General features: G+C 50.4%; 3 protein-coding genes and 1 long non-coding RNA gene across 12 annotated transcripts; 3 read left to right on the top strand and 1 right to left on the bottom strand.

Moving 5' to 3' along the window:
* Positions 1-2,167: 2,167 nt before the first annotated feature.
* Positions 2,168-13,144, bottom strand: PRDX3 (peroxiredoxin 3). Its single transcript, XM_001493616.6, has 7 exons — positions 11,228-13,144; positions 9,745-9,880; positions 7,807-7,948; positions 6,944-7,079; positions 5,746-5,849; positions 3,322-3,487; positions 2,168-2,987 (listed from the first exon to the last, which is right to left on the bottom strand). The coding sequence occupies exons 1-7, from the start codon at positions 11,546-11,548 to the stop codon at positions 2,937-2,939; spliced, it is 1,056 nt and encodes a 351-aa protein (XP_001493666.2). The 5' UTR covers positions 11,549-13,144; the 3' UTR covers positions 2,168-2,936.
* LOC138923160 (uncharacterized) lies at positions 10,740-12,610 on the top strand. Its single transcript, XR_011436390.1, has 2 exons — positions 10,740-10,879; positions 12,461-12,610. It is a non-coding gene; the product is annotated as an uncharacterized lncRNA (long non-coding RNA).
* An 18,857-nt stretch (positions 13,145-32,001) lies between the features above and the next one.
* GRK5 (G protein-coupled receptor kinase 5) lies at positions 32,002-250,427 on the top strand. 9 transcript variants are annotated; one of them, XM_023638461.2, is made up of 17 exons: positions 32,002-33,065; positions 130,855-130,950; positions 180,692-180,804; positions 193,382-193,459; positions 214,597-214,755; positions 219,710-219,810; positions 221,595-221,687; positions 226,690-226,753; positions 227,749-227,889; positions 230,394-230,584; positions 233,012-233,049; positions 234,862-234,951; positions 236,515-236,723; positions 241,135-241,272; positions 242,353-242,490; positions 243,110-243,241; positions 245,552-250,427. In XM_023638461.2, the coding sequence occupies exons 1-17, from the start codon at positions 33,014-33,016 to the stop codon at positions 245,648-245,650; spliced, it is 1,932 nt and encodes a 643-aa protein (XP_023494229.1). In that variant the 5' UTR covers positions 32,002-33,013; the 3' UTR covers positions 245,651-250,427. The 9 variants fall into 9 exon arrangements, with proteins under 9 accessions (XP_023494229.1, XP_070116071.1, XP_070116090.1 ...); XM_070259954.1 differs by lacking the exon at positions 32,002-33,065 and adding an exon at positions 37,034-37,136; XM_070259970.1 differs by lacking the exon at positions 214,597-214,755.
* Positions 33,024-142,932, top strand: LOC106782043 (high affinity immunoglobulin epsilon receptor subunit gamma). Its single transcript, XM_014733089.3, has 3 exons — positions 33,024-33,065; positions 130,855-130,950; positions 142,349-142,932. Exon 3 carries the CDS (start codon positions 142,434-142,436, stop codon positions 142,695-142,697), a length of 264 nt encoding a protein of 87 aa, XP_014588575.2. The 5' UTR covers positions 33,024-33,065; positions 130,855-130,950; positions 142,349-142,433; the 3' UTR covers positions 142,698-142,932.
* Positions 250,428-256,454: the final 6,027 nt, after the last annotated feature.

Raw genomic sequence — 256,454 nt, 5'->3', positions numbered from 1 at the left:
GGGGAGGTCGGGGTGTGGAGCTGGGGCTGGGGGTGTCACCTAGGGGAACCCCCATATTTCAGTACACGCCGAGAACACCCCACATCTTACGGGGAGCACGGGCGCGCCCAAGATTTGTACGTTACCCTCAAAAATCCCTTCAATTGCCCTAAAGGTTGAGTGTATATGGTATTGGGGATGTTAGGACCAGCTACATAATTTTCGCAGCCTTGTAAAACATGAAAATGTGGTGCTCCTTATTAAAAAAGAGATGAAGAATTTCAGAAAGTCTTGGGGCCAGCCCGGTAGCATAGTGGTTAAGTTCTGCGCCGTGCTTCTGCTGCCCAGGTTGGAATCCCAGGCAGGACCTACTCCATTCATCAGCCATGCTGTGGAGCTGTCCCACATACAAAATAGAAGATGAACACAGATGTTAGCTCTGCACAAATCTTCCTCAAGCCAAAAAAAGGGAAGATGGGCAGCGGATGTTAGCTGAGGGAGAATCTTCCTTACCAAAAGAAAAGAATTTCAAAAAGTCAACATTAGAGCATTAAACCAAAACCTGGGCCCTTCTAAGTGTGGGGCCCTGGCCCAGCCTGTGAAGCTGGCCCTGCATATGCTGCCTTCTCTCTCGGCCCAACAGTCGTTCTCCAGCACTGGGGCAGATCGAGTTCTTCTGTTGAACACCAGATCAAGTAGGGTCCATTTGTAGAGAAAAAATGCACCTTCCTTCCTCCTGCTGCCCCCTTCCCTGTGTGCCCGCACTGGGGTGGGTGGGGGGTTATGCGTGTTCCTGCAAGCTGGTGTGGACGTGTGGGGTGCTCAGGGGTCCTCAGGAGTCCCGGGTGAGGGACCCAGTGCCACCAGTTACTTAGGAGTGTGACCCTGGTCAAGTCAGTCTCTCCAGGCCTATTTAGATAATCATCTGTAAAATGAGGACAATAGTACCTATCTCAGGGGTTTTCTTGAGGATCAAGTGAGATAAAACATGTCAAAGCCCTCAGCCATCACTGGGTCCATTGGTCATGCTCAGCTGGGGCCAGTAACACCCAGCTGGCCTGTTCTCTCCCTCGCCTTGCCTTCCCTTCCCTCCAGGAACAGGACACCAGCTCATGGTTTCCTTCAGGCCCATGTGAGTTTGAGGTTCCTTTTGCTCAGCTCACCTGGCTCACTTTTCTATTGCCTTCACGAGTTTTTCCTCCTCCAGGAAGCCTTCCCTGACACCATAGCTGGGTGAGGTGCCCCTCCTATGTTCCCCTTATGCCCTAGGAATGCATCTATTGAACCACAGTATTTGGCACACCCGTATTAGTCTGTTGGCTCTACCCTCCAGTATGTCACAAATCCAGCCCAGCTGACCTCTCTGTTTTCCCAGCCCCCCCAGGACCCATACAGTCTAGTCTTAACAAAGGAGCCAGTGATCTCTTAGAACAAGTTGTGTAACTCTTCTCAAAACCTTCCTGGTGTTCCCCACCTCAGAACAGAATCCCAACTCCTTAGCCTGCCCATAAGGCACTCTGGGCTCTCCATTACCATTCTCCTCTTGCCAACCTGTCACATAGCCCTTCAACTCTTCATCTACCCCAAACCCACTCCTGCCTCAGGGCCTCTGCACCAGCCATGCTCTTTGCCTAGAACCTTCTTATTCCCCTAACTCCCTCACTTTCTCCATGTTTTATCTCATTTGATCCTCATCAAAACCCTGACACAGGTACACTTACTGCCCTCCTTTTACAGATGAGAAAATGGACCTGGAAAGACTGACTCTCCCTTAAGGCCTTCCCTGATGACTCTATCCAGAACATCTGCAACCCTCTGCTCTAGCCCCTTGCTCCACTTTACTGGAATGCTTCCAAACATTCTCTGTATTTTTATTATGTTTATTGTGTTTCCCCCTCTAGAAGGTAAGTGCATGAAGGAAGGGGGTTGTCTTTTTTTGTTCACTCGTGTGCCTCTGAAACAGCAGCTGGCATACAGTAGGCACTCAAGGACTTACTGAAATAATGAACAAAGGCTTCCGTCTCCCTCTCGCCCCCTACACTGAGCTCCTTGGGTGTGCAGCCAGCATCTTATTCCTCTTTTGGGCTCCAAGCTAAATGCTCAATAAATATTTGTTGATATAATCAGAAGGAAAACTAGAGCCCCACAACATAACCTGAACCAACAATGAATGGTGTTAAAACACAAATATTTTAAAATATGTTTATTTTTTATTATATACTTTCTATTGAGCACTTCAGAAAGGAAAATAACTACAATGATTTCAAAATGTAATACCTGGATTCAATAAATATCCTTCATAATTACACCCAATCAATATCTAGAAATGTATGTAGACATTAAGTCAGCTAACAAAATAAGTAAAATATCTATATAAACTATAAATCTCAGGAATGGGGACCATGCATGATCAGTTAAGTCACTTTGCCACCATGTTTAAAAATATGATTCACGTTTGTTTCAATCACATATACATCCATTGCAAGAGTTAAATTAGACCCCTGATGCTAACAACTTAAAACTATGATCTTTGTTACCTTACAAGAAAATTCAGTTTAATACAAAGAAATTCATGAAGAAAATTTCAGGACCCTTGATCAGAAGCTTTCGATGTTTGTACTACTCTGCTGTACACAAAGGTTCAAGTAAGACTAAGAAAGAAGAGTGTTTCCTTTTCCCATTGAAGACATGATCCAAGACACAGGTGAACTAGGCAATCTACATAAACTAGCTGGCCATCAATACGTTACCAGTAAAGGACTTAAGTTAGTAACTAACCACGTTTAAAAGGTTTCAGCCAATGTTACAAAAACAAAACATTTAGAGTAATATTTATGAATACAAACATAAGTGGTTTTTTGCCTTCTGTAAATAATAATCTTTGAAATGCTAAAAGTGAGTTCCAACTGTGGCTCTTTTCTGCTGTGAGAAGCTGCAGGTGCACGTGGGAGGACGTGCTAATTTACCTTCTCAAAGTATTCTTTGGAAGCGGTGGGATGCGGCTTGATCTGAAAATACAACAACATTTCACTGAGTGATGGACTGTATAGTAGTCTCAAAACTGAGCTGAAAGTTCTCGATTTTAACCTATGTTCTTTAACTTTTTAAAGACTGGTCTGTTCCCTTAAAAATACATGGATGAAAGTTACATTAACAGTCTGCCTGGTGCCTGGTCCCACCCCCAACCCCCACCCTTCAGCTGCTTCACCCACTGGCACACCATCAGCACCCTTGTTCCAAGGGTGGGCTCCTTTTGTGGATACTCCAGGCCAGCAGCCCTTGAGGCAGTGAGGGCCTGGGACCCTCTGTGGGGGTCCCACTGTTTTTGGGAAAGAAACCTACTGTAGGAGAATCCGGTGTCCAGTTTGCTGGGCAGACTTCTCCATGGGCTTCCACATACTGGAATGCTTTCACCAAGCGGAGGGTCTCTTCCACGCTTCGGCCCACTGGGAGATCATTGACACTCAAATGCTTGATGACTCCATTGGGGTCAATTATGAAGAGCCCTCTGCATCAGAATTTATCCTCGTTAGTACCTCAACAGTACCAGAGCTAGAAAAACTAACTTCTACCCACTCTGTCTTTAATTCTCCTTAATAAAGCATTTAGTAAGTGCTATCATATGCTTAAAAATGGGGTTTTCCTTGTTGCACAAAACGCTTATCATCTCTTATTGATGATAGGTGCTTTAACAAAAGGAAGACTGGACCAGGCCACCATGGCACTATGGTCACATTTACAAATGTCACCTGAATGTCACCTGAATTTCACACAGTATCTGAAAGTCACTGAACTACAGTGAACAAAGGCTTCTTTACTTATTAGCATTCTTTGGGCTGCTGTACCAAGACTTGGCAAGAAACTATAGGCATTGGGAAAGGACAGAGATATATTTTATCTATATTCAGGAAACATGAAATAAGTGAATCCTTGGGTAAATGGGGGGAAATCCCATGGGAAAATCTTTGCAGAGAATGTACTACCCTTAAGTCTATGCAGAGCAGAAATCTAAAGACAAACCAAGCCTGTCACTCTTTATCACCCAGCAGCACTGTCATGAGATGATTGGACCTGTGGCCCGTGTTCATCTTCTGTATAAGGGTTGGTGTTACTATGACATTTCAGATGTGTTTAACCCACAGGTTTTAACAGTCTGTCTTAAGAGGGTGTGGCTTTCCAAGTGTTAGTCACTCAGGGAAAAGCTGAGTTGGAGAAAACTCACAAGGTAAAAAGGTGGTCCTTCCTCCCTGGGCCAGGCCCTTAGGGGTGTAGGCTTTGAGCCTGACAGGTCCTGGTGCATGCTCCTGGAGAGTGGAGCCAAGCTGAGTCCATGGTGCAGATACAGATGCAGAGCTAGGATGGAGCAGGGCCCACGGATCCAGAAAGAAGCCTTATCTTATAAGCCAGGCTCGGCTCCTCTCCCTTGTCAATCCCAATAGTGAAACCAGCAGGGAGGTAACTGCAAAATTAGCAAGACTCTACAGGGAAAGGGATCCTGTGGGGAGAAAGCCAGCACTCCTCTTCTCCTTTCCTTGTCACCTCTGTCAAAGCTAGACTTCGGTTTATTAAAGGAAGACAGTAATCTCCTTGGAGTCAAAAAGGCATAAGCTCCACGGTGGCTCCCAGAGCTAAAATTCCAGGTGTAACCCACAAAGAAAACAGACCAGAGGTCAGCTACAAGAGGGCAGGCAAGTGGATTCAAGCTGGCCCCCAGCAAAACTGTGAGGCACATCAAAGTGGGGTCCTTGCCTGCTTCCTGGAGGTAAGGTTCCGCCCAGTCCCTCCTTCACTCAGCAGCCATCAAGATGCCAGTTCTGAGGCCTACGTTCTCATCCCTCCCAGGAAGGTGGCATTTGAATATGGGACTGTTAAAGATGGAAAGTTTTCGCACTCAAAGGAATAAAAGGTTAACCACAGAATGAATGAGGACAGAAAATACATTCCTGGACACAGCAGCTACCAGGATCTATGCTAAAAACTTCAGCTGCCTCACCTTATTTAATCCTCACAACCAATCTGGGAAGTACATTCTCATTTTAGTTTTGGGAAAACTGGGACTCAAAAAGATTAAATAGGGGCCGGTCCTGTGGCCGAGTGGTTAAGTTAGTGCGCTCTGCTTTGGCAGCCTAGGGTTTCACCAATTCAAATCCTGGGCGTGGACATGGCACCACTCATCAAGCCATGCTGAGGCGGCGTCCCACATGCCACAACTAGAAGAACCCACAACTAAAAATACACAACTATGTTCCTGGGGGCTTTGGGAGAAAAAGGAAAAATAAAATCTTGTTTTAAAAAAAAAAGGTTAAATAACTTGCCCAAAGTCATACAGCTATTAAGTAGCTGAGTTAAAAAAAAAAATCAAACTCCAATCTGATTCCAGGGCTCGTATGAGATCTTAACCATTCCAGGATACTGACTCCTACCTTGCTAGACCTCCCTTCTCCAAACACTCTGATGGCTCCGCTGCCAGGAGGATGCCCCCATGTGGCTCCCAGATGATCAGGGAGAGTGGAGCAGTGTGACCATCAACACCTGATACCTTTCTTCGGAAACAGACCCAGCGTGGTATAGGGGGGAAACATGTCCTAGCCATTTCTGAAAGGCTGCCAATCCTCAAAGGAGGCATCCATCAATGCTTATTAAAAGACTAAAATTAAGGATTTTTGGTTTTAAAAATGCTTTACCAAGGTCTTTATAAATCCCCTAAGAAGTGAGATGATGCTAACATGAAAAGCAATTTTAAGTTCATAAGAAACAGAATCTTACCTTAGTGCAAGACCAGCACCTTCTAACAGCACACCGTAGTCTCGGGAAATTTGTTTAGTTAAATCTGACAAGAGCGGGATGTTCATGTGGCCCAAACCGCCATTCTAACAAAAACACAAACATGACTGGTCGTTATACTGTGCGTTCTCACAACACTCTCGGCCAGGAAACACGATGTCAGAGGCCAACAATAATGGCAATAGGGAGCACTAACTGAGCACCAACAATGGGCCAAGTGCTGCTCTAAGCTCTTTCTGTTAAGTCACTTCCTCCTCCCAACTATCCTCAGTAGAGACTATTATCATTACCGTTTTACAGATGAGGAAACAGGCACACGAAGGATAAGTAACTTGCTCCAAGTCACAGCCAGAAAGGGGCAGAGGCAGCATTTAAACCCAGCTAATATGAGAGATCTTTGCTTTTCTAATCCTTTTTTTAACTTTTCTTTTTTTTGAGGAAGATTAGCCCTGAGCTAACATCTGCCACCAATCCTCCTCTTTTTTGCTGAGGAAGACTGGCCCTGAGCTAACATCTGTGCCCATCTTCCTCTATGGTATATGTGGGACACCTGCCACAGCATAGCTTGACAAGTGATGTGTAGGTCCACACCTGGGATCTGAACCAGCAAACCCTGGGCCGCTAAAGCGGAACGTGCTAACTTAACCACTGGGCCACTGGGCCATCACCCCCTAATTCTTTAAGTATTCTTTTAGTTGAAGATTAATTTCTGAAGCATAAAAATGCAAGAGTAATAAAAAAAATACTTTGAATCATTTGATAGTGATAGTCCAGGGGTACAGCTGGAAATTTTGATTCTCCCAGGCAAGTTTCTAGGCAAGAATCCTGATCATGCAGAACAATGAAATCAGAGAACCTAACCACCATCCCACATGCCACGCAGGGTATGTGGGATCTGCCAGGCAAGAGGGGAGGCAATGGACCTGAGCTGTTCTCCCTGCCCTGAGCCCACTCTCTGTTACCCTTCGTACCCTGGAAAATACCAGGGGAGGGGTAAGTAAACACATGCAATGTCAAGGGAGATATGGACAGAGTTTAACAGAATTTGCCAGGAGGTTAGGACTTATGAATAGCCCACTTTGGACTCATCACGCATTAACAACTTCTAGGCTGGTCTTTTATGGGATCATTTCCGTTTTTAAGACGGTAAGTGCAAAGGCAGGGTGAACGATGCTCATACCTTCCGTGGGGTGTTTATCCAGGCAAGATGGCTGAAGTGGGAGTCCACTGAAACGGCGACAACTTCACAGTTCACGTCGTGAAACTCATTGGCTTTGTCACTAAAAGCAACAATCTCTGTAGGGCACACAAAGGTGCTAGGAATAAAGGGCAGAAGGAATAAGGTCCAGTTAAAAGAAATGATTTATCATCTTTCTATTTAAGAGTCGTATCAAAAAATGCAAAAAATGAGAGTAAGCAGGGGGAGGTATATTCTAAGAATAAAAAAAAAATTTTAGGGGCCGGCCCTGTGGCCAACTGGTTAAGTTCATGCGTTCCACTGCGGTGGCCCAAGGTTTAACTGGTTCGGATCCTGGGTGCAGCCATGGCACCGCTCGTCAGGCCGTGCTGAGGCAGCATCCCACGTGCCACAACTAGAAGGACTCACAACTAAAAATACACAACTATGTACCAGAGGGCTTTGGGGAGAAAAAGGAAAAATAAAATCTTAAAAAAAAAAAGATTTTATTTAAATAAAGTAGCTTTACAAGAAAATTCATTTTATTATCCTTACTTTTCTCATTTTACCCCAGACCTGTGAAAACTTCCTCACAGACTGGCTTACAGGAACCAGTGCTCCACAGCAGATAAAATAGAGCCATATTAAAACCCTACCCCATTAAAAGGAATGCCATTCACCCCTAAACTTATCTCTTGTACATTAGCTACAGATGCAGGCTGTATCGACAAGGTCATCAGTGATAAACGGTCAGCAAAAACCTTGCCCTTAACGAGAAAACCCAGAGACAGGAAGTGTCAGCGTGGAAGCAGGGATCTCTGCTCACACTCAGAATGACAGTACAGCATCGTAGAAATTACACTTACAAATCCAAGGGATAGAAGAAGAGCACCAAATATTTCCCCTTAAAGTCATCAAGGCTTAGTTCTTTGAACTCTCCCTTGACAACGGCTGTCCCCTTAAAATAGGGTGCGTGCTGGGTGACGGCAGGGGTATGGTATGAGGAACCTGAAAAAAACCACACACATATATAGTCCAATCACTAATCAAGCACCTATTTGATTTTATTTAAACCTCTCGCAATAGTTAATCAGTAGTATAAATTAATTAAAAGATTCAGTTCAACTGTAGATCTTAGCTAAGTTTTTTTTCGTTCCATAGTTCTAGATTGTACAAATTCAATTCAAAGTGCTTTAGAAACTAAAACAAGAAGACAGAAGATTGTAGGGATGCAATTAAGGAAGACATGAGACTGGAGGTGGGTTCTAAATATGGTTCCGATTTTGCCAAGTCCAGATGGGACAGGGCAAACGGCCTAGAGGAAGCAATGGAGGTGTGGGGAAGAGCCCCTGGCACAGTTTGGTTAGAACAGAGAGAAGTGCTGTGTGTGGAAGCAAGAAGAGTGGGAGGCAAAGCAAGGATAGCTGAAGGCCACGCCGTGAGGGCCCTTAAATATCAGGCTGTGGGGTCTGTTCTTCAAACAAGAGATAAAGGAATCCCTGGGGGATTTCACGGAGGAGCTGGAAGAGGAGTGAGCTGTTCTTAGGAAGATGACTCTGGCCCAGGGTGGGTGAGGAGAGCAGGCGGAGGCGAGACCGATGTTAGGAGGTGATTTCAGTTATCTAAGTGAGAGGTATGGAGGGGAGGGGTGTGGTAGAGAGAAAAGGAAGAAAGGAAAGGACATGAGAGATGTGTCAGAGCTGGGGAGGATTCGCCTCTACCCGGGGACACGGGACAAAGGAGATTAAGTGTCAAAATGCCTAGGCTCCAGAGATGTCGGAAGTGGGGGTTTGAGACAGGTGATGAGGAAAGTTTGAAACCCACAGCATCAAATCACTACTAGAAATTTTATAAAGTCCCAGAGTAGCAAAACGTGAAACTTTTTGGAACATTTCACCCACAAACAAAGGCTCTGCTACAGTATATCCCCCAAACCATTACATGTTAAATGTATGCTTGTTTAAAAAGTGGGACAGGGCCAGCCCAGTGGCACAGTGGTTAAGTGTGCGCATTCCATTTTGGCGGCCCGGGGTTCACCGGTTCGGATCCAGGGTGCAGACATGGCACTGCTCATCAAGGCATGCTGTGGTAGGCATCCCACATATGAAGCAGAGGAAGATGGGCACGGATGTTAGCTCAGGGCTAGTCTTCCTCAGCAAAAAGAGGATTGGCAGCAGTTAGCTCAGGACTAATCTTCCTCAAAAACAAAATAAATAAATAAAAGCTGGGACAAAGCCAAAGGAGGTATTTTCAAATACCATTCATTATCTGAGGCTGATCTTAGTAAATTCCACATTCTAGAGAATGGAGTAAACCTCAAGAAATAGCTAGGCTTCATTCAGCTCATGGAGGAGTCCATTAGACTGGTCTAATGCGGCCAACTGGAGCCAGCAAGCAGGTTTGAATCGAAAAGCCTTTAGAGGATCTGCGGTCAATTTCCAGTCATCTCACACCCCTTCACACACAGCAGCCCAGAAGGCACCCGAGACTCCCTGCCCCTCCATGTTCCTCAACACAGAGGATCAAAACCTCTGGCAACCAACAAGCAAATGTGACACAAGGCAGTGTGTGATTCTCAACCCTCGATGCACGTTAGAATCACTTGGTGAGCTTTAAAAAAATCCTGACATCCTGGTCTCACCCTAGAGATTGCCTTAATTTGTCTGGGGTGGGACTGGGGCAGTGCTCTGTTTTTAAAAGTTCCCCAGGTGAGTCTAACGTACAGCCATGGTTCAGAGCTCCCGTCCAGAGACATGGTTCATGTTTCCATTACCTAGGACAAACCAAGGCGTAACAACACTTACTGGTGCTAAAGGCGAGTTTCGCTTGATTGAAACCAGACCACAATACATTTGTCAAGCACGTTCTTTGAGAAGCAGCAGGCCTAAGGGCTGCAGAGGCAGCAATGCCCCAAGGAATGGCGCTCACGCGTCGGGCAACCTAGAAAGAGAAACACTTTATATTAGGAAGTAGTTCCAGAATGGTGGCTGAAGGTTGGCCCTGCTGAAAGGGCATCAGGCCAATGATGGCCTCAGCTGTCCTTGTTCCTATGAACCACATACCAAACCCACAACTCTAAGACCATGGATTGAGTCTCCATGTTTTTAACATCCCCTTCTGCTTCTTTCTCCTTCAAGACTGCAAGGAGGAGGAGTACTGGGGAGATGTTAGTCAAAGATACAAAGTTGCAATTATGTAGGAGGAATAAGTCTAGAAAATGCACAGGCATGTTGAATACACTCAATAATAATGTACTGAACACTGGTAACATGCTAAGAAAATACATTTCAGATACACTCATTACACACCAAAAATGGTAACTACATGAAGAAAGGTTAATTAGCTTGACTGTAGTAATCATTTCATGATGTATATATATATCAAATCATCATGTTGTACACTTTAAACACATACTATTTTTATTTTAAAAATATACAAGTGAAAAAAAAAGACTGCAAGGCAGAGGAGAAAATTATAAGAACATAAAGACTCCATTCTCTTAACAGCAACACAGACGGTTCAAACAGCAAGGGCGCTAGGCCAGGCCCCTTTACCAGCACCACCTGCTGAGCATGTTTTCCCACGTCAAGGTCCTCCTTAGACACGACAAGGCCCTTCCAGGCCCTCAGACATGCAAACAAGTAGAGCAAAGTTCAGCTTCTGGGCAAATCTGGACAGGGCTCAAGGGAAATGTTTGCTCAACTTCAGGGTCCAGCATGACTCAGGAAGAAGAAAGAGCCTGCGTTGAACCCGCCACGAGAAACGGGAGAGTGGGAAGCAAGAGGGTACCAGGCTTTGCTGGCAGAAAAGCGCGGGGACAGACGCGGGGCCCCAGGGGGGAGTGCCTTTTGCACGCTAGCACTTTGGTTTCCATCCAGCATGTAGCGGACGCTCACAGCAACGCCTTGATGAAGGAGGCACCATTCTTTCTACCTTAAGGTGAGGAAAGTAAACTGAGGTTCAGAAAGGCGAAACTTGTCCAAGGTCATAGAGTCGGTCACAGAACCGGGACCAGGGGCCAGGTCGCCTGCCTCCAGGACCAGGTGCTTAGGTGGAGAGGGGACTAGAGACCTGCGGTTCGCAGCCAGGAGGGACTGGCGAAGGGACCGCAGGAGGGGTGGGGGAAGGGCGGTGGAGGAGGAGGCCTCCAGGTCCGCTACCCGCTGACATCCTCCAAGAACGGCGAAAGGCCCTCAGGCCGCAGGGGAGCGGGGTCCCGTCTGGGAAGCACGTTCCCAGAGCCACCGCAGTGTCTCCGCGCCTGTCCCCCAGCCGGCAGCCACTCACCGAAGCCCGGAGCAACCTTCCCACCGCGGCCGCCATCTTCAGTGTGCGCGGGAGCCGCGGGAGCCGTGGGGCCGAAGGAGAAGCGGCGGAGGCGGGGCCTACGGAGAGGGCGGGGCCTCTCGGCGGGAGGGGCGGGGCCTCGGCGGGCGAGGCGGGGACGGGGTCCCGGTTGAGCCGCAGCTTCCTGGCCTTTAGGGGACCCTGCATGTGTAAATGTCCCTGTCGGGTCCCTCGGCCCGATTCTGAGGAGAACATTACCGTTATGGCTTCGGAGTAGCTGAATACTTGGGGAAGCGACACTTTGTCTCCTTGTAACCCCATCCTAAAAAGAAGTAATCCGCTCGGGGAGGTAGATATTTATTTCCATATTTCCTACTGACTTTTTTGTTAACCTGTGTGGACTACTGTTTCTACTATTTCTGTAAAAGGATCTCGCTCCTATTTCAGTCTCAGATAGAGTCTTCTGGCTTCTGCATGAAATGAAATTGTTAATGCAATTTTAGTCTGTTAGTAAGCCAAGTGGGTAAGACATGTGTCCAGCAAACCTTTGGGATGGTGTTGTGGGCTTCCCTTTTGCCCTCTTTCCCAAAATTGGGAGAATTGGGACAAATTTCAAATTTGTTTTCTGTCGATTAGTAAAGCTAAGTGCTCAGTAGTGAGCCTGATCCTTTGAAGAAGGCACCAAACATATGTAAAAATCCCACACTGGCCTTGCAGTAAATGTGACAGACCGCAGCCTCTCAGTGAGTGTTTTCCAAACACCAGTCATTCCATTACCAAATGAGTTCCTTGAGTCTGCATATCACCTGCATATTATTTACTATTTTCTTTGAGTTGACTCAGTTTTTAAAAACATAAGTGAATTTATTTGAAAGAAAATGTTAAATAACTTAAATGGAAAAGCCTTATAATTTGCTATAAATAGCAAGCAATTTAAAATGGATACATTAAAACAAAATGTTGTTCAGTATCAACTAGATACAGTTGCCTGCTGAAAGTGTGAGCCTTTTGTTAAAAAGGGAGGATGAGAGGTGGTTGCAGACACCCTGGTATCACGTGAGACTTCTCTTTGGTTAATCAGGATTTATTTTTTTTATTTTTTTATTTTTTTTGAGGAAGATTAGCCCCGAACTAACATCTGCCAATCCTCCTCTTTTTTTATGAGGAGGACTGGCCCTGAGCTAACATGCGTCCCCATCTTCCTCTACTTTATATGTGGGACGCCTGCCACAGCATGACTTGCCAAGTGGTGTCATGTCCACACCCGGGATCGGAACCAGCAAACCCCGGGCCACCAAGAAGCGGAACATGTGCACTTAACCGCTGCGCCACCAGGCCGGCCCCTAGGATTTAAAGAGCATTAAAAAGACAGTATCTTTCTCACTTTGGAGTTTGATGTTACTTATTTTTCTCCCCATGCCCACAGCAGTGCATTTCCTAAAATCATCGCAGGGACCGCCAGGGACAGCTTTGGAAAGGACTGCTTTAGAAGCACAGGGCCACAGGTTTCTTGACCATGCTCCCAGCACCTGCCTTGTGTTTAATTAGTGCTCATTACGTGTTTGTTGAACAGATGTTTGAAAAGCAAAAGGGATCATAGTGTTGGAGCTCAAAATCATGCTATAGTCTATAATGGAAGCTTATTCGGCCATAAAAAGGAATGAAGGATTGATACTGTAACATGGATGAACTTCCAAAGAGCATTATGTGAAGTGAAAGAAGCCAGACCCAGGGGCTGGCCCCGTGGCCGAGTGGTTAAGTTCGCACGCTCCGCTGCAGGCGGCCCAGTGTTTCGTCAGTTCGAATCCTGGGCGCGGACATGGCACTGCTCGTCAGACCACGCTGAGGCAGCGTCCCACATGCCACAACTAGAGGAACCCACAACGAAGAATACACAACTATGTACCGGGGGGCTTTGGGGAGAAAAAGGAAAAAAAATAAAAAAAATTAAAAAAATAAAAAAAAAAGAAAGAAGCCAGACCCAAAAGCCACATATTGTGTTACTCCTTTCATATGAAAAATATAAAATAGGGGGGCTGGTCCTGTGGCCAAGTGGTTAAGTTCGTGGGCTCCGCTTTGGTGGCCCAGGGTTCACCGGTTCAGATCCTGGATGCAGACCTGTGCACAGCTCATCAGGCCATGCTGTGGCAGCATCCCACAAAGAAGCACTAGAAGGACCTACAGCTAGGATATACAACTATGTACTAGGGCTTTGGGGAGAAAAAAAAAAGAGGAAGATTGGCAACAGATGTTAGCTCAGGGCCAATCTTCCTCACCAAAATAAGAATATAAATATATATATATATAAAATAGGTAAATCTGTGGAAAGAGAAAGCAAATTGGCGGTGTCGAGTGCTGGGGGGCAAGGAGACTGACGACTTGATGGATACAGGGTCTTCTTTTGCAGTGATGAAAATGTTTTTAAATAAGATAGAGATGATTGCACAACATTGCGAATGTACTAAATACTACTGGATTGTACACTTTAAAATGGTTAATTTTATGTTATGTGAATGTTACCTCAGTTTTAAAAAGAAGTAGACACCAACAACAAAAACAAAAATCATGCTACAGTCCAGCCCAGTGATTTTGTCCACGAGAAAACTGAGCCTTTTAGAGATGGAGAGACCCTCCCAAAGTCATATAGTATAACCATGGGCCTACTGGGACCAGTTCAACTGACCCCATCTTATCAATAAAGTAATTAAGAGTTTTTCAGGATCTGAGAGTCCCCACTTGTCCAGCTCAGGCCAGTTGAGAACACCCGCCCATCAACTGGGCCCATGCAAACACCTGATGAGTGACCCTTTTGACGTCAAGCGGCTGAAAACTCCTCCCTCAGATCATGGTAACGCTGCCATTTTGTGAACACGCATCCTGTAAAGAGCCATGAAGCTTAACTAGGCTTGCGTGGATCATCAATTACCTCACTTCTCCTTGCCTCCAATCATCTATCTCCACACTTCAGACCACCCTGCCTTTCGACCCATAAATTTTGCCCCAAGCCCTGGGTCGGGGAGACAGATCTGAGAGCACATGCCTCCTGTCTTCTTGTAGATGGATCTGGCGATAAAGCTGTTTTCTTTTCCCAAAAGCTGATGCTGTAATAATTGGCTTTTTTTTATGTGCATCGGGTAGGAGAACGCCATCTTTGTGTGGTAACAACAGCTGGTCGGAAGCAGAGGCAGGACTAGAACTCAGAGACTCCCCACATCTAACCCACCAGTATTTGTGGCTGACTTGGAGTTCAGCCTCGGCGCCATTTCACCAGCCATTTTGTTAGATGACATTATGTCTACTCTAGTCTTCTCATCTTTTCCCTCACACTGCAGACTTTATTTATTTATTTATTTATTTATTTATTTATTTTTTTTTTTGAGGAAGATTAGCCCTGAGCTAACGTCTGCTGCCAATCCTCTTTTTGCTGAGGAAGACTGGCCCTGAGCTAACATCAGGGCCCATCTTCCTCTACTTTATATGTGGGACACCTGCCACAGCATGGCTTGACAAGCGGTGCCATGTCCACATCTGGGATCCAAACCGGTGAACACTGGGCTGCCGAAGTGGAACATGCGCACTTAATCACTGTGCCACCGGGCTGGACCCCCGCAGACTTTAGATACCAAGCTGCCAGAGCTTGAGCCAGGAAAAGCCACAGGGTACCTTTCTCTTTTCATGTTCCTTAGACCTGTAATCCTCTGCTCCATACCCCTTGTTTTCTCCTCATTTTGGGGGGCACCGCTCTCTCTCTCCTATTTTATGCACACGTAGTCTAGTCCCCACACGCTGGCAGTTTGGTTCATAACTAAACTTCACTATAATGTACAGCGAGTGCCAACCAAAGCAACAGGACCCAGTGGATCTTCCCTCGAGAGTAGCCTCACTCAGCCTCATTTCAGTTTTAAAGTTTAGAAGCCTTAATTAGTCCTGTCTTGTTGGCTGGGGCTCTTTAGAGCAAAGGTAACATTACTTTCTGTTTTCCCTTTAGCCCCTCCCGCTATTGCTTCCTGTCAGTTATTTCAGTTACTGCTGCAGCCTCCCCACCCCGAGCCCATTTCAGCCTCTGGAGCAACGCACTCCTTTCCTATTTAGGTCCCAGGTAGAGCCTTCTGGGGTTGGATGAATTTGCATCAATTAACAATGTGATTTTAATCACTTAGTAAGCGTATATTGAGTGGATCACACAGGCAGTGCTTCCAAGGATCTCACATGTATTCAGGGAGCAAGGACAAGATCATAAAAACAAAACAACCCACCAAGCTCCAACATTGAAAGGGGCATGAAAGTGTGGACAGCCTGGGTTCAAACTCCAGCTCTGCCACTTAGTACTTACCTCTCTCAGGCAAGTTGCTTAACTCTCTGCCTGTTTTCCCATCTGTAAAATGGGAGTGATATTAATACTTCCTCCAAGGGTTATTGTGAGGAATAAGGGAGTTAATATTTTAAAGGCACTTAGCTCAGTCTGCAGGCACATAGTAAGTACTATAAAGGTTTGTTACATTAAATGAAAGAGAAGTCCAGGTAACATGCTATGCGAGTTTACAGAAAGAGACAAGAAGGGTGTCATAGAAAAAGTGCTATCAGAGGACATGGATTCTGTCCTTGAGGGAGGAATGGGGGAAGACAGCAGATAGCAGTAATCGGTGACCTTTGTCCCTTTGGTTTGTCACTATTCGCAGCCAACATCTATTGAGAACATACTTTGGGGCCAGACTCTGGGCTGAAGGCAGTATCTTATCTGGTCTTCACACAACCCCGTGAGCCAGGTACTGTTTTGAATTCACCATCCCCATTTCATAGGTGAGGATACTGAGGCTGAGGGAGGTTTAGTAATTTGCTCAATCTCTCACAACTAGAAAGGGAAGGAGCCAGGATTCAAACCCCAAAAGCTGATGCGGAGCCCCCATTCTTAATGTTGTCCCACCTTCTGCAGTATTTGTTGGAGCGTCACGTACTCAATGGGGCTTTCTAGGAGATGCTACTAAAAAGGTGGTCTGTGTTGGAGCATGGGGGGAGTATTAGCCATCTATCCTTCAGTGAAATGTCCCCAAACACTCTGCTCCTGTACCTTCTGATCTTTTGTCTGAGCAGTTCTAGTGGGTTCTGCCCTTGCAATTGATGGTCACCATTTTGGGGACTTGCTTGGTGTTGTCCACTCCATTCTCACTACCTCAAAGCTTTAGCTGTGAGCACCGAGCTAATCCACGCAAAATGCTTAGGGGGTACTTGGCACAGAGTAGGGTTAAATAGATATTAGTTATTATTCTGCCCACAAGCAAACATGCTACATTTTCTAACAACTGGCACAGACTTTGAATACATTTTATTTTTCTCAAAGTGATGAATTTCCTCTTCCGCCTTTCCTTCAGGAGTGAAGGATAAGGCTTTTGCAAAAGCACTGATCTCCAGACAGGCTCAAATTAGGCTCTTCGGGAAGCTAGAAGGACTTGAAGTCAAGGAAAGGAAGATGCCACGTACCTACCTGCTCGTTGCAGTTTAATCTTTTCTGCCTTCAAGCCCCTGCTCCCAGTGGCCAGCCCAGTGGTGCAGCCATTAAGTTTGCACATTCTGCTTGGTGGTCCGGGGTTTGCCAGTTCAGATCCCGGGTGTGGACCTATGTACCGCTTGTCAAGCCATGCTGTGGCAGGTGTCCCACATATAAAGTAGAGGAAGATGGGCATGGATGTTAGCTCAGGGCCAGTCTTCCTCAGCGAAAAGAGGAGGATTGGTGGCAGATGTTAGCTCTGTGCCAATCTTCCTCAAAAAAAAAAGCCCCTGCTCCTAGACTACACTCTTACTCAGGAAACCTTGAATTTTTTTTCTTTTAAAGCTAATTATGAGGAATAAGGATGACCACAATGGTAAGACACTTATCAGACCCGCATTGTAGGGATACTAGCTGATATGCCCTATAGCAACCATGTGTTGGGCAGGATGCCAACCATCTGGGATTTATAACAATCCAGGGCCTGGCCAACCCAGATCTTAACTTATATCACTCAAAGAACATCACATCTTGAAGGAACACAGAGCCCTTCAATGTGAGCTCCTGTTCCTGGGAATGCTGGTCGTACTAAGGACAGTCCCTCCTGGCAAGCATGTAGTCTTCATTCCTCCGCCTATATAAACAACACCCACTCTGCCCACAGTAGCGGATGCACAACTCCGGCCAGCCAGCCGCTCTTGGACACTCCTTGTAGGTAAGTCCCAATAAACCTATATGTCTTGTATGCCATCTCTGGGTCTTTTCTTTGGTCTCTCTGCGAACTATCCTGCACTGCTTGTGCAACTGAGTGTGCAGCCAGACATCCATCTACCTGAAAAGGGTCTTAGTTATGATTAGAAAGAAATCTTGACCATTTCTAAGATTGATGCAGATTTCAGTTTCTTACTTCTTGGGTATCCAATAGCTTGGTACAATTTTGCAAAAGTTCTCTTTGTCATATGGAAAGAGTTAACTCCTACTGTATTAACTTGTGTCTACGTTTTTTATATTTTCCTTTTGATAGATGGTTTAATTTTCATCTTAAGAATTTACCACCTTTTCCTTTCCTCTCAATGTCAATCAAGCTAGGACATTTTGTGATTTTGATCTCCATAAATCTCGGTCATTCCAGTCAGTCTTCACATTGGCATTTTAGGCATGCCCAACAAAGCATTACTGTTTCCCTCACGCCAAGCAGAGGCCCAACACAGCAGCCCAATTCCCAGGTCTTTTGGCCATTGGAGAGGAAGTCTCGCTGCTTATCACTTCTTTCCCAAACAGGAAGCTGAGGCAGTTGCCTGTGGTTAAAGAGCCTTCCTCAGGGGCTGGCCCACTGGCATAGTGGTTAAGATCACATGTTCCGCTTCGGTGGCCCAGGGTCTGTGGGTTTGGATCCTGGGTATGGACCTACATACCACTTGTTAAGCCATGCTGTGGCAGCATCCCACATACAAAATAGAGAAAGATCGGCACAGACGTTAGCTCAGGGACAATCTTCCTCATAAAAAAAAATTTTTTTTTTTGAAAAAAGAGCTTTCCTTAAGTTACACAAGGATTCCTCGGCTCAGGGACATTTAGAACCAAGAACTCTCCAGTGGACCTGTTGGTCTCCTGGTCTGCTGATCTCTGGCTAAAGGCTGATCCTCCTTGTCTTACAGGGGATGAAATACCCTAGAATCTCAGGCCCAGAGGCCCAGAAGGAATTTCATACGTGAGCCTTCCAACGTCCTGTTCAGAATTGCCAAGTGAGTGGCCTCCAGCTAATCTCAGGCTGCAGCCAAACACCTCCCCTGGAAGGACAAGCAGAGTCCTTCATTTGTTCATTCCAAGAGAAGACAGCCATGGTTCGTATTTGGTCATCAATATCAGCACTGTCCTGCCAAGTCTGCCCTGACCACCTCACCCATGTGTCTGGGTTAGAAAACCTTCCAGGTGCCTAGAAAGGATTATACAAATGCCTTTCTCATTCTCATTGCTCTTGTCATATCACACGGGAATTTTCTATTGCCTTCTTGATGTCTTAACCATACTGTGAGCCTCTTGAGGGTAGAGCTCACGTCTTACTCATCTCTGTGGTCCCAATGGCTATGCTAGTGCCTGGCTCATAGCAACTGCTCAGAAAAAGTCTGTCAAATGAATAAGCAGTGGCTGACATGGTGGCCAAAATGTTCTTTCCATACTCATGCTGGGAAAAACATCTTTTTTGATTCAGCTTTTTTATTTTTTTATTCAGCTTTCTCTAGCTGTCACAACAAGAACACAAATTTTTCCCCTAAAGGAAAAAGACAAACTGACTTTGTCCTCATTACCAAAAGAGTAGAAAGTAACTGAAATTCTCCCTCTTGAGTTTGGAAGAAGAATTTTTGGACCTAGTTGAGAGAAAGGCAAATGAAAAGATATATGCTACTTTTTATGATGATTAGGAAAATAGCTCCCTGGAGCCACAAGTTAACATTCTGGCGGCTGGGGCTACAATTAGGGATGGCAGACATTACCCTGGGTTTTGCTGAATTCTTCCTCTTTCCACGGCAAAAAGCATTCATTTTTTTTTCTTCTTTTCCCAGTGACGAGGAGCCCCAGATTTGGTTCTCTCCTGGGTTCAGGGAAGATGAAGCCTCAAAGCTGAGCCATGTCTCCCAGCAAAGGCTTCTCTTTTGAGCCTAACCTCCTAGCTCTCTCCTGCATGACCTTATGCTGCTGCAAGTTGATCTCCTCCAAGGCAGCCAGCAGAGTGATGGAAGGGGTCGACTTGTCCTCACTTCAAACCCCACAGATGCTTTCCCCTTGCAGAGTCTGAGGGTCTCCATGTAAGAACTCTCACCCCTCAGGCTTCTTGTGAAGCTGGAGTGAGAGAGCCCTCCAACAGGCCCTCGGGTAGTCAGTGTTCGCAGGTACTGTGCAGTCCCCTTCTCTCTATCCCGCAGCATACCTTGGCTTTCTTCTGAGCCTTTCCCTCCTTATCTTTGTTGCCTATCCCCAGCACATCCCTTACCTTTTTGGTTTTTTTTAATAGACTTTATTTTTTAGAGCAGTTTTAGGTTCACAGCAAAATGAAGTGAAAGGACAGAGAGTTCCCATACTCCCTGATCCCACACATACACAGCCTCCCGCACCATCAACATCCTGCACTGGGGCAGTCCATTTGTTACAATAGATGAGCCTACATGGATGTGTTATCATCACCAAAGTCCACAATTTACATTAGGGTTCACTCTTGGTGTTGTAGTCTATGGGTCTAAACAAATGTTTGAGGACATGGAGCCACCATTGTAGTATCATACAGAATAGTTCACTGCCCTAAAAATCCTCTGTGCTCCCGCTATCATCCCTCCCTCCCCCCGACCCCCGGCCACCTGTCCCCTTTCAGAGCTGTGTCTCCAGTCCAGCCTGCCAACATCTCCACTCGGATGTCTCTTACACACTGCAAACTTAACAAACACAAAACCAAACTCTTGCTTTCTCTTCTCAAACCTATTCCTCAATGCCATCCCCTCACCCACACCAACCAGCACCTAAACAATACACTGTCTTCTATCCACCTCCACCGCCACCACCTCAGTCCAGGCTGCCATCGTTTCTCCCCTGGAATTCTTTCACAGCTTCTCGGGGTCTCAGCCATCAACAAGGCCTAGGTCACTTCTTTCAAGTGAAGTCTATTTTAAAGATTTTATTTTTTTCCTTTTTCTCCCCAAAGCCCCCCAGTACATAGTTGGATATTCTTCATTGTGGGTCCTTCTAGTTGTGGAACGTGGGACGCCGCCTCAGCGTGGCCTGATGAGCAGTGCCATGTCTGCACCCAGGATTCGAACCAACGAAACACTGGGCCGCCTGCAGCGGAGCGTGCAAACTTAACCACTCGGCCACGGGGCCAGCCCCTCAAGTGAAGTCTGTTTTAAAAGTGGAAGAAAACACAACACAGAGTCCAGGCCACTATGTCACGTGTCTCTGGTCTCCCTCAGACCCTGCTGCTTCTTCGGGCTCCAGAGATTCCCAGCCGCCCACGCTTGCACCTCTGTGCTGAGGCCTTTCTATAGAACTGGGGAAGGCTGCTCTGCCCATCTCTACAGAAAGGCAGAAATGGGAGAGCATTAACCCCCTGGCCAGCAGCCCTTGCAATAACCAAATGGAGGGAGTTGGTGTACAAATACCCCACCTCTTGGGTAGACTAGTTGAGGTGTGTTTCCTAGAGTTTCCCTGCAGATTAAGTTCTAGCCACCTATAGAAGTTACTTTACACACCTTCATCTCCTGCTTTCCTGTAGGATTTCCTCTCCCTCACCTATACTACCTGCACATCCCAAATCAGCTTCTTGCATTGAACCTTAGTCTCAAGGTCTAAGAGAACCCAAACTAAGACACAGCACTACAAAACTTGTAACACAAAATGCTACCCACAGACTGATTTTAGGATTTAGGTAGAAATATTTAGTATTGGTAATACCCTCCAGACCAGGAGAGCTGGTCATGGGAACCAGGCTGAAAGGCAGAGGATGGATGTCATCTTCTTCAGTCCTGTCAGCCTCTCTCTGTAACAGTCCATAGACCTTGATCTGGAGACATTGCAGAAGTCCAAGCATGAGCCCACCCGTCTGCCTCCTTCCCCTCTTGCCCGCCCATGATGGGCCCTGCGGCTTCCTAACCCACTCTCTGCCTCCACTCTTGCCTCCTTCCAACCCATTCTCTGCTCAGCAGCAACCGTGCTTCTTCTTCAAACACCAACCAGGTCATTTTGTCTCCTACTTAAAACTCTTCAATGGCTTTCCATTTCATTAGAGTAAAACCCAAATTTGTATAAGGCCCTACACAGTCTGAGCCCCTGCCTCCTTTCAGACAACTCACTTTGGGCTCCTCCCACCCGTTCCTGCTCCAGCCATATTGGTTCACCCCCACTTCCCCACCCCCAACCCCCACCTTGGCACACGCTGGGCTCTTTGACCAGAAGGCTCTCCAATCACTTCTGTCTGGCTTCTCCTCCTTATTAAGGTCACAGCTTAGCTGTTATCCTCACCAGGAGGACTTCCCTTGTGATTGTGTCTGTTATCCTGTCTTGGCTCTTGTGTGTTTCCTTTGATCAGAAATTACAATTACAATTACTTTATCTGTCAGTTTACTGGGTATTTATTGGGCTCCCTCCCAGAATAGAAGCCCCAATGGGGCAAGGACCTCATCCATCTTGTTCATTGTTCTCTCCCCAGCGCCTGGCACAGTACCTGGCCCATGCCAGACTCCTAGCAAATTTAGATGAATCTGGTTGAAGACCTGGCTAAAAACTCATGATATGCAGCCACTTGTGACCTCCCCAGCTGACACTTCCTTTCCCTAAATGCCTTTGGCAGTTACCATCAACATAATTCTTTTGGTGATCAATCCTGTGTGTTTTATCACAAACCTACTGTCGCCTTGAACTATTATTTGAGTTGTGTTTTGTTTCTTAATCATTTCTGATGGCTATCCTAGTTTGTAGATTGAGTAACTGTTTACTTCACTTCTCAAAGCCTCTCAATACTTGAGAGTGTATTTTCTAAGAACAAGGACATTCTTCTGTATAACAACCACATTACAATGATTAAAATCAGGGATGTTAACATTGACACACTATTGTTGAATCCATAGTGCATGTTCAGATGTCATCAGTTGTCCCAACAACGTCCTTTAGAGCCACACAACCCTGCCCCACTCTCCCATGATCCAACCCAAAGTCACACATCACATTTAGTTGTCTGGTCTTTTTCGTCTCCTTTAATCTGGAATAGTTCTTCAGTCTTTCTTTATCTTCATTGACCACCATTTTGAAGAACACAGGCTGGCTCTTTTGTAGAATGTCCCTCAGTTTGCTTGTTTGATATTTCATCATGATTAGATACCAAATGTTCAGGATAAACACTGTTGATGGGAATACCACTGAAGTGTTGTTCCATGATTTACTTAATCCATCTGCTATTGTTGGAGATTTGTGTTGCTTTAAGTTTTTCTTTATATTATAACCAATATTGTGATCTTTATACATCCTCATAGCTAATCTTTGTACATATTCTTATTTGTTTCTTGAGGGCGTATTTCTAGAAACAGAACTGCTATGGCTAAGGGTTGTGTATGTTTCTATGATTTTTGGTATGTTTTGCCAAACTGCCTTCCAGAAAGGCTGGGCCAGTTTACACTCCCTCCAGTGAGTGAAAGGGGCAGTTTCTAGGATATTTTGCCAACACTGGACCCAAACAGTTTAAAATATCCTTCCTTCTGCAGTCTGTACTTCTCACGTTGGTCTGTCTTCTATTCCAGTTTCTTTTATGTGTGACTGGTTGGTCCTAAGAGCCTAGAAGCTGTTTAAAGGCAGGGCTTGCATGTCTTACTCATCTTTGTGGTCCCACAGTGCCTATCTATGCTTTCTACTTAATAGTCACTCAATAAATTTCAAAGGAAGGAAGTAACAACTGATTGAATGATGATACCTTGTATGATTATTAGATTCAGCTCTGACATGCTGGGCTACCAAAAATGTCATCAGCATTGGCATCCCAAAGTCCAGCAACCAGAGCCCCTACCAGCCCAGATTAGCAAGTGGTCCAGCCTTTTACCAGCCTCCATTCCTAGGACCTCTCTGGGGCCCCAAACAATCTCCACATCTTGTCCATACTGATCCCAGGCATGCTCTTCATCTCAGGCATCCGCCCCACTGCAGACAACTGCTCTGGACTTCTCAGCTCCCCTCTTGCCCTTGCTCCAGCAGCTTCTCTGGGCTGCTGCTGATCTTCTTGTACCTCTGGGCCCCAGGGTGGTTACGTGCCTTTCTTTCAATTCCCCAGTGCCAGCTAAGACAAGTGATACATATATATTTTTTTAGCTTGGTACCTGAGCTAACAACTATTGCCAGTCTTCTTTTTTTTCCTGCTTTTTCTCCCCAAGTCCCCCCAGTACATAGTTGTATATTTTAGTTGTGGGTCCTTCTAGTTGTGGCACGTGGGATGCCACCTCAGCGTGGCCTGATGAGCGGTGCCATGTTCATGCCCAGGATGTGAACCGGTGAAACCCTGGGCCGGTGAAACCCTGGGCCTCTGCAGCAGAGCGCACGAACTTAACCACTTGGCCATGGGGCTGGCCCCCAAGCGATTGTTTTAAAATGAAGGCGTGGGGATAACAAATTGGAATTGTAATGCAGACAAGGCAAACGTAAGGCAGGATATGAGCTGTCCTGTTTGTACATTCTATCCCATTCCTAGCTCCTCTAGGACCTGTTAGGGACCACTTTTCTCCTTTGCAGTACCCCTGCTCCTTCATGTTGCAGGGATCTGCTCACTTGGGAGGACACCTTATGGAGCATCCTTGATCTTGCCTCTTTTCCCTCATCCCAGCCCTCCCCCACCTTCCTACCTCCCACTTCTCCCAGAAGGAGAAGGATCCCCAGCTCCCCTGATGAAGACATCCCTTTAAAGTAGTATGCAGCACAGTTTAACTCCTCATTATTTCCAACTCTCCATTCCAGAGTAGGAGGTTAGCTTGATTTTCAAATAACTAAAAGCCCCTGAAAGTGTTTCCCCAAAACAAGAGAGCCTTTCCCTCAGATGAATTTTTCCTCCACCTCTCCCATAACAACAAGAAAATACTCTTCGCCTAAATAGTCTGAGACCCCTTTTAGTCATCAACATTTTAGAAATATTGGTGCCAGAACACAAAGCACACAACCTGTACACTAAAACTTATTGTTTTCGAAGCATTATTATGGGCTGCATCTCCCAGTTCTGTTAAGGCTACTTAGCTGAGGGGCTCCAAATCATGTGCAAGGAGAAGCTGCTTTTCATTTCCCCGAGGGCTTGAGATGCTGGGGGCCAGAGAGTGAGAGGTTGAGTAGAGGTAGGACAAAAGGTTGTGCTGAAAATGAAGACACTGTTCAGTTTTTGTCCTATGGTCCCTCCCAGTGGGAAGAATGACACATCTCAGGGTGGAGGGCACTTCACTCCTGCCTTCCCCTGACCTGCCCGGGTCAGTGGGGTGGCACGGCTCCTAATTTGGAATTTCCTAACGGGGAATGCTTATCATGGCTCAAAGCCTCTTTCCTGCAGAGAAGCCCCACTGTGCCACCCCCATGCAAGACAGTCTGCCTGTTCTCCGTCCCCTTCCCCCTCTCGTGATTCTTTCCCCGTGCTAATGCTCCTTTATTTGTTGATTTCCTTCTCCTCGCCTCTGCCTCTCCCTCTATCCACTCATTTACTCCCCTGGACTCTAGGCCTCTTGCCCCATTCTCTCTTTCATGAAAGATGAGTGCCACTTGGCAAAAATACTAAACCTTTCCTGTCATTCGAGAAGACCATGAAGGAGAGTGGAAACAATGCCGCATAAGGAGTCAGGTTCTGGTCTTGGAGTCCCAACTCTGCAACTCTGGTCAGGGGTCTTTTTTTTTCTCTGGTCTGTAATTTCCTTATGTATAAAATTGGAATAATAATATCTACCTACTCACCAGGTAGTTTGTCAATTGTTGGTCAGCACATGAATAGCTGACATCACTTGGTCTAATCCAAGTACCCCTCGACTATTACTTGGATTAAACATTTTTCTTATGAGGTAAAATTCACATAACATAAAATTAATCATTTTGAAGTGCACAGTTCAGTGGCATTTCGTACATTCACAATGTTGGGGAGCCATCACATTTATGTAGTTCCAGAACATTTTCGTTCTCCCATAAGAAAGCCCAGTACCTATTAAGGAATTCTCCCTGCTCCCCAGCCCCGGACAATCTGACCACCATCTGCATTTCTGTCTCTATGAATTTTCTGGATGTTTCATACAAATGGAATTACATAATATTTGTTTTTGGTGTGTCTGGCTTCTTTCACTTAGCAAAACATTTTCAGGTTTCATCCACTTTGTAGCCTTGTCCTTCGTTCTTTTTCTTACGATTGAATAATATTCCATTGTGTGGACACACCACACTTTGCTTATCCGTTCATCTGTTGATGGACACTTAGGTCGTTTCCACCTTTTGACTGTTGTGATAGTGCTGTTGTGAATGTTTGTGTACAACTTTTTGTGTAGACATATGTTTTCAATTCTTTTGGGTATGTACCTAGGAGTGGAATTGCTGGATCATATGTTAATTCTGTTTAACTTTCTCAGGAAGTCAGATGTTTTTTAGGAAAGAATGTTAAAAAATCAGGGATGATGGAACTATTCTATATTTTGATTGTGTTGGTGGTTACACAAGTGTATACATTTGTCTGAATTCATAGAACTGAACACCAAAAAGAGGGAGTTTTATTTTACCGTATGTAAATTTAAAAGGTAGATGACAAAAAGAAAAAAAATGCTCATTAACTCTTTAAAAAAAATCATTGTCTCATTGTTACAGCAAAAGATTGGTAATAATAAAAATATTTATCAGTGGATGACTAGTTAAATAAGTTATGATCCAGTCATTCAATGGAATGAATATCGTGCGTCATTAATAAGAACGAGCTAATCTTCTCCTCACCTTCCCCCAAACGCAGAGATTAGACTCATCCCAGAGAGGAGAGGATCCGTTGGAATCCCAGCTGGATCCTAGAGCACACAAGGGTTGTGGAGCTTGCGATATAAGTACTGATGGAAATATTCTATGACTCAAGAACTACTTTAAGAGCAGAATTCCCTTTGTAGCACAAGGGAAGTGCTTGTGTCGTGTACCAACTGGCCTAGCAGACGCATGGACTCATTTTAGACCACAAAATGTGGAACCTGAGGCTTCCTTTTGCCATTTCGGGGCTGGCTGCAGCTCTCCGGAGTCCATGCTAGATGGCATCCTCTCTCTGTGGAGGAGACCATGACAGCTGTGTCGAATGAGTTCTCCAAACTGCCTGTTCAGGCACAAGCTTATTTCTATGGCACAGGAACCCACGCCTTTGCTTCTACAGGGGGGAATTAAGCCCCCTGTAGAATCAATTCAATCGGGCAAATTAGGTACTATATTCTATTTTATGTAATTGTCAAAAAAGCAGTCTGTGCAAAGCATTACTTTTTTTTTAAAAGATTTTATTTTTTTCCTTTTTCTCCCCAAAGCCCCCCGGTACATAGTTGTACATTCTTTGTTGTGGGTCCTTCTAGTTGTGGCATGTGGGACGCTGCCTCAGCGTGGTTTGATGAGCAGTGCCATGTCTACGCCCAGGATTCGAACCAACGAAACACTGGGCCGCCTGCAGCGGAGCGGGCGAACTTAACCACTGGGCCACGGGGCCAGCCCCCAAAGCATTACATTTTTTAAACTCTGTGTATTTGTTAGATTCCTTTTAGCAGATAACTGGTTAGCTGAGACTTCAAGGAGGGAGCAAGTATGCCCTCCTTTTATTGGGTCAATTAAATATTCACCTACCTGCAATGGCCTATCTTAGGAGAGTAAAAGCTTCATATTAAGATCTCAGAGGTAATTAGCCCCAGAGTCTCTGAAGCAAGAGAGAGTTTATGTTACTGCAGCATGAAGGTGGAAACTGCTGGAGCCCATCTCACCTATGAGTCATCCGGTTTTAAGGGCTCCTAACATTGCATTCAATTCACCTCAGCTCCTCCTTCCCTTTAGGAAGCAGTTCTACCTTTGTTGTCAAGACGGCATCCACATTTCCATTGCAGGCCACCGTGCTCAAACAAAGGAACCTGGCTTCAGTGTCATAGCCTGATAGATGCTAGTCATAAAAAGACCATAAGTGATGGTTTGGATTCTTTCCTTATCCGTATTAACAGAGAATCATTGGCTTTTAAGCAGATTACTGGGGAAGAGGCCATTTTTCCTCCTCCCACTTTGAAAATGCAGAATTAATTTTTATACTTTTGCTGTGTAATTTCCTTACCAATTTGAACATTTTTCCTCTATCTAAATCTATCTGACTGCTCAGCACTGAACCAAACAAAAAACGTCCGGCTTTTCATGCACCATTTTTTGGGGTAAATGTCTTGTGTTTCATTCAGTCTGAAAAGTGAATTGAAATTAGTCTGCTTAGTTTCCTTGAAAATTGTGTGATCAGTTTAACTACTGGGCTGATTGCAGGAGAGAACCAGATTTGAGGATGGAGGCACAGCCAGAGAGCTGGAAGTTCCAGGGACTGAGAGACTGCCCATGGCTTTCTGTGACGTTCACCTCTGCTACCAGGAGGCCAGTCTCCCCTACTTTTCCCTTTTAATCTCTGATCTGGCAGGGATGTAAGAATTTTGATAGTTAACTAGTATGGAATAACTAGCACTCCAGAAGCCTAGATGGGGCTGAGTCATGCCATATTTGCTCCAAGTCAGCAAATATTGCTAAATGCCCACTATACATAAGGCACTTACTAAGTCCTATAGAGAAGGGAATCGAAAGATGAACAAGACACATTTCAGGTCTTGGAGGAGGGAAGGCAGACACTTAACCTAAACAACCTGCCTCCACACCCACTCACAGCTGACCTTGGGCAGCAGAACTAACTCTCTAAAGCTCAGTTCCCCTATGTATATACAATGGAGGCAACAACTTTGTAACAATTCAGGGCCCAGGTAAACCTACTGTGGGGACCCTCCTAACTGAACACACACCAGGAAGGAGGCCTTTCTCCTCACTAAAGAAGACCACGTGAAACTGTTACAGAGCTGCCAGGAGCTGGGAGACCACGTGTGGCTCCATCAGCAGACATGTGCATTTCAGCAGGAATCTCTTGCCTGAACTCGCAGTTAAGAACCCAACAGATGACCCTGTAAAGTCTTGTTACCCAGCTGGGTGTTTAGATGTCTACAGGTCATGATCATCTGGCAACACCAGGGTGAAGCCTCCCACCAGATTTTTTAAGACCAGCTGGTTCATCTTGAAACTAAAGGCTGCTAGGGCCCCATGTGTTGCTTGGAGGTCAGTTTTTTCCAAACTGTGATATTTCTACTCCTCCTCACATTTCACAAATATTATTGGTTAGGGTGAATAAAAGTTTTTTTTTAAAGTGATATGACTTTAAAGAAAAATATTAAGAGAAGAGCGACAGGTGGTCTATAGCATGGCAACTTTTTTTTTTTTTTTTTTAAAGATTTTATTTTTTTCCTTTTTCTCCCCAAAGCCCCCCGGTACATAGTTGTATATTCTTCGTTGTGGGTCCTTCTAGTTGTGGCATGTGGGATGCCGCCTCAGCGTGGTTTTGATGAGCAGTGCCATGTCCGCGCCCAGGATTCGAACCAACGAAACACTGGACCGCCTGCAGCGGAGCGCACGAACTTAACCACTCGGCCACGGGGCCAGCCCCAGCATGGCAACATTTTTAATGTCAAATTTGGTAACCACTGGGGCTGGCCTTGTGCCCTAATGGTTAAGCACACTCCGTTTCAGCGGCCTGGGTTCATATCCTGGGCATGCACCTGCACCACTCATCGGTGGCCATGCTGTGGCAGTGACCCACATACAAAATAGGGGAAGACTAGCAACAGATATTAGCTCAGGGCAAATCTTCCTTGGCAAAAAATAAAAATAAAAAAAAATTGGTAACCACTGGGTCCATTAATGAAGGGACTTACAGGGGAGGGAACATAACAGGAAACCTCCAGTTACCTCCAACCCCACTTTCAGCTCTCATTTCTCCTCTCTCAGAATCTTCCTAGGTGCCTGGGATCACTTCTTCCTCTCTTTCCAAAGTCCTTTGTGTATGTGTCCACAGTGGCCCTTATTCCATTTTATCCCAGTGGTTGGCCTCCCACTTTGCTTTCTTTCCTAGCTGTGAGCTTTCCTGGGAAATCACCTTTGTATTCCCTACAGTGCTTGGCACAAAAAGGTAAACTCAAAGAAAGAGAGACTAACTGGGAGAATGAAAGCACTGTCTCCACCTGTTTCCTGATGATTAGAAAGCTGTGAGGCAAGGGAAGGGAAGAAAACTCCAGCCCCAGCACTATTCAGAAAGCCAGTTTAATTATTCTGGCAGAAGCAATCTGAATATAAGGACAAAGATAGGTCTGTGACTTTCCAGAATACTCGATTTCTACTCACAAGAACTCTGACTGAGCATCTTTATCCACGGGAAACAGGTGCCGACAGAAGACTGAGAAGATTCCCTGTTTCTTTTGCATTTCCTGCTCAGCTGATCCTGAGTGGATGTGGAAGTCAGCATTTGTCTTTGGCATATTCCCATCCCTCTCAAACTCCTCCGCTCCTCCATTTGGATTTCCATTCTTGCTCTTAGCTAGCAAGACTCCCTACTTACCCACTGATATTTAATAGACGACTCCTCCTTGAACCAAACCCATTTTTCAAAAGGACTTCCAGCTGTTAATGCAGTTAATTGAAAGGAATGAAGCTACAGTGGTGGAATTATGGACTGGAATGGAAAATCCCCTTAAGTCTCAATCATTTAGCCAACTGCCTGTTTTGCCTTCTTACAATACAATTTAAGTTCACTTTGGCAGCCAAACAGAATAATTGCAACCAAGTTCTGCTGGCCAGCCTGAGCTCGCCAGAAATTAAGTGCATAGACTGAGTCAGACTGCTAGGTTCAAATCCCAGGTCTTCTATTTTTTAGTTGTATGACCTTAAGCAAGTTACAAAACCCCTCCTAACCTGCTGACTTCATCTATAAAATGGGGCTATGTTCTCTACCTCATCCAGATGTTGTGTGCGATGAAATAATCCACGTAAATCACTTAGCGCAAATCTGGCACGGAGCTGATGTCCAGTAAGTCTAGCCATCATCACTCCATTCTTGCATTGGAATGTCCTAATTTCCTTATAGAGGCACAGATACTTGAAGTACAACCATTTAATTTTGTAGGCAGGATGCATTACCGTGTAGCAGAGAGAGAAGTAGATAGGCTTCCGTTTGCTGAATAACCATACAGAACCCACTTACTCTCTTTGGGTCTGTTTCCCACCTGTAAAATGAGGTGGGACAGGCAGGGATTTCCCAGGGTTGCAAACTCAAATGTCTACAGAGGCCCAATAGATAAAATCACTGGTGATGTGGGCTGGGTACAAGACAATAGAGAGCAGTGGGGATTATGGTTAACTGTAGAGCTTTGCTACTCAAAGTTGGTCCACTGAACAGCAGGACTGACAGAACATTTGCATTTGTTAAAACAGCAGAATCTCACCACCCACCTTCGATCTGGTGAAACCGAACATACATTTTAACAAGATTCCCAGGTGATCTGTGTGCACGTGAAAGTTTGAGAAGGCTGCTATGGAGCATGAGCCATCGAAAGGCATTCAACATTTTTTTTTTTTTTTATGTCAGCCAAATAATCTCTGGGCTGCATTAGGCCTTAGGCTGCCAGCAAGTAGAAAGTGACCATTGTAGTTGGTGAGCTCTCAGTGGTGCCAGCTCCAGGAGTCTCTCTCTGAGAGAGATCCTTTCCTTATAAGTTAGGGGTCTGGACACATGGGTATGTAGCCAAGACCAAGTCCGGGTTGCTTAGAACAATAATTCCTGGAGCAGAAGAGGCCTAAGAAGTCATCTGCTCAGCTCCCTGCCTTCTGACAGGTAAACTGTTATTGCCCCCACTTTGCAGACAAGATAAGTGAGGCCCAGGGAGACACACTGACCCAGATCCAGACACTCGGAAGTGGTAGTGGTGGGAATTCCCCATTAGGAAACTAGACTATCCTGTACTGTTAGAATCAGTGACCATTCTGGTTTCCAAGGCCTGGAAGGTCTATTAATTTCTTTATATTCTCCAGCGCTTAATAATCATTCTCCGTTTCTCTTGGCACGTCCCTGCCACTTCCTGGCAGCCCCGGGGACAGAAGGTTTCCTCCTTTTGCACAGAGAAGGCCCAGAGCTGGCTTCTGAAAGGATATCCGGCCCGCAGGATGCAGAGGAGGCAAAGGCCTCATTGTTCCTTGGGGCCAACCGGCCCCTCCCCCAGCCCAGGGGACACTCCTCGCAGACCCTGGGCGACCCGAGGGCCCATTTCCCAGGAGTAGGGCCTTCAGAAGAAGCAAGGAAACGAGGCCGAGTGCAGATCTGGAGTCTGATGTTCTGAGCATACGGTGGAAAGGCGCTAAGAGCCCCAAGATAAGTAAGCCCGGAATGTGAAAACGCATTTCCAACACCAGCTCAGCGCTGTTACTCATTAACGCTCCCCACAGCCGGCTCGCGCGATTCCGTCTGCATTTTTACTAATCCGAATGAGTTTGGTTGTAAGGAGCCTCCTTGATTTGCGGGCCCCGCGTGCTAGGAAGCAGTTTATTTGCAGAACGAGCCGCTTCCCACGCCCGGATTCCCCGAGGCCAGGCGAGGCGGGCCCAGGCGGTCCGGGGCGCCGTCCTCATGGACTCGCCGCCGCGCCCCCACGCCGCGGCCGCCGGGGGGCGCTCGAGCTGCGTGGCCACCGACGAGGCTGCCAGCGCCGGGTTGCCGCCGACTCGCAGAGCCCTTCGCGCCTTCGGAGGAAACAAAGTACACCTTTGTCGGCGACGGGAGCGTGTGCGGGGTACGGCGCACAGGAGCCGGCCAACGCGTGCGGGGCTCGTCTTGTCGCCTCTGAGCTGCAGCCCCCGCGTGGGCCCGGAGTGGCCCGGGGAAAGCGGGGTGCGGCGCCTGCCCGGCGCGGGCTGACCTTCTTCCCACCCCGAGCACACCCCAGGGGGCCAGGACCCGCACCGCTGCCGCCGTGGCCTGTGGACTTTGCTTTCCGGGCTCTCGGCAGGGCGGGAAGCCGGCTAGCCGAAGCCTGGGGCGTGGGCGTGCGAGTCTGGGCCCGGGGACTGGGGGCTCCGGCTTGGCCGGGCTGCTTTTAATTCGCTCGTCGCCCTTCGCAGCCCCGCGTCCCTCGTCGTTCAGAAGTGCACCCGCCTTCACCCTGCGCTCGGGTCCCGGGGCGGGTCTCGGACTCCACCAGCCGCGCGCCAGCCCCGCGACAGCGCGGCGCGCCGGGAGGACTACAAGTCCCAGCAGGCCCCGCGCCGCGAGCGCCGAGGCAGGGGGCGCGGCCTGGCCTGGCGCCTGCGCAGTGCAGCCGCCTGAGCCTGCTAGTACCACACCCCCGGGAGGGACAGAGGGGAGGCAGAAGCATCCGAGGCATTAAAGCATCCGAGGAAGCCGGAGGGGAGGAGAATGGAGTGACAGAGAAACGCGGAGGGTGGGGGGTGGGGGGGAGACTGTTGAGGGAGGGGGGGGAGGGGGGACACAGAGGGAGGAAGAAGCGGCGGCGACGGCTCCTCTTTGCAGAGGGGGAAAACTCCGAGGGATAAGAGCAGGAATAATGCGGTAGGCAAGGCGGGCTGCTCGCTCCCGGCTCCGGCAGCAGCGGCGGCAGCCCGAGCAGCGGCAGCAGCAGCGGCAGCACCCCCAGGCGCTGACAGCCCCACCGGCCGGCTTCCTCGCTGACCGCCGACTGTCAATGGAGCTGGAAAACATCGTGGCCAACACGGTCTTGCTGAAAGCCAGGGAAGGTAAGAGGCTGGGCTGGTGCGTGCCTGGCGCATTCGCCGCGGGCCGGGGTGCGGGTGTCGGGCGGCATGTGGGCTGGGGCTCTGCGTGTGCAGGATGCCCGCAGTGAGTTGGTCGCGAGCAGGACACCTCGTAGAGCTGCTCTGCAAACGCTTCAGGGTTCCTGCCCTTGGGCTCAGAGAATCTGGACTTGGGTAGAGAAGGAGAAACGTCGAGGTTGCAGAGGTTAGCATGCTAAACTATCCTCTAGTTTCCAGCTCTAACCTTACTGAGCGTGCCATCTCGGCAGTTGTTGAAAGGTCAGTTGGAAAAGCATTCATTCAGGAAGAGATGGGCAAATATGCAAATAAAATAGCTTTTCGAGTCGGCCCAGGATGGTTCTGTGACTGTGAATTGGTGTGTGTGCGTGTGGCGGGTTGGAATTAGCAAAAGCCAAGTCTTTGCTTGCGCAGGCTGAGTTCATATAGGCTATTGCTGGAAACCATCCGCTGGGACTGTTTCTTAGGGAAATCCCGTTGTGTGGAAGGAAGCCTTTTAAAGGCAAAGTAAGATGTTGAGGAATTAGCCTGTTCATAGAATAACGAGAGGCTGGCTGTACAAATCACCTAGAAAATAATTCAGGATTTCAGAGGTGGGTTTTTTCCCTTTGGGGAAGGGCGGCGGTGGGGGCGGGGGAGATAACTGAATTGTTTAATTTTGGCTCAGTTAGGCAAAGAAAGGTGCGTCTGTGCTTAGAAGCGTTTTAGGTGCGTATCATTAGATTTCCTGCATTTAGCTGGCAGGAAGTATCACCTAAGTGGAGTGGGTAAGATCTTAAGTCAGAGCTATAAACACACACGTTTTGACCCTTCCTTGAGATGAAAGGAAAAAAAAAAAAAGTGGCCCAGAAACTTAGATGCTTCCTAAAATGATTGTGTGCATGTCAACATACACTTTTAGGAACACCTGGAATTTATGTAACATCTGTTTTGCCAAGATTTGAGCTCTGGCGTGCAGACTTTTTATAAAAAGGGAAGTGGTTTTCCCTCTCATGGGAGGAGGCTTTGACACCCAAGGTAGAAGGCAGCCTAAGTAAGGTCTTGACTTCAGAAGGAGATTCGGGGAGCAGCCCACGAAAATGCCATACCTCCTTCTTAATATTTTCATTCACCCACTTTGATGAATGAAAGGAGAATTTCTGGCCAGCAATAAAACGATTCATGTTTATCCAGCCGGTTCCATCACCCTGTAGCTCTGTACACGCTGTGCGGGTGGGTGATGCACAGCCCAGCAACTCCCCCCAGCGTTCACGTCGTAATTTCGTCGTCTCCTGTCGCTTTAAAGCAGCCGCCTAGAGGGTTTGCTTTGAAAACCCCAGCAGAATTGAAAATATGCAGGTCTGTCCCCCCATTGCTCAGCTTTGGTGTGAACAGATTTGTAGGAGACGCTGTCACTTGGCGACTTCAGGTTCTAAGGCCTGAGTTTTTTTCTTTTTTCCTAACCTGAAATTTTAGCGAACTGGATCATGGTGGGGGCTGGTGGGCTCTCCCGTCTGCTGGGCAGTGCGTCCTGGAGGGGAAGAAGTGGAGAAAACAGCCCACCCCCCCGACCCCGCTCGCAGGCTTTGCCGCCGCCACCTAGTGGTGGGACATGGTTGTACATCTCAGGGCTGGGGGCTAGGAAAGTTTTTCACCCTCTCTCCATTCTGAATTTTTTTCCGGGGAAATCACTGGATATGATGGTGCTGGTGGCTTTGCAACTTACACTGGTTTCTCCTGCTGCCCGAGGAGTTCTGTTTCCTAGATCTACTGCTGTACACGTTCGTTTTTCTGGGGCATGCTTTCTTCTTCCCGCAGCCTTTCGTTGCTTCTTTGAAAATGTTTTGCTTGGAGTAGGCAAGGTGTTATCAATTTTCCCCCACAAAGTGGTCTCCCCAGTTTTTTTCACCGAAACTAACTCACCGCCTGATATTTTTCTTCGTCAGGTTAACAAATTGTTTTTTTTCGAGAGAGCAGCCGGCTGCAGGCTTGCATGGAATGACCGAATTACAGTGATTAAAAGTGCTCAAGAATGTGCCTTTCACTTCCTTTTCCTTTTAAAGTCTTTTCAATTTCTCCTTGAGAGCTTGGTAGTCATCTCATGGTGAGAAAATAGCTCTTGACGATGCCTTTGAAATGGAGAGGGCCTTGCCTGTAAGGAAACGGAGAGACTGACACACGAATGAGAAAAATTAATCACTTACGTGGAAACTTCGTTTTTAAATTTGATTTCTCCCCCTCTTTCTCTCTTATGTCTAAAGAGAATCCACGATTTTAAGTGCTTCCACTTTCTTCTTGCTGTGGCCTTTTAAAGATTTGAGGACATGTATTCTAATTAGTGTGGAAGCTTTTAGAAGTAAAAGGAATTTATTTTTCTCTTCTCAGTTCTCATATACTTGAAGTCATTCTTTTAAATTAAGTAATTCTTAATTCAAATAAGCATATTATCCAAATATTCAGAAATGAAAGTTCCAGTTAGTGAAATATCTAACATAAAATTTACAGTATCTTAAAGAATCTGAATTGTCTAGAATGTTTAAAAACACTTCTTACTTGGAAATTCTTGTGAATGGTTACAGATGAGAAATAAAATTGGTGAATGTGAAATTTAATTTGGTTCACTTAACAAAATACATTGTAAACCATTTAAAATGTGGCTTTCAAGTAAAAGTCACATTTATCCCGAACAATAGAGAAACAGGCCTTGAAGAAAGACAAACACACTTTGCAGATGCTGTGAAGGAATTTGTAGTTGTCCGTGCTAGTGGGTAATTTGGGCCTATCTTTTGTTATTGTTATACATTCTTAAAGGCAGATGGCTTCTAAATTTACTGTAAATTCAAATTCTTACCGTAATAAAACATATATAAAATGGAAAACATGAATATAGCAATAATAATAGAAAATCTGTAAGTGGATTAGAGTAAAAATGATTCATTGTTAGTAATTAGAAAACATAGCAAGCCAATTGCATCTTTGTGACAGTTGTTTTGAAATAAGAAAAGATAGAGATCGAGGTTCAAAACTTCAAACCACCCAAATGTCTTTTGTGAGCTATTTATTTGTCCTGGTCTTATGAGAAAACATCGACTTGATCACTCTTAGGCACTTTAGATTGCTCTTCTAAAAACTGGTTAAGGAAAAAGAGAAAGAAGTTGAGACGAAATTCATGCCAATTTATGGAAATGAGCTAAGTGATTAAGCGTTTAATGAAAAGAGAGCCAGACTAACTCCATCCATCCATCTATTTACATTTCAGAATCTCAGAAAATTGGCAAGCAAGCTAGTGTTGAAATAATAGTAGTGAGAAAGAGTGTTTGCAGAGTGCCTTTTGTGTGTTTCTTTTTGGCTTTATTGTTGCAGGAAAGGTTTTTGTGTTTTTCTCATGTTCTGGATCAGTTGCCTCACTCTTGAGTGAACAGTGGTGAGAGAAATTTTGCAAGGGCCCCTCTTTCCTTTCTTCGCAGGCCAGCGGTAGCCATATCTGATCAATAAAGAGGACAGAGGGAGTACTGATCACATTTTCCCCAAGCATGATACTAGCAGGCACTGAGTACAGGAACTGAGAGGTCAGAAACGTAATCACTTTGCTGTTGGTCTCAATCCCTGAAAACCAGAATATGTGAAAATCCTTTTCTTAGATAACTCTGTGACTTGTTGGCCTAAATCTTCCTGATGATCAAGATTAGGGACCTGGGAAAAGGTGAAGCTCGGGTGAGCAGAGGCTAGGGAGGCCAGGAGGAGGGAGGGAACCCATATCCAGCCCACCAGTGAGGGGCAGGTGCTGCCTGGACAGACTCAGCATTCCACAGCAGGGCTGAAACCTGTGCCCCGTTTCCTTTTTCCCTCGCACCCCTAGTTTGTGATGATGAAACTGAAACATCAGGGTATTTTGTTAGTAGAACATTCGAGTGTCTCTGAACCTCGCAGCCCTCTTACTGCTATGGCGGGCAGACTTATTCCACCCTATGCTTCTCCCCTCAGTCTTACCAAACAGAAAGGGAACAGCTTTCATCCTGGTGCAGGCAGCTCGGTGTGTAAAAGCCGTCTGGCCCGGTGAGTACAATGCTGTTAAATGAAGCTGCCTTTTATTTTTTCCAAGTTTCTTTTCAATACTAACAACTTGGAGGTGGAGAAACCAAAAGCAATGTTTTCAGAAGGCCTTGCTCTCTTACAGAAAGATTTCAAGTGATGATTTTAATTAATCCAGCTGCCGGTTTTTAAAACCATCAGATAAATGCCCATAAGACTCTCATCTTTCAGTAGCTTAGCTGCTTCTTGTCAGATTCTGAACTCCAGAAAGCTTGATTCTTCCAGTGCCCAAAGTAATCCTTGTTTAAATTATGTCTTCAGAAGCCGTAACTCTTGCAGTGGCTTGCTAAATAATACCCTTTGCGTCTGGACTGAAGATGTCAATAATGTCCAAGTGAATTTCAGGAAAGAACCCAATATATGATCATATTCACCTTTACCAAGAACTGTTCAACCCATACCTGGGAATTTTCAGTGTTCTTAGGAAACCATCCAGGACACAGGCAATATTTAAAGTCAATGTATTGCCAATATATTTGTGGCTCAAGGTGAATCATTATAATACCTTGCTTTTTTTTTTTTTTTTTTTAAAGATTGGCCCTGAGCTAACATCTGCTGCCAATCTTTTTTTTTTCTTCTTCTTCTCCCCAAAGTCCCCCAGTACAAAGTTGTACATTCTAGTTGTTGGTCCTTCTAGTTCTGCTATGTGGGATGCCACCTCAGCTTGGCCTGACGAGCAGTGCTAGGTCTGCGCCCAGGATCTGAACCGGCAAGACCCGGGGCTGCCTAAGCCGAGCGAGCATGCGAACTTAACCACTCGGCCACAGGGCTGGCCCCTTGACATTTTTGAGATAAAAAAATCTCATGGTTACAAAAAGATATCACTGAATTAGATCATGCAACTCAGAGGTGAAACTTGAGAAAACAATAGAAGGTGACTACAAAGAGGTGACACAGAGAAAAGGAAATCAGAAATTTCTTCAATCTTAGCTCTCCCCAGCCCCCACACCTCACATGAAAATAGCATAGTGAAGACGAAGGGTTTTAAGATGTGATTTCAAATGATTAAAATGGATTATGTGGGCTTAAAAGGAGTGATTTCTGCTTTCAAACACATCCTGGTATATTTCAGTGAAAAATTTTGTTTAAAAATATCCCTAAATATTGAAGAGACTTTAATCAATAAATCAAACTTCTTAAATTTTTTTCTTTTTGAGGTAAAGACAATGTTGTTCCATTTAGTACCATCCAAACACTGGAGGAAGCACTCCATTTTGTATAAATCGTGCTGCTTTTTAAAGAGAAAGTATTTACTAGACCCTGCCTCCTGCCTCCCCACCCCCACAGTTTCTCATTTTGAGAAAACCATTCTTAAATTGCCATCTTACAAGGGTAAAATCATTCATTCATTCATTCAACATTTGATAGTTGAAGGACCCTGCGGGAGGTGACATCCTAAATGTTAGAGAGATGCAGCTAGAGGTGGGTGAAGACTGGGATTGGGCATCATCAGTATCTTCTTAGGCTTTTAAACTGGTAAATCAGATATTAGTAGAACCAGATTTTTTCCCCCCAAAGAGCTGAACTGACTGTGGTGTGACCTGCTTGGCTGGGTCCACTGTACCAGTTCTGCTGTGCCTAGAACTTGGGCAATCGCTGGAGGAACCAAAATATGATTTAAGGATAATTCAAAGGTCCTGCTTGAGGGATAGGCCCAAATCTGGAAGGCAACTGCTAATTTTATAAGACATTGTGTTTTGATGAAGGTCAGTTCCTACAAATGAAAACCACTCGAAACAATGACAAGAGGACCCTTTGGTTGAGGAATGACAAGATCCCAGAGGAAAACTGGTGTGCAGTGGTGGTTTCCAGGTGGAACTTCCGTGGTCTTTCGAGGGCAGCGGCTTGAGTGGGGTTGATGGGCCACAGTTCTGGAGCAGAGATGGTGGAGGCCACCTTCCTTTCTGGCTTTTTGTTAGAAGTGGTTTGAACATGTCCTCTGATATAGCCTGTGACCTAGAATGACCTGAAAGGGTCAAGGTGTCTAGTCCTCTAAAGGTCTGCTGTCCCACATGGTAGCTACTAGCTGCATGTGGCTATTTAACATTTAAATTAATTAAAATTAAAAATTCAGTTCCTTAAGCATGCTAACCACATTTCAAGTGCTCAGCAGTCACATGTGGCTGGCTAGTGGCTACCACACTGGATTGTGCAGATATAGAACATTCCAGCATTGCTGAAAATTCATTTGGGTGGAGCCCCTCTAGAGTTCTATACATTGAATTGAATAAGAGTGTGATAACGCTATAATTCTGACATGATAATTGGGGGACAGTAAAGGAGAGGGGGAGGGGAAGAGACAGAGGAAGCCACGGGGGAACTGGAGTTGGGGGGTGAGGCTTAGGACTGAGTTACTTCAGAGAAAAATTCAGTTCAGGGAGGATCATAGATAGTGGTGGTGGTAAACCACCCATATTTCCCTTTTTTTCATATCTTATTGGGAAATTTGCTTAGATTGAGCAACTGACTTTCCTAATTCAAACTACATGCATATTATTGATACACACAGAGCCCCATGTTCCTTCTCAAAACTCTTGATGTAAGGATATTTTAAAACAATCATTTTATTAAGAAAAAAATAAATTGTGTGTTACGGTAAATCCACAGAAGGAAGGAAAAAAATGCCTCTTTCTACAGACCTCAAAAAGGTGCTCTAAAATGAGAGAGAAAATAGATGTAACAAATTTGAGGGTTTCCATTTCTTCTGAGCAGGACAGATTGAAATAAGATCATGAAGAAAGCTGTCAAAAACACACTGTTCTCGTACAGCATGGTGACTATAGTTAATAATACTGTATTGTATACTTGAAATTTGTGAAGAGAGTAGATCTTAAGCGTTCTTACTGCAATAAAAGAAAAAAGGTAACTATGTGAGGTGATGGATGTGTTAATTAACCTGATTGTGGTAATCATTTCACATGGAGTACGTCTATCAGCTCATCATGTTGTACACTTTAAATATATGCAATTTTATTTGTCCATTATACTTCAATAAATCTGGGGGGAGGGGGTGCAGGGAACCAGAGTCTGCCTGTCCAGCCTCTCTGTTGACTTTTCCTGATGAAATTTTATATCATGTTCAGAGTTCTAAAAAAGAACTCCACAGAGAGTTTGAACGTAGTCATATTAAAATTATAGCATTCTTTAAAACAAAAACCAAAAAACAAAGAAACACACTGCTCCTGTCTCCACTTTAAAATGATTTCTCCTTAAAGAACAGATTAGTGGTTACCATAGGAAAAGGGGCTGAGGGGAGGGTGAAAGGGGTAAAGGGGCACATGTGTATGGTGACGGGTAAAAACTAGCCTATTGGTAGTAAGCTTGATGCAGACTACACAGAAACTGATATCTAATCATGCACACCTGAAATTTACACAGTGTTAAAAGCCAATATGACTTCAATTTAAAAAAATGATTTCTCCTTAAAGACTGTTTCCTGCGAGATTTGAAACATTTTAACGATAACCCCGTTAGAACACACTTAGGAAGCAACGTAAGCATTTGAAACAACAAAACAGTTAGTTGCTGTTCTTTCGTGTCTGAAGCAAGCAACTCTACTTGAAGTTGTGCCAAAGAGTCAATTGGTAACATCCTCCTGACAGAAGTCACTAATAAATCAGGGTAATTTCGATAGGGCCTGCCTTGTCTCTAGGACTTTGTAATCTGGGCACTATCAATATTTTTTTAAAAGGCAACGATGAAATGAACCTCAAAGGACAACTTCCGGGGCCTGTGCAGAAAGCAAAAGAAACTGAGATAACCAGATAAGAACATTCCTGGGTCGTGAGGTGGCTGGGGCAGCAGAAGCCTGAAGGGCGGCCAGCGCTGTGGCTGCCCCAAGCCTTCCCAGTGAGTCTGCCCATCTCTTCTCCACCTTCCAGAATAGAGGTTACCCCTGGTTTACAGATGGGGAAACCGAGACAAAAGAAAGGGTGTCAGTTGTTCAAGGTCACTTGAACTGTGGACTCTTCTGGAGCATCCCTCCAAAGTCCTTTAATATTCCGAAATAAAACTTTCCTCTCTCCTATAATAATGTAAGCCAAAAAACCAAACCCATTTCTCAGGGCATTATGGTTTCTAAATGTAAATGTTTGTGAGGTTGCGATTGTGGAAGAGAAAGACGGTCTCCGTCAGATTTCCTGGGGAAAGGGGCAAAGTGGGAGTATAATTGCTCCTCCAGACCCTCATTTCAGCTGAGTGCCAATTTGAGAGCTGTTGGATAAAGTAATTCCTACTAAGTTGTGAATGACTACGGATAGGTGAATCCTCACAGTAGGCATTTCCATTTTAAAAGCAGAACTGCTTATCGACTGAAATGAATCTGTGACTGTGGAGGGAAGATCCACACACACTGTACATACTGTGCCTGCATGTGTGCGCACACACACGGCTGGGTCCTTTCTGGAGCCTAGTACCTGTATCCTTCTCCCTGCATCCCCCTCCCCCACCCCAATACTGACACATGAAAAAAGCAAGGTCAGCCTCCTGGCCCTCTTCTTCCTCCTGGCAGGGCTTGGAGAGAATCTGGAGTAGCCAAAAAGTTGCCCCCAAGGGACAGGGCGTTAAACCAGATGGGTGGTGCTGGGGACATGTCCTTGGCAGCAGTGTGACTTCCTTTCCTAGGCAGAGCCAAGACAGGGCACCGGGCAGGCCAGTTCCTGCTGGCGTTGGCTTACCACATGTGGGTCACATCCACCCATGCCCCCTTCCTTGGAGGCTTGCTAGCCCTTGGGAGATCCTTGCCCTCAGGCACCTCTGTCTGATAGTGGCACCTCAGGTGTATGTTCCTGCCTCTGCAGTTTTCTTTCTTTTTTCTTTTTAATATTTTATTTTTCCTTTTCTTTCCCAAAGCGCCCCCCCCCCCCCCCGTACATAGTTGTGTATTTTTAGTTGTGGGTCCTTCTAGTTGTGGCATGTGGGACGTCGCCTCAGCATGTCCTGACAAGTGGCGCCATGTCCGTGCCCAGGATTCAAACCAGCCAATCCCTGGGCCGCTGAAGCGGAGCACATGAACTTAACCACTCGGCCACAGGCCGGCCCCTCTGCAGTTTTCTTAATAAAAATGTTGGGGGCGAGGATGAGAGAGGTGGGGGAAACCCCCCAGATGATTCCTCTGCCGGGTTGCGGGCCATCCATCCCCTCTCCCTCCCAAAGAGAATGTGTGAAGTGGTCTTTTTCCCCAGAAAAGCTCTCTCGGGGTTCACCCTTTCCATTTTTCTGTGGTAACATTGCCGATGTTTGCATTTGGATACCATATCAACCCATGCGCGTGTGCATGTTTTACATTAATTTAGCAATTTTACTTTTCAAGAACTTTGTGAGCTGAGAAGACTCAGCATCTGTAAACTTGAGATGCTGGAGGGGAGGCAGCATGATGTCACTGCCTGGTAACGAGGGGACAGGAAGTCAAGCCTTTGATCTGCTCCTGCCCAGAAGGTGAAGCTCTGAACTTAACCATTTCAGGAGGGGAAGGGGAGCGAAGGATAGAATTACCCAACACGGGACAGAGGGAGCCCGCCCGTGTAATTGGTCTGCATATCTGATAAAAGGGCTTGTGAAACCTCATTTGAAAATGGAATTCTGTCTCGGCATGGGTCATAGCACCACTTGTGAAATGGAAACAGGCTGGAGGAGGGTCAACGAATAGCCCAGGAAAAACAGCTTTATAGTGGTTGATGCAGAAACGAGCTCTGCTTCCTCTTCATGTTGTCTGCGAGTGCGCCCAGGAAGAGCTTGTTGGGGTGTTCGGATAACATCCTGTGAGAAGGAATGCTAAACTCTAGGAAGATTAGTGGGGGAGAGGTGGGGACAAAGAATTGGGCTGCGGATGGCAAAGGATGTCTCAAGATCCAACTTTTCTCCAGCTGAGTCCTGTTGTGGGTTGATGCCACCAGCCCTAAGTCTCAGATTAGGGAGGGTGTCTGTCAGATGAGTGTGTGCCTGGAGCATGGTAGGTGTTGAACAAATGATTCCAGAAGCTATGACTGATCCGATGTCTAAGTTACATGGAGGAGAGGGGGAGAGCAGAGAGAGTAAGATCCTCAAGAAATGGCCTTGATGTCACAGTAGACAGCAAATTAGGAAATGATTCAACACAGTTAAGAAAGATTAACTGGGGGTATAGGGCAAATTGGAAAATGTTTTCCAAATGTTTGTCTTAACTGTGAAAAATGTCTGGCAAACTCCCCCACCCCCATCCCCAATTTGGAAGTGGTTTGTTTTAGTTGTTTTGGAAGAAATAAATATTTGCATTAGACCAAACATTTGGGGCAAACAGTCCCCCCCAGTTCTGAGGCTCTGTGTGGGCTGGAGGAGATGTGCATGCTGATAACATTCATACCTTTTTTGGCGAAATCGAAGGTAGCTTAGGATACAATCTTTGTCTGCTTTTTGCGTCACTACTAGAACGAGGCTGAGCAAATGGAAGGAGAAGAGGAAGCCGGACAATGATCCTTCCAGACCCAGGAATGGCTGATGACCTGGCATTTGAAAGATGTAATCGTTATAGAAAAATTGCCATTCTGCTCATGGGCAAAGAGACTGGATCCAATTAAGACAAGGAAAAACGTATGTTAACGCAGAGAAAAAATTTCCAAACAGTCAATTCTGTAATCCTCTCTGAAGAGGAGGAGGCCAACATGATGGGGCTTTCTGGATGAGGCCAAACCCTGTGATATATAATAATTAGTAACCACTGGTTAGTTCGCCACACACTCATTCTCCAAACCACTAACCATTGCTCGGGACGGAATGCCCCGGGCCTAGATATTTGCCCCAGATGTCTTCCCATCAGTAGTATCCAATTAGAGGGATTTTTAAAATTGAAGCTTAATTCTCTATAACATAGAGCAGAATGTAAATGAAAGAAGGACCGACCTGATCTCCTCGATGGTTCGGCGTGTTACCAGGTGAGGGCTGGTCTTTGGAGACAAGTCAAGGACACTTCTCAGTTTACATTTTGTAACTATTGGGTGGCTAATGATTTTATATCATGGTGCCTGGTATTCTCGCTGGTCCTTTTGGCAGCTTAAAACATTTTAGGAATGACTGTGAGGGGGTTGAAGATTTGAGAGGCCCATTCAGAGTCAAGTTCTTCCTGGGCAAGCACTTAGAAGCGAACCTGTGTCTGCTTATAATTTCATTCACCCAGGGTGGGCCTTTCGCTCTACATATCTGCCTGAAATATGAGAGCTTGGGGGCTTCCGTGGAAGCCAAATTCTGATGGGAATAGCTCTGGATTGGCTTCTGCATCTTCCCCAGTGTCATAAACCCAGTATTTAGTTAGTACCTACTGTGTACTTGGCACCATGCTGGGCTCTGAAGGGAGAATAGGGTGAGGAATGGAGGCTCCCATCTTTTTTCTAAAAGAATCCTTTAAAAATTACAAAGTCCTCTGTGTCCATTGTTTTATTTGATCTTTACAATTCTGTGAGGTATAGTTATTTTTCCCCATTCTGATCGATGAAGAGTCGGAGGCTCAGAGAGGCACCCTGCTAGTTCCAGAGCCTGGACCCAGCGCCAAGCCCAGTCTCCACGTCTGATATTCCTTCTGTTCCATCACAGCTGCTGCCCTCAATAATCTTACCAGCTCTCGGGAACCTCAGTACTAACCTAGGAGACATTTGAAAAAGAATCAAGTGTGCAGCTGTGACTCCCAATTAAATAGGAGTCATCCTATCTAATTTTTAAGATTTTAAAAAATTTGCACAGGCAATGCTTGCTTGCTGAAGAATTCAAACAACAATGCCAAGCATCAAGAAGAAAGTTAAAATCTCCCTCCTCCCGTGTGCCCCTGCTGCCCGTTCGGTCCCTCAGAGATAATTACTGGCAGCGTTGAGGGGGCCATTTTTCCAGTTCTCTCTCTCTCTGCATGTGTGAACACACAGCTACATTTTACACAGATAGGGTCCCAGCGTACACTCTGTTCTGCAGCTGTTTTCATTCAACAATATGTTGTAGAGCCTCCCCGTATCTGTGTTTATAGTTTCCCATGGAATGGATGGGTGTTAGGAAAAATTGTGAAAGACTTTGGAAGCGGAGTGCCGTTTCCATGCAATGCTGGGTGTTTTCTAGCTGAGGCTTAGGGGCGATCCGGTTCTAAAGGGGTCTGTGTCCTTGACTGTCTTGAGATAGTTTAGTAACATATTTAACCAAGCCCCTATAGTGGGCCCTTTAAGTTTTCCAATTTTTAAATATATTGTAAACAGTGTAGGAATGTCCTCCCCATTGTACAACATCTTTATACACTTCTTTGAAGACTTAGTTTTTATTTCCCTGTGGTGGTATCTGCCTAATAGTATTATCCCTCTCTTTTTCCCCGCTACCCCCGACTTGGGAAGAATAGTAATAATTTCTGAAATGGAGGTAAGTGACCCTAGGGATGTACAAAGCACATTTTATTATGAGAAAGGAGCATGATACACATGAGGACATGTGATGTAACATTCTTGAAACCTTTGGGATTTAACACCCCCCACCTCTGAGGGTTCTGTCATCTTTTTGATGGTATTCAAAGCTTGGATTAGGGAAATCAAATTCAGTTAGAGACTTGGCAATGACTTTCTTTGTAATTGCCCCTGGGTTTTGCATGTGTAAATCTGTCAGGGAACACAGGCTCAGATAACAAGCCCACAGCTTTGCAAGGGGGCCCCATATTTCACTCCTTTGATCATCACCACAACCCAGACCTGGCAGCTCTTATTATTATTCCAATTTGAGAAAGAAAGAAATTAAGCTCAGAGAGGTGAAGTGATTTTCCAAGCTCACACAGCAAGGACCCATTCCTCCCTCTGGCGCTAACCCATTGCATCTTTTCCCATCTCTAAGGACCTTCACGTTGGCAGTACATTGCACAACTCTAGGGAGGCGTCGTTCACCTCACTGAGGTGGGAGATTTGTAAATGTATCTTGGGGAAGGGGGCTCCTTTACTAATTCTCTCAAAGGCGCTGCGTGTGCTGGTGTTGGTTGCATGTAACGTCTTTCAGTCCTGTCTTTTATCTGGTACAACATTCTCTGGAATTCTGTGGGTTCTTCCATTGGCGACTCTTTGTCTGGAGGTTTGCATGCAATTTACCTAAGTGAGTCCCGCCTTGAGAACTGAAAGGGCAAATAAAAGTGGTACAATACAAAACAAGTCCCCGGCCCCACCTTTCCCTCCAGAGAAGCTGGGCATGAGGGTGTAGTCCAAAGTCTGGGGTCTTCAATATGTTCGTGACTGTTGGAGGAGAGAGTGGCGTTTTCTTCCTGGAAGCATTGGTAGGTGTGTAAGGCTCAAAATCCAGTGGCTCATGGCTGCCTGGAAGCAGCACAGTGACCAGAAGAGAAAGGCTGCCCAGTCACTGGATGAGGAGTCTGGACACGGCTGTGGGCGCCCTGCCATCTCAGAGGGCAGGAAGGAGCTGCGCACACCGAAGCCAGCTCCTGTCTTCCCCAGAGGAGGGGTCTGAGGACCAAAGGAAGCCCATTGGGTGGCAGAAGGCAGTGCCCGAGCAGAAGCAGGCCAGGATTTTCCTGCGAGGCGGTTCAGCAGCTCCAGTGGTGCCGATCCCCAGGCTGCATTAGTTCCCTAGGTACAAAGCACCACAAAATGGGCAGCTTAGAGCCACAGAAATTTATTGTCCTACGCTTTTGGAGGCCAGAAGTCTGAAATCAGGTTGTGGGCAGGCCACGCTCCCTCCGGAGGTGCTGGGGAAGGATCTGTTCCAGGCCTCCAGCTTCTGGTGGCCTCAGGCCTTCCTGGGCTTGTGGATGGCTGTCCTCGCCCCATGTCGCTTCACATGGTCTTCCCTCTGTCTCTGTGTCTAAATTTTCCCTTTTTCTAAGGATACCCATTATATTGGGTTAAGGCCCGTCCTAATGACCTCATTTTAACTTAATCACCTCTGTAATGACCTATTTCCAAATAAGGTCACATCTGGGGGACACAACTCAACCCGTAACACAAAGCCTTGCCTGTGATGTTCTGAATCAGAAGCTCATGGGCGGCACCTGGGCATCTGTATTTTAAAAACTCCCCAGGATTGGCCGGGCCTGGGAACTCCTGCCCTGAAGACTTCCTGACTCTGTTCTGAGATGATCTTGGAGACTCTGCTCCAACCTGGCTCCCCACATAGGACTGTCTGCAGCTTCCCTGGCAGTTGGTTTCTGCTTTTGGCTCAAATCTTTCTGGTGCTGGAGAACATATACCTTCTCTCAAGCAGCCCATCCCATTTTAAACTGCTGGATTAAAAAAAAATTAAAAAAAAATTATTAGATAGGGTTCTTACTTTACCCACTAAATAGCAAACTCCCTGAGGGCTGGCGCTAGGGTTTTTTCTTTCCTTGTCTCTCCCTGGGCCTCACCAAATGCTGATGGTAAACCTGAGTCTGCAGGTCAAACTCAGATCTGCCTGGTGTGGTAATAACCCATTACATCTTGGTTTTGCACTTATTTTTTGGTGAGGAAGACTGGCCCTGAGCTAACATCTATTGCCAATCTCCCTCTTTTTTGCTTGAGGAAGATTGTTGCTGAGCTAACATCTGTGGCAATCTTCCTCTTTTTTTTTTTCTTGTATGTGGGACGCTGCCACAGCATGGCTTGATGAGCAGTGCATAGGTCTGTGCCCAGGATCCAAACCTGTGAACCCCGGGCCGTCAAAGCAGAGTACGCGAACTTAACCACTACAACCCCGGGCCGGCCCCCTGGATCTGCTCTTTGGAGGCATCCAGAATGAACACGTCATCCTTTGCTGAGGGCGGACTTCTAATATTAGAAGACAACTGTGATGCCCACTGTCGAATTGAGAACACACCCTGGGCTCTAGATTCCCAGGTTGGCATTTTCATTGCACATCGTGTTTGAGTAACAGACACATTCAACCTAGGGTCAGAGTCTATTAGCAGATGGGATTGTGGTGTTGCTAACATCTGGCAAAGCTCAAGAACATAGCTGTTTAATAACTCACCAGAGGTGGGGTCAAGACACCCACTTTTTTTCTTTTTCTTTTCTTTGCAAGGTAATATGGTATATTTTCTTGCTGTTAAGTGTACCAAGCTAAGATGTTTCAGTTCCCATTGAAATCTCTATTAATGCCTCCAGTGAAAAGGTGGAGGGGAAGGGAGAATGTGCCACTAACATGCTCTGTGAGCTTAGCTACAGTGCTTGACCTCTCTGAGCTAAACTTTTCTCAGCCATATGAATGTGCACCTTGGCCCAGGTGATTTCTGGAGCTCTTTTCACCCTTCAGATCTTGAGAATTTGCTGGTGTATTTTCCACTGATAGTAATTGTGGGTACTTCATGATAAGATTAGATGTTAATTTGAAGAGCAGGCATTGCACATTAAAGTGAAAATTACCCCAAGGAAAGAGTTAGAGTTGGGAGGGGTTACACGTGTGATAGAAATAAACAGGAAAAAAAACCTGCTGCTGCTAATTTAACCAATGCCTGCAATCTAAGAAAGGCAAATGCGTGATTCTAATATTTTTTTTTAGTGGATTATAGAAAGGAAAATTAAATCAAAAGTCAAAAATAAACAGCTTGATTGTTCTGTGCTGTATTATCTTAATAAACAGCCTTCCTGGAAAGTTTAAAAATACACAGTGTTCTGTCTGGCCAAAGAAAACAATAAGTAAATACTGTTGAGAAAATGTAAGAATTTTCCATGTAGGGATGAGTGATGGAAACACTGTCATGTAGACGTGGAGAAATCCCATAAGGAGTTAGAGACTGAAAAGCGTTACCTACTTTTCAAGGCTTGAGGTTGGGGACACTGTTGTCACCCACCGGGTAAGAGGTTAGAGATGGGAATGGGCATTACCAGGCATTCTTGTGGGCTCCTGGCAACTCCTGACCCACTTCTTCATTGGCTTGCAACGTTTGGTCTAGACGCCCGCCTTATCTCTACTGGTGACACAGATTTCATGGTCTAGGGTGACACTGAGGATTGGTGGCTCTCTTCTGCTTAAGTTTTCTATAGCTGGAAGTGGCAAAAGGTGGAGACTGGCAATTCGGGTTCTGACCTTCCTTTGTTGCTAATTTGTCTGAGGTCACAAAGCTAGTAACTTAGCCTCTCTGTCTCTCTTTATCATCACATCAGGATAATGCCCTAATGATTACAGAGACCAAATAAAGAATATAAACAAAATAGAAAGTCCAAATACAGACCCAAGTGTTTATAAAAATTTAGTATATAATAAAGGAAGTGTTTCAAATTAGTGGGAAAAGAATGGCTTACTCAGGAAATGGTGTTGAGATAACTAAGTAATCATTGGGGAAGACAAAATGTTAGATTCCTACCTTATACTAACCAAAATCAATTATAGATGCATTGAAGATTTAGATTTTTGGCGGGGAGGGGGTGAGGAAGATTGGCTTTGAGCCATCATCTGTGCCAATCTTCCTCTATTTTTTATATGTGGGAGGCCGCCACAGCATGGCTTAATGAGTAGTGTGTAGGTCTGCACCAGGATCCGAACCTGTGAGCCTGTGAACTCCGGGTTGCCAAAGCAGAGCATGTGAACTTAACCACTACACCACTGGGCTGGCTCCTGAAGATTTAGACTTAAAAAAATTGAAACTATAAACATTCTAGAATAAAATGTAAGTGAATAGTTCTCATAGTTTTGGGATGCAGTCATAAGAAAAAAGATTGACATATTTGACAGTGCAAAATAAAAAAAGTTCTCTGACAAAAGAGATCATAACAAAAGTTAAGTTAAAAGTCAAGTGACAAGCTGGGAAAATAGCCTTAATATATAAGATATTGTCGTAAAAATCAATCAGAAAGAGGAAACATCCAGGAGAGAAATGAGCAAAGAAAATGACAAGGTAATTTGCAAAAGAAGGAACAGCTGGTAAAGAAGATACATTAATTAGGCAGGAGTCTTGGTTGCAAGCAACAGAAATTCAATCTGAACTAGTACAGACAAATGAGAACTCATCTGGGGAGATAATAGGGTATCTTGCATGTTAAAGGGAGGGTGGGAAGTATGGGGAGCAGAATGGCCTCAGAACCCCTGTAACCTGGAACTGGAATATTACCAGCTCTCTTCATCTCTCTCTCATCGGCTTCTCTACCTACCAGCTTCCTTTTTTCTTACTACTTTCTCCATGTGTTGGGGAAACATGTTATGGTTTTACATCTTACAACTTCCACCAGTGAAGAGACTGGTATTTTCCTTCCCAATTCTGATTTGAAAAATCCTAGGGGATGACTCTGCTTGGCCTGTCTTGTATCAGTGGATCACTCTGGAACAATTAATGTAGACTGCAGGCATCAATTCTTAGATCCTTAGATTGCAGGCCATAGGGGTCATAAGAACATGGTGGCTCTGGTTACAGCCAGAGAGGATGGGGGTAGTAAGTGGAGAGGCAGTTGCTAGGGGAAAAAAGAGGGTACTGCTCAGACAGATACTATATAAGGGTCCAGTACATATGAAAAGGTGCTCAATCACACAAGCAAGCAGAATCTTATGTACATGCAGAATCTTAGATTGGCAAAAATTTACAAGATTGATAATGCCTTATTAAGGAAGTGTGGGTAGCTAAGTTCTTTCAAACATTACACTCCCATTACTTATAGGAGCACAAATTGATAAGTCTTTCCTCAAGGACAATTTGATAATATATACGTCAAAAGGCTTAAAATTGTGTAACCTTTGGTCTTGAAGTTCCAATTCTAAGATTTTTATCTTAAGGAAAAAAATCAGTGCGCAAATGATATGCAGGAGGTTGTTCAGAGAGGGTGTTTATAATAGAAATTGGCAACAATTTCAATGACCTTCACTAGAGGATTGATAAAATGAATTTTGGCATATTCAAATAAGAGACTCATATGCAGCCATGAAGAATTATGGAGATCTGTTCTTATTGACACAGAGAGATGATCATAACATAGTGAACGGGGGTGAGGAAAACCTGGGTTTTGTACAGTGAGTGTGCATTACACTTATAACTAGAAAAACAAAGATATTTCCATTTTGAGAGGGAGGATGACCATTACTGCCTTGTAAACGGAAGCCCACTAGATGGGACCATAAAGAAATAAAATGCGTAAAAAAAATGAAAATCCAGGCCCTCTGGATCTCACCGAGGGTTGTCCTCCGTAGCATTTCCCCATGAAAATCGTAAGATTATTCTAACCCTCTTGCTCAAATCATTCTTGAAATTTTTCCTTGGACCCATTTGTTGACTGACTAGCTTGATTGAATCTATGTAATAAATGGCATCATGGATCTGATGCACTTTTTTGATTCTGCTAGATGATGCCACATCTTTGTCTTTCAAGTTGTGGATTTGATTTTTGGTTAAAGCCTACCCTTCTTTATTGTCAGGTTTGGTGCATTACACAGGCAGGCCCTCTGGGTGGCAGTTTTGGAGGTGGAGTCGGGGGCAAGAACAGAGAATAGGACCCTTCCTAGAGCTCTGGAGTAGGGCTAGGGGTTTGTCTAAAACCCCCAGGGCACCGGCTTTGTCAGGCTGGGTTCTTCTGGGTGTACAGGCACGTGTCTTTGCTTTAACAGTAACACAATCATTTGCTTATTTTATCCTCATGTGACAGTTGGTGGGAGGTGAGCATTTTGATTCTTGTGTGAGAAGCTGGGCAGCTGATGAAGAGAGAGACACTGTGATTGGAATCCTGTCACCAGGGATGTGCCCAGAGGGGACTGGACTCCTGTCAGCTCTATCTAGTGAACTCATGACCAACCAATGAGCAGGGATACTGTGGGATCACAAAATGAGAAATCAGAGTCAATGTCACCGACATGATTCAAGCACCTGCCGGGGGGCATGTAACACAGGGTGAGGTGCTTTAGGAACGTAAGGCTGAAAGACACGGCTCCTCCCTTTCAGGAAGTTCCAGTCTGGTGGGGGAAGAACAGGTCCATGGCCAACTGCAGTCCAAGGTGGAACAGAAGTACAAAGGCAGTCCTGATGGGGGCTTCACAGAGAGGTGGCATTGGGGCTGAGCCTTGAAGGCTGGTGGCTGATAGTGTGAAGGCACCATTAACAGAGCCCCTACAGGGCGCCAGGCTCTGTAAAGGGGGTTTTATAGAGATGTATTTTTCATTACAGTGTGATGAGCTAGGTGTCATTGTCATGTGCACATGACAAATCCGACAGAGAGGCTAAGTACTTGTCTGAGGTCACGCAGCATGTAAGCGTTGGAGTTTGGATTTGACCCTAACGCCAGTGTTGTAGGGAGAATTCCACCTAAGGAAGCTACGGGGCCGAGATAGGTTCCCGGTAGTGGGGAGGGCAGAGCCAGATGGTGGTGACTGGGGGTGACAGAGTGTCAGGTGGTGTTTGCCTGGAGCGTGGAGTAGCTGGAGGGAAATGGGGAGGGAGCAGGAAGGCTGGAGAAGTGGCCCACCATACCGAGAGGTCTCCAAATGCCAGGCTATGTTGGAAGTTAAATTTTTAGGCAAAATGGAGCCACTGAGAGTTTTTGAGCAGAGGAGGCTGATACTGGCTGAACTGGAAGACACTGGATCTGGTAGCAGAGGTGGTGAGGCCAGATGGGCAGTAGTGCTGAGAAATATGTGGGGGCCGACTAGGGTTCTGCAAAAGGGGGGATGGGATGGATGGGAGGGGTTTTGGGGAGGCTGAATCTATGGAACCTGATGGGACGTGGAGGTGTTTGGAAGGACAAAACGATTGAGTTTGAACCCAGGCGACGCTGCTGGGCAGCTGGGTGATGCTGCTGGCTCTGGGAAAAAATGCAGGAGTGGTTTGGGCTTTGAGGGGAGGAATGGCCAGCACAGAGCCTTGGAGGCTGTAGAGAACTTCCAGCCCAGAGGCGAGGATTCAGGAGGTGCCAGCATGCAGCAGCTTTGAAGGACGTGGGAGCAGATGGCTCTGTTGTTTTTCCCGGCCCACTCCTTCTTCTTCTGGTGACAGCACCTCCATTTTCCTTGGGGCACCGCTCCTCCCCCGTGTTCAGTCCGCGAGGTTGGGTGGGGATGACTTCTCATTGGCTCCACCGGTGAGCATGTGAGCCAGCCCTGGCCAATCAGAGCTTCTCTCTTTGACCTCAGGGACAGGTTCATGGATGAGGATGTGATTCATGGTCCAGAAAAGGGCTGCTCCTCTGCTGCTAGGGTTGCCAAGCTGGTGGCAGGGAAGCGTGGAGCGGCTGGTGGCCGTTGCCACAGCCTGCCTCAGAAAAAAGGCAGATGAGGGAGAGATTGATTCCTCATCTCATTGTTTGATTGTTGGTCTCTCGCCATCCAGGGAGCCAGATGTTCCCCCTTGGGCTTCCTGTTTGGGTGGACCGATGACTTGACACTTACAGTCAAAGGGTGCTGACTCACTCTGGGTTAGATGCCATGTCTTTGGCGGATACCTGCCTTAAAGGGCCCGACAGGGCAGGCCCGGAGAGGTGGGGTGTGGAACAGGAGGAGCTGCCCTGAGTCAAGGAAGGCTGGGTGAACTTTCGTCCCAGACTTTGCCCGGGCATAGGGGCAGGTGCATTTGATGTCTGCCACAAACAGTCCAATCCCCAACCTGGCTGCCCTTGTGGGACTCCAGTTGTAGGGAAAAAAAAAAAAAATCAGGAAACAAGTAAACAAACATGCTGGTCACCATGGAAATGTGAACCCAAGGTGTTAGGAACAATAGCAGTGTGTGAGTGCGGAAGGGGATGCTGTCTACACAGACATTGGTTTGATCCCAAATGTTTCCTCGTGGGAGCCTGGACATGTCCATAGAGAGGGGAATACCTCTGATAAGCCGTGGTTTCATCATCATTAAAATAGCTATAAACTTAATTCGGTGCTTATGCGTGCCAGAGCCCTCCTCACAACCTGACTTTGAGGTAGATACTATTTTTATCCCAGTTCCATAGATGAGAAAATGGAGGGTCAGGGTGATTCCTTAACTTGCCCAGTGTTACAGTTATTGATGGAAAAGTCAAGATGAACCCAGGCCCCAGAATCCGTGCCCTTTCAACCATGTTCCGCTATGTTGCACTGGTGTTGAAAAAAATAGTAAAAGTAGCTAATACTGACTGTACGTGTCTTATCTCATTGAGTCCCTACCACAAACCTGTGAGGTATGTACCACTGGTTAATCTCATTTTATAAATGAGGAAACTGAGGCACACAGGATTTAGGAATCCTCGCCAAGTTCCACGGTCAGTACGAGGCAGAAATATATTTTGAGGTTATTTTTTTCAGATGGATTTGGAAATGCTAATGTGCCTTAAATTTAATTTGGAAGCCCAGGATGGGTGATAAGCGTAATTTCTAAATCTGGCTCGCATCGATTGTGATGTTCTTCATGTGTAGATTTCTGTTAAAGAAACAAATCAGGAGAGTGAACATTGTGGACAGAGAATAACGGCAACTCGATTTGTCTATTATCTTTGGAAAACCATATCTTGGAATCACTAACATGTGAATAATTGGAAAATGTTGAAGCAAAGAGTAAGGTTTAAAAACAAAATCACACCGTTAAGTCTATGTAAATTAGTTCCTCGGTGAACTACTGTTTGTGGGCTGGCTGGACGTGTTACAAATACTGTGGAGTGGGAGTATGTGACATTTTTTTTTTTCATTGAGGGCCCATTACAAGACACACTCAGGCTGCTTAAACTCCCCCAAACTTGTGAATTGGTTCCATAACAAAAGGCATGAATCATTTTAATAGGAAGGTGCAGGGACATCTGCTTGAGTAATTTCTGATGCTTTTTTTTTTCTTTTTGAAAATGAGTTATATTTAGGATTTATTGTTAGAAATAAAAGTGGAGTTGGGGACTGGTGGCCTATAAGCTTCAGGAGAACAGAGTCTGTGCCTATTTATTGCTCTTTGTTGTGTGTCTGTATATAGTGGGTGCTCAGCGAATACTTTTTGAATGAATGATGAGCCCAGGAGCACCTGGATTCTGCCCCATGCCAGGCCCACTTCTTTCTAGGAGGTACCTGAGGCTGGCAGATGGCCAAAGGCTAATGGGAGCTTAACAGCACAGCTGGTTTGGGGGCCCAAGGTGGAGCTCTGGGCAGCTAGACTGAGTGGCCCAGTCTGGGAACCCAAGAACCCCCCTCCTTCTCAGGCTCACCCCCATCCCTGCCAGAAAGGCTGAAAGTCCCTCTCCACTAGGACAGGAGGAGATGGAGCCAGGGAAATGCAGGCAGAAGATTCAGGAGGCCTCAGGGCCTGGCTTGGAGCTGGCTTATGCTGCAGCCAGACAGTGGCCCTGGGCCTGGCTGCTCCCACAGGGTATGACGTTGGGCATTGTGGTGATCTGCCTGGGGAAACCCTGCTTCCACCCTCTGGGATCTCCAGGTCACCTCTGGGGGAGGCTGTCTTAATTGAGCTTTTTTTTTTTTTCTTTAAAGATTTTATTTTTCCTTTTTCTCCCCAAAGCCCCCCGGTACATAGTTGTGTATTCTTCGTTGTGGGTCCTTCTAGTTGTGGCATGTGGGATGCTGCCTCAGCGTGGTTTGATGAGCAGTGCCATGTCCGCGCCCAGGATTCGAACCAACGAAGCACTGGGCCGCCTGCAGCGGAGCGCGCGAACTTAACCACTCTGCCACGGGGCAGCCCCCCACGAGCTAACTATTTATTAGTTACTTAAGTGTGCTGTACGCTGTACTAAGTACTAAATACATCCTCAGTGGTTTTTTCCTTTTGGACTTCTATTTCACTTTTTCCCTTTCCGTTACATGAAAAACGATACTACCTCTACTCCCATTCTACAGCTTGGAATGCTTTGTTTCTTAGTCCTTATAGGGATCCTATTAGGATTGTGCTAGTCTTATCCCATTTCACAGGTGAGGAAATTGAGGCTTAAAGAGGATAAGTAACTTGTCCAGCATTGCGTGTCTTCTCAGCTGTTTAAACCAAACAAGGGAATGTGACTCTTAAACTTGCTCCTCTTCTTCTCTGGGTCTAGGGCCCACACCTCTGCCATGAGTTTGGGAAAGAAGGTACAGGTCTTTGTTTTGTAGGATTATTTATTTGAGTGACAGGTTTTTGCTCAGTCACAGGGGCCTGTGAGCTAGTTAAGGGCTTTATGCTCAGTGTATATTTTTGTTGGGAAAAGGCCACCACCCATCATATCTCTTATAGATCTGTTTCAGCAAAACTGTGTGTAAAATGAATTTTTGTAAAGTGAATTCGAGTAAAGTGAATCCTATTTCCAGATTGCTTCTGTCCTAAAAGATAAGATCCTTCCTCGAAAGTGTCCCAGAAGGCACGGCCTGCAGGGGAGCTGGGCTTTGAGGAGTGTGGGTCTGGGCTCTGCCTTGGCCACATGCCCATCCCCATGCCTGGCTCTCCCCCACCCCCTCGGCCGTGGGTGCTGCTCCTGGGGCTGTGTTCTTTTGTGCAGATAGTAACAGTGCCCAGTACTGGGGTCCTGGTTGTGGCGGGGGCTATTTATCATCTTGTCGGGGGGTTGCAAACTGTTTGGCCTGCACAATATTTTAAAAATTAGAAAATTTCACATAACCTTCCTGATTTAAGACTTTTCATAGAAAATTGGAAGTTCTGGCTGTATTAGGTAAGAGTTTTTACATAGTGACATTTGTCTAAAATTGAATATTGCTTGGCTGTTTTGGGGCAAGGTTCCAGGCTCTACATTTCACCACAGACCCCCCCCCCACCGCCATTCCCTCTTGCCTCACACCAAGTTCCTTTTACTCAATTATGTCACCAGACTAACCCTTGGGTTTGGGACCCCTGGCCTTTTCCATAGAGTATTTGCCTTGCAAACTTTGTTATGTCGTGAAAACAAGTTCTCCTTTAAAAAAAAAAGTTTTGCAGAAGAGGGTTTACTTAAAAGGCAATTTCAGCAGACACTGATTTTGCTCATTGAATGCCGAGAACTAGCAAGAACCCTATATGAATGCTTAGCAGTAGGAAAATGTTGGAACGAAGGAGATGGCAGGCATCGCCTAAGTGGAAGGGCTTCCTTCAAAGGAATGAAAAGTAGCACACAAAGCTGGGTGACGGAAGCACTGTTCAAGAGGAAGACCCTTAAACTTCAGGGAGACTGAAGGAGGAGGGAGCTGGGGAGAGTAGGATGGGGTACAGAGTGAGGGGAGAACCCCCTTCCCCTCCCCCACTCCCTATGGGAACATTCCACCGCAAAGGAAATGGAAGTAAGTGAGCTGGGAAGTACCCAAGTTTAAGCTGGAATGATGCTGTTTACAAGTTCTTACAGGAAAGACTATTATGGGTGAGCTCCTAATGAGTTGTCTGTCTGTCAAGAGTAGAGAGGCTGGGGTGGGGGAGGGGCTGGAGTTGAGTTGGAAATGGCTCTACACTTTGCTTCTTGCATTTCCTGTCCTTCCATTTACAATCTGCTTGGGGATTAAAAGGCTTGGGGGGAGGGTGCTGAATTAGGGAGAAAGGAGATCTCTGTGTGTGTGCGCGCGCGCGTGTGTGTGTGTGTGTGCGTGTGTGTGTGTGTGTGTGTGTGTGTGTTTCTGTTTCACGTTCTGAATATTTTCTGGGCCCAGAGAGGGTTTCCTGGTCTGCAGAGAAGATACCCCTTACAGTGGATGGAGACTGATGGGCGGGCCGGCTCGACCTCATTGGTTTCCTGGGTGGAGGGTGGACTGGAAGGAGGGGTGCCTGGCCCTGAAGATCTCAATTAAACTTTGGACTGGCTCACCCAGGGAGGTGGCACACGATTTCCTCTGGAGGTTTAAAATAAAGAGCAGAGAGAGATTGATTCCTCTAGAATGATGGGTGTGGCCCTGCCTGGCGGGTGGGATGGACCCACTCATCTCCCCAGCCCTCTTTGTTCTGAGACTGACACTCCACCCCTTACCCGCCTGAGAAATTTCTGGGACGAGAAAGGTTTAGTCTCAGCACATTAGAATTACTGCTAGAAAATAAAGATCCTTAAAGCTGGATCCTTTGGCTTCTTGGGCAAGCAGAAAAACACTCACCTTCTGTTAGGCACAGGGAGTTTGCACCAGTGACATGAGCTCTGGTGTCAGAGAGTGGAGCAAGGAGAATCTTACCCTTATTTACAAGTGGACAGCTGTTGACTCTTTCAAGGCCTGACATTGATGTGCCCTAATTCAATTTGCTATCTGGAAGTGGTTCCACATGTTCTTCTGGGCTCCACTGGAGATATGGTGACCCCTCCCCCCCACCAAGAAGGGTGATCATATGGCTGGTGTCAGGATTAATAGTGTCCCCTTTCTTAAAAGCATCCCTGTTCCGACAATAAATTACATAGTCAGTCTACCGTGAAAGAGCAGAAAACCTCAGCAGAAAACTTTGTTTTGGGAGGGGGCATTCAAACCAAGGCATTTGAAAAATGTGATTTTCCGTTTAAATATGTATGTTTTTTCTTTGTTGTAATCTAAATGACGTGACAGCCTTCAGAGCCTACTTCTTGCTGGAAAGAGAGGAAGGAAGTTTTGTTATTGAGAAACTCATTAAAAAAGCCAAGTAGAATGAAATGAAGGAATCAGGAGCTTCCCAGTGGGGGGCCCTAATGGCTGGGGCCGAGGGGCTGAGGGAGGTCCCGGAGCTGACTCTGTCAGCATGGGGCAGGCCCCTAAGGAGCCTGATTTTCAAAGGAAGGAGGGTGCAGAGGTCCATGACTTGATGCTGCACATCTGGAACACCCAGGAATGCAGATGCCCAGGCCAAAGGACGCTGAGATGGGAGGGAGCAGGATGGTATCAGGGCTCTCAGTCCTTTGCTGGGGCCACTTGGTCCATCCTTAACTCCAGTTGCCTGCAAGAGTGCGGATTAAGGATTGAAAAAAATCTGGGCTCTAATCACTTCTATAATAAACTGAGGCATATTAAAAATTCTCAGTTTATTTAAGCAAAATCCGTTCAAATCGGGTGGTGATAAACCGGAAGTGGTAGGAGCGCTCCAGGTTAGGAGCCAGGGAAAAGACTTCTCCAGAGAAAGAGCGGAAGCAAAGAAAGGAAGTTATTTGGTTGGCTGTGGCTTAAAGCCCAGCTGGCTGTTTGTGATTGGTTGTCCTTAGTGTTTTAATTTCCTAACCTTGAGGCATTTATGGGCTTAGATTTTGGTTTGCTTATGTAGGCGGCCACGGCATTAGAGCCACCTTGGTCTAATGGCCTCCTTGTTTAATTAATTTAACACTTCCTAGGTGGAGTGACCCATGGCAAATAGTTATCCTCTTTCAACCTCAGTTTTCTAATCTGTAAAATGGGGATGATACCATCACCTGTCTCCAGGGCTTCTGTGAAAACCAAATGGAGGAAAGCAGAGGAAGTCAGTAAGCTGGGATGGACCCTGCCAACGTGAGGGCTTGGCTCTGTGACTCCTTTATGGTCACAGGGACTGCTGTTTCCTATGGGCAAAAGGGAGTAGTAACCCATGAGCACCTTCGTGACAGGGACACCTGACAGATGGCCTTTAGTGCTCTCTCTTCCCAGCCCTGTCAGCAGCTGACAGAGTCAATGAGGCTTTGCCAGAATGTTCAAGTAGCTTTTCCTAACACAGGTCTTTCTTCAAATTCTGTCCCACAGTGCTAACCACAGACTTCTTTGGGAACATTTCTTTTGCCAAAATGAAGCTGGCATAGCTGTAGAAGGAGGTAGTGTTATATATGATTGCGAAAAATGGCATAGTGGCTGGCACATAGGGTATATTCATTCATTGATTCGTTCATTCACCCACCCCACACACGAGTACTCAGGCCCTCTCTGGTCCCAGGCACTAGGGCGATTAGGGTGGCTGGGCAGACATGGTATGTGGCTTGATCTGGAACTTGCCTTGTTGAGGGAAAGCCTGCAAATAAGACAAGTAACTTACAATCTGTTAAAGAAAAAATAAAGACTAAGAGGCCAAAGATTGACCACTAAGTGGAAAAGTTTTACTGCCAAGTGGGGAGCCCGGCACACAGAGTCTTGGCTGTGAGGGATGAGGTCTAGGCGGGGGAGGAATGGTATAGGGCTTTCACAGCTAAGTGCCCACGAGCTGTGTCTCATTGACTCTGGGAAGGTAGTCTCGCTGAGCAGTGGTGCCTGGCTGGTGATACCTGGGCTTGTTGGTTAGGTGGGTACCTGGCTGCCTGGAGGTGGTCTCCTGTGTGACAAGGGCTGCCCATGGCATCATAGCACCCGCCCTGTTGTGTCTGCTGCACGAAACATTTGCCTAGTCAGAGTTATGGTACCCTGTGAGGTCTGTACTGGTGTCAGTGGGCTGGGTGGCCAGGTGGGGGTTTGACCCATCTCATGGGTTATCTACCCATTGAAGATGAAAATTAAGGTAATGTAGAAACATGAAAAATAATATATGAACTCTTACATGCAAAGAGTAGAACATGAAAAGATCACAACTGTACTACTTAGAAAGCCTTTGGTAGCAAGTGACAGAAATGCAAATCCAACCAGCTTAAACAAAAATGAGAATTTATGGCCTCATGTGCCTAGCAATCGAGGGGTATTCCTGGATTTTTGGATCTAAGGATTCCAACAATGTCCCTGGGGTTCCTTCTGTCCGCATCTCATAGCTCTGCTGGTCTCTCCTCTACTTAATTCTTGGTGGGTCAGGGGTCCCATAGCACCTCTTCTAGCAACCCCAGTGCAAAGAGAGCATCTTTTCTGAAAACCAGCAGGAAAGTCCTGGAAAAGATTCTTTTTGGCAACACGATATCGCTTGATGTTCCGTGGCCAGAGTTGGAGGGAGGGAAGGATGGTGGGAGTCATGTGGAATGCCTGTTAGAGAAGGGGAGGAAGGCAGGAATGCCACGTAAGTGAAAACTGCAACTGTCCACCCAACCGTGTAAGAATAAGGCACCTCCTAGTAGGACCAGAGACCCATCAGTACCTTAAATGCCTGAGTGGTAGGAGCTTGGATTTTAAAGCTGCTTCCAGTGACAAAAATCGCAGTATTTGAAAGAGAAGAATCTGACCCGGGATTCTCCTTCCTGTCCCATTATGTTTGGGGCCAAAACAGACATATACTTCTAAGCCTTGATCCTATATACCGGGGTTCAGCAAACTTTCTGTAACGGGCAGATAGTAAATATTTTAGGCTTGTGGGCCATGTGGCCTCTGTTGCAACTACTAATTCTATCATTGTAGCTTGAGAGCAGCCATAGCCTAGGCCTAAACAAATGGACAAGGCTGTGTGTCAATAAAACTTTCTTTTTAACAGGCTTTGGGCCAGATTTGGCCCTCAGGCATTATCTTGCTGACCCCTGATATAGATATCTGAAAATTTTATATTCTACAGGCCATAGACACTCCTCTAAAGTAGACTGTATATTTGCAAACCACATATCTGATAAGGGATTAATGTCCAAAATGTAGAAGAAACTCCTACAACTCGGTAGCAAAAATCCAAATAACCCAATTGAAAAACAGGCAAAGGACTTGAATTGACCTTTCTCCAAAGAAGACGTACAAATGGCCAACAGTATGAAAAGATGTTCAACATCACCCGTCATCAGGGAAATGGAAATCAAAACCACCATGAGGTATCACTCCACACCTGTTAGGATGGACATTATCAAAAACCAAAAAATGACAAGTGTTGGCAAGAATGTGGAGAAATTAGAACCCTTGTACGCTGTTGGTAGAAATGTAAAATGATGTGGCCGCTATGGAAAACAGAATGGAGGTTCCTCAAAAAAATTAAAAATAGAACTACCATATGGTCTAGCAATCTCACTTCTAGCTATATAGCTAAAAGAATTGAAATCGGAGTTTCGAAGAGGTATCTGTACTCTCATGTTCTTTGCAGCATTATTCACAATAGACAAGAGATAGTAACAGCCTAAATCTTCTTTGTTGGATGAGTAGATTAAGAAAATGTGTTATCCATACAATAGAATATTATTCAGCCTTAAAAAAGAAGGAAATCTTGCCATATGTGACAATATGGGTGCATCTTGAAGACATTGCGCCAAATGAAATAAGCCAGTCACAGAAGGACAAACACTGTGTGATTACACTTCTATGAGGTATCTAAAGTAGTCAAATTCGTAGAAACAAAGTAGAATGGTGGTTACCAGGGGTTGGGAGGAGGAGGGAAATGAGGAGTTTCTGTTCGATGGGTATAAAGTTTCAGGGATGCAAGATGAAAAAATTCTAGAGATCTGCTGTGCGACATGTGCATGTAGTTAACAGTGCTGGATCACACACTTAAAAATGTGTTGAGGGTAGATCTCGTTATTTTTTAACCTCTATGTATAAAGTAAATTATATAACAGTTTAATTTCTGTTCCTAAAGTGATGGGGAATATTTAGAAAACATAAAATTGGTCCTATTGCAAAAGTGAAGAATTAGGCTTGCCCTGTCCAAAGGGTTGTAAGTAACGTCCCATCAGAAGTTTATCAACTGAGGGTGTCAGTCATGGCCCCATGGAAGAGATGGCATCTGGAGCCACAACAAGATAGATGGCTCGGTTTGAACACTGGCTTGGACAGCTTTGTTTTGCCAGTTTGGGCAGTGGATACAATTATATCATGAATTTGGCATTAGCGTGGCATGCCTAGGTGACGTTTGAAGTCCCCTCCTGGACCCTCCAAATGAGGTGTTGCTTGGGATTGAGAACAGTCATTGTTTGGTCAACAGAAGGCCCCATGGCTCTGATCGGAATGTTACCCAAGAGGGACCCGTCTGCTCACAGATTTGAATGTCAGCACCTTCACACTTGGCTTCAACCAGCTCCTGTTTTAATTGGCACAGAGGGACTGGCTGAGGGCCCCACTGGGGTCTGCTCCAGATCTGAGAATGAGTCTGGGGTCCTGGGGTCAGAGATGGGATTTGGGACCCTCTTATTTTTCTGCAGTTGTGATTACATGGCGCTCGGAGGCAGCCTGCAGTGCAGGGTCTGTGTGACCGTGCTGGGACATCCACTCCAAGCCTCTCTTACGCACGCCAATGAAAGGCAGAAACTCTGAGAACATTCCATTCGAATAAGATGCGTTTAATAAGAGGAATGGAAAATGGTAAACCTGGCTTGGGGAAAGGGAATGTGCTCTTTCATGTAAAACAAACAAACAAAAAATGTGACTGTGGGAAGCATCCAAAAAATAAGATGACCTGGAGGCTGGATTTAAAAATTGGCACTGAGGGAAATCTCATTTCCCCAGTCGAAGACTCCCCCTTCAGCTGTGCTCATGCCAGTGGAGCAAACCAAAATAACTTCATAAATTAAAGTTTATGCAGGCAAGAGAGCTATGCCTGGAATATCACACACCAGATGAAAACCTTGAAGGCTTTGTTTACAACTGACATCCTTGGTTTGAAGGTTAATGGTGGCTAGAGAAGGTTAGCTTATGCACTATGTGATTAAAAAAAGTCACTGTTGATAGTCAAAGAGAGACATAGCTGTGTTTACTTACTATAGTTTATGTCACCTTTGTTTGCTTGTTTGTTTTTCCCTCTGGAAAGAATGTCTTTGTCTTGCTGTAATTAATTGTAACCAGCTTTTGTTTAGATCGGGGTACATGGAAACTACTCGGAGAGCTCAAAGTATGTTGGCAAGGGATGTTTTGTAACTAGGACCTCAATTTTTTTTCCCCTTTATTACACAAGTAATAGCAGGATGCATTTGGGATGTAAAAGGTTCAAACCATACAGCAGCATACATGCCCAGGAAAACTCGAGACTTCCCCTCACTGCTCCCGCCCCACTGCTCTCCCTGCCACTAAAGCTTCCTGTTCTTTCTAGATCTTTTCCTTGTGTGCACTGTTTATGCGTCCATGAACAAGTGTGTACATTCGTATATGTACACGTACATAATTAGTTTTATTTTTAATACATAAATAGGGTCATGACACATGGATTCATACACTACTTGCTTTTTCATGTAACATTCCCAGAGCTGCTTCTGGTGGGTCCACGTGTGTATGACTTTTTAATGCTGCAAAGCATCCCATAAGGTGAATGCGTAATTTATTGAACCATTTCCCTACTCTTTTGTTTTGCTGTTAAATGAAATAATGATACCATGAGGTCGTGAATGTGCCTTCTGGAGCTAGACTGCCCGGCTTTGAAATGGGACTTCACTGACTGAGTGAATGACCAACGGCAGGGCTTGGCAAACTACGGCCCGTGGGCCAAATGCACCCTCCTCACATTTTTTGTATGGCCCGCAAGCCAAGAATGGTTTTCTTACTTTTAAATGGTTGGGAAAAAAGTCAAAAGATAAATAATATTTCCTGATATATGGAACTTATATTAAATTCAAAATCCAGTGTCCATAAATAAAGTTTGGTTGGAACACAGCCATGTTCATTTGTTTACCTATTGTCTGGGGCTGTTTTCGTGCACCAGCAGCAGAATTGAGTAGTTGTGACAGAGACCATCTGGACTACCTAAAATATTTACCGTCTGGCCTTTTACAGAAAACATTTGCTGACCCCTGACCTAGGCCAAGTTACTAATCTCTCCAACTAATCTCAACTTTCGTTTCTGTAAAATGGCAATAATTATAATACCTACTTTGTAGGATTAAGTTACGTAATACATATATGAAATAAATATCACGTATAGAATATGCCAGAGGTATCATGTATCAAACATACGTGTATAAATTACGTGTGAGACATTTAGAAGTTTGAAAAGGCTCAATAAAGGTGAGGTACTATTATTGCACCATTGTTATTATTATATAACTCTTTGTGCACATGTGCAAGGAAATCACAGAAGCTCGGAAGTGGACTTGATGGTGAAGGAGATGTGATAAGTGCTACCAAATTGCCTTCCGGAAGGGCTTCACCAAGTTTTGCTGCCACCAGTGGAGTCTCTGTTTTTCCACATTTTTGACCACGTGGGATCGGTACTCATGGAGTAGATGAGAAAATCCAATCCGAGAAGAGTTGAGTCCTGATGGACCCCATATAGGCTCTTCCGAGGCAGAATTGCCCCTCAGAGCGCTGTGCCCAGACTTCTGGGTCGCCTCTCCCTGGAAAGCTTTCTCCTCGAATCAGCACATGCTCACCATTTGTTCTCTACCAAGCCCTTGACTCGTAAATTCTCATTTTCAGTTTTCACAACCAGCTCTATTTTACAAATGAGGAAGCTGATGGGCTCAGAGAAATTAAATAACTTGCTCAAGGACCCAAAGCTAATAATACAGAAGTAGAGTTTGAATGCAGTTGTGGGGGACTCCACAATGCTTTCTCTTCCATTCCTCTACTTCCAGGAAGGAATAAGGAGACATCAGACACACTCACCCTCTATCCTCGCTTTTCCCAGTCAGTATCTCCATAACTAGGTAAGAGCTACAGGAAAAATTTGAAGTGAACTTTGAAGGTAGTGGCTTAATCATGGCTGACTCTCTCTTCTCCTTCCAAGTACAGAGAATTTGTAATAGTGTATGTTACTATATTTTTCATGCTCCAGTGTCATTGCCTGTGCTGCTCAGTCATGCTGAGAATGATGCAGTTCTAATAAATAACCCTCCTTTGGGTGAAATGGCTATTTTTAGGCATCTCCCTCTCCTCCTGTCAAGGGCCTTTGCAATGGCATTTCTCGTGTTCCCTTAGCGCACATGCAAAACGTGAAGCAAATTTACCCAGATATTCTTGACCTTGTGCATAAGAGGAAAAATGTTTCTGTTTTTGTGTGTGTTTTCAGTGACAAATATTTGCATTCTCTCCTCCCCTTACTTTTTTTTTTCTTACATTAACATTAAGAAACAACAACGAAACGCTACTTGCTCCAAAATTTAAAAATTAGGATCTTAACTTGCATAGACAGTAGTGAAACATTTGACAGAATTTCCTGAAGGAACCAAGAGCTGTGATCCCTTGATTAAAACTGTGTAAAAACAAAAAGAAGTCTATATCTGAAAGACGTTGTAAGAGTGCTTCTTAATTGAGTTAAAAAGACAGCCCACGTCAGATGTTTATGGCATCACCAAGGCCTTTCTGTGATGCTTAAACTCTTTAAGAACATTCTGAGAACTTTGTCTTAAGCCTGTCTTTACTATGGATTATTTTCCCGAAGGTTGGCCTTCCTTTCTGCAACCCAGTTACTAATAGTCATTGTAACTGATGAAAAGCTGAAGCTTCCTTTCTGATAGGCTGTGAACATTTATTTGAAGTTGTAATTGTCATATTCCCCTGTTATTTTCTTGCTGTCTTATGGAGTCATTGTGCAAGGGGTCTAGAGGAAAGAAAATAAAAGAAAAAAACCTTTTTCTAGAAGGTATGTACCTAAAGCAGGGTTTGTTGTCTTTGACACTATTGACGTTTGGGTCCAGATAATCCTTTGTGGTGGGGTTGTTCTCTGCATTGGAGGACGTTTAGCAGCATCCCTGGCCTCTATCCCTTAGATGCCGCTAGGACCCCTGTAGTTATGACAACCAGAAATGTTTCTTCACATTGCCAAATGTCCTCTGGGGGCAGTGTCACCCTGGTTGAGAACCACTGCCGTAGATCTTGGTGGCCTTGAACTGTCTCCCGGCTCCTTTGCCCAGTGTGCGTCTCATCCTCAGCTCTCCCATGAGTGGGAGCTTTGTTTTCTTTTTTCCATCCCACCCTCACTGCCTCGGGATGTTGCTACATCTGGACAGGTGTGCCAAGCGCCACTGGGGCCCAGATACCTGGAATAAGGCATGTTAGTTGGAGAGCAGCAAGCACTCTCCCTGGGGCGGGGGTGGGGTGGGGGGGGAGGTCCCTGTTGCTGTTGATCTGCACGACGTGCTGGTGCTGCTAGGAGCAAGTAGGCGAGTAGCAAGACTGTCCTGGAGACAGGTGTGTGGAAGAGAAACCATCGGGTCTGTGTGGGGTAGACCCTGACAGCCCCAGCCTCTGGACCTGGTGGCATGGGCAGCTGATGGATCACCGTGCTCTGACCCCTGGACAGCCCAGGCCTGTGATACGCAGAGAGCTGCCCTGTTGTTTCCCTCTGGTCAGGTGAGGGCAAAGATGATGAAGGGAGAGGCTCTCCTGGATCCCGGGGAGCAGGAAGGAGCACAGCCCTTTCCCAGGGCCAGGGAGTTGGTGGCTCTAGGATCATCTCTCTCTGGCACTCATGGCTCCACCAGCCCCCAGAGCACGGAGACCCAGTGCAGAGGGCTAACTGGGGAGGCCGGGGAAGGGTGCTGGACCGGCAATCTTGAGGGCCAGGTATAGTGTCAGTTCTACCCCAGGTAGCAGTGACCTTGGGCAAATGTTACCCTCCTTCTGCTCCTCGTGTTTCCCATAGAGCTGCCTTCCAATTAGAGCATTCTACATTTCTATTTTTTTCCTGACTTACAGGCAAAGGTGGTGCTGCTAAGAGATGGATTATAGCCTTCCCAAATTTACTTTTAGTTGTGAGTTCCTCATTGGGGAGTGGGGTCAGTGAGAGGCTTGGGGTCGTTCAGTAGTTTTTGCCTTATGTTTATGCGGTCTTAGAGGAGACCCTGATAAATAGCCTTCCTCTTCCTTGAACAGATTGAGAAAAGAGGCCATGGTTGAAGATTTGAACTTTGGAACTTGCCCAGACTTATTTATTTATCCAGTTATCCTCCTCCCCTGGGGCCAGTAAATCAAGTGTCCTAAAGGCCAGGAGTTCTTAGGGAAAGTGACAGACACTGGAAGGCCAGGGTCATGGTCACTGTGGATTGCAAGGCCCTGGCCCACACCAGATAGGGGCTGTTAGCCTGGCTTTCCTTGACACTTTCCCTCATTGCTTTGGGCCGGTTTCAGACCCTGGCTGTCCTAACCAGCTGGTGCGGGGGTACTGCACCATGTCCTTCGGCAGCCTGGGGGTGATGCCGTGGTGTCCGCACCATCCAGTGCCCCTCTGCACTCAGCTCTGGGGGACTATTCAGATTACAGTGGCCCTTGATGGAGTTCCCAAATTCCAAAGAGAAGCATGGGGGATTGGAGAGCCATGAGCTATCTCAGGCTCAGCATTGCATCAGAAAACAAGTCACACCAGGTTGCTGATGTTTACTTCTCCCAGCTCAGTGGTCTCCACAGCCCCTGGACCCTGCCTGTGGGAGGCATGTGGAGAAGAGGGACAAGCTTGTGTGCACTCCCCCTGCTCTTTTAACCAGAAGCTTGGAGTCCTGCATGCAGCCGCTCTATTTTATGTGCCCAGTTGACTGAGTCCAAGCCCTGCATGGGCCTGTTCCCCAGTGTGCATGGACGGCCTGGCCTCTCCAAGTCTCGACCAGCATCCTGGGCTCGGTCCCCTGCGCACACCCAGCCTCTCTGGGAGGTCATACCTCGCCATAAAAGTGGTGTGAGTGGCCAGTTCTTTCTTCACTGTGGCTCTGGGCAGCCCTTCCCAGCTCTCGGGTGGATGCGAGGCCTGAGATTGAATTTCTTTGTGAATGATGACACAATTCTGGAAAAATGCAGCATCTCCCGGATGCAGCTTCTGGAACTTTGCCGGGGGAGGGGGGGCCTGGAGGGTGTTTGGTGTTTGGGCTCTTGGCGGTTCTTTGCCCCAGGGGTGTGTGCATGACGTGTGCGTGCGTGCATGTATGCTTTTTTGCAAGGCACACTTATTTTTGAGTGCTCATGTGGATCGTTTTTGGGAGTCGCTGGGGGAAAAGGAGAAAGTACAGAATGCTGTGACACCTGATGGAAAATATGCTTCATTTGACAAAGCTGGTGTGTCTCCTCTAACTCTTGCCTTTAGACCAAAACAAACCCCAACTGGGGAGGATCAGCCACACACGGGGCCTGCTGGGCTGGTGACCGGCCCTCCTGAAATGGCGCTGTCTTAATTCTAAATGCCTTTCAAAAATGCTTTCAAAGTCATACAGTGTTTGAGTTCCTCTAACTCAAGGCCTGAAAGGTCATCTTGGCCAAACAGCCCATTTTAAAGGAAGAGGAAACTGAAGGCCAGAGAAGACGCATGACCTGCCCAGTGTTGCGCAGCTAGAACTTGAATCCTGTCTCTTGGTGCCCAGAACAGGGTTTTGTCTATTCTTGTCCTACTTTAGTCTTCAGACAGTATGTTGTGGCAAATTTTAGACATTTTTTTTCCCCGCTCTGATCTTATTCATTCAACAACTCTGACTGTCACACACTGTTCCAGGTGCTGGCGATATAGTGGTGAGCAGACCTGGTCCTTGTGCTCAGGGGGCTCACAGGCTAATGGGGAAAATCGCCGTGAATGAGAAACTCTGTGTGGGATGCAAGCAGAAGTGGCCTCCTGGCTGCAGGCATCACTGGTTGGTCGTTACCCCCTCAACCCAACCCCCCATCCTCCATCCTCCTGGTCCTCTCTGCTCTTTGTCCTTGGGGTTCAGAGAATTTAGGAAACTTGCCCAGGGTTGGCATGGTTGGGTCGAGGCCTGCGTGGGGGAGCCTGCACTGGGCCACGGCACGCCCACCCCTCCGCACTCCTGCTCCCACCCCTTCCCGCACCGTCTGAGCTGCTTTCCTTCAACTCTGAGGTGGTGGCTGTGTCTGGGTAATGAGTGTTTTGCCTTTGAGCCCTTTCTTTTCTTTCCTTTTTTTTTTTTTTAAAAAAAAGAGGTATAATTCACATACCATAAAATTCACCATTTTCAAGTGTACATTTCAGTGATTTTTAGTACAGTCATGATATTGTACAACCATCATCACTATCTAATTCCAAAACGCTTTCATCACCCCAAAAAGAAACCCTGTACTTGGGATCAGTCACTCCTCATTTGCCCCTCCTGCAGCTCCTGACCTGTGTTCTCGCTGTGGATTTGCCATGCTGGACATTTCACATAAATGGATCATACAGTCTGTGCCCTTTTGTGTCTGGCTTCTTTCATTTAACATAACATTTTCAAAGTTCATCCATGTTGTAACTTGTGTCAGTACTGCATTCCTTTTTGTGGCCAAAGAATATTCTGTTGTGTGGATGTACCACATTTTCTTTATCCATTCATCTGCTGATGCCCTTTCATTTGAACTCCAGTCACAGCCCCCTGATGTCTCCTTGGGTTCTCCAGTGAGTGTTTGGAAGTTGTTTCTAATTTCTCTAGTGGAAACTTTGGTCAGTGTTCTCCCCCGGTAGTCTGGCTATATGGGACATATTTCCAGGTGGCCTAAGGAGAAGATAAAGCAGTGATTCTGAAATTGGAAGGAGAATGTCCTCCCCCTCAGTTCCCCAAATCTGATTTAACTCCCCTGGCGGCACTGTTACAGGTGGGAGTATGTCATTTCTCAAGAGCATTGGGGCAAAGTGACTGAGCCCACTGATAAAAGGATGCTGTCAATGGGATGGGCTCCTTGAGCGACTTGGGTGCGAGTCTGTTTACAGCCGTGCTTGGGCCGTGGTGAAGATGGGCTGTGGCACAGCTATCCAAGAGCATGTGTGGGGTCCTAGCTCAGAGTGTTGCCTTCATTGACTTTTCTTTTCCCCATTTATTTCACTAAGATATAATTTATATACTGTAAAATTCACCTTTTTAAAGTGCACGGTTCTGCACATTTTAGCAAATATATACAGTCATGTAACTACTCCCACCATCAACATTTTCATCACTCCTCAAAATTTCCCCAGACTCCTTTGCAGTCACCTCTTCCCCCTCCCCCCAGCCCCTGGCAACCACTGGTTTGCCTTCTGTCCCTATGTCTTGTCTTTACGAGAATGTCCTGTACATGGAATCGCACAGAATGTAGCCTTTTGTGTCTTTTTTCACTTAGCGTAGTGCATTTGGATTCATCTGTCTTGCTGTGTGCATCAGTTACCTTTTATTTCTGAGTAGTATTCCATTGTTTGTTTATTCCCTAGTTGAAGGACATTTGGGTTGTTTCCAATTTTTGGTGATTATGAATAAAGCCACTATAAACATTCATGAGCAGCTTTTTGTGTGAACGTAAATTTTCATTTCCTCTGGTTAAATATCTAGGAGTAGGATTGCTGGGTCATATGGTAAGTGTATGTTTAACTTTATAAGAAACTTCCAAGCTGTTTCCCAAAGAGCTGTAGCATTTTGCATTCCTACCACTGATGTTTGAGCGTTCATTATCTTTTGTTATGTTCTAGTCCCCAAAATTGATCACAGTCAACATATGCTTGGCTTTTTTAGTTGCAAGGAGCTAAGACTCACTCAGTTTACCTTACCTGTTTTAGTTCCCCCCATAAGTAGATTCCGAGACAGTGATTTGAGTATAAGTGTTTATTTTGGGGGGTGGTCCCAGAAAACACCAGCAGGGGAGTGGAGAAGTGAGAGGAAAAGGAAGGAAGCCAACAGAGGACATGCCGTCAAGCAAGTTACCATTTGGGGCAACTCCTCCTCTATCCCACTGGGAACTCTGAGAAACAGCGCAGAACACACGCTGAGTTCTCCCCACCTGAGGGTCCAGGGGCTGGATTCTGTAAACTGTCTCCCGGCAGTCATTGGCTGAGGGCTGCTGCCGGGGTCTCGTTCATTCCCTGGCACTTCCAGCCACCGTGTGCGAGGGGAGCTGGCCTGGGCCGACGCTGGCGGATGAAGGCATTTGGAAGTCAGGCCGATGTGTGACAGTGAAGGTGCACTCTCCTCAGGTGGCAGCGTTTCCTTCCAGTTGCTCTCCATGTTCCCTCTTTCATCATGGCTCTATCCACTCATGGCCTCCTTGTCTGCTTCATAACTTCACCTATTGTGTCTCTACTTATGTTCCCACCACCCACTAACTGACTCTGTTGAGTTCAGACTCCCAAAAGAGAGAAATTGGTTGGTGAGTTAGTCACTGCCTTTCTATTGGGCAAATCCCTCAATTTAGGTCATTGTGTAGACACACTGGTTGTCCATTGGCTGCCCTTGGGTCAGGTGGCCTGGCCTGGGCCAATCAGGTGTGACCAAGGAGGTGAGTCAGAGAGTTTGGAGCAGCGCTGTCCACTTGAACCTTCTGCGGTGATGGAAACGTTCTCTGTCTCTCCACTGCCCAGTAGAAGCTGTGATGATGGAAACGTTCTCTGTATCTCTACTGTCCAATAGCACCTTCCACGATGATGGAAACGTTCTCTGTATCTCTACTGTCCGGTAGAAACTTCCACGATGATGGAAACGTTCTCTGTATCTCTACTGTCCGGTAGAAACTTCCACGATGATGGAAACGTTCTCTGTATCTCTACTGCCCAGTAGAAGCTGTGATGATGGAAACGTTCTGTGTATCTCTACTGTCCGGTAGAAACTTCCACGATGATGGAAACGTTCTCTGTATCTCTACTGCCCAGTAGAAGCTGTGATGATGGAAACGTTCTCTGTATCTCTACTGTCCAATAGCACCTTCCACGATGATGGAAACGTTCTCTGTATCTCTACTGTCCGGTAGAAACTTCCACGATGATGGAAACGTTCTCTGTATCTCTACTGCCCAGTAGAAGCTGTGATGATGGAAACGTTCTCTGTATCTCTACTGTCCAATAGAACCTTCCACGATGATGGAAACGTTCCGTATCCATACTGTCCACTTCAGCAGCTGCTAGCTACATGTGGCTGTTGAGCACTTGAAAGGTGGCTGGTACTACTGAGGAACTGAATTTTTAATTTGGTCTAATTTTAATTAATTAAAATTTAAGTTCATATAGTGGCTAGTGGCTACTGTACTGGACAGCACGGCTCTAGAACATGGGCCGAGAAGAGGTCTTGGCCTCTTCTCTCTAGCATACAATGTGATGTAACACTCTCTTGAGATCATTTCTTTAAAAAGCCAATTAATACCCGATTCAGAATCTTTGTGATCTGATTCTGAGTCTTTTAAACTCTTTTTTTCCCATCTGCTTTGAAAACTGGAAATACCATCATTTTAGGCAATGAAGTTAAAATCGACCCAATGATCTGTTGGTATGGTCCTGTTATGAAGCTGCCTTTGCGGTATTGACATTTTATTCTCGGAAGCTCACTTTAATTCTGTAACTCACTCTGACATTTATGCTACACCTATTTTGTGTTGTCAAATGTACGTGTGTGAGTTACCAATTTCCCCCCTCACACTTGGAGATACTTGGCAGCTGGTCAGGCTCACCAGGAATTAGGGCTGAAGTTGTCTCTTGGAATTCAGAAGCACAAGTGGTGTTCCTGACAGTAGCTTAAGTGTGAATTTCTGCAATCAGAGCCAAATTAGGTTCTCTGTTGCCTGAAGATTATATACGAATGTCTTAAACTTTCCTTTTAATATTACTTTGCCTTGGCTTCAGGAAATGACCAAGAGACATCTGATTAAAAATATTTTGGAGTCATTATAATGAGATGGCGCTTCCAGGAGCATTGAATGGAGACTCAAGGAACCAGGGTTCTTACTCAAGCTCTGCACTGATCCGCTTGCTCTGTGACCTTTAGCCAGTAACTGCTTTTCTGAGCATTGCTTTCTTCATCTGTAAATATAGGGTTTTGGTTAGATGTTCATTTTACAAATGTTCCAGGGAACACCACTGCAGGAAATGTTAATAGATATATCTGAGAAAAAATGTTCTGTGGTCAAGTATGTTGGGAAATATTACTTACTATGTCTCCTTCTTGGGTATTCCCAATGCGCCTTGTTATATTAAAGGTTCTGAGAAGTCCTGCAGAGGAATAAAATATATCTTTTTTCACTGTATTAAGCAGGTTTCCCAAAATTATTAGAGCATGGAATCCCACCTTTTTTTTTGTGGACCATCTCCTGGCATCTCGTAGAATACTGTTCTATAGACTCATCAGTGTGGGAAACAGGGATAGGTGAGTCTTAAACGTTTTTAGCTTAGAAGTCTGAGTCTTTGGCTAAGGAGGAAGTTAAGTCTCTTTTCCATTATTCTCTTAGCTTTTCCTTTCCTCTCTTTCCCCTCCCTCCCCCAAGTACTAAAACCTGGTTGATTACTAACTGTGGGTTTTTCTTTGTATATAACACACAGTCTGAGAGAGATGGCAGAAAGCAAGCTGCAGAGAGACTCACTGCCTTGCTTTTCTCAAAGGTGATGTGTCCCAAGAGGCTGTTTGTTAACGTGTTGAGCTGCTTGCGTGCTGCCTCAGGTGTGCTCCATTGGCATTTTCAACTTGTTTCTGTGTCATCTTGCAGCCTGCGTCTTCTGAATTTCAGCAAGGTGGCTGTGATTAGGTACGTCTCTTTCCATCGTGATTGACGGAAACTCAACTCCAACTACCTTAAGCAAAACAAACAAACAACAAACCAACCCCAGGGAGTTTGTTGGCACATGCACCTGGCATGTGTAGTCCTGGGTGGGGCTCAAGTTATGTCACCTGGTGATTGTCCTTCTCTGTTTCCTGTCTCCTGGCTTCCAAAGCTTCTGGCTCTGCTTCTCTCTGAGTGGTGGCTTCTTTCTTTCCTACCACAGCTCATCTCTTTCCCCATCGTGGGAATGGATGGCCAGCTGCTAAAGTCCTTAAGATTTGCCATCCTCACAAAAGACAGACCCCAAGCCCCAGCACCCATATGTGAAATGTCATTAAAGCATGCTGATCAGCCTAGCTTGGGTTTTGTGTCACACCTGGAATTGGTCACTATGAACAGTGGTTTGGGTTCTACAGGTCATATTGCAGGTGGCAGGGTGCTGATTGGCAGCATAGTATAGTAAGTGGCCTCGTGGCCAAGGATTCCCTGGGCAGCCATGGTGTGAAGTGCCTCTTTGATCTTCAGTTTTTACAGTTGGGCTTTGGAATTTAAAACCTGGTCAGACTTTAGGTTTGAGTCCATAACTTCAACAGAGGCCCCTTGAGTGAGAGGCCAGAGCTCGACCACCTGTATAGCTGTGAGGCCACTGGTGTGTTGGAGAACATTTAACAACCAGCTCTCTGGAAAGAAAAATGTCCTGATTTGTAGTATTTTCCAATTTTCATGGTGTAAATATTCCCTCTGTGGCTTATTTCAAGTTACCAACCTGACTTCTCTCAACAGAAAGATGGGAAAAGATGTTTGCGGTTGGCATGTGCTGGTGTAAGCCAGCTCCAACACAACACACTGTGAGGTCCCGGAGAAGACTGGAAGTCCAGGAGAGATAATCAGGTTGGGCCATTGAGGGGAAAGATAGAGCAGGACCTGCTAGCTCACGAGTCTGGGGGCTGGGTCATGATTCCTGAATAGGTTGAGCATCGGGCTGCAGACTTTCTCACCTTGGCCAGACAAGGGATTCCCACCCTGGGCTGGGCAACCCTTCCCACAGGCTGGCAAGGGCCTGGAGGCTGAGCTGACTGTGCCCTGATTTAGGGATTGAGGATGGTGGTAAGTTGAGAGGCGAAGTCTTAGACCCAGTCATCTAAGAGTGACCTTTGTGCCCACTCTTTGCAGTCATGGTGAAAGAGTGAGGCTGTTCAGGGGGAGTGCCTGGTGGGAAAGAAGGAGGCAAGGAGGCCAGAGACTCAAGCCAGGGCCTGGGTGCCCCCATAAAGAGGTAGGGCTTTAGCACTAGGGAGCCAGAGAAGGATTTTTGTTTTTGTTTTTGCTCAGAAGACTCACCCTGAGCTAACATCCGTTGCCAATCTTCCTGTTTTTTTTTCTTTTTCATGTGAGCTGCCACCACGGCATGGCTGCTAACAGACGAGTGGTGTGGGTCCACACCCAGGAACTGAACCTGGGCTACTGAAGTGGAGCACACTGAACTTAACCGCTAGGCCACAAGGGCTGGCCCCAGAGAAGGTTTTAATGAGGGAACAACTGGTGGTTTAAGAAGCTGACCTTGTGGCCCCAGGTAGCCTTATGAGCTGCAAGGGTTGAACCCACACCTTGCAAACCATGAGACAGCCTTTTTCTTTCTTTTTGTGGCGTACTGCTCTGATTTCAGCATATCTCAAACTTTTCATCCCCTCTCTAGTCCAGGTCTAGGGACGGCCTAAGTGCTCCAGACCCTCTTGTTGGCAGTTACCCCAGAGGCTGTGCTTGGAATGTGACTCATCTGTGAGGACTGTGCGCGTTCTTTTCAACTGGCCGCTCTGTGCTGCTCGCCTCGTTGAACTCACCCATGGGTTTTTATGCACCAATGTGGCTTAAGTGACTTCCAGTTGGACTGGTTTGACTTCAAGGAGGGAAATCCCATGAGCGCTAACTCCCATGAAGGGGAGTTTATTGCACAGATACCACACGCATCTCAAGGTTCAGCCCATGAGGACTTGAAATGGACCAGAAAATAAGGAATGAAGGTTATTCTTTCCATATTTCAGGGGCTGCTTGCTGACTTAGCACCTGACCCAACATGGCAGGCTTGTCCCCCAGGCTGTGTGATCCTATGGTTCTCATGCCCCGCAGCTGAGTGCCCCGAGCTCTCAGGGTCCCTGGGACAGAGAGCTCATTTGTCCTCTTCAGGCTCCAGGAACCAGCCAGCCAAGGGATGGGAGTCTCTTGGGTCAGGCGTCCATCCCTGTCCAAGCAAGTACGTGGTTGGCACTTCTAACTGACAATCAAGATGGGCAGGAGTGAGGCCGGCCCCATGACCGAGTGGTTAAGTTCACGCACTCCGCTTCAGTGGCCCAGGGTTCACCGGTTCAGATCCTGGGTGTGGACCTATGCACTGCTCATCAAGCCACACTGTGGCAGCATCCTACATAGAAGAACTAGAATGACCTACAACTAGGATATACAACTGTGTGCTGGGGCATTGGGGAGAAAAAAAAAAAAAGAAGATTGGCAACAGATGTTAGCTCAGAGCCAATCTTTCTCACCACAAAAAAAAAAAAAAAAAAAGATGGGCAGGAATGGAGGTGAGGGTAAGGGGGCTGTCTTGGGCCATCCCCTGCCCAGGACAAGCTGCTCATTGTCTTTCTGCTGCTGTTTGGCAGAACCAACGCGAATTCATCTTGCTGCTCTTAGAAGGTGCCTTTGCAGCGTAGGGAAAGAAAGCACTTGACTAGTCTTGGGTTCTACAGCAAGTAGGTCCGGCAACCACCTGTGGGTGCCTGAGTTTTGTCCTCCGTGAAATGAAGAGGTCAGATTAGATGGCCTCTGGGAATGTCTTCAAAGCTGTGGTTTTGATTGAGAGCTTCGCCCTGGCTCAGCCAACAAATGGTGCCATGGGACTAGGGAGGCTGCTTGAGCAATGGGTCCTCCCTGCCCCTCTGCCCAGCCAGGTCCCAAACCCTAGATGCTGCCTCACAGGAAACGGGCTCCCTTGAGGCTATGAATAATAACCAACTGAATTTCTGCAGACACAAGGAAGAGGAGAACAAGGTGTCCTAGTTTGTGCTGATCCCCAAGTGAGTGTCTTTTCTGAAGCCTGCCCAGGTTTGGGACCCGCAGGGTCTGTCACCAGGTGGCAAAGGACAAAGTAGAGATGACTGGTGTCAACTCAGGCCCTCTTCTGCACCTTGGCTTTGCCCACAGCCCCGTGTGTGCTCCCAGATGGAGAAATTCTCTGTTTATTGTTTCTCTCTTACCTACTTCTGAAGCAGCAGATGGGAAAATTAAATTAGCAAAGTCAACTTTCAAACAGCCTTTGTGTTAATCAGGTAGAAATAATTAGATTATTTAGAAACAAAACCCAACGCAGTGTTTTTTTGGTTTTGGGTACAGTGTATTTCTGTGCAAAGAAGTCAGTTCACCATTGGGGAGGTCCAATTTAGCTTCCCTCCGCCTCTCAGCAGACCCCTGTGTGGGTTTCAGCAGAGGGTCCTGATGTCTGAGGACCTGCCTCAATTGGTGCAGCCCCATCAGTGAGCTAGACCCCCCTGTGCTGCTGTCATTGCACAGGAGGGGGTGTGATTTTGTGGTTGGAAGGCCGAGCGGCCTGGGCTTGAATCCTAGCTCTTCTACCAATTAGACTGTGACCTCTGGCAATTTATTTAATTTCTCCGAGCCTCTGTGTTTTCCTCTGTAAAATGGGGATAATAATTGGGTTGTTGAAATTTAAACCATTAACCCACAGCATGTGATAAATGATAAATGCTAACTAAGTGTGTGCCTTTGTCATCATTGTCATCATCATCATTGTCATCATCTCAGGACGTGGAGGAGAGACTGGGAATGGAGGGGTTGCACTGTCTCTTTAGTCCCTATGGAGTGCTGTCCTGGCCCTTCTCTAGGGCTAGACCTGAAGGTGGCATTCATCAATCTTCCGCAGAGGCCTGGGCCCAGCTGGCCCCTTCCTGGGGTGATTTAGGAGTGGATAATAAGGGCAGTGCCCTCAGCTGGCAGCCAAGTCTCTGCGGACCCTCCAGAGGGGGAGGGGGTCCTGGTCCTTCCTCAGGGTAGAACTGAGCCCTTGGTCATGGATGGATCATAACTTTACCTCTTTCCACGTTCTTCCGGGCAAGTTTCTGTTTGTTCTCTAATGAAAACACAGAAACGAGCCAGCATCATTTCTCAACAAAGAGGGACTTTTCACAGGAAGTTTGTAGACCTGACACCTTCTCCATGCTTGCTGTGGCGCGTGGCCTATTCTCTGACAATTGGTGTGGCTTGCTTGAGAACAATAGACAATAGTCGTGGCCGGCTTCCTGTGAGCAGGAAGAATGGGCACAGGTGGGTGTCCGGAGGCCCCAGTCCCCGAGGAAGGATTTCCTGAGAGCGTCCTGTAGCCTCTGAACGTGTGCTCGGGGATTCCTCATGGTCTCCACAGCCGTGCGTTTGGCCCTGTAATGAGGGCAGTCAGGGCTCCCCTCATCAGGGGTCCCCGTGGGCAGGCTCTGTTCTGAGACTTTGCATGCTTTAAGTCGTTAGTCCTGAGGAGGTGATCAGGACTGAGTGAGCTGCCAAATTCTGCTCTCCAGACCTCTTCCTGGGAACCATCTGGAAGAGGCTCGCCAGCCTCAGACCTGGGATGTTGACCTTTGGGAGGGAGGGGGCCCTGCTTGCCCTGCCCCTGCGCACTCTGTCAGCTGCACTTCGCGCCAGTTTCCCTGCCTCTCTTACCCCTGCCATTTGGCCTCCTTTTAGTTCCTTGAACGGGCCTTCCCATGTGCTGGTCGCACTGCCCGGAACCCCTCTGAGCTCTCCCCTGCCCGCACCCATTCCCTTCCTCAGTGACCTTTGGGTTCAGCATAAACGTCACCTTCTCAGGGAGGCCTTCATTTGCTGTCCTAATAGCTGGGCTCCTTTACAGACCACTGCCAGCCCCATTCTTCTTCCTTTTTTTTTTTTTTTGAGGAAGATTAGCCCTGAGCTAACATCTGCCACCAATCCTCCACTTTTTGCTGAGGAAGACTGGCCCTGAGCTAACATCTGTGCCCATCTTCCTCTGCTTTATATGTGGGACTCCTACCACAGCATGGCTTGCCAAGCTGTGCCATGTCCGCACCCGGGGTATGAACCGGCAAACCCTGGGCCGCCAAAGTGGAACGTGGGAACTTAACTGCTGTGCCACCCGGCCGGCCCCCAGCCCCATTCTTCTTAATCACAGCCCTCTATTCATTTCTTTCTTTCTTGGTGCTCACTAGAATTTGTAATTGTACATTCGTTGGTGTGCTTGTGTGTTGTCCACCTCCCGACTGGACTGTAAGCTGCCTGGTGCGGGCCTGGCCCCTGCTGCCCACTGCTGCATTCTCAGCACCGGCCCGGCTGGAAGACCTTCGGATGCTTGGTGAATGCGTGAAATAGTCAGTAGGGGCGCGTCTCTAGGAGATTTTTGGAGGTTTCTTCTGAGAGGTGTAAAGTTGAGAGTTAAGTATGATTTTTCTAAGTCAAACAAAGTCAAACAAAGGCATTTTCCAGCTCAGACTGCAGTGTGCCTGGCCCACTAGTTCAAAGAAAAAAATCACTTCCTTCTTAAGAAAGCTCTGGAAATTTCATTTGCGTTTGGACGAATTGGCATGCTGGGCCTCTGGAGCAATACAAATGTGGAATTTGAACTCTACCCTACCTTAGAGAGCAAGGCTGAAGCGATAGGACAAAATGCATTTAAATGTCATGAGTGTTATTATTAGTTGTAATCTTATCTTTGTTAATAATAATAACAGGACCCGCCTAGAAGTTGCTGGATAGCAGACAGGCGCTTTCCTAAGCTCACGGTCAGACAGGACTGTGGACCCTGGGGAGGCTCCGACTGACTCGTTGACACCCCTGTGAGGGATGGAGTGCTGGCCGGAAGCCCCACCCTGCTCACGCGTGTTCGGCCACATCCTCCATGCCCTTTGGGGCACTGGTCATTCAGAGAGGCGCCGTGGAGGCCGGTGGCCTCGCGGACACTGGCCTCACCTCTTTACAGGCTCTGTCACCCCCTCCCCCTACAGCTGCTAGCACAAGCGGAGGGTCACAGGTTTGGGAACTGCTAGGCCGTTTCTCTTTACAGAGATCTTTCTGGCCTTTCCCTCCTATTGTTTGCTGTCCCAGTGACTTGCTGAAACAATGTGTTTCCTACAGATTTTGTTTGCCTCCATTGACTTCTTTGTTTTGCTCTAGTAAACAGACATTTAGCATGTACAGATCTGTGCACTTGACAAAGAGAAATCGGATCCCTGGACCGGGCGGCTGCACTGAGTCACCAGCTCCTGGAGCCTGAAGACCTTGGATGGTCCAGAACTCGTCAGTGACTCACACCATCAGTGCTGGCCCATGTGTGCGGAGGTTCAGGTGCCAGCCACAGAGATGGAGGGGAATGTTGGGCCTCCGACTAGTCAGGGGGAAACCCATGTTTGAGAACTAGGTTAGTGGAGATGGAGTCCTGGCCCCAGCACTTCTCTGAGCTCTGTGGCTTGATACGGCTGTGTTTCCTCATCTGGGAAAACAGTACCTGCCTCATAGAGTTGTTGGGAGGCTTAAAGAAGCTAGTATTTGAAAATCATCTAGTACAGAGCCTGGTGCTAATATGTGCTAGCTGCTTTTCCTATTTGTCTATTGGGCCCTGTTTTGTGACCACTCTCAGAAGTCCTATTGGGAAAGGCTTTGGGTGGACCCTCTTGACCTAGAAGTAGAATGGAGGAGTTCATCCCTATAGGCTGATGTGATCCTCCTGGATGTAGTGCTCATGGTCTGTTCATCAGAAATGGTTCAGAGTGTTCTGAACTTCTACCTTATATGGGATGCATGGATGCTGAATGGGACAGACCTGAGTTTGTACCCTGGCTCCTGCTCTTAACAACTGTGTGAAATTGAACATGCTACTTGTCTTCTCTGAGCATTTCTCATCTGTGAAATTGAGCATGCGAAATCCCTGTTTCGTAGGGGGGCTGTGAGCATCAAGTATGCCTATGTTTGTAAGGTTCTTAGGTGGGCCTGGCACAGAGCCCCACACAGTGGATGTGGGGTGGGGTTTGCCCTGACCGATGAGCTACACCTGAAAAGGCCAGTGTTCAGTAGCCTTAGAAAGGGCATTGGAAATACAACAGAATCTTGAAGAAACCGGAGTGGTGGGTTGGGGAGCAGAGGAGATGATCAGTCTTTAAAACTCCTCAAGGCCTGACCCTATTAGGTATTCAGGATTGTCTGTGTCATTGTGGTCCAGCTCATAGCACTGGAGTGACAGGAGGCAAGACCATTCTGGAGAGACCTGAGCTGCCCTGGGGAGAGTGGATTTCTGTTCCAAGAGGGCTTCAAGCAGAGTCTGGATGGCCCCGGGGAAGGATAGGGATGTGGCAGTTCATCTTAACGGCCTTCAAAGTCTTTTCTAGTCCGGACATTCTAGGATTCTTGTATAGAACCAGAGATAATCCTCCCCTTCAACACCATGCATGAACCAATCCCCATGCCTTGGAATATGAATGCAACTAAACTGGGGGTCACTTTAACTAGATTTAAAGGCCCAGTCAGAGAGGAGGTTACACAGGGTCATGGGTAGGCTGAATGTGAGTTTCAGGAACGGGGCCTTGATGGCTCCACCCTAAGCTTAAAGGAGGCGATTATGAGATGCATCCACGGGTACTTGTTCTGAGGCAGGTGGTGTTGGGTTCCATGGTGGACATCTGTGGCCTGAAAGGGACTTTGATGTGTTCTCTTCCCGATGGAGCTCCATTATGGAATTCTGCTGCCTACTTATCAGGAGTTGATGACCTCAAGAGCATGCAGACTACACATGACCATTTAAAAAGAATTTTAAGTAAATTCATCCATAAGCAATCCATGTGGCCTTTAATGGATGTTGGGGGCTGGGGGCCAGCCTCAACACTCCAGCCCCAGGCTTTCTCAATCCTGCCCAGGGTGCCCGAGGTGTTGGCACCTCAGAACACAGGTACAAGTGGACCACTACTCTGACTTGCATGGTGGGACTTCTTTCCATAGGCTTTGTCCCCATTGACTACCTAGTTTTTGACTCTGGTTTTGGGATTTGTTTGATGGTGGCAAAGTGACTGAGCCATATACTTAGGTTTTTTATTTTAAGACAATTTTTTTGGAGCAGTTTTAGGTTCATAACAAAACTGAAAGGAAGCCACAGAGTCCTTATATACCCCCTGTCCCCAAACGTGCATAGCCTTCCCCACTGTCAGGATCCTCCACGAGAGTGGTACATTGGTTACAACTGAAGATTCTATCTGACACGTCATAATTATTCAAAGTCCATAGGATTCACTCTTGGTGTTGCACGTTCTATGGGTTTGAACAAATGTATAGTGACATGTATCTATCGTTATAATATCATACAGACTAGTTTCACTGCCCTAAAAATCCTCTGTGCTCTGTCTTTTCATCTATCCCTCCCTCCATCCCCTGGCAACTACTGATTTTTTTTTTTTTTTTTTTTACTCTCTCCATTGTTTTGCTTTTCCAGGATGTTATATAGTTGGAATCATATAGCCTGTAGCCTTTTCAGATTGGCTTCTTTACTTAGTAATATGCATTTAAGTTTCCTCCATGTCTTTTTGTGGCTTGATAGCTCATTTTTTTCAGTGCTGACTAATACTCCATTTTCTGGATGTGCCATAGTTTGTCTATCCATTGTCCATTATCCATTTATCCATTGTCTATTATCCATCATCCATTATCCTTTATCTATTAACCTACTAAAGGACATCTTGGTTGCTTCCAAGTTTTGGCAATTATGAATAAAGCTTCTAGGAAAATCCACATTTAGATTTTTGTGTCGACATAAATTTTCAACATCTTTGAGTAAATACCAAGAAGTGCAATTGCTGGATCATATAGTAAGAGTGTGTTTAGTTTTATAAGAAACCACTAAACTGTCTTCCAAAAGTGGCTGTACCATTTTGCATTCCCACCAGCAATGAGTGAGAGTTCCTCTTGCTCTGCACTCTCTTCAGCCTTTGGTGTTGTCAGTGTTCTGGATTTTGGCCATTCTAATAGGTGTGTAGTGATATCTCACTGTTGTTTTAATTTGCATTTTCCTGTTGACATATGACGTGGAGCATCTTTCATATGCTTATTTCCTTGGTTTCTTCCTTGGTGAGGTTTCTGTTAAAAGCCTTTGGCCCATTTTCTAATTGAGTTGTTTGTTTTCTTATTGTTGAGTTTTAAGTGTTCTTCGTATATTTTGGATAGCGGTCCTTTATCCAGATGTGTCTTTTGCAAATATTTTCTCCAAGTCTGTGGCTTGTCTTTCACAGAGCAGAAGTTTTTAGTTTTAATGAGGTCCAGCTTAGCAATGATTTCTTTCATGGATCATGTCTTTTATGTTATGTCTAAACAGTCAACGCCAAACCTGGAGTCATCTAGATTTTCTCCTATGTTATCTTCTAATACCTAGGGTTTTTCAGTGGTGTCACCGTCATCTCTCGTTGAGATTTTTGGGGAGCCTTTTCTCAATCCTGTGTGTTGTGTTTCTCTCTAGCTAGTTAGAGTGGGGTGTATGTCTTAAGTGATAGAGCCCTGAGGTGCTCTTGGTTGGAAGCGAAGCTTGGTTAGCCTTTGGCGTCTGATCAGGGACTGGCTCCAACCCAGCCATACCGCTGAGGAACAGGACCCAGGCGCTGGCCGATGCCCAGATTATAACACTGACCTGGCGACAGGGAAGGCCAGTGGTTTCCCCTGGGGCTCAGGAACACAAACACACTTATCTTTGCCCTGTCTGACCCTGACCGGGCTGGAAAATACAAGCCAGCAAGGGGTAAGCGTTCCAGGTGGGGCTGCACATCGCTACTGAAGGGGAGGCACAGGAGCAGGAGGCAAGCAGGGAGATCCCAAGCGTGCTGTTCCTGGTGTGGCTTCGTTAGGCACTGAGCCGCGGTGCTTCCTTTGGAAGGTCATTCGCCCATTGGTTCTGCGAGTCACCCTGGCATTGGGAAGGGGTGTCTGGTTTGTCGGAAACCTAGGAGACTCAGGGACAGGTCTCTTTAGGTGGCTGTTCTTGGCGGTTCTGTTTCCTTTGGTGACACCATTGTGCCTCCTGAAGTGCAGGCTGGATATTTTTCTCTCTAGCCTGTTGCCTATAGCTGGGGCAGAATTTTTGCCTGTTAAAAGAAGTTACCGTTTTAGGTTTCTCTGTTGTCACCTTGGCTGCTGACGAGGTCTTGCATCCACATCCTTTAACACAGCTGGCATCCTCTGGATGGGCCCTGAGGATTGGGCTGCAGCCCCAAGAACACTGGCAGGCGAATCAGCACCCAAAGGTTCCCTCCCCGGTTCCAGCTCTCACTAGGTGGCCTTGGGCAAATCTCCTGGCTTCTGTGGGCTGCAGGTTCCTTCTATTACAAGGAGGTTGCTGTGGAATTGCAAAGACCCTTTTGATTTACAATTCTCGGAGAGAGCAATATTGCGAAGTGGTTAAGAACCTGGGATGGAGTTTGCTTCAGCCACATGCTAGCTTCCTAAGGCTCTCGGTTTCCTTGCCTGTAAAGTGGGCTAATGATGGTCCCTGCCTTGCTGGCATTGGGGAAGATGAAGCAAGATAGATACTGGAGCATAGTTACTGCCACCGTGGTAAGACGCAGTAGGTGGCAGCTCTTCCTGTTATCATCGTCCCAGGTGACTATCACATGGAGTGGGGAGCAGGGTTCCTGACTGTTGCTGAGGTTACAAAACCTGCCCAGATAAGTACCCAGAGCAAAGTGACGAGGGCACACAGTTGATCAGCATCTTTGGTTTCTCTTCTCCACGCAGTGACCTGGCCAGGTGTGTGAACTTGCCCTTGTAGACACAGGTCAGGGCAAACCTGGGAGAGGTTCCTTTACAATGGGCAGGATTGGATCTGTGACCGCTGATCGCGTTACCACTTCCTGGAGACAACCAGTCCTTTCAATTTTGTGTTCGTTCATTTCTTTAAACTTTCCTATGAAGGAGACTTGATACCGAGGAAGGAAAACATGCATATGGTGAGCCCTTTATTTCCTGTGATAAACGATGAGCTTTGGAACTGGGGTCAAGTCTGAATTCTCCAAGGCAGAAATTTTTTTGCTGCCATGATTTTAAAGTCACCACATGCTGTGGTTTTGGCTGCTGCCCTTTCTGTCTGATGATCCCAATGAGATGCCAAGAAGTTTGATGGCTGCCTTTGGAAGCCATTCAGAAATTACTCATTGGAATAAAAATGCAACATTTATTGGGGGAGAGGGCTGAGCATGTGTAAAAATGGGTATTATGCGCCTAGTGTCAGCATCAGACCGGAAGAGAAGGCTGGGCGATACTAAAGATGCAGACAGGCGTGCACCTGTCCACAGCGGTCCCAGCGCCCACTGGTTTTGAGAATCCCCCTGGTTGGGGTGTGAAGTAAGGCTTGATGTCCTTCCTTCTCCTCAGGTTAGCTCTTAAACATTTGTTTAACCCCAGAGATGGGATGTGCTGAGGTTTTGCTAGAAAGGTGTGCGGCTCAGATCCTGTTGTACAAGATGAGTTTTTAAAGTGAAATCAAAGGGTTTTTGGTGTTCTTGAAGTTGCCTTTGACATTTTCTCAACACAGCCAGCAAAGCCTGATACAAGACTCCATCAGGATGTGAGATGAGTCCCAGACTGTCAAAAAATCAAAGCGGGGAGGGACTCTTGGGACGATGAAGTCCTCCTTTTACGTATCAAACAACCAAGGCCCAGAGAGGGTGAGTGGAAGGCATAAGAGCACACAGCTAGTTAGCACTAAGTTGAAACCTGAACCCAAGTCTTAACTTCTAACCTAGGACTCTTCCATGAATGGCCTATAGCTTGTTGCAGGTCACAAGCTTTAGACAACGATCAATTATTAATGTATTCATCATTTCTGTATCAATTTATATTGGGAAAATGAAGTTTATACCATGTGATGTGTTCTTTTTCTTATTTAAGTGACAATCATATTACAGAAAATTTTCTACTAAGAGTAAAATCCACCAACCATCAGCATTTTGGCTTGTTTCTTTGCTGTCTTCATTTGTGCTTGAGTATGTGAGTGAGAAGAGAAAGAAAAGGAGAGCCCCACAAAGTAAATATACAAGCAGATATAATTGTAATAATGTCAGGCCTATCATTTACCCTGAACTTAGTGTTTTTTAGAAACTGAGTTGGAGTCCCCAGATGGCCATATTTCCATCCCTTATCTTTGTGACTTGGGAAAATGTATGATTCCTTGGCCAAACCTCTGGATCATGTGACCAAGTTTTAGCCTCATCTGGTGAACATTTTTAACCTACATGTTCTCAAGTGAAGAATTAGGTGGTGATGGGCCCAGAAGGTGGCTTGGTTGGGATCCTCTTGCTGGACACTGTCCATGGGTTACTGACACCTGGGTCAGTTCATCCAGACCCTGAGAAAGCTCACAGACCACCACACCAGGATGGAGAGACCAAACGACTGGCTGACTATGGGAACTTCTCGCTTCCCAGTGGTTCTCCAAATTAGTTCCGGAAGACGTAAAGGGGTTGCCAGATGTCAAAGTGAAAATCATGACATTCGCACGCTTTCTTTCCCAGGAGGGATAATTGACGATGTTGAGACATGATACCCGTGTATATTCTGTAAATGGACAGAAGTGGCAAGTGGGAGGCGGTAGCCTGGGGTCTCCGTGGCTCATCCTCATCACTCTGCTCCAGGGTGTCAGGAAGACCCGCACCCACTCCTTTTCTCTCCTCTGTAACACCCCCACCCAACTGGCCTTCCCTCTCCAGCCTGGCACCCAGGAATCTGTATTCTTTTAAAACCACTTTATTGAGGTATAATTTACAGACAGTAAACTATACATATTTATAACATATGATTTCAGAAGTTTGGCACATATCCTTACACCTGTGAAACCATCACCACAAACAAGTTGGTGAACATGTCCATCACCCGTAAAAGTTTCCAGACGCCCCTTTATAATCCCTCCCTCTCATCCCTCCCTGCCCTACTCCGGACCCCAAGTAACCACTCATCTTGCTTTCTGTTACTATGGATGAGTTGAGGTTTTCTAGAGGTTTCTATAAGTGGAATCATACAGTAAGTACTCTTTTTTGTCTGGCTTCTTTCACTCAGCAGAGGTATTTTGAGATTCATCCATCTTGTTGTGTGTATCAATAGTTCACTCCTTTTCATTGTCGAGTTGTATTCCACTGTATGGACATACCACAGTTAGTTTATCCAATCACCTGTTTGGACATTTGGGTTGTTTCCAGTTTTTTTTGCTATTACAAGTAAAGGTGCTGGGAACATTGTATACAAGTCTTTGTATGGACATATATTTCCTTTTGGGCAAATATCTAGGATGGCATGGCTGGATCATATGGAAGGTATAGGTTTAACTTTTCCAGAAACTGGCAAACTGTCTTCTAAAGTGATTATACCACCGTACAAGGAATCTGTTGTTTTTGTGTGTGATGAAGATTGGCCTTGAGCTAACATCTGTTGCCAATCTTCCTCTTTTTGTTGAGGAAGATTGTTGCTGAGCTAGCATCTCTGCCAATCTTCCTCTATTTTATGTGGGACGCCGCCACAGCGTGTCTTGATGAGTGGTGCTAGGTCTGCACCCAGGGTCTGAATCTGCAGACCCCAGGCCACCAAAGTGGAGAGAGTGATCTTAACCAGGATACCACCTGGCCAGCCCCAAGGATTCTGTTTTTAAATAAGCTTCCCCAGGGCTTCTCCTATAACCTTTTCCTTCCTGAGACCATCTAATGTCCCTGTGGTTGGCCCTGAGTGACAGGTCTTGTGAGCCAGTCTCCTCTGCCTGTTCTCTCAGAGCTAGCTTGGCTCTGGCCCCTCCCTGCAGCTGCCCCTGTGCTGGAGAAACAGAGGGGGCAGCTCAGACTCTTGCTGTCTATGCACACCTTCAACCCACCCAAGCCCTGGCAGATGAATTGACTTTCTATCGGGTTGACAAGCCATGTGGCTGGGGACTGCCTTATCCAGTGCCACAGTGTCCCACACAGAAGTCTTAAAGACGTGGACAACTATGGCCTCCTTGTGAAGGTTTGGATGCCTTGGAGGTCATTTCTCGGCTGACTGCTGGATTCACGTGAACCCGCTGAAGGGACAGTCAGGTGTCTGACGTTCCTGAAGAGGTGGGTCGGAGCCCCTCTCCCTGCCTCCTCTCAGCACTTCTACCCATCAACCAGCATTTTTTGGCTCCCTTAGGTGCCAAACTCTGAGCTAGGTGCTCATGGTAGAAAGATGAACAGGGTGGTTCTGTGCCTGTGGAGCTTAGCATCTGGGGGAGAAAGGGCAGGAGGAGCAGAGTTTCTGATGAGAGCAGGCCCAGAAGGGGGCAGACTCGGTGCTTCTGGGGACAGTGGGGGTGGGATGGTTAAGCCAGACTGGACTGGGTGGCAGCAGCAAAGGCTCTTCACCCCTGTCCATGCACACTCTTTTTTTGTTTTTTTTTTTCTGTTTTATCTCCCCCAACCCCCCGGTACATAGTTGTATATCTTAGTTGCACATCCTTCTAGTTGTGGCATGTGGGACGCCGCCTCAACATGGCCTGACGAGCAGAGCCATGTCCGTGCCCAGGATCCGAACCGGTGAAACCCTGGGCCGCTGCAGCGGAGCGCGCGAACTTAACTACTGGGCCGTGGGGCTGGCCCCCATGCACACTCTTTGTGGCATGACATGGCTCTTGAGGGGTGGTGGCCTGCCCTCCCCTGGCATTCTACGGCTAAGACCAGCTCGAGCCCTGCAGGGTAAGGATTGTGTTCCAGGCCGTGTGCCAGCTCCAACACGCCCATCCATTGCTGCTTGGTTTTTTCAGCAAGTACTCTCAGTCGAGAAGCTTGCACTATTTTCTGGGGGGGGGCAGTGAAGTGGAAGGGAAGCACACGAAAGAGCAGCCTCGGGAAGGTGTGAAGTCTCTGTTGTGTTACTGGAGAAGCTGTGGGCTGGTTTGCACACACCTTGTGCTTATGGTAGTGGACGGGGCTATGAGTCCCACCACCTGGCTGCGCTGGCTCTTTTGATCCTATGGCCTCCCTTTTCTCTTGGATTCCTGCTGTCCTGAACCCTACAAACCCGGGGCCTGAGAATTACACCAGGGCCAGAATGGGCAAAGACCTGAATGCAGGAGCTGGTGGTGTTGGGGCTTTACCTGTAGGCAGTGGGCAGTCCCTGAACTGTCCCCAGGGAGCTGGGGGCATTAGAACCTTCATCTCCTGGGGCTTGTCCCTGTCCATGCAGAGCAACTGTTCCCAAGGTGAAAAGGGACTTCATGTTGGTGTGGGGACAAGTTATGTTTGTAATGAGTTATCCCAAGCATGCTTTGTCTGAGTGTTAGCAGGCAATGATGATAGCCAGTTAGTGCCGGGACATACACACAGTCAGTTCTCGGAGCCTGTGGGCTGGCACGTTTGATGCCCCCAGCTCACAAGTGGGCTGTTTCTTGTTGGCTTTGCTACCTGCAGGGACATGAATGTCAGCTTTCCCTGGCCAAGAGGTGCCCACCCATCCATCCCTCTGTCATCGTTCACAAGTGGTTCTGACAGCTCTGGTCCGCTGTCGTCTGCTCTCCACGTCCTCTGTCTTTGTAGGTTGGTACCCGTTTTATTCTCTCCCTGTTATCTAGGGGTCAGGACGGAGCGGAAATAAATGTGTTGTTCTCAGCTCCGCCATGCTTGCCTGGAAGTGCACCAGCTCCCTCCAGGTGTTGGACGGTGGCTCCTCTTGATGTCCTGGTCAGGGCACCTGCTATGGCGGCCCATTCACAGCCTAGCGAGGGGAGTGCTCCTGGAATGGTTTTCTTCTTTGGTCTTTTGTGTGTGTGTGTGTGTTAAAATATACATAACATAGAATTTACCATTTTAAGCGCTTTTAGCTGTACAATTCAGTGGCATTAATTACATTCATGATGTTTTGCAACCATCACCATTATCCATTTCCAGAACTTTTTCTTCATCCCAAACAGAAACTCTGTACCCGTTAAACAATAACTCCCCATTCCCTCCTCCCCTTAGCCCCTGGTAAGCTCTGTTCTACTCTCTGCTTCTGTGAATTTGCCTATTCTGGGTACCTCACATAAATGGAATCGTACAATATTTGTCCTTTTGTGTCTGGCTTATTTCACCTAGCATAATGTTTCCCAGGTTCATCCATATTGTAACCTGTATCAGTATCTCATTCCTTTTTATAGTTGAATAATATTCCATTGTATGGTTATACTACATTCTGTTTATCCATTCATCTATCAGTGGACACTTGGGTTGTTTCCGCCTTTCAGCTGTTGTGAATAACGCTGCTATGAGCATCAATATACAAATATCTGTTCGAGTCCCTGTTTTCAATTCTTTGGGGTATATACCTAGAAATGGAGTTTCTGGATGATATAGAAATTGTATGTTTAATTTTTTGAGGAAGTGCTGAACTGTTTTCTTCACAGAATGCTTTGGGGGCAGTGATCTCCCACTGCCTGTGGGATGACTCCCCTGTGCCTGACCCTTGAATTCAGGGCTTTTCTCATTCTGGCTCCGCGACAAGGATCTGCTCCAACCACACTGATTGGCCACCAAGTCCTGCCTCCCTCCCTTCACCTCCCTCCCAGACCTAGTGCAAATCCTGCCTACACCAGCTCCTTTGGAAAAAATTGCCCCTCCCTGCTGTTCCCCAGGCAGTTCTTGCGGGATGGACTCAGTGATCTGCGGTCCTAATTTACCAATTAGCTTGGGTTAGTAATCTCTGCCCTGCAATACTCTTCTGCCCTCTCTTCTTGCTCCTTAGCTCCCGTTAGGTTTCAAGCACCCAGCCCGTGACTGCCAGCCTGTGTACAAGCCACTGCTCTGCAATCGTCTTCCCCACGTGGCATCCTCTTCACAAGGAGGGATCTGGCTGGCCCCTGGCCTGAGTGCACTGAGCTGAGCCTTCCATGCTGGCAGGCAGCCCTGGGTTCCCGGGTGGTGATTCGCTGCCTCCCCTCTTGGGCCCTTGCCCATTTGGAAGTGTGCCCTCCAGCGCTGCCATCCCTAAACCAGGCCATCAGGTCGTCTGATCCCCTGTGGTGGCCGAGAAGCCTGGCTGAACACTCCTCCTGTGAACTGGTGACGGAGAAGCAGGCAGCCACTTGCTGAGCTTCACGAGAGGATGCGGTGGACACCCAGCCTCTTATTTCTGAGGGTTGTCTCATTGCACAGAAAACAGCCAGAGTAGCCTGCCACCCAAGACAGAAACCCAGCATCATCTCTCAAGCGTGTCCTACTTCTCATTAACACTGGTGATTCTCCCTCTGAAATATCTGTCCGTGTCTCTTTCTTAAATAATTGATGTGGCTTCCCACGTGGTCCCTGCACATCTTCTTTGCCCCCTCCGATCGGCCTGTTTACACAGCACAGTCTTCCTAGAGTTCACACCCAAGCTGTACACTGCGAACCGTTGACTCACTCAGAGCTCCTCCCCGTGCAGATTTTGGGCTCTGAACTCCTTTAGTTCTGAGTGTGCACCCGGCTCGCCTTCTCACTCTCTTGTTTCGCATGTGCCGTTTCCTGGGCCTGGAACATTCTCCCAGCTCTTTAGCAGGCCCATTCCCACTTATGCCTCAGGCTTCAGCTTAGATGCCACTCTCCAGAAGACGCTTCTCTGACCCCTGTTCTGTCATCCCTACAACTTGTACACCCGCTTCCCCTTGCAGCCCATACTCACCAGACTGTCTTATAATGGTCTGTTCTCCTTGTCTGTCTCCATCTCCAGCCAGCCATGTCTTGTGCCACTGTGTCCCCAGCTCCTAGGCCACGGCCTGGGCAGGGCAGGGCTGGAGAAATGTGTGCTGTGAGGTTGGATGCACTGATGGGCAGATGGACTTACAGACAGATAGACCAAAGGGTGGATGGACTGATGGGTGGATGGACTGATGGGTGGATGGACCGAGGCCCTCTGTAGGTCCAGGCCCTCACCTGGAGCATGAAGGGTGGGCCCAGGGGGTCTCTGACAGTCTGTGACAGGCTGTGCACAGCTTACTAGGGTACAGTCAAGTGCCCTCGGAGTTGTCAGTGGGGTCCGGGATTGGCAGAAGCCCTGGAGGCTTTTAGAAGGCTTTCTAGAAGCATTTGAGCTGCTATTGCTTGGCAAATAAGATTGAGTGTCTAATCTTAAAGACAGTTCTTGAAGAAGGCAGGTCTGTGGGAGGGCGGGAGGAGCCAGCATTGGCGTGGTCTGGTGAGCCAGGCCGCTGACCTGGTCCAGGCCTACTGCAAAAGGGGGTGCCTCTCGGGGCCTCTTGAGTGGGGCAAGAGGCCCGGCCTGTTTTCGATCTTTGGTTTTGTTCTGTGGCTCCCAGTTCATTAAAAAATTAAAAAATTTCACAACAAGTTTACAAACTTTATGGTATTTAAAACTACTTACCTTTATTAAAATGGTGCTTTTAAAACAAAGACTGCATAGCAACTCTACTTACAGCATAATGGCAGGATTTATAAGAAATACTGATTCATATAGTGCACTCCAAACAGGGTGGAGCTCTGATGGGACGGAAGTGTCCCTTATCCCTGTGGCCGAGCTGAGTCACATTTGGAAATGCTATCAAGGATTTGACCTTGATACTTCTGTGAAAGTGAGGCCAAGTCCCCGCTTCTATCCCCATCTCCTCCTTCCCACCCCCACCTCTGGGCCCTGCAAGTTCTTGTCTCAGGCTGGGAAATGAGGACATGGGGCGGGGCTGGGGGGACAGAGCAAGTCACACACATTCCAGGGGCTGGGAGTTGCCAGGTTTCAGGAATCTCCTGGGGCCTGGGGTGCAAAAGCTAGTACCTGGAGAGGCTTGTCCTTGGGATGGAGCGAGCTCTGATGCCTGCCCTCTGGGACTGGCGCCTGCTCTGCTGTGGCCTGTCTGAGCTGATGGTTTCCATGAGCTCTCAGAGTCGTAAGCATCTGTCTGAGCTGAGCATCCCACCCCTCACTCTCAGACGGGACCATGAGCCCCCCTCCCGACAACGTGGCTTTCTCAAGGTTGCACAGTTAGTAGCAAAGCTCAGATGTGAACCTGGTTCTTCAAGGCTTGAGTCGGCGGTGCCTCCGGCAGGAGAATGTTTCTGGATCATCTTTGTTTTCCCCAGGGCTTAGCACGAAGCCTGACTTGTCATAGGGAGATCAGTAAATCATTGTTGAGTGAATAATGGCAGCCAACATTTATTGAGTGCCAGGAGCTGCGGTAACTGCAAATCTGTGTGGTTTCATTGAATCCTCCCCCAGCTCTGGGCTAGTAGATACTTTTATCTCCTGTGTGCAGATTGGGAAAGAAACCTGCACGACATCAAACAGCTAGTAGATGGAGCTGAGGTTCAGACCCAAGTAGTGGATCAAAGCCACCGCCTAACCCAGTGCTGTCCAGTAGAAAAATCATGGGAGCCCCCCGTGAAACTGAATAGTTTCTCATCCCATTAAAAAAGAAGGAAAAGAGAAACAACTGAAACTGCTTTAATAATATATCTTATTTAGTCCATCTATGCAAAATATTATTGTTTTAACATGTCTATATAAAAATGAATAAGATATTTGACAGTCCTTTGTTCATGCTGAGTGTTCAAAATCCAGCGTGTAGGGGCTGGCCCCGTGGCTGAGTGGTTGAGTTCACGCGCTCTGCTGCAGGCGGCCAAGTGTTTCGCTGGTTTGAATCCTGGGCACGGACATGGCACTGCTCATCAAGCCACGCTGAGGCAGCGTCCCACATGCCACAACTGGAAGGACCCACAACGAAGAATATACAACTATGTACCAGGGGGCTTTGGGGAGAAAAAGGAAAAAAATAAAATCTTAAAAAAAAAAAACCAAAAAACAAAATCCAGCGTGTATTGTAACTTACAGCACATCTCAGGTTGGAGTAGCTGCATTTTGGGTGCTAAGTAGCTACCTGTGTCCAGTGGCTTCTGTGTTGGGTGGTGCAGCTCTGGACCACTCTGCTAGTCAATGAATGAACATTGGGAGTTGTTGCCCTTTGGAGCTGAGGGAGCATGAGGAAGTGGTAAGAGGGAGTAACAGATAGAGATGGGAGGGCAGGCCTGAGCATGTGTGTTGGTTCCTGAGAGCACTCGCTGGGTCTCTCCCAGGTGTGGGTGCTGGCTGAAGGTTGCCACCTCCGATGTCCCACCAGGGGCTGCCCCTGATGATGGAGCATCCCGCCCGCCCTCTGGGAGCGCCTGCACAGGGCTGTACAGAGAGCAGACACCCCGAGCGTCCAGCCCGTCAGCTGCGGGGAGGCCTTGCTGGTCTGCGTGGGGATCTGGCTCTGAGCCATGTTGCTTTTGGCCATAGGCTGTTGCAAAACTCCCAGAGCACAGAACAGGTACGATGTGTTCTTCGGAAAAGGTTATGAGGTTTCAGACATAACAGAGGTTCTGAGTCTACAAATAGAGGAGTCTCGGGGCCCGTGTCAGGGGTGAAGTCATCAGACCCATACATCATGGGGTCGACGCTGGCTGACGCATTTCAGGCACCTCGGGCTTGGAGGCGGCCTGTAGCCGGGGAGACTAGAAATTACAGACCCTGGGGGGATATGGAGGGGGGCAGTAAAGAAATAGTGTGTTCTCTCAAATGGGTCTCAAATGAAGGGGGGTAAGGCTGTCGCTGAAAACATTTCCTGGATGGGCCCTAAGGTGCCGTGGGGGGAGGGTGGGTGGTGAGGAGGAAGCTTCCTGGGCCTGGCTCCCCCAGGCTTGATTCCTGGCTTAATTCCTGGTTGGAGGCAGAGATTGGGGGAGTCTGTGGCCAGTCTCCTCGCAGATGAGGTTTCTGAAAAGGTGAGTCGGGACTGAAACAGTTAAGGCTGGCCAGGGGAAGCGTTCTGCTATGACTTGATTTATGGCACTGGAAACATTTCACACCGAGGACCATCCACTGGCCAAACAAGTCTTTGGGCAAAAGATCCAGCAGGATAGATGGATGCTGGCCCAAGAGGCCCTGGTGAGCGACCGAAGAGTCAGGCCAGCATGGCTTATGGGGGCCATGGCAGAGTGTGGGTGGTGGCAGGCAAAATATTTTAGCACTAAAGAGAAACCCCAACGATTTGATCAAAGCCACATCCCCCCGAGGCAGGAGCGGAGGAGCAGAGAGCTGATTTATGCCAGGCTGGGCCAGAGCGGGGAGGATGAAGTCCACATAGTGGGCCCTGTGGCCCAGTTCAAGTCCTCACTACATAGCTTCCTGCTGGAAAGTCCTTGGGTGAGCCTGAGCCTGAGCTTCCCCATCTGCAAAATGGAGCTGATAACCCCTACTTTCCTTAAAGGTTCAGATTAGATGCTGCACATGTGGAAGCGCTTTATAGTGCAAAACAAATCACCCCGCAAATCCAGAGGCTATTCTTTTATTAATCCCACTGTGCATACTTTATTTGCTCTGTAGCCTTAAGGTTTCATGGTATTGTTTTGTCCAGATTTTTAAAACTTTCCACTTTGACAGATGTCAGCTGTCCTCAGGGATGGAGAAGATGGTGTAGTGGAGCCCCACTACCCTTCAGCCCTCTTCAGCGATTCTTAGTATTTCATCAGGGCCATTTTGAGCTCACCTAATAATAATCCCTTTAATTAATTGAGTTCCCAAAGTGCTTTAAGTCCTTTGAAATAAACCCTCAGTGGACAAATTACTGAAAAATCTGCCCCCTTGCTTGGAAAAAAGTGTTTTTGTATGTTAGGTTGTTTGCACTAACATGCTCACTGTCATCGGCTTTTCAGCAACAACTAATTGTTCGGGGAACAATGTGGAACCACACTTGGGGCCCGGAGGACCCTCCTTGCCTTTCCTTAAACAGTAAGGGCAAGTTCAATTCTCCCGGGAGTTTGGGGGCCTCTGTTGACTACGCTTTTCAACTTGCTGTAATTTGAAGGGAAAGGATTGTCCTGGAGTCTAAATGATTATTTACAGGAGAAACTTGGGAGTGGTTGGCAGGAGTAATGAGGGAGCTGGGATGTCTGTTGTCTCCGTTAGCCTGTCTCCGCTCATTTCAGCCCGCCATGCAGGCGCCCCCCCTGGAAGTGGCCACTTTGGGGGACAGTCACCCATTCCCTTGCTTGGGTGTAGAGGTTTTGGTGGGGAAGGTGGGGATGGTAGGGAGGTGGGGGAGGTGGGGGAGGTGGGGAGGTGGGGAAAGTGGGGGAGGTGGGGAGGTGGGGAGGTGGGGAAGGTGGGGAGGTGGGGAAAGTGGGGGAGGTGGGGAGGTGGGGAAGGTGGGGAGGTGGGGAAAGTGGGGGAGGTGGGGAGGTGGGGAAGGTGGGGAGGTAGGGAGGCAGGGAAACTAAAGAGGTGGGGAACCTGAGGAGGTGGGGTGAGGGCTGATTGGGCTTGTTTCCATCTGTTCTGGCTCCAGACACCTGTGTGTAATTCAGGCTTCTTGACTTACTGGGCCAAACTTACTCGGGGTGGTTGTGAGGGTCACCTGGAAGCTCCATGAGACGTCATGTCTGTCTGGTTCACTCCTCTGTCCCCTGTGCCTAGAACTGCATCTGGCCCTTAGTAAGTGCTCAATAAATTTATGTTGCAGACTAGTAGGGAGGGAGGGAAGGGAAGAAGGAGAGAAGGAAAAGCTACAGGGAAATGTCATTCGAAGGCCCCCAAGAAAAAAAGGCCTGTTTCCTCTGGGCTTGGAGTGCCTTCTCTACTTTTTCTTCTTGTAGAAATTGTATTCCTATCTTGGGCTTAGCCCAGAGGGCATTTTATCTTTTAAGATGTTTTGGACTTTCCCTGGCAAAATCTGTGGCCCCACCCCTGTGCTCCACACTGCTGTTCACACCTCTGTAAATTCTAGAAGGGAGAATGGTCATTGCTGTGCTTTGTCAAGTGCCAGGGGCAAGCTGATCACCGGACATGCACCTACGAGGTAGGCATTATCATCTCCATGTTACTCTAGGGGACACTGAGCTTCAGAGAGATGAAGCGACTCACCCAGGTAGACCCAGCTAGTGAGTGGTGGGGCTTAGATCCCAGCGGAGCCTTGTCTGACTCCAAAGCCCTGCTCAGAGCCCTACTTCTCCCTGCTGCCCCTCCTCCCCCGCCACCTAGTGCATCCGAATCTTTTGCTTTTGGTTTCTTCTCTGTGTGCTGGGTGGTCCTCTCGGGGAGTAGCATAGCCTGTGCCTGTGCCCCCTGCTCCCACGGTTAGCATAACCGAATGGGCGCACATCTCTACGGCTGGCCACACTGCACCCGTGTTATGGACAGCTTTGTGGGGTCTGTTGCCCTCCCCATCCTGACTGCCTGCAGAGTCCCCAGGAGTTTATGAACCCTGGGGAGCAGGGACGGGCCTTACTCCAGCCCTCGTGCAACAGAGAGGGGCACACAGCAGTACCCAATGTGACTGGCAGAAGATCTATCCGGGTGGGGAAGGGGGAAGGAGGGGGTGGAGGGGCTCTGAGCACCCGCATGTAAACTGCATGCGGACTGGGGCCTGTCTGTCTTGCTGCTTGTAGTCATGCGCCTGTTGCAGGGTCCCGCACATAGTGGATTTTTAATAAATATGTGAGGAATGTGTGAATGACCTCGGAGCCCAGCTTCCCACCTTCCCCAGAGCTGGCTTTGTTGTCGGTTTCTAGCTACTGCTGAGAGGTGGTGGGCCAGGCCGAGGGACCACCCTGTGTGACCCCATCCCCTGAGTGGATAGCAGCCCTACTGTCCCTCACTGCTCCTGCCTGACTGCAGCGTGTCTCCACCGCGTGGCTGGGTGGGATGAGCATCCTCGGTAGGGACGGGCTGTGGGGGCCTCGTTCGTTTCCCAGGGCAGCTGGGCTGGCTGCTCTGTTCTCCTTCCCCTCCTCACCCGCCTGGCCTGTGTCTCATCTCCTGGACACTTGTGTCCCGAGTGGCCAGCAGGCTGGTCATCTGGAGAGGGGGACACAGTGTCCGAGCTACTAATCTTGGCCTCAGGCGTGCCCTTGAACCGACCCCCAGCAGCACTTCAGGTCACATTCCCAGAGAGCCTGCAGATCAGGGCTGAGTCTGTTTATTTTCCGAGATTTCAAAAAACATGCCTTTTTTTTTCCCCTCTGACCTTAAACAAAACTTTTTTTCCTGCAACACTTGTATTTTTAACTTCATGAGAAAATATGGTAAGGGAGCATATTTTCTTTTCAGAACTGTTGTTTTAGAAGATTTTTTTAATTAAAATAAAACGATTTGGGAGATTGGGAGAGTAAGATATTTTTTTTTGGTGCCATTGGGGGCTACTTGGAGCTGATTTTTCTGCCCAGAGCTACATGTATGTGGCCCTCGCTTGAAGATTCGAGAAGTTTCTGCAAATTGAGGCTGCAAGCTGTTTTGGTCATTGTTGAGATCAAGGATTTCTGGGCACCTTTTCCTCTCCTTCTGAGGACCCAGGACTGGACCAGCTGAGGGCTGGAAGCAAGCTTTTCCCTTCTGCAGCAAGAAATGCTTAATATCTTTGCTTTTGGGAGCTGGTATTCTGGGTAGAGTTTGGAGCAGGGTGGAAGGCAGCACCTGCTCTGTTTATGGCTGTCCTCCCACTGTGGGGTCAAGGATGGCAGCAGCCTGTGGGCTTATTTGCAGCCCCCGAATTCTCACCTGGAGGATGTAGGATCTGAGGCCCAGAGAGGGTCAGTGACTTGGCTATAGTCACACAGCCACCCAGGTAGCCATGAGCAGAGGCCTGGAGGGGAGTGGTTTCCCTACATCCTTAGTCTTTGTGCCAGATGCCCCCTGGTCCTCCTGAGTCTCCCCAGGGCCCAGCAGCAGTGGTCGACTTCCTGGAGGTGGTTTCCTTTAAGCATCAGCTGAGCTCCCTCTGGCCTGACTGGGATAGCCTGGTGTGATTCTCTTGTTTTCATTTGTACAACTGTGTTCTTTGTTCAGCCCCTATTGGGGTCAGGGAAGTCAAACACTTACATTTCAGGGATCCTTCTAGAATTTACAACCTGTAGTTCAACAAGTACTTTTCAACTAGAAGGCTGTTCTGTGCTCAAGAAAAGTAGAAAAGCTGATCGCTGCCTGCAAGGAGCACTTGCTTATCAGGGAAGGTTGAATCATGAGAACCCCCAAGTGCTGAACGGTGTCTGGAAGGATGTCTCTGTCCCCTTCCCATTTCCTCCATCCCCTTCTCTACCTCTACTGCCACTACCTGGTTCAGAGTCTCCTTCCTTCTCTCGCCTGGACTGGTACAGTAGCCCCTGAAATGCCTCCTGGTATTGCCAACATCATGTTGATTCTAAAACTTGCATCTGACCATGCCTCCCCTCCACACACTGGCTCCGACGTCTCCCCCGGCCTCCTGCCCCTGTCCAGCAGCCCACTGCAGCCCCTCTGCCTGGAATGCCCTCCCACCCTCCTCTGCTTTGGGGACACCTACTTGTCCCTCCAGGTCAGGATGAGACATCCCTCCCCTGGGGAGCCTTCTTGATTCCTTGAGCTTGGTTTTCCAATTCTGTGCTTCCACGGCCTTCTGTTCACGGGGCTCCCGTAGCCTCTCTGTTGGGCATATCATCTGCTTCCTCGTCTGTCTTGTCTTCTGGATGGGACTCCCCTGAGGAGGAGGGTTTCATCCTGGTTTTCCCAGCAGCAAGCCCAGTGCAGTACATGTCAAAGATGGGAGTGTGTGTATTCAGTAAATGCACCCAGCGTAGAGTGTGAAGGATTATGAGAGAAAGCAAGAGGGATGGGGAACGGGGTCCCTGGTGCCATTAGTAGGAGAGGCTTTGCAGAGGGCTGAGTTTGGGTTGGCCTTTGAGGGGTGATCAGACATTAATAGGTGAGTGGATCTGGGCCAGGAGAGCGGGGGTCTCAGGGAACAGCGTGATGGAGCCCCCGGAGCCGGCTGTGGGCAGGTGAGCAACGCTGGGGAGTGGCATGATGGGGAGTTTTTCTCCATGATCTTCAAGTTTCTTGTGAATTGATCTCTTCCACTTTCTGCAGGCTGGCATCAGAGGCAAAGGAGGGTTCCTTGGGTTTTTCAAAGTGACACAGTTCAGCAGGAAGCTCAGTGAAATCTGTGCTGCCCTTTCAGCCACACGCCAGGGTTAGGGGCTCAGCCTGGCATCCTTGGAAAACAGGCTTCTGGCTGCAGGCTCCTTTCGGGTCATTTGTTCAGGTCCTGGCTAGGTAAGTGGCTGTGACCTGAATGAAGGGTGCCGCCAGCAGCATCGGATGCAAGGGTGTGACCACAGCTACCGTGGGCCCAGTGGGCACAGAGCTGCTTCCCGGAGCCAGGAAGGAACTGCCTCCGCAGACCTCCTTCTCGGCCTTCACAATTGCCTGGAGCCTTCGCTGCGTGCTCATCCGCTCATTGTTTTGGGGTTGCTGCCTTGGGCCGGTAGCTATTTTGGAGGTCTTTCAGAGAGTTCTAAAAAATAAGCCCCAAACTAGGTTCTTATTCTCAGGGGTTAAGTACATTGGAAGTCGTGCAGAAACTTAAGGAGGCCGTTCGCCAGTGGGGGCAGGGTGGGGCTCTCAATTATATTGGCTTTATGGTTTACGAAGCGCTTTTACTAACTCGATTCTGGGGAACAGTGAGCACCAGCTCTGAGCCAGGCACGGCAGTATGTGCTTTGGGGGTCTCATCTCGTGTCCTCTTTTGGGCAGCCTTATGGGCAAGAACTGCCTTATTTTATAGATAAAGAAATGAAGGCCCAGAGAAGTCCTGTGTCACCTGTTGTTGGAGGTCCTGCGGCTAGGAAGGAGCTGAAGTGTGAGCCTCACTTACACTCCTCTTTGGATCTGACAGCAATTTTGTGAAACAGGCCAGGAGAGGGTGTATTTTTATCTCCCATTTAACAGATGAGAAAATCGAGGCCCACAAAGTCATACAGGGGCGCCTCCATCCTGAACCGGCTCCTGGCTTGTGATGCAGGGCGCTTTCCTCTGGCCATGCTGCCTGTCTTATCAGCACACTGATGTTCCTCTGGCATGGGGTGGTTGTAAAACCTCCAATGCAGGGTTTGCGTCCAGCGGAAGAGCAGCACTGGGTGCACAGCAGGTGCTCCCTCTGTGTAGTAAGTGATTGTTGTCCCTGACCACCCCTTGCCCTCCTGGAGCACGGCCCATGGGGCTGTCGCTCTGGTGACCCTTGACGATGGGCAGCAGCAGATTAGTATATGTCAAACTGCCCGGTGCCAGGCACGAGGCGGCAGCAAATCGGCTTCTTTCTGGTGAGAGGGGTCAGTATGCTTCCCTCTCCTCACCTCCCACGGCGGAGACCTTGTGCCAGCTCCTGGCCACCCCTGGTGGTGCCCAGAAGCCCTGGCAGCAGTCTGTGCAGGAGGGCGTGCTGCAGGTGCTGCCCTGTCCCTCACTGCAGCAGCTCTGCAGTATGGTACCCAAGGCAAGAGTGGGAACAATACTCTATTGTTATATTAAACCTGAAATAGACACCGTTGGTTGCAGGGCGTGATATGTATCTATTATGGGCTAGTAATGACAGGAGCTGTGTCTTTTCAGATGCTTGACAGCCACTTGCTAATCCCCTGGGGTCTGACAGCAGCAGCGGTTTCACCCCTCTCCCCTTTGTGCCCCGAGACCCTGGAGCAGCCGAAGGGGGGCCTGGGGCTTCGTGGTTTGAGAACAGGCATTTGTACTTGCCCCTGGCCCTGCCTCGGGGAGGAAGGGGCACCTGGGTCTGGGCAAGAAGCCTGTGTGGTGGTGAGAGGACATTGCACAGACCCAAGTTCTCATCCCAGCTAACATTTATTGAATACTTACTGCATGCACGTGCCCTGCTTAGCACCGTATGTGTGAGGTCTTGTTTGATGCTCACACTGCCGCTTCGTGAGGTCAGTACTGTTTGCTCGTTTGTCCACTCACTCATTCGTCAAGATTATTGAGCACCTCCTGTGTACCAGGCACCATTCCAGGTGCTGAATGATGAGGCAGACAAACTGCTTCCTCCGGGCGCTGTGCCCTGGCGGGAGTTCTCCAGGGCGGCAGAAAGCAGCAGTGTGGGGATTCTTCCCCAGGTCGCAGTCCTGACGAGCAGACGGGCCTAGTCCAGGCCTGTGCTCCCAAACACGCTGTTCCTTGTCCCACTCTGACCACATCTCTCTCCGAATGCCTCTGTCCCCTCTGGAGGTCCCAGGTGCAACCAACTTAGTGTTTCCAATGGGCCTTGTTGTGGGTTTTGTTCTCTCCAAACGGTTCTGCACTCAGCCTCCACAAATGGCCTCTGGGCCTGTCCAGACTCCCTCTTGTCCTCAAATCCTGTTACCAAGAACGGTCAGATCAGCTTCTGCAGTGTGCCGCCAGGACCCCATCGCCCTGCCCTGGCTGTGCTTCACCCCTGCACCTTTTCAAGCTCTGGCATGTTCAGTCACTGTGCCTTTGCACATGTTGTTCCTGTTGCCAGGAACACTGTTTACGCCCAGCCACACTCCCTGCTTCTGGCAAACTCCAGTCTTTGCTCAAACAGCCCCTCCCCACCATTGGAGCCTTCCCCAACCGTCCTGGCAGACTCATGTGCACCTTTCCAGAACTTCCTGCTGTCTGCACGTTCCACCTCCTCGAGTCTGCCTCCCAGCACCCTCGGCACTCCTAGGGCCCAGAGACCAGGCTGTGTCTCCTTGTCCATCTTCAGTGCCCAGAATGGCGGGTGTTTATTGACCAGAGGGGAGAATGGATGCATATTGGAGTAGGTTTCTGACAGAGGCCGAGATGCTGATCCTTGGGTTATCTTTCATGCTGTGATTGACAGAATCCTGTTCTCCTTTAAGGAGCCTTAAGCCCATCTAATTCTGTAGTTTCCAAACTATTTAAATATCTTAGAAACCCATTATTCAAACAAAATTGCCCCACTTTTATGGTTCCTGAGGGGGTCCCTGGGGCATCCTGCCGTGTCCTAGTGAAACAATTTGAAAACCACTGGTCCAGCCAAGCTCTTGTTTTATCAGTGAGGATTGGAGAAGGGAAGGAGTGAGCTGATGGTGCCTCCAATCTCATGGTGACATAGTGACAGAGCCCTTTTCACTGTGCCAGTGTGTCCCCCATTAAATTGGCGTTTGGTTTATTTGAAGACGAATGCGTTACCTTCCATAGGACTAACCACCCGGTCCAGCCTTCAGTGTGGGGTCAGCACTGCCAGCGGTTGCTAGCAAAGCACAGTGAACCTCAACAAGAGGCAGAAGCCAATGTGGAGCTGACGAAGGGCAGAGGTTGTCCCTGATGTCACCTGTACAGTGGTGCAGCTTGGAAACTCATCGTCCTGGAAAGAGGACAAGCTTCCCTCCACTTCCGCCAAGTTGTAGAATGACCTAGGGCTGGGGAGATGGCCTCACCTGCCTTTCATTTCTAGGAGAGCCAAAGCACTTGTGTTTTAGGACACTCACTCTTATGTTCATGTATTGACCTAGAGGGTCACAAAAGACTTCCAGACAATTTTGAGGAGGAGTAGTGTCTGTGTAGGAAAGCATGGAAACCATAACGTACTGCTGGATGTGTTTCCACAAAGTGTACGCTTCGTGGAACCCCCCCGCACCCCCGCAGCTCCATCTGCCCCGAGGTAGTGCTAATACCAGGGCTTAGTTTTGCTGCCCTTTGACCTGCAGGTGAGTGGAATCATCCAATGTTGGCTCTGTGGCACCCGGCTGCTTTTCTCACCACTGTGTGTTCGACGTTCAGCCATGTGGTTGCAGTCGGTTCGTTCTCGCTGCTGTGTAGGAGTCTGCCGCCTTCCACACACCTGTGATGTTCACGGCGACCCCGTGAGGTGCACGGGGTGGGGATTGGTCCTCTAGTCTTATAGAGAAGGAAGCCCAGTCTTGGGGAGGTGAAGCAGCCTGCTGGGTCACGCGGTTCAGCAGAGGTGGGCTGGGGCCCCCCAGGTAGATCTCCCCCAGATAGATCTCCCCCAGATCTCTACACCCCAGACCCTGAGACACTGTGCCGAGAGCCGCCTCCTCCTATTCAGTGAATGTGCTCTGGCACTTTCCCCTCCAGCCTCATGCAAACCTGTGCTGCAGCAGAAGTAATCTCTGCATATTCTTCTGTCTGTAGAAATGGAGACTCTCTCCTTCGCTCCTCTGGAAAATATCTCGCATTCCCTGGAAGTCACGCTTGGACGGCCGACTGAGGGATGCCGGCCTCCTTGACCTCACCCTCCTTCCAACCCTGTAATTATCTGGGTTGCTTGCCTCTAAGCCCTTCCCTATTTAGCTGTGATTCTCAAACTGTGAACCCAGCTAGAACCCTCCAGCGGGGTTGGCTGTGCTGGGAGGTTGCCTCAGGCAGTCATGTGGGGAGCCTTTGCCTCAGTGGAGGTGGAAGCATACAGGAGAGGGGCCCACTTTGTCTAGAACAATGCTGAAGGCAGGCCTGTCCCTTCTCTTGCTATAAATCCCGCTTCTGCTCCGCCCTGACTAATAGAAGCCTACCGGGAACATTCTGTGCTCCAGCTGCCCTTTTCCCTTGTTTTCAAATGGGGCGTCTGTCATCAGGGAGACCCACTCAACCCCCACCTCTCCACTGCTCTAAAGGTTGAACACCCTTCCACCTCCTGGAGAAGTCTGGAACTGTGTCTCTCTGAGGAGCTGGGAATGAATCTTGAGTTGAGTGATGGCTCAGATGCGGGGTGGCTCTGGGACCTGTCCTATCCAACAGCTCCTGACGAAGTGACGCGGTCTTTCTGGGAGTAATTTGTCCCTTTGCCCTAAAAATTGCCAGTGGCTCTCTCTTTGGTTCTCCCAAAGACCCTGGCTCTCCTTCTGAGTTACTTTGACCATCTTTCCTTACCAAGTGAATCCTGGGTTTTCTGAATTCCCACTGCTGGTTTTGCTTTTTAGCTAAGCCCTAAATGGCAAACATGTAGCATGCATGGCATATTCCCTCTGCCTGTGCCAGTGGCAGACATTGCTAATCAATTAGGGCCCTCCTGTCCACTGAGCCTGAACCGTCTCGAGTCCTGGAACTCCAGGCAGTTGCTGCCATCTGTTTGGAGCTCACAGGCCTAACAAAAGCTTTTTGCAGCTCCAAGTGGTGCAAACACAATCCTGTTTTCTAAAGCTGAGGAAACTTGATTTCCTATGAAAGGGCCCGGAAATGAAGGAAAGAGGCCTTTTTGAAGCATTTATTAGTTGCCTGGACTTTTTCCCTTTGCTGGTGGGGTGGCAGGGATGGGGGATGGGCATATCTTGCCCAGTGGGTATTTTTTTTTTTTTAAGTCACTCTGCTTTTTATTATCATTACGCCAGTGGGTATTTTGAATTCAGGGATCCACATTCCTTTAGGATGTCGTTGGCTACTTCCGGAATCACACTTTCAAGGAGACTTGAAGATAGTAAAATAAGTAACTGGGCTCACTCCCAGCCTCCTGAGGTCTCACCATCATGGATTGTTAGTAGAGCCCTTAGAATACATCCAACAGGGTAAAACGGGACTTGGTACAGGTCCTGTTTGGAATAGGCTTACGTCCTGCTTCCAGGGGGAGACCCCAGCTGGCAGGAGGGAGGCCCTTCCTGGGTTGAGGGCAGCCCGAGGGCTCCAGTCACTCTCCTCGCGGCCAGCTGTGGTCAGGTGTCCCTTGCTTCTCGCCCCGATTTGATTTCCAAGGCAGAACTGCGGGGCTCACGTGGAACTCCAGCGGTTGCTCCCTGCGTCCCACCTTTGCTGCCTGCCCCTCCAGTGCACTTTGTTCTTACGGCTGGACTGGCTGTGGTGCTGCGGCCTCAGGCCAGCCTACCTGGTGGTTTAAAACCAGACTTAATCAAAATGTAAATACTTCTTGGGGCCAGAAAGCAGGTCCGTCCAGGTGTTTGAGGAGAGGCTGCAGAACAGGGAGCCAGTGAGAGGGCAGGGCCTGCAGGCTCCATCCACACAGAGGTCTGGGGTTTCCTGGGGCCTCTGCCAGGGCCTGTAAAGGAGCCACCGGGTGGGTCGCCTGGGTGACTAATGCCCTGCCTGCCCCGCGCTGCTGGGGACACTGTCACTGGGGCAAAGGTTGTTCTGGTGGCAACAGCATCTGCTCCCTTCCTCCTTCCTTGGTCCCCCCTCCCCATCCACTCACACCCCCTCAGAGTCAGTGACAGGAGGTGACATTTCACACGGGGGAACTCAAGGCTCAGAGGGGGTCTGTGACCCTCCCAAGATGCCTCAGTGTAGGAGGATGGTCACATGCATTCACGGAGGGCTAACCGTGTGCCCTACATTGTTCTGGACTCCAAGGATGAGAAGTGACCAAGGCAGATGTTGTCCCTGCCCTTGGGTGGGGGTGGTGGACCGGCAGTAAACCAGGAAACAAGCAAGATCTTGTCACGTAGAAAGAGTCTATAAATATGTAAGCAGTAATAATTCCTGATGGTGATGAATACTGTGGAGTCAATGAGATAAAGCAGGAGTAGATGAGAGAATGAGACAGACTCTGCAGGTGGGTGTTACTTTAGAGGGGTGCCCAGGGAGCCTCCATGGTGGGGAGCCAGCCTGGGATGATCAGGCAGGGGCACAGCTGGAGCAAAGGCCTGGAGGTGGGAAGCAGCTGGAAGTGTACATGGGAACTGGGGGAGGTCAGGAGGTCTGGAGTGGAGTGCGGACCTGGGGCGTGGCAGGGGCTGAGATGAGAGGTAGGCAGGGGCAAGTCGGGCGAGGCCTTTGGACGTTATGCTTCGTTATATTGGGAGGGCATCGGAGGACGTTAAGTGAGGGAAGTCCCGTGATTTGATTTGGGTGTGGATAACTGGCTGCTGGGTGGAGACGGTTTGAAGGGGGTGGGAACGGAGGTGGGGGAGCAAGGAGGAGGCTGGTCCAGTCAAATGGCAAGAGAAGACGTTGGCCTGATCCAGGGTGGCAGCCGAGTTGTTGGACGGATGGGACAGGTGTGTGTTTTGCTGGATACCCACAGACTTGGAGATGGGCCCGGTATGGAACGTAAGATAGGAAGGGCAAAGATCCAGGATGTCTCCTGGGTTTGGGGTTTGACGAGGTATCATGTTCCCTGGAGTCGGGGGAAATTGGAAAACTCAGAGTTTCGGGATCGGTCTGGACTGTGTTTAGTGCCTGAGAGGCAGCCCTGGCTGATGGACCCGGGGAGCAAGGTGTGGCGAGTGGAGGAATGAACGTGGAGAGGAGAAGCACAGGGCTGGTTGGTCGCCGGTGACGGTGACAGCAACAATGGGACAATAGTGAGAGCTGCTGTTGATTGAGCGCCCTCCATGCACTGAGCTAAGAGCCGTGCATGTGTTTTCTGTTATTCCTGACAGCCCTGAGCAGCTAAGTGAATCTAATTATTCCCATTTCACAGATGCAGAGACGGGGCTCAAAGGGCATTTGCCCCAAGGTCACACAGCTAGTGCCTGGCTGATTTTACCAACAAGCCCCTGATTCTAGGACTTAAGTCCTTGTCCAGCACCCAACACCGTCGCCAGTGTACCACGCTGTCCCCTTGCCGGCTGCACACCGAGGGCCTGCCCTGTGCCCCATCCCTGTCTAGGGGTGGGGCCTGAGAACTGACATTCCCTCCCAAGGTGCTTACTCTGTGCATGCAGATGAGGACCGCAGGGAATTTGCAGAAAGGGCAGTTGTGCCCCAGGCCTGCTGGGAGCTATAGGGAGAGGTGACATTTGAACTTACTCGGGCAGGGGCTTGCAGCTCCCTCGGCCACCACAGCTCCCTCTGCCCTGCCTGCCTCACCCCAGCACCTGCAGGGGCCCCCCTTAACCAGCTTCCACCTGATCTGCCGCCAGCACGTGGGGAGCAAAGCTCCTCCATCAGGTTTGGATGAACTCGAAGGACTCCCTTAGGGTCCGAGGGTGAAAATCATACCAGGAGGTCATAGTGCCAATTTTTCCTTAGCAGGGAGGGCGGTGATTGGGATTCTGAATCCCAAGAGAAGAGGGTGTGATGTGCCTACATTTTCCAAACCTCAGTCCCAGCGCCCTGGCCTTATGGGGACAGAACGTGGGACTCTGGGACTGAGCCAGTGGAGTTTGGTTTCCCTTTCTGCCGCCCTCTCCACATCCCTCCCTGCCCCTCAAAGAAGGAATTGCTTCTGCCTTGTTCAAATTGTATGCCCACCCCTAGCATCCCGGCTGGCCCACTGCAAGTTCACAGGAAATACTGGCTGCTAGGTTGAGTGAACGAAGGAGTGGATTGCCCTTGGTCTTCCATGCTTCTCTGTTGCTCGAGACCTGTGCTGTCCAAGTGAGTAACCACTCACCACGAGTGGCCGTGGAGCCCATGACACGTGGCCAGTCTGAACTGAGATGTGCTTTAAGTGGACAGTCGTGTGCTGCAGAATCACATTTCGGCCAGTGACAGACCGCGTATATGACGGTGGTCCCCTAAGATTAGTGCTGTGTAGCCTGTGTGTGTAGTGGGCTGTGTCATCTAGGTTCCTGAAAGTGTACTCTAGGATGTTCACAGCGTGACGAAATTGCCTAACAAAGCATTTCTCAGGACGTATCCCCGTTGTTAAGCAATGCATGACTGTGTGGTGTATACTGGATTTCAAAGACTTAGTATGAAAAAAATGTAAAATTTCTCATTAATAATTTTTTATACTGATTACATATTGCAATGATGATATTTTGGATATGTTGGGTTAAATAAAATGTTATTAAAATTCATTTTCGTTGTGTCTTTTTCTTCTTTCTAATGTGGCTACCAGCCAGTCTAAAATGGCCTTTGTGGCTCACATTATGTTCCTGTGGGACAGTGCTGGCCTTGACTGAGGTATTTGTCTTCGAAAGGCTGAGAGACCTGGGTTGGAATCCTGACTCTCCCATCCTGACCGTGTTACCAAAGGCAGGGCTCAGAGCCTCAGTTTCCTCCCTTCTGAAATGGGCGTGGAGAGTCAGATCTCACGGGCTAGTGTCAGAATTAACAGGAGGAGATAGGAAGTGCCTCGCACGTGTGTGTGTGTGTGTGTGTGTATGTGTGTGTACGCACAGGCACATGTGCGTGCCCAGGCTGTTCAGCTCCCTCCACCTCTCAAAGAGGCAGGCTCTGATCTCTGGGGGTCTTGGCCAGGCCACGACTGAGCCCTGCTCCTGGGACGCAGAACACAGGCTGTAATGATGAGCTGGAGGAGAGTGAAGCAAAAAGAAAAATCAAATCACTGTGCCCCAAGGGAGCAGATCCGTCAGAAGGACTGAGCGCATGAAGACAGACAGGCTTCCTTCCTCGAGCCCCCAGGGCGGGGAGCACAGGAAGCAGCCTGAGGCTGTGACCGAGCCCCACCCTGGGCCCCTGGGGCTTTCCCCTCCCCCAGGCAGTCACAGCCTGCGCCCTCTGTGGTGCTGGGGCTGGTGCACGAGTGCCCTCCAGCAGCTCTGCGTGAGTGTAAGTGTGTGTGTGGAGGGTGGGGTTACTGCTTTCACCCCCATCCCCAGGGCTCGGCCTCCTTGCCCTTGGAGGGGATGGGGCAGGCTCAGGGCTGGGATGGAGTTCGAGTCCCCCTACCCCCACCCCCTTGCCCTTGGTGGCAGCTTGGGAAACTCCCAGGATCCATGCAGGCTGAATGGGTTCCCATCCATTTCCTCTGTTGGTCCTCCCAATCCAGCAAATATTAGCCCATTTCACGGAGAAGAAAATGGAGACCAGGAAGGGAAGCAACTCACCAAAGCCACACAGCTAAAAAGGGGTGGGTGGCCAGGACCTGCACCTGGGTCTGCGCTGGGTGCTTGGAGGGTCGACCTCTGACACCGCACCCGACAGTTCCTCAGCAGGGGGAGCCAGGATGGCCTGGTGGGGAGACTTGTTGCTGCTTGTCTTCTTAGAATATCATCGTTGACCATGTCTTGGTCTGTCCATGTGTGTCTGTCTGTCCCTGTGTCTTCAGTCTGCTTCACTGACTGCGCCCTAAGCCTGCCTGGTTAAGGCCCCTGGGACCTTCCAAAGCAGGAAAGAATGGCTCACCATTCCTCAGTTTCCTCACCTGTCAGAGCGGGACCTTCCTCGTTGGGCTGAGGGGAGATCGGCTTATAAAGAGCATCGCTCAGTAACAGCAGCTAACAGGTGTTATTGTCATTATTGCCTTGGCTGCTCCCCAGGTTTCCGTACCCAGCGCATTCTCTTGAAGCTTTGGAAACAGAGACCCTCAGTGACTGGGAGCGAGTGAAGGCACGTTGCCCGGCCCTGCTTCTTGGCCTGACCCCAAGGCTGGGTGTGGTTAGCAGAGGGGCTGGTCCCTTCCAGCCATACAGGGATGCCAGGGGTGAGGTGCAGCCCCTGGCCCAGCTCTTGGAGTTCCGAGAGCAGCTGCTCCTCACAGCCCGGTGTGGCCGTGGGGGCTGTGCTCCCGAAGCCTGTGTGTGCAGTGGGACCAGCCGTCTGGCTGTGGGGAGCCCCGGGAAAGCCCAGAGGCAGGTCTCCTGAACGTCACCTCGCGCTCAGCACGGAGGGCCTGGCCTAGCGCCTCTGACCTTCCAGCCCCCAGGGCCCTCTGCTTCAGGGCTCAGGGCTCTCAGAAGCTGCGGGAAGCCAAGGTCCTCTCCCAAGGGAACCCTGCCCCTTCCGCCTGCAAGGAGCAGGCGGAAGATGTGCCTGTTCATCTCTCAGAGTCCTGGATGGAAAGCAGCACAGCATGGCCTGCTTTCCCGGTGACACCTCCACTCACCCATTTACAGACACTTACTGAAGTCTACTGTGTGCCAGGCAAGCGCTGTCCTGGGCACTGGTCACTGGCCACTAGGCAAGAGGAGCAAAAGGGACTCAGTCTCTGTCCTCTTGGATGGGAACTCAGTAAAGACACAAATAATGAAATGTGCTTTGACAGAAAGACTGGAGAGCGGGGGGAGAGAAACGTGGAGACATGACTTTTGGATTGATGAGGAGGGGCATCCAGGGAAAGATGTGATGCTGAGTGAGACCTGAAGGCTTGGCGATGTGTGTCAGAGTGCTCAGGGCAGCATTATTTGTGATGGTAAAAATCTGGAAATAATAACCTATGTGTTTCTCAACAGATAGTGGATGAATGGTTATTTTTTTTTCACAAAACCTGTGGGTATATGTGTTTCTTAAAATTTTTATTCTTTTTAAGCTTGAAATATTTCAGTAAAAAAAAAATCTGCAAGTGCATATCTGGCAGAGGGAATGGCATGTGCAAAGGCCCTGAGGCAGGAAATAACTTTCCCAATGAGGAAGCAAGTGAAAGCCTGGCTTTTGCCCTGGAGGTCACCCACTTTGGGCATCTCTCAGCTGCCCCTAAGACTGTGGGGAAGGCCCTTTATTGAGCCTTCCTGGGGGGGGATCAGCTGGAGGACAATGTGAAGGGGGAAGTTGAACCATTGGGGGCAGTGCTTGCCTAGGCCAGATTTGTGGGAAAGGAAGGCCTTTGGGGTGAGTCAGCCATCTTTGGTTGGAAGCAACAGAGCCTAGTTGAGCCTCTGCCAAGGACCGTGGTGATTCCTCTCTTCTTTTGCGGAAGAATTTGCCTGCTAAACAGGCCATCTGTGTGAGGTGAATCACTGTTTTCCCCATTTTGTTAATCACAGACACTTCTGGGCAGGTCCGTTCAGGCTGAACTGCACACACTGATGAACTTCAATGCCCAGCCCGGCAAGCTGAGCATGTGCTTCAGCATTGTGTCCATGTGCAGCTCTTCTAGAACTCTCTGAAACTTGGTCAGGGGCTCCTGGACCCTGGAAGCATGGATTTCAGATTGAGGGCCACTGATCTGGTGCAGGAGTCGCTTTTCTGATGTGGAAACAGAGGCCCAGAGGGAGAAGTGTCCACTCTGAGGTCACACAGAGAGGGAAGGATGCCAGGGGCCCGGCTGACGTTTGCAGCCCAGAGTTCTTTCTCTTGGCCCTGAACGTGGGTCTTGATGTCCCCACCAAGGTTAGTCCTCGGTCCTGCTGACCTCTCCTGGGGAAAGCCGAGGTGTGTCTCACTGGCCCTTGAGCCGGGTGGGTGGGGTGGGAACCTCGGGGGTGAGATTCTGGCTGGGGCCGCTGTACCTGCAGGTGCTTCCTGCAGACGTTCTGCTTGGGAGCACTTCCCTCCCCCGCTGTGTGACTCGCTGGCTGCAGCATCTTCCAGCATGTGCTGGGTGCAGGGCAGCGTGCAGGGCGCTGGGGGGGCCACGGCCTCCACCCTGGTGGACCTTCCTGTGGGCTGGTCTGTGTCAGGGGGTGGTTACAGGGTACCGGGGCGGGGTGCCTGAGAAAATGCTGTGTGACCTGTGTGACTCACTTCTCCTCTCTGGGCCTCTGCCTCCCGACTCGATCAGTGAGGGGCAGGGCTGGGTGATCACCAAGGTCCCTCCCAGCTCTGACATCCATTAGTTCTGAGTCTGGTGGCGAGGAGGGAATAATGACAGCCCTCTTTCTCTGAGCTTTCTACTGTGCTAAATGCTTTACGTCCACGAGCTCATGATTCCTTTGTCTGCGAGGCTACAAAGGAGTCAGTTGAAGCACAGAGAAGTTGAATAATGCGCCCAGAGTGACACAGCTAGTAAATGACACAGCTGGGATTTGAACCTAGGCAGTCTGACTCTGGAACATGTGGTCAGGCTGAATAATGGCCCCCCAAAGATGTCAACCTCTGAATTCCTGCATCTTGTGAATATGTTACCTACATTGTAAAAGAGACTTTTCAGATATGATTAAGTTTAAGCTCTTGAGATGGGGAGGTTATCCTGGATTATGTAGGTGGGCCCACTGTAATCACAAGGGTCCTTATAAGAGGGAGGAAGAGGGAGATTTGATTGCAGAAAAGGAGGTCAGAGCAAGCTTGAGAAATGCAGCTTGAGAAAGACTTGACCAGCGATTGCTGGCTCTGAAGATGGAAGAAGGGAGCACAAGCCAAGGAGTACAGGGCAGCCTCTAGAAGCTGGAAAAGGCAAGAAAACAGGTTCTCCCCTGGAGCCTCTAGAAGGAGCCAGCCCTGCGCAGACCTTGATTTTAGCCCAGGGAGACTGATTTCAGACTTCTGACCTCCAGAATTTTAAGAGAATAAATTCATGTTATTTTAAGCCACTAATTGTGTGGTAATTTGTTAATAGCATCAATAGAAACGAAGACACCCAGGTCCTACTCGCTCTCTCCTTGTGGCCAGCTCTCCTTTCTGTGTTCATATTTGATTCTGAATTCCTAGGGGTAGAAATCAGATCTGCCAAAAAGAGCCCTCCTTGACCATCCTACAATGAAAGAAGCATTTTAGATGAAGACTTTGTAAGGCCACTGCTGTGCCCCTGTTTACTCTGCTGTGTAATGGGAGTTAGGAGGGGGAGGTACAGAGGGAAAAGGGCCACGGGGGACCTGGGACCCCAGCATAGACCCTGCCTCTGTAAGTCCCCAGCTCTACCTCCCCAGCCACTGCCTTTGGTCTGCTGTGCGTGATCACCTACGGTGGGGTCTGCACCCTATGTCTGGCACATCTATGTGGGCCAAGCAAGCACGGTCAGGGCCAAGGTCTGAGGCAGCAGGTGGTGCTGTGTCCCAGGTCCTTGCAGGGAACACAGGCGCCCTGGTTCATCCTCAGGTACCAGAGCTGTGCTCATGCTAGAAGTAGCCCATGGGTTTTACTGGGTCAGGAATTTAAACAGCCCTTAAAGAAAGCAGTGCTTTGCGTAGAGATGCCATCTTGAGCTGATTTTTAAAGACAAAGTGCCAGCTCTGTAGAACCCAAGGTGAGGCCCTCTGGTCCCATCCCCAGACTATGGCTTGACTGCCCTCAGGTCCATCACAAGGACCCCTGGGACCTAAGATCTCATCAGCCCAGCTCCTCATCTGGGGAAACTGAGGCCCAGAGAGGGGAAGAGACTCCCTAGGGTCACATGGGAAATTAGTTAATGGTTTCCTTGATGGGAATTCCAAGCTCTGAGATGATAAGGGATTTTTCTGGGCTCATATTAAGAAAGGGGATTCATTCATTCATCCATTTAACAACGTTTTATTGCGTACCTGCTTGGTGCCAGCTTTCAGGGAGTAACCTTCTAAGGGATGAGAAGGGGTGGATGACAATCGTGGCTGACAATATCTTATCAAGTTTAAAAGATAAATGAATAAAGTAATTTCAGGTCATTACAGTTTATAAAGGGAATAAACAAGACCTGTTGCTGGGGAGTGTCCAGGAGACAGGGTAATCAGGGAAGGCCTCTCTGAGGAGGTGACTTCTCAACTGGAAACCAAAGGAAGAGTCATGGGGAGAGTGTTTCAGGCAGAAGAAACAGCCAGCACACAGGCTCACAGTCAGAGAGAACTGGTGTATTTGAGGAACAAAAGGCAGCCCAGTGCGGCTGGTGCAGGGTGAACCAGGAGATGAGGCCAGGGAGGGAGGCAGGCAGGCTTCAGCCTGCAAGGCCTTGTAGGTCATGGCGAAGAGTTCAGGTTTTGTCCCAAGGGCCGTGGGGAGCCGTTGGAGAGGCTAGAAGTGGGTTCCTTTTATAGAATGACCCAGGCTGCAGCATGGACAGTGGGTTGGACAAGGACCAGATGGAGGCAGGGAGGCCAGCCAGGAGGCTGCTGTGGTCGTCCTGTGAGAAGTGATGGTGGCCTGGACCAGGGCAGTGGCCATGGAGGGGAAGGGAGATGGCAGAGTCAATGTGTCATTTGGAAATGGAGTCCATAGGACTTGGTGGATGGTCGTAGGTGGAAGACTGTGTGAGTTAGCTGTTGCTGTGTAACAAATTACTAAAAACTTAGCAGGTTAGAACAGTAATTAACATTTGTTATCTCATGGCTTCTGTGGATCAGGAATTGGAGAGTTGCCTATCTGGGTGGTTCTGGCTCAGGGTCTTTCATGAGGTTGCCGTCATCTGAAGGCTTGACTGGGGCTGGAGGACTCGCTCCCAGGGTGGCTCACTCACAAGGCTGGAAAATTAATGCTGGCTGTTGGCAGGAGGTCTCAGCTCATCCCCACATGGGCCTCTCCACAGGGCTGCTTGAGCGTCCTCACACCGTGACAGCTGGCTTCCCTCAGAGCAAGTGAGCCAGGAGAGCAGGGCAGGGGGCACAGCGACTTTCATGACCTAGCCTTGCAGTCATACTCCATCATTGCCACCACATCCCATTGGTTATTGGTTACCCAGGTTCAGCGTGGGAGGGGACTACACAGACATTGAATACAGAAGCAAGAATCACTGGGGCCATTTTGAAGGCTGTTTACCAGAGGCCATGGGGACGGTGGAATTGGGGTGACACCTCGGTCCTTTGGCCTAAGTGGCTGGGTGAATGGCAGTGCCGTTTACTGAGAGTCAGAGGTACATGTTTTGGGTGAAGGCAGGTAGGAATCAAGAACTCTCTTCTGGACCCCCATTTGAGAGCCTTCACCTCTGCATTAGGTGCCTCTGTGCTGCACTGGTTTGCGACTGCTGTGGCCTCAGACTTTGGGGGAACTTTCTCAGGGCCCAGTTCTCATCCGTCCCTTGAACTAACTCCATATCAGCCTCGTGGACTGGGAGTTAAAAACCAAGTGTTCTTAGGTTCAACTCCCAGCTTAGCTACTTAGGGGCTGTGTGACCCTGGACCAGATACTTGGCCTCTCTGGGCTTGTTTCCTCACCTGCAAAATAAATCCACTTTGCTGTGATGTAATGAGACTCAGAGATAATGGAACTGAAGCTCTCAGGCCAGGGCCTGGCTCACCATGACCTCTGCACCTTGGACCTCCCAGCCCTTCTGTGTGCACTGTCACATCGACATCACAACGTACCCAGGTCGCTGGGTGGATTTTGATTGGGAAGGATTTCTTGAGTCTGTTCAGCTTCTTTTAAGTAGATGATGCAAAAATTCTGGGGACAGCAGAAATAGTTATTACTCACCGGGAAATGCAAATATTTTAATGAATATCCTGTGAAAAATTGGGACATTTTTTCATGAGCAAATAGTCCTGTTTATTTCTCTAACAAAACAGCCACAGTTGTGCTGCAGAGGCCAACTTACAACTGCCAGTGGCTTTGCTCAGGGGTCAGCTCGCCTCCCTCTCTGCCCGCTTTCTCTTCTTCTCCAGCCCAGAGAAAACATGGTGGAGACAAAAGTGACCGCGTTAGGGCTTTGCTGAGAGAAGGGGATTACTTCTGCAGTGAAAAGGTAATTTTTGTGGCCAAAGTCTCTCAACTATGAAAACCGGTGTGGGCAAAAGCATAGTAAACCCCAAAATAAGTTTGAAAAATGTCCTTTCCAAGGAAAATCATTTTTCAGAAGACCATTAGTGTTTGCAAGAGGACGGTGGGGAAGGGGGACCTGCCTTCTCTTGGAGGAAATGTTCTCTCAACTCCTAAAGAGACAGAGGAATAGAGGAAAAGGGAGGAAGCCACAGGAAGGGGAGGCTTGGGGAGCAAGAGGGCTTCAACTCATCTTGGTGCCCAGCTGGTGCTGACTAAGCACACACTCCATCCAACCCTTACAAAGGCCATTTGGTTATTATACCAGTTAGAAACTGTGACGCAGAGAGGTTGGGGAGGTGGCTGTTGTCACTCAGCTCGTGGACAGAGCAATCAGAAGTCCAGCCCTGCCTGTCTGATGAGAATCCCCACTCTTTCCACACTGCCCGACGAGGAGGGGCTCTTGGTTCAAGGTCAGGATAACCGAACAGGGAGATGGGAGGAGACACACGCAAGGAGGGGGGCAGGGGAGGCTGTGCGCGCCCTGCCTCTCCCAGGGAAGGTGGTTGTGTTCCCATTTTCAGGGAGGAAAACGAAGGCTCAGAAAAGACTGTGGTGCGTGATGTGGGTTTTCTGTTTTGAAGTCCATTTGGAAACCATCTCTTCCCTCTGGTCGTGCCTCTCCATCTGTTCATCAACGATTTAGAGAGCATTTACTGTGTGCCAAGCACTGTTCTGGGTGCTTAGGAGACAGCAGGGGAGAAAACAAAGCTCCCTGCCCTCATGAGTCCTACATTCTAATGGAAGGAGGGCGGAGATGGAGCAATGAGCCGTAAACAGAATAAATAAGCCACGTAGAATGTTGCAAGGTGATCTGTGTAATGGAAGTGAGAAAGTAAAAGAAAAGTAAGTGAAAGAAAGATAAGGAAAAAAAGTAAAAGAAAGGTAGATCAGGAGGTGGGGCAGGGGGTGGGCACAAGTTGTAGCATTAAAAAGGGTGGTCAGTGGGTATTACTTTGGGGGGATGGAAATGTTCTGGAACTAGCTAGAGGTGGCGGTAGTATGACATTGTGAATGTTCTAAATGCCATTGAATTGTTCACTTTAAATGGTTAATTTTATGGTCTATGAATTTCACTTCAATAAATTATTCATTGGGAAAAAAAGTCGTCAGGGTCAACTGCATGGAGAAAGTGAGATCTGTGCAAAAACCTGGAGGAGGAGAAGGTGTTCACCCTGAGGATGTTTTCTCCTAGGGAGAAGGAAGGTTCCAGGCAAAGGGAACAGCAAGAGCAGATAGACTGGGGCAAACTAAGACCCCGGGGCCAAATCCAGCCTGCTGCCTGCGTTTGCAGTAAAGTTTTATTGGAATACAGCTGTGCCCATTTGTTTACGTATTGTGTGTGACCCAGAGACTCTGTCTGGCTCTTCTTAGAAAAAGTTTACCAACTCCTGAGCTAGATCAAAGGCCCTCAGGTGGGAACATGCCCGGGGTGTTTGAGGAACGGTGAGGAGGAGAGTGTGGCTGGAGTGGAGTGAGTATGGGAGTAGTAGCAGGTCAGAGAGGTAACGGGGGCCAAATCATGTAGCCTCCTGCACGACTTCCCTGTGGTACCCTCTGACAAACATCAGATGCTGACATCATGCTGATGGGGAAGGGGTGTGTGTGTGTGTGTGTTGGGAGGCAGTAGTGGTTGGATGGAAAGATGGCTGAACTTGGAGACAGAAGCCCTGGGCTTGAAACCTGCTGTCTGTCCCTTGTTAGGTCTGTGTCCTTAGTTCTCTCATCTACAAAAGTCGTGTTGGTGGTGGTAGTGGCAGCAGTGATGGTGGTGATGATGGTGGCAGTGGTGATGGTGGTGGTGTGATGATGGTGATGTTGACAGTGGTACTGGTGAAGGCAGTGAGGAGGATGGTGGTGATGATGATGGAGATGATGGCGACGTGGGGGTGCGGGTGGTGATGATGATGGTAGGGGGCATGATTGGGGAATGGTGGTGGCATCGTTGGTGGGGATGGTGATGATGGTGATGTTGATAGTGGTAGTAATGGTGGTCATGATGGTGGTAGTGGGGATGGTGATGGTGGGGATAGTGCTAGTGATGATAATGGCTACATTTAGTGAGTCCCTACTCTGTGCTAGGAACTTTGCACATTTGGCTCTAATCCTTAACCCAGCAATACAGATTGGGTAACAGCATCCTACTTTGCAAGAGAAAACACGGAGTGTCCTAAGCAAGGCCACACAGCTGGTGTGTGGCAGGGCTCAGATAACATGCAGTGATACCCACTTATCATGTTGTGATGAAGAGGCCTCCAGGCGGTGGGTGTATGAGTTCCTGGTAAACAGCCCAGCTGTCACTCAAGGGCGGCAGCCTTTGGTTGAGGTGGCCCAGTCATAGCACTGCCCTTGGCAGCAAAGGTCTCCTGGGAGGGACTGTCCCTCAGACTTCATACCCCCTAAAGCCACACGAGGAGCCTCCTCTGTCTCAGGTTCAGTGTGCTGGGGAGGGCCATGTCTCCCTGTGCCCAGGGCAACCAGTTACCGTTCCTAGTATTGGTTTGGGTTTTCTTAATTTGAGGTTGTGGGATCCTTCTGGTTGTGGCTGAGGTTTTTCTGTTCTGGAATCCCAGCTGTGGTGTGGCCGTGAGGAGGGGCCCGGAGGTGCTGGGACCTGCCCGCAGGCCCCACATGCCCCGTGCCACACCCCACGCCTCACACCGCTTCAGCACTGCACTTCCTCTTGAGAACGTACTGGAGGTTTTAGGTTCTTGTAGCTGACAGCTGAGGCACCACAAAATGTTCTGGAGTCAGGACAACTATGTGTCTGCCTCCCTACATCCCGTCCCTCAGAGGGCAGAGCTGGCTTCGAGGCCTGGAGTGTGCTAATGTCCTGCTCCCCTCTGCCCACCCTCCTGGTAGGGTCCCCTTGAACAGCGGGAGCCCCGGCTGAGCAGCTGAGCTCAGCTCCCGGAGGCATTAACAGGGCCTGGAAAGGCCTCCAGTCCCTCTCTACCTCCCGCTCCTCCTCTTCCTGGCTTCACTGAGTTGGGCAGGTTGCTCCTGGGCCTGGCTGCGCCCGCACCAGAGGACCAGCCTTCTGGACAGAGCCTGGGGCTTGATCCTGTATTCTGGGCCCATCCCTTAGGTCTCTGACATGGTACGATGGGTCAGTGCTCACTGTGCGGTGAAGGTGGTGGTGGTGTCAGGCCGTGGAAAGCAGCCTGGGGTGGGGAGAGCTTCTGTGCCCCCTAGACCTGCCTTCTCCGCTCTCCTGCCTACCCCTGGGGTCCTGTGCTCAGCAAGGATGGCGCTGGACACACTGGAGGACAGCAGGGCTACCTGATGCTTCCTGCCTAGAGGAACCGTGGCCTCGGGCTGCCTGGCATAAACGGGACAGCTCCCCTCTCAGAAGATTCTGGGCCAAGGAGCCTTTGGCAGCCTCTCGTGTTGTGTTTTCTTCTAAACATTTCAATCAGCGAGTAGTTATGGGGGCATCTCCACCTGGTGCCCCCAGATCCAGACCTCTCAGCTCAAGTACTTTGGGACAGCTTGGTGACAGAGGAGCCCAGGGCAGGAGCAGATGGAAGCAGGAGTCACCTGGATTCAGGGGGCATCCAGGAAACTTCACAGAGGCGGGTGCCCTGCAAGTGCTGGGTATTTCCAGAAAGTGAGACTCACAAAGACAGAATGAGGCCCCAGTGTTTGCAAGCTCTGCCCCCCACCCCCACCCCCCTGATCAGCTTCCTTATTATCTGTCTTACCTACAAGGAACTTAAAGAAAAGCTCTTATGAAAAAAGGTTCTGATGCCCTGTCCTGGCACCCCCACCCCCCACCCCCAGGTCCCAGATGAGTAAACTGAGGCCAGGGGGTGGTGCCTTCTCCTGCACCCCTACCGGCCTGTCTGCCTTTTGCAGCGATTGCCAAGTACCTTGGCTTGGAGAAAGTCCCCTGCAGACTGAGGTCACGGCAAGTACACTTGGCTGGAGTCAAGTCCCTTTTGAAAAGGCTTGAGTCACTCGGTGACGCAGCCCCAGATTGGGTCCTATAATTGGGATCTCGCCTTGTTTGGGGCTGGATGAAAAGAGACTTTGAATCAGTGAGATGCCACACACCCACCTCATCAGCTTCAGCTGGGGGTGCCACTCTGGCGGTGGCAAAGGTAATGGAGCCCAGGTGGTTGAGACAGAAATATTGGTGGCGCGGAGGCCAGGGCGGGGAGGCAACAGACATGGGAAAACTACCTCATCAGAAAAACCGGCCTCCTCCACTGTGCCCGTGGCCTCGGACAACACCCACGGCCTCCCCATGGTGGTATTTTCTGGAAAACCAGCCCTGCTGGCAGCGCCGTAGAAACCGAGTCCTGACAGCTCACCTGGGTGGAAAGGAATTGAACAGATTCTTTAGCCCCACAGACGTCACAGGCAAAATTATAACACGCCTTCCACTTGACCAGCGGAGAGGGGATGAGTCATCGGCCGCTTGCGGCTGGGAACACAGAGAGCCTTCCGACAGACAGTCACTAGGCTGCTCAGAACCTCCCAGACCTGGACCAAAATATGTTCAGAGCAGCCCCTCCAATTTTCCTGGTCTCCCCTCTCCAAACGAGACCCACTTTGCAACGTAATTTGGATTTCTAACAAATTTGGTTCCTCGCATTAGACTGAAACTGACCTCTCCAAACCTCATGGCCCCTTGCAACCCACAGGCCGTTCCATGGGAGGGGCTGTGAGATGGCAGGAGGAAGGGGCCCTGCTGGGAATCCTGGGGCAGTGGCAGCCTTTGTAGCTCTTCACGCCCTGTCCTTGTGCTTTTAACTAACCAGCAGTGCTCCAAACTGTTCTGGAAGTGAGGATGTTGTCTCTGTGGTCTCTCTCATACTTCCTCTGTTTATGCCTGGCGCCACTCTGGGGGCTTCCGCTCTGAGCTTGCAGCCCTGGGGAGACCCACTGCTCCCTCGGCCCCTCTGTCTTGCCCCATTGACCAGGACCAGAACTGATGGGCTGTTTCAGAATCTGGGCTGGCCCACGACATGCGGCTTGGAGACAAAAGATGTGTTGGCTAATCAGATTTGCTCCTTGGGACTTTAGGGTCAGGATTCCGGCAGACGGGCAGTGAACTGGGCTGCAGGGTCCTGAGGACTTGGGGGCTTGACACAGCTCTGATACTAGCTCCCTGGAGCAAGCGCAGACTCTACAGGTGAGAGTGAGGGCCCACAAGACTGCCCTCCCTTCAGACTCCAGCTGCAAGTTTAGGGGTCCCCAGGCCACATGCACTTCTGACCAACTGGCTACAAATTCAAGGATTCCCCCCACCCCCTTGGGTTTGATAGTTCACTAGAATGACTCACAGAACTCAGGAATGCACAATACTTAGAATTACAATTTTATTAGAGAAAAAGGACACAAATCCAAACCAGCAAAAGGGAGCAATTCTCATGGCAAAGTCTGCAAGGGACGCATCGCTGTCCCGGCACACTGACATGCAGTCACCAACCAGGAAGCTCACCCAAGCCCGGAGCCCAGAGTTTTTGTTGGGGTTTCATTACTTGGTCGTGAGTGATTGGATCATTGCCCACATGGTTGAACTCAATCTCTAGCCTCCTTCCCCTCCCCAGATGTCAGGTTATTGTCACCTGGGTCAAAACCCCAACCTCCTAACCACATGGTTGGTCATTGTGCCATGGCCAGCCCCACCTTGAGTCATCTTGTTAGCATAACTCAGGTATGGTTCTCGGGGCTGGCCCACTCCTATCCCTCGGTGAAGTCCAAGGACTTAGAGGTTACCTCGCAGGAACCAGGGACAAAGGCAGCTTCTTCCTTGTACACCCACAGTCAGTGAGGGCCTGTGCAGAGGGATGAGCCTGGCCTGGCCTCAGAGGGGCACGTGGCAGAGCCAGGTGCAGAGACACCTCAGCCCCAGGTTTTCCGTGTCTCCGGGCCTTCCTATTCCCGCAAATCCAGCTACTCTTGGCTGCCTCTCTTTGGATTCTTAGAGGCCCCCATGATCCTGGCAATAATCCCCTTCTTTGTGGGTCAACTTGAATGAGTCTCTCTTCCTGCTGACCTTGGCTGAGACTGCATCCCCATCACGGTTTTCCGATTTGGGTAGAAAGTCTGTCCAGAGAAACATGGTCTGTGGGAAAACAGCACCCCCACCCTCCTCAGGGTCCCCAAAACTCATCAGGTCCTCTGCAGATACCAGCAAGCCCATCTCCAGAAATGATTCTCTCCTCTCTGGGATCCACAAAACAATAAAAGTCCAAAGGCCGCCGGAAGGCAAAGGGGCACCAGTAGATGTGCACTGATGGTAAGGGCAGGGTTTGAGCGGAGTCCTGGCCAGCTTATTAGGGAGCCAGACCAGGGCCTGGGGTGATAGAGTGACGGATCTGTGAGGCCGTCTCTCCAACCTGGACCCAGAAAGGTCGTTGCTGACTGTGTTCTCTAGCATCTCCCTTGGACTTTCTGGAAACAGGAGGGTCCTCTTACAGTTTGCCCTCTTGCCCCGGCTCATGCGTGGCCCAGTAAGTGGTGTCGGGGCTGCCAAGTGTCTTTGCGAGAAGAATGCTTGACTCATGTCAGGCAGGGGACAGGGACCTGGGTTCTTGTCAGAGCCCAGGCTCACTAAATTTTGGAGCTGGGAGGAGTATGTTCAGTCAATTTGTCCAAACCCTTGTGTGTTTCTTCAGACTGTTTTTGGAAGTAGACAGGGCAGAAATAACAAATCACAGAGAGAGCAATTCCCAGAAAGAGTGGTCCTGTTGTCCCATTTCCCACGTGATGTTCAAGGACTTCCTCTTGATTTAGGGCAGTGGTTCTCAAACTTGAGTGTGATCACCTGGAAGGCTCGTTAACCCCCAGATTGCTGGCCACCACTCCCAGAGTTTCCTGTTCAGGAGGTCTAGGGTGGAGCCCAAGAATTTGCATTTGTGACAAGTTCCCTGGTGACGCGGAGGCTGCTAGTCCAAGGATCACTCAGGAACCTCTGATTCAAGGGTGTGAAGGAAGGTCTTTCTAACAAATGCGAGAGGCGTCCTCAGCTTCTCCCAAGGACCCTTTCTCTGATCAGTCGCTCATTTGTCACCAGCGAGGAAAAGAACGTTAGACTAGGAGTCAAAACACCTGGGTCCTGGTTCAGGGTGTGACACAAACTGCTTGAGTGATTTGAGACTCTGTGTCCTCATCTGTCACATGGTTTCAGTAAGAGGCCCTACTTCATGGCGGTTGGTGTGAGGATTAAACGAGATGATGCCTTCAAATTGCTCTCTGACCCTGGAAGTACAAGAAATGCCACAGTTCTTTAATTTCCAGATCAAACAGGCCATACTGTAAGATTAATGAGAAGTCCAAGGTCAATGGCTTTGTCCCCCTCCTTCCAAGGTTGGAATGAGAAGTCCAGGGGCTCAAAGGACTCCAGCAAATGAGACCTCAGACTTTTGGGGTCACCACTGCTGTTGATTTTGTCCCTGTCCTTCAGAGGAGGGGCCCCTGCTGGCAGCTCCACTCCACTGTGCCAGGCTGGTCCTGGGTCCCAGGGAGGCTGGAGGCTCCTCACAGCTCAGAGTCGCTCATCATGGGACCTCCCCCCATCCCCCAACCTCCTACCTGCACTGGGGTCCAGCTGGCACAGGGGCAATGCCTTCCAGAAGCTCAGGCCCCCTCACACTCTCCCCCTGGAGTACGACATGGGTCCACCTTGCTCTTCTCCCTCGTTCTCAGTGCCAGCTCATTTCAGTCCTCTGCCTACAAAGCTCAAACACCTCCCACGAAAACAGTACAAGCAACAAGAATAACTGTAAGCCGACTTCTTCCCCCACAATGACAGTTTTCTCTTGGCAGTTTTTTTGGAGTGATCTTTGTATTTCTCCCGGGGGGCATCCGCAGGAGCAAAAGAAAAGCCACTTAGGTTCTCAGTCACTCACCCTGTTATGAGTGCTTGGCCATCCTTAAGAAAGGGTAGTGACTTATTACTTTGCTTTTTTCCCCTAGTCCCTCACTCCAGCCCCTGCTAGGACTCGCCACCTGCCAGAGGAGTCCCCAGCCCTCTCTGTTGGCTGCTCTCCCTCCTCCTGCCCTGCCACCCCCTTATCACACTTCCCCTAGGCCCCCCTGGGGAGCACCTGCACGAGGCCATTGCTGGCAGCCAAGGGGGACCCTGGGGACTGGAGAAAGCAGAAGTGATTTGATGAGCAATTTCCTTCCTGGAGGCTGCCCCCTCCTAGGGGCTCAAGGCCCTGAGTCGGGGGAGCACTGCATCCTCCTGTTGCCCACCTCTCTCCAGGTTTTGCCTTAGACTCCTTCCCACACCAGGAGAGAGACCTGCCCCCCTTGGTCTTTGGTGCCTTCCCCCAGAGCTGTGAGCCAGCGGAGTTTAGCCCATGTCCCCAGGCCCAACGTCTTGACTTCTTCCCACCTCTGGCAGGAGCCCTCCCACCCGCTCCAGGCCTGTGTTGCTGCCACCTCCTCCCTGGCTGGAGCCACCCCTCCTCCATGCAGCCCCCCACCTGCCACGCCACATTCCCAGCCATCTTGCTTGTCTCTGCTCTTTGAAGCATGGAACAAGCTGGATGTCCACACGGGCAGGGACTGTGTCCTCTCCGCTGACTCGTTTCCGGCACATGGAAGGTAAACCATGAGTAGCAGGGGGTTGGCTGGTAAAGCAAATAAAGCCTGAAACTGCTTGAGACAGGAAATGACTGCGAGTCAGTGCGATGGGAGAAGATATGTGCTCCTGGTTGGGTGTGCGGTTCATTCACTGTCCCTGTTAATTCCTCTCCCTGAGCCTCAGGTTTCTCCTCTGTGAAATGGGGCTAGTACCACCTTAATGAGTTACAAAGGTATAGCACCTGGTTCAGTGCTAAGCCCAGGGGCTGTGAGTCGGGGTGGGCAAGTTGTCATTTATTTCTGCAAACAATCGTTTACCTAGTCAGTCAACATAACTTCATGAAAGCTCGCAATTAACCGGGCACTGTGTTTGCTGCCCCACCCTCTGGAAGGACACTGAGCAGGTCTGGGCTGAGCTGGGACAGGGCTGTGGGCCAGATGAAGGGGTCTGCCTCTCAAGGGCAGCTCTGGAAGGGGCATCAGAGCTGGGGCTTGAAGGAGCAGGGCTTCAGCAGGCAGAGGGATCAGGAGCTGCTTCTGTGAGGTCACAAGGGGAGAGGAGGATGCACACAGGGGTCAGAGGTGACACTTGCATCCACTTGGCAAACACTGTTTGAGCATCGACACTGGGCCAAGGAGAGAATAACAGAGAGCAAAGCAACTCAGGTCCCTGCCCCCACAGTCTGCTGTCAGAGCAGGGAGATGGTGGATGGGCAAGTAAACCACCAAATAGGAAGATGTTAGGAAGTGAGAAGAGCTGGGGCTGGTGCCGGGAATCTGGTAGTGACCTCATGCGTAAAGGCTGGACACGTCAGTGCAAATGTGCTGAATGTTGGGAGAATGGACAAGCGAATCTGTCCACTGATGAGTGTGTGCGAGAGGGAGACAGACTGCCCGACCAACCAGGGCCTCCCAAGCACTGTTTAATGGCAGGTGGCAAAGGCAAAGAATGGGGCCTGCTTCAGCTACTGAGGTCAGAGAAGGCCCTGCAGGATGACCACCCAGTGCACAGGACAGCCTTGAAGCTGGGTGCATGCCTAAGACTTGAAGCATGGATGAGAAACATTCAGAAAAGTAGGAAGAGATGCTCCTGACAGAGGGGACAGCAAGTGCAAAGGCCCTGGGAGCAACAGCAGGGAGAGAAATAAAGTTGGGGAGATGATGACCAGATGGCAAAGGGCTTTGAACCTGACCAAGGAGAATTGGCTGACCTGTGGGTGATGGGCAGGCCTGGAAACTGGCCATCTCAGCTTCTGGGGCCTGACTTGGCCCTGAGTAGGAGGAGGTGGTGGCCCTAGCCCTTTGTAGGCCTGACACCCCTCCCCGGCGGGGCCATAGGACCAGGACGTGAAAGGAATTTCTGCAGCAGCCTGGTGGGCCTGGCCACCTCAGGATACTGAGAAACAATCAAATCCGACTGAAATAATAAACAGTACAACACTTCAGTCATCAAATATGCAGTCTGGTAACCCAACAGCACCCTGAAGAGCCAGCTCTTTGTCTGGAATGTGACCACTTTGAGGCAGGTTTTGTCTGTTAAGACGTGGAACCTCACCCCAGCCTGTCTGAGTGATGGAGGAGCTGCGTTTATTACACAGGAGTTTTTGAGGGACTGGAAGTCACGTGTGAGTGGGGAGGCCATTGAGGACCCCTGTGGCCGTTTACGGGACACCCTGCTGAGAGTGTCCCTGTGTTTATTTCCTGTTGCCACTGTGACAAATGACCACAAACCCGGTAGATTGAAATGACACAGATGTTTTGTCTTACAGCTCAGGAGGTCAGAAGTCGGACATGGGTCTCCCTGGGTTGAAACTAGGGTGTTCGGAGGGCTCCGTTCTTTTTGGGCTCTTGGGGAGAATCTGTTTTCTTGCCTTGTCCAGTTTCTAGAAGCTCTCTGCATTCCTCTGCTTGTGGCCCCCTTCCATCTTCAAAGCCAGCAACGGCCGGTCTAGCCTTTCTCACACTGCATCACTCTGAACTGACTCTCCTGCCCCATTCTTCCACATTCAAGGACTCTTACAGTTACACTGAGCCCACCGAGATCATCCAGGATGATGTCCCTGTCATTATCCTAATTCCGTCTGCAATCGTAATTCCCCTTTACCATGTAACCTAACGTACTCACAGGTGCCAGGGACTAGGACATGGACACTTTTGGGGAGCATTATTCTGCCTACCGTAGTCACTGTCCTGTTCTGTGGGCTGAGGGGGTAAGGAGTAGGAGGAGAGAAGCCCCAGGTGGGCCAGGAAGTCTGCGTCCTTGGCCTGGGGGCAGCCCCCATGTGACTGTGTGGTACCCACCCTCCCTTGGTAACTCCAGCCTCCGCCTCACACCCTCCAGGTGACCTTGGCTTACCTTTCCCACCTCCCCCACGACCACCACCGTTGTCCCGTTACTAACAAGTCTCCCCCAAACCCTGCACTTCTCCTGAGTGTGGGTCAAAACGGTCATTAAATAAAGCAGCGTTTCTCCACCTCGGCACTGTCGACATTTTGGATCATTCTCTGCTGTGGGGAGCTGTCCTTTGCATTGTATGATGTTTAAGCACGTTCCTGGCCTCTGCCTACTAGATGCCAGTAACACCCCACCCAATGTGACAACTAAAAATATCTCTAGACGTTGCCAAATGTCCTCTGGAGGACAAATCACCAGGGATCAAGAACCACTGAAATAAAGCCTTTGCTGTCTGTCTGCCTTACTAAATCGGGCACCTCAAGACAGTGACACCCTGTCTCTTGCCCATCCCCAGGTCCCCAGCACCTGCATAGTGAAAGAATGAATGAATTGAATAATTAATGAATCTGTGTTAATTTCCTTAATAGATAAATCTATAAAAAGTATGCAAACTTTTGTGTATGTGTGTAAAATCAACTCCTGCTTTCTGTAGACTGGCTATCTGAGAGTCACCTGGAGAGTCTTCTAAGTCATATCCCAACGGAGAGTTGGGGTGCAGCCTGGGAGTCTTTATTGTCAAGAACGCTTCATCAGTTCCTCAAAAAGCTGGAATTACCATATGATCCAGCAATTCCGCCCCCAGGTATATACCCAAAAGGATTGAAAGCAGGGACTCAGATGTCCACCGTGGCATTAGTCACAATAGCTAAAAGGTGGAAACAACCCAAATGTCCACCAAGTGTAGTCTATACACGAAAGGGAATATTATTCAGCTTTAAAAATGGAATGAAATCTGATGCACACTACAACATGAATGAACCCTTGGGGACATTATGCTGAGTGAAATAAGCGAGTCCCCAAAGGACACATATAGTATGATTTCACTTATATGAGGTACCCAGAGTAGTCAAATTCATTTCTTTCTAGAGACAGGAAGTAGAATGGGGGTTCCCAGGGTCTGGAGGGAGTGGGGAGTTATTTAAGGGGTACTGAGTTTCAGTTTGGATGCTGAAAAGTTCTAGAGATGGATAGTGGTGATGGTTGCACAGCATTGTACCACTAGAATGAATGCCTAAAAATGTTAGAATGGAAAGTTTTATGTTGTGTATATTTTATGACACACACACACAAGTACTTCGTCCTAGCCAGATCTGGGAATGACTTTTCAGTAGTGGGAATCGGGGGGTAGAAAGGGATACGGACTAGATGACTTCTAATGGCCCTTTGAGGCCTCGCAGCCTGAGAATGGCTGAGATGGGAGCACCTGACTTGGCCACCTCAAGTTCTAGGCTGATGGCAGCCCTTCTCCGGGGGTGCACGTAGTAACCCCTCTGGAGGCCAGGCAGGCCGCCTGAATGGAGGCCACATGGCCTGTCCACGAGGGCAGCTGCTGCCCAGCTCCTACTGATTCTTGCCATGTGGGATGTCTGGTTATGGGAGAGAAGTCCTGAATCTGGATTCGTATGTGAAATCTCCTAATGTCTAAATCTTGACAGCTGGTTCAGTGAAGGGGCAAACAAGCCGAGCAACTCTGCAGCCTCGGGTCTGGGGTGGCGTCTTTTCTTGGGGCTCGCAGGCTTGGGCCCCACCTAGAAAGATCCCCGTTCTGGCTCCTCTTAGTGGTGCTGTCTCACCCCTGAGGTCTGATGCCAGCTTTCTCTTTGATCCCTGAGAACTTCCCTTGCTTTCAGTGCCGAAAGGCAGGTTTACAGACAGAAGGGCGAGGGTGAGGGCCTTGGTCTGGATTCCGCTCAGTCTGGGTCTTGGCTCTGCTATTTATGAGCTGTGGGGCTGTAGGTGACTTGCTTTTTTCCTTCCCTATGCCTCGGTTTCCTTATTTGTCAAGTGGGAACAGTAAGAGTTCTGCCTTGTAGAGTTAGAATGGGGACTCCAGGAGAGGGCACGTGCCGGGCTTGGCCAGTGGAAGGGATCTGCAGTGTGTGCATGCGTGTGCACGTGTGTTGGCCCCGGGCTGGAGGAAAGAGGAGTGTGGAGTTGGACAGGCCATCAGCTGGTGAGTTACACAACCCCGGATGTCTGTTTCTTCATCTGGGACGGGGGCCCAGTGATTTCTTCCTCAAAGAGTCATTCTGAGGATTAAACAAGATAATGTTCAAATGGTGCCCGGACACTGTATGTGCCCGGTACACATTCGTTCTGCTCCTCGGAGTCTGAGGCCTTTGCCCTCTGCGGAGACTGAGAGGAGGCAGCTGGGGCTGGTTGGCCAGGTTGAAAACAGGAGGGACAGAGAGCAGAAAAATGGTCCTGGTGTCCTGCCCCTCCTCCATCGGCTCCCTCTCCTACTTCCCAGCCCACAGGGTGAGGGTGCTGGTCCCGCCCTCAGAATCCCATCCAATCACTGATCAGGAACATGGCCTTGGCTTCCAGAGCAGCTTAGATGAGTCAGGCTGTTCCATTCACTGAGACCACTCTGTGCCTGCCCTCAAACACGCTGGGCTGGGGGTGGGTGCAGAGCCGAGCTCCTCCGGGGTCCCTGAGTTTACTGGTTGGAGAGAGGGGCCTTGCTCTGCCCAGACCCTTTCTGAGGGTTCAAGACTGGAGGGGCTGCGTGCCCACCCAGAGCAGGGTGCCAGCCCAGAGTGCAGAGGCCCTGCCCAAGACCCTACGTCTCTTTAACTGAGCTCCAGTCTTCACAGGTGCTTGGGGTGTGGACTGCATGAAGAAGGGTGAAAGGCCCTTAAAATCCTGAGACAATGAGGGGCCTAAAGGGCTATGTGACCTTTGGTGAGTCACTGACAGATGGTATCTAAGGGCCACCCTGGGGTGAGGTGGGTGACAGCATCTCAGTCCTTGGGGTTCCTGGCCACATGACACAGAGGTGCATCCTGGTCCAAGGTCCAAGGCCCAAACGTTGCTGGGCTCAGGGACACCTAGGCCAGAGTCAGCGGGCCTTGCTGTTCGCACACCTGCACGTTCTGACGTCTGTCCACTGTCACACAGATAAGGAGTGGTGGTGTTGACGGGAACGCCCTGTGTGTGCACCTTACTCAGCTCTGTGTGTTCATTGCATATTTGTGTTCATTACATGTGCATATTCATTATGTGTTCATATTCATTGTGTGTGTTCATTAAATGTGTGTCCATTGTGTGTCTGTTGTGTGTGTGTCCACTGTGTGCGACCCTAGTGTGAGTGTGTCCATCATGTGTGCACCCTGCAGAGGATGTGAGGTGCGACAGGGCCCTTCAGGAGTCCTTCCAGCCTTGAGAAATGCGTCCTCTGACCCCTGGGGTTTGTGAGGAGGCAGAAGAAAGGAGTACCCAAGACAAGTGGAAACTGAAGTCCTCGTCCCCAACATCTGGCCTCCAGTTGGGGAAGGGGACTCTCCACAGGGGACAAGAGGACAAACTGAGTCAGTGAGGGAGCCACAGTGCCCTCACTGTGGGTCTATTCCACAAGGATTTCCCAAGTCTGAAGGGATTATTAAGTCCAACAGGCCTGGCCCCTGCCATTGGAAGGTTATGGTCTAGTCTGGGGCCGGATACTGGGGCCCTGTGGGGCTGAACAGCGGTGGGAGATACCAAGGAAGAACAGGGCTTCTGGTGTGGGCGCAGGCATGGATGACTGGAGGGGCTAGCCGCTCCTGCTGGTGGGGAGCCCAGGCCCAAGCATGTAAGAGGAGCACGCAGGCCTGATGCTGGCCAGGGGGAGTGTGTGTGCCTGGTGGGGTTTGGAGTGTGTCATGGGCTTGACCTTGAGCCCCCCAGCTCTAGCTGTCTCCCAGCCCCTGAAACTGGTAGACAGGCTCACTGGGATGGGATGCAGCTCTGGAGCCTTGGACAAGACCAACATCAGCCCAACATCTTTTTCCCCCATCTCTGCAGGGGGCGGAGGAAAACGCAAAGGGAAGAGCAAGAAGTGGAAGGAAATCCTGAAGTTCCCTCACATTAGCCAGTGTGAAGACCTCCGAAGGACCATAGGTAAGCCGTCCAGCCTCCAGGGGGCGTGGGGACGGGCTGCGGGGGGAGCGAGGAGCCTGTTAATTGCCAAAAGGTGAGTCAAATACAAATAGGTTGGAGCTCCAGGCTGACATTTTTGCTAATTGACATAATGATGCAACCAACATTTATTGAGTATTTGGTGTGTAGTGGGCAGAATTACCTCTCGATTACCCTTTGAGGCAGGTGTTATTATTTTATTCCACCTTTTAGGTGGGAACCCGAGACACAGAGTGATTCTGTAACTGGCCCAAAGTCACACAGCTTGTGGGAGGGTGATGGAGGTGGGCCAGGCCTTCTACTGAGCCCCCCCTCGTAGCTTCCCACCCTTCCTTCCTGGAGCCGGTGGGTCCTGTCGGGAGCAGCCCCAGCTTTGGGAGCCGAGGGTGGGGTGAGCATCCAGGCTCCCTTTCCTCTTGCCAGGGATGTTGATGCTCACTGAGGAGCCACCCTGCTCAGTGGCACAGCCCAGTCCTCCTTATCCAGCACTCACAAGGTCAGGTGCCTCCAACAGCTGAGGGGGCTTGTCTCCAGAGGGGCCGGCACAGCCAAACAGGCCGAGTGAGGTCCATCCCTGGCCCCACTCAGGATGTGCTGTGGTGAGGAGACCCGGGTGCCTGGCAAGGGCCCCCAGGGCGTGGGGGTGATGAGATGGTCATACTGATGGGGGCCCTGGCCCTTCTCCCCCGTGTGCTCTGGGGTAGGGCACCCCCCTACCCTTGCCCCCGACTGCATGAAGGCTCCTTACCTGCTCCTGACTGTTGGAGGACACAGGGAGTGCTGGATGTAGGATGGCTCTGGTACCCAGAGTTCTGCAGGCCCAGCTGCCCTTGCGACTCCTGCATGGAGCTTTGGATGGACTGCCCTGTGCCCGCCATGGAAGGTGAGGCCGCTCATGGATATTTAGCTTTTCTGAATGGCTTCTCCATGTGGCCTGGCCTCCACCAGTTTGCCTGGCCAACTGGGACTTACATGGCATCCAAGGCCTGCTCAGTTCTGGCCCCGGGGCCCACCCTTCAGATTTTTTGGCTCCACTGTGACAGCAGGTAACAACTGTTTGTTCTGTGCGCCCCACATGCCCAGCGTGGAGTTGGAGCTTGCTTAATTTGCATTTATGAAATGAAAGGAAGCTACCTGCACCCACAAAGGCAGATGTGAGCAGGTGAAGAAGGTAGGGTGCTAAAGGATGGAGAAATATCCTCCAGACCCACCTTCCATCCTTAAAACCTCAGGTCAGAATCCCCATGGTGTTCTCGGGGCTGAGAGTGGAGTTGACCTAAGGGATCAGGGCCTCTGAGTCCAGACAGACTTGGGGTCAAACCCCACCCTCTCTACCAGCCACCTGACAAGTTACGTAGTCGTGCTGAGCCTGTTTTCTCAGCTGGACACAGTGATCGTGAACCCAATCAAATGAAACCATGTGTGAAAAGGGCATCGCTGGAGCTCTCCTCAGGAGTCCAGGACCCACTCCGCTCAGCACTCCAGCTTTCTTTCTAGAATGCCCCACAGCGCCCACCCTACTGGGCCCCTCCTGTGTTGGGGTCTTGGGTACCCATGGCAGGGTGGGAGAGAAGATAGCCTCTTCTCCTGGGGCTGGGAGAGTGTAGGGGAGGGTTTTGCCACTGATAACTTACAGGTGGCCTTCAGAGAGGGGAGGGGAGGGAGAGCCCCCCCTGGAGTCTGGCCATTACCTCCCCGGGAGCGTTTTGTTCTTCATGCTAATTTAGGCTTGAATAGGGCCTAAGGGTGTGGATGGGGTGGGAACCTTGGTTGCCACAGTCTTTGCACACCCTGGGGAGCCAAGCCCTGTTCTGTGTCCTCTTCGACCAGAGTGATCAAGTTTGCTGACTACCAGATGCCTTTCGTGGATGCTGAGCCTCGCCTTTCCTCAGCAGACCCCAGGGAATGGCTCCCACTCATCCTCAGAGCCAAAGGCTGATCCAGGAGAGATTTCTGAGGTGTGGATTTGGAGGAGAGAGCTTGAAATCGGAGGAAAGGACCCTCCGAAGGGGGGATCTGTGCAGAGAGGCAGGGTAACTGCATGAGGCCAGGCCCCCCTGGGAGGGCTCTTGGGAAGCCATTGCTTCTCTGCCTTTGGGTAAACTGCCCGCAGGTGGTGGTGCCAGGAATGCCCTGTGTGGCCCAGCCAGGACCGAAGGCCACTCACTCACAGAAACCTCCTATGATCCCTGAATTTAAATTAGCTCCTAGCTGAGGTCTTCCAGAGCATCCTGTCCCCTTCTGTTGGAGCCCCCTCCTCGGCTATTGTTTGACATCTGTTTACCCCTCAAGTCTGAAAGGCTCTTTGGGGAGGATCTTTTAAATCCACCGCTGTGTACCTGGAGATTCACAGCGGACATTGGTTGCATGAATGAGCGAAAGAGAGAATGAAGATGTGTGTGTAAGTGAACCCTAAGCTTATCCAGTGTTTCAAATAAATGGATGAGTGTTGCAAGGGATATGAAGAGCATTCGCATATCTGCCATCCAGATAAAGGAAATCTTAGTATTTTGCTATATTTGATTCATGTGTTTCTTAAAAATATAAAACATAAAAATATGAAATGTAGGACTTGTGGTTCCAGACAGGATGGAGTAGATGCATTGTTCCCTATCCTTCCCACCAAGGACAGTCAAAAGCTCTGAACAGTATACTATAAGACAGACCTAGGAGGATTCTGAAAGGTGGCGAGAAGGCAGACTGGTTGGGGCCCTCGGGATGTGAGGAATGACATACCAGGATGCTCCTGGGTTTTCTTTTCTGCCTCCCTTAAGCCCAGGGACTGGATGCTGGAGAAACTCAACCTGGAAATGCCAATGGGTGCAGACAAAAAAGGACTCCCCTTCCCCCAAAAAAGCCTGTTCTCTCTTGCCAAAGGCTGGGGAAAGGGGCAGCTGGCCGAGCTGGGAAGTGGTTGGTACAGCTGGACACTCCAGAAATGTCACAGTGCTACTGCCCTTCGCACCAGCTACGTGGGTGCTCCCTGGATGCCTTCTTACTTGACCTGGTTCTAGGTTCAAAGACACTGTGCATCCTTCCTCTCCAGGCCTTGCCTCTCTGATACACAGAAGCTGATCCTTTGAGGTGAACAAGCCCTGCTGAGGCATGATGCCCCCAGACTCCCAGTACCCCTCACTCTAGCCCTGCGCCCTATGAGGCTTCCAGGCGTTGCCCCAGAAGTACCACAGATGCCCCTCACCTTCTAGTTGGCCTGGCCCCACCCTCTTCACTTCCGGTTTGGGAGACTCAGGAGCATAGGATTCGCCTCCGAGCTTTTCTCTGTCCAAGGACCCCACCCCAAGGGCCCCATCCCCATCTGTCCCTCTGTATCTGTAAACAGATCTCTTGGCAGGGCCCACCCCCCTGGGAGGGTGTGAGAAACGTGCGTGCTGGCGTGTGAAAATGAATTCTTCTGTTCTCCTGGAGGGCATTGAAAAGACTCTGTGTGTGCGAGGGCAGCGTGAAGAGAGGCCCGGGGAAAACAGGAAGGCCGCCATAAACCAGGGGGCTGCCACTCGGGCGACGGCCCAGGGCTCGGGCCCTCCCGCCTGTTTACAGTCCGTCGCCCGGTGTTTGCCCGGCCGCTGCTGGGGTCCTGCTGGAAGGCTTTCTAAAATAAAAACCTCATTTCTTTTCTAGACCAATACACAAACCAAACAGTGGCAAATGCTGCATTTATTTTTCTTGTGGACACATGAGCTCACTTTCTGAAGCTCTTGGGGAAGATGTCCCGGGGCAGGCTTCAGGCCAAGGTGACAGGGTCCCTTTGGGCCCAGAGGGCAGCATGGTGGGTGCAGTGGGAAGGATGGAGCCCACCAGGCCCCGGGGGCGCTGCCCCCTCTGGATTGCCCAGAACAGTAGTCAGTTGAAGCCTCGCCCTCTGTTGCCCTCAGCACTGCCCTGTACAACCACAGGCCATTTCCTCCCAGCAGCCAGGGGACTTTGAAAAATGAAAACTGCGCCCTGTGAATCCCCTGCGAAACCACTGCAATGGTTCTCCATCCTGCCTGGAATAAAACCCAAACTCCTTACCATGGCTCACGAACACTTGGGCCATTAGGTGAAGCCCAGGGACCCCCTTTCAGAATAATGCTTTACACATATAAAATAAAATACCTAGGGTTACAAAGGAAACCAATTCTTTTCAGATACAGTTATTACATACTTAAAAAATGTATGAGATAGGGCCGGCCCCGTGGCCGAGTGGTTAAGTTCACGCGCTCCGCTGCAGGCGGCCCAGTTTTTCATCGGTTTGAATCCTGGGCGCGGACATGGCACTGCTCATCCAGCCACGCTGAGGTGGCGTCCCACATGCCACAACTAGAAGGACCCACAACTAATAATATACAACTATGTACTGGGGGGCTTTAGGGGAAAAAAAAAGGAAAAAATAAAATCTTTAAAAAAAATGTATGAGATAAGACATATATGTGCTTCTTTGTTAATACTTTAAATAATAAGGTCTGGCAGCTAGTCTAATAGTTACTGTAATTTTGAATTTGCAATGAGCATACATGATATTTCCAGATATCTGCCACAGCGGTGATATGAATGGCTCTGTGATCTCTGTCATTGATGAGTCCCAGCCTCTGCTAACATTTCTGTGGGTTGTTCTCCGCATTTGTGGCTTCAGGAAGTGCTCATTTTCAGTTAGAGGTTGGTGAAAAGAGAGACTACACTTTTCTCCATCCGAGTCCATGGACCCCCACATCCTATCCAGGGCAATGCCCTTCCTACTCTGCCCTACGTGAGTCGACCCTCACCTTTGTCTCAGATCAGCTCCCTCCTCCTCCATTCACAAGCTGCACTGGTCGCTTTTTTGTCCTTCGAATACCCCAAGCTTGTCTCCAGCCTGGAGCCTTTGCACCTGCTGTTCCCTCTACCTGGAACGCTCTTCCCCACATTTTTTCCAGGGGGCCTTTAAGTCTCAGCTCAGATACTTCCTCCATAGAGAAGCCTTCCCAGCCAGTCTCAGGAAAGAAACCATGCTCTCCCTCTAATTGCGTCTTTCACATAGTGCTGTTTATTAACCTTCTTTGGCCGTAACTCCATCTGAAGTCATCCTTTGTTTAGTTGTTGGCGTGTGTATTTTCTGTCTTCCCCACTGGACTGGATGTCCTGTGATAATAGTGACTGTGTCTCGTCTGGTTCACCACTAGAACAGTACGCAGTAGAGGCTCATTAAATACTGCGTGAATAAAAGAGGTGAAATTGGAAATTAGAGCTCTTTCAAAAAATTTGACATGTGCTTGCCATACCCAAATGTAATCTTAGCCAGTGGTTTAAACTTAAAGTCGTAAAAGTTTAGACTTAGGAGGCACCTTTGAAAGCATCTGCTTTAACACCCTTTCCCCACTTCTTGCTAGATACATGAGGAAGCTTAGCACAATTACAGAACTAGGGCTACAGTCTTGCATCTACTAAGTGGGGAAGGCAACTTGGTGGCTCCTGGCCGGGGCTAGTTTCCCCCAAGGCTGCAGTTTGACTAATTCTCAGTGATGTCGGGTTTCCACGAATCCACAATTCAAGGAACTGGAGAGCATCTTGTCCAACCACCCATTTCAGACCTGAGTAAACAGGCTCCAAGAGAAGTGACTTGCCCAGGACAGTCTAGCTCCCTGGTCCTGAGCTACAGCTTTCCACTCCCCAGCATCATATTGACTCGCAAACGTTTTGGGCATCAGCCCCCAGCCATGACTCAAAGCAGAGAGACTCATTAGGTACTCAAAAGGATAGATGTTCCTGTCTGTCTCTCTCTATTTTATTTCATATGCATGGGTCGCACATTCATTGAGCACTGGTTATGTACCACCCACTGGGGAGATGGACCTGATTCATGCTCCCCCAGAGCTTACTCATAGCTTTGTTCAGGAGACTGCTGAAAATAAAGAGGTGATAACAAATTGATAAAGTTCCATGATAGAGAAACAGTTTGCATCAGGGACTTCCCTGGAGGAAGTGGCATCACTCTAAACCTCTGGGGCATCTCTTTGTGTGAGTTCCCTGAGGGCCTAGACCATGCCCTTTCCATCTTGGAGTCTCCATTGCTGGCACAGTGAGTGGATGGATGAATGGATGGATGGCTGGATGGAAGGATGAATGGATGGAGGGGTGGATTGGCGGATGGATGGATGGATGGATGGGTGGAGGGGTGGATGAATAGAATGGCTGAATGGATGTTGCCCTCCCTCCTCCCTAGCCTGGAAACCATAGCTGTGATTGGCAGTGATGAATATTAAGACAGAGATTCCTTGCCACACATATCTACTTCCAGTGTGAGCGCCAGACATGAGTAACTTATTTTAGACAGTCTTGGCTGAGAGCAGACAGACCGCAAGAGGGGGAAGGGGTTCTCTAAGTCTGCTCGACGAAACATCAAATAATGACATTATTAGTTAATAAGCTAATTGTTCATGTAAGATAATTAGAGGGCCCAAGTCAAAGAAGTTCTCAGAATGCCCAAAACTTGGAAGGCAGAAATGTCATTGTGAAGATAAAAGATTGTTGAGGTCTGCAAATATTTCTCAGTGACGCAGAAAGTTCTGTTGGGCAAAAGTGTGGCATTTTTATTTATTTAGCTCAGGCTCATTGCGTACTTTATTCTTTCATTAAAAAAAATAGTATGAGGGGGCTTGAATGAAAGACTTGATTATTCCACTGTTTGGCAATATTTCTGTAGGAACTGTCCAAAAGCTATATAATAAATCAAGGCCCCCCCCCCCCCATCCCTGGCGGGACTGACGTTTATGAGGAGGCTTCTCACAGAGTGGCTGCTGCGCTGCCCCATGCCCTCGCGGACAGACGGGCCAGGGGAGATCTCGTATGCCTTATGGGAGAGCCTCTTGCCAAAGCCTTAACTCTTTCCAGGAGCAGAAGCTCTAAGCTGTGGCAGATTCCTAGAAGAAAATGTAGTATCTTAACATTAAAGAACAAACCCCAAACTGTAATAATGTGAAGACTGCCTCGAATTAGCCAACTACTTGATTCTTCATTCAGCATTGCTCATGATCTTTAAACAAGAAATCAGCCTACCAATATTAGTTGAGTCCCTACTATGTGCTAGGCATTGTTGCAGGCACAAGAGCTGTACCATTGGCCCAGTAGCAGTGCAGTCTTATGGAAGGACCTCAGTCATTGGCACTAATGTCAAAGGGTAGCTCTGCTTACTCCCGGCTGTGTGACGTTAGGCAAGGTTCTTAATTTCTCTGGGCTGCAGTTTCCTTGTCTATAAAAGGAAGACACTAATCTCAACCTGGTAGAACTGTTGGGAGGGCCAGCAGAGTGCCAAGCACACTCCATCGTTGTCATCATCATCATGGGGCTGGTGGTATGAGGGCAAAGGTTGAGGATGCTTTGGGAGGGCTTCAGTTTCCCATAGAAGCTGAATTGGCTGCAAAGGATGAATGAGGCTAGCTGTGTTGGTGTTCACATCACGTGGGTCCAATGCACCAGGGACCCCTGACTTGAGGTCATCTGAATCCTACCTTTCCTTGAGCCCCTGCCTTCAGCCTCCCCTTCCTAGAGGCCCACCCTGATTCCTGCAGCCCTCAGCCCTCCTTCCTCCCCTTGTCCCCACAGCACACCTCAGGAAGCCCATGATGTCGCATTCTACCCAGACCCCTGGCCTGATGGGTTTCTTTGCAAGGACATATGGATGTTCTGGAAGGTTTCACCCCAGAGTCCTAACAATTGTTACCCCTGGGGAAGGTATGCAGGTCAGAGGGGACATTAGCTTTGTCTGCAAGCTGGTTTTTTAAAAAGAGAATGAATTGGCGTGTTATTTGTATAATTAAAAGTTGAATGAATACAGTCGGATCCGCTGCCTGCTTCCACAGTGGGGCAGTAGGGATAACGACACCATTTTCCTCTTTCTTGTTGACTTTGTGTCCCCTGATGAGCCTGTGGGCTCCAACAGGATGGATGGCAGGGGTTTGGAGGAAAGCCCAGGCCTGAGTCAGCTCAGTGTGACCCTGGCCCCCGTCCCTGGCGTCTTCAGCCTCTTCCTAGGCTGCTCAGCTCTGCTCTCTGACGAGCAGTGGCTCTGTAATCCATCCCCCAGTGGTCTCCTGCCTGCACACCGTCAGTGCTCAGTGAGTGGAATGGGGTGCCTTGGGTCCTCCCCGGAAATGTGGTAGGTTTGTGATGCAAACAGCCTCCCTGTCTGCTCACCCCTCCTCAAGGACCACTGGTCCCCTGACATTGCCAGGCACAGATCAGGATCTGGAAAGGAATTTGGGCTCCTGGGCTAAGTCCCACCCCACCTGAGGTCCTGCATGACCCAGTGCCCTTCACGCCTGCCAGGCTGGCATGCAAGCTCTTGATTTCATTGTCAGAGAAACCAAGTCTTTCTTCAGACGTCATTCCCGTCCTTGGGGTGATAAGGGCGCGTCACGTCTGTCGTTCTGCCACTTGCCATGATCCGATAAGGCACAGCATCTGCTTGTCCTTGGAGGGTGAGATAAATTTAGACGTGTTGGATTTAGAGCATCAGGTGACCTGTTTGCAGCTGTAGCTCTCAGGAGGGAGAGGGCGGCCTGGCTTGTCTGTCCGCTATTTTCTGGGCATTAGTCTCACCTCTCCACCATCAGGAGCCACTTGAAGGCAAGGGGCCGGTCCCCGGTGCCTGGCACAAGCTTGAGTGAGTGCGAGCTGCTCAGTGATGCTAGGCAGTGGGTTTCGAGTCTGGAGCTTCTTAGGATGGGGCACTGATGGGGACTTTATAAGAGAATCTAGAATTGTGGTTTTCAAAGGCAGCTCTGCAGGGAGCACGAGAGAGCCAGAGCAGGCTACCTGGTCAGGGTTTCTTTAACATTTTGTATTTGAGCTTCTGTGTGAGATTTTATTCCAGGGTTAAAACGAGGTTTGAAACCCTCTGCTCTAGTCCAGGTCTCCCCTTTTCTAGGTAAGTAAATTGAGTCCCAGAGAACAAGTGGCTTGCCAAGGTCTCCCTGTGACCTGATTTCCAGGCAGCCTTTCCCCCACGGTCGTAGTCTCCTCGGGCTGCCTTAACGAAGGGCCATAGGCTGGGTGGCCTGAACAACAGAAATTTGTCATCTCAGAGTTCTGGAGGCTGGAAGTCCAAGATCAAGGTGTCGGCAGGGTTGGTTCCTTCTGAGGGCTGTGACGGAGCATCCATTCCATACCTCTCTCCTGGCTTCCGGTGGATTGCTTCCACTCTTTAGCATTTCTTGGCTTGTAGAAGCATTCCCTTCGATCTCTCTCTTCATCTTCACGTGGGCTTCTCCCAGCGTGTGTGTGTCTGTGTCTAAATGTCCCGTTTTCATAAGGACACCCATCATATTGGATCAGGGTCCACCCCAATGACCTCATTTTACCTCAGTTACCTCTGTACAAACCCTATTTCCAAATAAGATCACATTCTGAGCTACTAGGGGTTAGGACTTCATCAGATCTGTTTTGGGGGACACAGTTCAACCCCCAATACCCACCTTCTCACATGGTCTGTGGAGGTCAAGTTCGAGGGCCAGAGGTTGCTGGTTCCCACCAGGTCTGGGGGTGGCCCTTTCCCTCCCTCCTGAACCTGACTCAGGGTTCACCCTGCAGGCCCCGGCTGCCTGCTCCCCACAGGCCATGGGAATGTCTCCGGGAGGATTGACTGCTTTCCAAACCATGTTGCATGGTGCTTTTTCATCCCCTCTTTTCGTTGTTGTTGTTATTGTTCAAGTCATCATCATCATAATTGGTAAATTATTTTGCTAGAAAACATACAGAAAATTTTAACGAAAAGCCACCCATAGTTTTACCCCTCAGCTGTAGCCACAGTTCAAAGCTTTCATGTGATTCCTTCTAAGCTTTTCCCCTGTGCACATGCCTAGGGTTTTGTTTCTTAACTTTTTACTTAATATAATTTCAAAAATATTTTCCCACGTCATTGAAATTCTCCGTAAACATGATTTATGTGTTTCCATTTGATGCGTATGTACTGAGCGTCAGGCACTGGGGAGACACCAGCGGACAAAACACGGAAATTCCTGCTCTCATGGGCTACCCTTCTCTGGGTGAGTGAGAAGACGTGTGGACGATGGGGAACTAGCCTGTTGCCCTCCACCCAGCATTGGTCTAGGCCCCCAAGCTATCCCCACCTATGGCTTATTTGCTTCCTTTAGGCAGATTCTTCCTTTAAACTATCTTGAAATTAAACCCTTACCCATGAGCCCAGCATGAACCTGATTTTTTTTTTCTTTTTTTTTTTGGTGAGGAGGATTTACCCCTGAGCTAACATCTGTTGCCAATCTTCTTCTTCTTCTCTTTTTCTCTTGAGGAAGATTAGCCTTGAGCTAGGATCTGTGCCATTCTTCCTCTATTTTGTATATGGTATGTCTCCACAGCATGGCTGATGAGTAGAGTAGGTCCATGCCTGAGATTCAAACCCTCGAACCCAGGCCGCCAAAGCAGAGCATGTGGAACTTCAACCACTTGGCCACAGGGTCAGCCCCTGAGCCTGATTTTTAAAGGCTTCATCTCTATCATGTGTATATATTGTACTGGTTTTTTTCCCCTAGTTTTTGTCATTACATTTAGCCGACAAACATCTTTGTATTTCATTGAGGCATTGCGATCTCTGGCTCAGAGGTGAGAAGCCCACAGTCTTTTTGAAGGCCACACTCATTTAGCTAAACCTGACAGCGTGTGCAGTGGCTTCCTCTGGAATGTTCTGTTTCCAGCTCGCGTTTGCGTCTGCAGACGCCATTAACCTGAAATGTGCGGCTGATGGACAAAGCAAGCGAGGTTTGGTGAGCGCCTCTGCCCTGCTTGCCAGCCCTGATTCACTGCCGTCGCAGGCATGAGAAGGGCTTTTCTGTCTGTTTCAAGGCCTGTCGCCGAAAACAGGGGAAAAACAAGCTGGTTTATGCAGCAACGGGGACCTCAAACCAGCACAAGAGGCCAGCCGACCCGCAGCAGCCTGAGCATGACAGAGTTCTGCCCCATAAAGAGACGCTAGGACAACACTTTTAATGGTCTCTGCCCAGACTCTACGGAATTTATTTCCCGGGCTTCGTCTGCTCAGCAACACCTTGGCGGCATCTCTCCCAGTGTCTGCCTCAGTACATTAAACACCCCTTGTTCTGAGTACCTGGAGCAAGCACCCAAGAGAGAGTAAGAAGAAAAAATGTGAGTGGAGGATATTTGGGGCCAATGTAAACTTTTCAAATTAAAACAACAAAAAAACCAACCAAAGAACAACAAAAAATTTATCCCCTAAAGAGCTCCTGTTGACTTCTAGCCGTGGCACTTTCCAGTGTTAGAAAGGAAAATGCAAAATCAGGAAACATTTTGAGAGCTGTTCTTTGTTTGTTTTTTCTGTTTCACGGTTGTGCTGTCCTTGCATCGTCTTTAAAAATTACTTTTTCTTGGTCAGGGAGCCACTCACCGAGCACAGCTGTGTGGTGCCAGCTCAGCGTCTGATCCCGAGCTCACGGCCCCTCAGCCACTTGCCCGAGAGGATGCCAGCAGTGGTCTTGCTCTCACTCCTTTTGGTTGAACAAGCAGCGGCCCTGGGAGAGCATCAGCTCTGCTGTATCCTGGATGCTATCCTGTTTTTGTGTGGTTTTGTCCTCATCCTGCTCTACTGTCGACTCAAGAGCCAGGTGCTGAAGGCAGCCATAGCCCCCGATGAGAAATCAGATGACATTTACACGGGCTTGAGTACCCTGAACCAGGAGACTTATGGGACCCTGCAGCATGAGAAACCGCCACAGTATCTTTAGAACAGACGCCCTTGGTCACATCCTCCTTCCGCTCCTCGTTCTCCTCCCAGCCCTCATGGTTGGCATCACATATGTCTCTGTGCCGTTAATGGCAGCTGACTCTCTCCCTGTAATGACACTTGCCCCCCATTAATGGACATCAGTGTTCCTCCTCCCCGTCAAAGACTTATGCTCAGATGCTACTCATTAATGTTTATATTCCAGTCAGCCCCGCACCCCGCCTTCTCCTCTTCCCCATCCCTGACTCGCAGTAAACAGTGGAAAGGGAGGACCCCCAATAAAGCCACCACAGACTGGGGGGAAAAGTTACTTTTTAAATTATATTTTAGTTCTTTCTTTCTTTATAAAAATAATATACATTCATTGATGAAATTTTCAAAGTATAATCTAAAAAGAGGAAAACAAAAATGGCCAATGAGTTAACCACCGTTAACATTTCGGTCTGTGGCCCTTTCATCGTTTGTTCTGCTTCTAGAGAGCGGATTGCACCACCTGTCGTTTGCCAGCCTGCCCAGAAGTCAGATGTCATTTTAAATGGAAATACGTGCTTGCAGAATCCGCACCGGACTGGGAGGCGGAAGACTTCAGTTCTTGTGCCCCCCCTTGATTTTGTGGCCTTTGGAAAGTCACTTAACCTCGATTTGGTCATCTTTAAAATGGGGATCCAGTCATCCCTACCTTAGTGGATGACCCAGTGGCCAAAGGAGTCACTGGCGGAAAGTGCTTTGTGAAGTACTCTGCAAGTAGTTGCTGGCCATTTTCGATGTGGTCGTGTGACTCTTCTTTTGGACAAATGGCTGAAGCCATTTTCCTGTCTTCCTGGTGAGCTCTGACCCTTCCTTCTAAAGCCAGCCCTGTGTCTAGTCTTAGTGAAAATCACCATCCTCCCTCTGGCTGTGAGAGGCCTGGGAGCCCCTTTGCCCTCTGCCCCGGCACCCCACCCCCTGCTCTTTCCCTCTGCCCAGCGCTCAGAGCCAATCCCTCTCCAAGTCCAGGCAACTTGGCCTCCATAATATGTCTTGAGGGGACCCCTCTGTCCCCATCCCCACCGTTCCCCTCATCCGGCTACCACCCTCTGCTGCCTGAACTCCTGTGTCGCTCCAGACTCCCTCCAAGCTCATCTGTTTCCAGCCAAGCTCCATGCAGCAGCAGGAGGCCCTTTGTAAAATGTCCATCTGATCATGCCACCCCCGGTTTCAGGAGCTTTCCATTGCAGTCAAGATGGAGCCAGAGGTCTTAGCAAAGCTAACCAGGCCCTGCCTGACCTGTCATTGTTTACTGCTCCAGCTTCACCTCCTCCTGCCCGTCCCGACTCAGCCCTTCCTTCATATTTCCTCACTTCTCCAGGCTTTGCTGGGCCCACTTCCCTAACTCTGCCTGGTAATCGACTCAACCTCAGGCCCCTGCCTTGCAGGTCACTTCCTCCAGGAAGCCTCTCCTGGTGACCTCACCTGGTCGGGTTTGGTCCTCACCCTGTGGCAGTCTGAGGAATGGCGTCCGTCCTCTGCTTGACAACAGGTAGAGCCTGGGTCTGCCGGGCACTGCTTCCCCAGCACCCAACACAGGTGTCTACGCTGCACCAGCCCTTTCAGAATCTTGATTTTCTTTCCTTGCTCAGATATTTTTGTCTTAATCTTCCCAGATTCTGGAATGATTGCTGATGTGTCTTATTTTTCTCTGTGAGTTCTTTTAAAAGGCCCTGAAAGTGTGTATGGAGAATAGTCTTGCTTTGTCAATTCTGAAGTAGCTGCTTTTATCAGAAATGGTTCAGGGCAGAGATATCCAGTTATACCCCCTCAGGACAGTGACCTCCTTTTCTGTCCCCTTCTGGGTCCCCAATTGACTCAAGGGGCGGCGAGGGAAGGGTGCATGCTGCCAACACAGCAGTCACACTGGCCCTTCTGGCTATTAGAGCTTGACTGGTGGGCAGAGATGGGCACAGAGGTGATGCTGCTCCAAGCCTTTGGCTGAGCCCAGCTTGGGGCAGAGCAAGGTGTGAGAATAGCTTTGCCAAAAGACTCCATCATCAGGCTTAGATGTCAGCAACCCTGGGAGTGCCCGGCAACTGTAGGCACTGTGCTTATGCCTCAGGCAGGTCCCCTGGGACAAAGCTCTTGAGGTGCTAACCCAGCTCAGCCAGTCTGGGATGGAGACCACAGTGATGAGCATGAATTCTGGCATTAGATGGACCTGGGTTTGAGCTAGGCTCTGTTCCTTCCTGATGATGACTTTGGGCAACTCATTTAACCTGTCTAATCCTCAGTCTCAGTCTCTGCAAAATGAGAACAGGAGGGTCACAAGGATGAAATGAAGGAATGAGTGGGGGAGGGTCTGTGCAGGGCCTGGCCCACAGTGAATGCTCACGGGCAGCTGCCTCATTGTCACTTTCCTCTGCACCGTCACTTTGTCCACAGTCCCCGTCGGCTCAGAGCTTTGTTTCTTGATTCCCCCAGGTGGTTGCCAGGTCCTGCTGGTTTTAAGTTTATCTGTTCATTCATTCATTCATTCATCTGTTAAGCCCTTACTCTGTGCCAGGGCTCCGGGGAGCTGCCAGGTGGTGGGGAGCTGCTTTCAGGAGTGGCTCTTGGCAACATAGGCTGGGCCACATTTATTTCCTTTATGTAACATGAATATAAGCCTTTTCCCTTAGCCCCACTCCCATCCCTCACATCTCTGTTTACTAACTGCCAGCAGATTTCGAGTTCTGGATGGTACCCCCTTGCCCCCTTAAAGGGCATCTCATCCATCCCTCTGCCTCCAGGCAGGAGGGGCCTCCACCATGTCAGACACACAGAGCCAGTCCCATCCACGAAGCCCTGTTTAGCTTTCACTCTGGGTAAGGCCCTGCAGAGGGTCCCAAGGGGGTATGGGAGGCCAGCTCCATCCCTTAGGGAGCTGTTCCTAGTTGGGAGACAGGGCAGAAAACACACACGTGACACTGGGTAACAGCCATGTGAAAGAGGGCAGCTGTCAAATGTCCATCCTCAGTCCTAAGTGCCCAGAGGTGGGGTGGGAAGAGGGCAGAGACATCCATGTGGGATGGGAAGGTTCCAGTTGAGTAGGTGGGAGAAAGAAAGGATTTTTGGGGTCAGCAGCAGGTTCAGCATCATCAGCATCCTCCAACCAGCAAGCATTTCCTGGGCACTTCTGTCGCTAGGCATTGGGCTACTTGCTTTACAAACACATGCTCATTGAATTGTTACAGAACCCTATGGGCCAGATGCCATTTCTCTAACCCCTGTTTTATGGAGGGAGATGCAAAGGTTCAGAGAAATTAGTAAATTGCTCCAGGTTACAGATCTCTGGAAGAAGCAGAGCCTGGATTCAAACCTGGGCCTGAATCAAGTCCGTGCTGGCTGTGGATTTCCACTGTGTTGGCCATGACACCATCCATGCCATCAGCCTGAAAGGTTAGGTCTTTATCCTGCAGGTAGTAGGGAGCCACTGCATGTTCATCTCTGATAGCCCCTCTAACTGTCCTCAGGGTGACAAGAGAGCGAAGAGAGGCCGTGGACAGAGCAGGCTTGGCCTCCCAGGCGATATGAGATTCCTTCACTTTTTCTCCAGATATTTATCATTTACCTACTGTGTGCCAGGGAGAAATGACACAGTGTTTCTCAGGTACCCAGCTCAGGACCTGGAATGTACCATAAATGGCCTCTACTTCTGATGATGCTACACCATGGCTCAGGCAGGAGGCAGGGGCGGCTGGAGCTTCTCTCACCTGCAGCACCAGGCTGCGGGCAGGTTTCTCTCTGTGATGCTGGTCACAGGATGCCTTTCACATCACCTGTGAGGTCTCCAAGCTGGCAGCTTTTCCCACTGCCTGCCTGTCTCTTCCTGCCTCTTTTTGGGGGTAGTTTCTTGCTCCCCTGCTGCCTGTCCTCTCTCCCTCCTGGCTGCAGGGCATTTTGGGAGGTGGCAGATGGGCATTAATGTCACACTGGCCATCTCTTTACCTATGCTGTGCCCGGAGCCCGGCCGAGAGATAATCTGAGGCATGTGGCAGGTGGGGCTTGCAGACTCGAGCTGACTCGGGGGTCAGAATGTGGGTATGATGTGCAGAAGGAGCTCCCTACCCCCAGTGGTCCCTTGGCTGCCTCCTCTGGCCAGCCAGCCCTGAGACTCATTCTCTTGGGGCTTTTGCCACCCTCTGTCCCCATTTGGCTTTAACCCCAAAGGAATCATTCTCAGCTGAGCTTGCCTGCTGCTGTGTTGACTTTCCACCCACCCCCAGCCTGCACGCTCCCAGAATCCCATTTCCTGCAGTGGCTTTATCAGCCTCACCAGGTAGAAACCTCCTGTCCGCAATTAGTGGATCTGCTCCCTCTTCTCCATCCTACTGCCTTGACACTTATCACCCTGCTTGGACTGGTGCAGTAGCCTCTTTATTGATCCTGTTTCTGGCTGGTTTCTTTTTCCTTCCTGCCCATTCAATCTGGCCTTTCTGTTTGCTGTTTGTAGCACTCAGAAGCTTCTTAACTTTTCTGAAGACATCAAAGTTAAAACTCCTAGCCGGTGTGAATGGCCCATCCACTGCCCATGAGACAGAGTCCAAACCACCTAACCCACGGGCAGGGCCTCTGACCCGGCCTGATCTCTGCCCGACTAAACTTGGTCTCTGACTTGCTATATGAAGCTACCCAGAGAGGGCCTCTCCCCATAACTCACCACCCTGGACGCCTTCAGGCTTCTCATGCCCTGGGGTAAACCTCTACCAGCTTGGCGGTTAACAGTGTGGCCCTTCAAGTCACAGCGTCAATTCCTTGCCCTGCTACTAGGAACTGTGTGACTCTGGGCATTTAGCTTAACTTCTCTGAGTTGTAGATACAGAACAAAAATGATAATGATACTGGTATGTTTGATCAGGTTTTTACTAGGTGCCAGACACCGCAGCCAGCACTTTGCATTACCTCTTTACATCCACCCCATAGCCCTAAGAGGGAGGTGCTCTTTTTAGGCTCATTTGGCAAATAAGGCAATCGGGGTTTGTAGCAGTGAGGCCCCTTGCCCAAGGTCACACACTCTGAGAAGCAGAGTTAGCCTCAGGGCCTGTCCGAGCGCCAGTCCTCCGCCCGTAGCTATGGGGACCACATCACCTGCTTTCAGACTGGGAGGTTTAAATGTTTGGAAGCCGCTGCCCAGTGCTGAGCATCCAGGCAAGCTCAGTAAGTAGGTTCTTCCTGCTTCTAGTCCTTTGGTCACACTGAAGCTGCTGTCCTCCTCTCCGCCTGGCCAGGTCCTGCCTCCAGTGTCAATGGACCCCTGCCCAAAATAACACCCTCACCCCCACCCCACGGGGAACAGAACTAGCCTCCAGATGTCTGTTGTCCTAGAAGGTGTGTGATGCCCTCACCACCTTTGTACGCCTGGCCCCTCCTCCAGTGCCTGCGCCTCTGTGGGAGCTGAGAAGGTATCCACAAAACCAATGAGCCAGCCAGGGAATCAGTGAGGGAGGGAAGCAGGGGAGTGAATGACGAGAGGGCATCACCTGGAGGGACCTGAAGAGAGGTCTTCTGGAGCACACCGGCACAGCTGTGGGCAGCTCTTCCCTGGATCCCATGTAGCTCACCCCCAGCCTGGCAGCCCCATCGTCACACCTCCACATTTGCTCAGTTGTTTCCTGACCGTGACCTCCTGGGTCACATTTATCATTTCCTGGGACAGAAAGGAAAAAGCCCAATGGAGCTGGGTCTATGGGAGGCGAACACTCCTGTTGGAGCTGGCTTCCCGCATGTGGGCGTTGTAATCAAGCCTTGGGCCTGTCCGTGGAGCCTGATAGCTCTGGCTGCTCCGCTCCGGGAGTGGCCTGAGGTCTCTGAGACACGTGGGCTGGGCTGTAAGGCTGGGGCACCTCCACCAGCTGACATGCCACCTGGCTGACCGTCAGAATGCCATCAGAGGGCTGGCTGGCTCCTGGGCCCTGCTGGGAAGACCTCACAGGGCCTAGGGGTCCTCCCTGCTCACCTGACCCCCAGGCCCTGGCAGAGGCCACTGGAGAAACCAGTTCACCAGAAAGCCCAATAGAATGAGCTGTTCTCTCTTGTTGTTTTCTCCCAACAACAGTGCCTTGGAGGACGGAGCTGGCCAGCCTCCTCTCAGGCTTGAATAGGGGTGTTGGCTAGAATCTTCCTCCCAGGACTGGAAGGAGGGCAGTCTTGCAGAGACTGGACTGATTTGCTGCGCTGTCTGTTGGATTCATTCGCCCCACCTCAGAATCAAGACGTGGTTAAGATTTCTGGGAACTGTTTCATTTTGGTTGACTGCTCAGTCCTGAGGGCTGAGGTACAGCCGGCCTCTGGCTCATCTGAGGGAGACCAGGTTTGTCTGCCTTGTCTCCCTCCGGCCTTCCGGAACAGTCCGCAGGGATTCCCTGTTGTTGATGGGACACAGATTGTCCTCCTCAGCCTAGCATTTGTGACCCATTGTTGTATTATGTGCGTGCGTGCGTGTGTGTGTGTGTGTGTGTGTGTGTTTCCCCATTATCACACGAAGAACCCTGAAGGCAGGCTGCTGGCTGTCTTCTCTCTCTCCCACCTCAGTAGATCTCAGGGGAAGCGACTCTGACCTGGAGACAAAACTCCAGGGGAAGGCAGTGGAGGGTAGTGGAGAGTGTCCCAGGCCAGGGGCTGGATGTTCCTGTTCCACATGGCCCCTCGTTCCCAGCCACATGCCTTAAGCCACTCAACTCTACCTCTCTAAGCCTCAGTTTTGGTTTTCTTTTGTTTTCAATGAAAAGACTTTATTTTTAGAGCAGTTCTAGGCTTGTGGGGAAAATGAGCAGGAAGAAATGAGAGTTCCCATATATCCCCTCCCAAAGCGTCAGTTTACTCACCTGTGCAGTGGGGACAGAGGCCCTCCTTGTTCTTACTGCACTGGCGAGTTGTACAGAAACCCTCACCTCCATTTTGTGACGACACAGCTGAGGCTCAGAGAGAAGGGACTGGCTTGGGGCCGAAGTACGAAAGCCCAACCCCGAGGGTCCAGCGGGCAGCAAGTGGGCAGGGGGATGGACAAGCTGCTGCCACTCCTGCCTCCTGCTGAGTGGGCAGTGTGGGTCATCAGGCCTTGTAGGGAGTGGAGAGTCTGCCCAGGGGCAGCTCTGGTCTCCGCCACCTTGGTTTGCAGCAGAGAGTAACGCTCAGCCCCTCTCGGCAGCCACCAAACTTAACATCTGTCCTGGTGGCTCCTTCATTCCTTTATTTGGTGAGTCTTTGAGTGCTGACCAAGTGGCAGTGCCAGGAGCTGGAGATCTGAGTTCTAGTCCAGTTTTCCTACTAACAAGTTGAGATTCCTCCTGGACTGTCGGAGCTGGAAGACCTCAGTATTGTGCTAGCCTCGCTCGCTCACTTTGCGGGTAGGGAAACTGAGGCTCCACAGAGGAGTGGACAGGGCAGACTGAAGGCTGAGGATGGCAGGAAGCAGGGAGGGACCCGATCCTGCTGGCTTAGTGGCCAAACACTGTGGGCCCAGGAGCTGCCTTAGCTGAGGAGCCTGGAAGGCCCCAGCAGTGGCATCTCATGCGTGGGGCGTGGGGTAGGAGCAGTTCTGGGCCTGTGGCATGAAGGGACCCGTTCTTGGTTCCTGGCCTCCTCACATCTTGCCTTGGAGCTAAGTCACTACTTGCCGGGCAAATAGGGTGGCTGCCCTGCTCAACAGCAGCCTCGGAATTAGGGAATGGCTCTCTCCTAGGATCCTGAACCTTCCCTAGGAGATGAGGACAGCTTGGCAAGCAGAGAGGGCAGCCTCAGCTTTACCCACGGGGACGGCCAGGCAATGCCAGGTGGCACTGTCCCTTGTCCTGTTCTGTTCCAGTGTCCACCCTCCCCTTCTCCACACCTCAGAGTGACACCCCAGGAGTGAGCTCCTCTCTCACCCACCTGACGCTGTGTCTGCCCCTCAAGGTCAGGGGCTGATCTCAGTTCCCTGTGTCCCAGCACGTGTCTCAGTGCCTGGACTCCAGGGGTGCTTGTTGTGTGTGTGTTTGACGAGCAGTCCTGAGCCCCGCCACTAACCACCCACCCACATCGCTCTTTGTTCAGACTGCTGGGAAGCCCACAGCCAAGTTTTATGCCAAAAGTTTAGCTCTCCTTCGTCAGACGTCCTGGAGGGAGCTTGTTTTATTCTCCCCTCCCTCTTTGCTGCTTATTTCCTATTCTTTGTCTTTCATTGAACAATTGAGTACATGCTTTTATTGGAAAATGCTGTGGATCCTTTTGGGAAGTAAGCAAGCAATAGATAAGTCAGTACGTTAGAAATGAAAAGGAGTAAAAGCCCTCCACCACCCCCCGCCCCGGGAAGCAGGTGTGTCTGAACTCTGTCCCTCGTCCCTGAAGACCGGGCGGATCAGCACCTGCCCTGCTGACTTCGAGGAACATGTAAGCAGAATGCATTCTGACAGGCCAACGTGCTGGGCAGCACCAGGCCAGTGCCTGCCCCGGGCTGTAGAAGATGGGGTTACTCAGGCAGGAAGATGCCATGCGCCTCTCTGGAATTGGCTGTGGAACAACGGCTGGGCACAGCTGGCCAGCTTCCCATTTCAGCGAAACTGGCTGAGAGCTTGGCTAGACAGGCCATCGGAAAGTGCCCTGGAGGGGAATTAGACATCACAAGTTATAGCACCGGGCGGCAGGCCAACCACGTGTGTTGCTTTGCTTCTCTGCCCTGGTAAAGAGATACAATGACTGAGCATCCGCAGCCAGCCGAGACAGTGACAGTGTCCAAAAAAGGAGATAGCTCGCTTGAGAGGTATGAATAGGAGGCTGGGGGGGGGGGGGGGAGGTGACCAGATGACGCGGCTGCTCTGCACACTCCCTCAGCCACTACAGGAGAGCTGCTCTTGAGGTCCCAGCCACCAGCAGGAGACCGATTTTTTGAGATGTTGGCAAGAGATGAGAGTTGAGCAATCTCCCAGCATCCTCCGCTCCCTCCCTCCACGACCGATGCCCTCGGAAGAGAGAATTTGAGAGAAAGAGCTCTAGGCGGAGAAGTTAAACATGGTCCATTTGCTGTGTTCAGAGAACAGCTTGTGGCTAGGAAGCAGAGAGAGAGGAAGGAGGGTGGTGGTGGTCCGTGTGGGAAGGAGGCAGGGAGGGAGCTGGTGGGCTGGATTAGTAGTGGGCCAAGCCTGGTCTTCCATGTTACAAAGATGCAGACAAAAGGGAAGATGGCAGCTAAAGGCAGCGGTGTGGCTTTGGGAGATGGGCCAAGGTGATGCGACATTAGAGTATGTTTCCAATGGTTCTGGAAGGAAACCAGTGTCTTTAAAGCCAGACTGGGTTAAGTTCTTTGCTCTTCCACTAACTTGCTGGATGGCCTCGGGCAAGTCTCACCTTCAGGGACCAGCGGGTAAATAAATAATACCTCTGGGGTCTCTATGAGCATCAACCAAGACATGTATGGGAGGGCCTTGTCCTCGGGGCTGGCACCTGCAGGTGTAGAACATGTCTCCCTGGGGCTCACGATGGCCGTCAGAAGTGGGTGTTGGCTCTGTCTGTCTGCAGTCCCAGCGACAGCCTTTCTGGGGTTATCAGCCAGCAACCAAGTTTTTTCCCAGTTAGGCCTGAATGGTGAAAGCCAGCTCTCCTGCCCGGGACTGATGCAGCTGCCATCACCTCCTTTTCCTCTGAGTTCCAGGGATTCCTATGATCCTCAAAACCACCACCTGCCTGTGGGGTTGTTCCGGCCACAGGCCGTTGGCTGTCACTGAGTGTGCCTGTCTTCACTCCCCGTTGAGGCTGTGGGCTGCCATGCAGCTTGCAAAGCTCTTTGCACACTCCCTGAACTCATGTAATCCCCCAACAATCCTGCGGGTAAGTGGTATTTTCATTCTCGTTTTATAGACCAGGCTCCCAGAAGTTGCCTAAGTCGTGCATTTACAGGCAAGGCCCGGCCTGCGACTGCCCACTGCTGCTTCTCCCGGCTTAGTCACAGTTATGACCACCACATGCTCATCCCAGACTGGGGTGAGGACACGCTGCAGATGGGGCTGGACGGTCAAGCCCGTTCCTGCTAGATGAGCTGCCCGTGAGCCGCAGCGCCTCTTTCATGGGGATCCCCAGCTCCAGCACCTTCTGTATGCGGGTGTTTAGCTCTCTGGTCCCAAGGAGCCTACTGCCGACACCTGTCTCATTTTTTCACCGCACCATTTGGCTGTGGAAAGGTGAGCTGGTGGGAGAAGTGAGTTACCTTCCAGTCTGGGTTGGCATGAATTTGCCAAACGAAACATTTTATATTTGCCAAAAACCATTTCACTTGGTTACTTCTTAACAGGCCAAGTGCACCATTTTCCATCAAAACATTTCCATCGTTCAAAAAGTGTCACCAACACAGAAGCTGGGTCCTGCTGCATCCCTGTCACAGCTCACATTTCATTTGGGATCGGGTGTTTTCAGAATGTCACCACCTCTTGGTTTGCGTAAGGACTGCGCTCCCTGATGGAAAGATTTTGCAAGAGTGTTTTCAGCTGTCGAGGTGGTGCAAAACTCCTTCAGAAGGTTTTCTTTGTCCGGCTTAGAGAAGAGCCTCTTTTCTGTGAAGTTCCTGCCACGTTTCCCGGGCCAGTACAGGTCTTGCCAGGGCGCCATGAAATGGATCAAATCCCGTTACAGCAAAAGCCATTTAAGGTTCATGGAAATGTTTGTGGAAACAATTGCAGCCTCCTCTGCTGACAGCCCACTTTTTGTGTGTAATTTTTTGATAGAACATGCACCCAGTGCAGTAGAAGAATTTGGACGGCCCTCGGAATGTGCTGGAATGGAATTTGGCTGTGCTCTCTGTCCAGGTCTCTGATATGGCTGTGAGAGAATGTTCGTCCACTCATTAGGCAGATATTCAACTGGCTCCTTGTATGTCCCAGATGCTGGGCTAACTAGAGATAAGGGCAACCCGGGCCCCGTCCTCAAGGAGCCTAGTTGATAGGGAAGAGGAGATACATGTGCATTTCATTCCTAAGTACATCGGCACCACATCAGGAAGGCTGGCGGCACACCTCGGAGTGTGTGAGATGATTCTTGGTGGTACACAGATGAGCTGCGGTTATGCTTTTATTTTAATGTATGTCATTAAAAAACCCAGTAACAGCAGCAGTAATTTCCCAAGTAGTATTGCTTAGAAATGCTAAGTTGAAAAAAGGTGGGAGGGAGGGTCAATGAAAACCCAAGTTAAAGGAAAATGTCAGGTCAGTACTGTGAGACTGCTGACTGTTACCGGTGGTAGATTATGGTAAAGGTGACGGTAAAAAAAATCATGACAGTGGCTCACGATTGGCCGAAGTCTGGAAAAGTTAAGTTCAGGTTCATGGCGTGCAGATGGGACACCAGGGGCTTTACCTAGGTTATCATACAAGCCTCAGCAGCCTCTGGGAGATGATCATGTTACCATGACAACTGACAGCTGATGAAACTGAGGATCAAAGAGGGGAAATGATTTGCCTAAGGTCGCATGTCCAGTAAGTAGAAGAACTTGGATTTGAACCCTGGTCTGTCTGATTCCTGTTAATGAACTCTTAACCATGACCTTAGAAGACAAATTACTGCAGTTGGTCAAATAAAGGAGTGATTATTTCCTCCCTAGGGTATAATCCAGGAAAGCTTCCTAGAGGGGGTGGCCTTGACTGAGTGGTAGAATTTAGCAAGGGAAGTTTGTGTGGTAAGGCAGAGTATCCTACAGATCTTAACCCGTGATCATTGGCTGGATGGTTTGGGCAACATGTTTTTTCCTCACATAAATGAAGTCTCGAGGTAGGCTGTGGACTGGCTCTTTGTCATCAGGGACCCAGCCTCCTTCTGTCTCTGCTCTACCAGATATCTCATGGTCCAGGATGGCTGATGCAGCTCCAGCCATCACGTTCTTGTTCTAGGCAGTGGAAAAAAGAGAAGAAGGAAAGGATAAATGTGTTTTCCTTTCAATGAGTCAACCACCTTTAAGAAGCTTTTCTGGAAACTGAAGCTAACAGCTTATCCTTATCTCATGGGCCAGCTTTGGTTATAAGGGAGGCTGCCCACTGTGTGCCGGGCATATGTGAGTGGAGGACAAAAGTCCTTCCTCAGGTTGCTTCCAGTGGAGTGAGCTGCTTCTGGTTGAGGCTGTAGAGGGGAAAGCAGTTGAGTGGGAGGACAGAGCCTCCTCTGAACTGGGACTTGCTTCTGGAGTACCCCACTAAGCTTGGTCTATTGGATTGTTGAGCACCTTTATTTGTTGTTTAATTGGAGTGTAGGCTTGCAGCCATTAGGCAGCCACTGCCCGCCGTCCCATCAGCCCCTCTGAAAAGAGTTCTTGAGTACAAACCAAGCCAGCTCCCCATCCTTCCACCCTCCCATGCAATTAGAACAGGAGCCACGCAGCAAGCTTTTCACTGCAGCCCAGCAGTGAGTCCTGGGCTGTGATTGAGAGCCCTGCGTGGGGCTCACAGCCCCCAGGTGAGTGTGGGGTTCTGTGCAGCTCTCCGGCAAGTGTGAGACCTGGGACAAACGCTGCCTGCGTACCATCCTCCCTCTTTCATCGCCTGCCTCCGGGCCCTTGGGGGCCTGGGTTTGCTTCTCACTTCCCAATTCTTAGTGCCAGAAATATCAAGTTTGGAGAGTTTTTTAGAAATCAGTGATGCTTTTCCGAGTTGCCAAAGTTGTTTTGGGGGTTCGTTCACAGAAGGTCTGTGTGAAGCCCCCTCTGCTGGGATTTGGGTTCTTTTGGGGTCTGAAATGCTCCCCTTTCACTTTTGGGGAATTTTTCACTTTTTGTCAAACTGTGGAAAGAATGTTAGGGCTAAAATGGGCACTCGGGGTGGGCTCAGTCCCCATGTCTCCATTTTCTGGATCAGGACACTTTGCTGCAGCTGGTTAGAGGCCGGACAGGGGAAAGCGAGCTTCTGAGCTTCGCACTCCAGGGCTCTGTCTTTGTCCTGTAATTACCTCGAAGCAAATAGAATTGTAAAGAGGCTGGAGAGATGCTTTCATATGGCGATAGAAATCAAACCGCTATTAATATGCTAATTACAACAGGTTCCTATTTACCATTTAAGCAGGTCCTGGAGAGCAGCTCCTTGGCAACACTCTTAGACATTCTGTTCTTGAAATAGACAGTCCCTATTACTTTTTAATGAAAGCTCTAAATCCTGGCTTTTGCAGTCTTCAGCCAGCCTTTTTCCTTGGATTTAGCAGGCCCAGCACGCCCCAAATGAAGGCTGGGTGGGGTGGGGTGAGGAGGAACTGACGCAGGCAGCTCCATAAGATGTCAGTGGATGCTGGGGCCCTGCAGGTCCCAGGCCAGTTACCTGCTAATGTCATTATACATCCAAGCATTATTTTTAGCAGTGGCATCACTCACTCCTAAAACCAGTTCTCCTGGCTTTGTTTTTAGATTGTAGGATGCAGGTGCCGATTGGAAATGTCTTTTTCTCCCCACATCACTTTTGTCCTCGAAATACCCGGTTTATGAAGAAAACAAAATGGCAGCCAGACAGCCGAGAGCAATGTGACTATTTGTTTGACGAGTGCCTTATTTGCTTTGAGGGTGGATCCCAGGGAAGCCACACCCCTTAGCTTTCTGAGGAACTGGGTAGGGCAGGAGGCCTCTCAGAACTATGGGCTTTCATTCACTGGCAACCAGGAGAGTGAGTGTTTTTCTAATCAGGGATCAAAGACATCCAATGAGGGATATGAGACTTTTCTGAAGAGCAGGCTGTAGATTCTAGAAAAATAATATGTTGGCTAATGTTTTATAAACCTAACAAATATTTAAGCACCCACTTATGTACCAGACCTAAATTAGGCACTAGAAATACATTGGAGAATGTTCCAGTCACCACAGCTGACAGACATAGTGACATAAAACAACCATTTATTCTGCTCACAGATTCTGTGGGTCCGGAATTCAAAGAGGGTAAGGCAGGGACGGCTTATTTCTGCTCAACGTTGTTTGAGGCCTCAGTTGCAAGTCTTGAAGGCTGGGAGCTGGAAGACTAACCCACTCAGATGTCTGGCAGTTGATGCTGGTTGTTGATGGGTCCCCAGTTCTTCTCCATGTGGCTTTACCATGTGGCTTGGGCATCCTTACAACATGGTGGCTAGTTCCAAGGGTGAGCATCCCAGAGATCGAGAGCTAAGCAGAAGCTACATCCTTCTTGTGACCCAGCCTCAGAAGTCACAAAGCATCACTTTCACCATGTTCTAATGGTTGGAGTAGTGACAAGCCCCTACCCAGATTCAAAGGGTGGGAACATAGACGCCTCCTCTCACTGGGAGGGGTGTCAGTCACATTGTCTGAAGAGCATATGGGATGTATGTATATTTCACAATAAGAGAGACTAGGGAATATGAGCAAGGAAGAAGAGGCTATAAAAAAATGGCAGAGCAGATCTGAAAAGAAAGGAGAATTTTTAAAAATGAAAATTTAATAAATGAAAGTAAAAACAGTGGACACATTAAACAGCAGATTAGACTTGGTGGGTGAAAATTAGAAAACTGGAAGATGTATTCAAATAAATGAACTAGAATGCAGCCCAGAGACATACAGAGATGGAAGTTCTAGAAGACAAGGTAAGAGACATGGAGGATACAGCGAGGAGGTCTAATACACACTGACTTGGTTTTCAGAAGGAGATGACAAAATAGGAAAGAGGTGCTATTTTAAGAGATAATGACTAAGAATTTTGCAGTCTTTGATAGGTATGAAACCTCAGATCTAGGAAATTCAATGAATACCAAGCATGATAAATAAAAATGTCATAAAATAAATATAAATTAAAATAAAATAAATAAAAATAAGACACATCAGTGTAAACCTGCAGTGCACCTAAGACAAAGAGATCATTTGAAAAGCAGCCAGAGAGAAGAGCAAGCTTTCCTATCTGGGGACAGTGATGAGTCTGGCAGATGGCTTCTCAACAACGATTCTGGAAGCCAGGAAATGGTAAAATATCTTCGATGTGCTAAGAGAAAGTGACTGTTAGCCTACACTTCTATTCCCCGTTAAAGCACCTTTCAAGAACAAGAAGAAAATTACAGGTAGAAGAACAAAGCTTGGATAATTTTCCACAAATTTACTTCACAATAGGACATTCTAAAAGATGTACTTTAGGCAAAAGAAAGTACCAGACGGAAGATCTGAGGCACAAGATGGAATGATGTGCAAAAATTTAGGTAAATGTTTGGCTCTATTTAAACAAATACTGGTTGTATAAAATAATGTCTCAATTGAGAGATTTAAAAAAAACAAGTTAGAACTAAAATATTGAACAACCGGAACACGTAAGCTGGGAGGGATGATCAGAATTAAAACATTTTTCGGAAGGAAAGTAAAGATGTTGATTGACTTCAGATTTGTTATGAACAGACAGTATAACTTCAAAACTGGTAGAGCAGCAGTTTCTGAATGTGGACTGTGACCCTCGGGGGTCCCTGAGATCCTTTCTGCAAGGTCAAAACTCTTGTCATAATGATACAGAATAACTGATAATAATAATTTTTGCCCTTTCACTCTTACTTCTCTCATGAGTGTACAGTAGAGTTTTCTAGAGCCTACTTGACATGTGGTGACATCACCACTCTGACAGTTCACAGAATGTATGCTTGGGTATTCTTGTGTTTTAAATTTTTCTCATTTTTATTTTCTAATGTGGAAAATATTAATAGATATAACCCACATAAACAAAAGCTGTTTGGAGTCCTTCATCATTTCTAGAGCTGTAAAGATGTCCTGAGTCCATAAAGAGGGGGAAAGAAGAGAAACAGTGAGACTTGAAAGACAATCCTTGTGAAATAGCAGTTCCTGAGCTCTGAGAAACAATTGGTGCTCTATAGTTATCCTACATTCTAAGATAACCCAAGATAGAAACTTAAATACAGAGAACTGACAAAGTAAGGTACTAATATATTCTGCAGGCCTGAGAACCTTGATCTGGAAGAATTTCAAAGCTGAGGATCATGCTCCTCCTGTGTTATAGCAACGCCTAGTGAACAGCAGGGATATTACAACCCAGCTCTATGGGGTAAAGGACTGGCGAGAATCAATGCTGTGTTCAGATTAAAAAGGATGTAGAAAAGAGCAAATTATGCCAGGCAGCCTATGACATTATAATGGGTTAGACAAAACAGAAATTCTCAGGGTGCAGAGGGCAACTCAAAAAAGACATAATCACAATTCCATTGCCTATATACCCTCTTCCTCAGGTAGATGGAAAATTGTGGTCCATCAGAGAGCCTAGAGCCGAGACTAACATCAGGATCACCTTGGAACTTTTAAGAAATGAAGAGTTCCAAGGCTTTACAGAATCAGAGTCTCTTGGCCCAGAATTTTATGTTTTTAAAAAGTTCTCCAGGGAATGTAGTCATATTTGACAATTTCTGGTCCAGAATGGCTCTGCTAAGGATGATTTCTGCCCCATGGAAACCATGTTGGGCCTGGAAAGCTGAGCGCCGTGTCTCGTCCACGCCAGCGCCAGCCCGAGCTCTCCCAGTGGGTGCTGCTCTATTCCTTCCACTGCTGTCAATGCCTAGGTTTGGGGCTCCGAGCCCTGGACTTTAGACCATGTTCACAGCTCATGCCTACTTGGTTTCTGGCATTCTGTCTGATTTCTGCGCCTGGACTAGGTAGAGCCCTGTTTGCCTACTTTCCTGATGCCCAGTCAGATCAGCCCTTAAGCATGCCTGGATGTCTATTCTCAGGATTGCCTAAATTCAACTTCCAACAGCCTTTGCGTTTGTCCAGCTCCTTCTCTCTCCTTTGACGCCAGGCTTGTTTCCATTTGTGCCCCAGGACCATCGAGAGGGAAGAGCTTGGAAGAGAGAGAACTATTGAAGATAAAAAACAACAAAATGGGACCACAGCCCTTCTGTGTGCCAGCAGGCTCAGCCCAAGCCACCACTGATCCCTGTTCCCGCAGTTTTCAACACAGTCTGTGGGCGATTTGTCTTCTCATGTGGGAACCCCTCTCAAAACTGACAAAAGGAGAAAGGCTTTGCTTTACCAAAATTTGGTCTGCCAGCCCCCGCTCAGTGCTGGGCTGTCTCATGTACCGCTATGGCATTGTCAAAGAAGACCTAGCCCCGGGACAGGGAGCTTCCACACCCACAGAAAACAGCACGTGGGGGAGGCGAGGCTAGAGAAGGAAACCTTCTTAACAACCAGTGACGTGTGAAAGGGGCTGGGGGCCAACCAGAGCCTGGAGTCCAGGCGGAGTGAAGTGATGCCAAATGCCTCGCCCTATCCAAGGTAATGAAAGTGATCTGTAAGTGATGGTTTTTTTCCTCCTAGTTAAACGACAGAGCAGGGCTGGCTAAGGAATAGGATCTGACCAACTTGACCATAAATGCAGGTAAAGCTTGTTTATGTTCCAAAGATAAAGCAACAAATAGGAGACCCAGGTGGGTCGTGGCCTTCCACTGCATCTGAAGCTGTTCCCTCCCTCTGGGCAAATTCCCTGGAGTCTGAGACCATCTTAGCACAACGAGGAAGTGCTTTCAGAGGGAGCTCTGTTGTATCTGCTGATCGGTCCCCTGGAAGATGGAGGCTGAGGGACCACATGGGAGGATCCTAGTGTATGAGTTGGTCTTTGGGGTCAGGGAGATGTTGGAAAGGCCATGGCCGCTAACAGGGTCCCTCCAGCGCTGGTGGGGAATGTCCCATTCTGGTGCACACCTTACTTCTGCCTCCTGAATTCCTGCTCCTCTGGGGAAAGCATTAGAGTCTGGACTGTCATCGGCTTGGCTGCCCTCCAGAGACCTACGTTCAGGTGCCAGGGAAATTCTGACTAAATCCGTTCAGTGATAGCAATAACAGCTCAGACTCAGTGCCCCCTGCCGCTCCCCTCCCTGTTTGCAGCTCTGCATGCGTTTCTTTCCATGTAAGTGAGGGTCCCACATTGCTTCCCCGTCTCTCGTGCCCCTGCCTGCCCTTGTGGCTGTGTGGTGACCTTGTGTCCCCTTTGTGTATCAGAACTTCTCCATCTTTAGTGCCACAACCATCAACAGGGTGATGGGCTGGTGGGGGGGCATGCTTCTTGACTAGGCCCCCTTGGCCCCTTGGGGACTGGATTTTGGACAAGGTGTCGAGGCAGCCTTGCGAGCCGGGCCGGGCAGTGTCTGCTGAGCAGATTCTGGTCCTCTTGGGGTAGCTGCATCAGTCACGGCCCAGTGGGAGAGGCCTCAGTGTGGAAAGTATGTGAGCCTTGGATGATGCCACTGATGGCCTGGAATGGCTCGGCCCCTTCTTTCCAAGGCCCCAGCTGATTTCCCCCATTGTGTAGTGGAGAGGGAGCAAAGGACCAGCTTGCCCCAGTTCCTGGAGCACCAGTGAGTGTCCCTGGGCCAGGGGTGGCGAGGGCTGGGAGGCAGCGTTCCGGGATGGCTGCCCAGCAGGCATGGCTGGTCCTGGCTCGGATGCTGTGCCCACGTTAGCATCTGGCTGTCACTCCCATGAGCAGCAGGATCCTCATCCCCATTGCTCAGCTGAGGCAACAGATTGCGCTGCCACGTAACAGACGCTCTGCCCACAGCAGCTGCTCTGATCATGTGATTTGTCGGGGGTTACCCAGGGGGTGAGTGGTGGGGCCTGGATTGAACTCATGTCCGTCTCATGCCCCAGCCCGGGACTTCCTACCCAGCACCCGGCTGCCTTCTCATGGCCTCCACAGGCCTCTCAGGGAGGCAGGCAGGGCAGAGAGAGTTAGTAGCCCCATTTTACAGATCAGGAAACTGAGGCCGAGTGATTTGTCAGCGATCACTGAGCTTGCGAATGGCAGAGTGGAGCCTCGAACCTTGCTCTTTTGCTCATACACCTTGTATCAGTCTGTTCAGGCTGGGTGGCTTAAACAACAGAGATTTATTTTCTCACGGTTCTGGAAGCCGGAAGTCCCAGGTCAGGGTACCGACAGTGTGGGTTTCTGGTGAGGCCTCCCTTCCTCGGTTATAGATGGCTGCCTTCTCCCCGTGTCCTCTCATGGCCTTTCTTTCCTCTATGTGCACAGAGAGAGCGAACCATCTCTGGTGTCTCTTCATCTTCTTATGAGGACACCAGCCCTCAGGTTTCCCACCCTTATGGCCGCATTTAACCTTAGTTACCTTCCTAAAGGTCCTGTCTCCAAATGCAGTCACACTGAGAGTTAAGGCTGCAACATACAAATTTGGGGGGTAGGCACAATTCAGTCCATAACATTCCCTGAGCCCCTTCTACTGATTTGGGCCCCCCAGATCACACTAGGAGACTGACTGCTGTTGTACGTATAAAAGGAGTCATTTGGAGCCCTGCAATAGGGCTGGAGCAATCTGAGAAGGCTTCCTGGAGGAGGTGTGTGTCTGTCTCTTGGTATGTGTATGTGTACATATACTCTGGGCTTGGGTAGCTGGCCCATTTGGGAATCTGGCCTATTTCAGGGCAACCCCACCTGTAGTCCACCCCGGTGATTCAGTCACTGGCTGTCTTCTAGCAGTCACTTTCTCTCCATGGATGTGGCCAGAGGGGACTGTTTGATCCCTGCTTGGCACAGTAAGGCAGCTGTAGCTTGATGCAGCCATCAAATAGCATTTCCAGGTCTTCAGTGTGGAAGGGAATGGAATTCCCGGTGGGCAAGGATGAGCAAAGGAGGGCAGAAGTCGAGCTGAGAACCTGCGGCACCCTTCTTCAGCAGAGAGAGACATGCGTGTGGCTGCCGCCCTGGCCGCTGTGCTCTGGCTGCTGAGGGAGGTGAGCTTTCTGTGAAGATGAGCTGTGTTGGGACAGTAGGGTGTGAAAGAGCCCTGGCTGTATGTTCTCTCGCCTTCCTCACCCAGTGTCTGTCCCCCTTCCCTTCTCAGACTCACATGCTGGATGTGGCTGTGAAGGGCATCCTCGCTGTCAAGTGTGGAATTTAAATTTCTGCTGTGCCTGTGTTTCTAGAATGAGGGTGATATTCTCAAGGCAGAGATTTGGGCTCATGTACCAAGTCCTATGGGGTCCAGAGCAGATATGGGTTCTGGGTAGGGTTGTAGTAGGTACCCAGCCAGAAGGCTGGAAGGAGTGCTGAGGGAGGCTGGGGAGGCTGAGGGAGCTTGAGAGGCTGTTCTTTTGGTGGAACTTCCTGTTTTTCATGTTTCCTCTGTGGAGGCTACCAGGCCAGGCCCTGCCCCAGACAATGTGTGAGCCCATTTTTGGGTGCAGAGCCTATCTTTAGCTTCTCTTGTGTCTTTCCCTTGGGCTTAGCACACCTGGGCCCCTGGTGGGCTCCAAAGGGGTTCAGTAAGTTGCTTTTCGCAGTTTAAGCCACAGCCTGGGGGGGAGGGAAAACACCCCCTTCTCGGCTCCATACCGAATACCTGAAGCGCGTGCAACCCCCTAGTTAGGAGATGGACTGTCCATCCTCCCCCATCTCCCATCCCCCATCTTCTCCCTCGGCACCTGGTCCGGTGCCCTCTGCTCTGGGTCATGCTCTGTTCCCAGCCCCTCGGCTCCCTGCCTCCCCGAGGGAGGCCCCTGGGGGTTTCTGAGCCTGCGGCCCCACCACTTCTCTGGTGGGAGATGGTGGCTTCCTCCTGAGGGAGGAGCAAGTTGCTGCCCTCCCTCCCTCTGATTCCAAGGACAAGTCCCTCTGGGGCGGCAGAGAGGCCTCCCAGGAGGGTCTCCTGGCCAGGCAGGTCCCGGCCTCCACAGTGCCTGCCGGCAGCACCAGGCCTTTGCAGCCAAAAAGACCTGGACTCAGACCCTGGTTCTACTGCCACTGTGTGACCTCAGGCAAGTCCCTTAGACCAGCTGTGCCCTGGTTTTCTGTTCAGTGGACAGGGGCGGGACTTTCCATCCCACAGGGTGGCATTAAGTGAGAGAATGGAGTCTTCAAGCCTGGGGCTCTCAAGGGGTGCTGAAGACATGTGTGCCCCCGACAGCGTGAGTGTCCTGGCACCCGGGGTGAATGTTAGCAGACAGCCACAACATTTCTCAGTGTACGGCCTCTGCTGCTCTCTAACTGCCTCGATGCGGAGGCCTCATCTTCTTCATGATTAAAACCTACCCCTTTTCCAGCAAGTCCCAGCCACCATTCATTCATTCTGCCGTGTCTGAGAACCTGCCCTGTCTAGGCTGTGCTCTGGGGAGCACAGCCGTGAATCAGAGCGGGATTGTGCTCCGTTTCCAGGCTGAAGGTGGGGAGGGAGGTTAACCAATAGTCACTCAGGCAGATTCCAGAGGCCACCTGTCTTGAGTGCTCGGCAGAGAGGTGCTAGGAGCCTGGACGAGGGGTCCGTGCTGGGTGCCCAGCACTGGGTCAGGCTCAGAGGGGATTCCGAATTGAAAGGCAGCTCTTGCCCTGAGGAAGGGCGGGCACCAGCTGCAGGCTGTCCCCCCTCTGTGCTCTTTCACCAGCAAAGGCAATGACACTGCAAGAAGGAAGTCAATATTTAAAAAAAGAAACGTCAGTTCTTTGGAAGCCCTTAGCAGCCCTGTACACAATTTTGTGTTTAGCCACTTAAATAAAGCTGTAGCTCGAGGTCAGAGACCGCCTACAGGTCTGCCCCTTGAGCGCACACACACCACCCACCTTCCCAGCCCTTGTAAGTGAAGGCGGTGTCATCCCAGGTGTTGGCACTGCCAGTTCAGGGCTGCCCTTTGCCTGTGCCCTTGGGGAACCCCAGAGACACTTGAGTGTGGTGTGGCCAGGTCAAGGGCAGTTTGCACGACTCCTGCATCTTGGGGAAAACAAATGTGGTTCCCAGTGTGCTGCCTTGAGTTCCTGGAACCAGAGTGTTTATTTTATGTAATATACAGCAAAAACAGTTCTGTTGACTTTAGAACCTTCCAGCATCCAAACTATAACTCTTGCTAAAATACTCTTTCAGTGTGGATTACCCGGGATATCACAGGGAAGGAAGACTAAATTGTGTTTGACAGGGAGGAACAATGTTTCGCATTTCAGGTCACCATCTGTAGAACTGAACACAGGCTTTTTGAGACTTGCGTACCTTAATTCCACCAAGGAAACAGACCTCTGCTCAAGTTCGGGGGCTGCTGGAGGAGCATGGGACCCTTGGTGCCTTATTACAGCACCGTGGGTCGTACCAAGGGAGTTCGGGTGGGTGTGATGTATTTGAAGCAGCACTGAGGCCTCCCACGTTGTGTGTGGCGGAGGGACGTCTGAAACACCACCTGATTTAGTAGATGAGGCTCAGGTGGGTGAACATCGGTTCCAGTTAACGCTTCTTGGCTGCATGTGCTCACACTCTCCTGGTGGGGCAGTGAAAGGGGTGGGTTTTGGGGATTTGGGCAGGAAGAGTGGCTGCTCCTTATAATAATGGTGGATAGACAGTATTTACTGAGGGCCTACCATGTGCCAGGCATGTGCTAAGCACCTTGATTGAGCCGTACCTATGAGGTAGGTCATATTGTTATCTCCATTTTAGGACCAAGAAAGTGAGTCTCAGAAAAAGTGATACAGCTAGTTCATGGGCGGATTGAGCAAGCATAGGTTCAGCTGCTGTAACAAAGACCGAGGCTAACAATGGTCTAAACAAGGTAGAAGTTTATTTCTCTCTCATGGAACAGTGCTTGGGAAGGGGTCTGGGGCTGCTATGGAAGTTCTGTCTACGTGGCCATTCAGTTCCCAGTCTCTTCTGTCTTTAGGGTGTTGCCCTCCTCTACATGGTCCAAAATGACGCCCCACTGTGTGTGCATTCTAGTCTGTGGGAAGAGGGGACAGTGAAGGAAGCGGCACACACCTTTTCCCTTCAAGGGCATAACCCAGAACTAACTTGGACGCATTATTTCTGCTCACATTCCATTGGCCAAAACTTGGTCACATAGCCACACCTAGCTGCAAAGGTCGTTGGGAAATGCAGTCTTTCTTTTGGGTGGCCATGCACCCAGCTAAAAGTGGGAGTTCTATTACAACAAAAAATGTGATGAACAGACATTGGGTGACTGGGATATGAGTCCAAGTGGTCTACAGAGTTTGTGCCTCTCACATCTCCACCACCTCTCATCCCGGAGGAGTTCTAGGTGAGCTCCAGGGAAAAGAGCACAGAGCTGGAGCATAAGCTCCTTGGGTGCTTCGGGGAGTAGGTGTTTCTGGTGATCACTTGATCCTCTGGCCCAGCACAGCGCAGGTAGGTGCTCAGGGAATCAATCCTAAAGGGAGGTCGAGAGAGAGGGAGCTGGCCTACCAGGTCCAACCTCAGCTACATTAGTTGAGCAAACCTGGGTTCAAATATAAAGGGGCTGGAAACTGCGGTGACCAAGTGCTCAAAGGCAGCTAGGTCTAGAATTCCCTTCCAGGGTGGAGCTCCCGGCTGCTTTGCTTTGGACCAGAGGTTCGGGGCATCCTGTTGGCTCCCCTGGCTTAATCCCCACCATGGGCGACATCTGTGACCTGTGCTTCCAGAATGGAAATTCAATTCCAAGCCCCCTTTGGGAGGAACTGGATTCTCTCCGTGCGGTGGTCGCTTGGGCTATGCTGTGTGCATTCCCGATTCGGTTCCAGCTACACACAGGTCTGGTTTGTCAGCTCCGGCCCCATGCAGACTCTGTCTGCGAGGGAAGGTCTCTGCCTGCCTCCCACCGTGCTCCAGCCGCCTACTTTAACTGGGCTGACTCATCCAGAACAAAACGCAGTTACGGCCTGACCTTTCAGAACCCAGGGCCCCCGTTAAGAAGTCCTTGGAGGGCTTTCCGAGGCAGCATACTGACTGTGAGGAGCTGAGAGCTCCTCTTTCCCTGTTGCTCGCTACATTTTCTGAGCAAAGCTTCTCTCCATGCAGGTGCTCAGAAGGAAAAATAAGTAAGCATCGGAGGTTCCAGTGTGGAATTTTTCAATCATCTGAACATTGTTCTTGGCAAGGAATAATTTAAAGCAAACAGCTATTATGGGTTACATTTTTAGACCAGTTAGAAATAGGGGTTTCACCACAATGGTATTCTTTGATCATCCCAGTCATCTTTTTGGTCTTTTTCCCAGTTATGTATCTTGTGCTAAGTAACGGAGGAGGATACCTATTAACCTTGAGCATCAGTTAAATATCTGTCAAAATGTCTGTTTCGCACCCAACAGAGGGAAGAAAACAAGCGTTACCAGCGAGCCATGCTCTAGGCTGAGCCCGAGCTTACGAGATCTAGACAGTTAGGAGATATGTGAGCCTCTTAAAAAAGAAAGAAGGGACGAGAGAAAAGCATGTGTTTTGGGCACTGCATGCTTCTATTCTGTATTTGTATAGCTGAAAAAGCTTTAGTTTAAAATAAGTGTTATTTGGCAAGAAGTGGTACTTCATCCTGGCAAATTGTGTTCTTTTCCTTAGATAAAAATGAAAATGCATGAGGCATTTTGCTTTTTTCCCTCCTGATAATTAAAAGCATCTACTTGGCTCCATGCGGAGATGGCCCTTGAAGATTTATATGAGACACCTGTGTGGCGTCGATCACAGGCCTGCAGGCTGACAGAAGCAGCTACACTTCACCGTGTTCAAAATGCCAGGTCCTGGAAGGGAGTTTTGAAAGGCTTCACTGGGGGTCTCTGTGCAAGACCTGGAGGGGGACCCCTGCATGGGAGTCTTTGAATTTTCATAAAGGACTTCCCCTCCCTGTTCACATTGATCCAGGGCCTTAGAGCAGCTGAGGAGACTAAGCAAGCCCTGGGGTGATGAATAAGGCAAGGCCCCACGCACACACCTGGGCCTCAGTTTCCCCATCTGGGTGATGAGGGCATTAGACTAGGTTTCCTTCGGGTTTTCTGCAAGGTCCACGACCATGCTCCCTTCAACACGCGCTTCCTCTGGCTCTGATGTGATTGCTTGTGAAGGACGAGCAAGTCAGTGTTGTGAAGGGGCTCCATTTCCTGTGTGGCAGATCTTTTCATTAACTTGACCCAACACAGGGAGAGATTTGGAAACCAATATGTTAGGATATAGCCAACAGCTAGCAAATTGATGAGTTAGATCGTTAATCTATACATTCGTTCACTTGTCAAATGTTACTGTGTGCCGGCTTTGGCCAGGCTCTGTGCTAGGTGCTGGGGTGAGGGAACAAGGCAGCCTGGGCCCTGCCTACTCCAAGTTGGGCCCAGCCCTGTTTGGGTTCCTGTCCTGTTGGCTTAAGGACTTGCCTCCATGTAGGTCCGAGCACAGGAATGTGCTGTGAAATGCAATTCCAACACCCTATTAAAAGCGAAGCATTTGCTTCTGGACACCGAGGACTTTAAGATTTCTACCTTCAAGAAGCAAGGGATTTGTTTTGACAAAAGAAGTGTAAACAGGATCCTGGTGAATAACGTTTCTCATGACTGCTCCTGCTTTAATCAATTGTATATTTATTGGTGACCTCATTAATGTCCAGACTGTCCTGGGCTCTGCTGGGCATGCAGAGGGGGTGGCAGTGGAGAGAGGGAATATACAGCTCAGCCGAGGAGGCTCGGCCAGCTCTGAGGACAACAGCCAAGGGAATGAGACAGCATGTATGTTATGCAATCACAGGTGTGGTGCAGGCCGTGGAGCTGAGGAGCTCAGAAGCGGTGAGGGGGCGGCAAACTCGGGTCAGGCGTCCTGGAGGAGGAGAGGAGAGAAGGGCGTTCCAAATAATTCTTCTGTGCTGGCCCAGCCTGTGGAGTGTAGATGTCCAGTTCATAGCCAGCTGTGAGCTGCCATGGCTTTCCCACGCCTGCCCCTGGAGGCTGGAGCTCCTGGACTTGGAGTGCAGAGCAGCCGCATCCCATGGAAATGGAATGACCAAGAGGCCATGGGTACATCCAGGTTATCGGGGTGCCTCTCTCCCCTGTGGGCCCCTGGCCTTGCCAAATCATGCCATTGGTGGACATCATCCACCTCTCAGTGTCCCAGGTGCTTGCCTGCTGCTGCCATGGATCCCTAAAAGCTAAAAGATGCAGAAGAGTTGTTCTACTGTCAGGAAGATCTGAGTTCAAATCCCATCTCTGCCTCTTGCTAGCTCTGGGACCTTGTGCCAATCCCTTCTCAGGACCTCATTTTTTGGCGTCTAGACAATAACTAATAAGCTCACCGGTTTCACAGGCCTGTTGTGAGGATTGCACGAGACAAGCATGTAAAGTGCCCAGCATGGTGCCTGGGATATAGCAAGCACCCCATCCCTATTAGCTGCTCTTGTTTCAGCTATTGTTATGCTACAACAGGTGGCCAAGTGGGAAGGCCACTGTCTGACCCAAAGGCCATCTCTTTCTGAAAGCCAGCTCTGCCAGACCCTATAAAAATGCAGGTCTAAAATCCCGACGGCCCTGAGCTATAATTCAGGTGGCACAGTCTGAATCGAGACTCCAGCTTTCTCTATGCTGGTTTCTGCCAAACAACATGCCTCTCCCCTGTTCCTCATCTGAACATGGGCATTGGGTGAACTCCGTGTGCCTGTGAGTATATCCATCTCTTCCTTCTCCACATCCATCTCTTCCCACCTCCAGCCCCTCTTGGGTCTGGGGCTGAGCTAAGCAAAGATGGCCTGAAGGAAGGAGTTGACATGGTTTCACCTTTAATTACCCAAGACCTGGATCGGGTTCCAGTGGGCCAAGCCCTTGATGCTCTGTTCCTTGGACAAAGAGTTTGGGTGTGTCATGTGGCCAGTCGTCTGGGAGCCATGATGAGGCAGCAGGGGGAAGTGGAGGTTTATCTGAGAGAAAATTCCAGAAGCAGAGAATAACTGCCACCAAACGTTTGTCCTCTATCCCAAGAATGAGGACCAAGGTGCAGGTAATACAGAAAGACAGGTTTGGTCTCAAAGTAAGAATGGACTTTTAACATGGTTGACAAAGAGCATTGGACACTTTGTAGGCGAAGGGCTTCCTGTCCCCAGAAGTGCGCAGACCGAGGTCGGCTGAGCATCTGGCTGGGATCATTGAGAGGATGGGCGTGGCTGGGGGGTCTTCGGACCCTGAGACCTCAGGACTTTCGGGAGACGACAGCTGCCTCCACCTTCCCAGGCATTCACTTCTCACAGGCTGGCGGCACAGCTGTGAGCCTCACTAGGCCCTGGCTGGTGGCCCAGGAAGAAGCAGGGCCGCCTCTCTGCGCAGAGGCTGCTGTTTGCCTTGGCCCCCACTTGCCCAGCCACTTCCTGACCCCGCCCTCTTGTGGCTTTTGCTTCATTAGCTCATAGCTCCCGCTGAAGCCAGTCCCCAGGGCCCTGGACAGCAAGGTGGGCCCAGCCTCCAAAGCTTCAGAGCCCCCACGCATCCCTGCTCACTTCCCCAGCCGGCCAGGGCGGCTCGCAGTAATGATGGGCCAGGCATTGCTGTCCAAGGGTAAACCGGAAGCACTAGAGAGAGACTGAGGCACAGAGAGAGGGAGTAACGACCCTAGCCCCCACAGCAAACTGGCAGGGCTACCATGGAAGCTGAGCCCCAGACCCCTGGAACAGTGTGCTTCCCACGCCTTCCAGAAATGCTGTCTTTAAGCTCATGCTTGCTCTGCTCCCGCTCTGGCCACAGTGCAAGTGCAAGAGGGAAGGCAGCAGGAAGGGCTTAGAGACCCCAGTAGTCTGAACTCTACTTGGGGCTCTGATGCTGGAGAAAGGCCCCATGCCCTCTGATGTCTCCATCCCCACCAGGCTTCTCCCTGTGGAACTGCCAAACTGGGAGGCAGGGGCATTTAAGCTCCTCTCGTTCGTTCATCAGCCTCATTTTGTAAAAGGGGAAACCGAGGTCCAAAGAAGAGAATGACGGGCCTGAGGTCATACAGGGGTCAGAGGCGGAGCTGGAGGCAAAGTCCTGTCCCCTGGCCCCAGCCCCATGGCCCTGGCTGAGCTTTCCAAAAAGCAAGGGAGTCAGGCAGGGCCCCGCGCTCAGGCTGCCTCGCTTCTGGGGACTCTGGGCCCATCACGGCTGCAGCGCACTGCCTGGCCCAGCCTCGCCGCAGTCAGGCACCCGGAGACTTCTATTTCCCTTGGACAGAAGCCCTGCTAGGAGCAACTCTTTATCATCTAGTTGCTTCGGGGTGACCTTCATTTCTGGGAGATTAACACTGGGGCGTGTCAAGGGAGTGTAGGCCTGACATCGCTACCCCCTGGTTTGGGAGCATGTGGCCTCGGCGTCACATCCATCTGTCGTTTGTTCAGTCATTTGCTCATTTTACACACACACCTGCGCTCCTGCTCCGGCCAGCACTGTTCCAGGTGCGGGGGGTTGAATGAACTAGGCTTACAGTTAATGCGCTACTGGGATCACCCGGGAGCTTCGAGAACTGCTGACACCATCTGCAGAGATCTGATGCCATTGGCTGGGTACGGCCTTGGTATCTCAATTTCTAAAACTGCCTGTATCCGCATGGGAATTTCTTTTCAAGGAGAAAAAAGCTTTGTAGAAAGAACGTGGCCATAGGAGGATAGCGTCCCCAGGATGGCTGTGAGCAGAGTGGCAGTGGTTCTGGGAAGGCCCTGGGCCTCCGGGAAGGCAGCAGCATTCACCATCAACTGAGGCTTTCCCAGGGCCTGGCACCACAGCGGCCTGAGTCCCAGCTCGCTAGAAGGTTCTGCTGCAGGCCAGGCAGGGTGAAGTTCCCCAGCCCTGCCCCTGAAGGGGGACCTGTCGCGGTCACAGCTCCTTGGCTTTGCAGGACCTTCCTAATCTCAGTGATTCTGCAGCTGTGTTTTTAGAAGAGTTGTTTTCCCCTCATTGTAAAAATATTGAAAATCTAGAGAAATAGAAACAACCGCAGGTCACACATCGGTATGTTTCCTTTTTGCCCGGCATTTTCAAGAGCCGCCGCCGCGGGTGTGAAAGGTGCCTTTTCTGCTGGTGTCTCTGGGTTCTCCGGCTGTCTGTGTGCTAGCAGGGAAGGAAGCTGTACCATCGCAGAGCAGTGGGCTCAGACCTGGGTGGTTCCAACCTCTCATTTAGAGATGGCAGGTGAGAGAGCCAGGCTTGGAACCCAGGTCTCAGTTCTGTTCCTGCTCTTTCCAACATGCCAGGCTCCGTCCAGCCAATGCCTGCACAGTGTGCATGTCTACCTGGCCATTCCCCAGGTCCACCTATACCACCCCACTCCTCCATTTACCCACCTAATTCTTTGTCTCATTCCCACTGCAGGGGAATATCTGAATTCTTTGCTTCTCTTGCCCTTGAGGATAAAACAGAGATCACACTGCCTGACTCCGGGGCTCTGTGGTGACGGCATATGGCCCATGTCCTGTCCAGCTCAGCCCTCAGCACTTTCCCAGACTCCCAGGATTCCTGGGCTTTGACTGCACCCAAAGGGTTCAAGCTAGAGACGCGGACCCGCATCAAAGTGGTGGGGCTGGAAGGGGCTTCTGCACTGGAGCCTCCACGAGCACACTTCACTCTGCCTCTCCTCTTCCTTTCACAAATCCACAGACAAGAACCCCCACTCCTAATTCCCTCCCTTCCCCACCTGACAGCCAGCCCCAAACACCTTGTAACTCAGTGGTTTTCACATGTGGCTTGTCCAGGTGCCACCAACCTTTGTAAGAGCCAGGCTTAATAGTTTTGATCCTACAGACAGGTGACTAGTACCAGACATTGAGTAAAACTACAGACCAGAATGAGGGGGACAAAAGGCACAGGAAGATGAGGCTTGGTTTGGGTGTGTTTGTGTAATGTGCCATATGTCATTTTTTATTCACACAAAAACATCTTTCTTCAAGTAATAGGAACCCACTCAGCTGTTGCTAACCAAATACCAAATGTTTCCCTTTTCCTCTCTTGCTCTTTCCAAGAGGCGGGCTGTGAAGAATTGCCGTTATCCGTGATGCTATCTTGCCTTTCAAACGTCAGAGAGCTTTTTCCTCAGAGCAAACGCCCAATTGTTTTCTCCAGCTTTGGCAGGAATTTTGAAGAGAAAGCTGTTTTCAGATCACTTCTGTTTATTGTTTTAGACCTGGACTGTGGCAAAGTGAAGGGCTCGTGGCCTCTGTCTAGTCCAGTCTCCTCTCATCTCTTTTCCTAAATTGCCTTTGGACCTATCAGGACCCCCCTCAAAAAAAAAAAAAAAAAAAAAGGCCAAAAAACCCCTGGTATTTCAGTAAGACAATGTTAAGGAAAATAAAATGAAACAAAACAAAATAAAATCAGCCTCCAGTTGGTAGAGAGATGGCTCCAGGAATTGCTTTTGGACACCCCCATCCCCCCATGGACAATAAACATGTGGTTTCATTTCCAAGGGCTCCGGTGTTAGCGTTTCCATTTCCTCAGGAAGCTGCATTTCTTGCTCTTACTTCTGAAATGGAACGTGCATTTTCATTGGCCCGAGTTCAAGGAGTGCCTGCAGCAACAACGAAAACAGCCCCAAGCAGGTTTCGGTCATCTACACCCCGCACCCGCCCAGCCGTGACTCTTCCTAGCTCCCCATCCGCTATGGATTGATGCCAACTCTCCAAGCCGGGGAGGAAGGGGTGGTGGCCTCCTTCACTTGGGGTTTGTGGCCATCGGAAGGGAGCCATGCTGTCCTCACTGCCTGTGTTCTGGCCCTCAGTTGGGAAAGTCTGGTTGCTCTCCAAGCGTCCACATACCACAGGCTCCTAATTAAGAAAGTATGTTCCCATTTCATGTCACTCGAAAAGAATGAAAACAGTGACAGCATTTATTTATCTTCGCTATCAATATCATTCCTGTTTCTGCGTCCGCTGGGGGTTATGAGCCTTGAAGGAATTGACTGTGGGTTGTGAGATTTTAACCTCGGCCATGTGCTGTAGGGACACGTGGGGCTTCTCTCTGAGAGGCAGGCTCCAAGGGAGGGAGACAAGGGCCAGCAGAGCCCTGGCCCCTGCCCTCCTGGAGCTTGGGGTCCCATGGCAGCCACGGGAGGAGTGACTTTTGCCTTCTTTGGTGCTGATGTGGAGTCAAGCCCCCTTTCACCAGCTGCCTCCCATTTTCTTGGTGAATCTTCCGAGAGGTAAAAGCCACTACATCTCCAGTCTTTTAGAGGAGATACGGTCTGTCCGAATGGCTAGGGTTTATGGAGGACCTGCCACATGCTCCGACGGGGCTGGGGGCTCACATATGTTACTAATCCTTGGCGGCAACGGAGTAACTGATTGCTGGACCTCAAGTTAAGGGACTTGCCCAAGACCAGAAAGCAACTCAGCCCACTTGGGCTACTACAACAGCATACCACGCACTGGGTGGATTATAAACAGCAGACATTTATTTGTCTCAGTTCTGGAGGCCGGGAAGTCCAAGATCAAGGTGCTGGCAATTCTGTGTCTGATGAGGATCGACTTTCTGGGTCATAAACGACTGTCTTTTCGCAGCGTCCTCACCCGGCAGAAAGGGCGAGGGAGCTTTCAGGGGCCTCTTTTATAAGGGCACTAATCCCATTCCTGAGGGCTCCACTCTTATGACCTAGTCACCTCCCAAAGGCCCCACCTACAAATACATTGCGGGTTAGGTTTCTACATATGAATTTTGGGGACACAAACTTTCAGTCTGTAGCAGGTGTCCTTAACAATGGGCCTGCGATGGTGATACTGTCAGTGTCTTATTATGAGAACAGGCTAGGAGACGAGGGGAAGCTCTCCATGAAGCACCCGAACATCACAGGTGGTGGTGGTGAGGACGGGGCCCCTTGTCTTGTTGCACCCTTTGTGGCTGACAACTTGGTAAGTGTCGTGCCTGACCTGGGTAAGGCAGACTTGGAAGGGACTAGCTGTGCCTAGACCTTCAGGACATGTGTGTTGCTTCTCTGTAGGCATGTACCTGCATGCTTGCCCGGGTATTCTCAGTTACATTCATTACCAAGTACATTGACCTGCTGACCCCCTTACTTAACATCACATGCTGATTCCTGTCCCTTTGTGCCTCACCTCCCACCCCCAAGGAACTTATCACTTTCTGTGCATTTTCTTTAAGCCGTTTTCTTTTTTAAAAAGTATTGTGGCGGGGCCAGCCTGGTGGCATAGTGCTTAAGTTTGCGTGCTCTGCTTTGGTGGCCCGGGGTTCGCAGGTTTGGATCCCGGTTGCAGACCTGGTACCTCTTGTCAAGCCATTCTGTGGTGGCATCCCACGTAAAGTAGGGGAAGACTGGCACAGATGTTAGCTCAGGGCCAATCTTCCTCATAAAGAAAAAAAAGGTATTGTGGTAAGAACATTTAACATGAGATCTACCCTCCTAGTAAATTTTCAGGTGCGCAACACAATATGGTTAACTAAAGCACAGTGTTGTACGGCAGGTCTCTAGAACCTAAGCGTCTTGCAAAACTGAAACTTTAAACCCATTGAACAACAGCTCCCCATTTCCCCCTCCTCCAGTCCCTGGCAACCTTACTCTCTGCTTCTAGGAGTTTGACTCTTTTAGATTCCTCATATAAGTGGAGCCATGCTGTATTTGTCCTTCTGTGATGGGCTTATTTCACTTACCTTAACATCCTCAAGCTTCCTCCATGTTGTCACATATGGCAGAATTTCCTCCTTTTTTAAGGCTGAATAACATTCCATTGTATGCATACACCACATTTTGTTTAATCCAGTCTTCGGTCTGTGGACATTTAGGTTGTTTCCACATCTTGACTATGTCACAATAAACATGGGAATGCAAATATGTCTTTGAAATCCTGATTTCAATTCTTTTGGATAAATACCTAGATGTGGGGTTGCTGGATCATATGGTAGTTCTATTTTTAATTTTTTGAGGAATTGCCATATAGTTTAAGCCACTCTTGAAGGTCTGTCACTGGCTCCCTGCAGTGGTCACAGACCTGGCCCTGAATTCTTGCTCAAACGCACCTTGCCCCACGCTTTGCCATGCCCTCTTGGTCCTCCAGGCTTCTCACCTGGGGACTTCCCTCCCTGCTGTGGCTTCTTGCCCTTCGCCCAACCTCTGGCCCTGTTTCTCTGGCTTTGACCTTCTTCCCCAGTGCTCGGCCTCTCCCCTGTGGCCTTGCCATCTGTGGCCCCGTCACTCCCATTCCCATCTACAGTGTGCTCTCCCATGGGTGCCATCCCTGAAACCTACCCAACGTCATGAGGGCAGTCTGTGCCTCCTCTGCCGACACACCTTCAGGGACATTCCTGGCAGTCCTGCTTTACGCGGTTTTGTCTATGGCTGCTCTTCCCAGCCCTGTCTGTGAATGTGCCTCCCTCCTGCCTCGGCTAGTGAGCAGACTGCTCAGGACAAAGGTGAAGCCTGTGGTGCCTCCCTCATCTGCTTTCAGGGATGCCCACGACAGGGCCCAGGACACAGTGCACAGTCGGGGCCCTGCCAGTGTCTGTCAACCTACTAATGGGACTGTCCATTGGGAAGAAGTGGTTCTGCCTGAGGCATGGCTGGAGGTCAGTGTGTTGCAGGAAGGTGTGGCAGTCCTGGCTTCCCGGGCCAGCTGTAGGCATGCTTGGGAGTGTCAAAACCTTGAAGGAACAAATGACACATGGTTTCTTAAAGCCAGTTGCATCCAGCTCCCCACCAAAGCAGGATCCCAGCCACACAGGCTGCACCCTCCCTGCACATGCAGCAGTGGCTCCCAAAGTGGTGACCTCCCCTGTAGATGCCTCCCCACTCCCCACCTCATCTTCACCCACCTTTCTGTGCACTGCAGTTCAATCATTTGTGCTCTAAAATCATCGATCCGTGGTAGGGCAGTGAGTCCATTCCAGTCTCCTTGGCCTTGGAGTCCAGACCTTTCCTGGCTTAGCCCAGCTTGCCTTTGAAGCATGTCTCCCACCACCCTCCTGGGTGCAGGGCAGGCCCCAGCCCCTTCCTGGGGGCACTCTGCCCCTTGATCAAGGGCACAACTCAGTGTCCTAGGCTTAGAGTGGGCTTTCTAGACCCTTCCCCTTTCCGGTCACCTTCCTGTAGTCATGGGACTCTCTGTTACTGTGACCAAGGCCAAACACAGTCACATATCGCAAAGACCACGCCCCCATTCTTGGTCTCAGCTGACCACCAGCTGTTAAGTCCAAGTCTGTTACTGGATCATTAATCTGCCAATGGGTATGACGTATGTCTCCTCCCACTCGCTCATCCACGCATACCCAGGTGTTGAATTCAATAACAGTCTTAAAATTGAAGGAACCTTCTAATATCAAAAGGCAGGAGACCGTGGAAGAGAGTTTGCTGAATGAATGAAAGACCCAAAAGAATAAAGCTAGAATGATTAGGTGATTAGTGGATACTCTGAGGCAGGGGGGCCTGGTGCCCCTCATATCTTACATCAACAGCCTCTTTCTGGCTTGGAGGGAAAGACCAATGAGGCACATGGCCCCATGCAAGATTTTCATGTTCCAGAAGAGCCAGTGTGTATGTACGTTTGTGGACAGTGTATGTGTGCCTGTGGGCACAGCATCCCAGGAGACGGAGAGATTCAGGGACAGAGAGGAAAGGCTGTGCCCTGTGTCCTGGACACTGCTCCTCACCAATCCTAACAGACCACGCTTGGAGAAGAGATGTGGGCAGGGCCCTTCCAAGCTGGATTTCAACAACACGGCCGGCCTCTGTAGAAACCGATCAGAAAGGGTCTCCTCCGGAGCTGTATTGTAGAGCTCCTCGTGCTTCCAGCTTCAGCATTGTCGGACTTTCCAGAAGTGACACGCACCTCTAGTTTGCTTTGATGCATCAAGAACTTTGATTTGCGCCTCCTCCTGTCACCTTAATCAATCCCCAAATTCATGTTCTTCCTTCTATGTCCTCATTCTCCATTTCCAAAGGAACTGCAAACGTTGCATTTTGATTTTATTGTTGGGGGTGGTGCTTCCTCAGAAGACAGGCCCATTTATCTGTATTTAAGGCTGAGAAAAGAATTCGAATAGATAATTACTGATCCTTTTATTTCTTCCTGGGCTTCTGATGAGTGGCTTTCTTGCCTGGAATCCTCTGTACAGCTGGGAGAGACATGGAATTGAGGTGCTGACAGCTTGTGTTGGAATCACGTGGTGTTTACTGTGCTGAGAGTGTGTGGCGGCCTTGTTTCCATACTGACAGCAAATGCCATATGGGGAGGAAAATTCCTGTCAGATGAACCCTTAAGGAATCACAATATGGTACACGAAATCTCATAATTGCTTTTGGAAGTGGGGAGGGGCACCTTGCTCAAATCATGTAAGCAGTGCGGTACTCTCTGCCATAATTGAAGAAAATTGGAGTTTGACACAAGGTAATTTACTTTCCTTCTGTGTTTGTGCTGGGGAAGTTCAGTGGATTGGGAAAGGATGGAGAAGTTGGTTTTCTTCACCTCGGGGGATCAGGTTGAGTGGGAGGTAGCAAGAAGAGAATGCAGTCTGTGTCTGCAGGGCATTATGCTAACAGGTGCGGGCTCCAGACCTGTCACCCTCTCGGCTCCCTCCTTCCCAGATTCCCTACTGTGGCTGACGATAACACTCATCTCACTTGACATTTTATTACTGTCACTTGGGATCTTGTCTGCTCACGCACACCCCACGCCCGCTTTCCAACAGAATCCAAGCTCCCTGAGGGATGGGACCGCATCCCAGTCTCCCCACCCCCATCGATGCTGGCACACATTGAGACGGGTTAAATGTTTTTTGGAGTGGCTATTCGTGAAGCATCCATGCATGGAAAGGTAGACTGAGTTAAGGCAATAGTCCAAGGCTAGTTTCGGTCCCCAAACGACGTGGGGAGGGGGCCAAGAGGCAGACTTGGAAGGTGGCTCATCCATGTTGATGAAGTATCCACTGAGGGGAGAATGAGAGATTTTCGAGTGCCTTCTTATACACACTATACTTAGAACTGGTGAATTCCTACAAAAATAGTCCCCGGCCCTTAGGCAGTTTACACATGATATCGGAGTGGGCTGTAAAACTACGCAGCCTGTATGCCTGGTCACTGCTCTTTCAGTTGCAAGAGACAGAAACCCAACACCAACTGGCTTAAGCAAAGAGTCTGTCAGGTAAATAAACGTGCAGCCCCCGGGCTGGCCTCGGTCGGCTGGCTTAAGGTGCTCCTATGACTCGAGCACTGGGTTCTCTCTTCTCCATCAGCTCCGCCTTCCCCTGCTTCATTCTCTGTGGCTCTCGCTGCCTAGTGGAAAAGCCAGTTGTGGCAGCTCTTGGTTGACTGGCCCTAAGCCCTCGTCATCCCAGAGAGGGGCAAATGTCTTTCTCAGAAGTTCTAGCAAAAGCCATGGAAGGACTCCAAGGCCCAGTCAAGTCACACACCCTGAACCTATCATTTGGGCCAGAAGACAGGAGGGCTCTGATTGGCTAGAACTGAGTCACATGTCTTTCTCTGAGCTTATCACTGTGGCAGAAACAGAGACCTTATTGTCTGGGACTAAGTCGTGTGCCCATCCTTGAACCTATTGTGTGGTTGGGAGACAGGGTGCTCTTATCGTCTAGGATGGAGTCATGTGCACATCCCTGAGGCTTGGGAGCAGTTGGCTTCCTTACAACCTTGGGCTGGAGTTTTACAGACCTGGGGAGAGGAGATTCCCTGAAGGAAGGGGGATGGAACAGACCGAAAAACCCATATCCATGATGATACAGATGGTGTTTATTAAACATTTCCTGTGGGCCAGGCTCTGGCCTGAGTCCATTCTATGCATTATCTTATTTAATCCTCATGACAGTCCTAGCAGATAGGTGCAATTACTGTCTCAGGTTCACAGATGAGGAGACTGAGGGATAAGAGTGTCAAGTCAGCTGCCCCATGTCACACAGGCAGTGAGTGGTGAGGCTGGGATTTGAGCCCAGGTGGTTTAGCTCCAGAACGCATGCTAACAGCCTCCACCCTCCCTACAGGTAACAGCTCTGCTCCTGTGGGTGAACTCTTTGGGTATGAAAGTGAGTTGACATGATGGTTGTGTTTTAATTCCTTTTTGTATTTTGTATCTCCAGAGAGACCCCCTCTAGGGGAACGATTGTCCTGGCTCCTCCACATTTGGCAAGAGTATAGTCATTCCTTCCATCTAGGTAGCTCTCCTAACCAAGGACTAACTCACTCTCTTCCTAGTTTCCCCACAAAGTCGCTTGACCATTTCCGGTGCAGCCGTAGGATCAAAGGGCCAATGTGCAGTGCTTAAGAGGGTTCGAGGCAATGAGTCTCAGTCCTTTTAGCGTCTTTTTGGCCAGAGAAAGCCTCTTGCAGAGGCTTCAGCATCATTGCAGGAAGAGCCAGAAGGGACCCTTCCATCTTACCTCCAACATATGCCTACATTTTTCAGAGGAAGACTGAGGCCTAGAGAGGTCAGTGAGTTGCTTGAAGTCACATAGAAAATCATTGGCTAGAACCCTGGTCACTGGGCCTCCAGGCTTGGAGTCTTGCCTTGCATTTCTTTTCAGAACTCTCTTGGCTACTGAGTGGCTGAGGGTTGGTCACTTTCTGTCTCCATGCCTATAGCTCCTTAGCTTGGAAATGCAGGGTTTTAATAATTTGAAGCATCCTAAGACTGGGCTTTGCTCCAACTGGGCAACAATGAAATTATTATTATTTTTGCTGTATCCATTAGCATGCTTTGAATTACAAGGAACTTTAAAATCTTTTCATACTGCCCTAAGCAAAGCTCATAAATAAGCTTTTCAGATGTGGTTTGGGCTGCAGGCATGGTTTGATCCAGAGATTCATCACATCACCAACTCTATTTACGTCTTGTAATTTTCCCAGCTCTGACTCCTCCATGTATCAGCCTCATCCTCACAGCGGCTTCTCTTGCAGTGTCAAGAACACTGCAGCAGACCCTGACCTCACTCAGGCACCACAGCATCCAGAAGAAGAGAGAGCACCTCTGCTCAGCGTGCCCAGCGTGGTTCACTCTGATTTTACCGGCTTGGGTTACATGCCTGCCACCCTTATCCAGTCACCATAATCAGGGAATGTGACATGCTGATTGGCCAGCCAAGGGGTGGAGTCATAGTCTCTGGAACTGCTGGCCTCTCCATATAGAAATCAGGGCATTGGAAAGGGAGGGGGAGTGGGCTGGGGAGTAGAGGCTGGGCCATAACTGGCACTTTGTTCTCCACTGACCTGGTCCCCCTCTGAGTCTGCAGAGCCTGGAAATAAATAAGGGGTCCTGAGAGTTTGCCAGTCACCTTGTTTCATCCATCTGGGGCTCTGGATCCAGGTGTGGGTTGATGGACCGCCCCGACTGGCCCTCTCCTGGGTCTGACCACATTCTTCTCTTCTTCTCTCCAGAAAGAGATTACTGCAGTTTATGTGACAAGCAGCCAATTGGGAGGCTGCTTTTCCGGCAGTTCTGTGAAACCAGACCTGGGCTGGAGTGTTACATTCAGTTCCTGGACTCAGTGGTAAGTCCCTGCTTCTGGGAGGAGGCCCTTTGGTCCTCTGTGATCAGCAATTGTTTTCGTCTGGAGGAAAAGACAGACCATGTGGTTTAGAAGGGTGAAGAATAAACTGGTTGCTTAAGAAACTTCCACTGCAGACTTGGAGAATGCAGACTTGTCTCCAGGTCTACACCTGCTGGGTGACCATGGTTAGGCCACCTTCCTCTCTGGGCCTCGGTTGCTGCTGCTTTAAAGTGAGGCTGTGTCAGTTCTCTGATTCCCGGAGCCTGGGTTGTTATGCAGGGGAGCGCCTGAGGAAGTCGGGCAGGTTTCCCAGCACCCCAAGGTAGTTCTCGGCTTCCACGACCCCTTCCTGAGCAGAGAACCCATTTTCTAAAGTTCTAAAGCTTGTGTGTGTGTCTTTGTTTACTGTCTGCTTCTCTGCCAGAATGCAAGCTCCCTGAGGCCAGGACCCTGGGCTCACCCCTGCTGTATGGGGCGCATACAGGCATTCAGTAGATGTTTGTGGAATGACCATGTGTTGGCTGTTTCAAGCCAAGCTGACAGCTGCTGGCATCACTGGCTGCTGGCATACGTGCTCTTCCTTACCCCATGGGGACTTCCTTCAGACGTACTGGTCGTTCATTTGTTTAACAAATGCTGATTGATCTGCAGGGGCTTTTAGGATAGGATGTAGGAAGATGCAGGAGTCCCTCGGCACTTGCCCAAGAAGGCAGGGCCCCTCAGCCTGGCTCACTGCTCTTGGGGTTTCTATCAAAGGAAGGTGGACAAGGGGTGGGGCGGTGAGGAATGGAGACTAGTCATGAAAGGAATGGGGTCATCCAGGCTCCCCCTCCCAGGGCAGGGAGCCAAGATGCTGTGGTTTCCTACAGGCCCTAATGCCATCATTGGCTGCAGCCATTCCGACCTCTGTCTTGGCTTGTGGGACAGCCCTTTGGGGCCCAAGTTTCTGTGTCTGCTTCAGGGTCTCCATGTGGATCTCTAGACCAAGACAAACTGCCCACTGAAGGTCTCCATAGGAAGTTGCATGGGACCCCTCAAAGTCAACGTGTGCAAAACAAACCCAGCACCTTCCCCCAGGTCCCCACAGCTACCAGCTCTGATGTATTCTCTGTTCCAGGGACGAGCACCTCACAGCCACCCAAGCCTTGAAATCCTTCCATTGTCTCTGTCCTCTCCCACTCCCCTCCTGATCAAGGACCCTGTGCTTGGCTCCTTGGTCTCTCCCAGAGCAGTTCCCTCACCTCCTCAGCCTCTGCCTTGGTCTTAGAGCAGGTTCTTGCACATCTCATATGTGGTACGACAATTCTCAACCTTGGCTGAACAGTCGAAACACCAGGGGAGCCTTAAAAAAATACCAGTGCCCGAGCTGAAGCCCAGACTCATTAGTTTGAATCTCTGGAGGTGGGGCCTACTGTTTTCATAACTTTTTATTATGGAAAATTTCGAACTATAAAAAGTAGAAATTGACAGAATACTATAATGAACTCCCAGGCACACTTCACCCCACTTCAACAATTGCGAACTCACGGCCAATCTTGTTCCACCACATCCCCCCTCTTGTAGCATTTTGTAGCAGATCTCACATTTATTATTTCATCTCTGAACATTTCAGTATGCATCTCTAAACAATAAGGGCTCTTTAAGAAAAAATACAGTACCGTTATCACAGCTAAAAAAAATTCTTTACTATCTTCAAATATTAGTCAATATTCAAGTTTCTGATTTTCTCATGCTTTTTATAGATGTGTGTTTTAACATCTCCCCTTGTTTATGCAGGAGAGCGTCCCATAGTCTGATTTACGCTCTCACTCCCATGTGTCATCTGACAGATTCCTCTGTGTTTCTTGTAAATTGCTCATTGGATCTAGAAACTTGGTCAGATTCAGTTTCAATTTTAGTGGGTGGTGGGGACTGACTTCATAAGTAGTTTCATATTCTTCTGTCAGGGGCTATATGGTATCTGGTTGTCTTTCTTTTTGAGATGGTAGTAGCCATTGACATTCAATACCTAAATCTGTTGATTAATTAGGGGTTGCAACATGGTGACATTCTAACTCTATCATTCTTTCTTCATTTGCTAACTTTCCCGCGTCCTTTCGATTACTATTTGGTTTCCCAGTGGTAAAGTTCATATGGGAAATGCTTGACTCTTTTCCTGTATTTATGTTTTCAAAGTACCCAGTTGGTTCACTAGCATCCTCCAATAGTAATAACCAGTTAGAGTTTCAAACATGTGGATTTAAAAAAGAATGTGTTTTGATGCATGATAGTCATTATCCTTATTGGTGCTCCATGGTCTCATCATTGGCCACTGGAGCCCTTCAGATTGGCTTCTGAGCTCATGAGAGGACCCTTAATCACTGGCAGCCACCTTGCTGTCTGGTGTGATATGATGTTCTGAGCTCATCTTGTATGTTTCCTGCCCTAAACCTGGAGTCCGTCATTTCTCCAAGGAGCCCTGGTTCCTTTTACTGAGAAATGCTACTTGGAGACCACAGTTTGGCACTAGGGGTACCCATTACTAGATTGGCCATTGTTTGTAGCAGACATTGGCATGTTTCAAATCTCCCAGGACTGTACTGTGTATCCAGGGTTGGGAATCATTGACACCAGGATAAAATTGAAGTTCTGTGGCTGACTTCCCAGACCTTCCACTGATGGGCCCCTGCCCTCCCTTTCATCCTTGGAGGTTCCTCTGGGTCTTTCTTGAGCCCTGCATTCTGGCCCCATCACTGCTTGTGATGGCTCTGACTTGCCAGGCTGATTGAAGCCTCTTGGCCCCGGCTCCCTCACTCTTGCTGCCTGAAGTGCCTCCCCATGTCCTCTCTGCTTGGTGAATACCTGCTCATTCTCCTGCTTTCTGCTCCCAGAAGGCTTCCCTGACTGCCCTCTCTCCCTGCTGTGCCCTCTGCTCCAGGTGCTTGCTCCGACATGCACCTGAGTCTCATTACTGTGCCGTTCTGACAGAATGGCATCTTGCCTAAGAGCACAGGCTCCAGAGACAGACCAGCTGGCAGTGAGACCTTGGGCAGGTGCTTAACCTCTCTGTGCCTCACGTCTTCATCTGTAAGTGGAGACACACTTGTATCTGATGGTGGTAGAGGCATTGATGAGTTCACACTGCTCAGAGCAGTGTCCGGCATGTCACAGATGCCCAGTGAATGTAGTCATTAGGGTTTACTTGGGTGCCTGTCTCCTCTGCTAACCAGAAGTCTCTTTGTAGCACAATGTAATGTAGCTCATCATCTCTGAATCCTCAGCCTACAACGCCTCACCTGACAGATGGTCAGTGCTCAGGATGTGGGCCCAGTGGAGGCGGTGACTTGCCCAGGGTCACACCAGAAGTGAGTGGCAGAGCTATGCCTGAACCCAGGTCTCCTGGCCCCCAACCCACTGCTCTTTCCTCTACATCATGCTGCCTCTGAGGTGACGTGGATTCTGGCAAATTGGATCAGGCTTTCTAGGGTCTTCGGTGGGGTGGGCTCTTTGTTGAAAGTAGATCTACCATGAATCCTTTTGCAAAGCAATCCCTCAGCGCCCCCACAAGCCTGTTTAGTGATGTACTACTTCTCCTAGATTGCATTTTCTTAAATCAAGACCCAGAAATCTGAAAAGCCAAGACTCCTTGATTCTGTTCTCAATCCTACTCCCATAGCCAGGCTGGGAGAACATGGGGTTTTCTGTTTCGTTTGTGAACTGGCAGACCCACTACATGTCACAAGGATTCCCCTCGTCAGGGTCTTTGTCGCCACCAGACTTGGGGGCTACTGGCCAAGATGTATCCACAGCCCCCAGCCCAGCCCACCTCAAAGTGCCTGGAGTGTTCACAACCCTATGTGGCCTGTGAGCCCTTAGCAGGACCTGGGTCTTGTTTTCTTTTCTCCTGGGTTCACAGAACACCTTGACCCTGGCAAGGCCTTCACTTGGAGCAGGAAGAGAAGCCCCGGGATCATGCTCCTGGCCATTCTTTTAGTCTTTCATTCGTTTAAGAAAAATCCTCTCTGCCAGGCACAGTAGCAGGCCCTTGAGATAAACCACTGAATGAAATGGGCCAAGATCTCTGCCCTCATGATGTTTACATTCTCTCCAGGGAGAGAGAGGCCATAATCAAGAAGCATAATAACTGAGTATCGATACAGAAGGTTAGAAGGTGATAAGGGGGATTGAAAAAGAAAACTGGAGCATGGAAGGGAGGTTGGGAGTGTGGAAATGGGGACACTGTTGTAGGATTAAGTAGGGCGCTCAGCAGAGATGTCTCTGAGAAGGTGATGTTTGACTGAGGCTTGGAAGGAGTTGAGGGAGTTAGCTGGGTGAGTATGTGGTGGAAGACATCTCAGGCAGTGGAACAGCCAGTGCAAAGGCCTGCAGGCAACGGTGTGGTGGCTGGAGTGGAGGGAGCAGGGGCAGAGGGATCTAGGACAGGTGTCAATCATGCAAGACCTTGTGCCATTAAAGAACCTTGACTTTGGCTTTGCGTGAAATGGGGGAGCCAGTGGAGGGTTTTGAGCAGAACAGCGGCATGGTCTGACTTAGGTCCTTTTAAACGACCCTCTGGCTCCTGTGTTGGGAACAGACTATGGGGGACTATGGTGGGAGCGGGGAGCTCTGATAGGAGGCTCCCTCAGCCGTCCAGGTGAGGGCTGATGGTGGCTCGAGCCAGCGCGGGAGCAGTCGGCAGTGGTGAGAAGTGGTTGGATTTGGGGCGTGTCTTGAAGGCAGAGTTAACAATATTTTCTGATGCCCTGGGGCTGAGAGAGAAGCATTATGGATGACTTGAAAAGGTTGACATGGGCAACTGGAAGGATGGAGTAAGGGTAGGGCTGTGGGGGGCTTGAGGGGGGAAGATCAGGAGCTCCATTTTAGGCACCCTCAGCTCGAGATGACTATCAGACATCCAAGTGGAGACGTTCGAGGGGAGGTGGGTGTTCAAGTCTGGAGTTTGTGAGAAAGATCTGGGCTGGAAGTAGAAAATTCGGAGTTGTCAATGTATAGCTGGTATTTACAGCCATGGGCTGGATGAGCTCACCAAGGAGATGAGTGTGGATGGAGGAGAGATGGGGACAAAAGACTGAATCCTGGACCAAGGCTGCTCCCCATTTGGAAAAGGTGAAGCATCAGCAGCTTTGGGACCTGTTTAGAGAGTTGATGAGGCAGAGCGGGGCAAGGCTAAACCCAGGAGCTAGTGGAATTTTCCAGCCACATGTCTTGTTAGACACTTATAGTCAGTTTGAGAAGAAGAAAAAAAAAAAAAATCCAATGGATGCCCATTTTCATTCTGGTCGTGCAGACGTTCCCTTGTGCTGGGCCTGTACCAAGAGCTTTTTTTTTGGAAAGGAAATGTAAGTCTGGCTCTGGTGCTGACGCAACAAACGCTCTTTACATATGCCTTAACGAAGCCGCCACTCGCAAGAGGCTGACTCCGTCCTCTCGTGTTTTTGTCTGCATCCCTGGGAATTAGCGAGGCCTTTTCATCACCCACCTTGACGTCAAATGACCAGCCTTTGGAACACCTCTTTTACGCATGGAGACTTTATTGAGTTTTCCAGGGCTGGCGCAATTCTCGTCTGAAATACATTTTTTCTTCCATCCTGACTGGAACTCCGAGGAGGGAGGAGGTAGCGGTGTCCTGGTGTTGCATACCGCCCCAGTGCTCTCTGGCTCAGCCAGCGCCGTCCACATGGTTCCCACCTCTATGCTGAATTTCTGTCAAGTGGAGTTTATTAAAAATACCCTGTCCTCACTGGGCTCTGATGTAGCCCCCAGGAAAGGCTGCTTTCCTGCTCAGTCCTAATGTCTGAGTTTCTCAAGACCAGTAGAAGACTGTGGCTGTTTTAAAGTGGGGCCTGGATGATCCTGGGGGCAGCAGAATGGTTTGTGCATCATTCATCACAATGCTTCTGGGAGCCAGAGAAAGACTCCTGTGCAGCCCTCTCACAGAGAAATGGAGTCAAGGCTGTGACTAGATTTGGCTTCTGGAGGGTGAAGAGAGTTTGCCCAGCTGGTCAGGGGATCAGAAGGGGTTCTAGGCTAGTGTCAACCTCCCCGGGGCCAAGAGGGTCTCGTCATGGACTCCTTAAAGATTCATGCACTGCTTCTCTAACCTGTTTTCTGGAACTTTGATGGCACGCCAGATCATTTGAAACCCTCCTGTCCCCACATTTGGGTGCAACTTAAAATTTTCAGGTCTCTTCTCTTTGGGGTTGGGGGTTTGGCAGATACTCAGCCAGATTCACTCAGCACATATTTATTGGATGTCTCCAACGCGTCACACTCTGTTCTAGCAGTTGGAGACTACACGGTGAGCAGAAGTAAGTTCCTGCCCTCGTGGAGCTTGCTTCCTTGTTAAATGATAAATCGAAAAAAAAATAAATAAATAAGGAAGAATTTTTAATGAAATGATACTTGGATACCTATTAAGTATTCATTATCCATTGCTGTGTCAGAAATTACCTCAAAACTGAGCAGCTTGAAACAACAATAAACATTTATTATTTCGTAGTTTTTGTGGGTCAAGAATTTGGGAATGGTTTACCTAGGTGCTACTGGTTCAATTTCTCTCAAAAGGTTATGTCAAGATGTTGGCTGAGGCTGCAGTCATCTGAAGGCTTGACCATGGCTGGAGGGTCTGTTTCCAAACTTACATACGTGGCTGGCAGGTTGGTGCTGGCTGTTGGCCAGAGGCCTCGATTGTTTTCCATGTGAACCTCTCCATAGGACTACTTACGTGTCCTCATAACATGGGTGGCTTTCCCCAGAGTGAGTGATCCAAAGAGTATTTAGAAGCTTCAATGTCTTTTATAACCTAGTCTCGGAGGTCCCATAATGTCGTTCCCCTAATATCCTCCTGGTTACATAGGTTAACGCTCCTCACTATGGACAGAGACTTCTCAAGGGCGTGACCATCAGGAGACTAGGATTATTGAAGGCATCTTGGAGACTGATGACTACAAATATGAGGTTACAACAAATGAAATCTCACGTCAGGAAATGCTAAGAGGCACTCTAAGCCATTCATTAGCCCAGAACTATAGAAAATCACTTGAAATTAGAGGGCTATGACCCGGCTTTAGATATGCCTGGTTATCCTGAAATTTTGTTGTGAAATGATGCCTCACCAGGGAAACTAAGTATTCTGCTTCTCTTATCTATGAGTCATGCCCAGTATTTCTCTTTGTCTTTCTATCACTGCTGTGATCTTCCCAAAGAGGGAAGGTGGAGCGTGGTACTCATTCTTCAGATGGACATAGAGACCCCCAGAGCAGTTGGTGATGCCAGACCCTGGGAGCAGGGTCATCTTGAAAAAGTACTACTTACAAAATATGTTCATATAGTGGATGTCTATGGGATTGTCCAGTCTCCTGGGGACCCCACCCATACTCCAAAACAACGTGGCTCTCCTAGAAGCTACCATGTTCTTAATGATGTCACCCCCAAATCATAGTTGATTGGAGTAAGGGTGAGCCTGTGAGCCAATGGAGGCCAATGAATCCTTTCTCCGGGATTTCTAGACTTTAGGGGAAGTCCTTCTCTGGTAGAGAAGGCTTAAAATAAAAAACCTGGGAGCCATTGACTGCCATGTTTCCTACTTCTGAAGCAAGCCAGTCGGCACTGAAGATGAGGCGCGCACACACACTCACGGATAAGAGTGTGTTCCAGAAGTGCTCACATCCCTGGTTCCTGGTGCTTTGGGCCTGGCTATTCCATTCTTCCCACAGTTTGGTTGTTCAATGCATTCTTGGATTTCAGGAGCCAAGAGGGTACAGTTTTGCTTGAGCTAGGTTAGGTTGGGATTCTTTTCACTTAGAGCAAAAGAGTAATGGAGAGTCGAAGACCTTTGCCTGGTGGCCTTATGAGCCTTGGTGGGGAGAGAGGACAGAGAGAGAATTCTGGGAGTGGGGAAAGAGGAGAAGCAACGAGGCAGTGCAGGGGTGGCGGTGGGGGTGGGGGAGATCCACTCAGGGCTGAGACTCTCAGGAGAAGAGTGATGGGCAGACAGGAGGTGACGGCATGGCTATGGGACTCTGACAGCTACTGGTAAGCTGATCACCTCCACCTGAGAGAGGGGGCAGCACCCCTTTCCCCCTTTGTTCTTTTCAGTGTTTGCCCCAGCCAGGACACTTTTCACAAGCTGGTGGCTGTGGTGCTGTCAGTAAGGGCTGGGGTCACTCCTATCACTCTCATCTATATCCCAACTCGGCCAGGGATCTGCCCTTCCTTCCCTTCTTTCTCTGGTCCTGTCCCATCTGTTGTCCCACAGGGTGCCAGTGAATCCCCTCCTGACCCAGGCCCAAGAGGGCTCCTCAGATGGCAGCCAGAGATCAGAGAACAGTCCGTCTGCCCAGGTGGGCACAGGCTTTGGGGCTGACCAGGCCCATCTGATCTTGGGGCCCCTGGAGGACACTGCCTTCTGCAGGGCTTCTTCATTCTAGCTGGGGAGCAGGGAGGGTGCAAGGTGAGTGTCCACCCATCCGAAGCATTGTTCAGCGTCTCAGTCAGGGTCCTGGCAGGGATTGGGTGGCCCGCCCACGTGGGAATGAAGGAGAGTTTAATGGAGGGCTATTGACATAGTGCTACCTGCTGATGCTATAGGTCTGAGCCTTTGCCACCTCTAGACCTGAGGGGACAAGGGAGAGGACTGATAGCTGGATCTTCAGAAGAGGGTGCAGGCACCTGTGGTGCCCAGACAGAGAGGGAGCCAGCAGACAGCTACCCCCCCCCATCACTCTCGCCTGCCCTGCAGCAGGGGGCAGGATGGCTCCGGAGGGGTAGGTGGGGGCCCCCCAGCCTGCAGAGTCAGCACAGGCAAAATGCCGAGGCCAGTGTGGGTGGAGCTGGGTGTTTCTCCAGAAAGGGCTGTGGTGAGCATCACTGCCAGCCAGGCACGTCACTTGTCCCTGCCGCGAGGACTCTGGAAAAGCTGACCACATCGGTAATTACAGAATCCGGAGGTGGCAAGACCTCATAGCATCTCTGACTTCATCTTCTTGTCGGGGCAGGAGAAGGTCTCCCGGGAGAAGGAGGTGACATCTAAAGTTAGTCAGAGGCTGAGAGGAAGTCAGCTCAGACTCCCTGCTCTTCAAACCGGTGCCGGCTGCTTTGAAAACGTGGTGGGTCCCCTTGACCGGCTTGCACTCTTCGTGTTTGTAAAAATCATCAGAGGGAAATGTGTTTGAAGAGAGAGGATGTATTTTCTGAGACTGATGATGCAATTAGAGCAGGCCAAGAGATGAAATATTAGGTTTATAAACTAAAATGTACACAGATGTTTATGCTTTTTGGCAGACACAGGTACATAAATAATTATTTTTGCCTTAGACTCAGTGTAGTATTCTGCTCTTTGTGTTGGCGCAGCGTCTCCTCCCGCGGCCGTTCCTGTGTTTGGCATAAATCACAGTGCAGAGAAGAGGCTCCTTAAGTGGGGGCTCCCTCGGCTGGCACCTTCGGTGTATCTGGGGAGGAGAAAGGCACTCCGAGGGGATTGGCCTCAGTGCCCTTCGGCTCTCTGGCTGTTAGGGTTGAGCTCTGGGCGGGAGAAGGTTTCAAGCGGGCATTGCAGTGGAGAGGATGCTGTGTGTCCCCTCTGCTGGGGGAGGGGATAAGGCCCCCCACCCTCTCTGCTGGGAGGGGACTCTCTTACAGAGGGAGGTCACGGGGGCATCCTTGCATGTGGTTGACTTCTCTCTTCATTGAAGTCATTGTCTGGCTGCCATTTCCCGAGCCAACTCCAATTGCAAAACTCTAGGCTGCTGGCCCAACCTCTTATTTGCTGCTTAAATTTTCTGATTCAAGCTGATTTCAGCAGCTTTTGCCCACTACCTGGGCAAGGGTTTTCTCGTAGCAGTGGGCTCCCAGGTGGTCCCCCGCCTCGGGCAGTGTGATTGGCCTGAGCTCTGCCTGCCCCACTGGGCTGCCATGGTGCCTTCTCTCTGTAGGTGGCCTCTCAGGATGTGTCCCCCAGGAGACCCTCTTGGGGGTCCCTGCGGAGACATGGCCTGTCACTCCAGGTGACCTAATCAGTGTGGAAAGCCCAACTGGAAGCCTTCTGTTGGTTTTCTGCCTCCCAACACAAATGCGCTTCAAGTGGTGGTGACCTGACATGGACTCTCAAAGAAAGGCCTTTTGATCCAGCCCGGGGATGCCTGTCCCCGTGTGCTCCTGGCTGCCTCCCTGTGGAACCGTGGCGCCCAGCCGCCCAGCCGGGCCTCTGCTGGGAGGCAGCTGACCTGAAAGTGATGTTATTTTTTTAACGTGGGTTTTAGTACCCAAAGCAATAATATTTTCAGCTGGTTATTGAGGCTGATTAGTGAGCCTTAGGCCTCCATTTGGTTAAAAGAGCCTCCTTCACGGATATATTTTGGGACAGTGCAAATCCAGGGTTCTGCATGGATTGAGTTACCCCAAAGTTGGTCGGCCATTTGCCCAGGGCCTGGGCCTTGCAAAGCATTCTGGGTAAATTCCCATGGTGCCAGACCACTGGGCGGGGTTTCCAGGGGAGCAGGGCACCCGGCGCCTCTCTCCCCAACCTAGAACAAGGGTGGTCAGTTGTGCCTTAAGGCTCTCAGCCCCTTTAGAGACACAGCTCCTGGCCTGTCACTTGCTAGCTCTGTTGTATTTGAACTGGTTACTTGGCCTCTCTGAGCCTCAGTTTCGTCCTCTGTAAATTGGGAAGAATAATAGCTACCTTGTAGGATGAGCCTATAGTCTACTCCATTCTGTGCGTGGGTGTGCGTGCATGCCTGTGTGTGAGGTTGGGGGGATTACTGGAGAGCACAGAGGGAGGAAATAAGAGGAGAAACTCAAGAAGAAGAAGCCACCTTCTCTCTTTAAAGGGTCTCAAGAAAGCATCAATCAAATCAAATCATCAAGAAATGATCAGTGCCACCAGGCCACTTGAGGGTGAGGAGTCGTTGGCCTCTGGGGAGAAAGGCTGTGAGGCAGGTGGCCCAGTGGAAGTCAGGAGGCCTATGCGCCTGTCCTGGCTCTGCTTCAACCAGCTGTGTGACCTTGTGCCAGTACTTTGCTTCTCTGAGCCTCAGTATCCAGCTCTGTAAAGTGAGGGTGTTGGAATCCTTCCAGAACCACTATCCCATAGCCTTGGGATCCAAACAATCATAGTGTTAATGTTTCTTCCTTGGAGAAAATCATTGAATCTTGATTCTCCATCAGAAGAGAAATAGTAATACAAGGAAACTCACTCACTTTGGAGGCACACGTGCCTGGCCACCTCTGTGGGCGTTCCAAGCGCAGCCCACGCTTCTCCTTTTTCCAGGAGGGTCTTCTGGGCTGGCCTGGGGTTAATTGTGCCCTAGACACTGGGTTTGAGAGGTTGCCTTGAACTGGGCCGGGAGGGCTGGGGCGTCTGACTCCGCAGTGAGATGGCTGGAGAGGGATCTTCAGTCTGTCTGTGCTGATGTCATTTCCTCTGTCTCTTTAGAAATAGCTGTACTTTTGGACTGAGGCTGACAAATCCTTGGGTGGTGGATTTTGAAACGGTCATAAACAATTGGCAATTAGTTCCCTTGTCTAAATGAGAAAGGCAGGCTTACCCAGGCTTCTCATTTGCTGGAGGCCTTTTCATCCACTTGGCAAATGCATCAGATGTGAGTGAAGGAGCCCCTCTGGGTCAAGGAAAATGAAAGGGTCCGTCTTTGGGAGGCCTCGCTGCTCCAGAGCTGGGTCCCTAGCTTGGCCGGCCATCTGGAGTCCTCAATTCCTTGGTGTTGAGAAAGAGCTCTGCACTTGGAGGTTCAAGTTGCAGCCCTGCCACCTCCCCTGAGTGACCCTGGGCCGCTCTGCTGGACCATCTGCAGATGAAGGCCTACAGTGGTAGCCCCTCCCTCCCCTGTCACTCCCTGAGCTCTTTTGAGGTTCAGACAAGAGCATCTGAGATCTCTGTATGTTCACTTTGTAAAGCAAAAAGCTGCAAAAGGTAAGGTGTCCATATTATTGTTTTCTCTTGTGAGGTGTAATAATGACAGTGGTGACAATTATGGCAACTGTTAATTGACTGTTTTATGTGCCTGGCTCTGGGCTCAGAGCTTTATCACGTTCTAGCTGTACAATTGTGCTTCTTCCGTCTGCATTTTATAGAGGTTAAGAAAGTTGTCCAAGGGCATGCAGCTTGTAAGGTCTGGTGACCTAAGGCAGCCTCTGGGGCGAGTGGGGACTTCCAGTTTGGTGGCTCATTATTTTCCACTGGCTTCCTTTGATTTGTCTAAGTCAGTGGTTCTCGACCCCAGCTGTCCAAGCGCCTGGCCCTCGTGGCCAGCAGATCTGCCTCAGTTGGTGTGGGGTGGGGCCCAAGCACCAGTGTGTGCTCCCCATGATTCTAATGTGCGGTCCGGGAGGAAGCCACTGTTCTAAGCACATGTCCACGGATGGTGCAGAGGAGGGTGGACGGGACGTTCGGGCTCCTTGGCCAGGTCTTCTCCCCTCTCTGGGCCTTAGCTTCTTGCCCTGTGGGAGGAGGGGACTGGTCAGGTGACCTCTGAGGTGTCTTCTCCAGGGGCCTCTAAGGCTCTGGAACTATGAGAAGCTCATGAGCAAATCTATTGTTCTTTTCCTTCTTCTGTTTTAGGCAGAATATGAAGTTACTCCAGATGAAAAACTGGGAGAAAAAGGGAAGGAAATTATGACCAAGTACCTCACCCCAAAGGTAAGAGGCTGTCCAACCCCACAGCAGGAGGAATGGGAGGCCGAATCCAGGAATATGGGCCCCAAGTCTGTGCCAGGCCACGTGGGTGCCCAGCTGGTGGCTGCCATTGGTCTCTGGAGATCCAGAATTCTCATCTTGCACCAGAGGGTGCATAAGCCTGGCAGGGCCAACGTGGGTGGTCCAGGCCTGGGGTGAGGAGACCTACTTCTTGGGGGCCCAGGCCCCTCTGGGGGCCTTCATGCTGCCCATTGCCTACACCCAAGCATTTATGGCAGAGGCAGGGGTCAAGGGTGCCCAGAAGAAAGGGGCACAGCTGGGGTGGTTCTGAGAGGTCAGTGTGGAGGGGAAGGATCTGGGGGTGATCAGGACGGAAAGGGGTTGGCTGAAGCTATGTGGCAGAAGCAACGTCAACTGAATTCGTAACAGAGTGCAGAGTACTCTGAATTATGTTCTGGAGTATCTGAAGGGTGAGGGGCTATGCTGACCTCACCTCAGGAGCACCCCCTATGGCTGAAGGAATAGGGGCAGTGCCACCCCGGGGTTCTGGAGGTATTGCTTCCCTGGAACCTGTGTCTTCTTATGCCCCACATAACAGATAAATGTGTTCTCCATCCAGTTCCAAGAGCCTGGCCTGAGAGACTGGGGTTCTTCTCCCAGCTGTTCTACCCATGCAATCAAGTCATGTTCCCTCAGTGGGCTTCAGTTTCCCTTTCTTAAAAGTGGCCATCCCTGCCAGACCCAACTCCTGGAGGCCTCAAGAGCCTCAGATGAGACCCACATGCAAACAGCTTTGGGCGTGTCCTACATCCCTGTGGGCCAGCGGTGTCTTCGTCCTCACCCAGGACCTAGACACTGTGGGCACTATTCCCCCAGGAAGCGTGCCCCACATGTCCCAGGCTGCTGGTGGACTGAGGTCAGCACAGCCTGTGTGGTGGGGTCCTAGCCATCAGTCCATCCACGCACAATGTGGCAGGAGGAGGCAACACACAGGCAGGCAGGTCAGGAACCGGCCCCACCCCTAGCTTACCATGTGACCTTGGTCTTCCTCTCTCCGGGCCTCAGTGTTCTTTGCTGTAAAATGGGTGAGGCTTGACCAGATAATCTCAGAGTGTCCCTGCAAACTGGACAGTCACAGAGTCCGTCCTCTCCAAGCCCACACTGAGGGAATGACAAGTGATTCACAAGACAAGAACCAAACAATGAGAAACAGAAGGTGAGAGATGCTTCCAGTCAGGGAGAGAGGTATTGCCAATGAGATGTAGAGACTCCCAGGATGTGACCTTCAGCCCCTGAAGAAAGGCAGCCCCTGACCCACCTAAGATTATTAATCAATCAGTTGATTCTCATTTAGCTTAATTCAAAAGACTCCCACCGCCTGCCACCTCGGGGACGCTAATCCCCATGGCTCGTGTCCGTTCATGATTGACTAAAGCTGAATGCAATTAGACATGGACGCTGCAGCCGCACAGGCCGACTTCCACTCAGGCGACAGAGGTAGGATTATGGACAGAAGGAATCCAGGTCCCACACAGCAGCTCCTCCAGCGTCAGGTGGGCTGCTGAAGGCCTGCAGCCCCCTAGTGAAGGCGTCCAGGGTGACACGAGAGGCTTAAAGCCGCTGTGGCTCCTTTGTTTAAAATCAGGCCCTCTCCTGTCCGCGGCACAGAGAGAGTCTCTGTATTTTCATAAGTTTTGTCTACCTGACATAGAAGTCCCTTGAGGTGAGTAAACCTCACCTTGATGTTCTTCTCAGCAAAGGTCGCAGGGGGTGCTCGGCAGCTCTGGTCCTGCCTCACCCGCTCAGATGTTATGGAGGTCCCACGGGCCTTGAGTGTGTGGGGCTCCACCACCCCCCGGATGAGCCCTTGTTCAGGAGTAGGTGTGCTTCTCTCCAGCAGGCGGCCACTGGGCATCTCTCTGGGGGCCAGCCCAGCCTCACACCCAGAGGTGTCTCCTGTGTCATTACTCCTGCTGAGCCACCACCCCGGTTGTCATCCTCTCCCTGCTTCCCTTTGCGTTTCTCTACCTCCACTTCCATCGTAATCATATGCTTCTCTTTATGCGAAGGGCAAACACTCCCGGTGCTTTTGCACATTTCAGAAATGAAAGGGTCGATGCTCATAATATACCTCCAGCTGCTGAACAGGGCTGGCTTGCTCTGTACAAGGTGTTGCCCGCTCTATCTGTGGGGCCAGTGGGCAGCGCTGCCAGGCTTTATTCCAGATAACAGACCTCACTGGCATCTGTGAAGGTTCTGAGGTTGAAAGTGGTCAAGGAGGAGACGTCTGAGCAGGGTCCCAGTTCACCCACAGTTGCAGCTGATGACATGTTGTTGAGCCTGTGGGCGGATCATTTTCAATCTGGCCACCACTTGAAACAGAGTGAACACCGGGGGCATGGACAGGCACCCTGAGCTCAGAGGAGGGACCATGCTGGGGGATTGGTTCCCTGGAGGCGATAAGAACAGGGGTGTGCCAGGCGCCTCCTTGGCGTTATCAGTGACGGTTCCAGCCTCCATGACGTGAGAGGTAGATGGCCTTGTTTACAGACGGCTGCCAGGGCCCAGAGAGGGGAGTAACTTGGTAAGACAGCACAGCTAATAGAATCCTCAGCTGCCCTCAGTAAAGGCCGTTTCACTGTGGCTCAGCTTTGCCCATCGAGCTCTCCATTTGCACCCCCTTGGAGCTGCCTACCTACTTGGGTTCCCCCCAAATAATGAAAACTAATATGCATTGAGGACCCACTGTGTACAGGCGCCACTCCACTTAGTCCTTACTCTCCCCACGTGATGTGGTTCTATTGGCTTCATCCTCCGGATGAAGAAGGGGAGACTCAGGAGGGGCTGTCACTGTCCCAGGTCCCACTGCTGGGATCAAGCCCTGGTTGGGATGATCCTGGAGCCCTTGGTCTTTCCCCTGTGGGGCACTATCGTCTCCCCCCTTCCCTGTCCCCTTGCTGCCCTCCCGCTGCCCCCACCCTGGTGCATCTGCCAACCTGGCTGTGATGTGCAGTGAGGATGAAGTGGTTCCTGTGCCTGGCCTTGCTGGCTCTTTTGGCCTATCCAAGGGCTGCTGCGTGGGGCTGCTTTCCTCTCTCCCCCCAGCCGACCTTGTCCAGAAGCCTCTGCTAGCAGACCCCTGGCTGGGCCCTGCAGACCTCCCCAGCCCTGCTCAGCACTGCCTCCAGCTCCCGGAGGGATGGGGCCCACACTCCCCATCAGCTCATACGGTTTTACAAGTGCCTCAGAGCCTGCCAACATTTTTTCCTTAAGTACTCCTCAATTTTTAAAATTTAAACCACACCATATGTTATGGCCCAGGGGCCTGGGGGAGGTGGTCAAAGCGTCCCGTGGGCCAACTGTTTTCCTACAATAAATTTTCACTGCCTTCCCAGGCCTTCCTGTAGTCACTCTCAGAAACCTGTTTTCCTTGTCAGTGCTGCAGATGCCCCAGGTGCTGGGGAACGAGAGGCCAGGACAGCAGCCGAGCTAGTGGCTGAGGCCCCAGCATTGGCCCTGAGAACTTAGAACAACCCCCAGACATTGTCCCCAAACCCAGATCGCCCTTACCTTGAGGCCCGTCCTCAAGATGCAGCTCAAGTGTCTCAGCTCCTAGCAGCATTTTCCAGCGGGTAGACTGTAGATGTGGATCATTTGAGAAGCTCTGTGAAAAAAACACCTCTGTGGTCAACTTCGTGGGGGCAGTGCTGCATGCCACGTCTCCCCCTTGTAAACATTCACCCGGCGTGTGAGCATATTAAAGGCTCACAAGTCTTGCAATAAAGAAACCTGTTTAACTGCTAAGAAAGCATCTCCCAAACTTATTTGACTATAAAACCTTTTTTTTTTTTTAATTTCACCTCCTGCTGAATACATCTTGGGCTGCAGAACACATCCAAGAGTCTTCACAACCTGGCTTCCTCCTGCTCCAGCATCCTTTCTCCCATTTCCTCTTGCACAGCCCCCACAATGGGCTCCAGCCACGCCATTTCCCAGTTTCATCTTGACGTCCACACCTCATTGCCTTTGTTCAGGCTGTTCCCAGCAAGTCCCTTCACCTGGCAGGTGCTGCCCCCTACTCCTCTTGCTCCCTTCTGTGTCCCTGCTCAGCCCAATGCCACTGGCTACACAGACCACTCCTACCTCTGGTCAGGGGCCATCGCTCCTACCTGGACGGTTTCTGAGCTCACTGGCCTGTTGTGCTTCTTGGGTCTGTGTGGTGAGTGCTTCTGTGCCCCGGTGAGGGGTTCTGAGGAGCCCGCCTCTCAGAGGGGATGACAGCACATCAACAGATCAGTCGAATGCAGGGTGATGGGAGCAGTGGGGGGGGGGGTGGGGGCCGGGGACGGTCCTAAGAAGCTGCCCCTAGACCAGTCTGGGTGAGCCAGGGAGGCTGCTGGGAGGTGAGGCGGCTGAATCCAATTTTAATGTGGTGAGGAGGAGGAAGCCAGGTACAAATGAAAGGAAAGGAGAAGGGCCTCTCATGGGCAAAGGTATAGAGCAGTGGTTCTCACCCAGGGATGTTTTGCTCCCTGGGAGACATTTGACAGTGCCTGGAGAGGTTTTTGATTGACACAACTGGGAGGATATGCTACTGGCATCTCATGGTAGGGACCAGGGATGCCACTGGACATCGTATGATGCACGGAACGGCCCCCACAACGAGAACTGTCTGGCCCAAAATGTCAGTGGTTTCGAGGGTGAGAAGTGTTGGTCCAGAGGTGGGGAAGGGTGTGGGGTGGTCAGTTTTGTGGGAGTGGAAAGAGGGGGCAACTGGGACCTTGTGGGCAGCAGGGCCTGGAAACCACGCTGGGGAGTTCGACGTCATCCTCACGGCAGTGGGGAGCCGTTAGGGCTCTGAATGCCGTTTGTGGTTTAGGATGATCCCTCTGACCACACGGAGGAGAATGGGGAGGGGGAAGGCCTGGAAGCAAGAGCATCCAGGGAGCTGCCACAAGAGCCATGGTGGCGATGGGGACGCACACGGGGGCAGCCGCGGCCATGGGGATGAGAGGTACAGGGGCCCTGGGAAATGTTAGGAGGAAGCTCTCAGGGGACAGCCAGGTGTGCGAAGTGAAGGAGAGCGGGCAGGAGGAGTCCCAAGTGACTTCCTCGTTTTCATCTTGAGTCACAGAGTGGGTAGAGGGCCCCCGCGAAAGACAGAGCCTTTAGGATGAGGGTCATTGCTGTAGGTGGCAGGGTTGTTAGCTCATTGGGCAGAGACGATGGCATCTGCTCTCTGTGTTCCCTGCCCCAGCACAGTGCTGGACACATGGCTCCCAATCATCATGAGTTGGTTTGAATGAGACAATGAGGAAGCCCTGGGAAGCTTCCTTTCGTGGGCCCCTCATCTCTCCTGCCTCGTGTCTCTTTCTGGGGAGCCGACGCTTGGCTGGCTTGTGTCCCGTCGTGTCTGACATGGTATGTTTGCTGGGAGTCTGGCTGGAAAGTCCCTGCTTAAAGTTAAAGCTTGTGCCCGGAGCCTATTTCAAACCCCGGCCTGAAGGCTTCCACCCCCAGAGGCCAAGTCCACTCCTGGGACGCTGCCCAGAATCCCGCATCAGTGGCCCATACATGGCCAGCTCTGCTCTGGGGGCCCATCAGAGGACACCGGCCCGGGGTGGGCTTTGGAATGGGCTGAAAGCTGTTGGAGATCTAACAGACAGGCAGCAGAGTGCCGTGAGAAGGCGAGTTGTAGAACCCAGGTAGACCTGGGTTCCAAGCCACACTTGGCCCCTTTCAGCTGCGTGGCCTTGGAAAAGTTTCTTCTCCTCTTGGTGCCCCAGCTTGCTCACCTGTCACGTGGGTGGGTAGTGGTAAGGGTCAGAAATACCAGCAGAAACTGGTACATTAGACTCTCGCTCAGCAGTGGCTGTCGTCTGGCTTTCCCCTCCCTTGTCTGTGCTTTCGAAATCAGGCTGTTGAATGAGGAAATCATTCAGACACGAACTCCAGCTGTGGAGTTGTGAGAGGCCGAGGAGGGGTCCAGAGGGCCCCCAGCCGCAGAGAGCTTGCCAGAGAGGCTGGACTCATTAAAAGGCAATGCATTAGTCAGGATGATTAATACGAGCTGCCACAACAAACAACCCCAAAATCTCAGGGGCTTCACACAACAGAGGTTTCTTTCTTATGCACAATCCAACCGGGGCTTCAATTCTCCCGGGTGAAGACCAGGGGTGTTGGCTGCTTGTGTGGCAACACTGGCTTGAAGATGTTGTCTCATGGCCACTGCCAAAGGAAAAGTGGGGGGTGAGGGAGGCACACGAGCTTTTACTGCCTTGTTAAAGCTCCAGAGGCCAATGAGGGAGTCTGGGGGGGTTCAGGGGGGCAGATGGAATGTTGCCTCCTCCCTACATCGCAGTCCCTGACCCCCAAACTGAAAACATTGTATGGCAAGCTCGTCTCTGAGACAGCCATGTATGTGGCTTGTCCTGTGGATATTCTCCTGCTTGTCAGCTCAGAGAAGCTGCCCAGAGGCCCCCTGGTCCAGTTAGACATGTGTGCCGGGCTCTGTAGCGATCTGGGCAGCTCACCTTCCAGGCACCTGCAGATCAGAAGTGATACAGGTGGGGCTGGCCCAGTGGCGCAGCGGTTAAGTCCGCACGTTCTGCTTCTCAGCGGCCCGGGGGTCGCCAGTTCAGATCCTGGGTGCGGACATGGCACCGCCTGGAATGCCATGCTGTAGTAGGCGTCCCACATATAAAGTAGACGAGGATGGGCACAGATGTTAGCTCAGGGCCAGTCTTCCTCAGCAAAAAAGAGGACTGGCAGTAGTTAGCTCAGGGCTAATCTTCCTCCAAAAAAAAAAAAAAGAAGTGATACAGGTGACAGGTGTTCTGGGAGCAGGATTGCTTTCAGCTGGGGTGGACCAGGAAATGTTGTTAATTATAATAATGATAATAATGATAGGTCATCCTGAAAACAGTATTATGTGTTGTCTGTCGCTACAGATTTCATTTTTTAAATGCTGGCTTTATAAAGATATAATTCATATGTCCTAAAATTCTCCTTTTTAAATTGTACAGTTCACTGGTTTTTAAAATATTCACAGAGTTGTATAGTCATCAACACCATCTGATTCCAGGGCGTTTTATCACCCCCAATAGAAACTCCAGACCCATGAGCAGTCGCTCCCTATTTTCCTTTCCACCAGCCCCTTAACCACTAATCTACTTTCTGTTTCTATGGATTTGCCTATTCTGGACATTGCAAATAATGAGGATCATACAATATGTGGACTTTTGTGAGTGGTTTCTTTCACTTAGCATGTGTTTTCAAGATTCATCCATGTTGCAGCTGTATCAGTATTTTATTCCTTTTCATCGCTGAATAATATTCCATCGTATGGATAAACCATGTTTTATATATCTTCTCAACAATTTGTGGACGCTTGGGTTGTTTCCACTTTTTGGCTATTATGAATAACGCTGCTATGAATGTTCATGTACAAGTTTTTGTGTGGACGTATGTTTTTCATTTCGCTTGGGTGTATACCTAGGAGTGAAATTACTGGGTCATACGGTAACTCGACATTTAACCATTTGAGGACTAGCCAGACCATTTTTGAAGCGGCTGCACCATTTTACATTCCCCCCAGCAGCATGTGAAGGTTCTAACCTCTCTACTTCCTCACCAACACTTGGCATTTTCTGTCTTTTCAATTTTATTTTTCTAGTGGGCATGAAGTGGTATATCTCATTGTGGTTTTGGTTATATTTCCCTAATGACTAATGATGTCGAGCATCTTTTCATGTGCTTATTGGTCATTTGGATATCTTCTTTGGAAAGATATCTATTCAGATCTTTTGCCCATTTTTAAATTGGGTTGTTTATCTTCTTAACGCTGGATCCTAAAGAGTTCTGTGTAGATTCTAGATACAAGTCCCTTATCAGATATACTATTTGCAAATATTTTCTCCAATTCTGTGGCTTGTGTTTTTACTTTCTAAATGGTGTCCTTTGAAGCCTGAAGGTTTTTCATTTTGGTAAATTCAAATTCATTTTTGTTACTTGTCTTTTTTTTTTTAAGATTTTATTTTTTTCCCTTTTTCTCCCCAAAGCCCCCCGGTACATAGTTGTATATTCTTCGTTGTGGGTCCTTCTAGTTGTGGCATCTGGGACGCTGCCTCAGCGTGGTTTGATGAGCAGTGCCATGTCTGCGCCCAGGATCCGAACCAATGAAGCCCTCGGCCGCCCACAGCGGAGCGCGCGAACTTAACCACTCGGCCACGGGGCCAGCCCCTGTTACTGGTTTTTAAATGACTTGTTTTCACTTTGTCTTATCTCTCCTTATAAGAAACACTCTGGGTTTTTGGGAAAAAGGCGTATATGGGGACAAAGTAAACAAATCGTAGTGCATATTAGGTCCATGAATCTGTCTTCCTCTAGAGAACCAAAGCCCCATTGCCTGTTGCAAAGAGCAGGGCCAGGCCTGGTCCTTCGCAAATGTTCCAGCCCTTCTGTGGGCCCTGTGTCCAGCACGGCTATGGCATCTTACAGACCTGCTCTTGAATCTTCCCAGCAACTCCCCAAGATGCGTATTAGTGTCCCCATGTTACAGGTCAGGCAACCGAGGTTTGGAAAGGGAAGAGGCTGGTTTAGAAGAGTGGAGGCAGGGCTTAGGGGGAGCCTCTGAGTGTTCTGCTTGGTGGTGTGGTTTGTAGAACATCTTGCCGTGGTTCATTTTAATTGGGCTCATGAGCATCTGTGCCAGGTCTCCATCTTTGAACTGCTCCACCCCAGTCACTAGGCCTGGCACGTGGTACCCAGGTTCAATGTGGTTTTACTAGGGAGTATCAGTGGAGCCCAGGGGAAGCTTAGACCAGCGGAAAGGGCGTGCGTGGGTTTCCTCTGACAATGAAGTGGACAAGTGGGTGGGAGCAGACCTCTGCCATGAATGGGCTTGGCATCCTCTGTGGGTTGCTGGGAATGCCCCAGGGCAGGCCGCTCTTGGAGAGCGTTTCTTGCTGGAGGCCCGTGGCGGGATATTTTTCTCTGGGCCTTCCACAGACGCATGCCTCTTTGTTCGTATGAACAATGATAGGGTAAAGAAGGCAGGGAAGTTTGTTCTTGTTAAGGGGAAATTACCCATCAGCCTGAGTTCCTGCACAAAAGAAATCTATTCCTAGGACTTGTTTGGCTCTCCGGAAAACATCCACCTGTTAAAAAGTAAAGAGCTTGAATGAAAGGAAATAATAATTACTCCAAGTTCCTCTTTCTCTGGCCCCCTGCTCACTTCAGTGGCGCCTCCTGTTCCCCACCCAGGCAGCAGCACAGGGTTCTGAGCTAGCCCAGGCAGGCTGGCTTCTCAGCAGGGGACAATTCCTCTGCCTCTGAGGCAATCAGCAGCTTCAATCTTTGTCCTTAGGATCACATGGGACCCCAGTTCTGCCACTTTCCTGCTGGGCATCCTTGGAGCCTCAATTCCCCCATCCGAGTATGGGGATGATAACAATGGCACATAACGGGCTCCTGACCGTTGGTCATTCTCAAAGCACCTTTGCCGTTTTGCTCTATCTGCATACCACACTTGCAGTGATTTATATAACATTTTTCTTTAAATCAACTCATCTTTTAACTGAAAATAAAATGAATTTTAAAAGTAGACTTCGTATCGGGAACATGCCTGGAAAACCAGTATTGATTTGTCGTACAAAAAAGTAACTGGGAAAATTGACATCAAATCGCAGCTAGATGTTCTTTTGCCTCCCTAAGGCCCTGAGCCTCCTTTCTGTTTGTTTTGAAGGGAGATTAGCGAGTATTCGAGATGTGTTAGCAAGGTGATAGCGCCACACCGAGACTCTCTTTTTGATGATGGGAAGCTTGAAGGAGAATTGAAAAGGGAATACCTTTTTCATCGAGTGATTCGATCTTAAGTGTGGCCCTGCACTTCCTAACACTGTCTTATCATTTTTGGAAAATGCTGGGCTGACTACCTACTTCCCAGCTGTGAGGCGTTTTATAAGTACTGGCCGTTGTTGGGAGAGACAGCGTGACCTGCAGCAGAGACAGTGGACTGGGAGTCAAGTCCCTTCCCAGGTCTCTCTTCTTGGGGTCTGTGGCCTTGAGGGAGCTGGCGTGGAGTCCACCTAACCATCTAGCGAGCCCTTGGTCTCCAGGGCGGCCCAGGCTCTGGGTGGCCTGGGCAGATCCCTCCCTTCCATGTGCCTGCCCATCCAGCCACTCGCTCAGGACCCAGCCTTTCATCTCTGCTGAGATTGCTTGGGCCTCAGCTGTCTCCCAGCGCCTGGAACAGCATCTCTGTCCTGTCATCCATGAATCTGGTGAGCTTGGAGTCCATCTTTGCTTGAGCTCCTCCTGAGCAGGGCCTGGCTGGGCTGGCTGGGCAGCGGGGCCATGCATCCTGGCTCTTCCCACTTCCTGCCACAGCACTGCGAAAGGACTCAAGGCAGGAGAGGATTGAAAAGAAAACTTGAGAAAGGAACTTCCTGGAGTTTTCTCAAGAAGCAGAGGTGAGGGCAGGGGCTGGGCCTCTTTTCTCTTCCATTTTTGGGAGCAGCAGAGACAGGAATTCAAAACAAATAAACCCACATCTGTGCTTACTCGCTATCCTGGGGCAAGACAGAAGGGAGCTAGCATTTATTGAGCAACTACTGTGTGCCTGGAGCTTCACGCTCCATGTTTTACTCCATCCTCAGAATAGCTAACTGAGAGGAGAAGAAATGGGGCCTCAGAGAGGTTAAGTAATTGCCCAAGAACACCTAGCTAGGGCCAGAGCAGGGAACTGAACCCAGGCCTGCCCTCTTCTTGATGCAGGCTTGGCAAGCTGAGGAGTCGAAAGAAAGGTTTCTTGGACTCTCAAGGTCTGGTAGTAGTGCTCCTTTATTCAGAGAGTAGCGTAGGGACAGGACCCATGGGCAGGGAAGGGCTGTAATGAGTTGAGGGCAGGGCTAAATTTATAAGGCATAGGTATGTGAGTTATTTCTTTATAAGACAAAGGAAAGATCATGTAAAAAGTCGTTAAAATGGTATCAGTGCAGGTGGGGTCTGGTTATCTGGTGATCCTATAACTTTGGGTATGAATCAGATCGGATCAGGTCAGGACGTCCTATGCTTCCCGGTGGATGATATAGATCGGTGTGTAGGGCAGGACGCCTTGGGCTCCTCTCCCTGGGGCAGCCTTGATCCTCATCATTCTCACTCCCTGCACAGACAGATGCCTCCTCCTCGGGCCTCGGCTTCCCATGGCTAGAGTGAGGCGGTTGGCTTGGAGGCTGTCTGGGAGGCCCCCTCCACTCTCACCGCCTATAATAATGATACAATCTGTAGTCCCAGCTCTTACTGTGTGCCAACACTGTTCCGAGGGCTTTAAATAACTCACTTAATCTGCACATCTACCCAATGGATTATTTTCTCCATTTTAAAGATGAGGAGATGAAGACACAGAGAGGTTAAGTAACTTGCTCAAGGTCACACAGCTGGGGTCACACAGCTGGGGTGGGGGAAGCCGAGACTTCACTCTCTGCCCTTGACCCTACCCCAACCTGCTCTCCTAAAATAACCCAACCTGGCTCGCTACTTCTCATGTCTCCTCTTAACTGAGGGATTATTAATGACTCAGGAGCACTCACCAGGGAGCTGTGGTGCTGTTTGGACAGGAGTGAGGGCTCCTGGGCCATTTCACATGCGCCCCGGTGTCTAGCAGCTGCATCGCTCCCCATGGAGGGCCCCTGCTGCCCCAGCCGCCTCTGAGTCAAGGCCCGGGACTCTAGAATTCCAGGTACATTAGGAAAGGATCCAAGAGCACATCTCAGGGACCGTTCCTCCAGTTCACCCCAAGGGAAGGAGGACACCACCTAGAGGGGGCCGTGGCGCCCCAGGGAATCTCAGGGGCCACCCCGTGCAGGGCCTTGCAGACAGCGTTAGCTGCAGTTTCCAGTATGCAGAGACGCAAAGATCTGCTGTGGTTAAGCAGCCTGGGAGCCAGACACCCCCCCCCCACCCCCCCCAGGCCCTGGCTCCGAGAAGAACGCTTATGACTCCATGGAACCCAGTTTTAAAACCACCGAGCTAAGCCAAACTCCTCATTTCCTAGATGAGGGAACTGAGGCCCAAAGAGGGGCTGGACCCTCCAGGGTCACATGGTTTGGAAGAGGAGACTGGAACGTTCCTCACTGGGCTCCATAGCCCTGTGCTAGAAGCATGGCGAGAGGGCACCGAAAGCAGTGCTTCCTGACCTTGTTTTCCAGTCCCCGCTGTGGCTGGTCTGCACCAGGACCTGCATCCCTCCGAGGCTCTCATTCCTTGGACCAGTACGCGTCTAAATGCTGAGCCGTTGGTTGTGTCCGAGCAAAGCAGAGAAGGCCACTGAGGCTGTGGTTCCACCATTTGAGCATCTGTGCTCTTTAGGTGGAGATGCCCCTGAAGAGGTGGCACTGAGTCATTAACGCTCTCGCTCTTTTACTAAGGCTGGGTTTTAATGGGGGAGGTGGGCAAAGTAATGTTAATTTAGCACCTACTGTATGCTATACGCTTTACACCTCTATTTCATGCCATCTTCATGGCAGCCCTGTGTAGTAGACACAGTTGTCCCCTTTTTACTTTGGGCAGGGGTCTTTAGCTACTGAGAGTGAAAGCTGGGAGAATTGAAAACAGGGACTCAGACACTGGGACGCAAACGTCCACGCCAACTTTGATTTACAATAGCCAAAAAGTAGAAACAACCCATGTGTCCATCCACAGGTGAATGGATAAACAGAATGTGGTATATCCACACAATGGAATATTGCTATTTATAGCCATAAATAGGCATGGAGTTCTGACACATGCTACAGCAATGGATGAAACTTGAAAACATTGTGCTAAGTGAAAGAAGCCGAACAGAAAAGGCCACATGTCGTATGATTATTCCACTTGTATCGACTATCTAGAATAGGCCAACCCATCAAGACAGAAAGTAGATTAGAGTTTACTGGGGCTGTGGGAGGAGGGAATGTGGAGTTACTGGGTACAGAATTTCTGTTTGGGGTGATGAAAAAATTTTGGAAAAAGATGGTGGTTGTGGTTTGACATTATGGATGTAATTAATGCCACTCAATTGTCCACCTAAAAATGGTTTAAATGGCAATTTTTAGGTTACATATATTTTACCACAATGAAAGAAAAAGAACAACCAAGAAAGCTTGGAGCTGAGACAGAACCCAGTCTCTCTGATTCCAGAGCCTGTGATCTTTCTCCTCCACCATGTCGTCTTTTCAAAAGTTAACCAAAGACAAAAATCCCCCCAGATCAGCTTCCCAGCGGCTGCACGAAAGAGCAAGTCTGGGAGGGCAGGTGGGCTGACGTCTGAAGGACCTGCTCGCTGGCCACTCCCTCCTGGCTTCTGTCCAGCTACTGGCCCCGAACCTAGGCATCTACTTCCACTTTGCGCTGTGTCGTTAGCAAGTTCTCATGTCGCGGTCTCTCTGTGCAGTGTTTTTAACAACTGGGTAGTTGTCCTTCAAATAGACATACTTCTGTTCCTCCCCCAACCTTTCCTGGAAAACAAATTCTCTTTGCCCGAAGGCTGATTTCTTTTCGGTTCCTCCTGACATCCTTGAGGCTGATGTGCCAGCTGGGGCTCCTCAGAGCAGGCTCATCTGGGTCCCTTTTCCTTTTTCATGACCTTCCAGGTCAGAAAATTGCACGTTCCTTTGATGCTGGTGGAGCCGGCTCTGCCTCCGACCCCCGATCCTGTGTGTGTATAGTATTTCCTGTCCAGAACCCCTGTCTTTAGAGTGGCTGGAGACAGAGAAAGGTGCAGGCTTCCTGAGGACAGCCCCACCCTGTCCCTACCCAAGTTCCGCTCCGGGTGGGCAGCAACATTGGTCTCTGGGGTGCCTGTGCTCCGCCAACCCATCGTGTGGCCTGACAGGCCCTCCCCGTTCGTGGGCCCTGGGCAGAGAAATGACATCATGGGGGGGTTGGCTGAACTCCCTGGATCTTAGGAGATTTCTGCCCCTCCTTCACTCCCAAGCCCTGTGGAATGAAATCTTCACTGGAGAAAAATCTTCCAAGGCCAGGATATTTCCAACACGATTTTAGAGTGCAGCCGATTTGGAAGCTGTGGAATGGGAGGGTGTTCTGGAAGATGGAAACTTGGCTTGGCGTGCCCTTGCCTCTCACACGCAAAGAATGAAGAACACTCCCACTGTGAGCGTTCCGCACCCCAGCCCCTTCGCACCAGAGCTCCTCGCAAGAATTACCTGCACGTGGCTGACCCAGAGCAGAGTTGGCTGGATTCAAACCCCTCGCCAGGAAAATCCTGCTTCTCTGGGTTCCAACAGCCAGTTCGCAGCCTGTGTAAACAGTGTCATCTCCCATCACACACTTGGGGCCATAGGTCATGACCAGGGATTATCGAATTGACAGAGCCCGACTGGCCCCGTCCAGGCACATTTTGTTTCGTTAATTATCCTTTTCTGCTTTTGACGTAAAGAGTCAAGGTCTGGGTCAGGGTTGTTTGTGTATTTTCCTTTCTTTCTCATTAAAGTTGCCCAGCTCTCAGGGCCCCTAGCTAAATTCTGCCAGTGTTTAAAAATGTCCTCTCTCGCTTCCTGACCCCTAAAAATCCTTCATCCTGATTTCTCCGAAGCCTTGAACAGCAACGGAAATATGGGTCAAGATCCTTTAAGCCCCATCTGCTTTTCCCTTCTTGAAGAGTTGTGGCTATTTCTCAAGGGCTGTGTTTCTTCACTTTGCTGACCCAGGGAACGTGACACAGTGTGACCTAGGGTGGCCAGGGCAGCAGGGGCACCACAGGAAAGGGCTGGAACCCCGTGAAGAGGGTTTGCTCAGAGTGCTTCTTGGCCTCATGGCCCCTCACACGGTTGGTGATCTCTATAAGCCTGCTGTCTGTTTGGGGTCCTCAAAGGCAATCCTGCCATCTTAAATTTGTCCAGAAGTGTCAATTTTGCCATAGGAAAACACTGATTCTTTCAGAGCCCTGATCTTCTCAAAATACTTCCCAGTGTGCAAATGCCAGAAGTCGAAGGAAGGAAGCAAGAGTCTTCCTCATTGTCCAGCCAAACCCCCTTCATCCTGTGCGCCTTGGTCAAACCTCACCTGAGTCATGTAGCCACCTGTGTCTGATGAGGCCACCTCTCTGAGTTCTCCCTCCTGGGGGCTGAAAGGCTGCAACACACTGGGCTGCCCACAGTCCCCACCAGCCTTGAACTCCTGCCATTGGCCAAGTGAGTTGGTCTATGAGGTCCTTAGGGTGGAGCTCATGACCTGGGCACAGAATGGACATTCAGGGAACCAGTGTGGCTGATGGACTGAATCAGCAGGGACCCCAGCTGGAGAAGCAGCAGGCTCCTTCCTTTCCTTCTGGACGCAGCAGTAGCCCCACCTCTTCCTCTGCTTGCAAAGACAACTCCCATCCCTTGCAGTGTCTTCCTGGCCTGGCAGAGTAACCGGCCATCCCCAGGGTCACCCCCAGATTGGTGTGAGAGATCACTGCCCAAAGTTAAGGAGATGGCAGTGTGGTTGCGTGTGTCTGTCGTAACGGGATTGTGGGCCTTACAGACGACGCTGGGCTGCTTCCCAACACAGTGTCACTGCTTCCTCATCTCCTCCAGCCGTGAGAAGCCCCAGAGAGCCCCATGAGCCCCTCGGAGTCTGGGTCTTGGCTGTTCATCACAGAAAGATAAAGGTGCAGATCAGGCTCCATCTTCCTAAAGGCTTGGTGGCAGTCGGGCAGGAGGAGGACTCCTGGGCGTCCCTGTGGAGAAGGCCCCTTTGAGAAATGAGTGCTGTCTGTTGGAGAAAAGAGAAGATCAGCGTTTTGTGGAGGCTGAAGCTTAAATAACTTGAGGAGTGTCCTCTTTAAGAAAAAGAATAGAACGTAAGGTACAAAAGTGAGCATTTCCTGAGACTGGAAAAAGAAATCACAACAAAAGACTGGAGCTTTGGAGGTGCAGGTCCTTTTCATCGGAGATCTCAATTTACTGGAAGTGCTTATGTAGAAATGTCTCCCCATTGAAACCTGGCTTCCTCTCCCACCTAGAACGTTCTGTCGCTCCCAAGACTGCAAGAAAAGGGCCCCAAATCCTAAGCAGAGGAAGCTTAAGAGTGAATCACCGCTGACTGGAGACGGAGCCCACCCTGATGGGAAGCAGCGAGCATCACCTCCCCTTAGAACTTAAAAGAAGCACAATGGGACTTACCATTTTTCCAGCTTTTACCCCAAGGACCTCCAGCCACCTGCTGCCTGAACAGCCATGTGTCTGCCCAATGGGGCTGCGTCTGGCACGGTGCTCAGGCCACGCCGTCCACCAACCAGGCTAACCACATGGATGCTCAGGAGGAGTTGGGGCTGTTTCGGCTGCAGGAGTGAGACATCAGGCCCAGAGTGGAGGAAGCCACGGCGCGATGACACTTCACGCACGGGCGTTGGGCCATTTATTTTCCCCCAATGATCAAGGAAACAACACCCTGCCTTTTTCCTTTGATTCTCTTCTTGTTTGGGGCGCGTGGATTGTGTCTGCTGCCTGGCTGTGAACAGAGAGAAGAAGTGCTCCAGACGGACACTGGGTGCACCGTAGTGGCTTTTCCACATGGCGCTGAAGGTTTTGATTAAAGAGGTGGAAAAATGGAGCTTTTTCTTCTTGTCAGCCAGGCTGTAAATCAACCTTGGAGTAAGGAAATGCTGCCCAAGGCTGCTGTTCGGGGACCTCTCTCCTTTGTCTTCTGGTTGGGATTGTATAAGCAGGTTTAATTTCAAGCCAGGATTTGGGGTTGGAACAAGCCCCCATTTGCCCACCTCCTGCCAATCCTGCTTTCTTCACCCAGTTCCCATCCCTGGAGTCGAGCAAGCTGGGCTGAGTTAGTTCACGGAACTCAGAACCAGCCAACTGGAGGGTGTGGGGAGAGAAGCGAGGACAGAGGAAGCCCCAGTGACTTGGGCAGCATTTGCAGGGCCCTCTGAGCGTCTGGCCTTGACTCTGGTTTCACAGATGGTGACTAGTCTGGATTCTTGGCGGCAGGTGGTAGATACTTAACTCCCGGCTGCTCAAACAGAGGGGGAATCTATTGGAAGAGTGAAGGATAGGATCCAATGAAACCAGGCACCTGAGCTGAGGAATGCCCCCTCCAGGCCTTCTCCCAGGGCAGCTCCAGCTCCTCCCCCAGCCGGCCCCAGGCCTCCAGCCCACGGTTTCTGCCTGAGACAAGCACTGACCCTCCAACCAGCGAGAATGAGAAAACCCCAAAGGAGAACTCTGACTCATCCAGGTGTCATGAAGGCAGGGAGGAGACCAGATGGCCTCATGAAGGCTCTTCTGCTGGGCAGACTCCCTTGCTCTCAGCCTCCCTGTCCCCTGCTCTGGGAGTGCACGTGCGCACACACATATTTCGCAAATATATTGAGCGCCTAATCCATGCCAGGAGCATCATCAGTGCATTTCAGCAAAGTGGACTGGAGAGACGATAGGCTTGGGAGCCAGGCAGGCCTGGGTTTGAACCTCAGCTCCACTGTTGTGGATTCTCTCTCCGAGCTCGGATCGGGTACTCGCTGCTCACAAGCATGGTGCTCCACTCTGCTGAGGCAGGAACAACAACATTCCCGCCCCTCAAGCTCTCTAAGGCTCAGTTTCCACATCTGGGACTCTGGAACAACCAGTCCCACGTTGCGGCATTGCTTTGGGGAGCAACAGAAGTATACATTTGTGGGGAAACTCACGTCGAGGGGCCAGGGACTGTCAGGCCAGCCCCTCTCCTGGGGGCCCACCACTGCCTCCAGGCCTGGCTCCTGCTGGAGGCTGACTGCCTCCGCTGCCCCCACCCACGGCTGGCCCTGGCACTCTGTGCACAGAGCTTCCCGCAGCTGATGCAGATCCCCTCGTGAAGGATCGAAGGGTGGCCAGGGTATGGCTGTGGGCATGCCTCTCCCCTGTTCCTGTCCTGGAGGAGAAATAGGGGTGGCCCCCTAAGAACGGTTGCCTCCATCCTGGTGTGTGCAGGGCAGGCAAACCCCCAGGCAGCCCCTCGTTTAGGAGGAAGGGGACCCCCCTTGAACCCCTTTCTTCCAGAGTGTCTTGCCTCTCTCCTGCTCAGTTTTTCCTGAAAGCCAAGTCTGTCCATGTAGGGAAATTGCAAATAGTTTACATGGGGAATGTCAGCTATCCACGTATGAAAATATACACATCATTAAGCCCTAAGTACTTGCGTCTGGAGATAGAACGGACCGTCTCCTGGGCTGACCTTTTGTCCACTGACGGAACCGCTGCTAATGAGCGGGAGCTCCTTGGTGGGATGTTTTCATATGTTGAAGTGAGGCGTATGTTGGCCATTAGCCTGTGTGTGTGTGTGTGCACATGTGCGGGGGGTCTGTAGGACAGTGCAATATAAATAGCATTTGCCAAAACATGCAGAGCCCACTGCAAGGCATTATCCAGCCCCCATGGGCATCCAAGGAGGGCTTGCTCTTGAAGGCCACAGTCGTATCCTCCTCACACTATCCGAGAAGGACTGTGGCGTCCTTGGAGGACGTGACGGTGCTTGGGCATAAGGCTCTCTGACCAGCTTGCCTGGGTTTGAATCCTGTCTTTGCTTCCATGCTCTGTGTGACCTTGGGCAAGTTACTTAACTTCTCTGAGCCTATTTCTGCATCTGTAAAATGGAGATAATAATAATAAAACCTACCTTGAGAGGATTAAAAAAGATAACCCCACGTAAAGCTCCCAGGACTTAGCATATGGTAAGTGCTTAAGAAGTGGCAGTGATGATGGTGATGACAATTGTCACTGGGAGGTGGGATTGGGTGGAAGGTCCTGCCTGCTCAGAGAATCATCTTGGATGAGGTTGCGTTGGAAGCGGGTTCTGAAGACTAGCTGGGATTTGGATGTGCCATGATGGAGTGGGAAGGGCTCCTTCCAAGGGAACGAGCAAAAGCCCAGTGGTGGCTGGAAAGCCAGAGCTTGCCCAGGAAACAGTGAGTGTCAGGTGAGAGCACTGGCAAGCAGAGGGCAGGAAGGGGAAGCAGGTCGGGGAGGACATTGGGGCCAGGTCTAAGAAGACGTTGGACTTAGTCCTCTGGCAGTGGGGACCAACGATGCCGTGTGGTGCAGAAAAACTCCCTTAGGGGCCGTTGTGTCAAATGCCAGAGCAAGTGGTATCAGAGACCTGTGAGGGGCCTACTGAGTGCTCCAGGCCAGAGAAGAGACTTCCTGAAACCAGGGCAGTGAGGTGGGGATGGAGAGGAGGCGTGGGTGGGAGGGATACCAGGGCTAAGATTGCTGTGCGCGCATGCTGCCGTCTGTGAAATGGGGACTAGTTGGTTTTGAGTGGGGCCAGTGAGACCGGAGTTCTATCCTTCCCCCAGAGCCGGCTCAGGACCCCTGATTTAGAGTCTGTGCAGCTCAGATCCACTCCCCAACTCTGAGGCCCGCCATGAAGCCGCTCCAGATATCGATCCCGGCTCTACCATGGGCCAGCAGTGTGATGTTGGAGGGGTCCCTTCTCTCAGTTTCCCCATCTCTGCCATGAGTGGTTGAATCAGTTAAGCCTTCTGTGATCTCTGCTCCATCTCGGGTCCTGGATCTCTGAACAAGTATAGGGCATGTGTTTCCAGAAGGCCCTGAGGGTGGCACCAGGGGCGCTCACTTCAGGATTATTGATGACTACTGAGGAGGTGTGGGGGGTGGTTCTGAAGAACCTTTCACGGCCCTTCAGTCATGCTCCATCCCTACACGCCTCCAGGGGCTGTTTCCATTTCCACTCTGACATCCTGAAACAGGAGGCCTTGAAGTCGGGAGAATCTTTGGAAACAAGGTCCTCAGACATGTGGAGATTCTCACTGATGCAGGAAATGGTGTGCCTTCCTCCTGCCAGTCATCGCGGTGCAGAGGGAGACAGCAGTGCCCAGGGAGAGCAGGTGCAGCCGATGGCAGCTGCACTTGGAATGCCACCCCTGGGGCTGATTCAGCAATCAGTGGCTGCCCGGGGAGAGAACCAGCCCCCAAGAGATAGCAGCACACCCCGTCAGCTGTTCCGGCTTATTAACATTCTCTAGATGAGTCCTCCCCGCTCTGAGCTGCACCCCCTACTGCCCCCTGCTCACTCCAGCCTCCAGGCCTTGTCCCCAGCAGTCCCCCTCCACCTGGAAATCCAGCCTCCCCCTCAAGATCCAGCTGTCTTCCCTCTCCAGGTCTCCCTCCCAAACTGATCTCGCATTTTTTCTCTCAACTGCTATTGCAAAGGCCACACTCCTCAGGTCTGAGATGAATCACTTGGTAATTATTTCAGGTGTGCCATCTGGCCTCCCTACTCTTGGAGGACACGGAGGCCGGTCTACCTGTGGGGTGTCTGCGCCAGGAAGCACAGGGGCCTGGGGGTTCAATAGCGCCATCTTGTGGATGACTGCTGGGCTGGCCTCGGCAGAGCTGGGGTTGGGCGGTCAGCCTGCCCTGGGGCTTCAGTCCCTCTCGCTGCATAGCCACTGAGGGTGGGCGTTGAACATCCGAGGGAGGCAGAACCTTGGGTGTGGTGGGTGATCAGCACATGCTTCCTGGACTGAGGACTGAGTAAAGCTCCCCTGGGGTGGCTTCCTACCCAGGCCAGGCCCGTGTCTTCCCCACCACCATCCCTCCCTCCCCAGCCTGCCTCAGTGTCTGAAATGCTCCCGACTGTCCTGCTTGGGTTAAGCACAGAAGGCCCTTGTGAAGCTGCAGTTATGACCCGAGAGGGGCGAAGCCTTGAGCAATTGCAGCACAGGAGGTTCTGGGGTGGTGTCAGCCTTCCCATAGGTAATCACCATTAGCCTGCAGGTCACCCCAAACCAAGCACATGCTCGCTCCAAAGCCATCGCTATGCAAACACAGCTTCACGACAATCCTTAGCTCTTCTATCCAACCAGTCTGCCCCCCAACTAAAATCCTGAGGCCTCTTTAAAATCCCACGGCCACCAGTGCATTGAATCATATACTGGTCGTCAATACCGTGCCTGAATATGGCGGAGGTTTTGATGGAGCGGAGGATGAGAGAGGTCTGGCTTAGGCCACGTGTCGAAGTTTAGGGTCACAGGCAGTGGAGGCTGCATGAGGGCTCTGAGAACTTAACAGGAGGTTGGGGACCAAAGGAAGGAGAGGGGCTTGGAGAGGAGTGAAGATGCAAAGCCCACTGGACCGCTCATCCATTTCCAGGGGCTGCCTGCTCCTGTTCACAGTGGCCTGAAGGGCTCTGCTCAGTGCACTGTGGTGCCCAGGAAAACACCTCTGCAGCCTCCATCTCTTGTTGCCCTACAAGGTGCATTCTGGTTAACACAGAGCGCAGGAGCTCCCTGGATCCCCAGAACCTGTGGCGTAAGTATCAGGAACAGCAGAGAGGGAGTCTGGGCCATAGCGGGAAGGAGGTAAGAAGGAGCGAGCGCTCTGAGAGATTCCCAGGAGGGACTACAGCCCACCAGGCACATGCTGCGTCTGTCCTACCACTGGAACTGCTGGCAGCCTGGCCCCGTCCGAGCGCGGCCCCTAGTTCCTCTGGTGTAGGAGATGGACTCAAGGTCAGCTTCTCATTCCACACGGGCCAGTGGAGCAGGCTCTTTCCCCTCCGGGGGAAGGAGGCTCTTATCCGGAGGTACAGACTTACAGAGAGTAGAGAAAGCACCACCAAGCTTTAATGCCACCGCTGTCCCACCCTCCAGCCTCAGGGTGGAAGAAATGAGGAGAAGCCTGAGCCGCAGAGAGAAGCCAGGTGCAGATTCTTTTGCTCCAAGCGTGACTTCAGGGGTAGGACAGGTGGCCCTGCAGCCCACAGTTCCTCAAGGAAGCCAAGTCCTTTCTCGTCAGGCCACAGGGGGAGAGCTCTCTGGTCAGTGGTCCCGGGCAGATGTAGCCATGTCCCCGAGGCATGTCTTACTATCTTACACTGTCCCAGGTGTTGGCTATGGAGCTCTCCTTAAGGAAAGCTGGGGGTCATCCTGACTGTCCTTCTGGCAGGGCTGGGCAGACTGGGCACAATGAGGTTAGCCAGCTGGTTAGCTTCAGCTTCCCAAGACCGTCAGGAGGCCAAGCACTCGTGGCGGAGCCTCCGGCAGAGAAACCCTGTGTCCAGTCCTTCCTCCAGGCCCCGGAAGCCATGCCACCAAGAGCTAATTCCACACGTTTGAAAGGAAACTTGGTACCTAAATTCACACTGGTACTTGTTAAAGTCAAGGCCTGCCATCTGGAGACTATTGAGTGACCAAAGAAATAAAGTGTCACTTCAAAGTACCGCTGGCCTGAGGGGGCCTAGGCCCCAGGGGGAGTTTTACCAGAGACCTCCACCAAGACGCCTTCTCCCGGTTGCTTTCAGCTCTGCAAATCTCTAAGGGCCTTGGGGCCTTTGGTTTGGTTAGAAATTAGAGGAACATCTTTAACAGGGAGGAGGATGGTACCCATCCTTCCTCCCCACCCTGACCCTAAGCTTCATCCCAGAGGGACAGTCCCTGCTAGAGAGAGCCACAGTGTGCCCAACCCTAGCCCTCCTGGCACACCTGAGTCCTCAGTGCAGTGAGAATGGCAATCCTGTCCAGAGCCCGCCTGGCCTCCCTTCCCCAGCCCACCTCACAGGCCCCCTGGGACCAGAAGGGGTTCGCTTCCTGGAAAGAGATCTGAAATGGCATAGGATTGTCCTGGCTCAAGTCGCAGGGGCTAGATTGCAGGGGGCTGTGGTTGCTGGGGCCCCACAGCCCTCTGAGCATCCTTTTTCTTATGTGATGTGGCAGACCTTGCACGCAGGCTTCGGAGAACCTTGCATTGGGTCTCCCTTTGAAACGAGCTCCCCTGCATGGAGGGGCAAGAGCGACACCCTCTGCTTCCATTGATGCAAATAACAAACGTCCGCTGAAATGCCCCTTTGAGTAGGTGCTGGTCTCACCCTCCTGGCAGGTTTGGGTTTCCGTTCCCAACTTAAGCTGGCCAACAGCTTCTTATTGCCTTTTTATTGGCGAAGGTGTCACTCCCTGGAGTCACTTGAAAGGGGTTTTGGTTGGAATCGCTTAATCTCTTCATGTTGAGCCAAAGGCTGAGTTTAAACCTGTGGTCGTTAAACCAAACGCATTATTACCCGCTCATTAACTCCCGTCAGGGCTTGGACTGTGGGCAGCATCCCCAGAGCCCTCCCGCCAGCCAACCCCAAAGAAGGAGAGTGGTGTGACTTCATGCGCACAGCTGGGTCCCTCCTAGATCCTGGACAGCCCCTCCCATCTGCTTAGGAGGAAGCCGAGTGGCTGAGAAGGGAGCCCAGTTGGCTGTCCTCTGTGCAGGTGGGAGGGCCCGTGAGGAGGGGGAGGTCTGAGGCCAAATGCTGCTTTGCCTCTGACCTCATCCTCTGTGAAACCTTTCCCAGATGACCCCACCCCGCAATGATCTCCCCCTTCTCCGAACCCAGCGGCTCATTGCCCTGAGCTGCGTCATCTTCCATGTAAGTTCTGCCTGCTTCTGCTGCTGGAGGGCCTCACAGTGCCCTGGTCAGCCCCAGGGCTAAGCTCACACCTCAGGGGCCTCCTAGGAGATGGTGTGGGTGAGGGAAGCACAGGTGGCCCAGACGCCCCACCACCTCCAACCAGATTCGCTCTAGACCCACCCAACCTGGGTTCAAATCCCCTCTGTCACTTACTGGCTGGGTGACCTTGGGCAATTGACTTAACCTTTCTGAATCTCAGTTTCCTCATCTGCGAAGTGAGCATCATAATAGTATCTGCCTCATGGAGCCTTAATGAAGATTAAATGAAATAATGCATGGAAGGTATTTCATTCAGAGCCTGAGCAGAGTGGACCGCAATATTGATAAAACCATTGCTACCCATTATATTATTTCTATTGGTTTTAAATATTGGGTCTACCAATAAATTTCATTTGGAAGAGGAGAAAAGAAGTTTGCTACTGAAAGAGTTTGAGAGCCGTTGAGTTCCAACCAGTTCATTTTATACACCGCCACAGATAGCCAAGAGAGGCAAAAGAACTCTTCTGTTAGGATATTACTTTATTTCACTTAGGTCTTACTGGAGAAAAAGTGCTTTGAGGCCGAGGACCACACTGACTTCACCTTTTAACAGCCCCCCACCCCACCCCAATGTGCCCCACACTGGGCTGGGCCTACTGTGGGCAAGGGCGCCCTCCCTGGGTGAAGTCTGATGACAAAGTGGTGGTACATCTGAGTGCATGCAGGTGTGCAACTCGTGTGCCTCTTCTGAGGTCCAGGAAATGGTTCTGTTTCTCCCATGGCCCACCCACTCAACATCTCTCGTCTTTGCTGACCCACCTCAGGTTCAAGGGCATTTCCTGGCACAACACATTGTGCCATCTTGCTCAGTAACAAATATTACCGCGGGCACCAGTTCTGAGCCGGGCTCTGGATCCTGCAAACCAAGGTTGTATCAGCTCTCCTTCTGAGGCAAGTTTGCCCATGGCCTTGGGGTTTGTTCTAGTATTTGATTGCTCTGAAGTAGCCTGCAGTTATTCATCCCCAAGAGGCTCAGCTGCCAGAATTCCCGAGAAAGTTCCCCAAGTCTTAGAAGCAAAAATCCTACAATTATCAATTCCCAAATTTCAAAGGACCCGTAGGGCGTCTCTGGAGCATCTCCTTCCTGTTACAGAGGAAGAGATGGAGGCACAAAATGGCCAAGGGCTGAGTCAGACCAGAGCTTGGGGCTCCTTCTGCCACGTGAGCATCTTTTCTGCAAAAGGAGCAGCAGTTGCCCCAGAAGCCAGTCCTCTGGGGGTTGCCCTTCCGCAGTCTCATTCAGCAGATTTTTAGTGTGAGGAGGGCAGAGAAGGGCAGAAGCTGGGGGGAGCCACCACTGCCCAGAATTGGTGACAGCAAACAAGCCTGCTATTCTGTGTCACTGGCTTGCAGCATTTACCATGACAGCAGCTCCCCCACACCGGAGGCCTCCCCCACCCAGGGGCTGGGTGCCTCTCAGGCCTTGCTGGGCAGGGAGGCGCCCCGTGGGCAGGGGAAGGCCTGCAGAGAGGGCAGGGCCTGGGAGAGAAAGGAAGAAGGGAGGAAGGAAGGAATGGGGCATTCTGAACCGTGGGGAATAGAAAATGAGCCGCTCATTTCCTTCTCCAGGGCTGTGCCAGGCTGCCGCTGCAGGCTTCCCTCCACCCCCGGGATCAGCCCCCCAGACACCACCCAATGGGCTTAGCAGAGTAACCAGCCCCAGGGTTGCATTTCTTTCTTTCTTTCTTTCTTTTGAGGAAGATTAGCCCTGAGCTAACTGCTGCCAGTCCTCCTCTTTTTGCTGTGGAAGGCTGGCCCTGAGCTAACATCTGTGCCCATCTTCCTCTGCTTTATATATGGGATGCCTACCACAGCATGGCGTGCCAAGCGGTGCCATGTCTGCACCCGGGATCCCAACCGATGAACCCCAGGCTGCCGAGAAGTGGAACGTGCGCACTTGACCGCTGTGCCACCAGGCTGGTCCCCAAAGGGTCGCATTTCAATAGCTGGGAAGAGAAAGCAAGCCTTTCAGATTTTAGTGTTTTGGGAAAAAAGATGTGTTTACACCCTGTCTTTCTGAACCCACTTCCAGCAATTTTCTGAATTATCCCTGTGATTTCTTAAAAACCCACCTCGTGGCCCAGCTGGTTAGCGAACAGCTGGCGGAGGGTGTGTGGCGGGAGGAAGGGGTGTGGGCGTGGGCGGGCTGCCTTCTGGCTGTCCCGGCACCTTCCCAGAGGTGGCTGCTGCTCCTGGGTAGGACGTGGAAACTCTCAGAACTGTCCTTTCGAACTTGAAATATTTAGGCCAGGCAGCTTAACCTAGAAGGAGAACAAAATGACAGTGGTCACGTTGATTGCACACTTTCTACTACTGGGCCAAAGGCCTGGCCTGGAGCTGTCTTTGATTCCTGGAGAAACTATTATTCCTGATCATCTTCCTGATGACTGAGGCTGAGCAGTCAAGACCAAAGTTCTCCAGCTACAAGCAGCAGATCTGGGGTTTGAACTTGGGTCTGTCCACGCTGAAGCTGTACCCATTATCAGTGTTCTGCGGATGAGGGCAGTGAGGCTCAGAGGAGTCATGTGACCTTCCCGAGGTCACACAGACTGAAAGTGGCAGAGCCAGAAATCTGACCCTCAGTCCGGGCTTGTTCACCCCCTTCCAGCCCAGCCACCTGCCGGCGCCACCAGACCCAGGAGTGGGCGGGAGGGGGAGACGGCTGCCCACCATGTGCTGGGGCGGGGCGGCTGTGTGCCCCACGCTTGTGGGCAGCCCTGGCCACCCTGCCCTCCCCCTCACGGACGCCTCCTCTTCTCTCGCTCCCTCCAGTCCTCAGTTTTCATTGCGCAAGTCGGCCAGGACCTGGTCTCCCAGGCAGAGGAGAAGCTCCTTCAGAGGCCCTGCAAAGAACTCTTTTCTGCTTGTGCGCAGTAAGTGCTCCCACCCGCCTGGGCTCCCTCCCTTCCCGGCTGGGCATCAGGCCCCTCGGCCACCTGGAGGGGCTGCCGCTAGCCTCCACCTGGAACGCTGGGTACCGGGGGCAGGTCTTCAGTGGCCCAGAGCCCCAGCCAAGCCACCCAGCCGTTTGTATACTTCTTATGAAGGGGAACAGATACCAGGCTGCCAAGTCCAAAGAAAACATCTGCTTCCAAGAGTGTTGAAAGCAAGTGGCTCTGCAGGCTGTTGAGACAGAGGAATGTGCAAAAATGTGACCCGCTCTGGGTGGTTTGGAACTTCTTCCCAGGCCCCCCAGTTCCCACCACTGCCACCAACCAGAGCGGGTGGCGCTGCTGCTGCAGGAGAGGGGCTGCGGGCTGCCTTCTCAGCCTCAGCTGGTCACCTGTCTGCAGCCTGCGCAGGGACCCTAATGGAATGTGAGACAAGTTGGTGGGTGTGGTGCCAGCCGTGCATCAATTAAGCCCCTACCTGTCCTGCACACACATGTGCTATGAAAGCGAAACACACACATGTCTGTGTGCCTACACACATACCACTCCCCATGAGCTGACACACGCACACACACAAACATACATGCACGCCAAGAGCCGTCCAGAACCAGATCACCCCACACAACTGGATGAGTCTAGGAGCTCTTTGTGTGCCCTTGTTCGGCTTTTGCACCACAGACATTAATTGGGTGCCTGCTGTATGCTTGGCACTATGCTAGGTATTGGGAGGATACCATGGTGAACAAGAACCCAGTGCCACCTTTAATGGAGCTTACTGCCAGGCAGGGAAGACAAGACAGCCAGCGCCCCTAGGCACTGGGAGCATGATGATAAGAACAGAGAGCCAGCTTGGGGCTCAGCTCTGTGTTAGGGGCCAAGAAGAGGCCACTGTGAGCAGAAACAAACCTGGTTGCTGTCCTCTTGGAGCTGGTCGAGGGTCAGATATGACAGTGGGCGAGGTCCCTGAACTGTCACCCTGACCCTCCAGGAGTGCCCATCACGGCCTCCCACGCCAACCCCTGTTTCCAAGTTTGGCAGGACACAGCCTCCAACATGCCCCCACTCTGCATGTCCGCTCCCTCTCCTGGGTCCCAAGGGCCTGGGCCGGATTGCTCAGCAGTGCCACTTTTCAAAGGGAAGAAGCCTGCCCTGCCTGCAGCCAGGTGCTGAACCCTCCAGGGGGACCACAGCAAGTGACCAGTAAATTCTGCTGCAGGGACGAAAATCTCCCAGGCACTTCGCTGGTTCCAGACCAAGTCCAGAGCCTGGGCCCTCAGGAGTCTCCTCCCCGCTCTGCTCCCCACCACCCACCGCCTCCGAGTCCCAGCCCCTCCCCTGCATGTGGTTAAGTCTGACTGTTCTCATCGCAGCTCATGTCCCTTCTTCAGAGAGATCTGTCTGACCCCCCAGGGACCTCACTTGACTCTAATTCATGAAACAGGTCCCTGGGGTCATTTATTTAATGTTTGTGGTTTGTGACCCCATCACAATGCCAACTGGATGCTCCCTGCTGTACCCCAGAGCCCAGAGCAACACCATGGCTGGTGCTCGATAAATATTGACTGGCGGGATCAGGCAGTCCATCTCCACCAACCTTTGCAGAATGACGGGCCTCTGACCCCTCGGGCCGCATCTGCCCCGTGTGTTTGCGTTTCCAAAGTCAGGAAATGAATGAGGTCGGGTGTGACTCTGCTGGATATGGCTCTGCCCATCTGCTTCGAGATGGAGATGATAAAATGGTCCTCTGTTTGTTCCCTCTGAGCCAGGTCCGTCCACGACTATCTGAGGGGAGAGCCTTTCCACGAGTACCTGGACAGCATGTATTTTGATCGCTTTCTCCAGTGGAAGTGGTTGGAACGGTGAGCGCTCCTTTGGCACACCCCATGCATGAGTGTGTGCCAATGTGTGTATGTCGGGGGGCGGGGGGTGTACAGGTTTTTCACCTGAGAAGTCATATAAAAATCAGTTACCTCCATGGGCCCAAGGTTCAAATAAAATTAACCATCCTCCTCCTGTTAATTAAGTTCTTTTGTATTCTTCTAGAAATGCTGTCTGCTTATTAAAGTGTACACACACACAGGCACCCACTCATGTACACATACGCACAACATCTTGTTCCTGCTTTTTTGGTTCACTGTCCGGGAATTCTTCCTCTGCCAACAAATAGAGAGCTGGAATGCATTGTACCTGCCTTATTTAAGCCAATCCCCTATTGATGGGCATGGAGGTTGCTCTCAATTTTGTGTGCATCCTTTCCTAAGTAATGAATAGCTATGTACATATATCTTTATGTTCTTTTGCAAGTAACATCCGTAGAAATTCTTACTAGAAGAATTTTGGAGTCAAAGAGCCCTGTTTTAAAGCTGTGAGGGGCTGCCAAATTGCCCTCCCCAACAGCTGCCCTCACTCCAGTCCTTCCAGCGCCCCACTGCCCACTTCCTATCAGCTTCTTCAACACCGTTCTTGTGTTTTCCTGTCTGGCACATGGGCAATGGGATTTCCATCTTGTTTATCTTTCATCTCCACTAATGGGTGAGACTGAGTGTCTTTTCACGTTCTGTTTGCTGCCTTATTCGCTGCAAAGTGCTCTCACACGCACGGTGGTGACAGCCAGGCCGATGTGGCCTCCACGTGACTGATGAGGCAGGAGAGCCACAGAGGGGATGTGGCTTGCCTTGTCCCCCAGCAAGCTAGTAGTGTAGCTGAGGGGGGACCCTGGCCCGGGACCCCCAGAGCGATGCTCTGCCTGCCACACCATTGCAGGATTTGCAGGACAGAGCGACGCCTGTGTTAGGTCCCTGCTGGGCTAAGCTGGCAGACGAGATGGGAGCGTCCCCTTCCAGAGCCTGGGCTGCCCTGTGCCCCTGAGGCCTGGCACCCACGGCCATCTGGGCACCTGTGGTGGGACAGCAAGGGGCCATCCTGCTCCTGCATGGATATCCACACCTTCGCTGGCCGAGTCCCCTGCCGACGCTTTGAAGCTGCAGAACAGGGACCCCCTAAAAGCCCCATTCATGGCCCTTCCCTGCCCACTTTGGGGAGCCCAGAGGAAAACCCTGCTCTGCAGCCAGTGGGGGGACACTTCTCCCACCCTCACTGGCCGGGACGACAGCAGTGGACGGCATTCTCTATTGGAGCACTGACTGCCACCGGCCACCTCGCACACGCAGCTATGGCTCAGCCTGAACGTCCTGCTGAGGCTCCTGGCGCCTCAGCCTGGTCTGAGTGCCAGCCCTGCCTTCTCCAGGGGGGCCTGGGGAAGGCTGCTCAGCTCTCCATGCCTCAGTTTCCTCATCTGTGAAATGGGGATAATAATAGTGCCTCCTTTGTGGGCTTGGGGTGAGGATGAGAAGAGATAAGCATGGCACATGCCTAGACAAGGCCGGTGCTCAACAAAGCTCAGCTGTTCGGCCCCAGGAAGTCCGCTGCCGAATGGAGGTGCTGTGGTTGTCGGCACGATCACCAGCATCATCGTGGTCCTCATCCTCATACGTGGGATCCTGGGAGGAGCAGCTGACCCGGGTCAAGGCTCGATCCTGGTTCTGATGATCCCAGGACAGTCTGGTGGGGATGTCTTCATCGGGACTCACCCCCCGTCCTGGGGCTCTGGGCTGTGTAACATGTGGCCCCAGTCTGTGCCTACCTCCCTTGGGTGGCACTGTGGGGTCAGGACGTAGAACGTGTGCTCTGCCTCAGACTGCCTGGACTCCATTTCCAGCCCCACCACTTACCCTCCGTGACCTTGGGCAACTCGCTTCTCCTCTCGAAGCCTGAGCATGTCATCCGCAGAGTAGGGACTGTAATAGTCTCACTTCCCGAGGCTGGCATGAGGATTCCATTAGTCCCTGTGCAAGGTGCTTTGAGTGTTGGGGAGTGTCACCATAAAGACTCCTGTGTCCTTTATTCCTAGAGTTCTAATAACGACACCCGACTCTCACACAGAAGCTTACAAAGAGTCTTTGGATGCAAATACCTTTTCAGTATCTCCATTTTACTGAAGATGCAAGGCTCAGAGAGGTTGATAGGTTGGCCCTGGATCACACAGCAAGGACCTGGCAAGGCTGCCGCCTGAACCCCAGGCCCCTCCCTCAAGTCTTTCACCCTTAGTCCACCTGGCACTCCTGTTCCAATAGAACCCTTTAGCTGTGGCCGCTGGCTTTCATTTTACTTGTCTATACCAAATACATGAAATGAAGAAATGGACTTTTAAATCCAAGTGCAACTGTAAAGAAGAGATGCCTTTCTGAGGCCATGAAGTTGTTGAAGCCAGTGGGGCAGGACCGTGGCCTAGACGTGCACAAATGACTGACAGCACAACCTCCTTCCCCATCTCTCTTTTTTTTTTTTTTTTTTTTTTTTTGCTAACAAGATCATGGCCTGTTCGTGCTGTACTGTTGAAATATTAAAGGGATTTTTTTTCCCTCCCAAGGTTAACCAAGAAATTCCTCGGAAATTGTATTACCCTCGTTTCCCCTAGCAGAGGAGTTCTGCGGTAATGTCGACCGACTGTTTGTTCTCCATGTATCGTAAACTGTTAGGCGCAATGCCTTCATGTGGTTTCGAGGGCAGCTGGAGGAAACGCTTCCCCGGCCCACATGGCGGGTGCTGGCGCATGGCAGGTTTCTCTACGGCCGGCTGCTCGTGTGCAGAAGAAAGAGACATGGCAGTGGAGAGTCCTGCAGAGGGCCAGCTCTGTGCTCCCCACGGGGACAGGGCCCCGCTTTCTAAAGAAACACCAGGAGAGAGAGAGCGGGACACAGCACGGGACTCCAGACAGGCATGCCAGGGAGAGCCCTGGGGTTCTCAGGGCTGTCCTAAGACATCAGTGTGGTGCCAGAAATGCAATTGCCAGTGAAACCCAAATCCTCCTCAGGACCCAGCAGCGAGAAGAGTTTCCATGAGAGAGTCACTCAAGAGCTCCTGGGTGACCAGAGGCTCACTGGTCTTTCTTGAGCTGACCCAGTTCTTTGGGTCGATTTAGTCTCACTTCAATCCCTGCCCTGGTCGTTGGGGTGTGGTTTGGAGCCGTTCAAAAGAGTCCTGGAGATCTAAGAGCCATTCTAACATTGCAAAAGTTGGTTGTTCTTTATCCATTAATCAACTGACAGACATTTAGGTTGTTTTCATATCTTGACTCTTGTGAATAATGCTGCAATGAACATGGGAGTGAAAATGTGGTATGTATACACAATGGAATATTACTCATCCTTAAAAAAGAAGGAAATCCTGGGGCTGGCCCAGTGGCATAGTGGTTAAGTTCATGTGCTCTGCTTCGGTGGCCCAGAGTTTGCAGGACCTCAGCCACAGATCTACACACTCCTCAACAAGCCATGCTGTGGTGGTGTCCCACATACAAAACAGAGGAAGAACAGACAGATGTTAGCTCAGTGATAATCTTCCTCAAGTAAAAAGAGGAAGGTTGGCAACAGATGTTAGCTCAGTGCCAATCTTCCTCACCAAAAAGAAAAGAAGATGATGAAGGAAATCCTGCCATTTATGACAACATGGATGAACCTGGAGGACATTATGCAAAGTGAAATAAGCCAAACGCAGAAAGACAAATGGTGCATGACCTCACTTGTATGTGGAATCTAAAAAAGTCAGACATAGAATCAGAGAGGAGAGTGGTGGTTGCCATGGGTGGGGAGGGGATGGGAAATGGGAGATGTCGGTCAGGGGTACCAGGTTTCAGCTATGCAAGATGAACAAGTCCTGGGGATTTGACGTACAGCATGGTGACGATAGTGAACAGTATTGTATTATATACTTGAAATTTGCTACGAGGGCTGATCTTCAGTGTTCTCACCAGAGAATGAAAGAAAGGAAGGGAGGGGTAACTCTATGAGGTGAGAGAATGTTAATTCGCTTGATTGGTGGTCATTTCCTGGTGTATACATATAGCAAAACATCAAGTGTACACCGTTTGTCAATTACTCCTCACTAAAGCTGAAAAAAGGAAGAAAAGCTGATTATTCTTAGCCACACAGGCCAGGGATGAAAAAGCCCAAGCTGTCTGCAACGTGGAGCCCCTCACTCCACCTCAGTGACCACTCATGTACTTACTCCAAGAAGCCCCACCCCGGCCTCTGGTCAGGGGTTCTGCAAATGGCTTTGGCCAACTAAAGTGGGGAGTCAGGACACAACTCGGTGATTGCTTCATAAATGCTACTTTGGGCAGACAGCATCTTTTGGTGTGCTGGAGGTATGGGGGAAATACAACACAGGGGCCCTCGCTGGTGGAAAGGCTGGGAACCGACCGTGGAAGATTGCCAAGAGTCGACTTAGAGACGAGCAGCCTGTGACCCTTGAGGAGGCGGGTCTTCTCGGGCTCTGCCAGGCACTGTGTCCCGCAGAAGGGAATAGCCCCAGGCTCCCGGTCACAGGAGGTGGGGACGGGGTGCAGGCCGAGATGCGCAGGTGTGGGGAGCGCTGCAGTCACCTTCCCGGCCTCCCATGGCTTCTGGCTCCTTCCCCTCTGCCTGCGGAGACGCAGCTTCCTTCTGACTTCAGCCGCATGACTCGCCTTTGGGAAAGAGGGGAAGCACACGGAAACTGCGAAAGTGCGGTGAAGCAGCTTGGGCGCATGTTTTTCAAATCATCTGCTCTTCCCTCCAAGTAGTTGCTTGCGCGTCTCTCAGGCTGCGGGGCGCCAAGGGCCAAGGCCCGGGATTTGAAACCAGCCCCAGAGCAAGTCCTGGAGGGTCCGGTCGGCAGCCACGGTTCCCGGGGGTCCCAGGGCCTGGTTTGGAGGGCGTGGCGTTGCGCCTGCGCCGGCTGCTTTCGGTGCTGCCCTGGTCTGTTTCTTACGGATTCTGCGTCTTAACGCCATGAGACCAATGTTGGATTCTTGCTTTTTTCCAGGCAACCGGTAACCAAAAACACTTTCAGGCAGTACCGAGTACTAGGAAAAGGGGGCTTTGGGGAGGTGAGTGAACATCCACATTTTCAATGGGAAGTTCTGGCCTCTGGTCCCCTTCTCTGTCCCTTCCAGGTTGGCCTAAGGGGTTCTAAGCAGGGATCCCGAGTGAAGGGCTCAGTCGTGCGCCCCCTGGTGGAGAGGGAGGGTGAGGTGCAGGGCCCTGGGGAAGGTCAGGCGTGTCTAAGGTGGGAAGGGAGGGTGTGGAGCCCTGCTGTCTGCCGCAGGGCTGGTGAGATAGCGGTGCCCTTGGAGCCAGCCTCAGGCATGGCTCAAGCCTCAAGGGGAGAAATGGGCACTCTCGATTGTGTTTGGAGGGAGAAATGAGGGCCCTAAGCGACTTGGGCGGATGATGCTGTTAATATGCACTGTTATCCTTTATCTGATCTCCCCAATACTTGAGGCAAGCCTTGTTATTCCATTTTAGAGATGAGGAAAGCTGGAAAGCTGAGGTTCAGAATGGTTAGGTGACCCAGCCAGGGCCACACAACCAATGAGGGGCTGAACTAAGACCAGACCCAAATGCCCTGGTTCCCATTTCTCTGAATTATAAAGTCAGGGATCTTGGGGTCTCCCATCACTGCCCCCCAAAATAAGCCTCTCCTACCAGCACCTAGGGCTTGAAAGTGCCCAGTAGTCAATGGCTGCATTGGGTTGGGAGCTTGCGACAGAGAAAATCTAGTTGCCTCTGAGAGAGAGCCGGTACTTTAGGCCTCAGCCAGTCTAAATGTTGGCATAGATGGCTGATCCTGTGCCTGCCAGGGCTACGATTCACCTAAGGGAGGAGGAGGCAGGGCAAGGTGGCGCTGCAGCCAAATCTTGAGGGCAGGGTCCAGGGCAGCGTGTGTCAAAGGCCAGGCGTCATCAGCTCCTGTGGCTGGGAGCACCCATGAGGCCCGGCTCTGGCCCCGTCTGTTCCCAGCCCTGGAGACCCAGCATCCTGGCCTTGCAGGAGCTTCGGGCAGACTTTCCTTCACGTGCTGGGCTTCTTTCTTGCATCTCAGGTCTGCGCCTGCCAGGTTCGGGCCACGGGCAAAATGTACGCGTGCAAGCGCTTGGAGAAGAAGAGGATCAAAAAGAGGAAGGGGGAGTCCATGGCCCTCAATGAGAAGCAGATCCTAGAGAAGGTCAACAGTCAGTTTGTGGTGAGTGTCCCGGCCCAGGCACAGGCCACCCTTCTGGTGACCAGGGCCTCTGTCCCTTGGGAAGGGGGTGGTCCTCCAATGTGACAGGTCCTCAGAAAGGCAGCCAGATGCTCCCTCCATCACAAGGCACCTCATGGTCACTTGTGGCTGACTTTATCCTGTTGTTGGAGCTGGCCTGGCTGCCCTCGGCCAAGTGAGGCCAAGCCTTCTGTTAACTCCTCAGTGGACAAAGCAAGCCCACCCTGGGCCCAGCCAAGGAGCTTTGTTTCCACAGCCCCCGGTGGGCTGCTTTCATCACAGTGAGACCTTGGTGTCAGTGACTTAGAGAGCTCCCTTGTGTTTATATCTGTTTGTTACTCCATCTGGGCTGGGCTCTGCCACAGTGACAAATTATTCCCCAGCTCCCAGTAGGTGCAAACAACAAAGGCTGTTCTGCCACTCACATAGAGCCCAGAACGATTGGCCAACCTTCTTCGGCTTACAGCTACCCCATCCACAGTCTGGAAAGTGAGTGCTGGGGGTCTGCACAGGGACCTCCACTGCCTCGGCTGGGGTGACATCCTCACTTCCGCCCACGGTCCATTGGCCAGAACCAATCACTACAAGGGATGAGCCAGCCACAGGGACACAGGGAAATGTGGGTGTTTGGTCAGCTCTAAGTGTCTCTGCCACTGGTTATTATAAAAATTAGTATATGCACAGGTGAAAATCCAACCAGCGCAGACAGGTACAAAATAAAAACAAAAGCCTGCCTGTTTGAGTAACCATTCCAATGTGTTTGATTCATGTACACGGTTTATTACTTTTAGCCAGTGGGATCTTACTACCAATTGTATGTTGCCATATTTTTCGCCTTAAATTATAGATCTTTTTCTCTATCCAGACCTAGAGCTGTACCTCTCTTTTAAGCTGTGCTGCGTTCCCCTGAAATACAGGGAAGAGATAAACCGTAACCTGTGCAACCAGCCCCCCCAGATAGATTGTCCCTGGTTCTTAAGCTGCTGCAAACAAGGCGGCTGTGTCGCTCCTTGGACGTCTTTGGCACAGTTGTGAGCGTGTCTGTAGGGTGTGCTCCTACTGGGGGAATTGCTGTGTCAGAGGGTGTGTGCATTCCCATTTGGCAGCTGTCCCTAAATGGCTTTCCATGAAGGTCACTCCAATTAAACTTCCACCAGCTGCGTGTGAGGGCAAGAGATGCCGTCAACCTAGTGCTTCCGTCATTCTCCAGGGAGGAGGGGGTTTTATAAGGTGATGCTCAGAGGGAACAGAAGTGTGTGTCTCTGAGTCTCGTCCCAGGCTGCCCCCACCGCCAGCCGCGTGCAGGGTGAAGGTGTGGGCAGTGCAGTGGTGTTGTGTAGAAGGTGGCGGACAGGCTAACACCAGCCATCATTTGGGCCCTAGGCTTCTTTGAGTCCAGAACCTTCCTCTGTGCTGCCAGCCTCCTTTAGGAGGGACCACTGGTCACTACCTCAATGCTGCCCATGGAGCCCTTGTCACTAAAGGAAGGGGCAGTGCTGGTTCTGGTCAGGGTTGGTGATGGTGGGACCTGCTTGGGGAAAAGGGCCATATACTTGACAAACCAGGGATGGCACACGTTCAAGGGCCTGGACCTTGCTCGACTGTGCCCCGCCCGGTGCCCCCTGGCAGGGAGTTCCCACAGTGCCCTTCCTCAGCCATCACCTGGGCAGGTGTGGGAGGGAGGGGCAGCAGCAGCAGTTGGCACCGGAGCACGGTCCTCAGAGCTCTCCTACCCGCGGCCGCCATTCTGTCTCCTGTCCTTGGAAATAGCTCCTGTGGTTCCTGACATTTGCATGCAAGTTTTATGGCCCACCCTGTCCCCAGCCTGGCCCATGGTGGCCAGATTTCATTGGTACCAGCTCCCTAAGTGGAGAAGGACGAGTACCGCCCAGTGGGACCTGCTGAGACCCTGCCCTGCCCCTCTCCCACCGCCGCATGGCCTCCGTCCTTGGCCACTCGGGTGGCTGGTCCCCGCCAGCAGGGACTAGATCCTCTCTGTTGATGGTCCCTTTGACCAGGCACATCCTGCATGCAAGAGGACGCAGTCTTTGCCAAGCTATGTTCCACTTCACGAAACCCCACTGTCGCTGCAGTAGTGAGCCCTGAGCCCCGAGGGCATCTGGACCTTGCTTTTCTTGACTGGCCAACAAGGCCACACGTCGTTTTCACCATCTGATGCACACACACATGCTTTTGTGGTGTGAACGCACGGACACCGTCCTGTTGGGACCCCTGAGAGGGCAGGGTCCTGGCGTGTCCTCCCCCCTTGCCTCCTCCCCTGGAACCACTGAACTGGAAGGAGTGAGTCCTTCAGCAGCCGAGAGGGGCAGTGGGCAGGGGCCCCTGAGGCCATCTGGGTGCAGGGGTGGCATGAAGGTGCTGCAGCTCCCCCACCCAACCCTCCCACAGCTTCGAGGACCCTGGGGAGGAAGAGCCGAAGCAGGGGCAGCCGCAGAACCTCACCATGATGCTGTCTCTGCTCCCAGGTCAACCTGGCCTATGCCTACGAGACCAAGGACGCCCTGTGCTTGGTTCTGACCATCATGAACGGGGGCGACCTGAAGTTCCACATCTACAACATGGGTAACCCCGGCTTCGATGAGGAGCGGGCCTTGTTCTACGCGGCGGAGATCCTGTGCGGCTTGGAGGACCTGCACCGCGAGAACACCATCTACAGGTGCGTGGACGGCTGCCCCCTTCCCTGTTGAGGTCTGAGTGTGAGGGGGCCGACCCTGCTACACCCTGGATCTGCGGTCATCCCGCCCCGGGACTCAGGCCTGGTCATCACCCTTGTGGGTGACGGTGCTTGAGTCGGGCAGACTCCCACTCTGGAACCGAGTAAATGAGGTGGGCTGCTTAGCGGGGGCCAGGTGTGTGAAGTGATGCTCCCTCAAATTTGATGAGGATGGGCCATGGCCCCTGGTCCCCTCCAACCCGGCACCTCGGGAAGCTCCGTGGAGCCTGGTGGCCGTGATCTGGCCAGGCCTGGGAAGACTTTGGTAGGCCCACCATCACGGCAGACGTCAGAATGGACTCTGTCCGTCCCACAGCGTCCACCTTTCTAGGGCCAGGTGTCCAGGTTCTGGGGGCAGTGGCCTTCAAACTTGCCTCGCAACCCTCCTCAAAGAATTTTGAAAGTCTCTGTGCCCTCATACATTCTAAGTGGGCATCTGAAATAGTCCATCACATGTTTAAATAGTGGCTAAGATTGCTATTTTGAAACTGGAACGGTGACATCACATTTTTAAAGGTAACCAGTGGAATCTAATTGCCGTAGCAAATTGATTTCCACCGTCATCCATCTAAAAAAATGCGTGAAAACTCTTTAATGGTGAGGAATTTCCTATCATTTTCTTCTCTACTCTCCTCCCCACAGAATGTTATTGTAAGGTAATATAGTTTTTGCCTAAAAGTCTTTCATTGATCAGCATTCGGTGTTAAAATAATTTCTTCTGTTGAGTTGCCATTATAATTATTATTGGTAGACCCAGTTCTGGGCAGGCCCCTGGGGTGCTGACACCCTGGAGCAGGGCACCATACTAATATTCAGGAGGGAGGAGGAGCCTGATTTACTCCTTGAGTTGGGGAAGAGAGCTATTGAGAAAGGGCGGGTGGGAGGGGAGAGCTGAAAGGATGCCAGGACAGGGCACTGTGATGTTAAGGGTCCAGAAATGGGTCCACTGGAACCCGGCAGCCAGCACACCCCCTCCCCCCCTTTGGAGAACTTTGGCCTGGAGCTTCTGGCAGAGAGCATCTTGGGAGCCCAAGAAGGTTTTGAAAACAAGAAGGAATGGTCTTAGGACATGCCCTGCCCTCCACACCATCTCCCCATTTGTGCTTTGGTTTTCCTTCAAGGGAGAAGATAGAAACATTTCCCTAAGGGTTGAAAAGAGAATTCAGCACTCGATTGCCTTTCATTTAAAAAAAAAAACCGAACAGGTGGCCCTCCAAGTCCAGCTCCTCTTCTAGGGAGGAGGAGAAACACAGGCCTCTCTGGCCCCAGCTGCTTGCCCTGGCCTCTAGGTGGAGTTGGGTTCTGGCCCACGCCCACTAGCTCTCACCAACCTGGTGGCCCCTGCTTTATTGAGATGAGGGCTCCTGCCCTCATTTGGAGTTAACACATCAAAAGAGTGCAAATGAAACAGCAACAAAAGTATTTTGTAATAAGTAACTACGTATAAATACCAATTATCACTTTGTGCGTTGCCCCACAGGATTTGGGTACATTAACCACTCCCCATGAGGACAGCTGCCATCAGTTAAATAAACAAAGCCAGTTGTGGAGAGTCAGAGCTTCAGTCCAGATGCTGTGTATTGTTTGCCCGACGGCTTAACTGAGTTGCACACACTATTGTATTGGCTTCTCTTTTACACGTGGAGAAGACCTTTTACTAGTAAAACCACACGCTTCTGCCGCCTCTCTCCCCTGCTGAGAGTGGAGAAGTTCCCTTTCTTGTGAGCATGCTTATGTCATCAAAGAGAGGAGAGACAGGGACAGGAGGAGGTGGCTGCACCTACAGCTGCGCCTTCTGGCTGTGCTTTCTCCCAGGCTGTAGCTCAGCTGGAGTTGGGGAATGTGCCAGGCTTCTGGGGGCCCCATCCCAAAGGCGTCCTTCTCCTGGGGTTGCCATCCTCTCCCCTACCATTCTCTGCCCAAATCTGCAGCTTCTGCTTTGTTCTTAGTAACTTCCCTTTCTTCTTTCCCAGGCCCTGCTCTGCCCTCAGGGCATCCCAGAGCATCCTGAGACCTCAGGGTCTTCCCAGCCCTGGAGGGTTCTGTTACCACATCCTCCAGAAGTATTCTCAGCCCCAGGGGCTGTCAGCATATGGACAGGTGCCAGGACTGGCCTGGGCCTAACCTCCTTCCCAGTCACCCTCCAGAGTCGGGAAGATGCCTATGGCAAACAGTAGCATTTGTTTTAAATTACTAGGAGAGAAGTTAGCCCAAGATTGTCTTGACCCAGAGAGAGACCAGACAGCCTGAGCCAAGAGACGGGAAGGAAGCACTCAGGCCTGGTTGGCCCAAAGGGGTCATCCCAGATGTCCTTAGGCCCTCGCTGCCCAGAATGCCCACACTCACATGCTCGTAATCTTTCCCTCTCAGAGATTTGAAACCTGAAAACATCCTGCTGGACGATTATGGTAAGTCAGGGAGCAGCCCGGGAGATCCTTTTCCAGCTTTGTAGCCGAGGTGAGCATCGCAACCCACAGGGAGCAGGGGGCCTCCCAGCGGAGACTCTCAGAAGCACCGACCCTGGGCCCGCGGGAGGGCAGTGGGCAGGTAGGGGAGGACCCGCTCCCACTCCTCAGTCCTGGGTACCTGGGAAGGCAGTGGGCATGGATACCGCTCCTGCTTGGTGGAGAAGCAGTGTGGCTCGGTCAAGAGAGAGAGAGAGCACTGAGTGAGGAGTCCAGAATTTCAGATACTGGGCAAATACTTAACTCTCACACAACTTCTCTGCACCTCGTCTTCCTTGTGTGGGAAATGGAAACAGTGGGTCCTGCCCTGCCTGCCTCAGAGGGTAGAGGGTGGTGGCGAGGTTCTGGCAAGGGAGACCGAGGGGAAATTGCTTTGTCAACTACGGCCAGCTGTGGCTGTGTCAGGGGTTGTCATTGGTGCATCACCGTTGTTACTTTCCTGTGTGTGTGTGTGCATGTGCGTGTACACACCTGGATGAACAGCTACAGTGACCTTTCACAACTGTGTAGCCTGTCACGCCTGGGAAATGGCTTTCACATCTTTTGCACATCTTTCGTCTGACTAGATCTTCCCTCTTCACTGAGGGGCAGGGCCCACATCCCTGCACCCATTTTACAGATGACAAGATTGAGGCTCAGAGGAGCCAACCCACCAGAGTCACCCAGCAATATCAGTGGGGAGCCGAGGCCAGAAGACAGGTGTCCCCCGCAGCATGCCCCAGACCCCAGGCAGCCGCGGGCAGAGGGCAGGAGGAAGGGGAGGCGGGTCGTTGGTGACCTGGAGAGAGGTTTGAGTGAGATGCTACCAAGTAGAGGGACAGGCAGAGGGCCCAGGGCCCCCCGCCCCTCTCGGACGAGCCCAATGCCCTTAGGGTACCCTGCTGGTCTCAGAATCGTGCCCACCGCTGACCTGTGGCCCAACAGCTGGATCTGCGTGCTTTTTTCCCTGGGTCCTGCCTTTGTCAGGGGCTGCTAAGCAGGGGAGTCCATACAGCTTGGCCTGGCGGGGGCCCTGGCATTGGGCCTGGCTGAGGTCCGTACTGTGGGGCCCTGGCGTCCGTAGATGGGGAAGAGGGCAGTGTTCCTTCCTGTGGGGTCAGATGTGGCCGTGTTCCCCAGGGTGGGCCGCCAGGCAGACAACGGTGGGGCACAGCTCTCAGCGTGGTATCTCTTTGGCCTTCATGGGTCAGTCCTGAATGGGCATCCACTTCCATCTTCCAGTCTCTGCAGGGCCCAGATGTCTTCCCTTCTTGTTTCTCCAAAGGGAGAAAATTAACAACCTCCAAAGACCAACAAGGCAGGACAGGGAGCTGCTTCCCAAATTGCTTTGTAATTTTCCCCCATAGGCAAATGGTTGGAAAATGTCAGGAGAATCTCACATTTTTCCCATGAAGCAATCCCAGAATCAGGCCAAGGCGTTTTGAACTTTGTGACTTGGGCTTTCCGAGAAGTTCCTTAGGGCATTTTATGAGCAGGTCGGCCATTTTCCAGCCAAATCTGGGCGTCCTTTTGCATCTTTGTGTTTCTCCTGCAAAGTAGCGATTTACCCACATCCTCTGACACCTGGACCCTCTCAAGGGTCCACACTTGCCCTGAGATGGCGGGTGGGGATCCCAGTCTTCATGGGACAGAAGAAAATGCAAGGGCCTGCGTGTCTTGCCCAGGGGCATGCAGCAAATCTCGGCCCTACCCAGGGTGGGCCAAATGTCCAGGCCACCGAACCAAGAACCCGCTGACTCTGCTCTCTCCCCTCAGGCCACATTAGGATCTCAGACCTGGGTCTGGCCGTGAAGATCCCCGAGGGAGACCTGATTCGAGGCCGCGTGGGCACCGTCGGCTACATGGGTGAGTGAGGGTACGGCCCCTCCCCAAGCCCACCCCTCAGAGCCCCTGGGCTCTTTGTGCAACATGCATCAGAAGTGGAGTCACAGCGGGAGGTGGGCGTTCTTAGCCAGGGTGGGGAGCATCGGGGCCCCAGGGAGCGACTTGACTGATACGAGCTCTCTGCAGCCCCCATCCCCAGTGCCACCTGCATCTCAAAGCCAAGCCACTCTCGGGGTCAGTGGCCAGAACTGGCAGGCAGTGCTGCTTGTGAGGAGGTGAAATAGGGGTCTGGTGAGTTGGCAGACAGCCTTCAGGGAGACCCCTGAGAGGAGACATGCCATTAGGAAGGGCTCTAAAAGGAGAGGAGCACACCTATGACACAGCATCTGTGTGTCACCAAGCACAATCCTAAGGAGACACCACCTCCCCTGAGGCTCCTCGGAGACCCTGGTCCTTGGGGCTGCGGGGAAGAGAACTGGAGCCACACCCAGTCCCCTGGAACCCTCCTTCTGATCAGGGACATCCCCTGGGCTTCCTCCTGCACACCTCACACACATGTGCCCACTCACCCCAGGATGCAGGGGCCTCTGGAAAGCTCTAGGGGCCAGGGGTCTTGCTGCCCTCTGCCAGGTGTGTGCCAACAGCACATACATAGGATTCCTTCCTTTGTCCTTTTCAGAGGGTCCTTTTCAGATTGCACAACATTTGGGAACCCTGGGGTGTGTGTCTGTGTGTATGTCCATGTGAACCCTAATAGACGGATGGATGGATGATAGACAGATTATGGATATAGATAAATGGTTGGTGGATAGATGATTGGTGATAGATGGATGGGTGGATGGGTTGATAGATGGGCAGATGGATAGATAGATCAATGGATGATAGATAGATTGGTCTATCTGTGCACCTTTGTGTACATCTGCGTCCGTCCTCTCTTGTGCGGAGTTTTGCACACGTCTGTTTGCATGGCCTGTATTGTGTGCAGACTGGTACATGTGTGGATTCTTTGCCTCTGAATGTTTGTGGCCTGCCTGATGACATGGAACTCTCTGTTGCATTTCTGTGGTGAATCCATAATTCATTTTATCAAAGTAGTAGGCGTGTCATAGTGAGTGGCTTTGTGAATTCCAGATAAATTTAAAATCATCTTTAATTTGGGTGGACACACCTTCATTCGTTGATAGGAATATGTGTGTAGCACCTACCCTGTGCCAGGTGTCGTACCTGTCATTAGGGACACAGCAGTGAGTAAGGCAACTCACATTCTAGTGGGGGAAACAGCAAGGGAACAGGCCACTTCCATCCACTGTGGTCAAGGTTCTGAAGCCATTGTCAGAGTTCTTCAGGAACACTGAGGGGAGTGATCAGGGCAGGCTCCCTGGAGGAGGTGGCATTTACAACAGCTGAGGGAAAGAGTGTCCCAGCCATGAAGCTCCAGGCCTTCTGTGAGCAATGCCGTCGCTCCTTGGAGCAGGACTCCTGAGGCCCGGGTGGCATGAGTCACAGCCCTGACTCCATGCGCCCAGGCTCTGTCCTGCCACCAGCTGTCTCTCAGCTCCCCTCGCTCCCCTCTTCCACCCCCAGCTCCGGAGGTCCTGAACAACCAGAGGTATGGCCTGAGCCCCGACTACTGGGGTCTGGGCTGCCTCATCTACGAGATGATTGAGGGCCAGTCGCCATTCCGCGGCCGCAAGGAGAAGGTGAAGAGGGAAGAGGTGGACCGCCGCGTCCTGGAGACCGAGGAGGTGTACTCCCGCAAGTTCTCCGACGAGGCCAAGTCCATCTGCAAAATGGTGAGCTCCAGGGGAGCCAGGCCTGCCCAGGCGACTCCCCTGCAGGACAGCAACTGACTCAAGGGGACTGGGTCAGGGCACACGAGGGTGTGCGCGGGGAAGCCACCAAGCCAGAGGAGCAGACGCTCCCGGCTGCTGTGGACCACGGTGGTCTGCAAAGACTTCTGGGAGAAATCCTGGGGTGGCAGGGCAGCCCCCTGACAAGGAACAAGGACTGAGGTGAGCAGCGTGGCACCCTCACATCCGGCACGGGAGGGAAGGAGATGATCCCAGTTGGTGCCCCAGATATGAAGGGATCATGGGGCAGCCCCTGCCCCTGGCCTTGGGCCTCCTGCTCCCTCCAGCTCCGGACCCGGGGCGCTGGCTTGAGGCCAGGGGTGAGGCGGTGGGTGGTGAGACTTCAGTCTTTAAACATCTCGTAGCAGAGTTTTCCATCCGCTAGATGAATGCTGGTCCCACCAGCTCGCGTCCTGCCTGACAGCATCTGCAGATAGTGAGATTTGACCCATCCATGGGCAGGGCGCATGTGGGAGTGACCTTCAGACAGGCTGGGTGTGCGGGGCCAGATTGGGGCCTGGAAGCCAGAGGAAGGAGTGACAGGAGCCACCAAGAGTGGAGCTGGGAGAGAGTCCAACCTGGACCCCTCCCTTCCCCTCGGCCCAGGTGGGCTCACTCCTGGCCAGGGGCTTTGTGGGGAGATGGCCACTGCCCGCTCCTGTCCACTCTCAGGCTCCTAGATCCCACCCGTGGCTCCTTGGGGCCTCCTCCCCCTGATGCCAGACACAGCTTTGCTCACCCCACCGCAGGCAGCTGCCGTGTGCTGCCAGCCACAGGGCAGCTCCACGCACCTGTGAGCCCACGACTTCCTTCCTCTCCCTGGAGCGCTGCTGCACCTGGAGCAGCAGACGGGAGGCTGGACCTGGGTGGGGGCTGCCCTCCCGCCCCGCTCTGAGTCGTGTGCATGAACAACCAGGCTAGAGTGTAAAGAACAGGCCCAGGGAGCTGAGTAAGAGAGCGAAGCTTCTGTTTCCAGAAAACCCGTGTCTGCACTGCTAGGGTCCGGGAACCGTCTGGTGTAGCTCCCCACCCGGGAGGCCCCTCTCCTGGAGCCGTTCAGCTGCTGCTTGACCACTTCCTCTCACCAGCTTCAGTCTGACGTCACAGAGCCATGGGGGGGCCATATCTGCCATCTGACCACTTCCAAAAGAGGAGAACCACAGATCTGTCATTTACATGTGTGAGAGACACCGCGGGAGGGACAGTGTGCACACTAGCAAACACACCCCCAGCCACATGGCCTGGGGGCCAGCCCACAGCTGAGCACTTGCCCATGTGCCTGCAGCCTCCGTGAAACCCAAGTAGTCACGGCAGCCAGAGTTGGGGTTGGGGGCCAGGAGGAGCAAGGCAGCAAAAGGCAGGTAATGTGGGGTCCTAGGGATGTTTGATAATGGGGGGTGGGGGATGCCAACAATCCTTGGTTGTGTCGCAGTGAGGTGTCTATCCAGTGGTGTCAAAGTGGACAAGGGATGGAAGAGGGAGGCGCAAGCATCATCACGTGACCCCGATCAGGGCCAGGGATTCAGAGAAGTAGGTTGTGAGAGACCCCAATAGGGACATGGGACGTGCTGAGAGGACAGAGAGGCAGAAAGGGCCCCCTCCCTGCCCGCAGAGACCCGCTTTGTCATCCGACTCTGGGGTGCCAGGACTGGGGCACTGCTGTCTCTCTGCTGCCCCCTGGTGGCCACCAAGGGAAAGGCGGTGGCCCAGCCTAGGACTCCGGGTGGACCTGGGCCCCTTGGCGCTAAGTGTCAAACCAACGTCCCCTAATCTTTATTCGCTGGAAGAATCCCCGGGATCCTCTAGCCTTGCTCCATCTTCTTACAAATGACCCTGGGGTCTTGGGATTCTGGTCTTGGGCTTCCTTTGTGCCCTTAACCACAGCCCGTCTGGTCTAGCAGCCAGGCTTCCCCTTTCCCCTCCAGTGGACGCCAGCTCAGGACCCTGTAGGGCTTGACCGTAAGGAGACCATGGAGGCCCAGGCCCCACCGGGTAGTTTCTCTGCTCCGGCAGCCCCAGCTCTGCCTGCCAGAGAAGGAGGTCCACAAACAGCAAGGAAGCCAGTCCCTGGACTTCAGATGCCGTTCCCCATTCCATCTTGGCAGCCATGAGACCCTCCTCACTGCCCCTGGGGTCCAGAAATTTGTTCATCTCACTGCCTTGTTCCCTGTGTCCAGTCCCTAGGCCCAGAGCTCAGCCCCACCTTCCGTAGGCCCCTGCTGAGTCCTAGAACTGGTCTTTCCCCACGCCCTGCAGCTTCCTCCCTCTGGCCCTGCAGCCATCTCAGCCTTGCTCGTTCTTGCAGCCCATCTCTAGTCTTCCTCCTCCAGGAAGCCTGCTCTGCCTGCCTCCCTTGCCCACCTCACACCATCTCTCCCTCTCGCTTCTCCTGATGTACACCTGACATCATGGTTCAAACTTTTTACCTGATACGCAGGTGGCGAACAGGCCACGTTGTAGGTGGGTGTTTAGTTTTGCCTGCACAGTGTTTTAGAAACGGACGGATGGTGGGCTAATTGCCAAGATTTAAAATTGGGGAGATTTCACATAAACACCTGGATTTTATGTCTTCTCTTGAAAAGAGCAGAAGCCCTGGGCACTGACTGACATTCCTGCCTGTCAGGAGCTGATGGGCAGCCAGGCATGGCCCACCCAACCCTCCCCTTGCCTTTACCGCCCTCATTTGTGTCATCTGTCTAGCCAGCCCTGCAGGCTCTGGGGTCTGCAGCTGGGAGGTCCAGCCCCTGAATGAGGAGTCCTGCTTCTTTGGGATTTCTCAGAACAGGCAGGAGCCCAGGCCCAGCAGAGCCTGGTTCCTGAAGCCTTTGTGGAAAGGCAAAGTCCCGGGAGAAGAGAAGTGGAGGCCCTGAGCCACCAGCCCATGGGCAGAACACCTGGGTGGTCGGTGGACCAGGAGATGACACCATAAGGGACCCTCTCGTGACTTAGTCCTCTCCAGGCTGACCTGGTGCTTGCCCTGCTGCCACCTGTGATTCCTTTGTATGAGGGGGCTTGGGGCTCAGTCCCTGTGAGCCTCTCCCTCCAGACCGTGAGCCCCAGGAGGCCCACCTGCCTGCCGGCTCTCCATTGCACCCCCCGCCCACTCGGGCCAGCCAGAAATGCATATAAAGGAACGCGAGCAGAGGGCACCAGGGTATTGGCGAAAGAAGGGGTGGACTCCCTTGGAGGTGCAGGCTACCCATCCTGATTTCAATCTCAAAGCAAACAGTAAATTCCAACTGTGTACATGGTGCAGTGCTCCATGGGCAGGGAGAAGAGAGAAGCACAAGGCAGGGATGCTGGGACTGCGGGGAGGGGTCGAGGCTGAGGTTGGTGGGTTGTCTGGTGGCCCTCCCCCAGGGTCTCCCCCTCCTGTCCTCCTGACCTTTGTTCACACCTTCCTCCCCTCTGGCCTGGCTGTCTGCTCCCATTCCAGTGAGGACACTCCTACCCCGACCATCCCTGGCTCCCCACTACCCTGTCCCCCTACCGGACATGGCCATCAGGACCCTCCATCACCTCTCCCTGACCAGTCCCCTTCACCCTGACTCGCCCCTACACTCTCATCCTTCACTGAAACTCAGACAGGTGTTGTCCAAGCCACTCTGCATGTTCCGACCACCCTGCTCTTGCTGGCACAGGTCCCTCCACCTGGTGCCGAACCCACGAACCCGGGCCCCCAAAGTGGAGCCCGCAGAACGTTAACTACTGGGCTACTGGGCCGACCCCTCCACCTCCCCGACCTTTTAGAAGCCTGTCTCAAATGCCCCTTCCCCAGGAAGTTCCCCGACCCCCCAGCTGGCAGCCGGTTCCTATCCCTTTGCCACCATGGTGTCGTGTCTGTAACTGCCTTGACGAGTGCTCTGAACGTGATTCCTCTTGGCACTATGGTTGCACCTAGTAGGTCCTAGTGTGCTTGTGAGTTGAGTAACTGATGGAGAGGCCTCCAGGCGTGCGCCCTCCCCTCTGCAGCTCTCCTGGAGCACAAGAGGTAACTCTGACTCGGCAAACGTTGCTGGTGCCCAGAATGCCCCAGGGAGAAACAGACAGGATCCCTGCCCTCTCGAGGCTGCAGGTGTCTGGGCACACGGTGACTGCGGGACCACAGAGCTCGCAGCGGCTCGGGCGGCAACCCTGAAACCAGGCCTGAGCAGGGTCAGGCAGTGTCCGCTGGGTACCTGGGGGGTGGCACAGGCACTGCAGAGGCTGGAAGAGGGACGTCTGGGGCGGCTCAGGGACACACGTGTGACAGGGAGGTGATTGCAGGTTCTCCGAGGCCCCTCTGCCCCTCGGGCCTTTGGGCAGAAGGAGAGGCCCACCAGGCATGGCCTCATGGGGCTCTCTCTTGTCACAGCTGCTCACCAAAGATGCAAAACAGAGGCTGGGCTGCCAGGAGGAGGGGGCCGCGGAGGTTAAGAGGCACCCCTTCTTCAGGAACATGAACTTCAAGCGCTTAGAAGCCGGGATGTTGGACCCTCCCTTTGTTCCAGATGTGAGTAGCCTCGCCCAGCGCGGATTGAGCCTGTGCTCTGATCCTCAGCCTTTGACTTAGTCCAGTGTCCGTCCTGGGCCCTGGGGCATGCGCTGACGAGACCGTGGGCAGGAGGCAGCCCCTCCCCTCCGGGAACACATTGCCAGGTCTGGGGGTCCCTCTGCTCTCATCCTGGAGTCACCTCCTCTCTGAAGCCCTCATCTCCAGAGCTCCAGGCACCCGGAGCCCCTAGGAGGCCTCCCCCACTGACCTTGAACTCCTGGAGGGCGGGGCCGGGCCAGGTTCATCTCTGAGTCCTGGCACAGAGCAGCCCCCAGTGCGCATTTGATGGACGAGTGAGATAAAAGTTATCCCCACCTTAACAACAGCAGCTTGTGGTTTTGGCGCCGAGCGCTTGTGGCAGCCCCGGGCCAGGCGCCTCTGTTATCCCCGCTTTCTAGGTGAGGAAACTGAGGCCTACAGGGGATATGTGACTTTCCCAAAGTTCCTAAGCCCCATAGCTGGGACCACAGCCCAGGCCTCTCCAGCTGCACCCGCCCCCCACCACTGCCCTGTCACGTGACAGGGACCCGCTGAGCGCCTCCTGGGACACCCCCGAGGCACTGTCCTTGGCATGCCCTTGCTCTGGCCATGGTACCCAGCATTTGTTCTGTGGAGAAGTGGACCAGAGGCCACAGAGTGTGGCCCCAAAACAGCCCTCGTTCTGACAGAGACGAGTTTGGAAACATTTCCACCATCCTGATCCTGTGGGCTTTAGGGAAACAAAGAATGTCTGACTGTGGAGGGAGCTTAGGGACAAGTCTTCTGTCGCCCTGCCTCAGCACGCCCTGAAGGAGACGCGGGGTGACCTGCGGGATGTGTGAGGGAGTGACGGCGGGAGGAAGCCCTGGACTCCCGAGCTCTCGTTCCGCCCCGCCAGGGTCCCCTGGCACCTCTGAGAGAGGGCAGCACAGCTTCCCAGGGGAGGGGGGTGGCCTCGGGAAGACCGCCCGTCTGCTCCGCCATCAAAACCCCAAGGCCTGACTGGGGGACATGCGAGTGGGGAGGGCCCCGTGCGACCGAGCGCTCTGCCTCCCTCAGCCCCGAGCCGTGTACTGCAAGGACGTGCTGGACATCGAGCAGTTCTCCACCGTGAAGGGCGTCAACCTGGACCACACGGATGACGACTTCTACTCCAAGTTCTCCACGGGCTCCGTGTCCATCCCGTGGCAGAGCGAGGTGAGCGGGGCGGGGTCGTCGGCTTCACCCTGAAGAGGGGAGTGACGAGGACAGAGAAGGCACTGCTGGGTCAGGCGCCCCGGGGGCCTGGCATGGTGTGGGCTGAGAAGGAGTAAGAGGCGAGACAGACACCACCCGTCTAGATGACTTTGAGAAGTTTGGCTGGGGAAGGAGAGGAAAACGGGGCGGTGGCTGGAGGCACAGTGGAGATGAGTTGCGCAAGGTGGAGCTGGTTCAAATGAGATGGAAATGATCGGGGTGGGGCTGAAGCCCTGAAAAGAGGGAGGGTCTGAGCATGTGGGGTGACCTGGGCTTCAATGAGGTGAAGGAGGAGATGGCGTATCGGTTTGGTGGCTGGAAGATGAGCACACCCCCAGGACGGTTTCTGTTTTCTCAATGAGGGCGGCATGCAGGGCCACCAGGAGAGGCAGCGGGCAAGCGGGGAGCTGGCTGGATCACAGCCCCAGTAAGACGGCACCCTCCTACCAGGGTGGAGGACCTGGTAGGACCAGGTTCAGGGGACGGCATCTGCCCAAGGCTCCGCCGCTGGGATTCCTTTCCACCCAAGATGACGGATGTAACCCCTCATGCCGCATGTCATTTTGCACCACTTTTGCAGATGATAGAAACAGAATGCTTTAAGGAGCTGAACGTGTTCGGACCTAATGGTACCCTCTCACCGGACCTGAACAGAAGTCACCCTCCAGAACCGCCAAAGAAAGGGCTGCTCCAGAGAATCTTCAAGCGTCAGGTGAGAGACCCCCCTCCCGACGCCCAGCTGTCCTGGCTCAGCTCTGGACCCCTGGGCCCAGGCACTTCCACGCGATGGAGACCAGAGCTGCGGAGTTCTATCTCCTTGTGGGGCTCTGGAGACTGGGGGTCAGCAGTGGCCTGGAAGGGACAAGCAGCCTGTGAGAAGACCTCTGAAGCCTACTGGCTGATGGGATCCCTAGGGCAGAAGGGCAGGACCAGCCCAAAGTCCACCCTTCGTCAGAGTTTCTCAGCCTCAGCACTGGTGAGGTTTGGGTTAACGCTTTGTCGCGAGGGCTGTCCTGTGCGTTGGGCCGTATTTAGCAGCCTCCCTGGCCTCCACCCACTAGATGCCAGTGGCACCCCATTCCCTACCCCACTCCCATGGTGCCAACCAAAAATGTCTCCAGACATTGCCCAGTGTCCTCTGGGGGCAAAATGCCCCTGGCTGAGAACCACTGCCCTGCATGGCCATTATAAAGACTAAAGTTATGTAGGTAAAGATTTAACATAATGCAGAACAGGGGACTGTTGGAGAGGTGATCCCCACAGAACCTCGTGGCTCCTGGGCTGGGTTGCTGCCGTGCCCTCCAGCTGGCAGCCAGAGGAGACTGTGCCCCTTGGGAAAAGATGCTCTTCCCTGGATCAAGGATTGGCATGGACCAAATGGAAGAAATGTCCTGGGACGGGCCTGGCAGGCCTGGGAGAGTGAGGCCACCAGGGCCCCCACCTCAAACCCACAACTATGAAGGTGACCACAAAGTGCCTCCTCTTGGCCTGGCCCTTCAAGAAGCCATGGCCCCATTGCCCCCATCCTGGAGCCTGGGAGGCCGCTATTCCTCATGTTCCCCCGCCCCAGGGAGCAGCCCCTCTCAGGACGATGAAGAGGACACCGCAGGTGCAGCTCAGGGCCCCAGACCCCAGGAACCCCAGCTCCCTCCCCCTTTGGTGACAGGGGTGAGGTGGCTGTTCATGGTGCTCCGCTGTGGACCAGGCCCTGTGCTGGGCACTTTTTGAAGGCGTCTCTTGCTTAATCTCCGCAAAACCCTGGGCCTTCACTCAACAATTCATTCATTCAACCAATATGTATTGGGTGCCTACTGTGTGCTAGGCTGTTATCTAAGGACTTGAGATGCATCAGCAGGCAAGACTGAGATCCTTCCTGGGCGTCCTAGTGAGGTGTGAGCCCAGGGTGGGCTACCATTACCCCATTTCACAGATGAGGAAACTGAGGCTGGGCAGGATCGGAGATAGCAGGGCAGGGAGCACAAATCAGGCACATGGAGAGAAAATGCAGACTGAGGCTTTGTTGTTGTTTTTTTGCCATTTTTCTAAACGTTTGCCGTTTTATCTAAAAACTTCATGTGAGTTTCACATCCTCGTCCGTAATCTACTCATGTTTGTATACTATAGAAATATCATTTTCAAATGCTTCCATCAAGTAAAATTGAAGTTCCAGAAAGAAATGACCTCCCCCTCCCCATATGTGGCCCAGCGCCAGGACGGCCCCAGGTCCTGGGATGAGCACTTGCTGTGGAGGCTCACGGACCCGGGTTCAGATCCGGCCCTGACCCCTGTTTGGGTGGCAGTTTACTGAACCTCTCCCAGCCTCCATTTGCCCCTCCGAAGGATCGGGTGCCTGGAGCCGGGAAGAGGACTGAGGGAGGTATAGGACGGTGGCCTTCAGCACAGCGCCCGGTGCCACCGCCACCGAGGGAGCAGATGCTCCAGGTGTCTCTCCTTCTCCTCCCTGCAAGGTGAAGGGCCTATGCCCACGGGGATATCAGGGAGTGTCAGGAGTACTGAGAACAAGCCCCTGGTAGAGCCCTTTGCACACACAGCCTCGTTTCATTCTCCCCAGTGCCTGTGCAGAAGCGGCTCCTATTCCACGTTACAGGTGAGGCAACCAGGGGCTTCCGTAGCTTGCCCAAGGTCACTCAGCTAGGAAGTGGCAGACTTAGGATTCGAACCCAGGCAGTCTAACTCCGAGCCTGCAGACTTAACCAATATAGGTATTGTAGGAGGGGCCACTTCTTCCTTGCCTTGGGGTTCTTTTAATTTCATAGCTCTTCCCAGGCACCAGGTAAAGCTCTCGGCCCCAGGAGGTGCCTCTGGACCTGGGTCTGCAGGGGCAGAAGGCCAAGGTCAGCAGAAAGGAAGAGGAGGCACTGGGAAGCAGCCCCTGACCAATGGCTTTCAGACTTTCAGACTCAGGGGCCCCTGTGATGTGTGGGCCCCCGGGCTTGCCTCCGCGAGGACTGACTTGCTTTCTCTCTCCATCTCTCTCTCCTCCCTGCTCATTCCCTCTCAGCATCAGAACAATTCCAAGACTTCGCCCAATTCCAAGACGAGTTTTAACCACCACATAAATTCAAACCATGTCAGTTCAAACTCCACCGGAAGCAGCTAGTTGCGGCTCTGGCCTTGACATCCATGGTGGGACCAGCCCAGACCCTTCTCGTTAGAAGCGGAACTTGGGAGCGGTGGGGTTTCGCTCCAGCTGGAAGCACGGGAGCCTCCAGGAGCCGGGGAAGGAGGCCATTGACCCCCTCGACGCAGAGCCTCTGGTTTCCCCAGAGCTTTCCACTCAGGTCTGTTTCCAGAGGCGGCCCTCAAGCCAGGGTGGATCGGATTGGTCTCTGCCGAACATTGCAATAGGAATCCAATCGGATGCCACAACTTGCACGTATTTTAATAGCGTCATAACTAGAACTGAATTTTGTCTTTATTATTTTTAAAGAAAAGTTTTGTAAATTTCTCTATTGTCTCAGTTTACATTTTGTATATTTGTATTTAAATGAGAGTCAGACTTCGAGGGTGTATATTTTCTGTGCAGCCACTGTTAAGCCATGTGTTGTAGACATTTTAGAGGGGGAGGGGGGATTTACAAAAAAAAAAATGTGACTCAAGACTTCCAGAGCCTCAAATGAGAAAATGTTTTTATTAAATGTAGAAAATGATTCACGTTTCACCTGGAAAGGATTGGTCGTATCCATCTTTATAACCTTTCCCCCGCACTGGTATCACCATGCTATTGGCTTGTAACAACCTGAATTAGATGCTGAAAGACACGTCTGGGACTTCCCCCCCAGCCACAACGTCCTCTGTTGGGGTCCAGGGAGTCGGCTGGGCTGGCTCTGTTGAGATGTGCACTTTTCCTTTAGGGCACACAATGCCATTGAGCCTTTGGCCTCAGCCTCCTCTTCTTTCTGGAAGGTGGCCCGTATGTGGAGCTGGCCATCTTCAGCTCAGTGGTCTCTGGGCCTCTTTCTTTCTGAACACGTTCTGACTGCTAAAGCCAGTATATTTCCAAGAGGCTCATGCTTGGGGATTTTCTTTTATTCTATTTTTAAGAGCAGCATAGTGATGATAAGGACTACTCATGGAACCTCAATTGTCCTTATGGCCCATGGAAGCTTCAGTGAGTGGGGGTCAGTGGACCCCATCCTGAACGAGTCTGGAGCAGGGGAGCCATGGCATGCCTGGGGACTCCCAGCACATTCCTTAAGTGTTTCCAGGGTCACAGGCTCTTGAGAGCTTCACGGGACCCCGAAGATTCGCTGGCCCGGGTGGCACGGGTGGGGTTGGCTCTCTAAGCAAATGGGATGCTTGAGGAGAGCCACGCCACCAAAGAAGCTCAGGACAAGCGCACTGTCACTTCCTAGGAGAGGTGGGGCAAAGATGAGCTCTAATTTGGCATCTCAAAATTTTAGGCACAAGTAGCCCCAGGAAGACTTGGTGGCTTTGCCAGACCAGCGGCCTCCGAAGTCAGTACCTGGGCCTTTGGAGCATGGCCATCCAGTCCCAGGGCCAACTGGCTTCCTGCTGCCGCCTCCATGAGGTGACAAGGAGCAAATCGGCCCTTGCGTCCCCTTCAGGACGGGGTGAGCAGTTGACCTCTGCTCCCCCTCTTGCCTGAGTCCCTGGCGACTGAGTTGGCCTCAGTCAGACCTGGTCTCAGCCACCTGGCAACTGTCGGGGTGTCTCCAGTGTGGGCCCTGCACCACCTGCATCCTGTTAAAATGCAGATTTCTGGGCTCCACCCCCAAGCCCCCGGAAGGGCATTCTCTGGGCGGGGGCCCAGGAAACTGCCTCTTTAGAAAGCCCCCCATATCATTCTGATGTACCTACAGTGTGAGAGCACTGCCTTAGGCATCGGGGGTCTTCCGATGGGGCCATCTGGAGGTGACCCAGGCAGCTCTGGGGACAAGCCCTTAGGGAGGAGAGAGTAGTGAGCATGTCAACCTCATGTCCTGATTTCCATACCCTTTCCCCAAACTTCGCCAGCGGGTCCCGGGGCCTGCTGCCAGAAAAGGGGCCTGACCTTCGGGGCTGATCATTTGAGGTCATTTTGCAAACAAACGGGGGAGAAGAAACATCGGGCTTCCCTCAGATCCTTCAGCGCGCAGTAGGATCTTCTTCAAGACCAGCTCTTGTCTCACAAGGCTGCTTCCGTTACCTTTCTTGGGCCAAATACAAAAAAATACAAACAGCCATATTCAGTTCTTGCCAAGGAAGTGGAAAGCTCTTTGGCCAGTATTTTAAGGTCCCCAAGCTCTTGCTGACTCTCCTCTCTTAATAAAAAGGACAGTCATCTTCCTGGGACAGTCACCAACCCAAGCCACCACCCTCCTGTCCAGAAGTTTCCTCCATTTGACCCAATTCACAGCAACTCAGCCTTCACCAAGGGAACTCGTGTGGAGAAGTAACCTCTTTATGCCTCAAAGCCACGCACTGTCCATTTGCAGTGGAGCGTCCTCAAGGAGCGAGAAAGAAAACAGACATCAGCTCAGTGTGTGTCTGCATCGTGAGAGCGCAAATGATGCTAAAGCACAGGTCTTGGGTGTGACTCTTAAAATAACTGACGTCTTCCTTCACATTCGCCGCCTGTCGCCTGTGAGTGCCCATGGGCTGTGGGGTCAGTCACTGGCCCTTTCAGTCCTGCACTTCCTTTTGGCCCATTGATTTGTACAAGAGAGGGGAACCCTTTCTTTAGAACAGTGCCTGAAAATCAGCGCCCCCTACTGAGTTCCTGAGTCACGGTGGGTCCTGTCCCCACCCCTCACCCCCAGCAGCTGCTTCTACTCCCATTTGTTTTCGATAGCTGCATTTTTTTTTTTAGAGATTGGCCCTGAGCTAGCATCTGTTGACAATCTTTCTTTTCTTCTTCTTTTCCCCAAATCCCCCCAGTACATAGCTGTACATTCTAGTTGTAGGTCCTTCCAGTTGTGCTATGTGGGACGCCGCCTCAGCATGGCCTGATGAGCGGTGCCATGTCCGTGCCCAGGATGCAAACCGGCGAAACCCTAGGCCTTTGAAGCTGAGTGCGAGAACTCAACCACTCAGCCACGGGCCGGCCCCTATAGCTGCATTTTTTAAAAGATATTTTTAAATTAAAAAAAAAACCTTCCCACCCATCCACCTGTCCAGGATGAGGCATATTTGGACAATGAGTGGATTTGTCTCTTTTTACTGCATTTGAGCTCTTCACACAAGAGCCTTTCTTTCTCCCAGCGTGGCATTTTTCTCACCAGACGGTTGCTGACTTTGTGCCTTTGAGATGAGACGCAGGGTCTTGCAGAAGCGTCTCTGCTTCCACTTTTCAGGAGACAGGCTACTGTTCCCACTGGGACAGGGGTGGTCTGTGCCGTGATCACCATGACAAGCGTTTATCAAGCCCCCTCGGGGGCTCCCGTAACATCACCCATGCTGTCACGAAGACCCGATCCCCACCTTCACAGAGGATGGCACCACATCTCTCATCAGCTCGTTCCCTACTCTTGCTAGGCCAGTAATATCCCTTTTTAAACCACGAGGCTTCAAGAGCTGCTCGCTGGCACGGTCGCTAAGGATCGCTATGTCTTGAGCAGCTCCAGGAGGGTTTTTTTGTTTCCTGAAATGCACTGCTCTTAGCCAGGGGGACACTCAGTCCTCGCGGGGCTGGCAGAGGGAGGTCATACTTCGCGGAAGAAAGCAGCGTGGCCTTGGTTATACACACACCTGACAGCCCGCTGGGACACATGTCGGTGGGTGAGTTCTGGGGACACGCATGTGGCCACTGCCTTGGCATTGAAGGCACAAGTAGGATGCAGCCACCTGCTCTTGAGCCTAGCAAGCCCTGATGATGCTGGAGACCTGCCCTCTGAGAAGCAGGGGGGCTCTGTGCCTCTCCCGGGAGCCCCACGCACCGTGGAAGCCATGTTTATTCTTCCACACCCTGTCCTTTCCCGAAAGGCTTGGGTCATTGCATTGGCTCGTTTCCCACCAACTTTCTCAAATGAGCCGCTGCCCGGACCTCAGTCCGGAGGGAGCACCGTGGCCTCCTTGAGCCTGGCATCCCAGGCCTTGCTGAAGGGCACAGTTGCCTCGTGGACCACTCGAATTCTCCCAAGATGAAGAGGAAACGCCGTGGGGGTGACATCCAGCTCTCCTCTTGGGCTGTGGGGTGCTCACCTACCCGTGGGAGCACCTGTGCCCTTCCGAGGGCCACCTCCTCCTGCTGTCACCTGCTCTCATAACCTCCCTCTCTGAGATGAGACCTCCTAGCCTTTGTTGTGGAAAGAGAATGAATGTGAGATCTTTGTGCATTTTGAAGCGACAAAGCTGTGAGTCATGAACAGCAGAAAGCTCCCTTCTTTCTCCCCACAACAGACCACGATGGCGAGGCCTCGTCCCCGAGGCCTCTTCCCCTCCTGCTTTCACGGCCGCCCAGCCCGGCTCTGGAAGCCCAGACGTGTGCAGGTCAGGCACAGGTGGCTCGTCTGGTCTGACTTTTAAGGCTTGTGCTGGGGACAGTGGTTTAAAACATCTGAAAAGCTAGCTCTCCCTAGGAGGGAAAGACGCTTCCCAAAAGAAGAATCTAGATGTCTTTCCCCGGTCCATCAATAAGTCATTTTTGTAATAGATCAAAAGCAAATGTTCTCGATTCTAAGAGCTTAGTGGCTGTTGGTAGTGTTAAAATAGTCATCCTTCTAGTATCCAAAGGTTTATATTTTTTTTCAGGGAAATTTTAACATTGATGAATGAAAATAGTTCCATTTGAGGGTCATTCCTGAAGACACCGGCTTTCGTACTCCTGCTGCTCTGAATCTTTGTATGTTCTGTCTAATATGTCACAGTGCTGCTGTATCTTGATCAAACCACTGTTGTTGTTTTTTTAAGAGAAATAAATTCCTTAATGAAAATAACGTTGCGTCTTTCCTCCTGCTGAGCTCTTGTTCTGTTCCTTCCACATGTGACAGTTGCCCCCAAGATGCCACCACCTGCTGCTGCAGCCTTGAGTTCACCCTTCCGTCAAGTGGATGGCTCAGCCCCTCCACTGACCGCCCCCCGACCTGCCCACACATGGCCCAGCTCCAGTGGGCAGGGCCTAAGGATACCACCTGAACCCCCTCCAGGTCGATTTGCTTCTGACCCCAAACCCAGCAGACAGCTCCAGAAGTGTCCCAGCCATGTGGCACCAACCGGACTGGGGTGAGAAGGGCCCTAGTCAGTGCTGGCAGCCAGACCCAGACATCAGACAAGACGTTCACACCTCCCCCTGACGTGTGGTATGTGAAAGAGGTCATAACTCAGGCGTGGGCTTTGTAGAGAGGGGCTTCTCTGGCTGTTCAGCCTTCACCGAGCCAGCAACACGCTGGACCTGGGTGACCAGCAGGGCAGGACACAAGTGCCTTAGAACCCAGAGTCCCAGTCTAGGACCTGAGACCCCTTCAGACCCCTTCCCCTGCTTGGCTTGGTGGCAAAAGAATGAGGGGGGCTCTGGGCTCAGACAACCTCTACTGACTGTATGACCTTGAGAGGCCTTAACTCCGAGCCTTGGTATCTTCATCTGTAGAATGGGCTGACACCTGCACAGCGGGGCTACTAGAGGATTCAGGGAGAACACGAGTGACCCGCAGCACAGAGGCCCTTGCCCAGGAGGACACAGTCAGCCCAGTTGTCTCTGGACACCTTTTGATCCTTGACCTCAGGAGGGGGCAGCATCCCAGACCCACACTCATCTCACACTCAGCTCCTGGTCCCAGCCTGGGAACTGGGCACACAGCTCCGTCCAGGCCCCAGCTGTGGGACAGGGCCTGAGGCTTGTTTCTGCCTGACTCCTGGCGCAAGGTCTGGAGCCTGTCTCACACGGGAGGTAGGAATTGCATAATTCCATCCCCTGGGCTCCCAGAAACAGATGTCTTTCCTAATTAAAGGAAAGGATTGAGGAGGATCCGGCTCACTGGGGGACTCAAACTGGAGAGAGAGAAAGAGGCTGGTTGGCATTGAGGGTGTGGTGGGAGTGGCTGTGGCTGGGAAAGGCTTTCTCCCGGGATGGGGGAAACCTGGTCAGCTGAAGAGCTGAGGAACCTATGGCGAAGGGCTTGCTGACTACCAGAGAGCCTTCACCGGGAGAATATGGAGGGGGTGGGAGAGACGAAGTGCTCTGAGCCTCTGAACAGGGCTTCCCATCACAGAGATGGGAAGGACCCTTCCTCACAGGGGCCATTCTCTCTGAGCCTTCTCGACCCTTCCAGAAACCTCCACTGCCTGAGCCAGCTGCCCAGGCCGAGAAGCTACTGTCATCCCGGGACATAGGGTCTGAGGGGGAAGCTCCAGCCCCGCAGCGCCGACCCACCCCAACATTGACATCCCTCTTCCCAGCAACTTCAGCCCCTTCCCCGGCAGACAGGGCAGGCTCGGGGCAGGCAGCGCCCATCCCTGGCCGCCTCCACTCAGCCAGGCCCCTTCCCCTCCTCTCACTCAGACAGCCATGCATTTGGTCAGCGAGGGCACCGGAATTCTCTCCAACTCATTCGTTTCCAGGAAAGGCTCAATGAGGGCATCCCAGGGTGCCAAGGAGCTTCAAGTCGCTCTCCCTCTGGGAGGGGGTCCACAGGGATGTCGGGATCTACCTGCCATCCCTGGGGACCGTGATGAGCAGGGAAAGTGGGGAACAGGCTGCCAAGCTGCAGCAGGTCAGGGTTCCCAGCACCACTCTGCCCAGTACTTCCTCAGGCCAAACGCTGCCCGCTGGTCAGAGGGTGGGGGGCCCCGGCTTTGCTGCCTCATCGGGGGAGCAGCGGGAAAGCGACCTTTGCGTTGGCTCAAGGGCAAGTTCTCCTCCCTGGTCAGCCATCCAGCAAGCGTTAATCGGGCACCATATGCCCACAGCCCCTGCCCTCTCAGAGATTCATTCCAGGGGGCATCGGCCACTGGTACATAAGCCAGAGGCTGGGGGACGGAGCAGTGCCGCTCACACTTCCAGAGCACATACTCACTCGGCGCTTTGATAAACTACAGATTCTGATCTGGGAGGTCTGGGTCGGGGTCTGCATTCTGCCAAGCTCCCAGGAGAAGCTGCTGGTCTGCGGACGACCCTTTGAGGAGAGAGGCCTTAGAGAACCCCACACCAGAATGTCAGGCTGAGGGCTGAGGTCAAGCCGGGGCCTCCATTCCCAGGCCGCCCCCTCAGACCCTGCATTCAGAGGTGACGTCTTACAAATACTGCATTGGCCCTGCCCTTGAGGCGAGTTCATACGACTGATTCTCAAAGTCTGGCTCCCCCATCAGCAGCAGCTAAGATACGTAAATTCTCAACCCCCACCCCAGGCCTAATCAGAAACTCTGGGGTGGGACCTGGTAAGAGGCCCTCGAGTATGGACTGCCAGTTTACAAAGTGCCCTGTCTCCTTGGAATCTCACTGAAACCCGCGACCTCCCGACCTCCTGTGGACAGCTCTTCAAGCTGAGACGGCCTAGGGGCAGGGGTTGAGGCTCTTAGCTATAAATGGGAAAAAGCATGTCCAGCTGGCCACCTTTGCTCTTCCACAATGGGAGCGAGGCTACAACAACATATAATGATATTGACTTATATTGTAAAAAATGAAAAGAGAAACCAAAACTAAAAAGGAAAAAAATGTTACCTCTGGGAGAGGGAGCCAACAGGGAACAGGGTGAGGGGACAGATGTAGGAGCCAGACTTCCCTGAAGGTGGTTTGTCCTGTAGATTTGACTTTGGAAGCAAGGATCAAATAAAAGACAAATCTGGACTTAGCGAGGAGAGACTTTTATTCCAAAGGGTTATTGCAAAGAGGCTGTTACCACAGGCAGGAGATGTTGCCGAAGGGGGCACACTTTGACCAAAATCTGCAAGGCCTCAAGGGTTGGGCAAAAAGGGGTTTTCTTTATGGAGAGGCATAAACACGGTTCTTCTCCTCCCACTTCCCACACTGGATCCTTGTAGAAGAGAAGACTTTACCCTGAGGGCAGCCTGTTCTCAGGAGGGGCTGTGTGCTGGCTCAGGCTGAGGGTGGGCCAAAGTTCAGGGTCCTGGAGGAAAGAGAGAAACGTGACCAAAGTCTGGTTCACAAGCTTCTGCTCTGATGGATCAGTGGGGACCGACCGTCCAGCTAATCATCTATGAGGCAAAGGATGGGAATTTGGAGGGTCTGTTTCTGGCCTGATCAGAGGTAAATGGGGGAGGGGGGCACCCGTGGGTCTTATCTAAGTCCTGTGGGGAAGGGAGGTTTTTGCAGTAAGCTGTTTTTCCACAACACGAAAGGGTGAGAGGGATTCCTTTAAGCATCACTGTTTTCCAGGGACACAGGGTTCAGGCAAAATCCAACACTGTCACCTGTGAATGCTTTCGATAATCACAAAACAAAACTAAAAGGTTTAAAGCAACCCCTAAAAATCAAGACAGTAAAACACAAATCTATGTGGATATGCGGTTGGTGGCATAATCACAAAGAGAACGTTTCCATGACTTTTAAAGCACAGAAATGTGATGGCGCATTCCTATGGGGGGACATATCCTAAGGACAAAAATAAGTGCCCCAAATTTTTTTAACTATTTTCACTAAACATATTACTAGTAATAACATGGTATTATTATTCTGCAACTATTATATATTACAGCGTAAAACAAGTAATTATGTCAATGTCATTAAGAGCAAAGATTTTCAATGTAAGGAAAAATAAATAAAAATATAAAATCAAAGAAGTTAAGTAAAAGCCTTTTAATCCAACACAAAATAAACCTTCACTTTAAAAAAGGTGTATCCATGAGAAGTAACGACCAATCTGGTGGCAAGGAGTAGTGTGGGGACCAGACTGTGGCCTCAAATACCATTTCCCACTAAAAGCAGTGAGGGCTTCTGGAGAAACAGTGGATTCCAAGTCTGGAGGAGGAAATGCCCAAGAGGAGCCCAGAGCATCATGTCATCCCAGAAAACAAGGAAGTTATCAAAGACTACTCAGGTCGTGTGCAAAATACTCAAGATCAACTTGAAGGAGTTCCCAGTGCCCAAAAAGGGGACAGTTGGAGGATTATTAAGGATAATAAGTACCATAGATTAAAACACATCAAATGTGCTTAAATTGAGGAGTTCATAACACTCAAAACAATAGTTTCTTAAAAAACAAAAACCCCATCAGTCACCTTTGGAGGATTCTAGAGAACTGGCACATTATTTTGAAAACTAGTAAATAATGGGAAAAAATCAAGTCCCATTTGTCATCCAAATAGTTGATGGAGTTTATGCCAGGAATGTAAGGTTAGTTTAACATTCCAAAACCAATCAGTGTAATTCACCACATTAACAGAACAAAAAATAACCAGATGATCATCTCAATAGATGAAGAAAATGCATTTGAGAAAAAAGACCCAGCAGTCATTCACGATAAAGACTCTCAGAAAATTAAGGATAGAAAGGAATTTCCTTAACCAATTGATAAAAGCATCTACAAAAAACCCTACAGCTGACATCATATTTAGTAGTGAAATTCTGAACACATTCTCCCAAAAAGTAGGAAAAAAGTAAATTGGAGGGTCTAACCAATGTAATAAGGCGAAACAACAGCAACAAAATGTTTTAAAGACATAGAGATTAGGAGAAAAGAAGTTAAACTGTCTTTATTTAGAAATAACACGGTTGTATATGAAAGAAATCCAAAGAGATCTACCAAAAAAAAAGAATCATTAAATCTGATCAATTCAGCAAGGTCTCAGAATACAAAGTCAATATTTAGAAATCAATTATATACTTATATATTAGCAACAAACAGTTGGAAAATGAAACTTAAAAATTAATAGCATTTGTAAGAGCATCAAAGAACATAAAATACCTAGCGATAAACTTAACAAAAAAATGTAAAATACCTCTAAACTAAAACAAAAAAATTATTGCTGAGAGATATTAAAGAAGATATAAATACGCCATGCTCGTGAAGTAGGAGACTCAGTATTGTAAAGATGCTAATTTTCCCCAAGTGTAACTATAGACTCAATGTAATTCTAATCAAAATCCCTGCAGGATTTTTTTGTAAAAATCGATAATCTGATACTAAAATGTATATAAAAATCTACCACCAAACTCAAAACAATCTTGAGAAAGAATAAATTGGAGGACTTACAGTACCCAGTTTAAGACTTGCTAGAAAGCAATAGTAGTGATCAAGACGGTGTGATATTGGCATTGGCTAGACAAAGATCACTGGGACAGAACAGACAGTCAATAGACCCACACTTATGTGACCAATTGATTTTGACAAAAGCGTCAAAGCAATTCAACCAGGAAAGGAAAATCTTTTCAACAAATGATGCTGGATCAACTGAACATCTGTATAGAAAGAACTGAAAAATTGATTAAGGGTTTTTTTTTTTTCAGTTATCTTTTAGAGGTACACACTGAATTAGTTATGGATGAAATGATATTATGTCTTGCTTTTGCTTCAAAATAATTGGGGAGTGAAAAGAATGCATTGGGGACAGCAGTGTGGGGTATAAATAAAACAAGATGGTCATGAGTTGTCAAAGGTAGGAGATAGGCTCGTGGGGGTTCATTATACTGTTCTCTCCACTTTTTTGTATGTTCGAAATTTTCCACAATAAGGAGTTACTTTAAAAGAGAGGTTATTCTGGATGCTTTATGTGGGCCCCATGTAATCGCAGAGTCCTTAAGAGTGGAAGAAGAAGGCAGAACAGTCGGTGTCAGAGTAATGTGATGTGAGAAAGACTTGACCAGCCATTGCTGGCTTTGAAGTTGGAGGAAGGGACCACAAGCCAAGGAATGCAGGCTTTAGAAGCTAGAAAAGGCGTGGGGCCGGCCCCGTGGCCAAGTGGTTAAGTTCACTCTCTCCTGCGGCAGAGCAGGGTTTTGCTGGTTTGGATCCTGGGTGCGGACATGGCACGGCTCGTCAGGCCACGTTGAGGCGGTGTCCCACATACCA

This window comes from Equus caballus, chromosome 1, assembly GCF_041296265.1.
Source record: "Equus caballus isolate H_3958 breed thoroughbred chromosome 1, TB-T2T, whole genome shotgun sequence".
NCBI lineage: Eukaryota > Metazoa > Chordata > Mammalia > Perissodactyla > Equidae > Equus > Equus caballus.
The sequence above is the reverse complement of the archived record's forward strand: the minus strand, read 5'-3'. Positions and strand labels throughout refer to the sequence as shown.

Bases quoted from the DNA above. Each gene is read 5' to 3' on its own strand.
- PRDX3 (XM_001493616.6), bottom strand. From the start codon at position 11,548: ATGGGGTTACAAGGAGACAAAGTGTCGCTTCCCCAAGTATTCAGCTAC. The intron at 7,080-7,806 runs GTAAGTGTAATT...CTTTATTCCTAG, and splicing joins TTCTTCTATCCCTTGGATTT to CACCTTTGTGTGCCCTACAG. The intron at 5,850-6,943 runs GTATGAGCATCG...TGTTTTTGTTAG, and splicing joins GGATAAACACCCCACGGAAG to AATGGCGGTTTGGGCCACAT.
- GRK5 (XM_070259954.1), top strand. From the start codon at position 37,049: ATGCTTCTCCCCTCAGTCTTACCAAACAGAAAGGGAACAGCTTTCATC. The intron at 130,951-180,691 runs GTAAGCCGTCCA...TCTTCTCTCCAG, and splicing joins AGACCTCCGAAGGACCATAG to AAAGAGATTACTGCAGTTTA. The intron at 242,491-243,109 runs GTGAGCGGGGCG...CCACTTTTGCAG, and splicing joins CCATCCCGTGGCAGAGCGAG to ATGATAGAAACAGAATGCTT.
- LOC106782043 (XM_014733089.3), top strand. From the start codon at position 142,434: ATGCCAGCAGTGGTCTTGCTCTCACTCCTTTTGGTTGAACAAGCAGCG.